Here is a 224,876-nt window from a genome sequence, read left to right as displayed (position 1 = left end):
TACAGGTAAACTGTGAGGGCCACCCTACAGGTAAACCCACTGTGAGGGCCACCCTACAGGCAAACCCACCGTGAGGGCCGCCCCGCAGGCAAACCCACCGTGAGGGCCGCCCTACAGGCAAACCCACCGTGAGGGCCGCCCTACAGGCAAACCCACTGTGAGGGCCGCCCTACAGGCAAACCCACTGTGAGGGCCGCCCTACAGGCAAACCCACTGTGAGGGCCGCCCTACAGGTAAACCCACTGTGAGGGCCATCCCACCAAATAACCAATTGTGCTCTTCACAGTCTCAAGGTCAGGGAAGACTGAGATACTGTCAACAGACTGCAGGAGACGGAGGCAGTGAGGACTAAATAAATGCACCATGGTACCTTGGACACAGTCCCAGAACAGAAGAGAACGTCAGAGGAAAAATGGGTGAAAATCAAACATAATTTGTATTTTAGTAAATAGTATGGTACCCATGTTAATTTCTGAGTTTTGCCAAATGCATCATAGTTTATATAAGGTGTAACATTAGGGGAAGCCTGTGGAAGGGTATAGGGAATATCTCCAGACTACCTTTGTAATTTTTCTGCTAATTTGAAACTACTGTAAAATTAGCTTGTTGCTGCTGTTGTTTCTTTTAAAGTATAGAAACCTCAGCACTGAAAGCATGCCTGTATTTTAAATTATGAAAGGGACTTAACAAGATTATACACATTTTCACAGCAACTTGATCAACACCACAGTTTATTTGTAAACATATTATAGTGTCAATAATCAAATTGACAACACTTTATACATTTCATTGTATAATATTAACATCATACCAGAAAAAAATCCACTGTACTCAGTTACAGTTTTGGTATTTTAAAATCTTTAAATACAAAGTGTATTTGAAACACTGAACATAAAAGAGAAACACAAACAGCAGAGAAAAAGTGGAAATAAGTAAAAGCAAGCACTATTCCTGAAAAAAAAAGCCCACAAACAGAATCATCTGATTACAATTTTAAAAGAAGAAAAGGAATCAAGGAAGTCAGATGATCTCAACAACATAAAGTTGCATTTCTTCAGACCTATGTGTAAGGTGAAATTGTACCATATTAAATTCTATGTCTTTTTTTTTATATTTCTTTTTTCTCTTGGTTTCTGAAGTTTGCCAATGGTTTAAGCTACATTAAGGACAAAAAAGAGGGGAGGGAGCACAAAGCCAAATGAAATTACTTTAAACATCTGCAGAAAAACCAGATAAAAATTCTTTCATAAATTTTCTTTGGCAAATAATAAATTCTATATTTTACCTTTTTTGTTGTGTAAGATCAACACATTAGATTTAAGCAATGCATCTCTACATGAGTTAATGTATGAATGAAACAAAACCAAATCCACAAAGTAAAGCATAAAAGTGGCTTTCACATTTTGCTAACAGCTCTAAAAATGTAGATTCTCATCTTCAAAAGTATGAGGTTTTCAGCTGGAAGTAGAATCTTTCCTCCTTCACGTGAGAAACCAGAGGGGACCACGTACTTTTTTTTGTACTTTCCCTAAAATTCATGATCATTATTAGGTTCCATTTCTTCCTATTATCCCTCAAAGGAGATATAGCAGCAAATCACTCCCATATTTTAAGTTTTAAATTCACCAACAACAGGGTTCAACTATAGGGTTTGTAGTTTGTACCAACTACAAACATTCAATGCTTTATTAGTGTACATGTCATCACCATAGGCTTAGCTTGTTAATATAGAAATAAATAAGATAACTACAGTTAATCTGAACAAAGCAAATGAGATTAAAGAGCCCTGATCAAATGAAATACTTACAACAATCAGGTGAAAAACTATAAAAGTTACATACATACCTAATAGCACTAGGAATGTACAATATCAATTATTGGAAAAATAAATGAGTGATTCACAGTTATAAGAAATTATTTTAATATTAGTATTTTTCCTTTTATAGACAAACATTTATAACATACACTTGGTTTCCACCTCATATAAGACAAAGTAGAATACTAAACGTTACTGCATTTACCCCAAACACAGCACTGACTGTGTCACAGGTAACCTGCTTCAAAACATTCAATAGGTGGGCCATGGTACTGAATGCATGGTTAACAGTTTTAAGAAAGACATATATTCCCAGAAGTATGTTAAATACACAAATGTCAGTTCTATAAATAACAAAAATTATCAGCAAAAATGTTCAGGACTAACCTTCCCAAATTTTCTAATGCTTTAAATATTTTAGATATACGCTGTTTGACCAGTTAGTTTGGTTACAGTTTTAAACTAGTAAACCGTTATTCTATGAGAAGAGCTAAACACTGCACAAACTTCCCAAGGAAGGTAACTCGAAAAATCTAAAAAGTGATTCCAATTATTCTAATTAACATTTGAGATACCAAAAGAATCAAGGACTCAAGAAAACATTTTGAAATTACTCGATTTTTCTTTATCATTTTGTCTAAAACTAGTCACATAAATTTAAGACCCAAATTGCCTAACAATGTGTCCTCACAGCAAGTTTGTTACTAAAATGTTTTGATCAGAAGACATAGCCTTAATGCCTCTAAATGTAATTCTAAGCTAAAATCAAAATCCTTGGTTTGAAACCTCAAATCCAATTCCGTGACAACTCATGGGTAAATGAGTCAGGGAGAAACCATGCAGCAGCCACAGCTACAAGAGTGGAAAATAAACTCTATTTTCCCATAAAGACTCTATGAAAATATAAAGCCCCAAATGAGCGACAACGAAAGTCCATGTATAAACACTGTTTAAAAATAGAATGTTTCCCAAGCTTCTTATGAGATGTCAATGTATAGTCATAGTCTGCATTAAGATCTTCTAAGTCAATGTTATAAGCCATACCTAACTATGCTGATTTGCATACCTTCAACAATGTTCAACTGATATACATAATTTACAAACATCCACAGCAATTCTTAATGCCCCATCAGATCGTCTCTCAATAATGGATGTTTACAGTTTTATAGTTTTGCTACTTTAAATACCAAGAAGCCTTTTCAGAGGAAGAGTTCCACATCTTCCCATGATCCCTTAACGAGTAGGTAACAAAATATAAAATTAAACAAGATTTATGTTTGATAAACTAACATATAAAATTACCATTGCAATATTCATAGTGACTGCTTATAAACATAACAGTCATCATAAAGCCTATAAAGTATATCCTCAGTTTTATAAAAGAAATGCAGATTGTCTCAAGGTAAAAAATACAGTGCAGGCTGCTAAAAAGCTTTTTGTTGCATTAGGAGGTGCAGGAATGAGGAAAACTTTCAAAAACATGAACGAGTTCCCCAAACTTTAACATCAGTTAAGCATGAATTGCACTGCAGCAGCAGGAAGCTTTTTAGTGGCTGGCACTATAAAGCTAACATTAAGAAAGAAAAAAGGCAGAAAGGGTGGGCAACAAATGATGTAACCAAATTATTGCAAATGGAGATTAGCAATAAGAAGTGACGAGGGTGATCGTCCACTCCACTCCGTTAAGATACCGTCTTTAAATACTAAGTTCTTGGCAGGAAGGGGGACTCCCATGTCAGCGCAGGATGCCTGTGAAAGCAAACTTGGAAAACTGGCCTCGGGGTGAGCATCCAGTGTTGAAGCACCTTCCTAGAAAGAGCAAGAAACAAGACAAAAAGTCCTATTCAACACCTTACCAAACCATGAGAAATCAAAACCTTGATTACCTAAGAAATTTTTATGGAATGCAGAGCACTATAGGAGATGCAAATTGTACCTCATGAACCCCAAATAATTAATGACTGGTGTTAACATATGCAGAAATGACAAATACACTCAGATGACAACAAGTACTTTGAAATAAAGGGAAGTAACAGGTTATAAGAATAAGAAAAAGCTAGTTCCTAGAGAATCTACAAAAACCCTCATGCAACATCCATCCACTCTCAGGGCTCTCAGATTCACACATTCACCACAGACTTCTTGGAACTCCAGGCTCCAATCTCCTCCAATCCAACATCTATCTTTGGATGTTTCACCATAAATTCCACACTTAGCATGTCCATAACCAAACTTAAATTTTCCCCCACTGGGTCCTTCCCCTACTCCATGCATCAAGCTAGTTAAGAAGTATGAAAATCATCTTCATTCTTCCCTTCCTTATCATACCCTCAGTCTTTCCTCACATTTATTTAATCACCAAGTTCTCTCAATATACCTCCAACATGTATCCCAAAGGAGTTTACTTGATTCATTCACCATAACCAAGGCCATCAGTCTCCACTGAAGTGGGGTCCTCACACCAAAGTGAGGTGAAAAGAGTGTGAAAATCTGTAAAATCTTGTACCTATTTATTGCATCCAATAAAATTTGTTTTTGTGTACGTTTAATAATATACACAACTTATTATGTTACAGGTATAGCAGTAATAAACAAACCTTTACTGCTGATACATACATTTTTTTTAAATGAAAAAGGGTGTTCATCCATCAATACCTCTCACGACAGTTATTATAACAGTCTCCAAACTTGTCTTATTTCTAAGCTTCTGTTTTTAATCTATTCTCTAAACAGTAACTAATCTTTTTTAAAAAGTCAATTAGAAATAATGTCATTCCCTGTTATAAGTCTTTAATACTAAGTTTCTCTTTGCAGTAAGCATAAAACACATTTTTTTCACGTACAGGCCCTCTGCTCCTCATCAACCTCCTCTCTTGCCCCTACCCCACTTTCACGAAGCTTCTGCCACACTGGTCCTCTCGTTTCCTTGCAGGCTGAGTGCCTTCCTGACACAGGACTTACATACCTACTAACCTCGGCCTGGAACACTTTCTCCTATTCTTTAGATTTCAGCTTATACATCACCTCTACCTTTTAAAATTTGGTCTGCCTTTAGAATCCATCATATCTGAAGGGGTATGGCTCCTCTAAGGCACACATTTTGAAATCTGCGACTACTTGCACATTTCAGGGTTTCCTTGACTAGCTCTCACACAACCCTTAAGCTCCACCAGAGTCTTAGTACTGTGTCTCCAGCACCCTGTAGGCTCTGGCAGAGCTGACTCGAGTGTTTACTGAGGGAATGAAGGAAGCCAGACTCCAAAATACTAACTTCATCATGTTAGAACAGACATTTCAAACAAAAAATATCCCACTCTAAAAGTTTATCTACGAATCAAGCCTACGGTATCCATTCTCTCCCTGGAGGTGAGACTACCGTAACAGTCAGTCCCGTCTCACTCATCACCGCACTGGCGGATCACTGCGGTTGTTAATGGAAGTGTGCTGACTCGAGAGGGGACTTCCCTATGGCTCACTGGTAAGGAGCCTGCCGGCCAACGCAGAAATCACAGGTCAAATTCCTGGGTCAGGAAGATCCCCAGGAGAAGGGAATGGCAACCCACTCTAGTATTCTTGCCTGGGAAATCCCTTGGAGAGAGGAGCCTGACGGGCTACAGTCCTTGGGGTCACAAAGAATTGGACATGACTTAGCAACTACACAACAAGTGACCCAAGAACCAGAACCTAACATGGTACACGGCCCACGGCAGATGCTTAAAACACTTCTGTTAAATGAAGCACCAGCACAGAACAAACAGTTCAAGCCTCCTAAAGACCTGGCCAGTGAAATCATGTATAAGTCAGTTAACCTCCTGAATTTCAGTATCTTCACTTATACATTAAAATTACAACTTATTTCATGTCTTACTGCTGTGGAGGTTCAGTACGAACACAGAAGTGTTTTGGACACTATAAAAGCTCTATACAAATATATCTTAGGGTTTTTTTATTTTTGTTACCTGGAATGAGTGAACAAAGTTAAGGACTTGTAGAGATAGTTTTCTACTGGAATGTAAGAGGTTTTGAAGGCTGAAAAAAAGGGGAAAAGTTTAAAACAAATATAACAAGAACTAAGAGCTTAATTTTAATAAACATGTCAATATATGTATATACATCTCAATTAATCATATAATTTTTAAAAAACAATTGCAATGGTTCTCATCAATAACATTTCTGCTTGTTTTAATAATATGGAGTAAAGATGCATTAAAAAGACCATTTTGAAATAAAACATCAATGTAAAACCAAAATTAGAAAATTATTGTTAAAAGAAAGTTTAAACTACTACCAAATATAAATGTTAAATGCAAGAACACTTTAAAAATAAAAATGTAGGAACACATTTTCAACTGTAAATTGGTAACATGTAAATTGGTAACCATTATAGTGGCAGTCATTAAAGCTATATAGTATTTTTACCTTTTTATTCATGTATTTTATTTTCAAGATAGTTATTAAAATTACTTGTCAATTAAATACCTTAAATTTTCTTATACAAACTACATTAGGCCAATTAAATTATTTATTCTCCAACTTTGTTTTCCTAAATAACGTCAAGAAGGTCTGTAGATATCACCTCTCTCTAAGCCACCCACGATGATCATCAGATTTAATGATACTCTTCTCTGCTAACCAATCTCAGGACCTTTACCACACTGCCTCTCAGCAGCTGCTCCCAACCGATCAGAGTGAGCATACAAGATAAAACCTACTTGTCATGACTAATGAGTAATGCATGTTCATTTAGAAAATGTGGGAACTGAAGAACATTTAGAAAGTCAGTCATAATTCTACTTTAGGAGATAATCATTACTAACATAATTTGAGTTGTGTATGTTAAGAGAGAAGTGCACAAGAGGTATTTCTATAGATATTTACGTATTAAAAAAAGCTAGGTGCACACAGTCATATAAGTATGCCCATTTAATCCATACTCTCGCCAAATCTGAGTAACTAAGTCAGTATCATTAACCAAAACGTTGTGTTCAAAATATCTGCATGTGCCTAATTTCTGAGGGACTGAACTTTAATTTTAAAACACACAGCAAAATCTTTAAATGAGCCATCTTTATTCCATCAATGAACAAGCATGTGTGAAATAAGAGAAAGTAAGGTACAGCAACTAATAATGAGAGTTTAAAAAGTCTCATACATGAAAAGATGATAGCAAACATAAACACTCACCTCTCTTTTCTGCAAAGGCCATGGGTAGCAATTTTTCTGCAGACTTTCTGGTTTAATTCAGAACTAAAGAGTGGAATCCCAAAGCACAACTCCAGAGGAACCCAATCTGCTTCTGTTGTGGCAACTACAAAAGGGTACACAAAGTCATTAATCATGTATACTTCATGTATTATGACTGACCAGGGTTTAACTGGTCAGTCTGATCTCTGGTCAGATATCCAGAAATTTTCACAGATTCCTCCTGCTTCCACTGACACCCACGTGGGTTTAGCAGGGGAGAGGACTCAGAGGGGTGTCGGTGAATCTCTGAAACAGGAAATGTTTTTTGAGTATGTACATGCTTCAAGGAAGAGGGCACACAGCTTTCATCAGACACTCAAAATGGCTTTTTACCAGAAAAAAAAATCTAATTCAAAACATCTACAAGATGAGAGAATTAACATAGGAAAAATGAAACATTTTCTATTTTCATGTCACATTTTATATTTTAGTTATTCTAAATATATAAAAATGTTTCCTAGAAAATACTTATGAAAAGGTCCATTATAATAAGAGCAAATGATATCCAAACAATATCATTTGCAAAAGGATTAAACCTCAGAAACTAGTCAGAGACTGCAAATAATTTTTAAAGCCTTACCAGAGTTTTGCTTTGCAGCTGAATCTAGAGTTGCTTCCTCAATGACCATTTCAAATGACTCTGTGCTCCCATTCACATCTGAGCCTGAAGCCAAATCAGGTTCTCCTTATAATTAAAGGGCAAACACAATAAATATTAGGACTCTAAAAGTTGGTATACATTGTTGATAAGTCAGTCCTAACAGAAATAACAATGGAAAATAGTGAATGGTCTTTAGCCTAAAGGAGAAGTTGTTAAGTGGGGGATAATTTTGTCCCACAAGAAATATTTAGCAATTTTGACAAGGTTTGGTCACCATGAATGGGGACTGGGATGTTACTGATATCTAGGCATCTTAAACATCCTACAATGCACAGGATGGTCCCCTAGAACAAAGAGTTACCCAGCTCAAAACATAAATAGTACTGAGGTTGTGAAGCTTTGGCCTAAAAAAAACAAGGATTCACAAGGCAGAACACAAGTTTAGACCTTCACTTCATTACTAAAGTCATTTCTGTCCCCATGGAAACATGCAGTCTGATTACATCATTCCCTTTCAAACTATTTTGACTTCCTATGTCTTTCAGCATAATACATCCTCTGAGATCTTCTAGATCGTACCTATTACTTCTCTAATGTCTTCTACTACAGCCCATCAAACTCTTCTGGCCAAGATAAGCTACTCTCTTGCCTGATCCCCTCTGTCTAAAGTTGCTACCCTCCAAATAAGCAACAATCATCTATGTGTAGATAACGCCTCATTTTTCAAAATTCAGTTCAAACTTTACCTTCTCTAAGGGTCTGATAGCTCAGCTGGGCTGAGACAAGCCTTTCCGTCCTGCTTTAGCACTTTAGGCAGACCCCTGTATCTTAGTCTCTTAACACTACACAGTAGGCTGATTCAGCTGCTTGTCTCTCCTCCAGGGTTTTTTACTCCTTGAGAGAGTGAAGTCGCTCAGTCGTGTCCAACTCTTCGCAACCCCATGGACTGTAGCCCACCAGGCTCCTCCGTCCATGGAATTTTCCAGGCAAGAATACTGGAGTGGGTTGCCATTTCCTTCTCCTTAGGTCTTAGTAATAGATACATCTCCAGCACCTAAGCAGGTATTTTGTAAATGTGCATAGAATGAATGAAATAAAACATGACAGCTCTAGTAACATTCTTTGAAATGACTAATCCACAGCCCTCTTCTTTAAAAATGCTCCTGTGATACCTGGCAGTCAACTGTTCAAAGTTACCCAACTCCTCTGGCCAAAGGTATATGGACCAGGAGTGAATACCTAATTCAATTCACTAGATGGCTAGCAATTAATCATATTCTCTCAGGATTTCAAAGGAAGAGGTTCGGTGAATATAACTGATAATAGAGATCTGAAATTAAAAAGTTCCTAGAGTTGTGGACCACAGGTGACACCATGGCAACAAAAGCCACATACAAGCCAAAATTATGCCAGAGCAGAAAACAATTAGTAATGAGAAGGTGATTTGAAAATGAATCTTTAAAAAGAAAGGTATCTAAGGAAAATTAGCTATTGTCAATATGCAAGACGGCTTGGAGATAGAAAGAAGAAGAATGAGGCCAGGAAGACTAAGCAGGAAATAGTTGCAATAAAACATGTGTAAAATATCAAGACTCAGACTAGAACGGTGGCTACAGAGAATTAAAGAGAGGGGAAAAAATGAATGTAAGACATTTCTAAAGACTAACTCACAGAACTTGGAAACTAACTAGGCTGAGTGGGAAAGGAGAAGGATGAGACAAAGACATGATTTTTAAGGTCTCCATAACTGAGACAATGGTACCTCCGACAGAAAGAGGAAAGCGGAAGGAGAAAACTATTCATTCTGGTTTGAAAATAATTTTACAAAGAGACTAAAGTTTTGAAATCATTATCCCATAAAGGAATTTAAAGCCTATAAACAGAAATATGACAGTAAAGGGCTAAAACACAATAACCATTCTGTATCCCAACCCCAGGTCATCACTTCTTTACTTATGCACTTAGTATTTTCTCCATTTGAATAACTGATAATTGTCCCAGACAACGAATGACATCACAGAGTATTTTCAGTGGAAAAACATTAAGTATTAAATAAGTCAGCATCCCCACAAAGTCCCCATGCTTTTTAAATATTAAGTTTGTGATACACTCAATCCAATTATCTTAACTCAAAGGATACAACTATTGGCTAACCTCTCTCATCAGAAGCATCACTGAGCTTTCTGTTCGCAAGCTGGCTAGAAGCATTCAACATGGTGACGTATCCACAAAAATGCTGCAAGTCCACTTTGTTCCTCAATGTTTGCAATGCTTTATGAACACCCATATTGACACGAGTAAACTCTAAGAACAAAGAGTTGACATCAATTATAAGTCAACAGTTTTACAACAAAACAACAAAAACTTAAATATACTTTCCTTTTGTTAACATCAAACAATTCTTAGAACTACTTTGGTATTTTATCAAGACTGATTCCAATGAATAAATATCTGTAAATGTAAAAGGATGCTGTACATATAAAAAGACTTATAGACCTCAGAAGGCAAATGCTGTAACAAAACAATTTACCCTCTAAGTAAACAAACATGGCCTGTCAATGGCAAATTCTCTAGGCTTCTCTTTGTACTTCCATTCTGCCTTAAGTACTTATTTAGTGGGCTTCTACCAGGAAATTCTGTATTGAATACACATTTTTTTTTTAAAAAAGTAAAAGTATTCTTATTGAAACTAAAGCTAACAATGTACTTGAAATTATATCCCTAATAAATTATTTAAGTATCAGCTCAAGTTCTCATAAAAATGTGAACTTACAAAAGACAAAGATGCTCTATAGCCAAATATGAATCCTTTTCTTTTTTTAGAATTTTCACAATAATCTCCAAAGGCAAAAGAGTAACTGATCAGTTCTCAAGATTTTATGATTTTTAAGATCCTGTTGTCACTATCCTGTATCTTCTGGTGAACAATTAATTTGTCCACAGAATTTATAAAGTATCAGAGGATTAACTAGCAAAGTTTAGTTGCAGAGAAATACTTATTTCTGAATAGGGGCTCTATTTTGGAGGAGAAAACCCTCCTCTCCAAATTTTGTACACACTTATTCACAACAGCCAAAAGAGGGTACTTAATTTCAAATGTGAAGCATTTACAGCCTAGTCATGTAAAAAGGAAAAAAATACTTATGTAAATCTTCTTCTTTTTCCCTGCTTTAGGGGAGGAGGGACAATGGTGACTAACATTTTGGAAGAAAAGTTCTTATATGAATTAACAAAAGTTAAATTACTTGAATGATTCTTTGCTCTCTAAAATTCCAAGCAATATGACTCTAAGAACAAGAAAAATAGATTCTAGAATGACAATTTTGAATGGAGCAGGAAACATAGGTGCTGAATATACTTTCTTAATAATCAACAGAGGAGAGACATTTTACATTAAACAGAAGGAAGAAGGAATTTGCTTTTATAGAACTTCTCTGAGCATCTTTTATCAAATGTATCACAGCTCACATTTCTAGAAAGGAGTAAACATTAAACAGGCCTTTTCACCCTTGAACCTAGAATCAGCTTAATTTAGCTCAGACTCTACAATTCACTCAAGTCCTCTCTAGAAGGAAAAATAAAAATTTAAAAACAATTTTAAAACTATTTATTCATTTTAAATTTTGTTTAAAATGTTTTCTCATTTTCTCTAAGGACTCTAGATTGGGAACTTGTAATACTATAGAACAAACTTAAATCAAAACACATCGACCATTAATAAAAAAATTTCAATTTGTTTTTGCTAAAAACAAATGCTGAAACAGGAAATAATACACAAGTTCTCTGTAAACTATAAGTTTATTTACAAACGTTCATTAATGTCCATAAAAGCCCCATAAAAAATAAATAAATAAAAAGACTGTAATAACACTGGGGGGAAAAAAATCAACTTTCTAAGCATAAAATCCTCCCTGTGACTTGTATTCTCTGCCAACCTACAAACAAATAAACAATAAAAGGAAACTAAAAGACTAAACATACAGAAAACCTAGCCTTCCATCTAAGTAGCAGCCTACTTAGCTTCTTTATCTCCAAGACAGACTAGTATTCCTTCTACTCCTAGGTCCTAAATGAGTCTTATCCTATTAGTTCTTTGTGGGAAAAGGCATGTGACAGAAAACTACCTTTCCCAATACTCTTTAAAAGCAGAATGATTTTAAGACCCTAGAACTTAAAAAGTTTAAGAACTTACTTCTTGCTATGCTTCCACTGATTGACAAGACTAATTATAAAGAAGTCAAATGGATACAATTTGAAAGTAAGGTACCTCCTTGTAGTTCTGTCTCATCAAATGGGAAAGGTATGTGGACAGTTTCTCCTATCCCATGCAAACCATGTCCCTAAACATGAAAAAACACAAGTTGAAAGGTATATGTGAAACCTGTATTTCCAACAGTAGATACTCAAATAATAATTAAAACTGTGCCTCATGATGATGTAGTCCACCTTAATACTCCATCAAAATGCTCTCAGTAATTCTCTGCTTTTCTCCAGCAAGTAAACATAATCTTAAATCTTTATTAACCTCTTAAGGCAATATGTCTAAAGTGAGGGTACAAGCTTGTGAAAGAACAGGTCAATCAGGTGTCTGCTGAGTGAAGCCTGAATGAGATCCCGTGCATTCATGAGGGTTAGCTGCAGTGCTGAGAAAGAAAAGTGACCAAGGATCCCTGAGTTCCCTGGCACGCTGCGGATCAGGAGTGCAAATCTCAAAAACCGGCACTGAGTGACGTGTATTCAAAATGACTTGCTGCAGCACTGTAACTGTACACAACTAGAGACGACCAAAATGCCTGTCAGCAGGGCACTGATGAAATAAATCAACGTGCATATTTTCAGGGCAGCTGCAGAAAAAGGACACTCTCTACAAAGTGAAACAGAAACATCTCCAATTGCTAAGTGGAAAAAGCACGGGGCATATCTGTATGTAATTGCTTGCATATGTATAAAGAAATTCTAGAAGGGTACAGCAGAAACAAATATGGTTGTCTGATTTGAAGGAGAGTCAGGAAGTGGGGACTGGACAGAGTGTTAAGAGGGCAGTGATACTTTTCTCTGTGTATCTTTTAATAGTGTTTTATTTTTGAAACGTGAACTTACTGTCAAAAGTCAAATTGAAAAAAATCTATGAATCTAACTCACCTCAGTCCCATGTTACAAACAGTAATTTATTCCTCACATTCAAATAATTATAGTTGTGAATGATAAGCATAAGGTATTTCATTTTATGCTTATATAGTATCATTTTAATAGAAAAGTTAACACTGGGGAGCTATACATTCTTTCCCTTTAAAGAAGATCCACACATTAAACAAATTCCAGATATTGTGATGTAAAAGAAAAAAATAATTTCAGGGGAAAAAAATCATATTCATTTACTTGGTTCATATAACAACTTGAATATGTTTCTAATATCTTGCTTCTAGTCCATTGATACATTTATGATTTCAATCCTAAAAAAGATGGTTATTATTTATAAGAACATGGTTTTAATCAAAAATCTTAATTTTGCTGTTTTAAGTTCCAGTAAAGGTAAATCTTTTTTTCCATAAAATTTAATAAAAGAGACATTCTTTTTTAGAAAAGGCAAAACTCCTTAACAGTTTAAAGCTCCTCTCACTCTACTTCCACCACCACTGCCAGTGTAGTGAACATCTGAGATCTTCCGATGTACTAAACACAGGTCTAAAGCATTTTACGTTGATCTCCCATCTCAGTCATTCTTTTCAACAATCATACAAAGGTAAGACCTTTTATTATCTCCAATTTGCAGGTGAAGTCACTGAAGTTGAAGGAAGTTAGTTAACTTAACCAATTTAGCCAATAAGTGGTGGACTCAAGATGTGAACTTAGGTGGTCTGACCCCTCAGTTCACGTCCAGCCCATTCTACTCCGTCATCTCCACCACCACCCCCACTTCATGTCTGCCCTCCTGACTAATGCATCCTCTCACGGTTTCTACTACTACCCATGTGCTGATTCCGACACTCAAGTCAATCTCTCTTGTTCGATCTCTCATGTGAATTTCAGAATATTTTCAATTACCTCCTAGATACTTCTACCACCCAAATGTCCCACAGGCCCAAAACACACCATGCTCATCTGCTCCCATAAACCAGCTCTTTCTCCTGTGTTCTCAAGTATGATGCCACCATTCTTCCACCTTGACAAGCCAGGTTCCTGAGGAATCATTCTTCCTCTTCCCACCTCCCTTCTCAGATATCTGACTGGTTCTATTTATTTTGTATTTGTAATAATTCTTCCTTTTCATTCTTATTACCGCTTCCCTAATCTAGGCTGTCCTCATCTCTAATCTGGTCTCCAAGACTGAACGCTAATCCTATCTTCTTCCACCCAGTCAATCTCAACAATCTTCTGGCTTCTAAATCACAACTGACCATGTTAATCCCTTGCTCAGCACCCTTCATTGGCTACCATGGATCTAAAGGGAAAGTCTAAGTAGGACAATTAAGGTCCACTGCCCTCCAGGGCAGGGCCTGCCTACTGCTTCAGACCCATCTTTGATCACCATCCATCACATTGCAGCCCACCCCTCAAGATGACATAACAGCTCGCAGGTCGAAGCACATGCTCCCACTTCATATTCCTATTCGTTTATTCAACACTCACTCACTGAGCAACTTCTGTGAGCCAGGCACTATTCCAAGCACTAGGGAACTAGTTATGAAGAAAGAAGAAAAAAATCTCTACCCAAGGATTTATTTATGCTAACCGTACCTCTCTGCCTGGCCTCACTCCCCTCTAAATCAGTCTTTTATACCTAGCCCAGGTCTCATTTTCTCCGAGGAGCTCTCCCTAAGCCTCTGTCCTTGCCCCAAAGCTAGAATGTACTTCTCTTTAACACTTTCCCTATAACTTTCTCTAACCCCCAGCTAAAAACCGGAAGCAACTGCTTACACAACCTTTCCCATGAGAATTAAGTTCCCTGAAGACAGGGACCATGTCTTACTTGTAAACCCACATTAACTAGTAGTGTACTTAAACAGTGTAAGGACAACTGCCAGTTCAATGAATTAATGAAATCTTTACAGAGAACCTATTATGCACCAGAAAGTGTGCTGTACTCTTCATACACACACCTTCTCATTTCATTCTCTCAACAATTCTAAAGCTAAAAATGCTTCCTTTGGCATTAGCTCTTACCATTACTTCTGTTGTTACACAGTAGATATTACCATCCCCATCCTGCAGATAGGGGAAACTAAGTTTAAGAAGAGTATCTCTGAAATGTTACATACCACTTCATACCAGCCAGGGTGGTTATAATTAAGAAATAAGGTAACACCAAGGGCTGGAGGGAATGTAAAGTCAACTTTGGAAAACAGCACAGCAGTTCCTTAAACAGTTAACACATAAATCTACCACATGACTCCACATTTCCACTTCTAAGGATATACCCCAAAGAAGTGACAACATGGCCACCCTGAAACAGGAAAGAAGACAGTCACAAAAGACTGTCTATGATTCCATGCATCTGAAATGCCCCAAACAGGCAGTCTACAGAGACAGCAAGTGTCAGGGGTGGGGGGTTGGTGCAGCGAGAACTACAGGAAAAGAATGTTGTAGCACTGATTGTGGTGCTGACTGTAGACATCTGTGAATACACTAAAAACCACTGAATCACACAGTTCAATTGGGGAATATGGCATGTGAATCACATCTAAATTTTAAAGCTACTATTAAAAAAAAACAACAGAGCCACACAGGTAGCAAAAGCTGAGGCTGGAACTCAAAGGTGAGTCTGACTTCAAAGCCCACATCGTTTCCACCACTCTCAAATCTGCGAGACAAAGGCCAGGACTAAAATCCTGATCTCTGGTTCTTTATGTGTCAGTTTGACAAATGTCTAATTACTGATGTCTGGCTGTGACTCAGCAGAGTCAAACAAATTGTGATCTTTGAAATTAAAATCCAAAACTGATTGTTTGAAATAAGGTAATTGTACCTGAATCAAAACCGCTGAATGTGTCAGGGCATCATTCAACATCGTGAGCACATTTGATGTAGGAACCACCCCAGGATCATGACCCCAAGACGTGATTAATAATCGATCATAACCCTAGGAACAAGAAATAGATAAAACATACCAGGGCATTTAGGAATTTAAAAAAATTAAGAAATTTATCTAAAATAGTGCTTACCAGTTTCTATCTTCCTCAAAAATGATTTTTTAAAAACCCACAAAAACATACCTGGAATATATCTGGCAGTTTTCGAAGTCTTGTCCCTTTGGACAGCAAAAGAGATGGTGGTCCTTGCCTGGTGATGTGGTAAATGTACAGTTTAAACCAGACAGAACTGACTTCTGGGATAGCTGGTCCAATGTGCTAAAATCATAGAACAGGGAAAATAAAGCTGTAAATTCTTATCTAATGAAGCCAACTTTCACAAGGGACTAAGTATACTCTTAGAGTTAATGCCTCATGGAAGTGTTAACTGCTCTTAGCCTTATGAAGATAAAAGTTAAATGATCCATTCAAGCAGTTTCAAATATATACTGGAATTGAGAAAGCAGTTCTTGTCACTGCAGTTAAGAGAATGGACTCTGGAGCAGTCAGGTTATGTCTGAAACTTGGCTTCATCCCCTCAGCCGTATCACCGCAGGTTACTTAAGGTCTCGTGTGCCTCCTCTGTTGCTCATTTGTAACACGGCAACAAAATACTTACCTCTTCAGGACACTGCTAAAAGTTTAAAACAGTACCTGGCAGCACACGATAAGCACTATATCAAAGTGTTAATTATTACCAGTATTAATTTTTCTCAAAAGAGAGATTATCTATCCTTGCATCCATCTTACCACTCATTCAATTCATGGATTCCTACTATGCCCAGAGGCTGTGTTAAAGAGTAGAAGGAAGTATGTATGTGTGGCAGAGGGGAGGGGACACAAAGAATTATAAAACAAAGATTAGTAAATGCAAATCTATACCCACTCCCACTGAACAGAGGATAAAACTGGGCTAAGGGGCTAAGTGTGCTCATGAAGCAGCTAGATCTGCACAGGCAACAGAATCATCCATGAACCAGAATCCCTTCCTTTATTCTACACCATGAAACATAGCACACCGAGGAAACCAGGCAGGATGTAGCACAATCCTTGTGCTTTGAAAATGGTACATGTCACATGGTACACGCTTTGCTAAGTATACAAATATATGAAACTGATTTATTTTCAAAAAGTAAAAGACCAGAAGTCATCTTCACAATTTTAAAGGTAACTAGAGTTCTATCTTTCAAGTATAATCTTCTCTTGTCAGCTTATTCGGCATCACAGCCCCACTTCTGAAATACTTTGTTTCTTCCTCATTAAAGTTATCTTAACTTCAAGGCAATCCAGGTTTCCTTCTTAGAGGATCCAAAAACTTTCTCTTTGAAATGCTGTTTTCAAGAAAACTGTAATCAAATGTGTCATTAATCACTAGACAATGGTGGTTGGTGGTTTAGTCACTTCAATTGTGTCCAACTCTCCACGACCCCGTGGACTGTAGCTCACCAGGCTCCTCTGTCCATGGGATTCTCCAGGCAAGAATACTGGAGTGGGTTGCCATTCCCTTCTCTAGGGGCACTAGACTATATATATATATACACACACACATGTGTGTGTATATAAAGTACGAATTATACCTCACAAATTGAACAACTTACAACAGCAATACGTACAAAACTGCTTTCTGAGTTGATGATTTCAGTATCTGCTATCTACAATTTGAGAATCAATACATAAGACTGTTAAACCTCCCCTTCAAGTTGCCATGAGGAAGAAGAAAATAATGGCAGAGCAGGCTTCCCAGTGGGTCTTTCTTTACCTGAGGGGTGCAGCTGCTGACGGGCCGAATTTCGTTGGTGAGAGGAGCCATGGAAACAAGCAATGTGTAATTTTTGTTTAGAACTCTGCTGCAGGTTGCAGGGTCCAACCCAAGAAGGCTCTCACAGCGCAAGAGATCCAGAGGAAAACCTGAATTGTGATCAACCACATACACAGAATGAAAGACTGACAACGTGAAACAAAAATGTCGAAGATGAAAATATTGAGAACTGCCTTCAATTCTTTAAATAAAAATTTAAATTTTTAAAAATAAGGTAGAATATCTTTTAAAAAGCACTTTATTTCCTAGGAGGTCAACTAAGACTTTCTAAGATTTAAAGCTAAAAGTCTTTATTCTGACCCAGAGAGATAACAGTCTACTGGTGTTTCTTCAAGCTAACCTTTCACTTTAAATAAGTTTGCTTTACCTTACTTCCCCTCCATCATGGCAGTGCCATCTTATGAAAGCCTAAGAGCCGTGGGAAACCTGTTTCCTTCCCTTCCCCAATTTTCAATCTCTATACAAACTTCATAGCCAAACTCTGAATTGACCAGAGGGGCAAGAATCCCTATTTAGAAACACATGCCCTAAACTGGGGTCCATAAAGCATGAGCTCAGCATGCAAATGATGCTAAGTGCTCCCACTCTTAATCCTTCTGGAAATTCCAATTCTGTTGCTTCTAAGAAGAGTTCATTGAAACTTCAGAAGATCAAGTTAGCCCTCTAAGCAAAAATGAATCTAAAAAAGGATATGGCTTGCTAAAAGAGCCTAGAAGCCCTGAGTACAATCGGCACCCAAGATCTTGGTCTTTAATACCATTCACCAGTAAAAGGAACCAGACTCCTAGAGGAGGAGGCTGATTCTAAGGCTGGAGCAGAAACACAAAGTAAGATAGCTTTGTCAGAAAATAAAGAATTACTCCCCACCAAATTAAAAAAAAAAAAAAAACAGATGTACAGTAGGACAAGATGAGTCCACTGGCAAAATCTGAGACAACTGTGGCAAAAAAATGATGAGACAATAGTGACTGGTTATAAATCACGGAAAAAATAAAAACTGATAATTCCACACTGAGAATATAAGAGAAAACTTGGTCCCAAATGTTAAACGAGGAAGAAATGGTGGAGTTGGGAAAAAAAAGATCAATTCGCAGCCATCACAGTAAAGAATGGTTCAGACAAGGATCGACAGAGAATGCTAAATTTAGGAGGAAACACTGATAGAGTAGCATATTTTCATGGTCTTAAAGTGTCTCCCCTACAGATTGCTTATTAGTTGTGGGGGGAATAATAGTGGACTATACAATGTAGATATAAGAAAACACACTAACTGGGTGATCATAATTCACTAATGTCACAAGGACAGATGGTTAATCATAGTTTGTTTAGCAAGCGTTTTGTTCTGCATGATCGGGGGGATATATGGGGCATATAAGGCAAAGGGATTCTGGAGGGTGTCTGTGCCTGGCCTCTCACAAATAAACAAGGGGAGTGCCTATGGTCTTAACTGAGTTAGACCACACATTGTTTTCATTTTTCAAGCAGTGCCTCAAGCTGTCTAAAATCAAAAGAAATTACTAAGAAATTAGTCCTGTCACAGTTATCAGAGGTTTGCTTCTATGATAGCATCACAAGGCTTTATTTTTTTACAATGAATATCAAGTACTACATGATATACTCAAACTACAAATTGCTAATGACATAAAAAAAAATTCTTTCTACTCAAAAATAGATGCTGAAACACCAATACTACAGAGTTTCTTTTTAAAAGGAGTAAGAGTGAGTTATCCCATCCGGCACCTACAAAAAGCTATTTTGTTAACATGGAGGGTATTACGCCCTAATAAAAAGTTAATTCTTTATCTGGAATGAATGGCCTTTTTTCCTATGAATCTAAAATGGTACTAGTTATACACCATTATTAGAAAAATTGAAAATAGTCACTTAAGTCATCTTCTGTGGTTCTAATGAGGAGCCCCAGTTAAGAAAGGCTTGTTAGAAGAGTGAAACTTCATAAACAATCGCCGATCAGATCAACGGGAGGGAGGAGCTACTTACATTTTAACTCTGGGCCCACCTCAGTTATTCTAAGCAATTAAAGCTCCAGAAACAGTCAACCACTAAATCTGCTTTAAAGGTTAGAATTATACTTGACTTTCACACAGATTAAGTTTAGGTTTACCATTTCGTTGATGATACATAGATTATTCACTATTCATGTGAAAAAGTTTAGCCCAACCCATAAAGTAATAATAGACTGTTCATGAATAAATCAATAAAAACCTTAGTTTTCAAGAGAAGATAATGTAAGGGACAGAGCAAAGGGAAAATATTCAACAGACATGGATTCAAGCCCCAGGTCTTCCATTTACTAATCATATGAGCTTTAATGACTAAATGCACAGGAGATTTAACCAAGAAAAGCTTGAATTTCTTTATCTATAAAATGAGTTACCCCTGGTTGGTCACTAGCACCCTGTAACATTCTTGGATTCTAAGATGGGCAGTAGGACACTTCAAATATTCTAACCCATTATCTCTGAAAATCACTAAAAAGTCCAAGAAATTTCAGGGTTTCTGTATCCAGAGATATATTCAAGACTGTGGCATTCACTGCTAGGTCACATGATTTAATATTTGGTAACCAAAAAATGATTACTATCAACAAATGTTTATGAAAAAGAGCTTTAGTCTCCTGGTACTTGGTGACTTAATACTCAGTTTCAACTGTTTATCAACAACCTCCAGCATGGAATCATTTATAATCTGCTAAAGCATTACTCTGAACCAGACACCCTGAAGCTGACGCAGTGGGTCACCAGGTACTGCGTGTCTGGCCTCACTCGGCTGAACTACCCAGAGTTTTTGTTCTCCCCTCCACAACAACTCTTGTGGAGCGACAAATGATTCCATCCTAAATGTTTTTAACTGAGCTGAAAAGAAAGCCAGATGCTGGTGAAAGAAGTGGAATGAAAATGGATATGACTAAGAAAATGACGGTTCTTGGCCAGAAAATAGAACTTATAGGTAAATGAAAGAATGAGTGAAATCAAATGTGATAGTGGTGCCAAAATTCACAAGGCCCCCGAAAGGCAACTCCCATGAATGTCCAAGGACTACAGGATGCAAATACATTCACAGTGCAATGTTCTTACACTGGTGCCCAAGCTGCTGCATCTTCTTAAAAGCATATCCTGGGGCCACTCCTCAATTCAGGAGCTACCACATCAACTCGACTCAAGTCTGGGAACCCCTTTCTATCACAAAACTGAGAAGGCACACCAAGGCAGCAAGTAAAATACTTCAGAAAATATTACAGCAGCATTTGAAAACAAAGGCCCTGTTTCTTTTCTTTATAAAATGAATTCTTCATTCTTGACGCTTCATGCTTCCTAAATAAATTTTGTCGTTTGTCCACCTCTCAAAACAGATGCCTGTTTCGCATCTGTAGATAGGCATCTACAGATGCCTACATACCATCCAGTTACTTAAACAAATTAACACTCCCACTCTTCTTGCAGATAGCTAAACAAATTTAGGTACTACAAATGTCAGCGGCACACAAGAGAGGAGAGAAAGTAACATAAGAAATGGCTGATGAATAAAGAAGTTCACAGAACAAGAAATGTCTTAAAATAAGTGATGATTAAATAAGTGAGCATCACTGGTTTAATTTCTTAAAAAGAAATTCCATAGGATCATATCTTCAAAATCGAGTATATTTATCATACCATAACTAGGTTGGTCTGGCTGTGCAGTCTGGGCAACTAGATCTTTATTATGACGAAGAAATAGTATTGTGTTCCTCAGAGTGAGCGCATGGTCAAAGTACCTCTGTGCTTCCCCTTCGCCAGTGCTCTGAACCTGAAACAAGAGAACATACGGGCTGCAACAAAAGCCACTTCCATGCCACTCATGCTGGTTTATAACCATAAAGTAGAAATATTTAGATATTATTAAAAATTAGCCTTCTCATACTGTGAAATTAGTTTTCTGCTTGCTCCTTGGAAGAAAAGCTATGACCAACCTAGACAGCATATTAAAAAGCAGAGACATTACTTTGCCAACAAAGGTCCATCTAGTCAAAGCTGTGGTTTTTCCAGCAGTCATGTTCGGATGTGGGAGTTGGACTATAAAGAAAGCCAAGCACCAAAGAATTGCTGCTTTTGAACTATGGTGTCGGAGAAGACTCTTGAGAGTCCCCTGGACAACAAGGAGATCAAACCAGTCAATCCTAAAGGAAATCAGTCCTGAATATTCATTAGAAGGACTGATGCTGAAGCTGACACTCCAAAACTTTGGCTACCTGATGCGAAGAACTGTCTCACTGGAAAAGACCCTGATGCTGGGAAAGACTGAAGGCAGGAGGAAAAGGGGATGACAGAGGATGAGATGGTTGGATGGCATCACCGACTTGATGGACATGAGTTTGAGCAGGCTCCAGGAGTTGGTGATGGACAGGGAAGCCTGGCGTGCTGCAGTCCACGGGGTCACAAAGAGTCGGTCACAACTGAGCGACTGCATTGAACTGAAAAATCAGCCAATCAAAAATTTGCCCAGGCAATACTGAAACACATATTAACCTCAATCTTGGTTGAGCTTCCATTTGACTACACTTTGGAAGGTGACAGAAATTACACCAACAAGTAAAACTAACAACTTCAGCAACAAAGTAATGCCAAATTAAAACATTATATGTTCCATATATGATTCAAACAGGGTGCTCAAAAAAGTCTAAGATCTGTATATTCTGCTTTGTCTAGAAAAGCAGTCTAATCCATGGTCACCAATGATGCCACTATTTTATCACCCTGTTCGCAACTCTGCAAGGGACAACGGAACATGTGACTCAGTACAGCGATTCAGTATCGCTGAACACATAGCTTCAAATCACTCACCAAGGATTCAGAGTCCCTGCTCTGTGCTATGACCTCTTCAGGACGTAAGGACAGAGGAGTGGACAGAACTCCTGCCTTCACTGGGTTTACATTTTAATGCATGTTCTTCTGACACTGAATCAATCATCCGTTTAATATGCAAAAGCACACACATGCCAGAAGCAGCAGAGAAAACAGAAGGCCAGGTCTACAGGGGGAAATAGCTAATTATATTTGCATTACATTAACAAGATCAGCCAATTAAGTTTAATGAAGATGAAGTTTCTTAAAAAATAGCTAAGAAACTATTTTTAAAAACTAAACTTCAGACTAAAGGGCTTTTCCAAGAATGTCTATGTGGTAAAAAAGAATACAGCTATATAAAGCATAAAAGAGATCTTCCAATTTGCTGTACTTGACAAAGATCAGCTGAGGTGAAAAAAATAAAAATCTGGAAAACATGTTAAAATGTGCTAGAATATAAAAAATTTATTGGAAAAGATGATACACAATAAGAAATGGGGCTAAACAAGATATTAAAAGCATTGAGGAAATAGTGAAAATATAAAGACAAAAATTAAGGAGACAAATTCATAACAAGGATCATCTCAGGCACTAAAAAAGTAAAAATCCTATGGAGAAGGTGGGGAGGAAAAAATGTCATGGTGGTTTTTTGGGTTTTTTTTTTTTTTTTGAGATATAAAGGAAATATAAAATTACCAAACATTTTCTAAACATACACGAGTTCATCACTAAAGCAAGGAAGGTTCTGAAATTATTAGTCAAGGAACAGATTAGGCACACAAACGACTTGCTTAAAGAAGCACAGAAGACAGAATAAAATACTCAGGGAATGAAACACACCAAAAAAGGCGATCAGGATTTAGAGTTAAGGAAAACTAGGCTGTACTCACGGGGAAAAAGATGGCTAAAAACAAATATGGCTGAAGTCTTCAAGATGCTAAAAGGGATAGTGAGAGTGGACATAAATACGATACCCAGGGACATTGTTCCAGACTAAGTGGAACAAAAATTTCAAATAAAATTGCTTAAGAGAAGATTTTAAGAGTCATGATGAAAAGAAAAAAAAAAATTAAAGGCTATTTTAGAAAAGTGCACAAAAACTGCACATAGACTTTAAGATTTCTGTACCCCATTTCCTCATTAAGTCAAATTATGCTAAGAGCTTAGATGAAGCAAATGACTCTTTGAAAATCACAAAATTCATTCATCCACTCAATATGTTTAAAACTAAATGACTGCCACAGTATTAGGGTGGGAATGAGGTAGGAATGAGCAAGAATATACCAAAAATCTACATAACCAACAACTGATGTTTTATCAAGCAATTAAGAGTCCAAACACCCTGACATCCCATAAGCTACCTAGATTTACCTTTTCTAGTTCAATAAGAAAGCTGTCCAGAGATTCATCTGAGAGTTTACCAACTTCAAACATTGTGACTGCATGGCTTTTCAAATTCTGCAATAAAGAAACAAAAACAAAACTGAAATGCACCTTATTTGAGCCTATTATTAATAAGTTCTAGCTTTCCCTCTGAATGCTAAGCATCTTATCTTTATACTACGCTTTCCAATATGTTTAACCTCAAGTGTGCATAAAGAGTTGATTTTTTCATTACAAAAGCAGCCCTCACTAGAAAGCTGTCACACTCCTCTAAAGAATGTAAAACAAAGCTGGATGCATTTTCAGGAATAAATTCAATAGTTTAAAAAAAGATATAAGAACACGGAATTATTATGTACCTAACGGTTAAACATTTTTATATTTAAATAAGAATTTGACTTACTGGTGAAAGGTTTCCCATCATTAAAAAGGCAGTAAGTGTTGAGTCAAATAGGAACGCAATACGCTTTGTGTATCCTGTAGACAGATTCAAACTGTTTATACTGGCTGTGTCTGCTGGGGGGATAAAAAACATAGTTTAAAAATCAAGTAAATGAAAACTGTTCATTACTTATCATTTGCAGTGAGAATGTATTTCATTTCAGTTTTATTTAATAATTAAAAGTACATAATTAAATACAGGCAATACTGTAAGTCATAAGAGGTCCCAATTCTACTTTACCTCCAACATAGAGAAAAAAAAAATTTTTTTTTTAAGCTATTCACTTGTGCAGTAAATAATAATAAACCAAGACTTGATCACTGTCAGATCAAAATGACTACCTAGCCTAACCTCTGTAGACAAGTCGCCGGGCCCAGGGAACAGAGCTACCGAGGGCAGGAATAGACGCCACCTGATTGTGCCCTTCTTCTCTCCCCACACAACCATGTGCAAGCCCGCTGTCCGCTATGCTCTGTCCCCCTCTGTACCTAGAGGCTTCCTGCGATGGTCTTCTTGCACTCACCAGCTGGCACACTCTTAGTCATTCTCACCCCAAAATCGTCTTCTCCATGAAGGCACCCTAAACCCCTCTCACGCTGCAGTAGTGGTTTTTATGGCTACACTCTCCAGACTTAAGTTTTTAGAAGGAAACTATTGTATTTCCTATCAATTTTATACCCCTAAGATCTAGCAGCATATGGTAAGTACTCAAAGACTACATACTGAATGAAGAAAATCCAGACCAAATCACAGATTAACCGTAAGCCTGGAGAGTTAGCTTTATGAGTGTATGTGCAGACACATGGCTTATCTACAGACAGGCTCAAGCTGAGTCACCATTAACCTGGGTCTTCTTGACTGTTTGTATCCGTGTCAGTAGCCGATGAAGCTTCCTGTACAGGGCTCCTACTTTCCCCGCCATCCCATGACAGGAGCATCTTCTGTGGATCTAAAGTACTCCTGTTAATGACGAAAACAGTCACTTTTAAAAAACCATATAGACAACCATATACAAAAATAGCCACTGAAGTCAGTGTTGAGGTTACAAACATTCACCTAAATTCACTGTTACATTCAGGCCCCAAACTGAGATGTAGCCCTAAAATATTCTGCACCCACAGCAAAGGTTCTTAACTAAACCCATGGACAGGCTTCAGGGTATCTGAGAACATTTTAAAATTATATGTAACATATAGTATGAGCTTTTCTCTAGGCAAAGTGTCATAGTTTTCACCAGATTCTAAAAAAAAATTCCAAAACACACAAGATTAAACACCACTAATATATAGGGTTCAATCTGCTGAATAAGTAAAATTTTGTACAGAAAATTGAATTTTTTTCCCCCAAAACAAAAAACTCTCATACTAAATAAATGAGTTACTTTAATCTGTTTACGGATGGAACATTCTTCCACGATGAATGAAGCTGATCCAAATTTATTACTTGTCCTTTCTTGTGGGCAAACCCCAATCGGCAGTACATGGATACAGCATTCTAAAAGGAATATAAAGGAAATGAGTATCTGAAATAAACTAGATATCAGAATGTCTGTAGACAGAAGAAAATATTATGGACTATGTTTATAGAGATCCTCAAATATTTTCATCCCACAGCCAGAAAACAACATTTTCAGTAGGCCTGGTCTTCCCCTAAGATCTCCACATAGGCAGCAAAGGGAAAGCCTCCAACCCACTGGCTTGGCCCTCCCTAGATCCACCCCCACCCCGCCAAGAAGTGGGAGTTGTGGCTTTAACTGACATCACTGCAAGACACTGTGACTTCAATACAAGGCGCTGGTCAGGCTGCTCCCTGCTGGGTACAGCCGGGTGAGGACAGCTCTCACTCCCTGGGGTGGCATACTGCTCAGGGCTCTGGTCTTGCTCTGCTCTGCTTCCTCTGACAGCTAATAAGCACCTCACTGCTTCCGCTTCTCAGTATCAAGACAAAAATCTATAATCCATTCAGTGTTCGTATTACAAGTGAAAAACAGTAGGAAAATTACATACCTTAACCAGAGACAGGTCTATCTCAAGAACATTTGCAAGCTGGAAAAGAAAATTAAAAATTATTTTACATCCTAAGAATTATCAGTATATCATAATAAACAGTTATAGATAACTGATCCATCACCAGCAAAATTTAAATTATTAATAATGGAAATACTAAATAAATTTGGTAAGCAGAATTTTCTTCTTTCCATATCTTTAAGACACTTAGAGTAGTACAAATCCAGGCAGTGACCCTGACCCTAACAACTTAGTGTGAAGTATAATTACTTGAGCTACTTTAATTAGAATTTTAATTAGAATTACTTAGCTTTAATTTTCTTTCATTTAAAATGAAAAAATTCTAGATCAGTCATTTACAATGCTTTTACTATAAAGTCATATAAAGTTATTCAACCAAATTATAACTATATACATATGCAGGAAGTAACTTAAGAATAGTGACTTAAGTATATAATAATCTAAGATCTAATAACCATGTACGGATTTTAAAAATATTTTAGTTATATCATTAACTAATTTTATCTACTTTACACAAACGTATTTTATAATCTTGAGGCTAAATTCTTTCATAAGATGCTGTCACACTTACCTCTGCAACATTAGTATGCTCATCTATTGACACAAATATCTTATAGAGCAGAGTTTCAAAATAATCACCTTGCACTCGATTCATTACAAAACCTTCAAGAGGAGGAACTAAAATAAACAAAAACAGATGTTTCTCAGTGATTTAATTTTATAAAAGAAGAAAGTTTTATTCAAATATCTATTCAAAAAGAGACCTCCAACTTAGGAAATGAATTTAGCTTTTGATTCATTTTATCAACTCCACTGCAAGTTTTTCTAAAACTCCCAAAGTAAAGGTCATATACAAAATGCTGTCTACACATAGTGGACTCTGATAGCAGAGCATAAATCCACACAAGTAATTTCACCCCCAGGGACCGCTCAGCATTACTGAGGCAGAGAAGTGCTTACAGGCGTGAACTCAGTAGAAAGGCAGGGGGACTGAGGTTTCTTCAGAATGGGGAAGCCTGCCAAGGGTATGTTTTTGATCGGTCTTAGGCAGCAGGATGCCTGGTCTGAAGCAGAGAGACAAGGGCTGCGAGCTGCCGTGCTATACAAAACCAGGGGGCAGAAAGTATCAGCTCGCTGCCCTTCTCCCATCTTCCCTGCTCCATCCTGACGAAAGGGGAAACCCGTTATGTGTGACCGCCACGTTTATCACTGATGCAGTTTGCTCATCGGGACTTTCTATTCTGTATCCTCCTTAATGGGAAGAGGGCCAAAACCTGTGTCAGCACAAGAGGCTGCCCAGTCGCTACTGCCCCCCTGGCAGTTTAGGCTCACTTCTCTCCATCTCTTTGGTCCAGATGCCCTGCTCCAATCTACTAGGCTGCTCTTCCCGACCATGATGAAGAGGCACCATGCTTGCCGTGGCCAGTCTCCCCTGTGGGCACACTTCCCGTAAAAGCATTCTGGAAAGAAGACGTGTGCCTAGATCACAGGAGGATTTGGTGTCCCTGTGTCCTCTGACCCTAATACTACCTCACTGCACCCAAAACCTAAAAGTATTCCCAACAGAGAGCTGTAAGACAAAACTCAAGTGAGCAGATGAAGACACTGTGAAGAGCCACGATGTACACATCAGGCAGGGTAGGCTACCCGAGTTACCGCTCTGTCTCACGGCATTTCTGATTTGGTGCTGCCCATGCTTCTAATCACCGAAGAACTGTTACAGATCAAAGGCTTCTTTTTAGAAATATTTCAGCAATTCCATTTTTTAATATAATTATTTCTTTTCCTACATTATCAACTATGTGAATAAGAAGTGTCAAAATTTACTGAATAGTTACTAAATGCCAGGCTATACTACTAGCTGCTTCATATATACAATTTCACTTAATCCTCTTAATATCAAGAGTTGTTAAAAACTATACCTTATCTTAGAGATGAAGAAACCAAGGAACTAAGAGGTTAGAAATACGCAATTTACATTTGGGCAAAAAGAATTAGAAATTCTTTATCTCTACATAAAGAGATACAAAATAGTCTTCAGTATATATTAAGTTAAAAAAAGCACAGCATGCGTTGGATACACCATCTATGTAATAAAATCACACAATAAAGTATATATATATATATATATATTTGTGCATAATACGTTTGTGAGAGAATACATAGGCAGCTTAGCAGTAGTGGCCGAGAGAGAAACGGAGTAACTCAGGGCAGGCATCGGAAGCTGATGTTTTTATACTCTTTTGTAAGTCTAGTATTTTATAATCCTAAGTACTGTCTACTCAAGAAGACATTAATAAAATAAAGAAAAATACCTGGAAATAGCAAAGAAAATTATTTTTTAGAAAAACACAGGACAAGGAAGGCCTGGGCATAAACACACATAAACACAAACAAACCATAAAGGTCAGGATATGAGGGAGTATTTTTGTAATAAGCCCGATCACTCAGTTGTTAACAGTAAGGTCCCTGGAATTTTTTGACACTCTATATATTTGATTACACAAATATCTTAGAATGCAGATGATATCACAAATAAGAATAGCTAAAAGATATGATGGAAAATGCACTTATAACACATAACCTTAATGTAACAAGTGCTTCTACAAATTGGTAAGAAATCTAACCTATAGAAAAAAAGCTCTACTGTGTTCAAAGATGTTAACCACGTCACCAAAATAAATAAATAAGGAAATGATCTAAATAACCAGCAACAGAGGAGTGGTTTAGTAAACTGAAAGCCTGTTGTTCTTGTTCGTTTGTTGTTTAGTTGCCAAATGGTGTCTCTTTTGCAACCCCATAGACTGTAGCCCGCCAGGCGCCTCTGTCCATGGGATTTCCCAGGCAAGAATACTGGAGCAGGTTACCATTTCCTTCTCCAATCAAACCTGTGTCTCTTGCACTGGCAGGAGGATTTTTTACCACTGAGCCACTTGGGAAGCCCCAAATTGAAACATACAATGGTCTTAGTATTGATTTAACTTGGGGAGGGAATGAAGAAAGGAGGAAGAGATAACCCAAAAACGATGGTCATTACATGAAAAAAAAAAAAAAAAGACACAGATATGTCTGGTAAAAATGAACAACATACAATTCTATGATATTACTGAATACATGTAGAAACTTACGCAGTGAACAAAGTTTAAAAGGTGACATAAAATTTATAAAGACACTGATTTAATTTAGGATTGTAAGAAATTTACCTTGCATTTCTATTTTAATACAGTGTTTACACCATCATAAGATAAAAATAAAAAGGAGGAATTTGGAATTTAAGTAAAATCACCACAATGTGCTGTAACATAATGAGGAAGAAACGGTTTTCTTTGAAAAATTCTAACACAAAGGTCCCAAGATGATGCGTGTCTAACTTATTAGGGTGACACACAGTGCCAGCACCTAGCAGCCATTCAAAAAACATTGAAAAATACTACCACATACTCACCTGCTATACAACTGTCATCAGATATTGGTACATCCAGATAAACAAATCCTTTGTTATATAAACCTATAGAAGCAAAAGTATCTTGTTTTAGATGAAACAGCAAACATTAGTAGTTAAAAAAATAAAATAAAAACTTTATTCTTGATTTTCCATAAAGATTCTTACAACTTAATGGTATGTGAAAAAGACAAAAGAAAAAAAATATTATCAAAGTTTTCAAAATCTTGGTTTCCCTCAAATGCTCAGAACTGTAAAATTTTTCTTATGATTCATTCACATAAATTTCTAATCTATGTGACTAATTACAGCCACACTGGAAAACAACGAACAAAGGTCACATTTCAAACAATACCACACCTTAGGAAATATTACTATTCTTACCTAATTGATAAATAATTGCTATTAATTGTTGATGGCTTAAAATAAGTTTTTATGTTGACAGAAGACCATTTCTACTAACCACTTACTATGGACTACATTGTAATCTAGTGATCCAGAGAGTTGAGGGCCTGCATCAATGATCTTATCAATAGCGCATTTCTCAGGCAAAGTGCATATCTAGGAAAAGCAAAATATTTTCAATTAAGTTCTGTCCAAATTAACTAATTGATAAGTCTCCTCAAATCTATTTACGTTTAAACCAATGATTATATGTCATTAATTAAATGAACTACCTGTTGTATTCATTCTTTACTCTAGAATTCAAACAGATAAGGCTATGCACATAACCATCAGTTAAGGTGCCAAAGTATGCTATCAATGGAACTCACAAAACTAAATAATTTTAAGTGCCGATACTTGCTGATAAGTAACATGTTCACTAATAAATACTAATATTTATTCACCCTTTTTGAATTGGAATCTGATCAACATACTGATTCTGAATCTCTCAAATCAAAAATTACTTCACATGGCACAGGATCATTATCAGTGACAAAATCACTATCTTATGAAAGAGTCTGGTATCTTTGCTTGGAAGTAAATGCCCTGAAGCAGAATTTCTAAGCCTTGCACTCAGTGGATTTATTCTGTCCTTGGAAGTAAAATAAAACGCAAATTAAAAAGAAGTCCACATGCTCACTTAATTCCTTCAGCCACAGGGATATGACTGGTCTCTAGGCACCTCGTCTACTGCTCCACCTCCTTCCTCTAAATCAACATCTCTTCTTAAATGTATATAGCTTGTAACAAATGTGGTTTGACGACTGGAAATAGCATTTCCCTTGATCTTGACCTTAGTGCTCTATCAAGCACCTAACACTTGAGTACAATATTTCAACACAGTGATTTAGGAGCACAGCAAACTGTCCGAAATAAAACCCTGGACTTGACTCCACTGTGATTGGAGTCATTATTTCACTTCTCTGTTCATTTTCCTCACATGTGAAATAGACTACAAACAACCCCACACCACTGGAGTTGTTATGAGAATCAAATGAGACAATATAAAAAGCACTTGGAACAGTGTCTGACACCGTGAGCACACACTAAGCACTCAAAAAGTGTTATCAATGTTACTGCTGGTAGTTGCGGCATCACGTCAATTGTACATGAAACATCCATCTAATTAAATCCCCAGATAACCGGACATGAACCACATCAAGTCTCTCTCATTAACAAAAAGTTATTTTCGAAACTTACCAATATTCTCGCCTACTGAGATCATTTACGATTTTGAATTTAAGTTTAATTTCCTTCAGGAACACCAAATAGTGTCACGTTTTTTAAAAAGTTCTGCAACTATAGTTAAATATAATTTTTTTAAATAAAAATGCTTAATTTCTAAAGATACCTACCTTTATGTCATCTTCTGTGATATATGCAGCCTGCACCACCCACCAGGCCTCTATGGCAATTTCCACTGGCTTTACTGGTAAAAGATCACGTGCTGTTTTCCTTCTGAAAAATTTCTGCAATGGTTCAAATATCTGAGAATTTGCAATCAATCTAAAATTACTATTTTCTTTTTTATTAATCATGCTATAACAAGATCATTTCTAATAGGCTAAATATCTTTTAAAATTCTCACATTTTAAAATCTAAGGTATTTTAGATATACTGAATGGAGAAAATCATTCTAAAATTATTTCAAAATAAATTACTTCAAAACACTATCATTAAATCTGAATCTAAATCCAGATATTCAAAAGAAACCCAGGTGAAAATGTGTATCAATTTCACTCATAAACTGAACCATGGGAGTGGAATGACTTAGGTTAGAAAATCAATGGAGCAGATTTTTAAAAATAAATGAAGCATCCTATGCCTTAAACATTTTAAATTCAATAAGCACTTAAGCTATAACCTAGAGATACTGATGAACTGTTTTTGTATTGTTTCTGTATTAAGCATATTTTATTTGATCCAAGAAATCACAATTCATTATTTCTACTACTTATAATAAGACTGTGTGATAAGAAGGACAAGAAATGAGAAAGAGAAACAACTAGCTTACTTTTGATGATCTGCACTGATTCATCAGATCAATGTATTGGTTTCTTCCTATGCCAAGAAGCCTCAGACCTAAAAGAAAGAGTTTTTCTTCTAAAATCATTTAATACGTCTTGAAAAGTCAGTACACAGACAAGTCTACTAAGGAAAAAACCTTTGACTTTTGTTCCTCTTTTGATTATTACTGACAATTAGGATCAAATTAAAATGAAGTCTTCAAACGAAATACAAAAGAAAACCAATTGGGAGAGAGAAATTCATGCTGACACTTTTGACAATGCTAAATGTGAAAATTTTTTAAAAGCAGAAGTCCTCCCAATTCCAGGAAGTCAAAGTGTACTTCTCAGCAAAAGTTTCTTCTTAACACAACAGAACTGTCACATTTCAAATAGACACACTTCATTAAAATAAGTATAATAAAAAAAAAAGCAGCGAATTTTGAGTAAAAACCATGTATTGTGCTGCAAAAAGACTGTGAGTGAATTTTCTTCTTCATTTAGTATATACCACAGCCCAAGTATGAAAAGGAACTTCACTGTCTAGAAAGAGACTAGTCCTATTTGTCAGATTCTGCCACTCCAAAATATCCCTCTCTTAGACATTTTAGACATTTAAAACTAAATCTCATACTTGACTTGTAACACCTGATAAAATTATCAATAATCTTGCTTATGTTCTCATCTTTCATGTTAAAATCCACACATTACAACACAGACAAGAGCACACATGCGCAAAGACACCAAACATTACCTGGCTCAGAGTAATACTTACAGTCAGCAGCAGTGAAGTTGGGCAAAGAATCATAACTTTTCTCACTGTTCATAATGTCCTTTTATAAAGAAAAAAAAAGTAAATGTTAAATGCAAAACGTCCTTACACAAAACACTGAGATCGGAGTTTGGCAACCCAGTGCACACACATCACACAGCGGCACATACCACGTGGTCTCCTGTCTAATAACTGAAGGTCAGGCTTTCAGGTCTGGGTTCCTCACAGTGCTATGAAGCCCAGAGAGTTGCCCTGCAGCCTCTGCCCTGCTGAGGCTATGCAAGGAATACCTCCCTTCGAGCTCAGGGTTGCAGGTTCTCACCACTTCATACCTGATCCTCGACTCCTACCCCAGGACGAGAGAGAATCCCGAGAGGAGGCCTGACAGTGGGTCACGGCACTACCAACAAAGACCTAACCACTCGGTAGTCTGTGCTCCTCCAAGTCGCAACCAGCAACACAGTCAGTATCTGGCTTCTTCCAACCCTCATCTGCTTCTCCAGTAATAAACCGGCTGTTTACTGTGGGGATAAGACCCATTTCCAACCCACAAGTTATACCCAGCGGTTTAAGAACAGAAACCAGAGAATAGCAAGCATATGGATGCAAATGAAAGCTGGAAACTGGGACAAAATCTCGCTCTGTTATCTCCCCCAAGCCTGGGGAGGACACCAGGAAAATAATCAGAGAGACGGCAACAACCACTCCACGTACTGCTCAGCGGCCACCTTCTTTATGCTGCCCTGGTTCCAGGGAAAAGGACTGACAGAAACCCCGCTGCCAGGCCTCAACCTTTACTTTGTATTTCCTCCAAAACAGAGAGACAGGAGACACGGGGGAAGCAGTGCCTTGAAAAGGGGGCCTAAGAAGACAGGCAGAGGGAGCTCCTGTGAAGGCAGCCTTACCCTAAGGGCAGGTAACCTCATCTCCACGGCAGGCACCCAGCTCCTTCCGTTCTATGTGCCCTCTGCTCTTCAAGGGGCCAGTGAGCCCAGAACAGCAGCACTCAAACAGAATTAAATCACCAGTGACTACCAGATAAATACTGCCCATGTTTACATAAAGCTCCCTTAAAAGCAGTACATAAACTAGTACTTAAGGCTGTTCAACACAAGCCTAAACACTGCCTTTGGAAACAGGCTAACATCTAAAAGTAAATAATCACAGAAAAATTAGCAGTCAGGACCAGTACTCCATTTCTCTTCTTCTGACACATGCCATTATATAATGTTGAGTCTATATCATCAATGATTCTTTCTACAGTTAGCACATAGCTAAATACATTAAGCTTCAAAGCTTAATGTTCAAATCTGTCAGCCACATTTGCAACCTTAACCATGTATTAAAAGCAATCAATTTTATACAAACTGCGCTAACATAAATGACTGATTAACCTACAGCAGCACAAGGGGTCAACAACATCTTCAAGAACACAGAATAAGAGCAGATACTTCCCCACTGTGAAAACACTGCTAGGACAACAACTTGTAGCACAACAGCTACCTTGTAAACAACTGTGCTTTTTACACCATCAGTTCAGAAACAATGTCCACTGTGGCTGGGTGCCACAAAGCTGGTCATCGTCCACAAAGTGTCCGTGACGTGAAGTCTCATCCCTCCCCTAGATTCATAGGTCCTGTAAACTCACCTCCATGATCCCAGTATAATATGAGAATGGTGTTATCCTCAGGCCTTTTACCATGATGTCTGATAAATGATAAGGGTACAGCATGAGATGATCTCGACTGTACTTCAACAGTTCTTCGTAGTACTTGCGTTCATCTTTCTTGACATGCTTAACTGGGAGACAAAGGGAAATTCTCCAGTTTTATTTGACGTCTTAACAGTAAATGCAATGTTAAATTCTTTACAAGTTAGTGTTGTAAATGCAATGTTAAATTCTTTACAAGCTAGTATTAATTAAAAATAAAAATATGTAAACTGGAAGAGAAAAAAAAAACCTAAGCTGGAACAAAGAAACAATTATAGCACAAGAAACAGACTTCAGAGAATATAAGTAAAATGTATAATGGGACAGATAAGTACAAAAGTAACTCTTAACAAATCAAAAAGCAAAGAAAGCGAGCATGCTATGTCTCCCCACCCCCCCAAACCATAAGCTATAAACCATCCAACCCCTTAATATGATACTTTACAAAATAGCCAATCTGAATGGCAGCTTTCTATGAAATCAAGTCTATTTTAAAAAATTATTTGCTAGTCTTTGTGCTTTAAATGTAAAGACCTCTGAGTTCCATAGAATACACACTTCACATAGAAAACCTCTCTCTGAAACACTATGTTTAAAATAAGAGTAACAAATAGGAGGGAAGATCAGCAGGGCAACAGAATAATCTGACAGATAAAAGTCAAAACATTAAAAAAGAGAAGTTCAAAAAACATGGAGCCAATTATGTTTAAAATTTGTTCCAATTATTATAGAAAGAGGCTTTATTAAAGTTACATTATTTGGAAAATTTATAGAAAACAAAACAAAAAACTCAAAGTCAAAAATCAAGAAGTAATGTAATTTTTTCTGGCATATTTTCCCACAAAAAGTAAAAAAGAGGACATCTGAATCAAAATTAGTACTCTGTAGGTAAAATAAATCTATATACAAGACTCTAAAAAATAATTTTCATTGGAATTAGAAGGAAAAATCTACTTGCTAATGCAAATTATTGTTAGGTGTAATGGGTCATTATAGAATTTCATAAAGGCTGTACATGAACGATTTCAGTACTATGAAATACGGTGAAAAGATAGGAGAGATTTATGAAAATGATAACTCAGTAACAGTCAATTCTATCTCAATGTAAAAATCTCTCTACTTACCTAAGTTATTTCTATATCGTAACTGATTACGGATACTATACAGGACAACCTGCTTCTCATATTCTCTCTGTGAATTTCCAAGACTCTAAAAAAAAAATTCAAATAGATTTTAAATAACTAAACCAACAGTACTCTCGCTCCGTAAAACTTCAATACCATGCCCCCCAATTTTATCCTAGAATCTCTAAGTTCAAGAACTGAGTAAAGGTTTTCTTAAACTTTATCATACAAACTTTTCTGCAATGGTATTACAGCAAAAAAAAAACCAATGTGTTTATCTTCAGCCTGCCTTTCTAAAAGGATTTACTGACTCTATCTAAAGTATTTCATATATGTGTGTGTATGTATATATATATATATATATATAAAGAGCAGTCAGAGAGCATAACTGCACTTAAAAAAAAACTATTTTACTAATAAAAAATTTCCTTCTTGCCGGTTTCCAATTTGTGTGAATAGGATGGATGGTTTCTTGCACCTACATTTTTTTAAATTTAAGAATGGCCACTAAGAACAGATCCCTGTCTGATAACTACTTACAGCTGAAGGCTATGATTATTAAAAATTAAGATTTCTGAGGAATGTATATTTCAAATGTACTTCTAAATAAGATTATTTCCTAAAAATGTCATCTAATGGTCTCATTATAAGACATTTAGACAATTCTAGAAAATAAAAGTTGCCTAAATTTCCGATATATTTTTTAACGAGCAAAATACTTTCTAGCTGTGAACTTAAGTGTTTTAAGTTCAAAATTGGTTTTTCATGAAAGCAAAGTGTAAGCTGGTCTGATTAGAGTTATCATTACATTCAATGTGAGAACATAAACTTCATTTAATGTGTGACTGCTATCCCCCTTCTAATTATTAGCCATGATCTTTCCAACATACTATAAAAAACATCTTAAGAGATTAATGGAATATTCACGGGAAGAACTGATGCTGAAGCTGAAGCTCCAATACTTTGGCCACCTGATGCAAAGAACTGACTCATTGGAAAAAGACCCTGGTGCTGGGAAAGATTGAAGGCAGGAGGAGAAGAGAACGACAGAGGATGAGATGGTTGAATGGCATCACCGACTCAATGGACAAGAGTTTGAGTAAATTCCAGGAGCTGGTGATGGACAGGGAGGCCTGGTGTGGTGCAATCCATGGGGTCGCAAAGAGTCAGACACGACTGAGCTACTGAACTGAAGAGATTAATGACAGGAAAGATCAGAGGATTCAGTTACTATACATCTTACTCGTAGGTTTTTAAAAGCCAAGGTAAATGTCCACATACATACTTTCATTTAAGGCCATCTTCATAAGACAGATGAAACACATTTAACTGGTACATAACTGGAACTATTGGTGGGTAGCATTTTAAGAAAAAAGGGACATAATGTGAGAAAACTAAAATGCTGAAATATATGTGCTTACATTATTTTCATCCACTTTAACATTACAGGTAGTTAGAAATTAAAGTTATCACAGAGAAACTGCTCTCCCATCTCTGATGCAGCCCCAAAGCCAAGCTCAGGACTGAAGATATTTAGGGGATTCAAAATACCAGGCTTTCTGTAAAACTTTTAAAGGATCTCCTCTAGCTCTACTGCCAAATAAAAGTCTCTTTTTCAAAGAACACAAAACACAAATACACACACACACTCACTCACTCACTCACTCAGCAGACAATCTGCTAAAATCTTAGCAACTCTCAAACTTGAGGATTTGCTCTTCTGTTTCAAAATAAGTCCCTTAATTTATCCTAACTTACAACCATTTTCTTCCTTTAAAATTCTGTTCCTGGTTAACTCCAGGATACAAAGTGTAAATCAAACCACTTACACAAAATATAAGGGCCCTGTTATTTGTAAGCTAATTAGAGAATAGAGCTATTAAACATCTAAGTCTTTGCCATAGTCATTAAGTAATGACTGGTTCTGATCAATATATGTGTGCATGCACAAATAACTAAAAGCTACATTAAAAGCTGATTCTATTCTTCACTATCCTGGTACATAAAATATTAACTGCTTTGTTCACAAAGATTCTTTGCCTTCTCTTCCACTCCTACCCCAAATTTCCCACCATTCACATTTTAAAACACTGTTGCCTCTATAGGAGGCAACTAAAGAAAGGTCATTTTACTCTGAGACAGTGCTGACCCTGCAGAAACTCCAACCAGATCTGATAAATGAAGCTGGGCTGCATATAAAAGGAACTGTAACAGATGGAGTGCCACAGAAACTGGCTGTAAAACATCCACTGTGCATCAGATTAGCATAAAGCATTTTTTTCTAAAGTTTTTGCTCCACAAATCCCATTCCAATGTGCACCCCCACAAAGAAGTACATAGTATTTTTTTTTAATTGACCCTCCTTGGATCACACAGAACCATATCATAAAATCTCCCTTCAAATAAAACAACTATGAACTGTTTTGAACAATGAATACGGGTAAACCTATAGTTTTACCAGTAATCCTCAAATCCTCAAAAATCCCCTCCAAATCCTCAAACAATGGTGTGATCCACAACTTTTTAATATATTCTTGGAAGTCTAGTATAGCTCACACCAAGTAAAAAAACCTTTCACCTTATTTATACAAAAAAAAATTTTATTTTTTAAATTATTTTAAAAATTAAAAAAAATCTGAATCACCTTCCCCCAGCTTTCAGAAATGAATCACTTCCAAATTAAATGCCTCAAAACCTACTGGAAACTCCTATCAAAATACTTAGTATCTGTTAACACCAAAAAAAAAAACCCAAATTCTTTTCACACAAGGACTACTCCCCACTTTTAAACTAACTGAGTTTTAGCTCCAGAAAAAAAATCTCAAACTGATGCTATCATTCCTTCACTCCAAAAATATTTACTGGAAGACAACTACAACCCTAGAGAAGAGAGATACAGTGCTGGGGGTCAACTACTCTAGATTTAAGTCAGGGAAACCTTCTGGAGGAGTTAACATCTGGATTCAAGAAGAAGCAACAAGTAATCTATGGAGACAAGTGGTAAAAGAGCTGTGTTTGCATTTTAGAACCTTACCCCAGTTTAATATAGGGAATGGATAGGAGGGTCTTTTTCTGAAGGCAAGAGACCAGAGAGAAAGCTGATGTAGTAAACCAAGGTTGAGCCTGACCTACGAAAACAGAGCAAGGCTAAGTCCACGAAGTAACTCATACAGTTTTGCAACACCTTCGACAAGTGGAAGCTTATCCTAAGCTAAAACATCAATTCTTTTAATTGATGTTACCAAAAGAAGTTTTAATTTAATGTTATGTTTGTACCAGATTATAACAGTTTGGAGATTATTTTTAATAGTTATGACTAAGGTTTAGAAAGGCTTTTGCCAACACTAATTAAGATCGATTATTTCGGTTGGACATAATGGAATCAGCCATCTCGTATCTATTAAGCTACATTTATTGTTGTGAAAGGAAAAATAAACATGGAAACAAAGGATTACTGGTTCTTCCAGTTGTCTTGCCATATGCCACACAAAACTCTAAAAACAGAAAGTGTCCATCAAGGTCCTCATTCAAGCTTAACAAGAGAAACTTATTCCTCCAGGTTTAGGGCTTTCTTCTTCCTGCTCAAGATTAACGTCACAAGGGCAGCCCCTGCCACCCAAGAATTCAGAGTTCCTTAAATTTATCTTCCCACTTTCTTGGGTTTTGGTATTTTTGAAGTGAAAGCATTTTCTCTGCCACATGATACAGTGCCAGAACCTTAAATTACTCATTACCTGGAACTAAGACCCCAAGTTGAGAAAGGAGGCAAAGTAACAATCTTTATACCATCACCACCACCATCCCAAACCCTCCAAATATGCCAGTGTTCAGAACCAATGGAAAACAAAATTTCACTCCCAACCAAGTAAAATGGTGGGAACCTGAAGGTCAACCAATGACCAGAAAAAAACAGTGCCTTCTATACAGCATTCATCACTTCCTTCATAAGCTTCAACACCACTCGCCATACCACATATTTACTCATTTGTTTACTGTCTTTCTTTTCTAAAATGTTAAGCTCCATGAAGACAGGGCTTTCCTTGTGTTGACTGCTGCAAATTACCTGCACCTAAAACAAGGCATAGTACATAGTAGGTGTTAAACAGGTATCTGGGAAACTGAGTAAAAATGACACTCAAGCATTTGAGAACTACTTCTGAGGGGAAAAAAAAGACCAAACCTCCTTGTCACTCTCTTGTTGTAACATCTCTAATAAACCCTTCTCTTTGGGAGGCTAAAGTCCAACAAAAGAAAGCAAGAAAGCTCTTCAAAATCCGGCCCTGACAGCTCCCACCCCCAAGCACTAACCAAGCCCCACCTCCAGACAGTGAAAGCACGCTTTCACTCATCTAAGCTTTTTAAAATGACTTTCTCTCTCGTTGGAAAATCTTTAACCCCCCTCTTTTCTAGCTATCTCTTATTTGTCTTTTAAAACCCATTTTAAATACCTCTCCTACACATCCTCCCGATGCTCCATTGACAGTTTTTGAGTCCCCTATACTATGATGCTGGTTCGTGTGAGCAGCTATCAGCCTGTAACGCAGTCATTTGTTTCTCGTCCCTTTGCCACCATCCCCAAGTTCTCCAGATCAGGAGCTGTGTTTCAAATTTGTTTCGAAGGTTAGTCTAGACCAGTGCCTGGTGAAACGGAGACCGCGTGCGAAGGCGCCAGGCGAATCCAGCGGACACCATGCCATCCCATTTCGCAACAGCCCCATCCTGCCCTTGTGGCCCCAGAGCCACCCCCTCCCCATCCGGGGGTTTGGAGTCGGTTAAATCCAGACCTTTAGCGGGGGCAAGGCCGAGAGTGAGCCCAGAAGCGCGCGAGCAGGTGGCGGCAGGGCGGGACCGGGTCCCCAGCTTCCGTACCTGCCTCACGTTGGCCGGCAGCTTGCTCCAGGGGTAGTTGTGCCGGATGTGGAACTCCACGTCTATGTTCATGATGCCGGGAGCCTGGGCGGGCGGCAGCGGCCGGGATCGCCGCTGGCACGACGCCTCCCGCCTGCCAGCCCTCGGCCCGTCCGGGGAGCTCGCGGGAGGTCCCGCGACTCACACTGCGGACGGCCCAGGCTGCCCCATGGCCTGGGCTCCCGACAGCTCGGCACGGCCCGGGCCACGGGGCACAGGAGCAGCGGAGAGGAGCAGCTGGACCCCTCGGCGGCTCCAAGTTTCTTCCTAGTTTCGGGCTGGCCGGAAATGGCTTCGGGTGTGCGTCACTTCCGCCCGCCGGAGTGGGGCCGAGGGGCGGGGCCGGGACTGGCCTGCTGCCCAGCCCCCTGCACGCAAGTGGACCAGGCAGGTGGAGCCGGGTGGTACCCGGATAGTGACTCCGTGACCGCGCGCCCCGTATCCCTCTGTTAGTCTCTGGATGAATCAGTTGGGTTTGTAATGTCATTGCTGGATGACCCACTTTCTCCAAATGTGAGCCCGGGTGGCCCTGGAGCAGGCGGTTACAGGCACCCGGGTGGGATACCTAGAAGGAACGACTTGGGATGGGGGCCATGGTCGACTTTTAAAAGTGCAAGAGCAGTGAGGTCCCGGGGGCCCCCCAATAGCCAAGCCTGAACCGAGGCCAGGGGGAAGGGGTCCAGGTCATGAAGGAATGTGTGAGTCAGCTGTCCCCAGAGTGGAGTGGTAGAGCAAAAGGCTAGTGATCCTTCACTCCAACTGGTAGTTGTTGTATCTTGAGCAAGAGAAACAACTGGGCTGTCCTTCAAAGGTCCAAATTCTCCTTTTGTTTTGTGGACTGCCCTGCAGCTTGCAGGATCTTAGTTCCCCCACCAGGGATTGAAGCTGGGTCTTCAGCAGTGAATGGCACAGAGTCCTAACCACTGGACCACCGAGCAGTTCCCACAAAGGTCCAGATTCTTACATTGTAGGACTTCAGGGAACTGAATGTTAAACAGCTGGTGCTGATGTGGGAGAGGCTGCGAGAGAATCTAAGATAAACATTCTTGCATACAGCTGCTCTACTCCTTACAAATGTCTCCAGAGTCACTTTTAAAAGGCAGAAATTCAGCCTATCTTAATTTCAATTCTATTGGGAAGAAATTGTGAACACTTTCGTCCAGAATTTGTTACACTGGCTTAGCAAATTCATGATCTTTGTTACTGGCAAGTAGCCATAGACCAGTTCAGTATTTTTGTGACTACATTTCAGTTTTAAACAATGGTTTTAAATAATATTCTGTTACACACATGCCAGATATATAACTCACAAAGTTTTAAAACGCCTAGGGCATAACTCAGCAGCAGGCCAGTCCAACACATAGCAGAGACGTCATTATGTCTGATGAGTTGAAACAAATGGGCTTCCCAGGTGGCGTAGCGGTAAAGAATCCTCCTGCCAATGCAGGAGATGCAGGAGACATGGGTTCCATCCTTGAGTCAGGAAGATCCCTTGTAGGAGGAAGTGGCAACCCACCTCAGTATTCTTGCCTGGAGAATAGTATGGACAGAGGAGCCTGGCGGGATACAGTCCATAGGGTCACAAAGAGTCAAGAGTGGGACATGACTGAAGCAACTGAGCATGCAGGCATGGACTGGGTCTTCTTAATTGCAGCACGTGGGATCTTTTTTTAGTTGCAGCATGTGAATTCTTGGTTGCCAGTAGCATATGGGATCTAGTTCCCTGACCAGAGATCAAACCCAGGCCCCCTGCATTGGGAACTTGGACTCAGTCACTGGACCATCAGGAAAGTCCCCATGGAGCCTTGGTAAACAGTAATGTCCATCCTTTTAGGTCTTGACTCAGGCCTCCGGTCATTTCTGCTTCAGTAGGACTTTGCCATTCAAGTTTCAGAGAGGTCAGAAACTGCAGAGTGTTAGAAGCCTCATCCCAGAAGCTACCATTCAAATTAACTTTATGGGTAAACGATATGTTTAAAATTACAAGTGCAATGAGATTTGGTCTTCTCTGGCTTTACCAGTGTGGACTAAGGAAAATTACTCAGGTGTCTTGAGCAGCTGCCCTTCAGAAAGACTACAGAACTATTTCATTCCCACAACTTCAATAAAAATAAGGAGCAGGAACAACCTGAAAGTAGGGAGTTATCTGGTGGTCTCATTTCACAGTCTCCGGACTATTACTCCCTGTGATCAATAGATTAATGACTCCCAAAATGTCCGTGTCTCAATCCCCGGAACCTGAGAATATGTTAAACTCAGGAGGCAGAAGGGACTTTGCTGATGTGATTAAGCAAAGGATCTTGAGATGGGAGATTATCCCGGATTATCCGAGCAGGCTCAATGTAATCCCAGGGTCCTTAGGAGAGGGAGGTGGGAAAGTCAGAGTCAGAGATGAAGATGTGACAACTGAAACAGAGGATGTAGTGACACAGAGCCACAGGGCAAGGAACATGGACACCTTCTTGGATCTGGAAAAGAAAAACAGATTCTCCGCCAAAGCTTCCAAAAAGATCCTAGCTCGGCCAACTCATTTTGGACTTCTAATCTCCAGAACTCTTAAGATAATGCATTTGTGTTGTTTTATGCCACTACATTTGCAATAATTTGTTACCATGTCCATAGGAAATTAATATCCTCCCACACCAATCAAGTACTCCAACTCTCAAGCAGCTGATGCTTCAAATTTCATAATTAAATCATTTTAGTTGAAGTATAAATACCCTTGGAACTTCCCAGGTGGCACAGTGGTAAAGAATCTGCCTGCCAATGCAGGAGATGCAAGAGACTGTGGGTTCAATACCTGGGTCAGGAAGAGCCCCTGGAGGAGGCAATGGCAGCTTGCTCCAGTATTCTTGTCTGGAGAATCCCATGGATGAAGGAGCCTGGTGGGCTACATAGGTCATAGGTCATAAACTTCATAGGTCTCAAAGAATCAGACATGACTGAGTACACAGGCACACACAAATACTCTTGGTGGGAATAAAACCTCTCTAGCCTTATCATTTTTTATTATAGACAAGCTATCACATCTTTTTGAAAATATATATATATTTACTTATCTATTTACTTATTTATTGTCAGCTTCGAGTCTCCGTTGCCACGTGTCAGCTTTGCTCTAGTTGTGGCGTGCAGGCTCAGCAGTTGCGGCACATGGACTTAGTTGCCCCATGGCCTGTGGGAGCTTTGTTCCCTGACCAGAGATCGAACCCATGTCCCCTGCACTGGAGAGTGGATTCTTAACCACTGAACCACCAAGGAAGCCCCTGTCACATCTTTTTCTGAGAGGCAGTCTGAAAGAGAAAGAGCCTGAGGATGAAATGAGGCCAAGGAACCACCAGTAGCGGAGGGCGAGGTAGCTAAAGAAAGAGGAAGTCACTGTGAACATTTCCTGTTTCACAGTTCCGTCTGCGCCTGGCCTGAGTCTTGGTTTTGCCTCCTGAATGTGCTTTGTTCTGTTTCATGAACCAAGGCATCCCCCTGGCCTAGCTTGTTCCCGCCCCACGGCTTTGGCCCTTGCTGTGCCCTTGACCTTGAATGCCTTTCCCCAGACCTCTGTGTAGCAGGTTCCCTTCATTCCACCCCCGTCACTTAGAGTGACCTTTGTCAACTTCCCTGTCCAACCTAGCCACTGCTCCCCCTTCTCTCTCCAGCGTATTATATTGGTTTATTTCTTTGTTGCAAAGAATTGCTATTTTGACCTTATCCTGCATGATTTCTTGTTTATTGTCTGTCTCCCCAGCAAGAATATAATCTCCATGGAAGAAAGAAGCTTGTATGTCTTGTTCATCAGTCTATCCCCAATATGTAGATTCATGCCTCACATAGGAAGCACTCGATAAATACCACTGAATACACGGAACGAGTGAATCGGTTGTGAGACAGGAAGCTCAGCTCGGAGCTCTGTGATAACCTGGGGTGGGGGGATGGGGCAGAGCTGGGAGGGAGACTTAAGAGGAAGGGGATCTATGTATGCTTACGGCTTGTTCACATTGTACAGCAGAAACCAACACAACATTGTAAAGAATTTAATTATCTTCCAGTTAAAAATAGATTAAAAAATAAAAAAGCAGAGACTGAAAAGTCCCAGCCCTATGGGTGGTCACTCAACCAAAATAAATAAATTAAATAGCTAACAGCACATCTCCAGTCCTCCTCAGCCACCTTTTACTTTAGTTTTCTCCATAACGTTTATTATCATTTAATATATTACATAATTTTCTTCATTTTTAAAATTGTCTCCTCAATTAGAACTTGAAGCACCCCAGAGGTAGGAGCTTCTCTCTGCTTTGTTCTCAGCCATGTCCTCAGGCTTAGAGCAGCACTTAGTATTGAATAAATGAATAAATATGGCCTAGGGAGTAGAAATCCCATTTAAAAAAAAATACGGATTTGGGGATTCTCTTAAAAATGTGGTAAATTCCAGAGCATTAGACCTTCTCAGGTCCACGTTCTTCATCACCCCCGCCTCTGATAGGAAGCTGTCAGTTGCGAAAATGATCTCGCTTGTACGTTATGTCAGGGAAGAGAAGTACTTCCCCAACCTGGTCTCTGTGGTAAGTGGTAAGTGAAGAAAATGAATGCTAGACTTGAAGGTCAAGCTGTCCATCCTCATCTGCACTATAGACCTCAGAAATACCAAGACATTTAGAATTCCCTAAACATGCCATGCCATTTACTCTCTTTGGGTCTTTGCATGCAGAATACCCCTGTCTAGCATGCTTTTCCTCCTTCTCTGCCTGAAAACCTTCTCATCCTGACACTGTGAATGGAACACTGAAGAATCAAGAGGTGAGGATGGAGAGGTAGGAAGAAGCACCATCATATGGGACCATTGTTCTCTGCATTAAAGAGTTTCTAACAACCTCTTCTACAAGTGATGGAAAACAAGAGCTGTCTGTTTTAGAAAGAAGCACAGAGATCCTTTGCCACATAGCCTGTGAAAGATTAATATTATACGTTTATATATAAAAAAAGAGAATGTTATATTTCTGCCCTCTGCAGTCTGTGTTTAGAATATCTGTGGTCTGACGTGGCCATGAATACTGTTCCAGCATCAAGCCGCGTCATCTCAACTCCAGGGCTGAACAATTGTAATCATTAAGGTGCCCACTAGGGGCTGATCTCACACAACATTTGTACACCTACAACCTCTAATTTCTATACTGCCCCATTTCTGTTGACTTTTATGCAAACCATTCTCTCAGGCCTTAAAGTTCCTGCAATTCTTTCTCTAATTTGTCTCCAGTATCTGATAGCACCAAATATGTCCTTGGAAACTGATGGATTTCGGATTGCTGAGCAGCGGTCCAATTGAGGTTTGTACAGGCTTAAGGTCACACTGAGCCTCAGGTTCTGTGTTCCTTGGTACCTCAGGCAGACATGGTAAAGTCAGTCAGCTACAAGGCACGGTTTATCCTTCATTGAAAATACTTTCACAATATAGATGATGAGGAATAAAATCACACTTTCAAGTGAATAGGATCTGTGAATTTCTCAGTAGGCATTCAACTTTCGTTTTTAAGAGTTTGGACTGTGTGCTCAGTCGTGTCCGACTCTTTGTGGCTCCATGGACTGTAGCCTGCCAGGCTCCTCTGTGCATCAGATTTCCCAGGCAAGAATACTGGAGTGGGTTGCCATTTCCTACTCCAGAGGATCCTCCCGACCCAGGGATCAGACTTGTGTCTCTTGTGTCTCCTGCATTGACAGGTGAATTCTTTACCACTGTGCCACCCGGGAAGCCCCAAAGAGGTTGAACTAGCTGGAAAAATAACTCTAGAGGTAAAAGGGACAAGATTATAAAAGCCGATAGAAGTGAGGAAGTATCTGGAGAGTTTCTCTCATTTTTTCCCCTTTATTTCATCAAATTAATTTAAGTGGATAAGATACAGAATAAAAATTTTAATGTCATTTTTTAATGGAGGGAGAGGGTAGTTTTATGAGCATGAAAAATCACCTGAGATGTCTTTTAAATTTACTAACATCCAGACCTCACACCAGAGCAATTATATCAAAATTCCTCAGCTGGAGTCCAGGAAATGCATGTTTGTTTGTTTTTTTAATATTTCCTGGTGACTCAAAGCATTGGCTCAAAACACAGTGTTGATACCACTTCTCAGGCCTCTTTGGACCTCAGGCACTCAATTAGCACATGTTAGAATAAATTTGTCAAATGAAGAGGCTATCAAAGATGACTTCTAATGTCCACTCTGACTCTATAGTTCAGTAATCCCATACCCAGTCATAATACAGTATTTTCATACACAAAATAATCCCCCCAATCTAGACTTTTCCATACAAGAAATAGGCAGGCATCTATTCAACATACCCACTCCAGTATTCTTGCCTGGAAAGTCCCATGGACAGAGGAGCCTGGTGGGCTACAGTCCATGGAGTCACAAAAGAGTGGGACATGAAAAACAAGCGACCTGAATAAACTTAGTGACTGAATAAACAAGATCAGGGAAATAATTTCTCTACCCCTTGATAACCATTGGGAGAGCTATGAGATAAATGAAGAATTTCTTGCTATTGGACTAATATGGAAATAATCTGAGTTTGTGTTACATATATGGTATGTGTCCATCTCAGATCTTTTTAGCTTATTTGGGTATATTGTCACAATGGCTTAGAACTTGGCTGAAATGGAATATTTTTGTTTCCTTCTACACTGTGTCACTCAAACTTTACACCTTGAGCAACACATAATCTAACTGTCCAACAAGAAATACAAGTTTATCTACTAGTATGATCTGTGATCAAGGATCAAGTTAAGTATAATACGACTGTTTCATGACCTCTGTAAATGAGATCTCAGTGTGAGATAGGATACTTTCTTGGCTCCCATTATAGCTGATCACAGGAAAAATGGCAATTGGTTCTTTCTTGGCCCAGGTCTATGTAAGCATTTGCTCTCTCACTTTACAGAAGTAAATTCTCTTTCTTTAAAAATTTGCAAAGATTTAATTCAATGTCATTAGTGACCATATCGTCTTAGAATTTGTATAGCCTCAATGCATAGTAATTTCTTTCTTTCTTTTCCTTTTAGAAGATATTACTGAATCATGTATCTGGTGAAAGGTAGGCCCAGGAAAGCAAAATTCGGGAAAAAATTAATCAAAAAAAGTCAAGATCATCCATTTGCCTTTGAGAAAATAAGGATGATTACAAAGAAAGTCAAATTCATTTTTTGAAATTTTAAAAAAATGGGATTTTTGAGTCCAAATAAGATAGCAGTCGAAAAACAAGTTTGTTGAGAAAGAATTTCCTGAATTATTTTTGTTTTAGTTCCTATTGACATATCTTGAGGAGAAATGGAATAGGAAGATGAAATATTCCCAGTGGAGGGTCGCTGACTAGAATCCATAGCCATGTGAGACAGCTGCATTTAAACAGAAACAGACCAAATCAGGAGTAACATATACCTGAAATTAGCACTATCATAAATCAACTATACTTCAGTTTTTTTAAAGAAGAGTATCTTAACTGGTAGATTTAAGACCCTACCCCCTGCACACATACTACCCAGTGGGGTGATAGTGTCAGGATGAACTGATCCACCTTCAAAAATAAAGCAGCTACAGTATTTGTCAATATGAATGGTCATGTATGAACATTCTCAACTCCTAAACAACTGCCAGCTTTAATCTGAGGTCACTTATTTTCTGCACAGAAGAGACAAGGAACAAGACTGAACTGGAGGGCTAGTCCCTCACTTAATTGGATGGAATATAAAGAATACAAAGAGGGGCAATAGATAACATGTGGGGCCAGGGTAAGGAAGTGGTTCTTCTGATTATGCCTTCTGGAGGCAATCAGGGAGGAGGTGACTTTTGTTGGGCTTTGATGCTTGAATAGACCTGAAGGGATTGGAAGGAAGGTTTTGGCTGGCAGAGACTGCTATGGGAGATGCCATGGAGGCCAAGGCACAGTAAAATAAAAAGAGTTAGGTGATGCTATTGCTTGACTGTGGTGTCTAGTAAGATTTAATGATTTAATGACCAGAAAGCCCCACCTGATTTGTCTTTTCATAGCTCTTCAATGTTTTATGATGTATTATTACATTATGAACATGGTATTGATCATCGTACCGAAAATCCTAACAACCGTATTCAAATACAGAGACTGGACCTAATCTATAGTCTATCCTATTTTTGCAAAGAACACCCTCTCTCACCCACACACACAAATTCTTGATGTGACCAAACAATAAGTGAAGGAAAATAACAGGTACTGACTTAAATATTTTAAAAGATTGAGTTCACCTGTCATTTCTTGCCAAGTGTACAGCCACTGGATTCTAGAAAAGTGAGAAGCTGGTTGTTCATTTTATAAGTAAACCACAAAGTTAAAGATTCACCACCTATTGCATTAAAAACCAATAGCTGGTACAAGCTGGTACTGTGTATTTATTTCTGATATGAGAAACGAGACACACCTGCTATTAACAAATAATGACATGATACTGTGGAAGAATACCCAGGAAAAACATACCAGGGCAACTTAGTCACATCATTTTATCATGTTGGTAATTATTCCTAGGCTTCTCACTGAGAGACTTCAGAATTCTCTAGGTCAGGAGTTTTCAACTGGGGGCAATGTTGTCTCCAGGCGACACTGGACAATGTCTGGAGACATGTTTGGTTATCACAACTGAAGAAGATATACTGGCATCTAGTGGGTGAAAGCCTGAAATGCTGCCCTAAAATGCATAGGACAGCTTCTCACATACACACAATAATTACTTGCTCAAAATATCAATAGTGCCAAGGCTGAGCAGTCTCTTTGGCATGAAAATGAGTATTCTAAAAGCACTGATCCCCAAATTTCCGACTCCAAATCCTAGATCAGTTCTGCAGCTTTTTGGTGCAATCACTATACAGGAATCCACATACACCCTAAATTACACGGTCGTCAGGTAGAGAGTAGTGGCCTGAATTCAGATCCTCATTTGACTCTTTACTAAGTAAACTTTCATTGTTTAACCCTTTGGGGCCTTAGGTCCCCTATCTGTAAAATTGGGAAAATAATAGTAACTATCTCATAAAGTTGATATGATGTGTAAGTAAACAAACAAAAAAGTTTTTAGAACAGAGTCTTGCCCAGAATGCTAAATAAATGTAAAATTTTGTGTTATTAATATCAATTTTATCATCATGATCACCATCATCATTACTTAGAGCAAGGCAAAATATTAAGATTTGTATTTATCTATTTTCCAACAATGCAGTCATTTGAATAATAATTTTATTATTTCCAATATCATCTAAACTACTGTTTACATTTTTAACTACTTAAAGCAGTTTAAAGTAATTAAACCTTAAAAAAAAAGTAATTAAACCTTAACTACTGTTAAGATTTTTCTTTAAATTGTCACACTTCATACTCTTTATAAACTTATCCTGTCCTTTGCTGTTTGATGTCTTAACTGTACTGTATTTTCCTAATGCACACAAAATAATGCCACGCTATCGAGGCAAACTGGATTAGGAAATGGCAACCCACTCCAGCATTCCTGCCTGGAGAATCTCATGGACAGAGGAGCCTGGTGGGTTACAGTCCATGGGGTCGCAAAGAGTCAAACACAACTGAGTGACTAACACATCAAAACAAAGGTTTTGTGTTTGACATGAAACCGTCAATATGCCCCAAATCATCAACATGCCGCAATTAGACAGCCAACCCCCTTCTGGTAGACTTTTGTCATTCATTTGGCTGCTTGGCTTCCAAACATTTTCTTAATCTTGCTGGAAGGAAAGTCCACCTGCCATCAAGGAAGTTACAAATGCCAAGATGCCTTTTCCCAGCTGCCTTTGCAGCTGAGGCATGAGCATGTGACCTCAGCCTCACCAATGAGACATACTCGTGCCAGAGCGTGAATCCGGAGCTGGTGACCAGAAGGAGCAGGCATGTGTCAATTTTTCAGTCTCAACCAGATGAGCTTCAGTGGCTGTAATGACATGCAGCCTTGGCAGGCTGAGGTGGCAGAGATTCTCTCAGGGGCCCAAGACGACCCAGTATTGAGTAAATTCCCAGAACTACAAATTCAAATGCTGGAGGGACTAGGCAAATAAATGACCAACAAGAGCCAGGTCAGAGGGAAGGGGGTACCACGCAATCTTGAGGTCTCACACCTTCTTCTAACTTGAGCATCCACTTCTCCATTCTAGCTATTTGTGGAGGTAGGAGCCCTGTACTACCAGATCTGATTTTTCCTGTTTCAAAACAGGAACTCTGAATTTTATGTGAAATTGATGGCCAACTAATGCACACACACAAATAGACACTCACCATGTAGGGCAGTGGTCCCCAATCTTTTTGGCACCAGGGATGTGTTTCGTGGAAGAAGAATTTTGACAGAGAGGGGGTGGTGGTGGGTGGGATGGTTCAGGTGGTAACACAAGTGATGGGGATTTCACTTGCTCACCCACGGCTCACCTCCCACTGTGTGGCCCAGTTCTTAACAGGCCATGGACTGGTACTAGTCTGCAGTCTGAGGATTGGGGACCCCTAATATAAGTGATCATTGACGGGCATGTGCCTGTGAGCCAGCTTCAGTCCTCAGGCCACCTCCACGCAAACTTCAGGCTATTCCTAAGTCCTCTTACTTCTCACCTCGCCCACCATGGAAGGTTTAATGGAGAGGGATGTTTAAGCAGCCTCTCTCTATCCCTGTAATATTTGTAAGACTTCAAGTAGCTGATAATATTAAGTAATAACATCATTAATAATGATAATAATGTTAAGCAATATCGCTTAATATTAAGTGATAATAATCTTATTTAATATAAAATATAATAATAATAATATCAAGTGATTTATTTAATAATATTATTAAGTAGTAATAATAAGTAACTTTAATATCATAGATGGCACAGTGGTAAAGAATCCGCCTCCAAGGCAGGAGACATGAATGAAGATCCCGTGAAGAAGGAAATGGCAACCACTCCAGTATTCTTGCCTGGAGAATCCCATGGACAGGGGAGCCTGGCAGGCTATAGTCCATAGGGTCTCAAAGAGTTGGACATGACTAAGCACACTTGCAGGCAATTGTAATACCAGTAACACTTCAAGACTTCCATATTTTCTAGTAGCCTTCAACATAGATGCCTTATTCCCTGAGTACAACACAGTTTCATGTCTCTGTACTTTTGCTCTCGCTGTTTCATCTTCCTTTACCAGCCCCTCTTTGCCTGACTACATTTTCTTCTAAACCCTATTCAAGGCTCACTTCCTTCTGGAAGCTTCTCCTGATTTCCTCTCCTACTTCCTCCTCCTCCACACAGTCATCTTAGGTTAGATACCCCATAATACACGGAGATAATATTCCAAATATTTTTTTTAAATGTCTTCATCACAAATCTCTAGAAAACAGGTGGACCAGGCTTCCACGCTAACCCTTTATCGGGAGATCCAATCTACAATCAGGAGGACAGAGAAAGTCAGTGGCATAACTCAGTTTGAGTCCAAAGGCCTGAGCACCGGGAGCTCTGAAGTCCCAGGGTGGGAGGAGGTGAAGGAGAGCAGGAATAAAGTCTTCCTCTGCCTTTTCCACTCTATTGGGGTCTCCAAGATTGGGTGGTACCTGCCCTCATTGGTGGGAGGGGATCTTTCCTACTTCGTCTACTGAACAGAATGATGATCTCTTCCTGAAACACCCGCACAGACACACCCAGATATAATGTTTCACCAGCTACCTGGGCATCCCCTTCCCCAGTCAAGCTGACAGATACAATTATCCAGTGTGTGTGCTGCATGCTAAGTTGCTTCAGTCATGTTCAACTCCTTGAGACCCCATGGACCATACCTCACAAGGCTACTCTGTCCAAGGGATTCTCCAGGCAAGAATACTGGAGTGGGTTGCCATTTCTTCCTCCAGGAGATCTTTCCGACCCAGGGTTTGAGCCCAAGTCTCTTACGTCTCCTGCATTGGCAGGCAGGTTCTTTACCACTAGCACCACCTGAGAACCAGCACACTTGGCAATCCGAGGTGTATGGACTTCTGGCCGTGTCCTCCATCCTATTTCCTCTGGCCTCTCCCACCCACTCTGGCCTTTCAGGAACCTAGATTCTCTTCAGGTCCCACAGGACCATCTTGCCTTGGGTAGTTGCTCTAGACAAATCTCCACCAAATTAAAACCTCCGTAGTGTGTATAATATCTACTATAGGTGTTTTATTCTTATGGTTGTTGAGTGATGGTCACAAGTCTAAACAATACAGTTGATTTTTTCTACAAGAAGGTTTTTGTGTACTTTTTCAACCAAAAAAAAAAAAAAAATTGTTCCTTTTAATGGTCTCTGTCGTGCTAAGTAGTTTTCAACACTTGCCCCAGTAGAGTTTCTCTCCACCCCCAGAATTTCCCTGATGAAGTGAGCATTTTTATAGAAAAGGAGTCTCCATCCATATGGGATTTTTTTGCACTTTTTAGGGGGAAAAATTGCCTTTTGTAATTTTTTTCATTTGTCATTTTCTGCATCCACTTAGCACGTAATGATTCTTTGTGTGTTTGCTTGTTTTCTCTGCTATTTATTGGAGATCTGGGTACACAGCACCCAGCTAGATCACTTCACTCACTGATACCTTAAAAGTCTTCGTGTTTTTTAGCCACTGACCATGTATCCCAAAAGTCAACTGCCAAATTTTCAATTTTTCCTTCTCCAGGGGCTGAAAAATATAAGAATGGGATTGAAAGGTGGATTTAAAAGCATAAATTATGGAAAATGAAATGTCACTGTCTCTAAATCATGAATTAAACTCCTACTAATGCTCAATTCCATTTGTTACTTTAAGAACACTATCTCTGAAAGTAGTCTTGACTATCAGGAAAGATAAAGAATCCTAGTAATCTGTTAAAATATGACACATAACCTTCATCACTTCACCCTTTGGCAACTACATTTTCAATGGCATATTGGTCAGCAGGTGATTTATTAACTTCCTGTTGTAGTAACTATTTTTCTGTTATCAGTAGGTATGGCTTTCGTTACCATTTGCTGCAGCCTTTCTTTAAAGACAGATTCATGAGATCTGAAATGCAGGCTGAAAAAAAAAGATTGTTACAGAACTGCAAGAGTTAGTCTACCTTTTGCCATGTGTGGTTCATCAAATAACGCTTAATCATTCTCCTGAGAGGAGCCCACACATGCTGTGGTCCTTGGGAGAGCAAAGGCCTCAGAAAAAATAACTCTCAGTGTGTACCTTCTTTATAGAAAGTTCAGGCCTTGAAGTCTGCCAGTAATATAGAGCCAAAATGTGGGGGTGTTCAAAAGGCTTGGAATTCTTATCTCAGGCATCTTAGTCATACTGTACCCTTAAAAAGTAGAATTTAATATATGAGTCAGGCTTTAAGATGCCATAAAAGCACTAGGAATTTGAAATTTGGGATTTTGCATCTTGCTACTGACTCTGCTTTGCCCAGAATCATGAAATGAAAAGTCAGAAATTAAAGTATTCTTTTGCACATTAACACAGGCAATGTTATCCTTGGGCAAATTTTTGGAACATCGAAAAAGCCTTTTATTGATGTTAGTACATTTTAATAAGAGAGGTCTGGATAAATGGTCCTAGGTGGAGTCATAGAATCCAAGTCATCTTAAAACAGAAGGACCTTTACAAGGCACTTGGTCTAACCTGCACTTTAGAATTACAAGCAATGGAGCACATAAAGAGGAAGGGACTTGGGTATGGTCATCTGCTAATTACAGAAACATGAGATGGTGCGGAGCGTCTTGTGGCTGAGGTGGCCAAGGAGACCCCTATGTCCTGCAGTGACCTTGTACACTGCAACCTGATCTAACTCATGGCAATCAGGTGGACTCTGACTCTAATCAGACCTCTTCACACAAATGAAATTAAATTTACTAATTTCAAAAAATTAATTAAATAAAATTTGCTTATTATTGATTTTGTAATGAAAAAAATAAAGCCATCTGAGAAAAGATTGTTTCTGTTTATGTGACAGGTACATTCCTGAAAACCTGCAGGGTTAGTGTTTACCATCAAATACAGTTTAGATGGGCTTCCCCGGTAGCTCATCTGGTAAAGAATACACCTGCAATGTAGAAGACCCCCAGTTGATTTCTGGGTTGGGAAGATCCCCTGGAGGAGGGCATGGCAACCCACTCCAGAATTGTTGCCTGGAGAATCCCCATAGACAGAGAAGCCTGGTGGGAGTCCATGAGGATAAAAAGAGTCAGACACGACTGAGTGACCGAGCATAGCAGAGAATGTAGATATTTTGCTTGATTCATATGACTCCCAGGGGTATGAGCACAGTTAACCACTTTTCTTCTCGAAGCACTCTCTTATCCACCTTTCTAGACACCACATTCTTCCAGCTTTCCTCTGCTCTGACTCATGGCTCCCTCACTGCCTTGTGCTTTCTCTCTGTCCAGCAGGTAAGCGATGGTCCGGGGACGGCTCAGTCCTGGGCCTTCGTTTCTCTTTCCTTCTCTCTCCCCTTCTTCATCCTCACACTCTCTATGAATAACCTCCACCCAGGTTATGACTTCACACGTGCCAACGATTCCTGAAGGTTTCTGTAACCCAGGCAGCTCTCATGCCCAATTGCCCAGCCTGCCATCACCCCTTGGGTATCTAATAAGCATCTCACAACTTGACATGACCAAAGCCAAAAATTTCAATCTCCTGCTGGAAGATCTCTTCCTTCCACCCTAGCCTTCCTCACCTCAGTTACTAGCACCACCTTCTACCCAGGGGCTTGAGCCTCAAATCTGGGTGAGACATCCTCAACTTTCCTTCACCCTCTATCCACACATCCAGCCCATCAGCAAATTCTCTTGGCTCCACCTCCAAATCAGCACCACCTCTAAACCCCGCCTCTGCATCCATTCACCTGCTCAGTTGCAAAAACCTCTTTGCCTGACTCTTCTGCTCCTCCTCCCTGAGTCCCATCACGTACACGGCAAGGGCCATCTTTCAAACACTAAATCAGCCTCTCTTATCTTACTCTTATCTTAAATTCTTTAGTGATTTTGCAGTTCTCTCTGAGTAAATTCCAAATCCCTCACCATAGCCCTCATGGCTCTGCTTTGTCTGACCTACTTCTCCCTTTTCTCCTCTCAGCCCTTTCTCCTGACCTTTAGAGACATCTTTCTTTCTTTTTTTCTTATAAATTAATTTATTTATTTTAATTGGAGGTGAATTACTCTACAATATTACAGTGGTTTTTGCCATACGTTGACATGAATCAGCCATGGGTGTACATGTGTTCCGCATCCTGAACCCCCCTCCCACCTCCCTCCCCATCCCATCCCTCAGGGTCATCCCAGTGCACCAGCCCTGAGCACCCTGTCTCATGCATCAAACCTTGACTGGCGATCTGTTTCACATATGGCAATATGTATGTTTCAATGCCATTCTCTCAAATCATCCCACCTCGCCTTCTCCCCCAGAGTCCGAAAGACTGTTCCTTATATCTGTGTCTCTTTTGCTGGCTCGCATATAGGGTCATCGTTACCATATTTTTAAATTCCATATATATGCATTAATATTGGTGTTTCTTTTTTACTTACTTCACTGTGTATAATAGGCTCCAGTTTCACCCATCTCATTAGAACTGATGCAAATGCACTCTTTTAATGGCTGAGTAATATTCCATTGTGTATATGTACCATAGCTTCCTTATCCATTCGTCTGCTGATGGGCATCTAGGTTGCTTCCATGTCCTGGCTATTGTAAACAATGCTGCAATGAACATTGGGGTACACGTGCCTCTTTCAGTTCTGGTTTCCTAGGTATGTATGCCCAGCAGTGGGATAGCTGGGTCGTATGGCAGTTCTATTTCCAGTTTTTTTAAGGAATCTCCACACTGTTCTCCATAGTGGCTGTACTAGTTTGCATTCCCACCAACAGTGTAAGAGGATTTCCTTTTCTCCACACCCTCTCCAGCATTTATTGTTTGTAGACTTTTTGATAGCAGCCATTCTGACCAGTGTGAGATGGTACCTCATTGTGGTTTTGATTTGCATTTCTCTGATAATGAGTGATGTTGAGCATCTTTTCATGTGTTTGTCAGCCATCTGTATGTCTTCTTTGGAGAAATGTCTGTCTAGTTTTTTGGCGCATTTTTTGATTGGGTCATTTATTTTCCTGGAATTGAACTGCAGGAGCTGCTTGTATATTTTTGAGATTAATTCTTTGTCAGTTGCTTCATTTGCTATTATTTTCTCCCATTCTGAAGGCTGTCTTTTCACCTTGCTTATAGTTTCCTTCGTTGTGCAAAAGTTTTTAAGTTTAATTAGGTCACATTTGTTTATTTTTGCTTTTATTTCCATTACTCTGGGAGGTGGGTCATAGAGGATCCTGCTGTGATTTATGTCAGAGAGTGTTTTGCCTATGTTTTCTTCTACGAGTTTTATAGTTTCTGATCTTATGTTTAGATCTTTAATCCATTTTGAGTTTATTTTTGTGTATGGTGTTAGAAAGTATTCTAGTTTCATTCTTTTACAAGTGGTTGACCAGTTTTCCCAACACCACTTGCTGAAGAGGTCGTCTTTTCTCCATTGTATATTCTTGCCTCCTTTGTCAAATATAAGGTGCCCATAGGTGCGTGGATTTATCTCTGGGCTTTCTATTTTGTTCCATTGATCTGTATTTCTGTCTTTGTGGCACTACCACACTGTCTTGATGACTGTAGCTTTGTAGTAGAGCCTGAAGTCAGGCAGGTTGATTCCTCCAATTCCATTCTTCTTTGTCAAGATTGCTTTGGCTATTCGAGGTTTTTTGTATTTCCATACATATTGTGAAATTATTTGTTCTAGTTCTCTAAAATATACTGTTGGTAGCTTGATAGGGATTGCATTGAATCTATGGATTGCTTTGGGTAGTATATTCAACTGTACCAAAGCTTTTCGGCCTCAAGGCCTCTTTTGGCCTGAAATCACCTCCCCTTGTCCTCCAAACACTGCATCCGTTTTTCAGGGCTCAGCACCCAGTCCTCTCCTCGCACCACCTCTCCTTCCTGCCCTTGACAGGTGGCTTCCCCAGCTGCTCACTTTCCTCTCACCCTGTTTCTTTCCCCACAGCCTTGCACTTTTCACAGTCTGCAATGACACTGTTTGTGTCACTGTCCAGTCTTTGTTTCCCCAGTAGAATGTGAATTCCACCAGGGCCCCGAGCTGATCTCATCACCACCAACCTCCAGTGTTGAGCAGAGCACGTGACACACAGTAGATACTCAGTATCTGTTGCATGCCTGCTCAGTCCTATTTTATGCCTGGAAGTAAGAGTAAGTCCAACTCTTGCATTTTCTTAGTTAAAATCCAAGAAGTGGAGACGGTAATTCTGATAGTTGTATCAGTTCAGTTCAGTTCAGTCACTCAGTCATGTCCAACTCTTTGTGACCCCATGAACCACAGCATGCCAGGCCTCCCTGTCCATCACCAACTCCTGAAGTCCACCCAAACCCATGTCCATTGAGTCGGTGATGACATCCAACCATCTCATCCTCTGTCGTCCCCTTCTCCTCCTGCCTTCAATCCCTCCCAGCATCAGGGTCTTTTCAAATGAGTCAGTTCTTCACATCAGGTGGCCAAAGTATTAGAGTTTCAGCTTCAACATCAGTCCTTCCAATGAACACCCAGGACTGATCACATTTAGGGTGGACTGGTTGGATCTCCTTGCAGTCCAAGAGATTCTCAAGAGTCTTCTCCAACACCACAGTTCAAAAACATCAATTCTTCGGTGCTCAGCTTTCTTTATTGTCCAGCTCTCACATCCATACATGAACACTGGAAGAACAATAGCCTTGACTTGACAGACCTTTGTTGACAAAATAATGTCTTTGCTTTTTAATATGCTGTCCAGGTTGGTCATAACTTTCCTTCCAAGGAATGTCTTTTAATTTCATGGCTGCAATCACCATCTGCAGTGATTTTGGAGCCCAGAAAAATAAAGTCAGCCACTGTTTCCACTGTTTCCCCATCTATTTGCCATGAGGTGATGGGACCGGATGCCATGATCTTAGTTTTCTGATTGTTGAGCTTTAAGTCAACTTTTTCACTCTCCTCTTTCACTTTCATCAAGAAGCTCTTTAGTTCTTCTTCACTTTCTGAAATATGGGTGGTGTCATCTGCATATCTGAGGTTATTGCTATTTCTCCTGGCAATCTTGATTCCAGCTTGTGCTTCCTCCAGCCCAGCGTTTCTCATGATGTACTCTGCATATAAGTTAAATAAGCAGGGTAACAATATAGAGACCACCTAAAACTCAGGTCTTTGTTCTCGTAGAGTTATGCTTTTTTAAAAAATATTTAAGTATTTATTTTATTTATGGGTTAGATCTTAGTTCTGGCATGTAGGATCTTTTTGTTTTGGTGTGCAGGCTCTGCCCTGTGGCATGAAGGGCAGGTTTTCCTCTAGCTCTGGCTTGAAGGCTCCAGAGCATGTGGACTCAGTAGTTGCCCCACAACATATGGGATCTTAATTCCCCCACCAGGGATCGAACCTATGTCCTCTGCATTGTAAGATTCTCAACCACTGTACCATCAGGGGAGTCCCTGTGTTATTTTGCTCTGTTTGTTTTGCCACAAAATGTTACATTAAATAACTGGTGTTTTCTCTCAGGTAGATGCTTTATTTCTTCAACCATAACACAAGCATCTGGCAGGGAGCTGTGTCCTAAATTTTTCACATGCCCTGCACCTGAGCATCATGTCTTACATGATGCAAATATGCAATATGTCCTTGCTAACCAATCAGTGAGTTAAGAAGGTAATTTTTTCTGTGAGATTTTTAATTTTATGCTTGAAAGATGAAATGTGTTACTTTCAGGATTTTTACTACTGAAAAAATACTGAAGTATGAAAATACAGTTGTTTTCAGAAACCATCATCATTTCCTGCAGATTTCGGTCCTTTTGTCTTAATATAGCAATGTTTATTAACATCTATATCTATTATCTAGCTTAGAGAAAAAATATAAACAAACATGACAAAATATTAACATTTTTGTTTTTGCTTATGTGGAAGAAGTCATCAGTCCAAAAATCAACTATAGTTTTGGGGTCTTAATTAAATTATACTAAATAAAAAAAATTAATTCTCCCTGCGGAAATAGATATTAAGCAAGTGTTCAACTTGACTATTACATTTAGAAAATCGGCATCTGTGTGTTTCTCTTATTTTGAATACCGTATAGCTACAAAATTATCTGAAATACTTGTGGTCTTACTGTCACATGAGGTTTTCCCAAGGTATTTCTAAATGGACATTTTATTGAATACAAATTTTCCAGTCAAATGTATTTGCTGTGAGGATTGTAGCAACTGATGAGGTTCTTTTGTTTGTTTTCTGAGATGTTGCGTTAATTTCCTGGGGCTCCCATGACAAAGTACCACAAACTGAGCTGCTTGAAACAACAGAAATATATTGTGCCAGAATTCTGGACTCTAGATGTTCAAAATCAACATGTTGGCAGGGCCACTCTCCTTCTGAAATCTGAGGTGGGAATCTCTCCCTGCCTCTTCCTGGTGTCCAGGGGCGGCCACCAGTCCCTCGTGTTCCTTGGCTTCCAGCTCAGTCACCCCAGTTTCTGTCTGTGTCACTGCAGGGCCTTGTCCCGTGTGATGGAATCTTCACCGGGCATTTCCCTCTTCTTATAAGGCCACCATTTACAATGGGTTCCAGACCATCCTAATGACCTCCTCTTAGCTTGCTTACATCTGCAAAGACCCTATTTTCTTTCCTTTTTTAAAAGCAGTTGTTTACTTATTGTTTATTTATGGCTGCGCTGGGTCTTCTTCAGTTGGGGGGCGGCGGTGTGGGGTGCTGGGAGGGGAGCGCTGCTCTGCTGTTGAGGTGGGTGGGTTTCCCAGTGCAGCGGCTTCTCTTGGCGCCGATTACAGGCTCTAGGTCGCGGGCCTCACTAGGTGCGGATCCCCAGCTCTAGAGCTGGGACTCAGGAGTTGTGGTTCACCGGGTTTAGGAGACCTGCCGCACGTGGGACCTTCCCGGGCCAGGGATCGAATCCGTGCCCACTACATTGGCAGGCGGAGTCTTGACCACTGAGCCACCAGGGAAGCCCCCTATTTTCAAATAAAGTTACATTCAGAGGTACTGAGGGCTAGGACCTCGGTGTGTCTCTTTGGGGGGGGAGGGTATACAATTTAACCCATAACATAAAGTATATAAGATATCTTATCTTAAACCCATAAGGTATATAAGCATCTTGTGATACTAAAGACAAGTGTCTTATCTTATCTTAAACCCATAAGATATATAAGTAACATTTTTAACAAGTGTTAGAAACTTAACCTTGGTGGACAGTACAGAAGGAAAGTCTCTGGTAAAGTTAGGAGATTAGAATTGAGGCTGGCATCACCACTTTGAGAACCACCAAATATGTGATGCAAATAAACAGGCCCAGTCTAGCAGAGAAAGATGCAGTGCCTGTAATAATTTAGAATCACTAAATATTTAATACAACAACAACAAAAAAAAACCAGACCTCTCCGATCATGCCACCTGTGCCCTCTTTCCCCCTATCAAGTCTGCTCATTTTTCTTTCCCAGCCTATTCTTTTTCTGCCCTCTGGACCTTCACCCCTGACATTCTTCCAGAAATGGCATGGGGTTATAGGAATTCCCTTCCCTTTCCCCCTGCTTCTGCCGCCTGGGATTATCCCAGCCACTTTTCCACATCCTCATCTAGCTGGGGAAGAAGAAAAGGATGAGATGATGCTAGAAATAGTTCTGATTCAGCTCAGACCAAACTTGACTGCGGATGCAGTTACATCATCCAGAGGTGGCTAGAGTGGTGGTGATCTTGAACAATGATGTGTGTTGGTGTCTTCTTTGGCCTCTAAACTTACTATCTTTCACCTCCCTGCTGCCATAAACCGTATCTCTTCTTGACGAATTTCCTGTGCTCTGTGACTGGGCACCCTTGAACAGAACTTACCTCCACAGTGAGTAGCACATGCCCTGTTCCTCCTGAACTTTGATCCTCAAAAGCCTGGGGTGGGAGAGGAAGGGAGGAAGGGAGACTCATTGATCAAGGGTTCTAGGAGGGGTTAGTAACACAGAGGTCGATTCCAAAGCCAGCACAGGGGTGGGGCAGGGAAGACTTGGCCCCAAGAAATACCACGATGGCAAAGGAGGCAGTGAATGATAGAACACAATTTAGACATTAAAGACAAAACAATCATGAACAGTCAAAATGTTAGTTGTTAACTTAAGTCTTCTTGCCTTCTGCCCCATTCCACTGTGGTACCCAGAGGAGAGGCAGTGTTTGGCTTACCACTGTATCTCCAGCACCCCGCATCCCACCTGACACACAGTAGACTCCAGTCTCCTTGGCCATCTTTCATTTCCTACCATTTGCAAAGCTCTTTCCTGTTTCTTGGAGAAGGAAATGGAAACCCACTCCAGTATTCTTGCCTGGAAAATTCCTTAGACAGAGGAGCCTGGTAGGCTACAGTCCATGGGGTCACAAAGAGTCAGACACAACTGAAGGACTTCACTTTCCTGTTTCTAGAGCCATAGCATAAACTAAAACATCTGATCTGGAAGACTTTCTTATTTCAAATGATGCCCTTCTTCTCATCCTTTGGTTCATAGCCTAAATGCTAGCTCTTTAAAGAGCTCTATTTCTATTTAGAGTAAATTATACACGCCGCTGGGCTGGAGGAAGCAGAAGCTGGAATCAAGATTGCCAGGAGAAATAGCAATAACTTCAGATACGCAGATGACACCACCCTTATGGCAGAAAGTGAAAAGAACTAAAGAGCCTCTTGATGAAAGTGAAAGAGGAGAGTGAAAAAGCTGACTTAAAGCTCAACATTCAGAAAACTAAGATCATGGCATCCGATCTCATCACTTCATGGCAAATAGATGGGGAAACAGTGGAAACAGTGGCTGATTTTATTTTTCTGGGCTCCAAAATCACTGCAGATGGTGATTGCAGCCATGAAATTAAAAGACACTTACTCCTTGGAAGGAAAGTTGTGACCAACCTGGACAGCATATTAAAAAGCAGAGACATTACTTTGTCACCAAAGGTCTATCTAGTCAAGGCTATGGTTTATCCAGTGTTCATGTATGGATGTGAGAGTTGGACAATAAAGAAAGCTGAGCACCGAAGAATTGATGTTTTTGAACTGTGGTGTTGGAGAAGACTCTTGAGAATCTCTTGGACTGCAAGGAGATCCAACCAGTCCACCCTATATGTGATCAGTCCTAGGTGTTCATCGGAAGGACTGATGTTGAAGCTGAAACTCCAATACTTTGGCCACCTGATGTGAAGAACTGACTCATTTGAAAAGACCCTGATGCTGGGAGGGATTGGGGGCAGGAGGAGAAGGGGATGGCAGAGGATGAGATGGTTGGATGTCATCACCGGCTCAATGGACATGGGTTTGGGTGGACTCCAGGAGTTGGTGATGGACAGAGTGACCTGGCGTGCTGTGGTTCATGGGGTTTTGCAAAGAGTCAGACATGACTGAGTGACTGAACTAAACTGAACTGATACACACCCTTGCACTTATGCATGCATATGTGCGCACACGTGCATTTGCATCCATCATAGCATTCTGTTTGGTTCCACTACAGTCCATACTACAGTTTGTAATAATTCTTTGTACATTTCCTCAGCTTGACTGTACATTCCAGAAAGAGAAAATATTCATATTCATTTTGTTCACTGTTGTAGTCCCAGTGATCAACCCACCCAAGAGACTCAATAGATAAAGGTTAAAGAACAAAAGAATGAGAATATAAGCAGAAGTAATAAACCTATATGAATTTTCATCCTAAGTAACATGCGCAGGTGGCATAAAATAAAGACAGCATCTTAGACCAGAGGAGGAAAGATGGATTAATTAATAACAATCTACGATCAATTAAATAACCAAAACTAAAGCAGAATCTATTTCTTCTTTATTCTACATCAAAATCAATTCCAAATGAGTCAAAGACATAAACCTTAAAAAAATTAAGCCATTTAAAAAAAAACTTGAAGACGAGGATGTACAAGAAGTCTTAATAATCTTAATGCAGAGACTTTTTCCCTAAGCAATCCAAAGAAGAAAGGATGGATATATTTAAATATGTAAAAATTAACACTTCCTTCAGACACATATACACATATATACACGTTCCAAACATAAACAGAGACAAAAGATAAATTGGGAAATTATAATTGTCATACTTGACAAAGGCATGGATTTTGTTATATATGTTATTACAAGTAAATAATAAAAATTCTAATAACTCAAAATAAAAATAAAGGGCATAAACAAGCGGAACACTGTGAAACTCATACAAATGGCTTTTAAGGACAAGGATATATTATTTGAAGAATATCAAAGGAATGTAAATTAATCATGAGATAGCTATTTTTATCTTTGAAATTGGCAGAAATGAAGTTTGATAATCTTTAGGACTGGACAATATGTGGAGAAAGAAGCCTTGGCACATAACTGTAGAAGAGTATACACATTGTCTTGAAAGTCAGGTCTTTGAAAGTCATTCAGCATTTTTATGTCTGTGTGGAGGACAACTTGGCAGCATCTCTCAGAATTTTAAAGCACATGGATGTGAGAGTTGGACTGTAGAGAAAGCTGAGCACTGAAGAATTGATGCTTTTGAACTGCGGTGTTGAAAAAGACTCTTGAGAGTCCCTTGGACTGTGAGGAGATTAAACCAGTCCATCCTAAAGGAAATCAGTCCTGAATATTCATTGGAAGGACTGATGCTGAAGGTGAAACTGAAACTCCAATACTTGGGCCACCTGATGTAAAGAACTAACTCTTTGGAAAAGACCCTGATGCTGGGAAAGATTGAAGGCAGGAGAAGGGGACAACAGAGGATGAGGTGGTTGAATGGCATCACTGACTCGATGGACATGAGTTTGAGCAAGCTCAGGAAGTTGGTGATAGATAGGGAAGCCTGGCGAGCTGTGGTCCATGGGGTCACAGAGTTGGACATGACTAAGCAACTGAACTGAACTGAACAAAACAGAACTCTTTAGCCAGCAATTGTATTCTAAGATTTTATTCTATAGATAAACATGCACACATATGCAAATATGCATAAATGGAGACAGTCATGCAAAAGACCAAAATAATCTAAACAACCTTAAATAGTGGACTGATTAAATAAAGTTTGGTTCATACCCATAGTAGGCTAACATGTGGCCACCAAAAAAGAAATGTGCCAATGTCTTGTATCTGTTTACTAAATGAAGCCCACAAGGCACAGAAAAAAGGCAATGCACGAACCCATTTTTTGAGAAAAAGAAGCCAATGGTAGATAGACAGATAAACATGGTTGTGTATGCACACCATTTCTGCAAGGACTCAAATCTCAGAGGGGAGGGGCTGAGTGGTCAGTAGGCTTACTTTTCATGGTGCCTTTTCATATTATTAGGGGGAAAATGTACCATCTGCACATGTTATTTTTAAATTTAGAAGGTAGGCCAAAGAACTAAACAGACATTTCTCCAAAGAAGACATACAGATGGCTAACAAACACATGAAAAGATGCTCAACATCACTCATTATCAGAGAAATGCAAATCAAAACTACAATGAGGTACCATTACACGCCAGTCAGGATGGCTGCTATCCAAAAGTCTACAAGCAATAAATGCTGGAGAGGGTGTGGAGAAAAGGGAACCCTCTTACACTGTTGGTGGGAATGCAAACTAGTACAGCCACTATGGAGAACAATGTGGAGATTCCTTAAAAAAACTGGAAATAGAACTGCCATATGACCCAGCAATCCCACTGCTGGGCATACACACCAAGGAAACTAGATCTGAGAGAGACACGTGCACCCCAATGTTCATCGCAGCACTGTTTATAATTACCAGGACATGGAAGCAACCTAGATGCCCATCAGCAGACGAATGGATAAGAAAGCTATGGTACATATACACAATGGAATATTACTCAGCCATTAAAAAGAATTCATTTGAATCAGTTCTAATGAGATGGATGAAACTGGAGCCCATTATACAGTGAAGTAAGCCAGAAAGATAAAGACCAATACAGTATACTAACGCATATATATGGAATTTAAAAGGATGGTAACGCTAACCCTATATGCAAAACAGAAAAAGAGACACAGATGTACAGAACAGACTTTTGGACTCTGTGGGAGAAGGTGAGGGTGGGATGTTCTGAGAGAACAGCATTGAAACAAGTATACTATCAAGGGTGAAACAGATCACCAGCCCAGGTTGGATGCATGAGACAAGTGCTCAGGGCTGGTGCACTGGGAAGACCCAGAGGGATCGGATGGGGAGGGAGGCGGGAGGGGGAATCGGGATGGGGAACACATGTAAATCCATGGCTGATTCATGTCAATGTATGGCAGAAACCACTACAATATTGTAAAGTAATTAGCCTCCAACTAATAAAAATAAATGAAAAATAAATAAATAAATTTAGAAGCTAGCTAGGTTATAAAAAATGATGGTAGCATACTCAGTGCAGCCTTCAAAAAGATCCTCTGTAACATTAATGGTGATGTTAGTAAAATAAAAAGATTTTTAGTCTTGTTTGGTTAATGCTTTTATCACTCCAAAGTATAAAATTTTAAATGAACACCTAAAATAAAAAAGAGTAACGCTTTCAATAATTCAAGACTGAGACAGGTTTAGCCCTTTAGTTGTGAATAAGATCAACTTTAAAAGCCTACAATTAATTTATTTAAAAAAAAATATCTTACTTTGAAAAAGATGGCCAGCAGGCAGCGTGGGCAGGTTAAGATCAGTTGTTGCTGGAGTCACTCCCTACCCATCCCCAGCAACGTATTCAAATGCAAGGCCAATGGTTACTTATTAAACTCAAGAGATATTATGCCCTGGGAAAACCATTGTAAACTTGGCCTTTAGGAGAACTGATCTCTTCACGAAATACAGAACAACTCTCTCTGAAGAAACGAAAATGGGCAATCGTCATGTAAGTATTTATTGCTCTCGGGACTCAAACCAAGTTCTAATTTTGGTTAACATGTGGAGAAATTTAAATTATGAAATCATGATTGATACTTTAATACTTTATCATTGTGATCGCTCCTAATTGTTGGTTTTCACAGCAGCAAACTATGCTTTGAAAATGCATTTGGAATGTATTTTTTTTCCATTAGAAATATTTTAGGAGGGATGAAAGAGAAGTATTTGGAACAAGGTGGAAAACAATGCTTTGCAGAGAGCAAGTGGTTAAAATGGTATTTAAGGAATGTGTGATTAAAGCTGTTAGTTTGTAGCAAAACTACACAAAGCTTCATAGATGTCGCCCTCAATGTTTTGGGAATACAGGTTCATGTTGTAAATATCAGTAGACAAAGTTACAGAGATTCTCACAAGCCTATATAGCTTGGATTGAAAGGTGAAAATATCCCAGTACCAAACAACCAGGTATTTGGAAATATTCACAGAGTAGATTTAATATTTTACTTTTCTTCTGAATGTCTAGGCTCATGTGAATAGCACGTCCATAAACTATAAATGGCTAAAAATTGATGAAAATACTACCACTTGGAACTAACTAGGTACAAGGCAGTTCAGAGTCAAATCTTGATTTTTTTTTTTTTACAGTGAAAAAGGTATACCCAAAGCTATGGCAATAAGAATTTTAATAACGTTTTGCTACACCTACTGTAACTTCCCACAGGAATAAGGATTTATTGTGTATACACTAAGAAGGAAGAGGATAAAAATCCAAAATTTTCTGTAAAGTAGAACTTTATTTATAAGATATTTCTCCTTTGCCCTACATCAGACTTGCACTCAGATGGTTGCAAACCTACAAGCATTTGTCTTCAGAGAGGCATTATTTTTAAAATCCTTTGTAAATACCATTATCATACTAGCCAAGGTTATGAGGCTTCCATTTAATTGGTCTTTCAGAGAAACTGAAACCTACTTTTAAAATACTCCTGATCCTGGGAACTCTCTGGTGGGCCAATGGTTAGGACTCTAAGCTTCCAATGCAGGTGGCATGGGTTTGATCCCTGGTTGGGGAACTAAGATCCCCATAACTGTGTGGTGTGGCCAAAAGAAAAAAAATTTTTTTTAATTTTTTAAATATTTTTTTAAATAAATAAAATAAGATACTTCTGATCCGTGCAGAGGACCTCAGAAAAAATCATTGGCCCCTGCCTTAGCTACTTCAGAGGGTATTTTCATCCCTTGAAAGTCAACCCCATGGGGCTGTGGCTTGTGTGAGTGGTCTAGCATTTCATGTATTTCTTTTTTGAATCCTCAGAGCCAATCTTACTCCCTGCCAGAAGGCAGTCAACAGTTGCCCAAAGGGCAGGCCCTACCCTCGGCAGATCTGCAGCCTCTCAGCCACCCATCAGGGAGTGGAGAGCCAGAGTCCCACCAGCCTGTAAGCATTTATTTTCCCTCCAAACCATAGGTATGACCAGGCTTTCTCATGGGCCCCGTATTTCTCACCAGTGACTTGTCATGCTGAACCCTCCAATCTGAAAAGGTCCCCATGAGGCATTCCTTCCAATCAGGGACATTTTTCCCTGGAAAATGTTTGTTACCATATTTGCAGCTAAGGTGAAAATTTAATCTAGGAACTGAGCTTCCCTTCCCAACAGCGTCCCTTCATGGTGCCCGGGAATAGGGAATGTGATCTACACTATGTTCCTATGACACTGTAGAAAATATTAGTGGAATTTAACATGCATAAAGAATGATATGTTCTAAGATTGTGTTTCTAGATAAGTAAATGCAAAACTTTTTCAAGGACAAATGACTGCATTAGAAAATGACTTGAATATGTACAAACTTAAAACTAAGATGCTTATAGTTTTAAAGCAACTATACTTCCTGGTGGTGGCTTAGTGGTAAAGAATCTGCCTTCCAATGTAGGAGACACAAGAGACTCAGGTTCAGTCCCTGGGTCAGGAGGATCACCTGGAGAAGGAAGTGGCAACCCACTCCAGTATTCTTACCTGGAAAATTTCACGGACCGGGGAGCCTTGTGGGCTACAGTCCATGGGGTTGTAAAGAGTCAACACAACTGAGCGACTGAGCACGCACGCGCACACACACACACACACACACACACACACACACACTCAACCAAAACACATTTGCAAACTAAATGTTAGCAAAATACAAGTCCATGATGTGCAAAAGTATGTTGTTGATTTAGTGTAATAGATAATGTTATTGTGCTGAGGTTAAATGCTGGGCTCAATGCAAAAATGGCACGGATAGCTATTATGTGGCTTTTCTGAGTTACAGCATCTCTGAAATATGATGTGGTGTGTGACTTCTTAGTTCTCCCATCACATTTCTCTATGCTAACTACTGAGAAACTTTTGTTTATAAGACTCCCTGTAAGACAATTGGGCATTCTCTTGGCTGAAATGCAGGCTTTTTACATTAAACCTCCTTCTGTTCTTTGTTCTTTTATCATGAGCTTGTAACAATTAAAGTATGTTATTTGGCATGCTTTATAAATAGAAACACAAACACAGGCATTGAGATCATGTGCTAGCTAGCGCTTGCTCAACCTGATGATCCAGCATGCTTCATGCTAGTTTTTCAGTTCAGTGCAGCTCAGTCACTCAGTCATGTCTGACTCTTTGCAACCCCATGGACTGCAGCATGCCAGGCTTCCCTGTCCATCACCAACTCCCAGAGCCTACTCAAACTCATGTCCATATTGTTGGTGATGCCATCCAACCATCTCATCCTCTGTTGTCCCCTTCTCCTTCCACCTTCAATCTTTCCCACCCAGCATCAGGGTCTTTTCCAGTGGGTCAGTTTTTTGCATCAGGTGGCCAAAGAATTCGAGCTTCAGCTTCAACATCACTCCTTCCAATTAAGATTCAGGACTGATTTCCTTTAGGATGAACTGGTTGGATCTCCTTGCAGTCCAAGGGACTCTCAAGAGTCTTCTCCAAAACAACAGTTCAAAAAGCCTACTAGGAAAGCTGAATCTCTCAAAATATGTCCATAAAGCAGGGTCCACAGATAACTGTTTGACATATATTGGTCTAACGCCATTTGAAAGTTGGAAATCATGTTTTCCAAGGTATTCTGATATGGAATCCTAATCAATTCTGAAAGATTAAAATTTTTTTCCTTTGTGTTTTTCTCCAATCCTTTTGCCATCATCCCTGATTTTTCTGAATTCCAGACATAGTGTTTCTATCTAACCTATTTGGAGCAGTAAGAACTGACACTGGCGTATTATCATCATTTGCTGAAACAAACAAGTGTTCAGAGTCTGCTTAGCCTGAGATCATGTCTCTGCTCAATGAGCTTTGTGCAGAGACAGAAAAATAGATCCTCATGAAAAAAGCTTAGGTTCAGCCAGATGACTCTTCCACTGTGTGAGTTATTTTCAAAAGAATAACCATTTGGAGGAAAATAGAATATTGTGACAAAGAGTGAGATGACTTAGTCACAAGAGTGTGGCTGTAGGGGTCATAAGAACTGAAATATAGGGAGCAAGATCTAGGGGTGCCATGGATAAATGTGGAAATCATCACAAACTCAAGAGGACTATTGATTTCTGGAAATTTTTTTCCAGACTAATGAACAGGTGCTAAAAAAAGTACTGCTGACTTTCTACTCATAGCATGGACCCTAGGCTAGTAGCAATGTCCACATGGCCTGCGTGATTTTAGAAATACAGAATCTGGGACTTTCCTGGTAGTCCAGTGGTTGAGAATCCAAGTTGCAATGTGGGGGACAAGAGCTCTATCCCTGATCAAGGAACTAAGATCTCACATGTTGAGGAACAGCTAAGCCCACACACCCCAAATAGAGAGCCTGTCTGCAGCAACTACCGAAGCCCTCGCACTTCGGGGTCCATGTGCCACAGTTAAGACCTAACACAGACAAAGAAAAAAAACACGGAATCTCAGGCCCACCCAGACTTACTTAATCAGAATCTACACTCAACAAGATCCCCAAGTGTTTCCTATGCACATTGAAGTTGAGAAGTACCAGACTTGGGAACACGTTCTTCAACTTGCCTGGATGTTGGAGTCATCTGGGGGTTCTAAAAACCAGCGAGGCCTAAGTCCCACCCCCAGAGAGTCTGAATTAATGGGTCTGGTGGTTGGCCTGGGTGTTGGGATTTCTGAATGCTCCCGTGGCAATGCTGATGAGCCCAGAGTCTGAAAATGGTGAACCTCACAGCATGATCCTGGCGAGACCAGTTCAGCACACTGCTGACGAGGAAGTGTCATTGTGAGTGCCTGGAAATGAAAACCAACTCGTAAATGTCAGAACATCTGCTCAGGGATCCCCAGGGTGTTTGTCAAGATGCCACATTTATGACTCGCTTGTGCTAATATTTAGCCAACACAAATATTGTCTGAAATGGAGACTACGTGATGGACTGTGGACACCCGAGAGATACATGACAGGTGGGGCCTAGGTCAAGATTCCTGAGAAAAGAAGCGAGGCTCTAAAGACAGCTGAAATGTGATAGGGAATTTGAGACAAAAGTAAGTATGGCTTTAACCAAGAGTGCTCTACACTGTGATCCCCAAACTCAAAGAATCACAGTGACCCCCAAATAGAAACCAGCCTAGACTTCGCAGGAATATCTCTCCTATCAGGAAAACTTTTATCCTGGAATGTTAGTCCTTTAGATCATCACCATCCAGAAGAGGAAACAAAACTGGCCTCTGCCATCAAAACATGACATGGATTAAAGCAAACTTTATTTAATGACAACTCTCCCACGTGAAGTCTAGCTACGTTTTAGGCAAAATTACACAGTCTTGGCTTTGGAGGTTTCTTGGCGATAATAGATTAAAAACAGTCATTTAAAAGAGGTGCGAGATAAAGACTGGCAAGGACAAATACACTGACAGAAGGAAGAGCATGCAACTGAAAACTTGACCCAGGAACTCTGAAGGTGTAGGAGCTGGGGCACTTTGGGTAGAGGAGGGATTTGAACACATCCCAACATAGCCAAGCCTCTCTGCTCCACAGCACAGCAACAGGACCCCAGCGCCCAGCAACAATGGGCATCACTGGAGGTTGAAAAGGGCCTTTTGAAATGATGATGATAATGACAACAGACGTTTTTTAAGTTCTTGCGAGACAGTGAAGAGCTTTGAGCACAGTGGTCCACGAAAGTTGAGTCCTTTACAAAACACTCCATATGTACAAGTGTCAGTCCGCACAGCAATTCTAATAGGAAGGTACTATTATTATTAGTCCTCTTTAAAAATTGTGGAAGTGACGCAAAGAGAGGTTAGGTTATTTGTCTGAGGTTGTATTAATATATCTAATAAGAGGTAAACATGAATTAGGGTTTGGGTAAAAATTCTTCACACTATGTCTTGGGTTCCTTTTACACTAACTAGAAGCTAACCAACTGGGCTGTCTACAACTATGGAACTGAATTATCACTTCATTATGTCTTTACCCCATCTCTGAGCTTACTCCTTCTCTCCTCATCCCCACCCTGGAATAGATGCTTTTCTGTAGTGCTTCCATTATTCTGTATATAATGCCATCACTTCTCTCCCAAATGATTCTGGAACTATTTATACATCAGTGGACAGAACTGGACTGACAGCTCCAACTGCCTGGGGGTTGGACTGTGTCTTATTCATCTTAGCATCCCCAGTACCGATACAATACCTGGCACACAGCAAATGTGAATGAAGTCATCAGTTCACTACGTTTTCTTTCTTTTTTCCCACTACATTTATTTACTTTTGTGCTGGGTCTTTGTTGCTGCTTGGGTTTTCTCTACTCACAGAGAGTAGGGGCTACTCGCTAGCTGCAGTGCATGGGCTTCTCATTCCAGTGGCTTCTCTCATTGCGGAGCACAGGCTCTAGGGCACAGGCTTCGGGAGCTGTGGTGCATGGGCTTAGCTGTTCTGTGGCATATGGGATCTTCCTGGATCGGGGATCGAACCCGAATCTCCTCTTCTTATGAGGATATCAATCACTGGATTTAGGACCCTCCCTCAGTCTGAGCTCATCTAAAACTCCTTAACTAATTGTATCTGCAAAGGTTCAATTTCCAAATACGGTCACATTCTGAGGTTCTGAGTAGACATGAATTCAGGGACACTAGTCAACCCACTACTCCAAGGAGATTGGGTTTCATTGCCTTAAGCTAGTAGTGGTTTTCAAACTTTGCATAGCAGATTCCTTTGGAAGGCTTATTTAAATAGAGAGCTGGGCCCCATCTGCAGAGAGTCTGATTCAGTAGACACTCTATAGTGGGGCCTGAGAATCTGCATTTCTGACAAGTTCCCTGGTGATGTTGACGCTTCTGTCTAGGCACCACACCTGGAGAACTACTATCTTAGGTAACAGAGAAGTCCCAGTCAATGTCAGACAAGGGGATGACAAGGTGGGCATTATGGATGGACCATGCTGGAAGCTGGTGGAGAAAGGTTTGGAGAGAAACATGACCGAAGGCAAGTAAAGCCCTTGAAAGGCAGTGGCCCTGGAGAAAGATGATGAACCCCTGCCCTGAACTGAAACAGTGACAATGGGATTGGAGAGAAAAGGACAGATGGGAGGGTCAAATGGACATAACTTGCTGACTGACAGGATATGGGAGGTAGGGGACAAGAAAGACTCCACGGGGCTCCCCAGGTACCTGGCTGTGAATGCGGGTGGCTGACCGTGGCACACCCTGGGAGTGAGGGAAAGTCTGCAAGGCGGAAGGATGAATTTGGTTTGGGGATCTGTTGGGTTTGAAATATCTGGGTATTATACCTAGCACAGCTGGATCTGAAACTCAAAAGAGAAGTCTGGGGTTGAGGTGGTTTGTAACTATAAATTCTGGGGGGGTGGGGGGTGTTTTGTTTTTAACTGAGTATGTATTTGTTCACAAACTACTGGACTGACAGTGGCTTAAATAACAATGACCTTAAATTATTAACTCTAACAGGAAGTCTGAATGCAGGGAACTGCAGGGCTGGTTCAGCAGTGCAGTTCCATCACTAGGGACTCAGGGTACCTCTGCCTTTCCATTCTGCCACCCTCGAGGTACTGGCAACATCTCCACTCATGGATGCAAAAGAATGGCCATGTGTGTGTTCAGGTTTGCAATCTCACAGGATAGAGTCACAAGCAAGAAGGAAAGGGGTAGAGAAAAAGTGGGTTTCTCTTCCTGTAAACAGTCCCCTATCAGTGAGGATAATCTTCTGGGAAATCCCAGGCAAACATCCCTTTGTATCCCATTGGCCAGAATTGGTCAAAAGCCCACTCCAAGACCAATGACTGACAAAGATGAAGAGTACAGTGATGGATCACAATTCATCCCGAGTGCTGCAGAAATCATCTTGTCAGTAAGTGTCTTTCCCTCTCCTCTCTGTCTCACACTCTCTCCTTCTTTCTATGTCTTGGCCTCATTCTCTCCTATCGAAAATGAACCTTTCCTTTTGAATAGTGGGGAAGGCAAAAGGAGTTGATGAGAGGGAAACCTGACCACAGACAGTTCAGACACCACAGAGATTTCCACAGCCTCACATAGCTCCAGATTAACTACCCTAAGGAAAAGAGTTTTCTCTAAGCATCCATACATACAATGCCAAGGACAATTCTGATTGACTTGGGTATGTACCTACTTCCCGGACTATCACCTTAGCCAAGGTTGGCCTTACCTGTTCTTAGGGACGGGTGGCATTGCTTTATCCGTATTGCTTTCTTAAAACTGCTGTTTTTTTGTTTTTAAATGTAGAGTCATAGTTTTATTATTTTATTTTTTATTGGCATATACTTGCTTTACAATGTCGTTTCTGCTGTACAACAAAGGGAATCACTTATTTATATACATATATCCCTCCCTCCAGAGTCTCCCTCCCACCCCCAACTATAGGTTTTATTAACATTACTACAACTACAAATATGACTACTATTACAATAGAAAGAGAATGAAGATTTGAAGATCAGATGGGAAGGCAATAGAATAATCACTCCTCTGGTGATGTGGGTTTGGATTGTGATGGGAATGAAAAGGAAGACAAAAGTGATTAAAAGAATTTTAGAGAAATAATTAAGAAGTTTGGATCCAATGCATATTTCAACTCTTCTACCAGGGGAAAGAATAGCATTCGTTGTTTTGATTCTACAGGAGACAAAAATCTGCTTAAAGCAAATTTCACTCTTTTACCTTGTTTCCTTTGCAGCAAATCTGAACTTGTTCACAAAATGTATCACAACTCCCTGCAGCAAAGAATAATACCCAGCACTATTCAATGCTGCAGTGGCTCAGCTCAGCCCCTAATATTTTCAATTTTCAACTCCATTTGCCCACTTATCATTGACTCTGGAGGATCTCAGAGTACACTTACTTCCTTTTTTCCTGTAAGCAATGAATCCCAAGTTGATATGCTCATTGAATTGGAAGGAAAAAAAAAAAAAAAACAGCCTTTGGCAATAGAAGAAAGACATGGACAATTCTTTTCTAATGAGAAAAGTGCTCCATTTTTCATTGCTCTTGAAGGCATGGCTCCTTTCACAGTTGAGAAATAGCCCTCATCTCCCCATCACCATCATATTCTCCAAGTGCACTTTTGTTAAGGCAATACAGCAGTCATTGGCTATCTGAAGGTTTAATACTCTTCAGAGGCCTCTAAATCCCCAAACAATCTGTGAACAACCTCAAAGCAGACATTTCCTCCAGAACACAAAACCTGGTTTTGAGACACCCATTGGGTTCTGCCTCTAGTAGAGACTTGGGGCTGTCCAGCCCAACACAGTACTGAGGGCCTCCCAAAGGAGCTGCCAACTGGGGCTGTCAGCTGAGGCTGGGATTCAAAGAAGCAGTGGGGATAACAGGCTTCTCCCTTGGGACCAACTTTAATTTGAACTCTTCCTCCTAGTTACCTTATCCCAGTACTCATCTTTCAGATGTGTCATCTGGGTTCCTTTGAAAGAAAATCAAAGAGAGAAAGACACCATGGTCCACTTCTAATCCCCTCTTTTAAGTAACCACAGCAATGCCCTCTTTGTGACTGGGGACCTTGTTACCTAGGTGTCATTTACCACCAGAAGCTCAGCCTTCCCAACACCTTCAGGTAACATGTGGACAGAGCTGTCACAGCCATGCGATCAGGGCTGTAGACCCTTCACAGATCAGATCTTAGCACTACCGACACTTGGAACCAGGTCATTCTTTGCTGCAGGGGGTTGTTGTGTGCCCTGTGGGATGTTTAGTGGAGTCCCTTGGCATGTGTGACTAGATTCCAGCAACACTCCCCTATTTGTGACAACTAAAAACTCTCTAAACATTGCCCAATGTCCCTAGAGGGGCAAAATCACTCCTTGTCGGTTGAGAACCACTTCACGAGACACAGACCTTAAATGGGAAAGCAAGGCTACTGGGCAGAAGAAGTCCCTACAATGTCCTTATCTGGCTGAGCTTCCACCAGCGATCATGCCTTCCTGCCCCTCTGGCCCAGGCTCTCTCTCCCACTGATTGCCCCTCTTATCACAGGGTAAAAGCCAATTCATCTTGAACCTTGACCCTTGTCTTCCTGTTGATGACATCAGCAATTGAGAGGCAGTGGTTCCCCCAACCCCGAAGGTCATTAGCTCATTAATTAAGTTCTGATAGCCAGAATGAGAAGAGCTTCCCTGCAGAAATACCCAGGAACAAGACTGCCGAGCTACTGGTTTTCCTGCCTAGATGAACACTGCTCATCTGGAAAGACACTGTCTGAAATATTCAGCAATCAGTTTGCTCACCTCTCCTCTGGGTGGAGCCCCCTCAAAGACTTGCCCCAGTCAATCTCCCCGCGAACGGAGGAATCAGCTTTGCTATTGGTCAGTGTGACCTTGGCCAGTCCTAGTTAAAATGGAGGCATAGCTACATGGTGAAATTACCAATATTCTTATAAAATGGAAACTGTGCTTAAATATACCTAACAGAGTACACTTCAATGTATTTTTTTCTACTTATTAATAATAGTTTAACTTTTACCCTGACAAGCATTGAAGTGGATTTGGATTTAAAACTCCTGAAAAGCAAGACTTTCAAGACCAGAGATAGGGCATGGTAGGCTTCTCACACTGTTTGTGTTTCTGAGTGTATTGCTAGTACCCTTGGAAACAATGGCACCCACCACCTTGATGAGTCTTAAGTTCACATCTCCTTAAGGTCAAGTCTCAACCTCATAGTCACTTTTGACAGTAAATACCACACGGAGATGTATAACCCAAAGAGCATAGCCTAAGAAATTGTGTCTTTCTGAAAAATGACCTAACAATGCCAATCTTCATTAAGAGGTGTTCTTAAAATGCCAGTATAAAATTTAAATTTATAGAAACCTCAAATTTAATAGAAAGATCATTTTTTAAATCTAAAAAGTTTCACTTACTTTTCAGAACACACAGTGTATGTAAGTCTATCATTTTGAGATCTGATCCAAAGGGATGCTTTTTCTATTTTCAGCCTTATTTGCCTGGTCTTGCAAATATTTGTACTCATCCAGAGTGATGGCTTCCCTAGTGGCTCAGATGGTAAAGATGTAAAGAATCTGCCTGCAATGCAGGAGACCTGGGTTCAATCCCTGGGTCGGGAATATCCCCCAGAGAGGGGAATGGCTACGCACTCCAGTATTCTTGCCTGGAGAATTCCACGGACAGAGAAGCCTGGCGGGCTACAGTCCATGGGGTCGCAAAGAGTCAAACACGACTGAGACTAACACTAACAGAGTGATGGCCAAGCCTTTAATAGTCACACCTGTCACTTTAAAACTCCATCTCTGAAAGGACGAGTCAATAGAAACAAAGAGCTCCCTGGTTCTCAGCACCCTTCAAAGCTTTCCTAACACGCTTTCCTAGCTATCTGGTCTGCATCCTTGGCTAATAGACTTCAAAAGCCGATTCAAGTGGAAAGAAGATCTATGAACAGAGGAATCAGCTTTGCTATTAGTCAATGTGACCACAGCAAGTCCTAATTAAAATGGAGGAATAGTTGCATGGCAAAAATTATCAAATATTCTTGTAAGATTGAAACTGTGCTTAAATATACCCAACAGAGTACACTAATATATATGTTTTTTTTCTATTTAATAGTTTAACTTTTTGTTCTGACAAGCATTTAAGTGGATTTTGATTTAAAACCAAAAAAACAAGACTTTTAATCAAACTTATTGTTTCAAGGGAACCGTGGCCAAGAAACAATCAACTTAATGAAACAATATGCCACTAATCCCCCAAGATTCATGTTTAAAGAGGTGAATGACTCCTCTGTTGTGTTTCAAATTGCCTCAGTGTCTACTATATGTATCTGTGGAAATGTCACCAGGACAGTATCTAGCTCTAAATTCATCGACTTTAAATAGTACAATACTTTGCATTCATGCTAACTGGTTTCAAAGTACAAATGAGTGGCCAGTTAGGGGTAAAAGAACATTGTCCTTAGAGAGAGGAATCCAGTTTCTTTCCGTAATGGAGTAAGTGACTCTGGGCAGATGACTTCACCACCAAGCTTCAGTGTATCTGTAAAACGAGGTGATTGGATACACCGAACAATGTTTCCCAGACTTCACACTTAAGTGTGACCTTTTGGAATGTTTCCAAATACTTATGCCACATATTTTATTAATAGTTCTAACTATTTTCTTTAAATCCACTCATCTTTTTGACACAAATTTATCTTAAAAAGAAACCTTGTATTAGTACCATAAATGGGAAACTAGTGCCAGTTGACATAAATATAAAAAGTGAGAAGAGTGTATTAAACTCAAACTAAACACTATTGCCAGTCAAAGGCTCAGATTCTGTGATTTGTTTTCTGATTAAACAAAACACTTGTTTGCAAAGAACAGAGAAGCTGTTTGCAAAGTAACTATCTGAGGCTTTCTGGGCCACATAATCTTTGTTGTGGGTAATGGTTTAGTCGCTAAGTCTAAAGTCCCGGCTCTGGCAACCCCATGGGCTATAGACCACCAGGCTCCTCTGTCCATGGGATTTTCCAGGCAAGAATACTGGAGTGAGTTGCTGTTTCCTTCCCCAGGGGATCTTCCCCACCCAGGGATCAAACCTGTGTCTCCTGCATTACAGGCCGATTCTTTACCGCTGAACCATCAGGGAAACCTTACAACCTTTGTTGCAGCTACTCAATTCTGCTATTGTAGTGTGGGAGCAATCATTGACCAAATGGATATGAGTGGGTTGGTTATGTCCCAGTAAAACTTTATTTAGAAAAACAGGTAATGGATTGGATTTGGGCCCAGGCTATAGTTTGCCAGCTCCTGGACTGGGAAACCATGAAAAACATACTATTACCAGACAAAGACTGACTACTCACAAGAATCTAGAGAGAATTTTAAAAGGAACTCCTCTCCCAGTTGGAAATCCAGTGGGTTTTAATATCTTCAGTGTTCCATGTTATCCACTTTGAAAAACCCTTGGTTGACTTTCTAACCTAAGAATCTCTGATAAAACTCTCCCCTTTATCTTTTGCACCCTGGATAAAGTCTAGGATTTCTTACTTATACAAACACTCAGTGTATATTTTTAAAGCTTTCTCATTCACTGAAATGTCAGTTGGAAATTTCTTGATTTTCATGAGACCAGTGGTTTTCATCCGTGGTTGCACATTAGAATTATCTGGAGAATTTTTAAAATACCTATTCTTAGTAAATCTGCATGCATGCTCAGTCACTTAGTACTGTCTGACTCTTTGCAACCCCATGAACTGCAACCTGCAAGGCTCATCTGTCCATGGGATTATCCAAGCAACAATACTGGAATGGATTGCCATTTCCTTCTCTAGGGGATCTTCCCGACCCAGAGATCAAACTCACATCTCCTATGCATTGGTGGGTAGATTTTTTACCACTGAGCCACCTGGGAAGCCACGTGTATCTTAATGATTCAGATTTAATAGGACTCGGTCATTTGTGTGTGCACATGCTGGCTATTGCAAATTGCACAGTCAGTTTCAGCTAGGGTGACCACCTATCCTGGTTCACCTGGACTGTCCCAGAGTTAGCACTGAAAACCCAGGATTTCCCAGGAAACCCTCCATCTTGGGCAGTCAAATGGTTGTTCGCCTCAGTGCCAGCCCACCACTGGCAGAAAATCCTCATTTCTTTCCAGGAGAGTCAGGACAGTTTCAGAAAGAAGATGAGGCTTCCGTAAATTTTCTTAAGTAGATCCACTCTCCTCCGTTGCCCATAGAACCAACAGTGGGCAACCAGGTGTTTAAAACACAAAGGGACACGAGGCCCCACGCTGTCAGTTTCTAAGCTCCTCTGGCCCTCTGCAGACTCAGGCACGATAGAGGAATCCATCCATCACAGCGCCCGCCCTCTGCTTCCCGTGCCTCACACGGACAGGCCCCTGGCTAGCAAGACAAACCCGCAGTCGTTTTTGCATAGATTCTGTCAGGCGGGGAGAAGTGACCTTTTACCCATGAGAATGTTTGACAGTTCATCAGGCTGGTAAGCAGTCACCCCAAGGGGCAAACATCAGAAACTGGTCCTGCGCTGGCCTCATGCCTTCTCGGTCTTCACAGTGCCTCTGCTAAAATTCAGTTCCCTGGCACACTACGGTCCTCGGACGATGATCCCTATGGCAAGATGTCTTAGGAGCAGGAAAAGGGGCAACTGGAAGACTTGGGATGAGATGGGGAGAGGAGGAAGAGTCCCGAGAGCCTGTTGGAGCAGGTCAGAAAAGTCAGTCCCTCCCTGGCCAACTCTGATTACTGTAATGAAAGCGCTCTCTCCAGTTCTCACATGTTCTCTTTTTCCCCCCAGTTTTATTTTTTTAAGAAACACAATCTTTGCTATTTATTTATTTATGTCTATGCCATGGTGGCATGTGGGATCTTAGTTCCCCAATTAGGAACTGAACTTGTGCCCCCTGCAGTGGAAGCACAGAGTCTTAATCACAGGACCCCCAGGGAAGTCCCGCCAGCTTTATTGAAATAAATTGATGTATAACAATATGTAAGTTTAATATACGTGTTGACTTGATACACTTACATATTGCAAAATGATTACCAGCATAGCATTAGCTAACACTTGCAGCATGGCGTGTAGTTACCATTTCTTTTTCGTGGTGAGGACATTTAAGATACTTTCTTGGCAGCTTTCAAGTGTATAATACAGTATTATTTAACTATAACCATTATGGTGCACATTAGATCCCCAGAACTTATTCATCTTACAACTACGAGTTTGTATGCTTTAGCTAACCTCTTTCCTTTTCCCCTGGCCCCTAGTAACCACCGTTCTAGTGTATGTTCCTATCAGCTTTTTTAGATTCCACATATAAGTGATATCGTATAGTTTTTGTCTTTCTCTGACTTATTTCACTTAGTATAATGCCCTCAAGATCCATCCAGGTTGTTGCAAATAACAGGATTTCCTTCTTCCTCATGGCTGCATAATATTCCATTATATATATATATATATATATGTGACATAATATCTCAAGTTTGTTTATTTATCTAGCTAGCTAGCTATCTGCCACATCTTTATCTATTCATCCATTGACAGACACATGAAAAGTGAAAGTGTTAATCGTTCAGTAATGTCCGACTCTTTGCAGTTCTATGGATTTTAGCCTGCCAGGTTCCTCTGTCCATGGAATTCTCCAGGCAAGAATACTGGAGTTGGTTGCCATTTCCTTCTTCATGGGATCTTCCCAACCCAGGGATTGAACCTGAGTCTCCTACATTGCAGGGAGATTTTTTACCATCTGAGCCACCAGGGAAGCCCCATAAGGTTGTTTTTAAATCCTGGCTATGGTGAATGATATTCACATTGTCATTGTGAACACCATTTGTCTTATTTTATCTTCCTGAGATTCTGCTGGGTACGGTAGGTTTTGGTCTCGCTTTACAGAAAAGAAGCTGAAAGTTACAATTTCATTTGACTCAGAAGGAATATTGGGAGCAGAGTTTGACAATAACATCTGCCCTGCACACACACTTTGCCCTGGGAGAGGTTTTCCCTTTTGCCTTGCAAATAGTGATAACTGGCCTTTATTTTCCATTTCACTTCCTATTGACTCATCATCAGGAACATTCATTGACCCCACGGCCATGCACATGGTCCTCAGCTTCCCTGGTCAGCAGACCAGTCACAGGTTTCCACTGACGTTTCCATTTTAAAAAACTAGCATTTTGAGAATTGAAATGAGCTTTTCTACCATTAAATTTTTTTAAAATAAACAATTTTGACAGGGACAAAAAATTGGTTGATGAGAAGTCAACAGTAGAGTTTCTGGATCCAAACTGTGTAGGTTTGAATTCCATCGCTTACCAACTGTGTGACCTCAGGCAATTAATTAACCTCTCTGTGCTCCGGTTTCCTCATCTGCAAAACAGGAGGTAACAATGCTTACTTCATAGGGTTGTTGTGAAGACTGAGTGAGTATGTGTAAACTGTTTGGACCTGTGCCGGGCAAGTAGTAAGTGTGTTATATTCAGCTGTCATTCTCAATTTGAAGTATTTCTCCCTTAAACTCTCAGCTCCTGCTACTACTTAGCTACAAGTACAAAATGGTTTCTGGACAAAATTATGTAATGAGCTATTTTAAAGCTGGCATACAAGGCACCATGTCAGGGGCTTGTTCAACACAGCAGGAATCAGGTCAAGATAGAAGGAAGTGCTAAAAATAACCCTGAGCCCTTACCACATGCCGAGTATCCTGCTAAGCACTTTTGACCCATATCCTTATAACAACCCACAAGAGACAGATACTATTATTACCATCTTGCAGATGGGAAAACAAAGACTTTGAAAGGATAAGGAGAGAACCAGCATCACACCAGCGTCAAAGGCAGATATCTTGAAGCGGGGTGGGGGTGGGGCAGTTACCTATGTGATCAGAAAGAAGTTTCTGACCCAAAGTGAACCTCAGTTGCCCCAACTCTATACAAGGCAAGTTTAGCCCAAATGGCCAACATTCACTCAAGGTACCATAAAACCATCATGGCAATGGTCTTGCTGATGCTGAGGAGAGTGCAGGCGTGTCTGAGGGTCTCCCCAGCCCAGCCTTCATTTTGCTCCTGTTTAATAAGCTCAGGCCATTGCTTAGCTCTAATCCCACCCCTTGTTACTAGTCTTCCCCATCCCCTCCTGATTCCACATCAGCTTACACAGCAGGCCTCTTCAGATCAGTGTACAGTGAGCCCTCTGCCCTCTGCTCCCCAGCTGTACCTCGGAGACTTCCTGTCTCAGAGTCTGGATACCAAGCAACCACTTTTAAATATTTATCCAGCAGACCGCAGACAGTGAAGACTTCTGGAGACCAGCGCTGGAAAGAGCAAACAAACCAAGTGCCACTCCCATTACATTTTGATAATATTTCAGAGTTTACAAATGACCCTTACATCCTTCTGTCACTTGGCACCCCACCTCCTACGTGCCACCATCCGTGTGCTGACTGTAACCTGGCATGGTGCGACTGCATCCTGAACACGACCACAGCTAAAGTGCATGCTACGGTGAGCTGGTGCGGCTCCGCTGTGAAGATGAGACAACGAAGCCTCGGACAGATGGGTCGGCTTGCTTGCAGGCCTACAACCAGCAAGAGGCAAAGCGTGACTGAGCACAGTGGGACTGACTCCCAAGTTCACATTTTGTCTTTATGTCACATTCAGATCACGCTTGTTCTGCAGCAGCGCGGTCACAGGTCACAGTAAGCACGCATGCACACAGAGCCAGGAAGCACCATGCTATCGTTTCTTGCTGGACTGTCCTTTTTTTCCATTTCCACCCTTCCCTTTCCCCCCTTTTTGCGCTTGCCTAACTCCTATTCATCTTTGAAGAGCCAGCACAAATGTCAGCTTCTCCATATAAATTCCTCTTTCTCCTCTCAGCTGTTTGCAGGCAAAGTGCTTACCATATCATAAGGCAATGGTCATTGATCTACTTCTGGGTTTATTTCCCTGAGGACGGGGACTACAGTTAATAGACCCATTGAGTCTCCCTCACCTGGGGTACTGCTTGCCACCTAATAGATCTTCAGCGCTTGTTTGTTGAAGAAAGAGGAGGGAAGCAAAGTAGGAGGAGGAAGGAGAAAAGGGAAGAAAGAAAAGGAAAAAGAGAAGGGAGGCGAGAAAGCAGGTGAAAGGGGAGGAACTGCTAGAGGATAGTCTAATTTGCCTACAGTGCATTGCTTTTGAATGAATTCACATGTCTCTCATGAGACAGTGTATTCTTATTTTCCAGTCTGGATGTTAACCAAATAGAAGATCAGGTCACCTAAGCAGGTTACACCTACTGATGAGTGCGACTGTATTTAAATATGAGTGTACTCGGGCTGGGTAACCTATCTGGAAAATCTTAGTTATGACATAACGCATAGAGCAACCAATTTGCAAACCATATCCCTTGTTTTAACATGCTCCATCACCAGAGTTTGCTGGGAGCTGGAGGAAGATTTTGTAAAATATTCCCTTTTGATCGTAAGAGTTAAGCCTTGCTTGAACTGCACAGGGTCAGAAGCCTTTGGGTGTCTGTTCCTCCCCTACATCCTTCTGGCTGGGGGTATTGAAACGCGATAGAAATATCAAAACTCAATAAAGATGTCAAAACTCAATAGAGAGCTATCTTTCTTCCTGGGCAATCACTGTGTTAAACCTGAGTCAATTCGGAGTGATGTTTTCAACAATCTTGTCCAGGTGGCACTGCTTCCTAGGCTCCTAGAATCGATTTACTTTCTTTGCATCCTTCCTCCAGAAAAATGGATCCTTGGTGTCCCTGTTTGAGATGCAAGGACATGAAAACACAGAAAAGTGACATGTAGACAAGAAAGGAAAAAACAAAAATCTCCCAGAGGAATCACGTACAAGGCGATGCTCTCTGTAGTGTTAGAAGTATTTGCTTCATTCTGAGCCTGGACTGAGCAGTGCAATGGTTGGCTCTGCGCCAGCCTTGTATCTCAATGGGACCCTCACACTAGTGGGTGCGAACTGTCATGCAGGCCAGAATGTTGTTGTGGTGTCAGCCCAGATCACCTGGACTCCACACAGCCTGAATTTTTAACCACTTTACTGCCCCCAGTGAAGTGCATGCTTAGAACCTGGAGCCACACTGCAGGTGATGAGTGAAAAACTGATCCTTAGAGAGCCATTTACAAGGTGAAAATCCCTCAAGCAGGAAAGGTTTAGAATATTCTAGAAAGGTCACGGCTGATCTGCCTTCAACAAATATTTTTTACATTTATTGAACACACGCCCTCTGCTAGGCTTCCTTTCAGATGCTTTGCGTGAATGACTTTATTTGAACTCTCACAGGAGACCTACGAGGTAGGCGACATTATCTGCATTTTGCCATGAGGAAGCCACAGCACAGAAAGTTTCCCAAACTTGCCCAAGTTCACAGAGGAAATAAGCAGTCCCCATGGGATTCAAATCCCATCTGACTAAAGCTGTGTTCTTAAAGTTGACTATTATATCCCTGTATATGTGTGCTAAGTCAGTTCAGTTGTGTCCAACTCTTTGCGACCCCATGGACTGCAGCCCACCAGGCTCCTCTGTCCGTGGGGTTCTCCAGGCAAGAATACTGAAGTGAGTTGTCATGCCCTCCTCCAGGGGATCTTCCCAACCCAGGGGTCAACCTGGGTCTCCTGTATTGCAGGGGGACTTTTTACCACTGAGCAACCAGGGAAGCCCATTAACACATCCTCAGTGGCTACCTATTATAAACATGATGTCTTCTGGAGCATTGCAAGATAGATAATAGATTGATGGATGTATAGATATCTAGATAATAGATAGATGATAGATGGATGAATAAATAGATAATAGAATCTCATAATTTCAAGTTTAGAAAATACGTGTATACCTTCCAAATTTGCCAAAGTCAAAATACACAGAAGTGAAAGCCTAACTATCACTACAAGACAAAAAATAAAAGAGTTTGCCCAAAGAGGCAGAGACAGGACTAACATGTCTGTGGCTTGTCTAATTATCTGGCACTGGAAATGTTATCTCAAGTAAGTCTCTGATCTCAGAAGGCAGACACTGCCCCCATTTTACAGATGAGGAAATAGTGGCTTAGAGTTTAATTGGCTCAAGTTCACATGGCTGCAGAGGGGCAGGACCACATTCAAACTTGAATCTATGAGGCCTTAAACCCAGACTCTGTAATCTTTTTTATTAACATCTAGCATCATGTCTTTTTTATGTGTCTCCTGAGTGTCAGTGCAAATGCTATTTAAAAAAACAAAACAAAAAAGGAATGTTGCCCCAGCTCTTTGATGCCTTGTCGTAGAAAGCAGGTAGAATAACCATGTGTTTGCCCCAGCTCTCACAAACTCAACCTTTTGTCCCCATCCTGGGGTCTCCTGCATTGCCATTTTGTGCCTGGTTCACATTCCTGCAGACCTGCTTTGTATTGGAAGTTCTGCTCAGTGGCCTCAGGTTTCAGAACAAAATCTTCTGATGAGCAAATCGGCCCGAGACCCCAGAGTCAGCTGCCCAGCCCATTAACAATGAACCATAGAGGACGAATGTCTGCTCCGTGTGCATTCCAGAGAAGTTGTTACCCGGCTCATCGGAACAAGCCAAGGACAGCCCTTACATCAACACTGGCCATGGCTGATGAATGCAGCCATTGTAGACACAGTCCCGACCATGCCGAGGGGAAGATTCCTTTCAAACAGACTGTTTTCTTTTTCTCTTTTTCTTTTTAAAATCACATCACACAATGCCTTCCCTCTGACATCGAATATCCTGCTGTTAGAATCTGCCTGCCAAGGCAGGAGTCGTGGGTTCCATCCCTGGGTTGGGAAGATCTCCTGGAGAAGGAAATGGCAACCCACTCCAGTATTCTTGCCTGGAGAATCCCATGGACAGAGGAGCCTGGTGGGCTACAGTTGGACATGACTGAGCGACTAAACAACTAGGAACAAGATGGAATTCTCTTCTGATAAGAAAAGATAACCAAGACGGCTAAGAGTCATTCCGAGAAGGGGGCAGTTCCTTTATCCTGCCCTGCTGTAAGTCGATTGAGACTTACATGCTACATTAGTTGTAAAGGAAACAATGAAGTCTCAACATCATCTTTACTCCTGACGTGTGGCTCAGCCCTCTCCCAATGCACACCCTCCACCAGCCCCCTTCCCCCCCACCATGGTCCCCCCACCTTGGCCAGACTCAATATTATTTTGGCCTAAAGGACACTTATTTTTACTTTTCCGGCCTTGGATAAACAAACTGCCCCTGTTCTGAGGTTCCTTTTCACATCCCTCCGCTCTTACAACTCCATGATATTTGTATGATGGAACCGTCTTACTAAAACAGAAACCAAATGGCATTCCATAGCTGACTTCCAGACAGTCCTGGTTAAAGTCCAGTTCCACAGTTACCTGGCCAGGGGATCTTGAACAAGTCTCCTCATGACTTCTGCAAGCCCTGGCAGCATCTTTGTGCCAATGAGGAAAGAAGTCTCCCCCTGGGGGAGAAGCAGCCTGACAGCACAGAGCCAGGCAAGCGTAAACCCACCTGGACCCATCCCCACCCTCCCTGCCCCTCGACCAGGACCCTCAGGCAAAACCAGAAGCATTCACAGAGCCCCCATCTCTGTTTCAACTTGTCAGTTGGGAAGTGGGATAGATAATAAGAGTTCCACTGAATTCTTGCACGGATGAAGCTAAAGTGACCTACAGAACTGTTTATGAATCAGCCTGTTACTAGGAGATTTCTGCTGCTCTGGTTCAACTCCACCTTGCTTCCTGAGCCACCCATAATACTCCTGATGAAAAGCAGAGGCACAATTTACTTCTTTGAGATTGCTCCTTCCCACACTCCCACACCCAGAGAACCAGCCCTTTCAGAATGTGATCAAAGAGCTGGGTGAGCTTGGTCAGTGTGCAGCCTGTGCAGCTGCAGGGTCCCATGCTTACAAAGGCCCTGCTCTTGGTTTAATGCTTTGATGGCCCTTGAAATTCTCAATCACTTTTGAACAAAGAGCCCTACATTTTCATTTTGCACTGAGCTCCACAAATTATATTTCTGGTCCTGCCAACAAGCCTTCCTAAGTCCCAGATAGTTTTCTTACAGCTGACAAAAGATCGGGAAAGGAAAATGGGACACACCATCCCTCCGCTGAATGTGAAGGTACCAGTCATAATTAGATGTGAGGCAGGATGGTGCAGGGCTTCCTAGGTGGCTCAGCAGTAAAGGATCTGCCCGCGATGCAGAAGACGCAGGAGATGCCGTGGGTTTGATCCCTGGGTTGGGAAGATCCCCTGGAGGAGGGCATGGCAACCCACTCTGGTATTCTTGCCTGGAAAATTCCATGGACAGAGGAGACTGAAAGGCTATAGTCTATAGGCTTGCAGAGTTGAACACAACTGAAGTGACTGAGCACGCACACACAGAGGATGGTGCAGGAGACACAGGAGCATGGGCTTTGGGAGACAAAGTGAGCTGGTGCATCCCGCAAGGCCATAGACAGATGCTCTGACCTGCGTGAACCCAGGCTTCCTCGTCTGTAAATCAGATGACTAACACCTACTCTTCCCCATGATGAAAGGTCTGTCAGTGAAGGAGTCTTCTAGCATGTGGCAGGTGCTCAACAAATATGAGTCCTGCTCCAGCTTGTTTCAGGAATAGATACTTTAAGATGGGCCAGGTGGGACTTCCCTAAAGGTCCAGGGGTTAAGACATGGTGCTTCTACTGCAGGGGGCATGGGTTCTATCCCTAGTTGGGGAACTAAGATCCCTCATGTCACACAGGGTGGTCAAAAAATGGGGGGGGGGGAGGAGGATGGGCTATACATTACATTCCAAAAGGCAATGGGGTGATAGGGGGTCCTGATATCCCTTTGACTCTAAAATTATATGATTCTCCATTAACCAAAACCTAAAAGTCAGCCCTCCTCCAGTCCTTAGTTAAATTCTCAATCTCTCTCTCCATATTTCCACTCTTATTGCCTCTGCTTTGCTTCAGACTGAACCCATGCCTCCTTCCTGTGGACAACATGACCGCCAACACGTCCTACACTGACGCTCAGTCAACTTAGCAAACCCGGCGGGGAGAGACATCTCTCTCCCAAAATCTATCTATCAGAGCAGGAAAAATTCTCATTGATCCTGCTTGGATTACATCCCCACTCCGGAACCAGTCGCTACTGCCTGAGTGACAGGGCGCGTGTCCTCCCAAGCCCAGGACAACGGGGCTCCAGCCTCGTGGCTGACGGCCCCAGTGAGACCGCACGGACTAGGCGAGGGGAAGGCCTCAGAGCACACAGGGCTGCCAGGCAGGTGAACGCAACGCCTCCTCTGTGCTTCATGTGGTTTACTGCCCATTCCCAATAGGCACCCGCAGAAATGAAAGGAGGGAGCGGAGCATCGGGGAGTGTAGACAGTAACACTTGAGCCAACTTTCCTGGAATGAAGGCAAATAAGCGACACTTGTCATTAAAGAAGGTCTCTGAGGAGAGACAAAGAGCTGAGAAAAGCCAGGGTGTGTTCAAAGCTCCCCGATGCATAACTGCAATTAACCTCACATCTTTAAATTTTTAATAGTGGTGCACTGATTTTTTATGCTTACCTTCTGTTTAAGCAAGCCACACTGGCTTTCCACTTCAGTGCTAACAGAAAGTTTCTTTCTGGAAAATAACTTTAAGCAAAACAAACTAGGTCAATCGATAAAAAAATAATAAGCAAATAATAAAGATGTAGACCTAGATAGCTGATGGCTGCCATCTGTGGGGTCGCACAGAGTCGGACACGACTGAAGTGACTTAGCAGCAGCAGCAGCAGATAGCTGTGGACATTTCGTGGATATACTATGCCAATGATTAAAATATGGGAAACATTAGATTAGTATACATACAGAACTTTCTCTTCCCAAGGATCAGTTAAAACCAATACCTCTGTTTTGTTCCATAGGGTTATCTCTGACAAATTAAATAGTATGTCTCTCATTGTGTGAATGGTAAAGCTTTAGCCCAGCTTGCAAAATGGATCTGTAATAAGATTCTAGAATCCTCAGTTTCTGGCAAGCGGCAACTATTCCCTAGACAGGCTATGTCTCAAGGCAAAGGGGAAAAACCAGCATTCCAAGACACTGGCCCACTGTATTACTCTGTTTCGGAGACAGACACAGAGGAGGAGTTGATGAGAAAATCGCTCCTCCCAGAGCTGACTGGGCTGATTGTCCCTGAGAACAGAGAGGCCCATTCTCTGTGGGCATCCGAGTCCAGCTGGCTCCAGGAGGTACCAGCCGTCTCTCTGCGGCCAGAGCTTCCCCAGCTGATTTCCACATGTACCCATGAGTACAGCGGCAGCTGTTCCCTCCTCTGGGTGTCTGCTTGGTCTTCCTTTTAGCTGCCAATTTCAGCCAGAGATCATTTTTAATGCCCAAGAGTCAGACACAACTTAATGACTGAAGAAGAAGAACAACAACAAATTGTCCACTTACCTTTGCAATTAATTTTTCTTCTAGGCCAAAGGGAAGAGTCATCAGGGCTTGGGTGCCGGTCGAGATAACAAAGCAAAAAGTCATCAGCGTTTTGATGCTGATCAAGATGCCAAAAAGCTGAACAAAGCCTGCAAAGGAATGGGTATGAAAGATATTTTGTTTTCTCATTCACTCCTGAAGTTGATTAAACTTGATCTCACATCTGACTTTCCCACAATCTCAGGAAGATGACCTCTCACTTAGCTTGTATTTATATCTCCCAAGCTAAGCTGATTGCTTTTAAGTTTCCCTTTATAAAAGCTCTCAAAGTTATCAGATCCTTTTATATTTCAGGATTCAACATAATAGCTAGAGATTGAAAATTATGGCATTTAATTTGAATTTGAGGTGGGGAAACTTCATGAGAAGTGTAGTTTCTACAATCCTAATGTCATCTAAATCCTCTGATGTCTTTCATGGGAGGTGGTGGGAAGTCAGGGCTGATAAGAACTGAACTAGGGACCTGAAGCTTCATCTGGAAGCAGAAGTGGACCTAAAACTGTCGACAAGCTCACGAATCAAGGGGCCACACCGGAGCAGCTATTTACATCCAGGCCTAAGTGCAAGGCCAAGAATGGGAGTCTAAGCAGGAGGTTGGGCTTCCCTGTTGGCCCAGTGGTAAAGAATCGGCCTGCCAATGGAGGAGACACAGATTCAATTCCTGGATCAGGAAGATTCCCCTGGAGAAGGGAATGGGAACCCCCTCTAGTATTCTTCCCTGGGAAATCCCGTGGGCAGAGGAGCCTGGCGGGCTACAGTCCATGGTGTGGCAAAAGAGTTGGACATGACTTCAAAACTAAATAGCAACAACAAGCAAGAGATCAGGAGAAAGGTAACCCAGGAACAAAGTGGGATGAGGGAAAGAGCATCTAGTGCTGGGCCATGAAAGGAGGCTCTGGAACCCAAGGAAGTAACTGAGGTTGATCCTGTTGATCAAGGGCTTCAGGAGAACAAGGAAGTAACAACGATAGCTTGGGAGAAAAAATAGGGGCGAGGCTGATGAATTTCCTTAATTTTCTTTCTTACACCTATTGGGAAACTTTTAATATTCTAGGCATTGAGCCAAGCACTTTATATATAAGCTCTCATTAAGTTATTTTCACAAAAGTCCATTTTTCAGATGAGGGGAAAGGCCATGACAAGTTAAGTAACATACCCAAAGACACAACACCAGTAGCGGTGAGCCCTGGGACGGAACCAGTTTCTGTCATTGCCTCCAAGTGCCAACAATTTAGAGACACCACAGCTAAGCCACCTCGGCCACACAGCGGCCGTGGGTGGGGTCAGGCCTGAGAAGACACGGCTGGTAGAAGCCGTCTGAATCCAAAAGCTGCTTTATTGTTTCTTTTTCTTATTGTGATATAATCCCTATATCCAAAATCCACCCTTTTGCAGTGTACAATTTAGTGGGGTTTCATACATTCACAGGGTTTTGTAATCATCACCTCTAATTTCAGAACATTTTCATCAACCAAAAGAAACCCCACGTGTATTCATAGCCGCTCCCACTCCACCTTCAGGTCCAGGCACTCAATGGTCCACTTTCTCTCTCTATGGATTTGCTTATGCTGGACATTTCATGCACCTGACATTACAGTGAGTCCCCTACATATAAACGAGTCCCATTCCAAGAGTGCATTCGTAAGTCCAATTTGTTCCTAAGTCCAACAAAGTTAGCCTAGGCACCCAACTAACACAATCACCTACACAGTACTGTACTGTAAGACATTTATAATACTTTTCACACACATAATACATAAAAACAAACACAAAAAAAATAAAGAAAAACATTTTAATCTTACAATACTTTGAAAAGTACAGTAGTACAGTACAAGAGCCAGCATACAGGGACTGGGGCATCAAGTGAAGAGGATAGAAGAGATGCTGACTGGAGGAGGGAGATGAGGTGGGAGACAGTAGAGTTGAAGCATCATCAGCAACAGGAGATGGAGGGCAGGCTGCGAATTCTCTCATACCTGTTATCGATAGAATGCACATTTGCATCTTGGAAAGTTCGACACTTGAAGGTTCATCTGTAGGGGACTCACTGTATACAATATGTGGCCTGTTGTGTCTGGCTTCTTTCTCTTGGCATAATGTTTTATGAAGACAAGTGCTAGATTTTACTTAGAGGTAAATTAGTGGAGATTTACTTTCCTAGGAATGGGTATTGTGGTAGAAGATGGCCATTTAAACTTTTTGTGTGACTCCAGGGGAAAGACCTGGGGTCCAAGTGGAAGTTCTAGGAAAACATCTTTTGCTTCTGTAGAAGGAACTGTCCAACTATAGCATAGTCTACCTTGCCCAAGAAACGCTGAAGTCTCAAAGACCTGGGGTTGGAGACAATGTGGCAGGAAGTAGTAGAAGGGATTTCTACATAGTAAATATTTTTGAATAAATCAGAGGTGGGAGGGCTGGAAATGAAGGATGACAACCAGGTTGTTCGGTTTGGGGGCATCAGAGGCAAGCTCAGCAGAGAGGAGCTAGTCCGTGCTCACATCCTGGCTGACTGATCTATTTGGACAACAGCTGTTGGAAGGCATGCTTGCTTGCGAGTGTCAGGATGTTTATAGTTCTGAGGGTCTGAGCCAGCCTCACAGGTGTTTCCCTGCTGCCTTCTGAGTGAGGGCCTGACATCTGGATGTGGGCTGGAGACAGGGGCTGAAGTGGGTGTGAGATGAGTCAGCTGTGGTTTATGATAAATCCCTGAGTTCTTAGCTACCACGCGAATTTACTTTGCCAAGCACAGATGCAGCGCCTACTGAACATCAACGTCACACTGAATTCTCGTCCTCCCTCCACTTGGGTGTGGCCACTCTTGTGCTGGTGACTGTTGGAGAGTCCGTTCTACATGCCAAGTGCTAAACTGGGTACCACCACTCAGACATCATCTTTTGTAACCTCCCGACAGCCCTGTAAAGTTGTACTGTAATGACTTAACAGATGAGAATGCCAAGGCTCAGAGGTTAAATACTTGTCCAAAGTCAAAAAGTTATGAAATGAGGATGGAGTGGTTGGACCTAGAGCCATCTTGAAAAGCTATCATTTGGATAAAGGTCTACAATTCCAACCTCTGTTAGAGGAAGTCCAAGCAAAATTGTATCATTGGCAAAACTCATCTGTAAGACCAAGTACTTATCTTATTGCTATACCAGCCCTGCCAAGGCTGGACTTAAATTTCTTTCTTTCTTTCTTTTTTATTAGTTGGAGGCTAATCACTTCACAACATTTCAGTGGGTTTTGTCATACATTGATATGAATCAGCCATAGAGTTACACATATTCCCATCCCGATCTCCCCTCCCACCTCCCTCTCCACCCGATTCCTCTGGGTCTTCCCAGTGTACCAGGCCCGAGCACTTGACTCATGCATCCCACCTGGGCTGGTGATCTGTTTCACCATAGATAATATACATGCTGTTCTTTCGAAACATCCCACCCTCACCTTCTCCCACGGAGTTCAAAAGTCTGTTCTGTACATCTGTGTCTCTTTTTCTGTTTTGCATATAGGGTTATCGTTACCATCTTTCTAAATTCCATATATATGTGTTAGTATGCTGTAATGTTCTTTATCTTTCTGGCTTACTTCACTCTGTATAATGGGCTCCAGTTTCATCCATCTCATTAGAACTGATTCAAATGGATTCTTTTTAATGGCTGAGTAATATTCCATGGTGTATATGCAAGGCCAAGCTGTCCAACAGCCATCATGGTGAGATATATGGGTCATTTTTAATTTTGAGAAGCCAAGTTTTAAAATCCAAGTGAAATTAATTTTAACAGTATATTTTAGTTAACTCAATACTGTATTGAAAATATCATTTCAACTGATAGCCAATTTCAAAGTTATTCTTGAGATACCTGACATCCCGTTTTTCACATTAAGTCATCAAAGGATTCTATATATTCTACAGTTACAGAACATTTCAACTTGGACCAGCCACACTTTGCATCTTCAATAGCCACATGCATCTATCATATTGCATAGCGAGAGGTTAGAGGCCCTAGGCATCAGAAAGGTTATGTGGGCTCCCACTCATTCACCCACCTATGAAAGTCAAAATAATAAGAATGCGATATTACTCAACCATAAAAAAGCATGAAATTGGACCATCTGTAGAGACATGGATTGACTAGAGTGTGTCATACAGAGTGAAGCAAGCCAGAAAGAGAAAAACAAATATTGTATATTAACACATATATGTGGATTCTAGGAAAATGCTATAGGTGAACTAATTTGCCAAGCAGAAATAGAGATACAGACAAAGAGAACAAACATATGGACCCCAAGCAGGGAAGTGGTGGTGGAATGGACTGGGAAACTGAGATTGACTTAGATCCACTGCAATATAATGCAGATAGCTAATGAGAACCCACAGCATAGCTCAGGGAAGTCTACACAGGACTCTGTGGTGAGCTAAATGGGAAGGAAATCCAAGGTAGAGGGGATATGTGTATAAGTATGGCTGCTTCACTTTGATACAGAATAAGAAACTAATACAACATTGTAAAACAACATTGTATTCCAATTTAAAAAAAAAGAATGCTATACCATAAAATAACAATTGATTTTTCCAAGTATGGCTAAACTGGCAGATTTCCTTTTCACATCTTTGGTGCTTATGCTTCCCTGGCTTCTAAGTACCTTGGACCCTTGGTCTGGGTCTTGGTTAAACCAAACCCTTGACACTGACCCTCCGTTAGGCCTTCCTCTCAGGGCTCTGTGAACCCCCGTCCAGGCAGGTCCCTCCTGTAGATAATGCTTTAATCTGATAGTGCACGGACCCTAACATTCATTATCCTCTCAGAAATGCAAAAGGAGGTTTCCCATATCTCCTTCCAAAAAATACAGAAACGGGTCTTAGAGGGAGAAGCTGCCGTGGAGCTGCAGGAGGGTGGCTGTGGCTGGCCTCGGGGCCTTCTGAGCAGTGGTCACTCAGCAGGGAGGGTAACAGGGAGATCGCTTCAAACCCAGCAGAGACTCAGCTCCCCACCATCCTGCTGAAACTCAGCTCCGTGTCTTCCCAGAAAAGTGCTGGGAAAGCCACAGTCAGGAGGCTCTCGGCCCTCCGAGGCTGACGGTCACCGGGCTCTGACCTCGACTGTGTAATTACTGTGTCCTATGCACAGTCAAGGCTGAGGTTCCTTCTTTCCTCATTTAAAAAAAAAAAAGTCTTTCCCAGAATTGCTTGGGACTGGCCCTGGTGCCTCAAACCATTGTAAATGTTTACAGGAAATTGTTCCCCTGCCTGAACTGCTTGTGTGATACACATACTGTGAAATATAAGATGAGGTCACCGTTCAGTAAACCGCTTCTTGGTCCGGCAGTGGAAACAGCTCCCCAGATAAACCCGATGCCCGGCCTCAAAGAGCTTGAGGGGTCAAGTCATTCCCACCCACCTCCAGGCTCCCCCCCCACCTCCAGGCTGCTGCTGGGCCAGCCCCAGACTGCTCTGCTCTCCTTCTAAGAAGTATTGCAGGAAGGAAAGTCTTAAAAGCCTTACTTTTAAAATGTTAACTCAATTGTCCTGAAGTATGCAGATATAGGCTGACTGAAGCATCGGAGCAGAGGATTTCCTGTTGGTCCCTGCTACGTACAGGCTTCCCGGGGGGCTGTGGGGTAAAGAATCTGCCTACCAGTACAGGAGATACAGGAGACCCGGGTTCGATCCCCAGGTCGGAAAGATTCTCTGGAGAAGGAAATGGAAACCCACTCCAGTATTCTTGTGTGGAGAATTCCATGGACAGAGGAGCCTGGCAGCTTACAGACCATAGGGTCGAACACAAGCACACACACACACGTCACATCACCCACTACATACAGAGGGCCTGAGTAGAGCACACAGCTTCACACCCATGCAGAGACCAGCTCCGTCAAAATGCAGTGCAAACGTCCCCGTGCATTTAAACACTCCTTCACTCAGCAAGTCAGGTCTGATGTATGCTGCGAGTCTTCTGTGTGGAGATTGCAATGAGCAGGGCCCCCTGCTCCCATGGAACTTGCAGTGAGGGATGGCAGAGACGGGACAGAGGAAGAGGAAGGACAATAGGACAGACCAGGAAGGAGAGTCCATCTCTTCCCAGGAGACTCCAGCGAGTTGAGTCCTGAAGGAGGAACGGAAGTAAAGGTGAGGAACGCAAAGCTAACAGAAGGCCTTGCAGGCAGAGGGAAGAGTCCAGGCTGTTGTTCTGGATCTAAAGGGGCCTAGATGGAATGGTTTGAATCAGAAGGGTGAGCAGGCTGATCTGCTCAGCAGAAAGGCCACTCAGGACAGCGAATTCTGACCAGAAAAAGTGAGAATAAGGCAGGATCCCCATGGAGCAGCCTATGTGGAAAAAAAAAAGGAAGGGGTTGGATTCAGAGAATTTTTTATGAGAAAAAATAATCCCTTCTGAGGTGAGATTTCCAACACTCAGAGGTTAAAAAGACATCATGTCGCAGAGGAAGTAACTGCATACAGATTCTGGAGGCGAGGCTGCAGGAGGAAATGAGGAGGGACAGCAGAAATAGCTTTGGGAGTGAGTCGGAATGAGGCAGGCAGCGAACGCTATTTTTGCAAGTGAGCTCATCCTAAAATTTTCTGTTTCTCCAGCTGGAATCAAAGAGCTAGATCTTCCTGGAATTGTAAGGGTGGAACTAGTTCTTGAGACTACTCAAACGGTCCATGGACATGGAGCTGTGGCTGTCCCTAGGAGCAGCACACAGCCCTCCAACTCCTGGGTCAGCGCAGTCTTTCTAAGTCCCGGCACTGACTTTCCAAATAGAGAGATGAGGGCCGGTGCCAGAGTCAAACACTTCAAGTCCTTGCCAGCACATGCTCTTCGCAGATAGAAGGCATGAGAGGAGGGCTAGGAACAGGCAGGAACGCTCCAGAATCTGATAGTTTGTCATGTGGTTTAAGGGTGGAGCCCAGGACTTGAACCCAGTCTGAAGAAATTGAATTCAGGGTTTGTTGATCAAATAGTCTTTTTCATTCCCGTATTTGCAACCCCTGGGACATCCTTCCTACTCTGTGCGTGCATGCGTGCTAAGTTGCTTCAGTCATGTCCAACTCTTTGCCATCCTATGGCCATAGCCCACCAGACTCCTCTGTCCATGGGATTCTCCAGGCAAGGATACTGGAGTGGGTTGCCATGCCCTCCACTAGGGGATCTTCCCCACCCAGGGATTGAACCTGCATCTCTTATGTCTCCTGCATTGACAGGAAGGTTCTTTACTGCTAGAGCCACCTAGAAAGCCCCTTCCCATCCTGCGTCCAGGTTCTAAAAAGGATACACTGCCCTTCTTCCTTAGTCATTATTGTTTTGGTATTGATCACAAATCTGCCTGCAATGCGGGAGACCTGGGTTCGATCCCTGGGTTGGGAAGATCCCCTGGAGAAGGGAAAGGCTACCCACTCCAGTATTCTGGCCTGGAGAATTCCATGGACTGTATAGTTAGTCCATGGGATGGCAAAGAGTTGGACACAACTGAGCAACTTTCACTTTCACGTGACTATGACGAACAAGGATTACTTTGAGCACCAGGGGAAAAGTGTGGTTCAGATGAGTCTAAGGGGTAACTACCCCCTCAAGCTACCAATTAGGACTTTTCTCTGAAATTAACAAGTTTATGAATGTGTCTGATATTGTAGCAATTTGGGCCTTTGTCTTAACCTCTTCCACTTCATTTTAAGCACCTGGAGGCCAAAGAACATACCATATTTGTTTTTACAGTTTTTTTTTTTTTTGAGGTATAAGTCACACACCATACAATTCAACCATTTAAAATGTTCAGTTGTTTTTAATGTATTCAGTTGTTTTTAATGTGATGATGTATGAAACCATCACCATGGTCAATTTATAACATTTTCATCACCTTAAAAAGAAACCTCCTACACTTGAGCTATCACCCCCTCTGCCCACCCCACCTTCAGCCACTGTTCTACTTTCTGTCTTAATATACATTTCCCTATGCTGGACTTCCATATGAATGGAATCATAATACTTCATCTTCTGTGATTTTGTTTCTTTCACTCACCATGACGTGTTTAATGTACATTCATATCATCAAATGTATCAGTACTCTATTCCTTTTTCTGGCCAAGTAATATTCCACCAAATGAATACGGCACAGTTCATTTACCCATTATTCACTGATGGACTTTCAAGTGGTTTGCACCTTTTGACCACTATGAAGGATGCTGCTGTGAACATTTGAATGCAAGTTTTGGGCAGACATAAGTTTTCATTTCTCCTCCGTTTATGTTGAGGAGTGAAATTAAGGAATAAACTGTATTTGTTCCCCTTTCTACTACAGTGCCTAGTACTGTGCTTTATGCAACGTGAGACCTCACTGGATACTTGTTACATGAATAAAGAGAACACAGTTATCAGCACAAGATTTTAAAGTCAAAGGGTCCATCTAGGTTCTACCGAAGTCTGTGACCTCTATCTACCCTGGCTTCTCCAGCTGGACTAAATAAACTTCCATGTTGCTTCCTGCTCACTGTGGTTTTGTTTCTTTCTCCTGCACTTTAGGAACCGATGAAGCTGCCATTATTGAAATCTTGTCAAGCAGGACATCGAATGAGAGGCAACAAATAAAACAAAAGTACAAGACAGCATACGGCAAGGTGATGCCATGCGCACATGGCCTTGGTCTTAACTGTCTCCTCTGCTTCCTTTATGTTCCCAAGACAGTGAGGGATACCTTTAAAGCTTTATCTAGTTAGCCCAGGAGAAACAAAACAAGACAACTATTTAGAGCTTTAATTGACTTCAGAAAAACTGAAATGGCCTTGTCAACAGCCTGTAAAATCAATATTAACTCATTGCTTTCTCAATTGACTTCTTTTTAAATTAATCCCTCAGTCATTTTTTCCTCCATTCTTTTGGACTAATTCCACACATTAACTTATAGATAGGCCAGTAATTTGAAAATCAGCTTTCACGGGAGGGCATTTATATAAGAATTCTTCATTTATTCAGGTGTCTTCGAGAATGATATATTCTTTATAAATGACTGTTACAAAAACTAAAAAACCAAAAAGCGAAAGCACTCTCTGTTTCATTAAGCACCAACACCTTTTCCTTTCTTTACATTTCTTTCATTCTTATTGTTGAAAATGATATGTATAGAAATCTTTAAGAATATATTATCCTTTCTACAGTATTTTCTTCATTGATATATCATTAGCACAATTTAACATTTTCTTGATGTCATTAGAACGATCAGTTTACAAAATAAATATTAATTATGCTGCATTCTAATTCCAAATTTAGAAAATCTTTACAGTGTCCATAATTATATGTATAATTAGATACAGAGATAGAAATGGACTTTCTTACTTGTTTGTCACTGGGCAGGCAACCATCTCTCTAGGCTTGGTCTCCTCACAAATACAATGATAAATTTGCCTCCCATCTCAGGTTGCTGGGTGAATCAGGCAGGGGAATGCTGGCACCTTCCAGCAAAGGGAAGCCCTGATGGGGATGACTGTTTCCATCTTACAGAGAGGAAAGTGGAGCTCATCTATTTAAATGACTGATGCAAAACCACACCCCTAGTAAGAAAAAGAACCAGGCCTCGAGTCTAAGTCTTCCATCTCCAGGGCCAGCCATCACGTCTGGAGAACCCCTTGCCGTAAGAGGAGGAGCAGGTTATTTCTACGTTAAGTGGTCCAGACAGCTGTGCGTTTGTCGTTTTTCCTGCTTCTCTCCGCACAATGAGGCTGGTCAATGCCATTCATTGATTACCCTGGTGAAGACAAGTGAAGCTTCAGTTTAGCTGCTTTAAATTGAATTGAATGACATTGAACTTTCACCCTTGTCAGTGTGCCTGACTGTAGCAGCCCCTCAAGCATTGCGTCTACTTCTATCCTGCCAATATGGAAAGTCAGACACAGGCTTCTCAAGCTTTGGTGTAAAATCAGAGAGTGTGTGTGTGTGTGTGTGTGTGTGTGTGTGTGTGTGCTAAGTCATGTCTGACTCTTTGCAACCCAACAGACTGTCGCCCATGAGGCTCCTCTGTCCACGGGATTTTTCATCAAGAACACTGGAGTGGGTTGCCATTTCCTCCTCCAGAGGATCTGCCTGACCCAAAGACTGAACCTGTGTCGAATGTGTCTCCTGCATTGGCAGGAGTATTCTTGATCACTGTGCCACTTAGGAAGCAGTAGAATAAACGTAAACTGGTTCAAAGTCAGAACCTCAGGCTCTGTTAAAGGGGGCACACTACAGAACAAAATCTGCGATACCTGCATCCGCCAATCATTTTTTTTTTACTTTCCAATTCTCAGCTGTGTATCACATGGCTGAGACCACCAAAGAGGTGACTGAGAATCATATCACTAGAAGACATCTCTTGTCGTTGTTGTGGTTCAGTTGCTCAGTCATGTCCCACTGTTTTGCAACCCTATGGACTGTAGTCTGCCAGGCTCCTCTGTTCATGTGGTTTCTCCAGGCAAGAATACTGGATAGGGTTGCCATTTCCTCCTCCAAAGCATCTTCCTGACCCAGGGATTGAACCAGCATCTCCTGCATCATTAGGCAGATTCTTTACCACTGAGCCACCAGGGAAGCCCTGGAAGACATTAAAGACAAACAAATCTAAATCCCCAAGTCAACTGAGCTCCAAAGAGAAGAAGCATCCCACGGTGACACAGCTAGTTAGCAGGAAACCAGGGTTAGAGCCAAGGCATTCTGAACTGGCTCCTATGTCCAAATAGAATGTAAACACACAGGGGTTTGTTTTCATGCTTGTGGCTTCTAAGAGCAAGCAGCTGGAATCTCTCTTCTCCGCAGTTCTACATAATGCCCATCTGACTTGAAAACCGATTTCCAATCTTCGGTTGAATCCACACCAGAGCACTGGCCAGAGGCCCGTCTTTACAAGGTCAGGGTTAGATGCAGCAACTACCATGGGATGAAGCTAGTAATATTAACATCACAACCCACTTTTGAGGCAGCAGATCCAAGGGCCTTGGATAAAACTCTTCTGGGTTTTTCTCCCAGATCTGGAACTCAAAGGTTCATTTGAGGAATAGCTGATTTGCCTTCTCTCTGAAGGTTTCATCAACATAGAATAATAATAACAGCAATAATAATAATCACTTACTGAACACCAAAATGTGCCAGGCACTGTGTTCAGTGTCTACAAGGACTGTCTCATTTAATTCTCCCAACAACCCTAGGAAGTGAGTCTTACTATTCTCCCCATTCTTCAAAGAAGGAAACCGAGAGATGATGAAATTAGGCGCATTTCCAAGGTCACAGAATTCCATGGCTGTGTTGTTAGCCATCATGCCTGGAGCTGAGTAGCCAGACCCACTTCGAGCTGTAACTTGGTCTATCGGACTCCAGTCTGACCCGCACGGAGCTGTCTCTCTACATGAAAGTCCTGCTTTAAGGTCCCTCATTTTGGTTGGGACAACTCTAGATGGACTGAACATCCATTCTTGACCATTTTCTCATTAAACCGTCTAGTCAGAGGGAGGCAGGCAGGAGCAGGCAGTCTACTCATGATTGGGGGGGGCTTGCCAAAAACAGGATGCCAGGAAGAATTTTATGAACTTCCCTTTCCCAACCTGAATTCTTTCCCACATGTGTCCCTTTCAGGATTTAACAAAACACCAAAGTGGCTCTACATGGAGTTTGCCCAGGACAGTCTCCCTTTATTCCTGTTGCTCCCCTGTGACAACAGAGGACAACTATTAGTAGAGTCCCCCTGTCACTCTCAGGGCTTCCCTGGTGGCTCAGCTGGTGAAGAACCCATCTGTCAATGCAGGAGACACAAGAGATGCAGGTTCGATCGCTGGGTCTGGAAGATTCCCTGCAGAAGGAAATGGCAACCTACTCTAGTATTCTTGCCTGGAAAATTCCATGGATAGAGGGGCCTGGTGGGCACAGTCCATGGGGTCACAAAGAGTTGGACACAACTGAGCACGCATGTGCTTTCCCTCTCAAAAGCACCCCCATCCGGCCAATGAATGATCCAGTCTCCTGGAGAGGACAACTGTGTTAGTCCTCTCTATCCAAGTGTTTGCAGACGAGTCCTTTGTCTTACTGAGGTTCAGTCCATGGGGATAAAGCAATAAACACCTCTCCTCTTAGGGCTGTCTTGATCAATGAGAAGGCTCTCTGAACCCTAAAGGTTCTGCAAATGCTTGCTGTCATTGTGACTCATCCTCAGTGTCCCCAGCAGATGGATGGGCAGTCGGGTGATCACTGTCCTCCAGAGAAGGTCGCCCACCCCTTTAGAGCTCCTGTCTAGAGCGTGCCCTGGGCTTCCACGGCAGGCATCCAGTCGCCCCTGGGGTCGTGCCATGCGGAAAGCAGACACCTGTCCTTCTGACCTCAGGCCATTCTCAGTCAGGACTCCCGCCGTCTTCCCACAGGACCTGGAGGAGGTGCTCAAGAGTGAGCTGAGTGGAAACTTTGAGAAGACAGCCTTGGCCCTTCTGGATCGCCCCGAGGAGTATGCTGCCCGGAAGCTGCAGAAGGCCATGAAGGGCCTGGGCACAGACGAGGCAGTGCTCATCGAGGTCCTGTGCACGAGAACCAATAAGGTGAGTCCCAGCCGAGCCCCCAGGGAGCGTCCACGTGCCCATCAGAGAGGATTACAGCAGCCAGAAGGGAAAGTGCTCCTAGCCATCCCCTCCTCTGGCGAGCAAGTGCCTGGGCAAGCAATGTGCCCACTTGGTTCACACTGGAGAGACGCCTCTTCCAATCTTCTGATGGTCAGTTTTGGTGTGACTGCCCCTGCCTTGACAGGATAGAGCCTTACCGAAGAGCTGTGTCAATCATGTTTTATTTTTCTAAAGAGATGCACGGTTTCATATGTGGGATATGAGTACTACTTTACCTGCCCAGCCTGACTTTGCAGGTCTCCTAGCACCACTACTGCAATTATCAATCCAAGTGTGGACGCAGGGAGCAAAGGAACAAGGCAGAGGGGTGGGAATGCCAAGGGCATCCCAGGGAACACCTGGGGCTGCCACCACCTTCCCAGAGGTCCTTCTATCAGCAGCCCTCTCCCCTCGTCCCTTGGGTACATGCCATCATCTCAGGAGCTAAAAAGGACATTTGTGAAGGCCCATTCATCTTTGTTTCCAGATCCCAGAGGGGCCGTGTGCATGTGTGTTAGTTGCTCAGTCATGTCCAACTCTTCGAGACCCCATGGACTGTAGCCTGCCAGGCTCCTCTGCCCATGGAATTATCCAGAAAAGAATACTGGAGTGGGTTGCCATTCCCTTCTCCAAGGGATGTTCCTGATCCAGTGATCAAATCCCACTCTCCTGCATTGCAGGCAGATTCTTTACCATCTGAGCCACCAGGGAAGTCCAGGGACCATGGACTTCATCAAGAGTAAAAAGGGTTCCTAGGTCCTTCTTTGGACCTCTTCTTCTGCAACATCTTCCTCCCTCTTATGCAACATCCATCATGTAGAGTGGGAGGTCCAGCAAGGAAAGTGCCAAGAAAACCCAACAGTTCTGATTCCTCCAGGGAGGAAACAGAAGTAGCGCCTGGAGCAGACGGCGAGGAAAACCACCCCAGCACTCTGATGCTACTGGGCTGTTAATACTTAGGCCCCAAATGTCAATGATCCAGGCTCGTTCCTTCTGCTTAGCCTGTGCTGTCCAGCCCATTACCCAAATCACCACCGGGGTCCAGGTTACAGGAGGAAACCCCTTTCCTGAACATCCCTGGACTCCTCTTCTTCCCATAGATAATAAAACTCCTCTATTTGGGGTTAGGATGGTGGTTTAGAGGAGCGTTAGCACAGGCAGATGGCATTGCTTCTGTCCAATAACCACACAACTCTCCTTACTCAGTATCCCCATCCTTTCCAGAAGCACTAAAGTGCCAGGGACCAGACAGCCAGTATCTGGGCAGCCCCCCTTGGCCAGCAGGTTAACTTGGTCATTCTTTTTCTAATCACATTTGTCCCCATGTGGTTCACCCTCAACCTAGTTTCCTTGGGGTCCTGGTCTCAAACAATGAGCAAGGCTTTTTTTTTTTCCCCCAATGAAATAGATCTGACAGTAAAAAGGAGAAAAGCAGGGAGAACGCAGGCGACAGGTTCAGGCAGATCCTGGTAGTGGGTTGGAAGGAGGAGAAAGGGGAGGGGGCTGCAGAGTCTCCGGTGCTCAGCCCCCACCTCCTCCTACCCCCTTCCCACCCACCACAGCAACACCAATCTGGCTCCTCATCTTCCATCAGCCCCACCCCCTTCTCCCCATCACTGCCTCACAACTTTCACTTTAAACAGTTTGTGGGAGACGCTGTGGGGAGACACTGGCTCTTATATGCTGCTGATGCAAGTGTAAACTGAGGCAGCTCCCAAGTGGGCCCCTCGGGACAAGCCATTGAAATATACAACCACACACAGCTTTATGACTTCACTTTATTGCATTTTTACAAACTGAGTGTGTGCACCAATGCTTCTTGGAGCAGGTCTATCAGCATAATTTTTCCAACAGCATTTGCTCACTTCTTGTCTCTGTGTCCTATTTTGGCAATTCTCACAATATTTCAAACCCTCGCCTGGCAGAAAGACGATGACTCGCTGAAGGCTCAGATGATGGCTAGCATTTTTTAGCAATAAAGTATTTTTAAATTAAGGTATATGCATTGTTTTTTCAGACACTATTGCACACTTAGTAGACTATAGTAGAGTGTCAGCATAACTTTTTTCTTTTTATTTCTTTAACCTTTTATTTTATATTGGATTATAGCTGATTAACAATGTTGGAATAGTTTCAGGTGGACAGCAAAAGGAGTCAACCGTACATATACATCAATGTAACTTTTGCATGTACTGGGAAACCAAAAGATTCATGTAGTTCACTTTATTATGACATTGGTTTTATCAGGGAGGCATGTGCCTGTAAGGCAGTCCTTCCCAGCACACACCCTAGGGAGAGACTTGTGCTGTAGTACATAGCAAATTGTTGACTGAGTGCAGCCTTGTTTGAAGTAGAGAAAAATTGGAAACAGCCTAAATGTCCATCAGTCAGAGGCTGGCTAAATAAACTGGGGCTTGCTGTAGGATGGAACATTTTGTCTCCATTTAAAAAAAAAAATGCTAGGTGACTAATTGTGCGTAAGCGTAGCTGGACCTTAAAGACCTATTACTGAGTGAAAAAAATAAGTTGAACAAATACATACAGTATTCCAGTTTTTAAACACATACACAAAACAATTCTATATATTTTCAGTAGCACAAACATATATGTACAAATGCAAAGGGAAAATATGCACAGAATTTCTAAACTGGCTCCCTGGGGGAGGACGGGGAGTGAGATGGAGCAAGAAGGCAGTGAATGACTATGTTAGCTTAGGGACTTCCCTGGTGGTCCAGTGGTTAAGACCCCCTTCCAGTGTAGGGTGTGTGGGTTCGATCTTAGGGGAGCTAAGATCTCCCATGGCCAAGAAACCAAAACATAAAACAGAAACAGTATTGTAACAAATTCAATAAAGACTTTAAAAATGACCCACATCCAGGAATCTTTAAAAACTAAATAAGCTTAGCTGTAATGCTTTCTCTTTTAACTAAGGCTGTGTATGTGTGTTAGTCGCTCAGTCGTGTCCGACTCTTTGTGACCCCATGGACTGTGACCCAACAGCTCTTCTGTCTGTGGGATTTCCCAGGCAAGAATACTGCAGTGGGTAGCCATTCCCTGCTCCAGGGGATCTTCCTGACCCAGAGATTGAACTCTCCCACACTGCAGGCAGATTCTTTACCACCTGAGGCACCAGGGAAACCCCTTATCTCCACACAGTCGGGGACTTGCTGACTTGCTCTAGGCTTGGACCTTGACCTTCAGGGACTGCCCCCTTTGGAGGAAGTCATGAAGGCACCCTGTGTCCAGAAACAGGCTCTGCCTCTTATCTTGGCTGGTGTCTGCCTATCTTATCGATGAACCCTGCTCTGAAGTATTGATTTTTTTTTTTATTATCTTTCCTAGGAAATCATTGCCATTAAAGAGGCCTACCAAAGGTGTAAGTGACCTTTTGTTCTGACTTTAGATAAAGAATGCTTCTTGCAGACTACCTCTGGGAAACTAAATTTGCTTCCTCTCCTCCTTTCTTCTTCCCCTAAAGTGTTTGACAAGAGCCTTGAATCAGATGTCAAAGGTGATACAAGTGGAAACCTAAAAAGAATTCTGGTCTCCCTACTACAGGTAAGAGTAAAGAGGTCTCACCTGCTTTATGATCTTGAGAAATAGCCCTTGGCAACATGCGACCATGATGTAAAAGACAATGTAGATAATAAACATTTCCTTCTCTTATTAACCTGCTACGGATGAACCACCAACCTGTCTTCTGTCCATCCAGCTCTTCTGAAATTATTCAGCGGAGATTTTCCCCCTTGTAACAATCTACCTTGTCATTTGCAGTCTACAATCCATTTCTGTTAGTGAGTCATCTCATTAAGCATTGCCATTTCACTTTGCCAGTGAGGAACCTCTAGGTGTATACATAGTAAGACATAACCCGGGAGCAAGAGCCAACTCATCTGACCTCAAATAGGGTCCTTTTCATGATACAATTAACTTCCAGGATTCACCCTGAGTCTAGGCCTGTAGGAACCACTTGGCCAGGAAAGCAGGTTTTTCAGAACTGTCCCTGCGAGGATGCAGCCCCTGGGCCTCCAGCCAGATGGCCTCTGCCCTCTCACTGACACACCCATCTTTCTGAGCTTTGTGTGTTTCCTCTGATTACTCTCCATGTGGAGAGACTGACAGCAGAGAACACAGAGTAAGCTTGAGCTATAGCAGGAAGACTATATAAATGCTCTTCTGCTGCATAACAAACTACTGCAGACTTAGTAACAACTAGGATCTATGATCTAGCAGCTTCCATGGGCCAGGGCTCCTGTTACAGGTTAGTTGAGTCCTTGGCTCAGGGTCTCAGTGGGCTGGAATCAAGGGCTGCCATCTCCTGTGAGGCCTGGGGTCCTCTCCTAAGCTCACTGGCCGTTTTCAGATTTCAGTTCTCTGTGGTTGTAAGACTGATGTTCCTGTTTTCTTGCTAGCTGTCAACTAAAAAGACCCTCAGTTCCTAGAGGCTACATAGTCCCCTGTTATGTGGCCGCAGAGAGAGTTCAGAGCATGGCTATATGGTTTCTTCCAGACCAGTGTGAGCTCATCTCTCTGACTTCTTCCATCTCTGACTTCTCAGAGCTCACCTGATTGACTCAGACCTACCCAGGATAACGGATTAGGGACATTAATTATCTGCAAACATCCCTGGTGCCACATAAACATAACACGATCGCAGGGGTGATACCTAACCATGTTTACAGGTCTTGCCCACACTCAAAGGGAGGGGATCAGACAAGAGAGTGGGCCATCGGGGTCACCTTAGAATTCCACCTGCCACTAAGGGCTTACGTGAGACCTCCAAGACCTTCCATGACCAACATCCGAGTTCTTCAGAATGGGGACCCTGAGAGGTGCAACTTGATATTTTGGAAGGAAAATGGATAGCTTCCCAGCAGACTCATTCTCGGGGACATCATGAGTTTCTTAGAGGTCAGACGGCTTTGTGAGTGACCTTGGTTTCTACAAAAAAGAAAGGAAAAATGTGCTGTCACAGAAGCTACTCTGTTTATCAGCTGTGCCCAAAAGATGGCAGCAAAGAGCAGTGCTGCCACTTTGCCAGGCTGAGTCTAATTTTCAGGCCACCGCTCTGAAATCACCCCTTCTCGAGGACTTTCCCTTTTTTGTTTTCTGTGGTCAAGCAGGAACTCAAGTTAATAACAACGTGTTGATTTTTCGAGGCTAATCGTGATGAGGGAGACAATGTGGACAAAGACCTAGCTGGGCAGGACGCCAAAGAGCTGTATGACGTAAGTGTGCAGGCGTGCCAGTCCCTGCAAATGGTTTTCTTTCATTTAACGCGATTTTCAACAATTATGTCTTTCTTTTATGTGACCTGGAATTACTTGGGAAATAAGTATGATCTTGAAAGTATTTTTCCTCTATACTGTCTTCGTGAACCTAAAAGAATTGCTTATTCTATTCTTTTACTCTGGGGTTAACCACCTCAGATCCACTTTGGAGCAAGGGGATGTATAAATAATATAAATAGATAGGTGAGGTATACTTGTGGGTTAGAAATTGAAAGCATTAGGTCAATCAATTTGACTTCTCTTCAGTGTATGTTTTATTGTTTCCTGTAAGTGAGGCCTGGTCACAGCTGTGTATATTTGGTCTTTTTTGCAAAAGTTGTTTTCAAAATGTTTGCACCCGGTCCTCTAGGCAGGGGAAGGCCGCTGGGGCACGGACGAGCTTGCCTTCAATGAACTCCTGGCCAAGAGAAGCCACAAGCAGTTACGAGCCACCTTTCAAGCCTACCAAACTGTAAGTGATTCAGCACTAAGGCAAGGAGTTCACACAGTAACAGAGTCTCAAGTTATTTTTAAAAGAAGCCGAGATCTGGGATACGGAACTGAGCGGTGGGAGCAGGGGCGGGGGGTGTCTTTTATAACAGTAGTTCTCAACCACAGATAATTTTGCAAACCCTAAGGGATAGTTGGGGCTTCCCAGGTGGCGCAGTGGTAAAGAATCCGCCTGCCAATGCGGGAGATGCAAGAGACTCAGGTTTGATCCCTGGGTTGGGAAGATTCCCTGGAGGAGGGCATAGCAACACACTCCAATATTCTTGCCTAGCGAATCCCATGGACAGAGGAGCCTGGTGGACTACAGTCCTAGGGTCACAGAGAGTTGGACATGACTGAGCACACACACACACGCGCCCGCACAAGGGATTATTCAATCATGTCTGGAAATAGGTCATAACCAGGTGTGTTGGGGGGAACAGTGCTATTGGCATCTAGAGGGTCAAGACCAGGGGTGCTACTAAACATCTCACAATGAACAGGACAACTCCCCACAACAGGCACCCATTCGGCCCCAGTGCAGTGCTGAGGCTGGGAAACTCCACTTTGCAGCAGAGGCCAGGACAGCAGGTCAAGTTTAGGAGCAAAGCCCTAGAGTCAGAGGGCCCAGGTTCAAATCCTGGTTTTACTGTAACAAGTGAACAGACATCTCCATCCTCATTTGTGAAAAGAGAGCCTGAACATCATCTTTCCAACCTCATGGGATTATTTTAAGAGTAAAATAAGATGAATATAAAAGGCTCAGGACAGTATCTGGCTTGTAGTAAGCATACAAATGTTTGCCCTTATTTTTATTCCAATTGACAATTGGCTAGACAGTGCCTGAGACAGATACAATAATACCTCAGAGATACGTTCCTGAAAAGATGTGTACAAATTGCTTTTATACAATTATTTTTAAATCTGATGATCATTTTAAGCCAACAAGGTGAGTTAGCTATTTCAAGGCACTTAGTAGTTAGTCCCTCCCTGAAAATCAGTCTTTAATTCCAAGAAGGCTTTTGTGGAATATCAGATATTTTGGGGTCTAGTATTTTTTATTTGTGGAGTGTTTTTAACTATTCAAAGCACATCTGTGCCCTGTGTCTCATTTCAATTTCACAACAATACTGTAACTCGAATGTAGGCTGAAGAGCCATTGTTACCCACAACTGCTGGACAAGGGAAGTCTGTTGTGAGTAAGGAGCCATCTGTAACTTATCAGGACCACACAGTAAGCTAGTAGCAGAGAGTGGATGAGAGCTCCAAGATTCCCCAGCCTGAGCTCCTACCTCGGCTAGAGCTGGCCGCTCCTCACTCAGAATAGCGTTTCCGATGTGTTGCCAGCAGATGAAAAGACAAGAGAGCTTTGGAATTTTATCATTACTGTATATAAGCCTTTAGGGTCCTCTGCTTTCAAATCGTGCCCAGAGTCCTGATCAAAGGCAGCTCACCCTGAACTCCCCTGGCCTTTGGGCCTGGAGCTAAGTAGCCTGAGCTGGAAGCCTTCTCCATGACCTAGAGCCTCTTCCCATTAGACAGGGGCCATGGATGGAGTTTCTGGGGTGGTTGTCATTGGGCATCACTATAGAAACACACATACATGTGTGTGTGCACGTGTGTGTACACATGAGTTACTGACGATCTAAGGATACTCCCTAAGCCAATTGTTCTTAAAGTTAACCCTGAATCAGCCGAATCAGTATCAATTGAGAACATGCTTAAAACAAGAATTCTTAATCCCCACCCTGGATCAACTGAATCAGATTCCCTGAGGTTGGGGTCCTACAATCTGTGTTTTAATAAATCTTCTAGATCCTGAAGCATGTTAAAGTTTAAGAAGTCTGCTCTAGGCTACTAGCTGTATGACTGGGCAAATTACTAAGGGTTCTGTGCCTCAATTTCCCCAACTGTAAAATAGGGATAATAATGCACCTGCTTCACAGAGTCAGTAAGGATTAAATGAATAACAGATTTAAAGCATTTAGTGCTTGGCATGCAGTAGGTGCTCAGCTAACATTAGCAGTTAGTAGGAGTCTCCCTGTGTGAACCAACAGCATCAAAAAACAGCTGTAACTCAAATGGAAAATAAGATAATCTACTGATCTGAGGATTCTTTACATGAAACCAGCTTTAAAATGCTATTAATACCTATTCACCTATTCCAAAAACCTTGCTGGAACATCATTCATCTTGATCTTTATCACTGATTTTGAGGGTTCACCATGACCATAATCTTGGGAATCTGGCTCCATAAATTTTCTCATGGTCTCTGGCTAAAAGCACTAATATGCTAGAGTCAGATCATTGAAGTCTATTATGTGACATAGGTTGTGCTGGCATAGAGTTGAATTTTAATTTTTGGCACAAAAACTTTGCCCTTGATTTGTCCTCTAAACTTGAATCTTAACTGCTGATGCTGTCAGAAATCCCAGCCCAAACAACAAAGCTTCCCAACTGTGCTGCATCATGAAAAGTTATTACTCTTCACAAGTCTACCAAACATGAGAGGCTTATAGAGTTATGACGTGCCAAACAGGGCTCAGTATAAATTGTAGGTACACATATCCTCAGCCCCAGGTCACTTCCTCCCACCGCACCCCTCATCACTTCTCCCCTCCCTTTCCAAAGTTTTTCTAAGCCCATTCCAGAGCTTTTAGCCCTTTAACTTTTATAATTAAAACCACAGTGCCTATGATTCTGCTGTGGGCATGTGGTCAATCAGGGGCACTGGTTTTAAAAGAAAAAAATAATCTCCCCTATTCTTCTAATAATCTCTCCACGGACAATGCTACCTGGTAAACTAGAAGCCTCTGAGGCTTGTCTGGAATCCACCCTGGCCATGTGTTTTTGTACTGAGATCACAAAACCTGGTTTTGTCCAAAGAGCACCCTAAGAATTAAGTGTTCCAGTGGGAAGCATGCCATTTGCAAAGGAGAGTCCTAGTATCTTGGGCCGGTGGATTGTTTTCCATTTGTGTTCAGTGGAGCCTCTAGAGGTGCTTTGGGAGCTATCAGGTGGGGATAGGGTCAAGAGACAGGCAGAGAAGAAAGGACAATGCCATCTCCTTGTAGCCCATAAATAGCGCCCCCTGGAGATGGGCAGCGATGAGACTCAGAGAGTGGGAACCTGGCGTCTAGGGCTGGGGTCAGGAACCCCTCCCCCGCCTCCCTAGAACAGCTCTGCTTTCCTGCTTTTATCTGTTGTGTAGACTGAGATGCTATAGAAAATTTAAAAACACTGTATTAATAAAAACAGAAAGTGGTTTAGTGTGAGGATTTTTTTTTTTTTAAGTAAACACAGACCTGTGTGAATACAATCTCCTTTTGTAACACAACCTCCTTCAACAGAACAAGAACGCTGTTCATGGGAAAGTGAGAGCGGTTTCTGCTGAAATACTAGCTCCCGCATCCAACCCCTAAACAACTGAGGACAGCTAAGAAAGAGACAGGACTGAAAGCCCCCCAACCCAACTCCCATCTTATTTAGGTCCACTCCACACCAGACCTCTAGATGGGCCAACTATGACGAGGCGATCAAGCGACGGGTTCGTTAAATACAGACCCTCCTCCCCTGCATCCGTCGTGCTCCCACCACAAAGAATATGTTGTTTACCAGGATTTTCAGAATAAGCTCCACTGGTGTGTCCTCAAAGGCCCCGGTTATTTATAGACTCACAGTTGTGTCATGTCCTCAAAAGATAATTTCTAGGAAAGAAGTTTCAGTATTTCTAATGCTTAACTGCATTTCCCAAACCTGAAGGTTCTTCTTTCTCTTTATATGCCTGCCCTGAGTTTGGACCAAGCAGTATTTGTGCTAAGTGTGGTCACAATTTACTCTAAACTTCAGCTTCTATAAATATTTGGAAGGAAACCTAATGTGTAATGCTAGCAGAATGGTAGGCGAGCTGGGGGTAAATATAAGATCATTCGGAGTCTCCCCAGAGGGAAGGAAATTGGCATTTGACATGGTCAGCCCCCCTACACGTCCCCCACCCTACTCCTAGCCCACGTAGCCCCATCGTATCAGAAACATTAGACCAAGTCCTTGCCGCGAACTTCACGGCCTCTACCTGTGTCGCCCAGACTGTAGCCGCCTCAGCTCCCAGTCTCAGTTTACAATGGAGGCGATGATTATAACCCAGCCTCCTGAAAACCTGGAAATGGAAAGAGTTTTTATAAACACACAGGAAACTCAAGTACTATAGAAACACAAAGAATGTTGTTTCGGTATTTATTATTGTTCTTCCACTCCCTGATTCTTATGGAGGAGGAAACTGAGGCTGAGGGAGTGGTCCTGCCTGGGGTCACGTCCATTAGTGGTCAAATCTCCCTCGGCCATGAGAGTCCCCACTCGAATGGTGGGGGAGTACCACCCCCAGCCCTGCAAGGGATGAGGCCAGGTGGGAGTTTCAAAGTTTCCTTGGTCCTTGCATGACCAACTCTGGGTGAGTCTTTTCATGGAGGAACAAGCCTCCAGTGCACCATGGCCAAGAGCAAAAGCTGGACTAACAGCAAGACTTTCTCTCTCCAGCTCATCGGCAAAGACATCGAAGAGGCCATTGAGGCAGAAACATCAGGAGACCTGCAGAAGGCCTACTTAACGCTCGGTAAGTAAAGCCAGGAGAGCCCCTGACTTCGGTAAGGCTCCCTGGAACCAGACACAGAGACAGAGGTTTGTGTTCAGGAAGACCTCAGGTAATAGTCTAGGAACCACAACACATCTAAGCAGCCTTGGGAAGGGAGAGAATGGGTGTGATGCAGCTGCAACTGGAACTTCTCTGGTCCCCAGGAAGCCCTGAAGTCAGGATGTCTGAAGCGGAGGCAAGGGTCCCAGGCCTTCGCACCCCACACCAAGCAGCTGCCTGGCTGCTCCCACGGGGCACGTGCAGCCTTGGGGAAGCCACCTGCCTGCTTTGACTCATAATGCATATGACCTAGTCACCCCCTCCCTCCTGAGAAGCTGCTCAGCTGTGAGCAGCCAGCATGTAACACTGCCTGAGTGCCACGGTCCTGAAGACAGAAGCTTTGGGGCACATCACAGCATCCACTACGGCCCCACTAGGACTGAGGGTCCCCAGCCTCAACCATCAGCAGCCTGGGACCACTGTCTAGTCTCAGGGCCGCATGGGCTCACAGGACACACACTAGAAAACACTCAGGTTCTGATCCGTGAACAAGTCTTCGCAGGTGCCTGGTGGCTCGAGGGTGACCTTTTCCATTTGTTTCCCTTCAGCATTGGAATGAATGAGGTCTGTTTAGAAAGCAAGGGGGAGGAGACCAGATCATGGCCATGCCAAGCAAACGCCAGGCCCTTCTCTCCAGGTGTTGCCCGTAAGGCAGGAAATAGCAGAGAGATGGGTACTGGGCTGTGACTGGCAGGCTCCTTTCTCATGTCTGCAAGTCCTGGAAGGAAGGCATTGTCCATTGTCCACACTCCGGTGGCGCAGAGGCCAGGGCAGCATCCCAAATGGCACAAGAAATGGAGAGAATATCCCCAGAAGAAGAGGAAGAACCAAAAAACAGCCCCTGGAAGCTAAAAAATGTCCTCTTGCTGCCAAACTCTTTTGTTTTGCTTTTTTTTTTTTAATGGGACTTTTGGGAGCAATGTCAGCGATTGATTATTTTTTTAATCCATCAACATTTTGCATTCAAACTAGCAGCTCTGCTGTTGTGATCCAATACAGAGGCCTGAGCATCCTTAATGTTGCTCCTGTCCCACTATGGATACACACAGATGACTGCCCTTAGGATTTTAAGGATGAGTGTCTCAAGTAAACAGAGAGATCTACTCATGACCCAGTTACAAGGCTCCAAATCCTTTCTGTACTTGCAGTTGTAAAGAATTAGGAAAACATCAGAATTCAGTCAGAAGTTTAATATCAGTCTTTATTGATACTAAGTATTAATGGTAATAAAACCATTCAAGTTTGTAACATTTACTTAGCACCTGCCTAGGCCACGGGTTGTGCCAGGCATGGGAATCAGAGGGAAATAGGTCCAGTTCCTCTTCTTAAGAAGCATCAAGGTTATGACAAATACACACAAATCAATGGACTGAGCTATAGTAAAGATAAAAATGGGCTTCTCTGATGGCTTAGCAGGTAGAGAATCCACCTGCAAAGCAGGAGACACAAGAGATGCGAGTTTGATCCCTGGGTCAGGAAGATTCCCCTGGAGAGGGAAATGGCTACCCCTTCCAGTATTCTTGCCTGGAAAATCCCCATGGACAGAGAAGCCTGGCGGACTACAGTCCATAGGATTGCAAGGAGTCAGATATGACTGGGCACACGTGCAGTAGCACAAATGCTCACAGATAAGAGCAATTAGAGCAAAGCAGGTAGAGAGGAAGGAAGGGGCCCATCCCGACAGCTGGGGGACCGTGAGATGCAGTAGTTAGGTGGACTCCCCTGGCAGCAAATAAAAGAGGAATCAGAAAAGACCTTAAAAATGAACCACGAAGAGAGTGGAACATGATTCCATAACTAAATTCTCTAGACACTTCCCCACCCTGCTCCTGCCTAACTTGTAAAGATGCCAGTGTGAAGTTAAAATTGAGGAGGAGGTGTTTATGAGACCAGACGGTTCCCCATGCTCACAGTCTCTGGAACAGCTGTTCTCAAAGTGGGGTCTGATGACACCCTGCATCAGAACCACCTGGGGGAAGGAGATGTGAAAATGCAGTTTTCAGAGTCCCAGTCCAGGTCACCCACTTAGAACTTGCAGGAATTCAGCCCAAAGCCACACCTTTACAAGCTCTCCAAGTGGTTGTCTTACTTTCCCTGGAGTTTGAGAATCCCTCCTCTGCATGCCCAGAGGAGCAGGGGACACAGCAGGGCATCTGACTGCCCTGAACCCACAGCCACAAACAGTTTTATTCCCATATCCTCCTGAGCTGTGTGAGCATGCATGCTAAATTGCTTTAGTCGTGTCTGACTCTGCGTGACCCTATGGACTGTAACCCACCAGGCTCCTCTGTCCATGGGATTCTCTAGGCAAGAATACTAGAGTGGGTTGCCATGTACTCCTCTGAGGAATCTTCCCGATGTAGGGATCGAACCCGCATCTCCTGTGACTCCTGCTTTGCAGGCGGGTTCTTTACCACTGTGCTGTCTGGGAAATTCTCCCAAGCTAGCCTCATCCAAACTTTTGGGGCATTCCTGCAGCTGTGAACAGCAGGGCTTGTTCACCAGGCATAACCCGTACACAGCAGCAGAGTTGGGAATTTTCTCCCCAAAATATCAGGAAGAAGGAATTCAAGGGAGAAGTCACCACCAGCATAGGCTCAGAACACACTGACACCAGGCAGATGATTATTTCAACATCAATTAATACAAATGCGTGGCAGAGGGTCCTCAGGAAAATCTTGTGAGGTCACCAGCTCAGAACGCCTGGGAGGGGGATGCCACAGTGAGTCTCAGATACGCTGCTTCTCAAATTGCCAGGTTCACCCCCAAAACCACCACCAATTCAGCAGCTTGTGGATTCAGACGCCTGGGTCTGGGCTTCTCCACTGACACTCTGGTGGCTACCACATAACCTAAAAAATAAGGAGACAGACCCCCAAGCTAGACTCTGCTTTTCTAGTTCTGTTCCTCCCCCTGGCTTGCAAGCATCAATCCGATTGTCAATTACCTAGAAAACAAGAGTTCTCATTACAGGACATGGTAAGGATGTGCATTCCACACTTATGCTGCATCAATTACTTGTTACTTATCCCTAACATCAAAAATTGATGCTTTTGAACTGTGGTGTTGGAGAAGACTCTTGAGAGTTCCTTGGACTGCATGGAGATCCAACCAGTCCATCCTAAAGGAGATCAGTCCTGGGTGTTCATTGGAAGGACTGATCCTGAAGTTGAAACTCCAATACTTTGGCCACCTCATGCGAAGAGTTGACTCATTGGAAAAGACCCTGATGCTGGGAGGGGTTGGGGGCAGGAGGAGAAGGGGATGACAGAGGATGGGATGGCTGGATGGCATCACTGAGTCGATGGACATGAGTTTGGGTAGACTCGGGAGTTGGTGATGGACAGGGAGACCTGGTGTGCGATTCATGGGGTTGCAAAGAATCGACATGACTGAGCGACTGAGCTGAACTGAACATCAAAAATGTTCATTGTTCTAGGCAAAACATCAACAACATAAACAGAAAAGAGTTCATTCCCCAAAAGTGTTAGACTCCTATGAACCTGGGAGGAGGGGGGACAAACCAAGATTTATCCCTAGGAGCAGAGGTACACCCCATTCCCTGATGGGTGAATAGAGACCATACTTTGTTCATTTGTAGACTAGATCATACTTCGTTCATTTCTGACTGGGGCAGGGCTCGAAAAGAGCAATTAGCAGCATCACAGGAAGATGCTGTGTAGACAGGACTAAATATTTCATCAAGCCCACATTCCAGACCACACACGATGAAGGGTGTGGGGATTTCAGAAAAGATTCAGAGATAAAGCTCACACCTAAAACCCAGTGATGAAAAACGAAGGGAAGGAAGTTTGCTTAGCACGGCAGGCCAGAGGATCACAGTGCAACTGAATCAGTCTTCAAGATTACCAAGTTTTACTATGGAGAGGTTGCTGGCCAGTCTGTGTTCCCCATTGGGGGCTTCCCTGGGGGCTCAGTCGGTAAAGAATCCACCTGCAGTGCAGGAGACCTGAGTTTGATCCCTGGGTCAGGAAGATCCCCTGGAGAAGGGAATGGCAACCCTCTCTGGTATTCTTGCCTGGAAAATCCCACGGACAGAGGAGCCTGGCGGGCTACAGTCCATGGAATCACAAGAGTCGGACATGACTTAGAGACTAAACCACGACTGTGTTTCCCCTCTAGACTGACTCTGGCATCAGATTTCTCTTAAAGATGAGAAGGCATTTCTGCTGGTGAGAATTGTGAAAATTGCAGGGAGAGCCTGAGGGTGCCCACAACGCTCCTCCTCCTCCCCAGGGTCTTCAGGGAATAGGAGAGATTCTTATGTGTCTAAAGGGGACTTGGTCGAAGAGTCGGGTGCCCTGACCCTGGGGGAATCTTCCAGATCTTTTCCCAACAGTGTGAAGTCTGCGCCTTTCAAAGGTCATGATTCCATCTGCTCCAAGGGCAGTCAGCTCTGCTCCTCCCCATCGTCTCTCTGTTCTTGAACAAAACGTGACCGCCTCATGCTCTCTTTCCCTTTGTCTTGCCCAGTGAGGAGTGCCCGGGACCTCCAGGGCTACTTTGCTGACCGTCTGTACAAGTCCATGAAGGGTGCGGGCACCGACGAGGAGACCCTCATTGACATCATTGTGACCCGGGCTGAGGTAAGACCCATTTGGCTCCACCTTCTTGTTTTGCCACGACGGATGTCATCAACAGGTCATTTTTATTAAGGGTTTATCTTCAGAGACGGCCCTTGCTTCCCCAGACTTTGTAGAGGACATTGTGCTGGGCTCCAGTCGGTTTCTTTTTATAAAAATACAATAACGAGAGCGGCTTCTATGTCTTTTCTTTTTTCGTCTTTGTTTTCCTGCACTGCGGGGCATGTGAGATCTTAGTTTCTGGACCAGGGATCAAACCCATGCCACCTGCAGTGGAAGTGCAGAGTCTTGACCACTGGACCCCCAGGGAAGTCGGCAGCTTCTATTTCTGCCATCGGTGCCTCCAGAGAGCTTGGGGTGGAGGGGCTGGTCTGGGTAGCGAAGCTCATTTTTAAGGGCTTCCCTGGTGGCTCAGACGGTAAACAATCTGCCTGCCACGTGGGAGATCCTGGTTCAATCCCTGAGACAGGAAGATCCCCTGGAGAAGGCAATGCCTACCCACTCCAGTATTCTTGCCTGGAGAATTCCATGGACAGAGGAGTCTGGTGGGCTACAGGCCAGGGGTTGCAAAGGGTTGGACACGACTGAGCGACTAACACTTTCACTTGGCAACAGACTGGTCACCCAGCAGCAGAGACTTTGCAAATCTTTTCCAGACTCCTGAGTTAGGCCTTTATTTCCTTAAACACACCCCTGAAGCACAATTCTGCACAAAAACCACGTCAGTATAAGACAAGGTTTCCCAATCTCTTTAAAATTAGCGATCCTCGCACGAGGGAACCTTTTTAGACTTCATTTTTTCCTAATCCTTATTCCCCTCCAAGAAATGTTAGCATGGCATACACTGTATATCTGTTTAGGTTCCTTATGTATATACATAGTTACATTTACATTAAAAGATTCAGATTTTTTTCAGCCTCTAAGAACCAATTTTGCCCCTTTTGGGAGCATTATCACTCCGCTCTGAGAATACCTGAGCATAACAAAGGCCCAGGGAGAGGAATAGCCAAAAAAGTTTGGAAACAACTGTCAAGACTCAGATTCGGAATACAGGGCCACAGAGAGGAGGAATTACCGAGGAGAGGGGAAGTGGCATTTCATCCACAGCAGAGAGACCTTGGAGAGTGAAGTGGAACTTGAAAACCACTGACATCTTCCCTCAAAAACGTGTTAAATGAGGGGGAAGAGATACCAACCCAAATTCTGGCCCCCATATTTCTGACAAATAATACTTAACATCTGACACTGTTTTGAAACATAACTTAGCAACACGACCGTTCTTTCATTTTTATTTCTATTCCTGGAATTTCTCCTCCCTCTCTCCTCCTCCACGATTGATTCATATTTCCTTTTCTTTCCTAAAGCCCCTGTCCTTTCCTCCTCCTCGCTCCCTCCCCCAGTCTCTCTGCCGCCCTCTTCACTTTGTTTTGGCTGCTCTGAATCTCTCTCTTTCCCTAATATCTCTAGGTCTCTGCCTTCTCTGTCTCTCTGTCTCTTGGTATCTCAAGCCCAGTGAGAGTCTCTGGAGATCCTGGGACACTCCTAGGAGCAGGTTGGTGACAAATGCCAGTGAGGATGCCAAAGACCCCAGGGGTTGGAGCTCTCCAAGTGATCCTCAGGGTGCCATGTTCACTCCAACATGCATGGAGTGTTTATTCCAACATGCTCTATCCTAGCTCAGGGCTGACCACAGGCCCTGGGTCATCTCCACATGGGGACCATTCCTTCTGAATGCTTTGGGCCCAAACAGTTATATTGGCCAGATCCCCTAGTCCCCCAAAGCTGCCTGATACTAGAATGGAGCCCAGGAGAGCCCCATCCCGTCCCTGCACTCACCCCTCTCCCCCAGCCAAGCAGCCTGTCAGCCAAGGGAGCAGGGGACATGGGCCACCTGCCTGATCTCTTGCACACCATCCACTTCCAACAATTCCTCACTCTCCTACCCTCTCCTGCTCACCTTTCTGTCTCCTGTTGGGCCCTCTAATTGGGGTAGGAGAAAAAAAGAACCAGAAACCTGAGCAATGGTTTGTGGGTCTCTCTAGAAAGGCCTTCCCAGGTGGCACTTATGGTAAAGAATCTGCCTGCCAATGTAGGAGATGCAAGAGATGCAGGTTTGATCCCTGGGTCGGGAGAACCCCCTGGAGGAGGAAAATGGCAGCCCACTCCAATATCCTTGCCTGCAGAATTCCAAGGACAGAGGAGCCTGGTGGGCTACAGTCTATGGAGTCACAAAGAGTCGACACGACTGAGCGACTAAACAAACACTAGAAAGCAAGATATAGTCTAATTTAAAAACAATAATGATAACAAACAAAATTGCAAACAAAACCCCCAAAATTTCCTGGTTAAAGAGAGCTCTGTGCTTCTTTTATGAGACTCCCTGTGTTCTATCTGGAATTATATCTTCCATGGCACAACTATTATCTCCTTTACTAGGTTATAAGAGTCTTTAGAGCAAAACAATCTTTTTATTTGTGTTTCTTAAGTCCTTTCTCCACCTCCAGCACCTAGATGGTACCTTTTCAAGTTTTTCAGTTGATCCTTGAACAACACAGATTTGAACGGTGCGGGTGCCCCCATATGCAGATTTTTTTCAATAAATAATAGTACCTGTGTTCTCATTTTACAGATCTTTAAATTAACTAAGTGTGAGGAAAAGTTTGTATTTCCTTGTTATTTTGTCACCAAGTGTTATCTATTCTTTTGTGACCCCATGGCCTGTAGCCCGCCAGGCTCCTCTGTCCAGGGGATTTCCCAGGCAAGAATACTGGAGTAGCTTGCCATTTCCTTCTCCAGGGAGCCTTCCCAACTCAAGGATGGAACCCAGGTCTCCTGCACTGGCAGGCTGATCCTTCACCACCGCGCCACCGGGGAGGCCCTTGTGTTCCCTCAGAGATCACAATGTGTAGCATCAGAAGAACTAAGGTTTGAGGCCTGATTCTATTCAAACTGTTTCAATTTCCTGCCCTTGTATGAGTCATTGACCAATTCTTTCATTTGTGAGGCAGAGGTAGCAACACACAGATTCTAGACTGCCTGGGAGTCAGTGTTCCTAATTCCTGTATTGTCAAGGGTCAATTGTAGATTCAAAATTAAGTCCTACAAATTGATGATGATTTGAATTTTGTTGTTTGGCACTAATATCCTTGCTGATCAGCGCATAAGAGACCAAAAAAAAAAAAAAAAAGCCTTCATTTCAAACTGTGTTGACAGTTTTCTTAACTTTATACTGAGAGTCAGCAGAGTGTGGCCTGCAAGTCAAATCAGGCTCACCATTCATTTTTATACAGCCCTATTATCAGAATGTGATTATTTTAAAGTAACTGTATAAAAACCTCAAAGGAAAAATAATATTTTTGTAACACATAAAGTCATATGAAATTCAAGTCTTAGTGTCCATAAACCAAGCTGTACTGGAACATACACACAGACACCTCTGCCACCTTTGGGGAGCAGAACTCAGCTACAAAATAGGAAGAATAACTCCAACTCCAAGGGCTGCTCTGAGGCATAAATGAGCAAGTGAGAATAATGTGCTCAGAACAGTGGCTGCCTGTGTTTGTGGTGAAAACACTATAAACATCCCATTGGCTATCATCTCTTTTACAGGTGGACCTTCAGGGGATAAAAGCCAGATTCCAAGAGAAGTACCAGAAGTCTCTCTCTGACATGGTTCGCTCAGACACCTCTGGGGACTTCCAGAAGCTTCTGGTCGCCCTCTTGCACTGAACCAGCCCAGCGCAGCAGGAGCAGAGGAAGGAACCTTTGTTGAAAACCTCTCCCAAACCAGATTTGCAAATACAACTCCAGCATGAAACACCCTCAAGGGTCCTGGTTTATTTCCTTGGCAGCTTGAGCCAAGTGGTCAGGCCAAGCTGCTTAAGTTAAGGGCAGCAACCTCGAGACGCTTGAATTGATCACCTTGAATGCTGGCTTAGTCAGTACCTGGGCAGTCTCTTAACTTTCCTTGAGGGTAATAACTGAACGCTTTCTAAGCACAAATAAAATCTGCAGTTGATGAAAAAACTATGCATTCATAATAAAACCTTTTGAAAAATATGTCATACAGTGGCATGGATGTTTTGGGTAAAGAGAGACTAGGTGAAGTACAAGAAAGACAAAATTAAGCGATTCATTCATTTTCACTCTGTGTACTGTTTCAATCCTCAATGTTAATTAAAGGTGTGGATTATGCCTTCATCAGCTGCTTTTTCAAAGACTGGGTTGATTTCATTTTGGCTTTTGTCCGGGAAATATATGACTTGTGAAATTCAAACATATTTGGAAAATGCAAACAGTTACGTTTATGGATAATCACCAAGGACAGACATGAAGGCCAACAGCAAGGAAACAATGGACTTGTCAATACGAAATGTAATGAAGGGTATAATTCACTGATCTGCTACCTGGTTTAAATGGTTTTTCTTGCTCCTCTAGACAACTAACCCACTTGAGTCTTCTCTCTGATCTTCAAATGCAATCAGGCTGGGCACAGCGCCATCAGGATCAAGGTTAATGGTCTGACTCTTAAATGGATTAATTCTGTACCAATAGCATCTCTGTTCCAAGATGGTTGTCTCATAGCCACGTGCAGCTCCACATAAAGGGGTCTGTCATGAGAACATGGCCACTTTGGTCTAATTATTATAGTCATCCTTCATTGGATGGTTATTTGTGCCTGGCACTGCTAAGTAGCTTACTTTCATATTTAATCTTCCGAACATCCCTTTAAGGTTAATATTGTTACCCATGTATTAGCTGAAGCAGCTGGGACATTCAACAACCTGGCTAAATTCATTCACAAGTGACAGAACTGAGATTTGCATTCAGAGGTGGTTGAGTCCAGAATCCACACTAGCAATTGCTTTTCTTGGGAAAATAACACAAAGCACATGAAAATGGGTCTATATTCATTTACCTGCTTAAGTTCCTAGTGCTTGCCAATCACTGTTGTTGGGTTCTGGGGATACAAAGATAAACAGAATGCTAGCCACACCTTGGGCATTTCATTCCCAGGTCACTGGTGTCGATAGAAGCCTCAATATTCACCAGACCCTGTAAGTACATTAATGGTGGTGATGGTTTAGTTGCTCAGTCGTGTCTGACTCTGCGACCCCATGGACTGTAGCCTGCCAGGCTCTCTGTCCATGTGATTCCCTAGGCAAGAATATGGAATGGGTTGCCATTTCCTTCTCTAGGGGATCTTCCTAACCCGGGGATCAAACCCACATCTCCTGCATTGCATACAGATTCCATATCACTGAGCCACCAGGGAAGCCCTAAGTACATTAATAGGGACATGTAAAGCTCTACACCCATTAGCAAGAAGAGAACCAGAGCTCCGCCTAGGGGAATGGAGATGCAGTCGTGCTGGGGTTTGAATGCATAGAAATTCTCCAGAAAAACAAAGAATGATGTGTGTAGAGGCTTGGAAACATGATGGTGCATGATGCATTCAGGAGGTGGGAAATCCGTTCCTCTGGGGCTTGCATGTGGGCAAAAGAAGGAGAGGGCTGGGGAGGCAGGCATTGAAGCTGCCGAGGTGTATGTTTGGGCCACATTAGTGGTGGCTTTGCTTCCCAAGTGTAGGCTTGGCCCTCTGGGCAATGGTGGTCACTGGGAATGTTTGAGTGACTGAGAACACGATCAGACTTGGGCCTGGGAAATCACTTTGGTGGTGTAATCACCACAGAGTATATAGCCCAAACATACTGAGCCATATCTTTCCAGTGGTTGTAAAAGGGTGATCAACAATGAAGAACTTACATTAACATCTCCATCCTCAACATACCCGTCTATCTACCTACCAGTCACTATTGTCACTATGAGCTCTAACAGGTAAAATGGCTCGGTGACAAAGCTTGCTCATATTTACTTGTTGACAAAGCTGGCCTTTGCTTTTTGAAAAAAACAGAAACAAAAACAACCAGTTCTCGGGATCTGAGCTAATAGTAAGGACAGAAAAAATGGCTACAAAGAGATCTATGAAAAACTACTGAAGACAGCCATCCTCGAAGAGTGTTGAAGGACACGATTGACGTGAAGAAGAGAGGAAAGGGATTTCACAGGGAAGGAAGCAGGCTGAGGAAGATGGAGAAGCAAAGTCATTTGTTCAAAGTCACCCATAGCATCTTTTCAGATATTTATTGGCGATCTGTATGTCTTCTTTGGACAAATGTCTGTTTAGGTCTTCTGCCCATTTTTCGGTTGGGTTGCTTGTTTTCCTAATACTGAGATGTATGAGCTGCTTATAAAATTAAATATATATACAAATAGAAATATATATCATATAAATATATTACATACATAAATGTCTATATATATATTTTATGTTTATAAAATTTATATCATACACTTATTTAAAAATTTATATGTATTTACATTATATAAATTTATATTATAAATTTACATGTGAATTTATAAATATATGTATAATTATATATACTGTATGGCATTAAAAAAAATAAAAGACATTGCTATTTAAAAAAAGGTCACACACAAGAAGAATGAATCAGGGCCAGAATTCAAACCCAAGTCCTTCTGATCCTGATGTCTGAGCCCTTTGCCACACGAGCTCACGTCCACACGGGGTTTCCCCCAAAGCTTACTGCAAAAGGCACGAGGCGCTTCCCTGATGGTGCTCACCGCTCACGCTCACAGGCAGAAGCCAGCTTTTTGTGCCTGACCTGGGGGCTGCCTCAGAGAGAACGCCCATCCAGCCTGTCCCCTGAGTGCCCCAGCCTCCAGTCCTCTGGTCAGGAATTCCCTCCTTTTCCCTTGCTACACCCCTGCCCTGTCCAGGGTCCCCCTCCCCGCTCCCCAAGCCCCCGCTCTGCTCTCGGAGGGGAGGGCCGGCCAGTGGGGAGGGAAGCAGGAGAGGACAAAGGTAGAAGGAAGGGGGGGAAGGAAATCCTGCCGGGTCCCCTCCCCGTGCCCCCACCCCACTCCCTTCCTCTGGGGCCGCTCACTGGGGACACCCTAGTTCTTGCCACCCAGGGGGTTTGAGGAGGTGGGGAGTGGGTGCAAATCCCTCCTCTGTGACTGCAGGAAGAGCAGGTCCCATGGGTGCATGGGGTAACCCGCCACCCGTTTCCCCAGGCAATTCCCTTCTGGGCCTCACCCGCAGAAACTCACCTGGCCACGGCTGGTTGGTGACCAGACTTTGGGACGCTTGCCTGTGGGAAGCTGGGCAGGAGCTGAGGTTCCCCCTGAGGAGCCAAGAGAGTCCCACAGCCCCCCGCGCGTGCTCCAGCCCCCGGCCGCTCCTCCCAGGGGCTCCGGAGCCCCTCATGCAGGCCCACTCTCAGCTTTGTGGGTCCCAGCCCACCTCCTCGATGTTCCCTTTCTGTGGGAACGATGCAGTCCACACACCCAAGTGCTGTCCACGCCCCTGCTGTGAACCTTGGGGAGAGGTTGGTGCCTGCCTGGAAGCCATCTCAGGGCCCCAACAAAGACAAGCTCTAGAGAAGGGGCTTCAAGCTGCAGGCCAGTGTGTCTCCTCAGCCCCATGCACCCCTCACCCCACAGGAGAACTACAGCTAGGGGAAGACAGGGTATCTTCCCTGAGAGAGGGGCCCAGAGCAAGGAGTCCTTTCCATGAGCCATTCTGAGTGGCAATGGCCACTTGCCTTCTTACCTTCCTCCAGCCTCCCATCTCTTCTCCTTTCAGGAGACCAGAGCCAGCTCAGGCTGCTGGGACCCTGCATGAGCCTTAATCACATCAAATGAGCAAACTACCCGCCTCCATCAACACCCACAGACTGCCATCTGCTGCACAGGCGACTCCACCTAACCAGACCTCTGGGGTCTGACTCAGCCTCAAGGCAGACCACCTTTTGTCATTTTTCTCTTCTTTATTTTGGCTCTTCCCTCACCCGGACTCAAGATTATCAAAGGCAAGGGACTGGAGGGCAACTGACTCATTCCTATTCTAATCACGCAACCCGAGCAGGAACAGACAGCCTCCCACTAGCCAGGTGCAGTGTTGGGCCGTGAGGATGCAAAGGTGAGTCAGTCACACCTGGTTCTGCCCTCAGAGAGCTTCCTGTCCAGGGAGAGACACACATTTACCAAGAAAACAAAGTGAAAGTGTTAGTCGCTCAGTCGTGTCCTAGTCTTTGTGACTCCGTGGACCGTAACCCACTAGGCTTCTCTGCCCATGGAATTCTCCAAGCAAGAATACTGGAGCGGGTTGCCATTACCTTCTCCAGGGGATCTTCCTGACCCAGGGATCAAACCCAGGTCTCCCACATTGCAGACAGATTCTTTGCCATCTGAGCCATCAGAGAGCCCAAGTAAACAAACCAAGAGAGAAAATAACCACAGATTATGATACCAACAGTTAAAGGAATGAAGTGATGGTTGGGTTTGAGGGACAGAGAAAGGAACCACTTTAAATGGAGCAGCTGGGACCTACTTCTCAGAGGAGGGAGCATTGAACATTAAGATCTAAGGAATAACAGAGAATCACCTATATTGATGTTTTCAATATCACGTGGTGTTGGAGAAGACTCTTGAGAGTCCCTTGGACTGTAAGAAGATCAAACCAGTCAATCCTAAAGTAAATCAACCTTGAATATTCATTGGAAGGACTGATGCTGAAGCTAAAGCTCCAATAATTTGGCCACCTGCTGGGAAGAATCAACTCATTGGAAAAGAAAACCCTGATGCTGGGAAAGACTGAGGGCAGGAGGAGAAAGGGGTGACAGAGGATGAGATGGTTCGATGGCATCACCGACTCAATGGACATGAGCTTGAGCAAACTCTGAGAGAGAGTGAAGGACAGGGAAGCCTGGTGTGCTGCAGTCCATGGGATCATAAAGAGTTGGAAATGACTGAGCAACTGAACAGCAATAACCACATCTCAGGTGGAGGAGATTCAGCAACCAGGACGGATGAAGGCAACTTGGGACAACATGGGAAAGAGCAGGGATGGTCTGGAAAGCCTTGGTGGCCAGTGTGGCGATGCTCTGTGAGTGAGGGCAGAGTGAGGGGTGGTCAGCAAGGCAGGAACAGGATCCTCAGGACACAGTAAGGTGTCTGGGTTTGTTTCCAAGTGTCTTTCCCGTGAGGGAGCCCCACGTTCAAACTCTGAGGTTCCACCCCTTACCCACAGCTCTGTGGTTAAGAGGCAGACCCATCTGGGTTCCCAGTATGACTGAGATCAAGGCAGAGTAGGGGTGATATCACCCAAGCACAGTCCCAGAACATCCCACCCTTCCTCTTCTCAGTGTTGAGTTTCTCTTAGAAGATTTGGTGTCCCTTCCCACAAGTGACTTAGAACCATGTGACCATGTCACAGAGTTTCTAGAAACACCGGATCCCAGTGGATCACATTGAAGGGCTCTGGTGTGTTAGTAAACGTTTAATAGTTAACTTTCTTGGGGGAAGCGTAGCTGATCTCTAGACTTTGCTGATTTCCATGGTGTAAATACTCCACCGTAGCCAATTTCAAGTTACTAATGTCACTGAACATAGGGTACAGAAGAGTGCACACCCATATAGTCTTTCCATTATACAGATAAAATAAATGCAAATAACTTCAAGAGCATGAATGCAAGTAAAATGTAGTAAATAATTAGAAAGTAATAAATTCTGAGTATCTATTACACTTGTTATCAACATAATTTTTGTTGTTGCTCAGCCAATAAGCGGTGTCTAACTCTTTGCGAGTCTATAGACTGTAGCACTGCCAGGCTCTTCCATCCATGGGATTTCCCAGGCAAGAATACTGGAGTAGGTTGCAGTTTCCTTCTCCAGGAGATCTTCTTGGACCATGGATTGAACCCATGTCTCCTGCATCGGTAGGTGAATTCCTTACCACTGAGCCACCAGGGAAGCCCCAGTTTAATTGTAGGTTTACATAATATATTGAGTGGTATTGAATGGTTGAATGGAGTGCCTTGGTTGAATGGTTTGAATGGTTTGCCTTGGAAATGAACAGAGATCATTCTGTCATTTTTGAGATTGCATCCAAGTACTGCCTTTCGGACTCTTTTTTGACCATGATGGCTACTCCATTTCTTCTAAGGGATTCCTGCCCACAGTAGTAGATATAATGGTCATCTGAGTTAAATTCACCCATTCCAGTCCATCTTAGTTTGCTGATTCCTAGAATGTCAATGTTCACTCTTGCCATCTCCTGTTTGACCACTTCCAGTTTGCCTTGATTCATGAACCTAACATTCCAGGTTCCTATGCAATATTGCTCTTTACAGCATTGGACCTTGCTTCTATCACCAGTCACATCCACAGCTGGGTGTTGTTTTTGCTTTGGCTCCATCCCTTCACTCTTTCTGTAGTTATTTCTCCACTGATATCCAGTAGCATATTGGGCACCTACTGGCCTGGGGAGTTCATCTTTCAATGTCCTATCTTTTTTGCCTTTTCATACTGTTCATGGGGTTCTCAAGGCAAGAATACTGAAGTGGTTTGCCATTCCCTTCTCCAGTGGACCACATTCTATCAGAACTCTCCACCATGACCCATCAGCCTTGGGTGGCCCCACACGGCATGGCTTAGTTTCATTGAGTTAGACAAGGCTGTGGTCCTGTGATCAGATTGGCTAGTTTTCTGTGATTATGGTTTCAGTGTGTCTGCCCTCTGATGCCCTCTCGCAACACCTACCGTCTTACTTGGGTTTCTCTTACCCTGGACGTGGGGTATCTCTTCACGGCTGCTCCAGCAAAGCGCAACCGCTGCTCCTTACCTTGGACGAGGGGTATCTCCTCACGGCCGCCCCTCCTGACCTTGAACGTGGAGTAGCTCCTCTTGGCCCTCCTGCGCCTGCGCAGCTGCCGCTCCTTGGTCATGGGGTTGCTCCTCTCTTGGGAAGGAGGAATTGCTGTTGGCACTGGGTAGATGGTAGTAAAAGTCACTCAGCTATGTCTGACTTTTTTTGACCCCATGGACTATACAATCCATAGAATTCTCCAGGCCAGAAAGATGTCCTTTTCTTTATAGGGGACTGGGATGCAAAGTAGGAAGTCAAGAAACACCTGGAGTAATAGGCAAACTTGGCCTTGGAGTACAGAATGAAGCAGGGCAAAGACTAATAGAGTTTTGCCAAGAGAACGCACTGGTCATAGCAAACACCCTCTTCCAACAACACAAGAGAAGACTCTACACGTGGACATCACCAGATGGCCAACACCGAAATCACATTGATTATGTTCTTTGCAGCCAAAGATGGAGAAACTCTATACAGTCAGCAAAAGGAAGACCAGGAGCTGACTGTGGCTCAGATCATGAACTCCTTATTGCCAAATTCAGACTTAAATTGAAGAAAGTAGGGAAAACCACTAGACCATTCAGGTATGACCTAAATCAAATCCCTTATGATTATACAGTGGAAGTGAGAAATAGATTTAAGGGACTAGATCTGATAGACAGAGTGCCTGATGAACTATGGATGGAGGTTTGCGACATTGTACAGGAGACAGGGATCAAGATCATCAGCATGGAAAAGAAATGCAAAAAAGCAAAATGGCTGTCTGAGGAGGCCTTACAAATAGCTGTGAAAAGAAGAGAAGCAAAAAGCAAAGGAGAAAAGGAAAGATATTACCATCTGAATACAGAGTTCCAAAGAATAGAAAGGAGAGATAAGAAAGTCTTCCTCAGTGATCAATGCAAAGAAATAGAGGAAAACAACAGAATGGGAAAGACTAGAGATCTCTTCAAGAAAATTAGAGATACCAAGGGAACATTTCATGCAAAGATGGGCTCAATAAAATGGTATGGACAAAAATGGTATGGACCTAACAGAAGCAGAAGATATTAAGAAGAGGTGGCAAGAATACACAGAAAAACTGTACAAAAAAGATCTTCATTACCCAGATAATCACGATGGTGTGAGCACTCACCTAGAGCCAGACATCCTGGAATGTGCAGTCAAGTGGGCCTTAGAAAGCATCACTACGAACAAAGGTAGTGGATGTGATGGAATTCCAGTTGAGCTATTTCAAATCCTGAAAGATGATGCTGTGAAAGTGCTGCACTCAATATGTCAGCAAATTTGGAAAACTCAGCAATGGCCACAGGACTGGAAAAGGTCAGTTTTCATTCCAATCCCAAAGAAAGGCAATGCCAAAGAGTGCTTAAACTACTGCACAATTGTACTCATCTCTCATCGTAGTAAAGTAATGCTCAAAATTCTCCAAGCCAGACTTCAGCAATATGTGAACTGTGAACTTCCAGATGTTCAAGCTGGTTTTAGAAAAGGCAGAGGAACCAGAGATCAAATTGCCAATATCCGCTGGATCATTGAAAAAGCAAGAGAGTTTCAGAAAAACATCTATTTCTGCTTTATTGACTATGCCAAAGCCTTTGACTGTGTGGATCACAATAAACTGTGGAAAATTCTTAAAGAGATGGGAATACCAGGTCAGACCATCTGACCTGTCTCTTGAGAAACCTCTATGCAGATCAGGAAGCAACGGGTTAGAACTGGACATGGAACAACAGACTGGTTCCAAATAGGAAAAGGAGTACGTCAAGGCTGTATAGTGTCAGCCTGCTTATTTAACTTATATGCAGAGTACATCATGAGAAACGCTGGGCTGGAAGAAGCAAAAGCTGGAATCAAGATTGCCAGGAGAAATATCAATAACCTCAGATATGCAGATGACACCACCCTTATGGCAGAAAGTGAAAAGAACTAAAAAACCTCTTGATGAAAGTGAAGGAGTAGAGTGAAAAAGTTGGCTTAAAGCTCAACATTCAGAAAACTAAGATCATGGCATCTGGTCCCATCACTTCATGGGAAATAGATGGGGAAACAGTGGAAACAGTGTCAGACTTTATTTTGGGGGCCTCCAAAATCACTGCAGATGGTGATTGCAGCCATGAAATTAAAAGACACTTACTCCTTGGAAGGAAAGTTATGGCCAACCTAGATAGCATATTTAAAAGCAGAGACATTACTTTGCCAACAAAGGTCCATCTAGTCAAGGCTATGGTTTTTCCAGTGGTCATGTAAGGATGTGAGAGTTGGATGGTGAAGAAAGCTGAGCGCCGGAGAATTGATACTTTTGAACTGTGGTGTTGGAGAAGACCCTTGAGAGTCCCTTGGACTGCAAGAAGATCCAACCAGTCCATCCTAAATGTGATCAGTGTTCACTGGAAGGACTGATGTTGAAGCTGAAACTCCAATACTTTGGCCACCTCATGCAAAGAGTTGACTCATTGGAAAAGACCCTGATGCTGGGAGGGATTGAGGGCAGGAGGAGAAGGGGATGATAGAGGATGAGATGGTTGGATGGCATCACCAACTCTATGGACATGGGTTTGGGTAGACTCTGGGAGTTGGTGATGGACAGGGAGGCCTGGCGTGCTGCGATTAATGGGGTCACAAAGAATCGGACACAACTGAGCGGCTGAAATGAACTGAACTGAACTTACATAATATAATTTTTAATAGTGACTGTGATTAACAACCAGCTCATCAAATTTGTGAAAAATTAGCAATTGGCTCCCATGAACCAACAGGAGCCAACACTAGCACTCCATCAGTTGTGAGTTTCTATCCCATTTCTTCCAGAAGACTCCTGAAACAATTCATACCCTGTCCCCAGGTACCTGCATAAGAAGTGATCATCCTGAACAGTGATTATCCTTTTCTCTCATGGCAATGGGTTGCTACCTATCATACACTGTAGGGACACAATGAATGGTTGTGTATGTTGTCTACTGCACACGGCTGCCTGACGGAGGGAATGTTTGGGACCTGAAATCCAGCCCTAGGACTGCAGCCGCCTAGAGAGGGCGCCTTCCACTAATATTCACTGAGGTGCCATATGGCCTGGTCCTGGAACTGTAAATAATCTATTTTATGTATGAGAGCCCATCAACAGACTCCTCCCTGGACAAAATGCTTCTACCAGCTTCTTATTTAAAAAAAAAAAATTATACTTTGCCCCTTTTGGCACCCCACATAGTGATATAATCAATTCCTGTAAATCTAAGGAGAGTGTTTAAAAGTAAAGATTAAGAAGAAAAAGATGAGAACAACGATCCAGAAGATGAGACAGAGGTTTTATCACATACACGGAGATAGATGCTAAAGCAGAAAGGGATACCCAGGCTGCCTTCAGGAGGGTATCAGCCCAATCAGGACACTGTGTTCCTGTGTCGGTGATGCAGAGTCTGGCTCCTTCAGCAGCAAAAGAGCGATGCCCAGGACTCCTCCAGGCAGCAAACTATTTCTCAGATCACACTACAGCCAATAAAAATGCCTCAGATAAGCCCCCAGAAGCTAGATAAGACAAGAAATGACAGTGCTGGGAAATGGTATTCGCCTCTGCATACTGACAGCAAGAACTGCCACACTGAGGTCAGACAGATGTCAAGGCTGCCTGTCTGTGTCACTACAATTTCTTACATGACCAGGACTCAGAGTGACGACCAGTATGTTAAAAAGACATTGGGTCAAGAGAAAGGAAAGTGGCTAGGGGAGAGGAGGGTTTCAGAGCAAACTTTTTATTTTATAAGTTTTAGGTCTACAGAAAAGTAAAATTATATTAGAGTCCCCATGTATCCTCCTCCCAGTTTCCCAAATATATCATTTATATGGTACATTTGTCACAACTTATGAACTAAAGATGGGTTTCCCTGGTGGCTTGGATGGTAAAGAATTTGCCTGCAGTGCGGAAGACTAGGGTTTGATCCCTGGAGAAGGGAATGGCTACCTACTCCAGCATTCTTGCCTAAAGAATTCCACGGACTGGTGGGTTACAGCCCATGGGGTCACAGAGTAAAGCACAACGTAGCAACTGAACAACAACTTTGGGTTATAATTCAAGACTATACTATTCATTGCTCAAATTGTTCCATCATCATCTATCGGGAGCTCTTGCAGTTTGCACCTATGTCCCTTGGACATGCCCTCTTGCTTTGCTTCTTGAATATGTCTTTTATTTCTGGCACTATATTATGCTCTTTGTTCATTTTGCATATTCCCTTCCCAGCCCCACAACCTGCCATTTCTACAAGAAATCCTGGTTCCTTTTGTGGGAGAACGATATTAGAAACCAAAGTCTGGGCACAGGATGTGCTCATTGCTGCCAGACCCACTCAGTAGACAGAGTTTGGAAGTATAAGTGCACATACTAACCCAGGTATGCACCCATATCTCTATTTATACATAGATGTAGGGAGATAATATAGCTGCGCAGGTACAGATGTAGATGTAGACACAGACATAAATCCACCTGCAGCCACATTAAGCTAGACATGAGTTCATACCATGTCTTCAGCTTTCATTCAGGACCACATTGCTCATGTTAGGAGGACATTTGACATTTTTAAAAATAATAAACAGTATTGTGTTTTTTTAAATTTTGCTTTCCACAAGTATGTTGTTAACATATAGAAATGGCATTGAGTTTTTTCTTTTTTTGGCCATACCAAGCTGCATGCAGAATTTCCCCCACCAGAGGTCAAACCTGTTCCCCCTGCAGTGGAATGGCTGAGTCTTAACCACTGGCCCACCAGGGAAGTCTGATTTTTGACATCTTGAAAACGTTGTGAGACTATGACACATAGTTAGCGTCTTTCAGAATCACTGGTTGCACACCCAGGAAGCCAGCATTGGACTCACTCTTCTTTTATCAAACTTTCCTTTCTTTGGGAGGGAAGTTCCTAGAAAAAGAAGCCATGGGAAGAAGCAAAGAAACCACAGTGGCCTGCGTGTGCCACGTTTGAGTGGATCTCCATTTTGAGTGGCAGACTTTGTGCCCAGATCTCAGGAGAAACGGTAGGCCATGGCAGAGTGGTCCTTGGACCTCCCTACCAGGTACCCAAGGAATTGGTCTTAGATTCTGTAGACAATGCTCCAAGGCTCCTTTGTGACTAAACCAGACGTCTTCTGTTCCTAAGGTAACCAACTTTCAATGAGTTCAAACTGTGTTCAGCTGGGACTTCCCCAATGATCTGGTGGTTAAGACTCCATGCTTCAAATGCACGGGACATGGGTTCAATCCCTGGTTGAGGAACTAAGATCCCACATACCACGTAGTGTGGCCAAAAAAAAAAAAGTGTTCAGCCAATACTGATACAACTCAAGGAAAGGGAAACAAAGACCATCTTTAGTGTCAGAATCATAAGACAGTGGGTTTTCATGCCAGTCTCTTCCTGTAAATGACTTTTGTTCCCTGATAAATGTAACTTCAGGATTCCTTAGAACAAGGATGTCTCAGGACAAAAGAGGCCTGAAGCATTTTTAGACTCTGGGCTCAGAAGGAAAAAAGCACTGGTTTTGAATCATTCCTCACTGTGAGTAATGTGGACCAAGATAATATGACTCACAAACCAAAATGGACACACTAATTGGCTGAACTCTGAACCCAACCCACATATTAATTTTTTTTTAACTGCACTGAAAACAAAATCAAAGTTGTTGTTTTAAAAATCCTACTGAACCAGTTCAAATTAGAACCAGTCTTTGGGAATGGTAGAGCCAGAAGGAACAAAAATTAGAAAAGCAAAATCATTTCCATACAAGTATTTCATTCACTTCAAGTGTCTGGTACATACAAATAAGCACTGTATATGTATTTCTATCAGTAGGAGATCTTTTAATTGAATCACACTTAACCAATTTGCCACATTAAGTAGCATGCCCCATCTTCTCTATAGAGTCTTTTGGTGGCGGTCCTCGATGCTCTGAAGGCTGGCAGCTGGCAGGGCACTGAGCGGGAAGCCCTCCCTTCTGGCGGATCGTGCCTCTTGCAAGGCACGATTTGTTCCCTAACCTGTCTATACCTACTGTACTCACTATTGTAACTACATAATGTAATTCATTATCAAAGAAGTCAATCAACTACAAGTTCAAAAAGAAAGACTTCTTGTTTCTATGAAAGCTAAATCAAACACTTTGGAAAGATCAAGGTGCATTGCATTTAAAATAAAAAGAATTTAAAAAAATAAAAAATAAAAAGAATGAACGACAGCACTGATGCCCATCAGTGGCTCATCTGTGAAGAAAAAGTTCTCAGTATATTGATGTTTATTTGAAAGCTTTATATAAACAATAAAATCATGTATGTTTCACTGTAATGATTCTTTGCTTTCCGCTTAAATAAAATGGCCTATTGCCCTTATCCAGCGTGTCAGACAAGAGGGTTTCCACTCGGTATGTACTTTTCCTTCCTTCTGAAGCGCTGATCTGTCCATGATGATCACACAGGCTTTTCTTCTGGTCAGAGACTTCCAAGGCATCAACACTGCCTTCTCTTTCTCTGGATACCTAACCCCTGTGCAGTGATTTAGAGCAAGGAGGGGCTGAGGAGAGAGAAAGACCGGGGCGTCTCCATTCTCAGGCTGAGCTGCTCTGGGAAGCCACGTGCCCTCCTGAGACTCAATTTCCTCATCTGTGAGATGGGAGTGATAACAGTTCAGAAGCTTCCCTATTTAAGGGCCAGAGGTTGAAGAGCCTCCATAGATGAGAACAATCACCTCCAGGACAAACAAGGCGACAGAGGTCCTAGCTAACAAGAGATGTCTTCAGCGGTCACTGATTCAGAGTCATTTTGAGTCTACCAAAAACATCAGGAACAACTTCACTCATGACTATGAAGAGGAGCTGAACCTACCCGGTAGGATCTTGATGAGGGTTAAATGAGATGAAGTATCAGAAAGCCTTAGCAAAGAGATGAACCCATCACATGAGCTCCCTGTATGCTTGCTTAATTTTTATCTAGCCAAGTCACCCATCCTCTGCACTAAATGGCCGTGATTTCTGAAATGGAATCACAAAGGAGTCTATTTCACGAGGAAGTGAATCTAAGTTGCAAATACCAGATGGATTCAGGACTCCCACATTTCCCCACCTGGACTAACAAGACAGACTGCAGTGGTCTCCCCCTGCCTCCAGTCATGTCCCTCCTCCAGGCTGTCTCATCCCACAGCCAACACTGCAGCACTCCTAACCACAGCTCTCCCCCACACTGATCCCAGGTTCCCAGAAGGGTCTGCTACTCTTATACCTCAAGCCTTTATGCTTCCTCTCCAGGAGTGGATGTCCAGCTAACATCTCATACTAAAGGCATCCAAAGAAAAATCTTGATTTCTCCCACAAAACCAGTTCCCTTCCTGGTCTTTCCTATCTTGGTAACCACGCCCAACTACCCAGTTGTTCAAGCCAATGTCATCTTTGATTCAGTCCATCCCTCAGTCCTCAAGGGCCAGGAATCAGAAGTCCAATTGTGCTAGTTCTATTACTCAAAATACCTCCAAAGCTCTCCCTCCAGGTCAGGCCTCCACTCTCTCTAATTAGAATCGCTACAATGGCTTCATATCTGTGTTTTCTGCTTCCCTGGTTGCTTCATCTCTGACTCCTTCTAGAACTGACCCACTCTTCCCTTATTCACCAGGCACCAGTCACACTGGCCTTTTTTCTGTTCCTCAAACTTGCCAGGCTTCCTCCTGCCTCAAGACTTCTGTACTTGTAGTTTCCTCCATCTGGAACTCCCCTTCTCCCAGATCATCCTGTGATCCAATCTCAGCATACGTCTCCTCCTCCAGAGGCCTATACCAGCTACCCTGTCAAGTCTTCTTCCCATCACTGCCCTCCAAACACACCCAAATTCTTCCTTCAACATTATCGCATCTTGTCTTCATAACAGTTGTCACCATCCAAAGTTATCTTATTTGTTTACATATTCATGTCCACCCTCCCCCCATTAGAATATAAATTCCAGTGGGGGCTGGGACTTTAATTCTGCTGTTCACTCCTGTAACCCCAGCACTTTTAACAATTCCTGGGACTTGGTTGTTGCTGTTCAGTTGCTAAGTCGTGTCCAACCCTGCAGCCCCATGGACTGCAGCCCATCAGGCTTCTCTGTCCCTCACCGTCTCCCAGAGCTGCTCAAACTCATGTCCACTGAGTCAGTGATGCTATCCAACCATCTCATTCTCTGTAGTCCCCTTCTCCTCTTGCCTTCAATCTTTCCCAGCATCAGGGTCTTTTACAAGGAGTCAGTTCGTCACATCAGGTGGCCGAAGTATTGGAGCTTCAGCTTCAGCATCAGTCCTTCCAATGAATATTTAGGGTTGATTTCCTTTAGGATTGACTAGTTTGATTTCCTTGCTGTGCAAGGGACTCTCAAGAGTCTTCTCCAGCACCACATTTCGAAAGCATCAATTCTTCGGTGCTCAGCCTTCTTTATGGTCCAACTCTCACATCCATACATGACTACCAGAAAGAAATGAACACCTAGCACAATTTCCTTCTTCCCCTTTTCCAGCCAACTTTATCTTGTGTGTGTGTGTGTGTTTTAAGAATTTTTTTTATGTGGACCATTTTTAAAGACTATTAAATCTGTTACAATATTGCTTCTGTTGTGTTTTTTTTTAATGTCCTGATTTTTTGGCTGTGAAGCATGTGGGATCTTCGCTCCCCAACCAGGAATTGAATTGACATCCCCTGCATTGGAATGTTAAGTCTTACTGGATCGCCAAGGAAGGCCCCCAACTTTATCCTTTGACTTCCACTTTTCTTCTCTGCTGTAGCTTCACACTCTTGCTTTGCCTGCCCCACTTTCATGTAGCCAGTCCCCCCTTCTAAGCTCTCCCTTTTACACAATTCCATCAGAGCCCTTAAAGTATTATTCTTCATCATCTCTTTGTCCACGTCCCCAACTAGACCAGGATACCCATGAGATGAAGGACCGCATCTTCCTCAGCCCTCCAGGGCCAACCCACACAGCAATTCTCTACATCCCTCACCGCCCTGCCAGCCCTGATCACACGTGCTTGCATGCTAAGTCGCTGCAGTCACGTCCAACTCTTTGGGACCCTGTGGTCTGTAGCCCACCAGGCTCCTCTGTCCATGGGATTCTTCAGGCAAGAATACTGGAGTGGGTTACCATGCCCTCCTCCAGGGGACCTTTCCAACTCAGGGATCAAACCCATGTCTCCCATGGCTCCTGCTTTGCAAGCAGATTCTTTACCACTGAGCCACTTGGGAAGCCCTGATCACGATATTATTTCATATCTAATCTTTTCCCCCACCCTCCACTCTATGCAGTGCCACCTCTGTAGCACTTATCATCATCCCAAATCATCTCATCTCTAGTTACTCAGTTATTTGTTCTGCTTATCTTTTAACATTACTTGCCCCCTGCACTATATCTCTGGTGACTAAAACAGCAGGTGCTCAATAAAGATCTGTTCACAATGGGCTTATTCAATACATTTGTTAAATGAAGAACTGTCAGTCAATTAGCCACTGTGGCCCCTATATATCTCAGGATACCCAAGAGCAGAGGCATTCGATGCTATGCTTACAGCAGTCACTCATGGTTTCCAAAACAAGACACAGGGACATGATTCATGAAAATCACATTCTGAAGCACGTGTTGGTGTAGAGAGGGGGAAGGGGAGAGGAGAAGAGGCAAGTAGACGGTTGTCTACTGAGTACACTGGCTCTTCAACTGTTCCAGGGCACCCACAGCCTGAAGGACTGACCGCTTGCTTCTTTTGTTTGGCACTGAGAGCCCAGACAGGAGCAGCAGGTCTCTCTACAGCTCTACCAATTCCATGCCAATTAGTTCAATTAGAAGCAGGTCTGTAGATTAACTGCCCAGATGTGCGATTTCACCAGAGGTCACATGGCCTATGCAGCCCGGGAAGATTAACATAGATCTTGGCACACAGGGGATGGGGGAAGGGACGACACTCAGCCAAACAGGTCTCAAAGGCCAAGAAGGTTTAAAGGCGTTTCAACAGTCCCTTTCCAAGAGGGAGACCTCAGGTCACCTGGCCTTCTCCAGGCCCTTCAACCTGGGCCAGCTGGAGAGAGTAGGGACATGAGATTTGCTGCAACATTGGCTTGGCATCTTCCATGTGACATGAAATGAATATTAACCCTGTTAAGTCACCCTAGGTCCCCAGCATTGCTGAAGACGTGACAAGTAGAAGTTGGACCATGTGGCCACCACAAGGGCAGAGAAAGTGGAGGTTGGAACTGAGCCAGCCAATGGGGCCAGCAGAACAGAAGCCAGGTCAGGAGTTGCCAGCCACCAGTCCCCAAAATAACGTTTCATCAGAGGACATATGGGTCCTGGCTAGGACTGGCCTGCCCCAGCGGACGGAAATGTATGGCTAATTCCAAACAGGTTATCAAATATACAAATGTACCCAAGAAGCTAGCTGGCCGCACCTCACCTCTGGGCAGGGTGTCTGTAAGGAAGATCAAAAAAAGAGTTATGGTTTCTACTTGACATCTTAATATGAGTAAGACAGGCTAGTTGCTCCTGCCTGAGTTTATAAGTGACGTGAGTGGGATCCAGCGCAGCGTTTTCCACCTTTGGCTGCACAGTGCAATTGCCAGGGAAGCTTATAGAATGCAGAGCCTGGGCCCCACTCTGAGAGATCTGGATTTTAGGGGTGCAGCCGGGGAACTGGGAATTTTTTAATTTCCCCAGGGCTTTAAGGGGAAGCTCGGGGGAGAACCACTGCCCTAAAACAGCTGCAGATTGATGGCTCCGCAACCTACCTCTGTCTTTACCCATGGACACTCCCAGAAACTCGCATCATTCTCCAGACTCATTTTAAGCAAAGAGGAAAGGGAAGGACCACTCACTGACTCCTGTTACAAGAGGGCCTTCTGGACATACCTTGATACATAGGACATACCTTGATACAGATTTTATTTGAAGTCCTCATAATTTCCTATAAAAATCCCAATTCCTTAAGCTAGAATTCTGAGCCATCTTTCTACTTGCCTGTACATTCATCCAACAAATATTCATTGGGCATCACTACGGGTTCTATGTCCTTGCTTTCATGAGGCTTTCATTCTGCTAGGGGAGACAGAATAAATAATCTAATGTAATAAATAGAATAATTCCATAAAACATAAAGTATGATTTAAAAAAAATAAAACAGGGTGATATGACATCAACAGGTGGCCAGGGAAGATACATGTGATGGGATAATATGAGCCAAGTCCTGAACATTGAGAAGCCAGCCGGGTGACTCCCTGAGGGAGAAATACGTGAAAGGCCCAGCCTCTGTCTCCTGTAGGGCCACTTCAACGCCTCTGCTGTCCACTGGGGGCCACCAGCTTCCCCACCTTCACATTTTGGATTCGTCCTATCAGAAATGCCATCTTCCAATCCAGATCTATAACTACTAAAAGAACTCCCTCCTCTAAGTAGCTTCCCAGGTCCAGACCCTCCACATTCTGACCGCCTGTTACTTCACCTTGTACGTCTATGAATGCCCCAGGTGAACTACAATAAGGGTAAAAGCATAAGACACGATTGTTGCTACTCACACCTCCTGAGCCTTCTGTCTGAATTTGCATTGAATCATCACACCCTTGATTTTGTCGTCTTCTTGTTTCACCTAGGTACAACTGGTCTCCTCCCATGGGACTGTTGGTCTCTCCGGGCACAAATCAGGTTTTCCGTTCCCCTGTATCCCTAGTCCTTCCTCGTACAGAGCTAAGCATTCATTCAAACCCCGTGACCAGCGTTCTTAATGGAGGATTTGATTAGGTTGTTAGCAATTCAGTGCTTGTTTGAATGCATGAGTTCATTAGTAAACCTTGTCTCCAGACCTCACAGTCTTCAATCTAATTCTCATTCACATTATCTCCAGTTTACAGATGAGAAAGCCAAGTCACAGAGAGATTAAGTAACTTGCCCCAGGTCACACAGCTGGTAAGTGGCAGAGCTGGGATTCGAACCAGGGTCCGTCCAGTACCAGCTGCTGAGTTGCACTGCATCACCTGGTCCTGTGAAGAATGCAGATCAATAGTCCCATTCTCAACTTTTCAACAAAGAAAATAAAACTCATGAAAGAATTAACAGAGGTAGCCTGGTTCATAGATGCAGTGGGTGCCAAAACCAGGGCAATTATTCATGGTTGTGGATGCCAAAGCCTCCAGGCTTCTGCTTCGCCACGTCCCTTTCAGAAAGGTCAAAACTCTGGTTCGGGATTCATCCAAAGTATCAGATCATCACTGTGCCCTCCAGTGAGTTTCTGTGCTGCCAGGATGCTGCTGATAATAGATGAAAGTGTTTAATGAAATGGTTCGTGGGCAGAGGGCTGGAGAATATTCATTCATTTTGCATAATATTTCTTTTCTTTTCTTCTCTCTTTGGACTGCTTCAATGGTGGAGATGGGGAAGGACAGGAGTAAGAAACTAACATGATCAAGCACCCCGAGCAAGTCACATTACCTCCTCTGCAGTTTGGACTTAACTGTTGCCAGAATTAGCAAATGAAAGTATAGGAAGCGCACTTAAATTTGAATTTCAAATCACGAGAAAGTATTTTAGCATAAGTACGTCTTGAACAATATTTGGGACAGACTTATGCTGAAAACCCTAGCTTAACGAGACCTGCCTGCCAAGTTTATCACGAGAAGTAAAGAACACACAGGATGTAAAGTGCTCAAAGATACCTGACTATGGTGAAGTGTAGCACTAGGTCTGTTCAAAGACTGCCTTTTGTCCTTTATATAACAGAGTTGGGCAGACAAACTCTGCCCTGGACCCTCATGCAAAACAGAAAAATAGCCACCATGGATTACTGACTCACAGTTTAATAAGCAAATTCACCAGGAGAAAACACTGCTCCTTTCGGTAGGTGAGGTTCTCTTGCTCTCTCTTTTCCCCCAAGGAAAGCAGGGACAAAGGGTAGAATCCAGTGGCCAAACCACTCAAGTCCAGAAAAGTCCCTCATGAGAAACGATAATAGAGGAGATAACAGGAGAGAAGTTTTGCAGATAGAAATAACTTGGCTGAGCAAGAAAAGAAAATGAGATGGGGAGATAGTGGAGAGTGGGGGAAAAGGAGAGAAATAGGACCTGGGAAGACCCATGAAGAAAATTTATGGGAAAATGTCAATGGGGAAGGCCCATTGTGCCTAAATCAGAACATCTGGGCGCTTTGCATGAAGCCCAGGGGATGATTCTCAAAGGTTCGCAGACAACCTCAGGCACAGCTGGGAAGGCAACAAATCTGTCTTCACCACTCTCTCCTCTGCCTTTTCAGCAGTAATACCAAGGCTGGCCACCCCTCTACCCAGTAATCCCCTAGTAGTTCTAAGAAAAGCACCATCTTCACCCCCAAGCCCTCCTCCCTGGTTTGCACTGCTCTGTTTGCTTGTCCAAAGGGCTCCTTCTCAGACCCTCAATCCTACGTGACAAACTAGTCACGGGGCTGGGACATTCTTTCTAGGGCTCATTCACACAAACCAGTCAGTCCTAAAGGAAATCAACCCTGAATATTCACTGGAAGGACTGATGCTGAAGCTGAAGCTCCAATACTTTGACCAACTTATGTGAAGAGTCGGATCATTGGAAAAGACCCTGATGTTGGGAGAGATTGAGGGCAGGAGGAGAAGGAGGTGGCAGAGGATGAGATGGTGGGATGGCATCACCGACTTAATGTAGACGTGAGTTTGAGCAAACTCCTGGAGATACCAAAGGACAGGGGAGCCTGGTGGGCTGCAGTCCATAGAGTCACAAAGAGTCAGAGGCAAGTAAACAACAGCAACAAACATCTTCTGGAACAATCTTTTCCCCTTCTCCCCTGCACTTTTCTCCCCATTGTTGTCTAATTCATGACCTGCTCTAACTGGAGTAAGTAATGCTTTTCAGGGAGAAGAGTGGGTTACCATGTGGCCTGGTAAAAATGAGATCTTTGCGTGTCTTCAGTAAAGACAGTAGGTGTGCAATAGGCATTCAATCATTTTGTGTCGGGACGATTTAATCAGTTAGCCTGCCCTGGTGTCTTTCCTAATTTCAGAAAAGATCACCCTCATTACTCTTCTTACACAATGTTTTCTGGAGGAACACCCACTAACAACTGGGAATCTCAGTCGTGTCATTGGTTGCCCACCATCACCACCCCCCACCTCCACTGTCTAATGTTCTTCTGTGGGAGCCACTGAGAAAGTTTCCCTTCAGGTACTTGTGCTGAAGAAAATTCTGGAGGTGACAATAGGGAAATGTACATGTCTCCCAGGTAGAATGGCAGGTTTCTGACTGCTATGATTATTACCAATATTGTGTAATGCCTTCGGGCAACCAACAACACACTAGATGTTATGAAAAGTTTCAATAGCAGACTCCCTGACCTCTAGCTCATGTCTGAAACTCCACAGCCTGTGCTGACCTGCCCATTGGAATGGAAAACACAAGAAGATACTTCCTACTTCCTTACCCAAAGCGCTGGAAACTTGAACAAGCTTTCCTAGCAATCGTGTGTAACCCTGTGCTCAGTCGCTTAGTCGTGTCTGACACCGTGCGACCCTATGGACTGCAGCCTGCCAGGCTCCTCTGTCCATGGGATTCTCCAGGCAAGAATACTGGAGTGGGTAGCCATTCCCTTCTCCAGGGGATCTTCCCAGCCCAGGGATCAAACCCAGGTCTCCTGTCCTGCAGGTGGATGCCTTACTGTATGAGCCACCGCATCAACTGCATCTGTCTTTGCTCATTCTTTTTTTTTTCCCCTACCTTCTGATTATTCAGGTGTAGGAGAAAGTAAAGAGCTGACAAGGGAAGGCTTTACCCAGAGGGCTCCTGAATGCCTCATAGGTTCTGAGAACTGAACCTCAAAAACATTGTGTATTGTGCTCGCTTCGGCAGCACATATACTAAAATTGGAACGATACAGAGAAGATTAGCATGGCCCCTGCGCAAGGATGACACACAAATTCGTGAAGCGTTCCATATTTTTGTTTTGAAAGAACAGCATGTATATTATCTATGGTGAAACGGACCACCAGCCCAGGTGGGATACATGAGTCAGGTGCTCGGGCCTGGTGCGCTGGGAGGACCCTGAGGAGTCGGGTGGGGAGTGAGGTGGGAGGGGGGATCGGGATGGGGAATACGTGTAACTATATGGCTGATTCATGTCAATGTATGACAAAACCCACTGAAATGTTGTAAAGTGATTGGCCTCCAACTAATAAAATAATATTTTTAAAAAAATAAAAATAAAAAAATAATAAAAAAAAAAAAAACATTGTGTATTATAGTTTCTGGTCTTACATTTAGATCTTTAATCCATTTTGAGTTTATTTTTGTGTATGGTGTTAGGAAGTGTTCTAGTATGGGGAATACGTGTAACTATATGGCTGATTCTTGTCAATGTATGACAAAACCCACTGAAATGTTGTGAAGTGATTGGCCTCCAACTAATAAAATAATATTTAAAAAAAAAAAAAAAAAAAAAACATTGTGTAAAGCTAATATACAAGTGTCCCTCTGATAGCATCTATTTCCCACCAAAAATTATTTACAAGGAATGGGGAGCACCCACCACAACCTCAGAAAGGTAGGACTGATTACAGCTCAATATCAGAATCAACTCAATACCAGAAGCAGGTACGGTTGGCTTGTGAGAAAGAGTTAGTGACCTAGTCATGCTTACCTCATGAAAGAGAGGAGATTCAATTCTTTGAAAGTAAGTAAAGAGTTCATTTCTTTGACACTCCTGCTCCTTGACTCAGAGAACCAGAGACAAGACTAATCTTAAAACTGACCAGCTAGGGACTTCCCTAGCAGTCCATTGGTTAAGAATCCACCTGCCAATGCAGGTGACACAGGTTCAAACCTTGGTCTGGGAGGATTCCACATGCCATGGGGCCACTAAGCTGCAACTACTGAGTCCTAGCGCCCTAGAGCCCTTGCTCCTCAGTAAGAGAAACCACTGCAAAGAGAAGCCCATGCACTGCAACTAGAGAAAGCCCGCATGCAGCAACAAAGACTCTACGCAGCCAAGAATAAAATGAATTAAAAAAAAAAAAAACTGACCAGTTATCCACTATTACACAAGTGATATCTTTTGAGGCAGCCAGAGTTCAATTTTATTCACAACACATGCATCCCACAAAAGCTTTCCTTTTCCTTTTACAGACTGCAACTCTCAAGCAACCAATAGTACAGGATGTAAATGATGGTGGGGAAAGTCCCTGCCAGGGACCCTTTGCATCCCAAAAGCGGAGTGCAATTGGCATAAAGTTTTTAAAGCCATGGAGGGAGACAGAAAAGTCTGTTGGAGGCATTTGTTAGAGAGTTGGGGCTATAGACTCACAAATACATTGCAGATAGAAGAAAATCACTCATCATTCCAGTAGGGCCAAACTTCTTGGATGTCACTAAACTCTGGGAATGGAGCTAGGAAGTGGAAAGAATGATCAGCCATCCTTCCAACTGTAGAAGTAAGAAGGATATTCAAGTGGCAACAATTCCAAAGGCAAGCTCTGTAGTCTGTTAGTTGCCCCATCACTGGGTCTGGATAAATCTTCTCATTCAAAGACAAATACATAACGAAAAGAGACAGACTGAAAATATACTGCAGAACAAGAAGAGAGAACACCACTCCGAAGACTCAAGAGTGTGTCCAGAAGAAACCTTTTCAAAACCTTCAACATCAATACAAAGAAAAACGCCATTCCTTCTGTAAAATAGGCAGAAGTCCATAATGATCAGACTAAGACAGGAAGAGAGCTAGAAGAGCTATGGGATTATTTTGGAGGAATAAAAAATCAGGAACATATTTCAGTTCTGTACTAGAAGCATCAAAGAGGAAAACTAATCATATGGAATAATACCCCAATGGTATAAAAGGTAAATTTGAGTTGGTATTCTAGAATGCAAGGACAAGCAAGTAAATATTTTATAAGAGATAATAATTTAAATGAGGAGGCCAAATTAAAAATAATATATCAATGTTGTTCATGAAAAAACAAAGCTTCAGTCGAAGCAGTAATCAAACACAGAATTAAAAGGGACTTCCCTGGTGGTCCAGGGATGGATGGAGGATGGATGAATGGATGGATGATAGGATAGACAGATGGATGGACCCTTAGTTAATTAGACCCTTTGCTGTTGTTCAGTCGCTCAGTCATGTCTGATTCTTTGCAACTTCATGGACTGCAGCACGCCGGTCTTCCCTGTCCACCATCTCCCGCAGCTTGATCAAACTCATGTCCATTGAGTCAGTGATGCCATCCAACCACCTTGTCCTCTGTTGTCACCTTCTCCTACCTTGTTCAATTCACATTTCCCCTGGGGATTCTAATCACTCCTACTTTGAAAGGGTTAAAATTTTCCCTCCCAATAGACCTTCCTCTGTAGGTCGTCCACCTTCTGTACCACAGCTGCAAACTGCCAAACTTCAGGAGTCTTGGATTCCAATCCAGGCTCTGTCTGGGACAGGCTCTGGGTTTTAGAACAATCACCTAACCTCTTTGTGTTCTGTCACTTGGCCAAGAAGGTATGGGTGGGTAAACCAAGCATCAGTGGCCTAGAGAGAGGGATGCTCCTGCCTAAATTCTATCTCCCCATCAGAGAGCACCCGCCCTAGGAAACAGAAACACCAAGGCAGTGTATTATTTTTTGTGACTCACAGTGCTAAAATGGGAGAGTAAGAATGTATCCTTAATCATACTATTTCTTTATTCCTGATTTGATTTAGAGCCCAGAAAGCTGACCTGTGGCATAAATGATACATGAGGTCAGACTTGAGTTTGTGGGGAGAAGTGGGACCAGACGGCCGGGTTATATACCAACAATCCCCTAGCAGTCCTGACGTCATCTCTGTCGGCCCTTTCTCCCCCTTGCCCTCCCCAGGGGCAAGAAAGTATAAAATATTTCCTGGCACTGGGACAGGATGGAGGAAGAGTTGGGAATGCAGTCGTTTGCACTACTGGCCTAGTAAAAGGAGCTGGGCTTGTAGCTCTCAGAGGGTGGTTGTCATGGCAACTCCAGAATCAAGAAGCAGGGTGCCTTTTGGCCACTGTCTGCAGCACAAAGTCCTTGTTCAGCTTTCCACAAGCTGGTCAAAGAAACATACCCAGTCAGATAGGTACAGATGCTGATAGCCGGGCACTCACAGACACAGAGTTTAAAAGCCACATCGCAAGAGGCAAGTTCCTTCTTACAGCTTTGGCTAATCCAGATCACTGAAATCTCATTTGTCTGCTCCTCACTTTTCTCCAGCACCTGCAGAGTGAGGAAGCTGCAGATACTCTGATGTCAACAGAGAACAGTCTTCCAGGTATCAAGGAGTTGTTCCTAGGCCTTTAAGTGTACATATGTTCCTTCTTTAACACAGGTCCTGGGAACTGCCCCAGCCACGATTCCGTGGTTAGTGTGAGGGTAACAGCTTCCTTGTCTCAAAGGGCGTTAGGAGGACTGGCCACGTGTGGCAGAGCTTATTTTGTGACTTCCTTGCCTGTAGTTGTCAGACCTGAGCCAGCAGCACTGCCCTTCCACGAGAATCCAGGCCCAGCTCGGGACAGGAAACAAACAGGGACCTCCTGAGTCCGAGTGACGGCAATGCAAAACTCCACGGGGAAACTGAAAGCTTTCTGAACTTACTTCAACAAGCCAAATAATAAAGAGTACCAGCTGGCAGCTTGACCAATGTGGAGGCCAGAGTCTCGGCTTCATGCCAAAGATGTGCAGAAGCTCTGACAAGGCCCCTTTGCTGCGGCTCAGGTCCTAGCAGTCCCTTCACTGGTCTTTTCAGGTCACAAACCACAGGGTGAGCTGAGAGAGGCAGGATTCAGAAGTTGCCCACCCATACCTTCTTGGCCACGAGACAAAGCACAAAGAGGCTATGTGACTGGTCTAAAAACATACAACCTGACCCTGGCGGAGCCTGGAATCCAGGACTCCTGAAAGCTGACTAGATAATAGGGAACATGGCACTTGCTTAGGGCAAAGGAAACAGCCACAGTGAGCAGGAGAATAAATTAGATGCTGAAAACAGTACAGGAAATATTGGGATCTCATGAGATTATTTTCAGAGTAATAGAATAACACTAACCACAATTTCCTGTGAACCTACGCTGTGCCAGGCACTTTACTAGATGCTTCCCATACATTATTTCTCTGTGATCAAGTTATCCCCATTTAACAGATGGAGAAATTGAGGCTGGAAGAGTAGTTACCAAAGAAGAAGGGGAGGGGCAAATTAAGGGTATGGGATAGAGATCCAAACTGCTCTGTATCAGATAGATGAGCAACAAGGACATATTGTACCACACAAGGAATTATAGTAATTATCTTACAATAACTTTAAATGGAGGACAATCTGTAAAAATACTGAATCACTATGCAGTAAATTAACATTATATCATAAACTAATTATACTTCAGTTAAGAATAAGCTACCTGCCCAAGACCACATAGATGCCGAGAGGACATCTGAAGATTCTCCTGAGTCTTCATGCCTTTGAAGCCTGACTGTTGACTCCTTATGACACTGATTTTCATCACAAGGAGGGGCAAGGAGCTGAATGTGCTCATTTATCTTAAGTTCCCATATGTTCAGACCCTAAACTAAGACATCTTCCAGAGAAGGTCAGGAAATACAGTTAAGACAAAGAGCATAAGACTATTGGACACAAGTAGATTCATGAACTGAAATTAGCCAATTGGGGTTATATAGGGTGGGGGAAGTAGATACACATTTGGGGTTGGATTTAGTGTTTATGTATTTAGTGTTATACATGTATGCCTGCTAGGAGGTAAACACCAAGACTCTGTGTCTTTTCCAAACGTTTTAATGGACATGGGTTTGAGTAAGCTCCAGGAGTTGGTGATGGACAGGGAGGCCTGGCGTGCTGCGATTCATGGGGTTGCAGAGTTGGACACGATTGAGCGACTGAACTGAACTGAACTGAACTGAATGTAGAAGTCTCCTAGTAGTCTTCCTCAGTGGCTCAGCAGTAAAAGAATCCACCTCCAATGCAGGAAACATGGTTTTGATACCTGGGTGGGGAAGATCCCCTGGAGGAGGGCATGGCAACCTACTCCAGCATTCTTGCCTAGAGAATTCCATGGCCAGAGGAGCCTGGTGGGCTACAGTCCATGGGGTCCCAAAGAGTTGGACATAACTAAAGTGACTAAGCAAAAGCAATTTTCCTCATAGGCAGGCCAACAGAAGGGGGCTTGTTTTTTCTAAAACTTTAGAATCCAAAAGATGTATTAAAGTTGGTCAGATGTTGACACTACACACCAGGGCTCCCCTGAACACTTGACAGGGCTGGATCCCAGAAGGTCTAATTAGAGAATGTAGGGGATGCTCCAAGGTTCCTACCAATGGGTGGTGCCATGTTAGTTCATGCACAGAAATCCCTACCTATTGCCCTCCCACAAAATCTTAGCTTGCCCACTGTCTGGAAGAGAAATAATACAGAAACCTCAGAGCAATACGGAAATTATTGTTTTCCTTGTGCTGACTGCAAGGCCAAGGACCAAAACACTAGGTTTGGAGTTGGGAACACTTCACAGTTCAGTTCCCAAACTTGAACTTAACTCTCGCTCTGTGGTATAAAGCAATCATTTTCCTTTTCACTTCACCATGTTATTGGATTTGATTAAAAGGAGGAACATCCAGGACTGTTCCAGAGCATTGGTTACATTGTGTTCTAATGGACACTTACCAAGCTGTGCATGCACATATTCACTTGCTCAGTCGATTCTGAGACCCTTTGGACTGAAACCCACCAGGCTTCTCTGTCCATGGGATATTTCAGGCAAGAATACTGGAGTGGGTCACCATTTCCTCCTCTAGGGCTCTTCCCAACCCAGGGACTGAACTTGCATTTCCTGTGTCTCCTACACTGCAGGCGGATTCTTTACTCACTGAGCCATCAGGGAAGCCTTGAACATGGCAGCCCGGCTAAACCTATATGGCAAACAGGGGGCATGAAGGACACCCAGCAGAACTCACTCTGTTTCCCCAGTCTCTCCTTTGTCATGCTCAATTCAGGAACTATATATAATTCAGCCACAGTGTGCCAGGCACTGTGCTAGGCATTGCAGATAGAGACAATTAAGATAAGGTTCTTGCTGTCCAGACACCTCCGTTCTAACAAAATGGACGCAGATAGGTAAACATAATTGTAATGAGGGTGTGAGGCATGTCCTGTTAGAAGTGTGTAGAGGTCGTATCAATGTATGACAAAACCCACTGAAAAATTAAAAAAAAAAAAAGAAGTGTGTAGAGGGGATGGAAACAGTACAGAGGAGTACTGAGTACTCAGAAGGTCAAGGAAGACTTTTGGAGATGCTGACATACAAACAAGGTTTTGAAGGATGAATAGGAGTTCAGAAGTGAAAGTGGAAAGGATGGCAAAGGGAAGAGCATGTGCAAAGGCCCGGAAGCACAAATAGAAGGACCTCAGGCCCTTGAAGGAATTTGGTTACTCGTTCGCATATCCCCAGCATAGCTCAGAAGTGCAAGTGTGCTCAGTCACTCAGTTACGTTTGACTTTTTGCAACCCCATGGACTGTAGGCTCCTCTGTCCATGGAATTTTTCAGGCAAGAGTACTAGAACTGGTTGCCATTTCCTCTTTCAGGGGATCTTACTGACCCAGGGATCGAACCCATGTCTCTTTCATCTCCTGCATTGGCAGGCAGTTTCTTCATTGGCAGAAGTGCAAAAACAGCCACCAACTCTGACAGCTGCACTCTCCAGCCCCCTGCTTCTACCTCCCAGGGTCTCTGACCGCCCTTGGCTCAGATCTTCTGCTCCTAATTCTGACCTCTAGGCACCTGGCCCCAGCGACCTGTGATGGATGTGCTTTCCTGATCTCGATTTTCTAGACCCTCCTGGGCATTCTCTACTCTGTGATGTGTAACTATGTGAGACAGCCCCGGCCACCATCTCTGTGGTGCCCTTAAGGCAGCCCAGCCCAGCTTCCCCAACAGGGACCAGACACCTACAGGGATCTGCAAGTTGTCTGAGGGAACCAGAGTGAAAAACGTAAGTGGGACAGGGAAGCGGCAGGAGATGGTTCTGGAGGAGGGCAGGAGGCCAATCTGACTCCTGCTAAAGAGTCTGGACTTTATCCTGCAGTCAGGGCATGATGCTGAGGGACGGGCATATTTCGATTTGGCTTCTCGGGGGTGACCAAGGTAGTGACAGGGTGGATTACTGGAGGGAGAGACAAGCAGCGAGGGTTAGGAGCAACTGTTGCAATAGTCCCGGCAAGACTTGAGAAGGAGAAAAAGCCAGGCTTCCCTGCCATCATTCACTGCTGGTACCCTCAATCAGGACCTCCCTGAGCACAGAGGCAGGATAGATTCAGGGTCCCTTTAACTCACCCTGGCAGCTCTACAGCCCTCCAGCATGGCTCTAATTCTTATATTTGGAGGTTGCATCCTACTCCATCACCATCAGCACTCTCCTCCTCTTCTTCCTCACCCTCCTCTTTCTTCTCCTTCCTTTCATCCTCACTCTCTCTTCTGCCCACACACTGCTCCTAGAGCAACATACTTTGCCTCCTTCCTATAGCTCAAGCCTCTCTGATGGGAAAAATTGGAAAAATAAAACAGAAAAGCAAGCCTGAGCTATTTTTTTTTAAAAATGAACTGAAGAACAGTCAGCAGGGCTCTGGTGAGAAGCAGGTGTGATCCACAAGAGTACTGCTCTGGCCACTTTAAAACAGAAGCCCCTGTGATAAGGAGGATCCATGATGCTTTGGTGTTCCCCAAGTCTGGAAACCCTGGGGGTGCTTCACAAATATTTAAAACAATCTTCATCACAAAGATGATCACCCTTGGAGCCTGGAGGAGGAACTCACAGCCCTCCCTCCTCCAACAATCCTGCGGCAGACGGTAGGAAATAGAGACCAACTGAGCAATGCCCTTGGGCCTCCATGTTCTGGCTTCCCTGTGACCATCTGCCACCTTAAACTCACCCAGAACTATCTTCAGTGACTTTTCCCAGGTCACAGCAACCTGTTTACAGACATCTAGAATTCCCAGGCACTTTTAGGACAAGGGACTCGGGATGTGTCCAAGTGGGCAGCAAAGTCTTGTCTAAGAGAAGCTGTTCCTCCAAATCTATTTCTGCCCATGTAAACATTTGCCAAGGAAACAAGGCATGTGGGCATGCGCCGGCCCCACAGGCCCTCGGGTTGCTGCAAAAGGCAAATGGAAAGTCACATGTCATAACAGTGGAAAGTACATACGCAACTATTCTTAGCCCTGGAATGTATACACGGTCTCTCTGCCCAGCAGTTCTTTCACAAAGCTCTAGAACACTGTGAAAGTGCCTTCAGCATAAACAAATCCAGAATTCTCCCAGGACAAGTTATTTGCCAGCTTAAGGAAAGGCCTGAGTTTATGGTTTCACTTGGAGCCAGAGGTGGAAAGTCTCCGGAGGGACCAGCTGCGACAGGTATCGGTGGTTGTCACTGCAGGAAAACGAGGTAAATAGCTCTAAAGTTTAATTCTTCTGCAGGTGGACGGGTGGCCAGGTGTCATCCAATAAACCCTGCCCAGGGCATCGTCTGGTCTCTGCTTTCTATTTATCTCATTTTAAAAACAAAACCCACAAGACTCCATGAGGTCATGTTTAAAAATAAAAACAAAACATCGCAAAGGTCCATTTCCATCCCTCATTTCTGTCCCGATACCAGAGGCTACGCCCCCAGCATGACATCCGTGGGGAATGACTAACACCCGGAAAGATGTTTGGATGAGTGTACTAAGTAAGAGATATGCTGAGAATCCGGAGAAAGGTTCATAGACTTCTGCTTCAAATGCACAAACTGTGATCTTGCATTGAGCTAACTTTTCAGCCCCTGTGACCACTTGCCACCTTCGACTCTCCCAACTTACCCAACCACCTTCTCTCTCTCTTTTAAAATTTTTTTTCTTTTCTTTTTTTTTTTTTCCAGATTATCTGCAGATGGTAGTTCTCTGTTACCTTTGAGAATAATCATAACCGAATAGAGAGATTTTCGCTGTGAGACCCATGCATTAGGTGGTCCCATTTTCCAGTCTTCACCAAGCAGTATTCTTGGCGGTATCCACAAACATCTCAGTGAGTGGACAGACGTGCTCTAAGTCTCGGAGCCGCCACAGCTTAACCCTCCAGGACGACCTCCCTCTTGGGACTTCTCCCCATCTTTGCAGGATGGACGAGGAGTCATCAGAGGGGCTCCTCTTCAAAGACCATGACTTCTCCTCTGACTTGCTGAGGCAGCTCAATGACTTGAGGCAAAATCGGATCCTGACCGACGTGAGCATCTGCTCCGGGGCCTGGGAGGTCCCCTGCCACCGCAACGTGCTGGCCTCCAGCAGCCCCTACTTCAGGGCCATGTTCTGCAGCAACTTCCGGGAGAGCCGAGAGGCCAAGGTCCAGCTGAAAGGCGTCGACGCCTCGACTCTGGAGCGAATCGTCCTGTATGTGTACACGGGCGAGGTGCACATCACTGTGGAAAGCGTCCTGCCCCTGACGGAGGCCGCATCCATGCTACAGTACCCCAAGCTGCTCGAGGCCTGCTCCTCCTTCCTCCAGAGCCAACTGACCCCCAGCAACTGCCTGGGCATGACCAGACTCTCTGAAATCTTCAGCTGTGAGACCCTCCGGAAGAAAGCCAGGGAGGTGGCCCTGACGTATTTCCCAGAGGTGGCCGCGTCGGCTGACCTGAAGGAGCTCTGTGCCTTGGAACTGAGAGACTACCTGGGCGACGATGGGCTGTGCGGGGAGGAGGAGAAGGTGTTCGAGGCCCTCATGGTTTGGATCAAGCATGACCTCCAGACCCGGAAGCGATACGTGCAGGAACTGTTCAAGCAGGTCAGGCTGCAGTACGTCCACCCGGCCTTCTTCCACCACTTCATCGCCAACGACGCCCTCCTCCAGTCCTCGCCCCCCTGCCAGACCATCCTGGAGACCGCCAAGAGGCAGGTGTTTTCTCTGTACGGTACCACTAGTTCCACGGGCCTCCAACCTCTGTGGCATGTCCCGCCAAGAAACTCTTACCAAGACTTCCTCATCCTCCTGGGTGGAAGGAAGGACAACCAGCAGACCACCAGGGACGTGCTGTTGTACGACGGACAGACCGGCCGGTGGCAGAGCCTTGCCAAGCTCCCGGCCCGGCTGTATAAGGCCTCGGCCGTCTCCCTGCACCGCAGCGTCTACATGCTGGGGGGCATGGCTGTGGGGAAGAGTGTGCCCACTGCCAAGGTCTACATCTTCTCCCTGAAGCTCAACCAGTGGAGGCCAGGGCAGCCCATGCTGGCGGCCCGCTACTCCCACAGGAGCGCTGCCCACAAGAACTTCATCTTCTCCATCGGGGGGATTGGCGAGGGGCACGAGGTCATGGGCTCCATGGAGAGATATGACAGTGTCGGCAACGTCTGGGAGATGATGGCCAGCATGCCAGTGGGGGTACTCCACCCTGCGGTTGCTGTCAAAGACCAGAGACTCTACCTTTTCGGAGGAGAGGACGTCATGCAGAACCCTGTGCGCCTTATCCAGGTAAACAGTACTTCCCACATACATGCGCACGCGCACACACACACACACACACGTATGCATGCATGTATCCAGGTAAATGGCCCTTCCCACTATGCCTACACACACCTACACACACACACGTATACATGTATGCATGTATGATTCCAGGTAAATGGTCCTTCCCACTATACCTGTGCGCGCACACACACATGTATACATGTATCCAGGTAAATGATCCTTCCCACCATGCCTACATACACCTACACACACATACACGTATACATGTATGCATGTATGATTCCAGGTAAATGGTCCTTCCCACTATACCTGTGCGCACACACACACATGTATACATGTATCCAGGTAAATGGTTCTTCCCACTATGTCTACACACACCTACACACATGTGTGCATGCATGCACACACATATATGTACAAACACATACATGACACACACTGATACACATGTGTGCACTGTGTGAACACATACATGTGCATGTTTGTGCATGATACACCTGCATGTGCATACATATGTGCACACACAAACACATGTATATATACACAAATACATGAATACACATATACACATACATATGCACATAAATCCATATAATACATGCTTGTTAGTTGCAGGAAAAGGAAAAAGGAGGAAGGGAGGGAGGGAGAAAGGAAGAAAGTTTAATTTCAGCAAGATTTTATCCATTTATGAATTCTTTTGTGTAAGATTAATACATACAAAGGTACATCAGATACATCTAAAGGGTCTAGCTAGAACACATCAAATGCCAGATAGTGAAGTCCTACAGGGCTTCCCAGGTGGCTTAGTGATAAAGAATCTGCCTGCCAAGAAGGAGACATGAGTTCAATCCCTGGGTCAGAAAGATCCCCTGGAGTAGGAAATGGCAACCCACTCTAGTATTTTTGTCTGGAGAATTCCATGGACAGAGAAGCCTGGTGGGCTACAGTTCATGGGGCCAAAGAGTTGGACATGACTGAGCAACTGAACAACAACAAAATAGAAATATTGCAGATGCTTCTAACCCAAATCAGTAACACCTTAAAAGAAGATTCTCAAGCCCTGGTCCATAGTCTATTACCAAAAGCCCAGGAGTCAGACCTCAGATCTGCTGAATCAAAATCTGAATCTCCTGGGTGGGATCCTGATATTCAGTGTTATTAAAGTTTATAGGAGATTCTAAGGTACAGGCCAGGTTGTGGAACCCCTGCCTTAAATGATAGGTAGATGCCAATTTCACTTACAAGCTCCCTGAGAAGTGTTATTAATAAAAATCAAAATGTCAGAATATTGAGTGTTTTCCAACTTTATACACATTCTAGTCTCTGTAGTTCACCTTTAATAAAAGGCCTCTATTTTATTTTATTTTTTTACTTTTTGGTCACACATGTGGCATGTGGGATCTTGGTTTCCCACCCGGGAATTGAACCCAAGCCCTCTGCATTGGAAGCACAGAGTCCCAACCACTGGACCACCAGGGAAGTCCCTCTCCTAAAGATAATCAAGGAGGTCCCTGAGATCTGCTCTGTTCATTTAGAGGAGTTAAACTGCGCACCCTGGGGACATGGGCATGAGCTGTAAATCCCACTTACTCTCCAGGAGCTTAGGAGAGAACTGTGATTCAGATGCTGAATAGAGGGGTGCTTTAAGGGGACCCCTAAAGCAGTCTGGGGTGGGTTATCTAGGAGGGTGTGAGAATTCAGAGGCCTTTGGCAAGAACTCTGTGAGGTTGGTTTAAGTGGACTTTAGCAGAGAGGCAAGAGAAGAGAGAAGGAGGTGAGGATGGAGGGTAAAAGAGGAAGAATACACATGGTGGACACAGGACTCTTGACGTGGACCGAGATGGGCAGGCAGCTTCCCTGAGCAGATGAGTCTGCTGTCTGCAGCAGGAGTCGGACTCTGCTACTGAGGGAGGGGTGATGTTCCTGGGTAAGGGGACAGCTGGCAGAAGACCCGAAAGCAGAAAGGGGATGCAACCCATCCCCTGGAGGAACCAAAAGCTTGACCAGATGGTTGTAACACAGAGGAAGGGGCAGAAAGGTTGTGCACCAAGGCGGAGCTGGGGATGGTCAGTCCCCTGTAATCTCCACCAGCCCCTTCCCAGGTCATAATGAGCAGCTCCCTCTACCCAGAGTGCTGCCCCTGAGCCCTTCCTACAGAAATTCTAGAACATTCTTGAGGGGATGAGTGTTTGTGTTAATGAGGCTGGTCTGGCTTTCCAGGCCTCATCAAGGAATTGGGGTTCAATCCTGAGAGCAGCAGGGCAGATGAAGTAGTCGAATTCACATTTTTAGAATTTTCTTTGGACGCTTCATGAAGAGGGAACTGGAGGAGGCCCAAATAGGCAAAGGCAGATCTTTCTAGAGGCCCAGGCAAGGGATGATGGCAACTTGGGCTAAGCTGGTGCCAGTGATGACAGAGAAAAGTGATCATTTCTATTCAATCCTTTCCTTGTTTTTCTCTTCCTGTCACTTCTCCAGTCCATGTTTCCCACTCCTCCCTGATCATCTAGGCAGATTCTAAGCCTGTTCCAGATTTCACTCGTGTACTTGAGCCAAGACAGACACGTTCTGCGCCCCTCCAAACTCTGGCCACACCACTCAGATTTATAATAAAGTGCTTCTATGAAAAGCTAGAGCCCCTCCTGTTTAAAAAAAAAAAAAGTATTTTTCAAAATAAAGTCAACAAATATGTTGATAATTTTCACATTACAAAACTGTTATCAATTATTAAGAATAAATACAAAACTCAAAAGATTTTATAAGTTAACTCATCCAGAAATGCACAAGACAATCAAACAAGGATCTTAAAAAACCGAAAACCAAAACCCAAAACACTAACACGTGAGTGATCCTTTTACCCTGCAGTCCAGAAAAGGGGAAAACAGAAAAAGTATCAGTTTGGAAGCTCTTATCTACTTAGCATTTAGCTTTGTCATGGAAATTGTACTCATTCAGATATATAGTTCAGTATGAATGTTTGGGTTACTTGATGGGGAAGGTTGGGTTTTCAGATATAGGGACAAAGATTTCTTCATCAGATGGTTTACCTGCACGCAAGCCTTCTTTTAAAGGACTAAACTGCCGTGGGGGGGTGGGGTTACTGTGCAAATTGTGTTTCTACCTGGTCTTCTTTCTGTTTCTATTACTGGAGGGCATTAAGCAAACCCTCTACCGTAACAAAGTATCACTTCCTCCAGGGTCACAAACCATCCTTTGCTGTCCTTGCTTCAGCCTCTCTGAGGGCATCATGAGAATTGTGAGCAAATGTTTAGTCTATTTTTGAAACCATCCTCGAAACTGATAAAGAAGAGCAAGCAGGAGGCAGTTACTCAAGTAAAATGCAATCAGTGTTTGCTTTCCTCCAAGGATCTCATTTTTCAGTGTCACTTGCATATTTGCAGATGGTTTGCCAGCCATTGTGGTTGCCCCTGTCTCTAGCTGTGGCCTCTTCTATGGTTCAACAACTTTGAGAACTGACAGAGACTTCAAGAGAGCTTCAGTCTCGAAGGCCTCCATCAAGAAAAGGCACACAGGAGAAAAAGGAACCCTTCTGCACTGTTGGTGGGAATGTAAATTGTTGCAGCCACTACGGAGAACAGTAAGGCGGTGGTGGTGGTGGTGGTTTCATTGCCAAGTCATGTCCAACTCTTGCGACCCCTTGGACTGTAGCCTGCCAGGCTTTTCTGTCCATCAGATTCCTTAGGCAAGAATGGGTTGCCATTTCCTTCTCCATGGGATCTTCCTGACCCAGCGAGCAAACGCGTATCTCCTGCACTGCAGGCAGATTCTTCACCGATGTGCCACGAAGGATTCCCATGGAGAACGGTATGGAAGTTCCTTAAAAAAAGGAAATAGTGTTATCACACGATCCTGCGGTCCCACTTCAGGACATACAATATATCTGGAGAAAACCATCATTCAAAAAGATACTTGAAAAAAAAAAAGATACATGGCTCCAATATTCATTGCAGCACTATTCACAATAGTCAAGACATGGAAGCAACCTAAATGTTCATCAACAAATGAATAAACATGTGGTACATATATATGACGGAATATTACTCAGCCATAAAAAAGAATGAAATAATGCCATTTGTGTAACACGGATGGACCTAGGGAATATCATATTAAGTGAAGTAAGTCAGACAGAGAAAGACAAACATCATATAATATCACTTATATGGGGAATCTTTAAAAAAAAAAAAACAGAGAGAGATACAAATGGACATTTTTACAACACAAAAACATAGAAAGCAAACTTACAGTTACCAAAGAATAAAGCTGAGAAAGCAGGCGAATAAATTAGGAGACTGGGATTAACATATACACACGACTACATATAAAATAGACAACCAACAATACCTGAAACTAACACAGCATTGTAAATCAACTATACTTCGATTTTTAAAAACTTACAAAAGGGACTTCCCTGGTGGTCCAGTGACTCTGAGCTTCCCTCACAGGAGGCATGGGTTCGAGCCATGGTTGAGGAACTGAGATCCAGTATGCTTTGCATGGTGTGGCCAAAAATATAGTTACCAAATATCTTTAAACACTATAGATTCTTTACCAGCTGAGCTACCAGGGAAGCTCAACTAAGCACCAAATATCTTTAAAAACTACTAATACTGTAATAAATGCAAATTAGAGTAGTACACGATTTTTTTTAATCTTTTAAAAAGAAAACAAAAGCCATACCTCTATGGCCCCAAGCAGAGCCATGAGTGTGGTGAATAAAAGAATGGACCCCGGGCTCTTCCACTCAGTGTAGCTGTGTGATCTTGGACATGTTACTTAACCTCTTTCAGCCTCAATGGTCTAATATGAAAAATGGAGGAAAGTAGTGGTATCCACGTCATAGGATGGTTGTGAAGATCAAATTTGGTAAAATGATAAAATATAAGGGCTTTAATATTAAAAAACAGAGACATTACTTTGCCAACAAAGGTCTGTCTAGTCAAAGCTACGGTTTTTCCAGTGGTCATTTATGGAAGTGAGAGTTCGATTATAAAGAAAGTTGAGCGCCAAAGAATTGATGCTTTTGAACTGTGGTGTTGGAGAAGACTCTTGAGAGTCCCTTGGACTGCAAGGAGATCCAACCAGTCCATCCTAAAGGAAATCAGTCATGAATATTCATTGGAAGGACTGATGTTGAAGCTGAAATTCCAATATTTTGGCCACCTGATGCGAATAACAGATTCATTTGAAAAGACCCTGATGCTAGGAAAGACTGAAGGTGGAAGCAGAACGGGACAACAGAGGATGAGATGGCTGGATGGCATCACTCACTCGATGGATATGAGTTCAAGTAAACTCTAGGAGTTGGTCATGGACAGGGAGGCCTGGCGTGCTGCAATCCATGGGGCCCCAAAGAGTCAGACAAGACTGAGTGGCTGAACTGAACATGGTGGCAATTATATTTCACACAGAAAGAATTTTCGGTGAAGAATATTGGAAAGTTTTTGTTCCTGCTTTTCTTACGTGAAGTCCATCTCATATCTCTCATGAACTAATTTACATTTGATATTTAAACTTTAAACTGAGGGATTTAATAGGAGCACATGTCTGGGAAGGCTTCCCAGTGGTTCAGCAGTAAAGAGTCCACCTGTGATGCAGAAGTCCCAGGAGACGCGGGTTTGATCCCTGGGTCAGGAAGATCCCCTGGAGGAGGAAACAGCAACTCATTCCAGGATTCTTGCCTGGATAATGCCATGGACAGAGGAGCCTGGCGGGCTACAGTCCATGGGGCCGCAAAGAGTCGGACCCGACTGAAGCAGCTGAGCACGCACACACACGTCTGAGAATCACGATTTGCTGCTCTGTTCCAGACCAAGGCTAAGAAATCCTGCCCCCATCTCTTTACTCTTTCTTCCTTTTCTAATGCTTCCTTTTTTTTTCCCCCTACAATTCTAATGACTTTCAGGCATGACCTGTTCAAAAGCCTTCCTCGTTTAGACCCAAATTTATTCTTGGCCCTAAGACCCTCTCAGATACACTGGAACATGTTGAAATCTAAACACGAGCCAGAAATAAAAATGATTCAAAGATCATTGGTTTTATGCAAGTCCAAGCTGCTTCATCTCTCATTGAAAAGAAAGAAATGTTCCAAGAAGGTGAGCAAACACATACTATCAACTCAAACGCATGATTCTCGGTCCAGTCCACAGAAGCACAGCCACTGAGCTCACAGGCCACCTAAAGACCAATTTCTGGTAACAGTTTCTTCTTCCTGTTACATAATTATATTTTGTTTATTGATGGTAAGATACCTATATTTTCAGAACCGGAGAAAAAAGGCAAAGAAAGAGAAATCACTGCTCTTCTACCCTCTTAACTACTACTTCTACTTCTTAAAAACATATATCACTTTAAAATGTAGTGCCATGATTTTATTTCTCCCTCAGGTGTATCACATTTCCAGAAACACATGGTTCAAAATGGAGACGAGAATGATCAAGAATGTGTGTGCTCCTGCCGTGGTGCTCGGGGAGCGGATCGTCATCGTGGGAGGTAAGTTTGAACGGAGGATCACGAGGCCGGACACAAACCTGGCATCTTTCATGGAAAAAGGGTCACTGATAGATAGGTGTTGTCCTATAAGACAGCCTTTTTAAAAGCACATAAACGAACCACTTTTCTGTCCACCTGAATGTAACACAACATTGTAAGTCAGCTATACCCCTGAATATAAAATAAAAACTAAAATAAAAAAATAAGGAAATAAAAGCACATCTACCCAGCTAGGGGAGGGTGGACAACTTGACAAAGCTATTTTCTCATCCTGAAGTCCCTCCCTGTCTTTATCTGTAAAAAAGGAATGAAATAATGTAAGACCTATTTCACAGAGTTGTGACCTTAAAATGTGCTCACCTATCTAAACCACTTAGCACCATCCCAGACCCAGGGCAAAAACTCAAAAAATAACCTACTATTGTAAATAAGACTAGCTGCTAAGGGATAATTTCTCTGCAATTGCAGGATGTTACAGTTAAGAAGGCTGGTTTGGGGGGGTGGGGGGTGGGCAGATAGATCTGGGTTCAAACCCTGACTCTGCCACTAACTGGACGTATGCTCTTAGACAAGTTTTTAATCTCTGTGCTTGTGTTTGCTGATCTGTAAAATGGGGGTCCTAAAAGTACCCACTAGATAAGGCTGCTGTGGAGACTCATTTCTGAGTTCCCAAAGCTCCTTCTTGGAATAGTTAAGGCTCTTGAATGAGCATATGTGAAAGATGAAAAAGCCAATGAAACTGAGAGACCACTGGAATGTCCGTTCTCAATTTAAGAATGACACGTGTGCTGTCTTCACTTTGAGTTAAGATGCGAGACTTGGGACTTTCCTGGCACTCCCGTGGTTAAGACCCCACACTTCCACCGCAGAGGGCACAAGCTCTATCCCTGGTTGGGGAACTAAGATCTCACATTCCACGCAGCATGACCAAAAATAAAATTAAAAAAAAAAAAAGACGCAGAGACTCAAGTCAGATAGATCCAGGTCCAGACCCCAGCTTAATGAAACATTCCACACTTTAGTTCAAAGTACAGCCTCAGGGTTAGACAATGGCAGAGGTCAGACAGGTCCCCGGACCGCCCACCTCCAGTCCCAAATAAGCATCGCTGGCCTTCTCGATATGCCATTTGGTTTTCAGGTTACACAAGGAGGATCCTTGCTTATGACCCTCAGTCCAACAAATTTGTCAAATGCGCGGACATGAAAGACCGGAGGATGCACCATGGGGCCACGGTGATGGGAAACAAGCTCTACGTGACGGGCGGGCGGCGGCTGACCACAGACTGCAGCATCGAGGACTCGGCCTCCTTCGACTGCTACGACCCCGAGACGGACACCTGGGCGTCCCAGGGGCAGCTGCCTCACAAGCTCTTTGACCACGCCTGCCTCACCCTGCAGTGCATCCCCCACCACTCCACCGTCCCCTGAGGTCCTCGAGAAACTGAGAAGTCATCTGTCCTGGTCAACATGCTCTGGTTGCAAGAGACAGAGTCCACCTCCAAAAAGCTTAACCCGAGCAGGGTGCCGGGGGCGCTAACAGGATGGATAGTTCCAGAGCCCGGAGGCCTGGGACCAAGCATGCTGCTGACAGAGCTCTGTTTCTCTGTCTCTTGCTCGATCTCTGTCTCTCTGTCTTTCCTCTCTTTCTCTCTCTCTCTGCCTCCTTCCTTCTCTATCTCATCTGTAAGGCTTCTCTATCCACACCGTGTGGGAACAATGGCCACTGATCAATCCAGACCCACACTGTCTAGCTTCAGAAAAGAACTTTACTATTATCCATATAATAACTGCTCCCCCAGAAGGATGCGGATTGGCCCTTTTTGAATTCCAAGCCTCCCTCTTGAGCCAGTCACCACTTCCAGTGACTGTGCTACTGTAGTTGGCTTGTCCTGGATTGTGTCTCTACAGGCCAAGGTGGGGCTAACAGTCGCTGCTGACAACCTATCTAAACTGCACATAATGGATAGAAGTAGTTTCCCAGTGCAAGAAATAAATGCTAAGCTCACAAAACCACATCTTTCCAGAACATCCTGGAAATTCAGAATGGGAGGGCAAAGACACCCAGCAGGGTCCCTGGAAGCCCTTCTTCCAGGGGGCATCAGGAACACGGGCCTTGACTGTGTTTCTCTGTGGGCTTCCCAGGTGGTTCAGAGGTAAAGAATCTACCTGCCAACGCAGGACATGTGAGTTCGATCCCTGGGTGGGGAAGATCCCCCGGAGGAGGAGATGGCAACCCACTCCAGTATTCTTGCCTGGAGAATCCCATGGACAGAGGAGCCTGGCGTGCTATAGTCCATGGGGTCACAAAGAGTCAGACACAACTGAAGTGACTAAGCACATCCACACACTATTTCTCTGCATTCTAGGATGTAGGGCATTGGAATGCCAGAAGAGTATGTGAAATTCAGTATCTAGTATTTGCAAAATTATCTGCACCACCACAAAAAAATAAAGTGTGTTTCTGCTGCCAAGTGATCTTTTTCTCCAGCCTCTGGGGTGCTATAAACCTGCAGAATTTATCAAGATTTTCATTTTGGTAAATGTTATAAGAATTGCTGTCCTAAGGAAAGCCAACAAATTCCTTCAGAGTTTACCACAATCGTGGCCAATTCCAATGCCAAGGCTGGCCATGTCCCTATGGCCCTCTTTCTCTCAAAGTGTCTCCACACTGGCTCAGTCCCACACATGGGAATTAGCTGAAGCTGCTGGCACATTACAATCACCTGGGAAGAAGTCTGAAAATGGGACTGAGCCCTAGTGAGGATGCACAGATGTGGATTCTCAGAGGCAGGGTCAGAGCTCTGGTTGGTTTTTTTTTTTGGTTGTTGTTTTTTTTTCGGCCAGCTTGCAGGATCTTAGTTCCCCAACCAGAGACTGAACCCTTGCCCACCCTGGCAGTGAAAGTGCGGCGTCCTAACCACTGGACCACCAGGGAAGTCCCCAGAGCTCTGTACTTTTGAAGAGCGCCCCAGATGACTAACATGCGTGCACTCAGGTCAGTCACAGGCACTGAAGACCTTCACGTGCTGCTCCCGGTCCCATCCTGTCCTGCCGGCCCCGCCCCAGCCCAGCGGCGGAGGCCACGTCCTCTCCCCGCCAAGGGAAGTGTCCAGACTGGGTCTTGCTGCCCTGAGCCTGCATCCCGGTGCACCCCAGCTGAAGCCTTCCTCCCCACCTGGCTCTCCAGGTCCATGGTCTGGACTTTTCACTTCCTCCCAGTTAGTAGTTTTCACACTCCTTCTCCTGCTGAGGTCGGGAGCTCTGCCCTGCTCCCCAGAGCACCTTCTGGGGGTGCCACCCTCTGCCCTGTTGTCCAGACACCCTCCCCAGATGGTCAGCGCCTGAGCTGTTGGCTGGCCTTACTCCAGCTTTTTCTCCTTGAACCTCTCTGTGTAGACTGTCAGTCTCACCGCTCTCCTGACCCTGTACCCATGAAGGTGACCAGTGACTCCATAAGCACCCACACAGGGAGCCCACTTTCCCTTCTCATCTGACCTGACTGGTCAGCAGCATATGACACAGCGGACCCTCTCTGCACCTTGAAATACCTTCCTCTCTGGGCCTCCAGAACAACCACTCTCTCTTCTTCTCCTTCTCCCTGCAGTTCACGCTCTCTCCTTCTTTTCCTGGAGACTATGTGGTGCTTTACTAACCTCAGTGCTTAGCCCTGAGAACTTTTTTGGATCTACTCTCACTCCCTGGATAAAGAGCCTACCTGCCAATGGAGGAGACATAAGAGATGTGGGCTTGATTCTTGGGTCAGGAAGATCCCCTGGAGGAGGAAATGGCAACTCACTCCAGTATTATTCTTACCTGGAGAATCCCAGGGACAGAGGAGCCTGGCAGGCTATAGTCCATGGGCTCGCAAAGAGTCAGACACAACTGAAGCAACTTAGCACATCACTCCCCGGGTGCACGAGCTCACCCAGGGCCTGGCCATCCACACTGCCCCACTACTGCTGACTGGCAGCTTTCTCTGTCTCTAGACCCCACTGCCTGCCCTGCATCTCCACGTTGATGTTAAGGAGACACTTCAAACTAAACATGTTCAAGATCACTCTTTTCTCTCCAAGATGACCCCTCCATGGGCTTCTCCATTCTGGGAGAGAGCAATACCCTCTCCCAGTTTCTCAGGCCCAAAGTCTCAGACACTCCTCTTGGGTCTTTCTCTCACACCTCCCTCTGTTTGTTCCAAGAATACCCAGAGACCGACAGTGCCTCACCACCCACAGCTCTGCCTCGGTCCTGGCCGTCACCTTGATTCCAGCTAAACCATCACCATCGTTTCCTCACCGGCCTCTCTGCTTCCACTTTGCCCCTGAACCTCTTCTCAACACAGCAGCCTGAGTGCCCTTCAGTTCAGTTCAGTTCAGTTCAGTCGCTCAGTTGTGTCCGACTCTTTGCGACCCCATGGAATGCAGCACACCCGGTCTCCCTGTCCATCGCCAACTCCTGGAGTTTACACAAACTCATGCCCATTGAGTCAGAGATGTCATCCACCCATCTCATCCTCTGTCGTCCCCTTCTCCTCCTGCCAGGTACCTGGAGTGACCTTTGCTACTCACAAAAGTGAGACAGAATCGATCATTCCCCTGCTCCCTCCAGAGCCTTCCCAGCTGTCTCAGGCCACCTGCAGGAACCCGCAAGCTCACTCCCCCACCAGCCCCAGCCCCCTCTCTGCTCTCATCTCCTGAGCTCATCTCCTGATCTCACCTCCCAATATGTCCCCCATTTCTTGTTCAGCCTCAGCCTCCAGCTCACACATTTCCAGCAATTCTCCACTTTCTGTTTCCAAGCTTGCTGTCCCCTCCACCAGAATGCTTGCCCAGTTCATAACCATGTGGTTTGCCCCCTGGATTCTCTGCTGATGGCCTCCATCTGATCCATCCTCATTTGGTCCTGTCACCAGATGACACCCCTGAAATAGACCACCAATACCTCTGGCCCCTCTGTCTCCATCGCAGCTTCTCTGAGTGCAGCCATCCCCTCCTCCTACCAGCCTCCCAATAGACACACTGCTTCCATTCCTGTCCCTCTGATCGTTCCTCAAATAACAGGCAGAGTATTCTTATAAAAATTCAGTTCTGATCATGTTACTTTCCTGTTCAAAATGATGGTACGTCTTCCAGAGACCTTTGCATGGATCTAGCCTTTATCTAACCTCCAGGACTTCTCTGACCCAGCCCCTGCCTGTCTCTCTGACTTCATCTTTTGCTTTCCCTGCTCCCCACAGTCATTGCTGCTTCAGTCATCCTTTCTTAGTCCCCTTCCTCTCTCTTGCCACAGGACCTTTACACTTGTTCTTGCCTCAGCCTAATACACACCACCTCCCTCACCTCTTCACCTAATGTAATTTAAACTTATACTTAACACTCCAGATTTAAAAGTCATTGCATCTAGGAGGTCTTCCATGGCCCCCACCACCCCAGCCTGGGTCAACTCTCCTATTAAATGACCCCCTTGTCTCTGATATGACCCCTTTGAAACCCTCACTCTATGATAATTTGACACTATGATAAAGGTGTGTCTAGTCAAGGCTATGGTTTTTCCAGTGGTCATGTATGGATGTGAGAGTTGGACTATAAAGAAAGCTGAGCACCAAAGAATTGATGCTTTTGAACTGTGGTGTTGGAGAAGACTCTTGAGAGTCCCTTGGACTGCAAGGAGATCCAGCCAGTCCATCCTAAAGGAGATCAGTCCTGGGTGTTCATTGGAAGGACTGATTTTGAGGCTGAAACTCCAATACTTTGGCACCTGATGTGAAGAGCTGACTCATTTGAAAAGACCCTGATGCTGGGAAAGATTGAGGGCAGGAGGAGAACGGGACAACAGAGGAGATGGTTGGATGGCATTACCAACTCAATGGACATGGGTTTGGGTGGACTCCAGGAGTTGGTGATGGACAGGGAGGCCTGGCGTGCTGCGGTTCATGGGGTCGCAAAGAGTCGGACACACTGAACTGAACTGATGATAATATCACCCTATGATAATTATCATCATCCTATGATGATAATTGGATCATCATCTTCCCCTCTATAGTCTTACATCTGTCCCATTTTCCTCTGCATTCCCAGAGCCAGGGCTGGCTGGGCCCAGTGTCAGCCACATGGATTGTAGATCCTTGATAAACATGTGATGAGTGGATGAAAGAATTAGTAAATGAACACAGAGACTGAATCAACACCATCTCTGAGATCTCCATCTCAAACGCAGAGGTAAGTATGCATAGGCACTACTTTAAGCTCCCCCAGGCCCTCTGCTAAGGGAACCCTCTGTCCCTCCCTCTTTCCGTCTCCTTTCCCCTCGTAAATCAAGTTTGGAGACTCTGGGTGGCACAGCCTACCTCAGTCAAGCCTGCAGGCTTTGTCCAGGGGGCCCTGTTTGCCTGGAATTAGAAGGAGGCGTCTTGCCATCTATAAACTCTTGTGGCCTCCAGCAATCCTTCTGTCAGAGACTTGCTAATGCTTTGACTTTCTTTTCCCTTCGTCTCCATCCAATATTTAATAAGCTGCCAGAGTCTGTGGCTACTCAGAGCTCGTCTAAGGTCTCCCTGGGGCACAAAACTATGTAAATTGCCTGCTGGGATTTATAAAGAAAGATGTCCCGCAGCCAAACCCATTTAGGACACACATCGCAGGCCAGCTCTGTGCGTCCAATCAGATGTCTCTGTGACAGGTGCATGCCACACACCTGGGCCTCCCGAGGTCAAGCCCCACATCTGAGCTGGGCTGCAAAATGACCCCCAGGACACGAGGACTCCTTTCCCGTCTGCTGAGGGTAAACTCAGACCAACACGAAAGAGAGAGAAGGTTTTGGCACAAAGTGTCCTCAGTCTTGCTGGTTGGGGAGAGAGTCACGGTCCAGAGCTGAGGTCAAAATATATTTAGCCAGGAGCAGTGAAACATTTTAAGTGGAAACATGTCAACTAGGCTGACTAATCATCTCAACAGGCAACAAGGGAAGAGGGGGGAAAGAAGCAGAGTGAGGGTGAAACAAAAAAACTTCAACAAAAACATCAAACACCCTGTCCCAACACACCCCAGGGAGCAGGAGAGCAACTAGCAGAGAAAACGGCATCGGAGGAAAGAAACTGCAGCAGGGGAGCAGTGAGTGGGGCGCAGGAAGGGCTGCCAGCTTCAGCACCGAGACATGTCCACCCCACCCTCGTAACCCTGGCTTCCAGCAGGCATCTTGTAAGGAGGTCTGCTGTGCTGAGACCACCATCAGGCCACACACTAACCAGGAAATGACTAGCAGACACGGTATCAGCGGTCCCCTGGCAGAGCTACATGGCCCCAGAGACAGTTGCTGGCATCCTGGCCCCACCCATGCTGACCCTTCCTGACTCTCGTCCCCATGAGCGGTGGTGACTCAGAAGGTGAACCCCCTCCTAGAGGGTCCAGTCTCCCTTCCAGATGGTCTCCCCCTTATAATCCTGCTTCATCCCCTTTTATATCCACTCTGTCTGATGAGGGTTTCCCAGATGGCTCAGTAGTAAAGAATCTGCTTGCCAATGCAGGAGACGCAGGAGACGTGGGTTCGATCCCTGGTTGGGAGGGATCCTTGGAGGAGGAAATGGTAATCCACCCCACTATTCTTGTCTGGAGAATTCCATGGACAGAGGAGCCTGGTGGGCTACAGTCCATGGGGTCCAAAGAGTCGGATGCAACTGTGTGACTGATTATGAGCACATGCTCTGTCTGATGAACAAGAGCAAGCCCCAAATATCCACCTTTTAAAAACCAAGTACCCCTGCAGGCTGAGTTTACCTTTGCCGCCTATAGTAAAACTCTGTCACACCCTGAGGAGGACGATAACTGGCTAGACTCAAACGTGTTCTCAGTACATCTGACACCACCCTCTCCACACAACTCCGACACACCCCAGGCCTTTCCACACGGTACTTCTTCTGCTCCAATGCCTCCCCCAGCCCTACCTACTGAACTCTGACTTGGCCTTCTCCTCCTCCATGGATCCCTTTCCAGCTTTTCTACCCACCTTCCCCTCTCCCTCCCTCCCTTTATTCCAGCTCTTTTCATATTATAGCACCATAGAGACCTGGAATGAAATCAGAAGGGGTGCTCTTCATGGAGGCGAAGACAGCATCTCAGTGCCCTACAAACCTCTGGGCCAAGTACAGTCATACTTGGCACTCAGACGACGCTGAAGTGTTTGTGGAATGAATGAGTGCCTGCACAAATGAACAGGCCCTAAACACCACTGGGGTGTTCATGCTGCTGTGGGTGAGAACTAAGGCTTAATTATCAGATGCATTGGTGCATTTAACTCAGGAATGAACGCCGATGGTGCTTAAGTTTTAAAAATTATTATTGCAGACTGACCTGAGAACAATGAAAACCACAGACTAAAGCAGTATGAAATATTATGGGGAAGAAAATGACATTGATTTTAACCCCGGGAACACTATTCAAAATGGCACAGCTGATGGCCTTCAGGTGATCCAGGTCCCCAGAACTCCACATGCCCACCTGGATCATTTTTCAGAGAATCTACCCCTTCCCCTCACTCAATCCAGTCATCTGGACTTGGACAGCATTGCATCCTTCCCCAGCCTCAGGGACCCCAACGACCTTCCCTTGCACAATTATTTATTTGTGGAAGCAGGAACAGAAATGTGGGAGCAGGAGAGACCTGGGCCTGGATTCAGAGTCTGTCACTCCCTGGCAGTGCAACTTCTAACAAGCTACTTCACTTCTCTGAGCCTCAGTTTCCACATCTGGAAAATGGGTGGACTTTTACCTACCTGAGGGATTGTTTGGAGAACGACAAGACAGATGATGGCCATTAACAGACACAGTACAGTGTCTGACACTGAGTGGAAAATGGACACAGTCAAGTTCCCTTCTCTTCCTCTGTATTAGGTATTTCTCTGTCTTCCTCACTGGCCAGTCTGCACGTCCCCCATGAAAAACTTCACTCAGTACCCACTTGGACCAAGGAGAAGCAATTGACACAGATAATCCTCAGCAGCCCCTCCTCTCTGGCTGCCACAGTTTCTCACACCTAAAAACCCATTTCCTGCCTCTTGCTCACTGATCCTCCTCTGAGAGCACTACTTTTTTCTTCATTCATTCACTTATAAGCTGTTACGCATTCAACAAGTACTGAGCAGAAACCCCTACATGCCAGGCACAGTGGGAAGGAGGTGAATGAGGCTCCTGCTGTCACAGACCAATGGAGTTTTCCCAACTGCATGTGCTCCAACCTGGGAAAAGAGTGTGGGAATGAGGGCAAGACTCTGATACCTCCTTAAGGATTCAGCTCAGACACTGTGTTGGCTCCCAGGGGTTACCAAGGCTGCCATAACAAACTCTACCTACTCGGCAGCTTCTAACAACAGAAATTTGTTCTCCCACGTTCTGGAGGCTGGAAATCCAAAATCAAGGTATCGGCAGGGCTGGGCTCCCTCTGAAGGCTCTAAGAAAGAATCTTGCCTCATCTCTTCCAGCTTCTAGGGGCTCCTGGAAAACACTGCCATTCCTTGGCTGGTAGCTGCATTGCTCCAATCTCTGCCTCCATCATCACACAACCTTCTCTGCATGTCCTCCTCTATCTCTTATCGGACTTGGGGCTTACCCTAACTCGAATGATTGCATCTTGACCCTTATCTTATTATGTCTGCAAAGACCCTACTTCCAACCAAGGTCACATTCTGAGGTTCTGAGTTTTCATGAATTTGGGGAGAAGCCATTATATATCCCACATAGACAACATCTCTCCCCAGAAGGCATATTGATGACCTGCACCATCCTCGGTCCCAGGCTAGGTCACGACGACAGACACCTCCTCATCTTCCTTTTTCATCAGGGGCATATCATGGGTGGGGACCATGTCAGAGAAGGTACTCAGTAAATGTGTATTGAACTGAACTAAACCATTTCACTGGAGAAGGAAATGGCAATGCACTCCAGTATTCTTGCCTGAAGAATCCCATGGACAGAGGAGCCTGGTGGGCCACAGTTCATGCGGTCAAAGAGTTGGACACAATTGAGTGACTAAACCACCACGAAATCATTTCATAGGGACTAGCAACTCTTTAATGGACAGTCAATGTATACAAGATATAGCTTTTGAGCAGCTTCCCCAAATCCCAAGCTGAGCAACTTTTGCCAAATGCCTATTAAGAAGGAATTAGGGTCTGTGAGGAGAAGCCCAGGATCAGGCAGGAGAAATGATCTAAGAGAACTCATCTGTTAGCACAAGGTCACCACCACGTCCTAGTCTCGGTTTAGCCTTTGGGGTGATGTCGTGAGAGGCTGCACCTTAACGCAGAAGCCAATGCTGAGGGGGCTGGAGGGAGGTATCTGGTTTCTGAAATGTCAGCTCTCACGCAATCTTATAGGAATTCTAGTCTCCCGTTCAAACGCCACGTCATTCTCTTCATGCAGGGAGTTTGGGTTTTGCTTTCCCTAAAGATATCCACAAGTCTCTTTTCTTTTTCATTTCACTTGTTTGATCTAATTAGGATTCCAGGGCCTGCAGTCCAGAAATCCCCAGTGATGCTCCCAGAACAAGTTGATGGTCCAGAAAATGGTGATTTGAGGACAGAGATTCAAGAATCCCAAGTGTTTGTAAGTTAGGGAGATGCAAGCACAAGAGCCTGGTCCTATTCAAAACTGGAGGCTGTTTCTGCAATTTCCCCAAAAGACCTTCTGGCTCTCCTCACATTCAGAGCCCAGAGGCCACCCCGGGGCAATTGCAAAATCAAAACCCTCTGAGACAGCCTGGAAGTGAGGCAACGTGGAGACATCTATACTCAAGATAAGACTGAGGAGAAAATAGTAGAATTCATTAGCGGAGCCTCTGAGACACTTATCTTTCGTGAAGTGCTGGAGAAGAAAACAGAATTAATTCCCACTTTGGTTATAGATGTGTTTGACTTAACTTATCTGCAGGGCAAAACTAAGAATGCTAGTGGGTTTGAGAAGGCCCGGATAACTCTCCACTTGAGACTGAGACCACCAGGGTCTGAGCACATAGGTGTAACAATTGCTTTTTAGTTGATAAGTTGTGTCCAACCAACTCTTTTCAGATCCCATGGAGTGTAGCCTGCCAGGCTCCTCTGTCCATGGGATTATCCAGGGAAGAATATTGGAGTGGGTTACCATTTCCTTCTCCAGGAGATCTTCCCAGGCCAGGGATTGAACCCACATCTCCTGCATTAGCAGGCAGATTCTTTACCTGTTGAGCCATCAGGGAAACCAGTATAAAAATTAGCCTTCAGAAAATGTTTGCTGAGTGAAGTAATCCATGAATGACAATGACTAACATTTACTGACCCCTTACTAAGCACTGTACCCATATTACCTGTCTCAGGTATCACAAGACTCTTCCAGATTCACCTCAGCACCTTCCTGAAACCCTATATAAAATACCTTCTGGAATTTCCCTGGCAGTCCAGTGGTTAAGACTCTGTACTTCCAATGCAGGGGATAGGGTTCGATCCCTGGTCAGGGAACTAAGATCCTGCATGCTGTAAAGCCAAAAAAGAAAAAAATCAACTGTTTAAAATAAAATACAGCCTCCACCCCCACCCACTGCATTATTCTTTCTCACCCCTTTGTCTAGCTTTCATATCTTTAATCATAACTGTTTATTGTTTAATTTGCTTTCTTGACTTTATTTAGCTGATGTCCTCACCCAAATGGAAGTCCCATGAGGACGGAGAACAGGGTTGCTTTGGCCACATCTGTCTCCTTGGTTCCTGACAAAGAGAAGGTAACCAACACAGGTTTGCTCAATAAATGAACGCTCAACCCCTCCAGGGGAGGGCTGCAGGAAGACCACTCTGCAGGCAGCCAGGGGAAGGATGGAAGAATCCAGAGAGTTTAGACGCGCTGCTATTCCCATCCCACGATGAGCTACAGCTGTTAATAGAACAGCAGGGACTTAGGAAACAAGGTAACAGAATCCACAGGGAGCTGGACAGTGACTGATGCACAAAGGAGAGGAGGTGGGGAACAAGGAAGAGACAGCACACAGTTGCTGGCTTAACTGACTCTCAGGATGATGGTGCCATCAGCAGAGAAGCGCAGGACAAAGGTGCAGGGAGGTTTGCCTTGGGGCGGCTAGCCAGGAGGTGAGAGCCCAGAGACAGGAACTGAGGCCTCCCGTGTCCAGAGCGGAGTCCCCTGTACCCCGGGTTTGGCACAGCCCCATGGATCTGTAATCTTGCCTACAGTCTGTCTGTCTGGGGCTTCCCAGGTGGTGCAGTCGTAAAGAATCTGCCTGCCAATACAGCAGATGAAAGAGACGCGGGCTTGATCCTGGGTCAGGGAGATCCCCTGGAGAAGGAAATGGCAACCCACTCCAGTATTCTTGCCTGGAGAATTCCATGGACAGAGGAGCCTGGCGGGCTACAGTCCAAGGGGTCACAAAGAGTCAGACACAGCTGAAGTAACTGACCACACAGTCTGTCTCACCCACTAGATCTTAGGCATCTTTCAGAACCGCCTTTTGAGACTCTCCAGTCACCACTGAAAACATCTCAGTGTTTTGCGTGGTGACCTTTTGTGTCTGCAGAGGAGGCTATACAGCAGTTTCTGAGTGGACGAGAGCACAGATGGAACCAAAGTGCCTGGCTGTCGGGCCCTGAGAAAATTAACCAACCTCTCTGTTTCTCAGTTTTCTCCTCTCTAAATTAGGGATTATGATAGCACGTGCCTCCTCATGGAGTTTTTCCGAGGATTAACTGAATTAATATACATAAGTACTATCTGTGGGTTGACCATTAATATAATTTCTGCTGTTAAATATGATGCATTACAAAGAGCCATATGTAGCTATGTGGCCTTGGGGACATCTCTTAACCTCTCTGAGCATCAGGGTCCCCTGTGGTAAAATGGAGATGATGAAGCTATCTCACTGTAGTGGGTTGAATCATGGCCCCAAAACATAAAACCTTATTTGGAAAAAAAAGATCTTTGCAAATGCAGTTATATAAAGGATCTCAGGATGAGATAATCCCGGATTAACTAGGCAGATCATAAATCAAATGGCAAGTGTCCTTTAAGAGAAAGGGTGAGGGAGATTTGCGGCACAGAGACAAAGATGAAGGCAGAGACTGGAGTTACGCAGCCCACAAGCCATGGAACGCCCGAAGCCATCAGAAACAGGAAAAGTCCCTCCTCATTTAAAGCCTCTAGAAGGGGAGCAACCCTGCCAATACCCTGATTTTGAACTTCTGGACTCCAGAACTTGAGATAATACATTTCTATTGTTTCAGACCATGGGATTGTTACAGCACCCACAGAAAAGCAGTAACTCCTTCATAGGATTCCTGCAAGAATTAGAAGAGATAACACCCATAAGGGCTTTCCTGTTGGCGCTAGGGGTAAAGAATCTGCCTGCCGATGCAGGAGATGCAGGTTCGATCACTGGGTAGGGAAGATCCTCTGGAGGAAATGGTAACCCACTCCAGTATTCTTGCCTGGAGAATAAGACAGAGGAAGACCGGCGGGCTACAGTCCATGGGGTTGCAAAAGAGTCGAACAGGATTAGCGACTAAACAGCAACAACATTGTTATAATGCACCTCCCTTCTCTGGACCTTTGTCTCCCCACCTGCAAAATCAAAATTTAAATGCAATAAAGGTATTCAAGTTTTTGCTACCTTCTGCCAGCTCCTTCACCCATCAGCTCCCTCACAAGGCAAATTGGGACCATGTTATAATAATTCCTTTTCTCTCTCTTTCTACCTCTGCCCATCATCTCAAAGATCCGTGATGGACGATGTCCCGAGTGGACAGTCTTCATATCTCTATGTCTGTCATGGAGGATGGTGAGCATTTGCCCTTATCCCCATCTTCAAACTGGAGGTGATGATGAGATCTCAGAATCCTGAGCAGTCATCCTCCAGATCTTCCAGTCTGAAAGAAGACCGTGGGCAAACTACTCAACTCCAACTCCACTAGGACATGACTGCCCAAATTATATTTTAGGAATTATAATATCCTCCTCCTTCTCAGGGCTTGAAGAGGAGGAAGCACCTAAGGTGACCATATAAATATCAAAAGCAAAAATAGTAACCGTGTATGGTGGAGGTAATAACACATAGAGAAATAAAAGTGTGCAGTGACATTAAGAATGTCAATGCGATTTGAAATTTAAATGTACAGTGACACTGTAAATGACAATGATAGCAGAAAGGACGGGAGGAAGGAGATGGTGATGCTTCATGGGTGTACTGGATGGGAAATCTGTCCCCAGACTTTGCTAAGGGGCTCCCTAACGACTCTCCCTGGCTCCATTCTCTCCTCTTGCCACTCTTGCCCTGCCACCAGGAGTCAGGATTGGAGCGACACTCCTAGCAAAAGTGGGGTAACAATAGATCCATTTATCCTTCAAAAAAATAAATCTAGCCTGCGAGCTACGGAGTCGGGACGGACTATGGAGAGCAGCGACGAGGAAGCCATCGACAAGCGCCGCGTCCACCTGCGCCCTGATACCCTGGCCGATCCCGCGCTCCTCTCCCTGCGAGGTCCGGGTTAACCTGCCCACCTCCGTGGGGCGCTTCTTCGGCCCAGCCATCTGCCAGGGTCCCGACGCACTGGAAGCGTCGTTTCGGGGCCGCAGTCGACGTGGCGAGGAGGTGGCGTGGTGCTGCCCGGCTTCGTGGGATACGTGATAATAGAAGAGAAGGCAGAGGTGTCGGGGAGGCAGGATGACCACGAGCAAGAGGAGCAGGAACTGGTGGAAACCCCAGAGGCGCTGGGGCGGGACGGGACTTCGACCGCTTGATCGGAGCGACAGCCAGTTTCAACAGCTTCACCCTGTGGGGCCTGGAATCTATACCTGGTCCGGAAGCCAAAGTGCGTGGGGCCCTAACCTGGCGCACCCTCGCTGCAGCGATTCCTGCACAGGTACCAGAAGACTGAGAACCAGAGCTTGAAATTGAAAGCCACCGATCCCTTCACCCCAATAAACCCCTTCTTCAGTATGGAGCCAGAGTCCCTCAGGCAATAAAGGAGCTCTTCACAGAAAAATCAATCAATCAATCAATCTGACCAGATCAATCATTTCAGTTCAGTTCAATTGCTCAGTCGTGTCTGACTCTTTGCCATCCCATAAACCACAGCACACCGGCCTCCCTGTCCATCACCAACTCCCAGAGTCCACCCAAACCCATGTCCATTGAGTCAGTGATGCCATCCAACCATCTCATCCTCTGTTGTCCCCTTCTCCTCCTGCCTTCAATCTTTCCCAGCATCAGGGTCTTTTCCAATGAGTCAGTTCTTCGCATCAGGTGGCCAAAGTATTGGGAGTTTCAGCTTCAGCGTCAGTCCTTCCAATGAATATTCAGGACTGATTTTAAATCTCTTGCATGATTAGGAAGAAAGTCAAGCTCCATTTCAACACCCATAAGCTCCTTTGTATGTGTAAGAATAAACAGCCTGTACTTGTTTAGGTAACAAATAACATGATAGCAGAGCACCCACCCAAGAGGCACTCCGCCAATGCTAATTTCCTTGATACACTTCCTATTCTCTTCAACCGGGCAGAAAGAGAACTCTCTCATTTGCCTATTAACAAACAACGTTTAGCTATTAGCTGCAGTTGACTAAATAGACCTCAGATTGTTGGCCACTGGTTCCCCATCCTATGGCCTATGGGGACACAGTGACCTGCTCTTTCACTCTAAGGGCTCAGTCCCAGCGAATGTGGTCAAAGTCTTAGATTCTCAGAAATTTTCAAGGAAATATTTTTGCCCTCAAAATTGCTTCCATCTTTTCACCTAGAATGTTGATTTATTTTATTATTCAGTGACTGAAAATTCATGAAATTTTGTGGTTAGAGTAAAAATGTCACACACAGTTCCATATGTCCATGCAATGGGGCTGAGAAAATCTGACAATGAAAACCACCATTTCTTCCCCCAGAGTTTAAGGGCCTCCAGTCTTTTTTTTTTTTTTTTTGCTTATAATATTTATCCCCTTAATCAGCAACATTGCTTTAAAAAATTATAATTAGATACAAGACTCTATAAATAAGGATAATGGTCAAAGCATTGTACTTCTTAAATTAGTTTCAAAATTCAAATTCTCAAATGCAAATGTAATATGAGAAAACAGTTGTTCCAAATCAGAAAGGCAACATGGAGAAATGGAAACAATGGTGGGTCCCATGAGGGCACAGGACTTCAGACAGATCACTTAACAACAAAGTCCTGTAAAGTGGATGAATCTCATCTGCTCAACACTCCTGAGAAGACTGTGATATTAAGTAGAAAAGCTGACCATGCTCTAATGGCCAGGGATAAAGACTCTCCCACACTCTTCATCTCTCTGGGCTCAAGGCCCATTTGGCCTAGGGAAACAAGAGTAAAGAGATAATTAGAGAAAGTCACTGAACACATGTGTGTAAGCAGTATCCAGATCAAGAAACAGGATATGATAGTACCCCGGAAGGCCCCTACACACCTCCTTCCAGTCATTAGATCTCTGGGCACGACCACTATCCTGACTTTCAACACCTCATATTAGTTGGACCTGTTTATGATGTTTGTGTGCATGGAACTAGACAGTTGAACTCTTTGGCATGGCTTCTGCTCAACACTAAGTTTGTGAAATTCACTCACATTTTATGTGTTGTTATAATTTGCTTATACTTGTTCCCTACAGTATTCAACTACATGACAATATCACATTCATGTATCTGTTTTATTCTTGATGAGCATTTGGGGCTATTATGGACATTCGTGTGCTTATCTTTTGGCAAATATATGTGTGCCTATCTGTTGAGTGTATATCTAGCAATGAAATCACTGGGTCATGGGGTGTACGTAAGTTCAACTTTAGCGATACAGCCAATTAGTTTCCCAATTATTGTATTCATACCAATCTCTCCCCCCATTAGCAGTATGTGAGAGTTCCAGTTGCTCCACATCTCAACAGTTGATATTGTCTGTCTTTTTAATTTTAGCCATTTTTGTGGGTTGGAAGTAGCATCATATTGCAGAATGATATTTTTAAGGTGTAAACTGGATTATGTTACTCCATCAATAGTTTCGCTTTGCATGCAGAATAAAACCTAACTCTTCAGCTTGACCTATAAGGCCTTGGTTACCTCTGACTTTCTCACTGACCTCTCCCTCTGCTCACTGTTCCTCCACTCCACCAGGTTCTTTCTAGTCTTTAGATATGCCATGGTCATTCCCAACTCAGTTTCTTTATATATTCTGTTTCTTCTGTCTACAATGTTTTCTTTCAAATCAAACCATAAATGACTCTGCCTGGCTCATTCATACATTCAACAAATATTATGGAGTGATTATCAGATTCCTTCTGAAATGTCACCTCCCTCCAAGGATCACCTCCCTGATCACCATCAAGTGAGTCAAGATTACTCCACACCCCGACCACCACCCCAGGTTCACTCTCTAGACCCTTGTAGCTAAGTCACTTCAGTCGTGTCCAACTCTTTGTGACCCTGTAGATCATAGCCTGCCAGGCTCCTCTGTCCATGTGATTTTCCAGGCGAGAATACTGGTATGGGTTCCATGCCCTCCTCCAGGGTATCTTCCCTACCCAGGGATTGAACCTATGATTCTTATGTCTCCTGCATTGGGAGGCAAGTTCTTTACTACTAGTGCCACTTGGGACCTTATCTTTCTTCATTTTCCTCGCAGCACTTATCACTACCTCCCATTTCCTCTTTTAAGATTTTGGCCTTATCACACGAGAATGTAAACTAAGAGCAGATACAGTCAGTGTATCTTCAACTAGAACAGTGTACACAGTAGGTATACAATAAATATTTATTGGATGAATAGAGAATAAAAGGGAAGGAATTCAGATAGCCTTCTCAAGGATAACAGAATACTAAAGCTAATGAAGTCTCTCCTATGTTTTTCTGTCTTGCTTCCCACCATCATCCCACCTGACTGACAAAAATGAAGCTCAGAAAGATAAAGTGAATTGGCCAAGTCAGCAGCAAAAATGGAGTTTGAATCCAAACTCATGATTTCAAGTTCTAGTACACTATTCTGCCTATAAAAACAGGGGATAAAGTGTGATCCCATTTAAATGAGTCACTAATTATTGAATGTTGGACATTAGGAACTGATTCAACCTGGAGAAGTCTTCCCTTGTACCATAAAGTTAGATAACACATCAAGAGAATATGACACAGAAATCACTTCTGGTTTTTCCCCAAATCATCTCTGTCCTTGGTTCAGAGGAAGAGGATAGCATTGGGAGGATAAATGTAGATGAGGATAGCTCTGAGCCTCCCATTCTCTCAAGAAAGGAACATAAACCATCTTGGCAGGAGCAATTTTACTGGGCTCCCGGGGCCTGAGATCTACCCGGAGACCATGCCCTACCAGGTGAGGGCCCCGCCTCACATGCTTGGTTTGGGTGAGAATGAGTGTGTGCCACAGTGTGATCCTCCACGGCCACTTGCATAATTGGATATGTAATCAGTACCTTCAAGAACGCAAGCCAAAAACACTCCTGACACCACTTCGATCTTGCTGAATCACCTCCAGACCCCATGACTGGATGATTCACTGGTCTCCTCTGGGATCATGACTGTCAGGTGCTGACCCAGAAATGAGAACTAAAGTCATAAGGAGAAAGATCCACTAGCTGGAACTCTGGTTTTTCCAGTGCTTCAACCTACTACTCCCTGAATCTCCAAGCAGTGATGGAGACCATGTTGGTCTCATCCTTATAATCTAAATAAGTAGGAAAAGATAACCATAGACCAAGTAGATAGGATAGGGAGCTAACATTTAGGAAAAAGTCAACTTGGGATGAGAAAAAAACATACAAATCAACAACCTTCTATCACAATTCCAAAATCCAAAAATCTCTGAAAACCTAAGTGTTGTCTTTTGTTGCTTCTTTGTTTTGTATATTTGCAGCAAATTCATTTGGCAGCAAATCATGACAACAAAAACTGACAAGAGACTATTTTTAGGAGCTGAATCTATACTGAATTCCAACTCCTGTGTTCATGATTGATCCAGGGGTTGACAACTGACCCAAGCAGGGTACAGCAGAAAGTCTTCAAAGATGGCCACCATCTATTCCTTTCCTCCATCTGTGAATTTGCTACTCTTCACATCCAGAGAAGTCTATTTTCACCTATGCTTGAATCTGGGTTGATCTTAGAGAATTTTTTGACCAAAGGTTATGGCAGAAATGATGCTATCTGACATCAATGTCTAGGTCAGAAGAAGCTTTGTAGCTTCAATCTTAGTCCTTTGGAACATTTGCTCTTGGAACTCCGCTGCTACACTGTAGGGATATCAAGCAGACCCATAAAGAGGCTCACATGGGGAGAAAGAGGTCTCCCCATTGATGGGCTGACTGAGCTCCCAGCTGACAACCAGGAACCACCTACTAGCCATGTGAATGCACCATCTTGGAAGTGGATCTTTCAGCAGCACCAGCTGTTGCTGCATGAGCTACACATCTGAGCCCTGCCCAAATTCCTGACCTGTAAATCATGAGATGAAACAAAATCATTGTCTGAAGTCACTACATTTTGCGATAATTTGTTGCTCAGCAACAGATCACTCAAACGTGAAGCTAACCATAGTCTCTCTCTCTCTCCCAAAAATTTGAAATTTCAGTTGGGGTTAAACAGATATTGGAAGTTTTAGGAGCTGAGTCTCATTAAAAGCAACCCTTGGTGTGCATTAGAATCACATGGAAAAACTGTGTGAAATGTATAAAGTTCTAGCCTACCACCCTTCCTCCAAATTTCTGACCCAGTTAGATTGGGTAGAACTTAAGAATATTTTCAGCAAACATTTTAAGCAAGCATCCCAGCTGATTCTGATATCATGGACTAAAAGTATGATTTGGATAAACAACTTAGAGAACCAGCACACACACACACATCCACTTAGACTTTCCCCCCACCCTGTGTCCCCAGACTGGCCTTGATTTGAGCCCCTGAAGTCCAGTGTTAGTTATTTGTAGCCTAAAAACGGGTTGGATCTCAAGGTCATGGGTATTGACAAAAGACTGTGTCAATTTTAAAAAAAACCTCAGTAGAGGAGATGACGGTGCTTGAATCCTCATTAACCCACAGTTCTCTCTAAATTGAATTTGAAGACTTAATCATCTTCCTAATTTTAGAATCCTAAAATATCTAGGATTGTGAGATTAAAGGCCTCTTTAAACTGCAATGTGAAATGCTATATATATTTTTTTCTCCAAAAGGCAGATCTCATCAGCCACCTTGGGGATTCTTCTGGATTATATCACAGACAACAGGGTTCTCTCAGTAAGACAGGCCGGCTGTGACGGCCATTATCTGCAGACAGAATTTTCAAAGGGCTGGTCAGTGTGCTTGAACTCTGGCTGAGGCAATTGCTTTGGGGAAAGATTTTCTTTGAGGAGTTCAGATAGGAGAGACGATTTACAGGCACTGGACTCCCACAGTCCTGCTCTAGTCAGACATGAATCGGGTCAAGGTCTGTGCGTTCTTTCCTGCTCGAAGGTTTATTTGGGAACAAGAAAAAGAGAGAGAAAAAAAAAATCTCTGTGAGTTAAATTCGTGGACTATTTGCCTTTTCCCACAGCCAGTCCAAAGAAGCAAACACTATGTAAATGGACATTTGATAAGTCTCAAAGTGACAAGCCTGGAGTTTTCACACATGGGGTCAATGTTAGCAAACTTGGAAAGCAGGTGACATTTACTTCAGCAACCTTCTCCCAACTCTGTGTCTGGTATTACCTGTCCTTGCCTTATCCTCTGTCTTCACACTGCCCTTCTGTTCCTCAGCGGTTCCCCACCGTTAGGTTCCCCACCTAGAAGTAACTTCTTTAGGAAATAACTGGAGCTCCAGCACTGTCTTCCTCTCCCTTCTTCCATCAGCCCACCTCCTCCATCAAAACATAACTTCCCCATACCCATGCCCTCTGGACCCTTCCCATGCCTCACCAATCTGACGATTCATCCTTTTGGCAGCTCTAATAGAAGAGAATTTTTATTATTATCCTTCACATTTTGGTTTTGCAATTTATAGGGACCTCAAAGAAGCAATCCCTTGGGAGTAAACTAGCAGTTAAAGCTTCAGGCTCACTGAAGTGAGGTGATGGGGTGACATGTATACACTGCTGATTCTATACATAAAATAGATAACTAATAAGAACCTACTATATAGCAGAGGGAACTCCACTCAATGGTGACTTCAATGGGAAGTAAATCCAAAAAAAGCAGGAATGTATGTAAACATATAGCTGATTCACTCTGCTGTCAGCAGAAACTAACACAACATTGTAAAGCAACTATACTCCAATAAAAATTAATCAAAAAGAAGATATGGGGACTTCCCTGCTGGCCCAGTGGTTAAGACTCTGAGATCCCAATGCAGGGGGCCCAGGTTCGATCCCTGGTTAGGGAACTAGATCCCACATGCCTCAACTAAGACCTGGTGCAGTCAAATAAATGAATAAAAAAAAAAAAAGAAGAAGATATAGCACAATATAGAAGATATAAAGAAGACACACACACACACACACACACAGTGGAATACCACTCAGCAATTAAAAAGAACGGAATTTTGCCATGTGCAGCATCATGGATGGACTTGGAGGGTTTTACGCTGAGTGAAATAAGTCAGACAGAGAAGGACAGATACTTCTCTTTGTATGACATCACTTATCTATGAAATCTAGGAAATACAACAAACTAGTGAGTCTAACAAAAAAGAAGCAAACTCACAGATATAGAGGACAAACTAGTGGCTACCAGTAGGGAAAGGGGAGGGAGAAGGGGAAAGATAGGAGCAGAGGACTAAGAGGTACAAATTATTGGATATAAAATAAGCTACAAGGATACAATGTATAACACGGGGACTATAGCCAGTATTTTATAATAACTATAAATAGAGTATAACCTTTAAACTTTTGAATCATTATATTGTATGCCTATAACATATAATATTTACAACAACTATATATGTGTCATTTTTTTTCAAAAAAAGACTTTGAAGGGGAAAAAAGGCAATGGGCAATGTATGATTCTTTCTCTGTACTAAGCCAGCTCAGAGGCTCAAGGAATTGCAGGGTCCTGGGTACTGAAGAAAGGAGAGTTCATTCTTAATGAGGGTGTAACTGAATATGTCCAGATTTTTGGACCTTTCCTGTAACTTAGAATCTATTTATTCTTCCCTATGCAAATTAACAAAACTTCTTTTTTTAATCTGGAAAATAAAACCCACTCAAATATTAAATTTAAAGAAATGGAAACCTGAGACTCACCTTCCCAAGGTTCTACTGGCTGATTCCATGGCATGTTTTTGTGAGTGGTTTAAACTCAAGACACATCACCACCCTCAGCCCTGCATGGAAGAAAGGGGACACTGATCAGTCCCTCTGACCAAAGCTAATTTTCTAACTTGTCTACCTTAGACCCCAACATTTCCTTCATGACTCTCTTTTCACGTTAAAAAAAAAAATCCAGACAAGAAATCAGTCCTGACTTCTAACCCAGGTTCTGCTGCTCGCTATGGGGTTTTGAACTTAATAGAAAATGAAGAATCCAAAACTTAGAAATTCTCTTTACCTTAAAATATCTAGGATTCCAAGATTGAAGGTCTCTGTTTAAAATATGAATTAATTCCCTGAAAAGACAGACAGATTCATTGTCTATTACCTACTGCCTCTTACGGGTTTCCCTGGGGACTCAGACGGTGAAGAGTCCACCTGCAGTGCAGGAGATCCAGTTCAATCCCTGGGTCAGGAAGATCCCCTGAAGAAGGGATTAGCTACCCACTCCAGTATTCTGGCCTGGAGAATTTCACAGGCAGAGGAGCCTATAGAACAGCAAATATTTGCCCATTTCACTGCTGTGGAATCCAAGGTTAAGTAATGTGCCCAAGGACAAATGGTTAGATAGCAAAGATTGGAGCCAGACAATTGGACACCAAAGACCATGATCCTAACCAGTGTACAAAGCAAACTTATCTTAGTCCAGTCTCCCATAAATAAAAGCCTGTTACTGCGCAGTGTATTAAGACAGATAAAGCTAAAGGGGATTTGAGCTATGATCCAGGCTGTTGACAGATCCAGAGATCACTCTCTGACAGCAGCTCGGAGTGACAGAGGGGTGAATGTTTCTGGAGTGACAATCCTGTCCCCAAAGCTGAGGCCCCCAAACAAAACCTTTTCTGTGTCCCTGATGTTCTTAAAAAGCACAGCAGACCAATTTCAACCATCCCGGACAAATGGCGGCCACCATTCCCCAGCATGTTGTAAAATGCTTCTGGCACTTTTCTGAGATGGGAAACTGGAATGAAAAGGAGGCAGGGAGGAGAGGTGAGGAGTGGAAAAAAACAAAACAAAAACTAGTGTCCACGTCTGTAAAACGCAGAGAGAATGAGAGAACATATTTTCACAAATGGAACCAAAACACGTTTCACAACCTCTCTCGGCCTGACGAAGGATTAGCTGCTAAAGGCCACAACTGCGGGTACCACTCTCTGTTTACAAAGCTTCTCCTCCACCCTGCATGGAGACGTGACTTTCCGTGTCCTCACTGAAGGGCTGGTTATCTGGTTACCTGAGCTGCATCAACCCAAACAATTCTCAGAGTCTCTAGGACAGGAGTCAAGGAACAAGGCCCGGAGCCAGGCTGTTGACACAGGTTCACAGTCAGCTGAGCTATGTGTGTCTTCAGGAGTTTTATGGATGCTTCAGAAAAGTCAGTGTCATGAAAAGTTAAAAAAAAGCTGAGGAACTGCTCCTGATTAGAGGAGATAAAAGAGGCAACATGACAACCAAATGCAATGAATGATCCTCCAATGCATTTTGGACCAGAGCAGCAGGGGGAGCGATGGATATTACCATAAAGAATATAATTAGGCCAACTGACAACATTTGAATATGGAGTCTGTGTTAGCTAACAGTGTTTTACCCTAAAGCTAAATCTGATAAGGCCAGATACTGTTAAAAAAAAAAAATTTTGACCCACAACTTGTAGCCACTTGCCCAGGAAACCAACCCCTTATCTACAATAAACAGCCCAGGTAGCAGCCTGCTATAAGTCAGACTTATAGAAAGCTAGACTGCTCTCTCTAGTGACAATGCAGGAAGCTAAACAATAATTCAGTAACAATTGGTCCCAAATGGCCAGGACTTGATTAACAAGGGACAACTTTCCTAATGCTTGTTCCTGCTCCCAACTTAGGATCAACTAGAGAAATTCAATTGTGCACCCCTAACCAATCATGTGGATCCCCCCACTTCTAGTTAGCCCACCTCCAGCATCCCCTTGCCAACAGCCTCCAATCAGGGTACACCTGAAGCCTTCCTCTTTCCCCACTATAAAGTTTTCCCACTCCTCTGCCTCCCTTTGCACCTCTGCCAAAATTCAAGTGATGTTAACCAACTCTCTTGCTATAGTAATCTCAGCATAAATAGCCTTTGATTTTTTTTCATTTGGTGGGTCTTTATTTCCACAGTTCTGCAATTACATGAGAGAATGTCCTTATTCATGGGAAATATCAATGAAGAGTTTAGGAGTAAAAGATTTTCTGAATGATTCAGAAAAATTCATATACATCTAGAGAGAGAGGGAGTAATAAAGCAAATGTGGTTGCAAATTAACAATTAGTGAATCTGTATGAATGGTGAGAAACTTCTTTGTAATCTCCTTGCAACTCTTTTCTAAGTTTGTAATTATCTCCAAATAAAAGAATTTTTTTTAAGTGTCCCCAGCTAATTGCTTATACTGAGCAGACAGACCACACCTGTTCAATAGATGATGGACTTGTGTCTTTTCTATGGTTCTCCCCTTCCAAAACCACAAAGGCAGAAGGCAGAGGTTCTCTCAACCCCACCCCTAAAGAGCAATCCCATCGTCCCCACAACCCCACCCCTAAAGAGCAATCCCATCGTCCCCACACCCACACGTTCCTAACCCTCTCTGGTGGTTATCTGTTTGGATCGCTAGCTGCGTGGAGAACCAGAGTGATCTTGGAGTACGTTCTTCCCTGGGCCATGGGGCACAGAAGCAGCAAGATGCTCTTCTCATTGTCAGCCCTCACAGACCCTGGGCCTCGTGATGCAAATGGCTCGTGAACTAAGGATTACAAGGATGTTTGGAGATTGGCCATCATTTTCTTAAAGTTAAACTGAGTTCTTGGAACTGGCTGAACTTAACTATTACATTCCAAAGCTGCTGTAGATGACTGTTTCCTCATCTTACCTTCTTCTTCTTCTTTCTTGCAACATATTAGGGCCCGCTCTTCTTTATTAGGGCTTCCCTGGTGGCTCAGATGGTAAAAAGGATCTGCCTGCAATGCAGGAGACCCGGGTTCCATCCCTGGATCCGGAAGGTCCCCTGGAGGAGGGCATGACAACCCACTCCAGTATTCTTGCTTAGAGAATCCCAGGGACAGAGGAGCCTGGTGGGCTACAGTCCAGAGGGTCGCACTCTTATCCCTTCACATAGTGGTTCCTAACCTTGGCTACCAGTGGAATCATCTGAGGAGCTTTAAAACATACTGATGCTGGGTACTGTGTCCCAGACATTCTTATTCTATTGTTCCAAGAGGCAGTCTGGGGCTTGGGGGTTTTGTTGTGTTTCTTTTGATTTTTAAGTTCCCTGGAAGATTCTAATGTCTCAGTCAAGATTGAGAACCACTGCCTTAATGCACAGTCAAATACATCTACAAAGCTCTCCTCTCCCAGACTTCCCACCCTTCTGATTACTCTGGGGAGATTTCTGATCATTTCCTCAGGCCTCACTGAAGTTCCCACATAGGGGGAATTTCCCTGAAATGGTTAGAATTCACTTGGCCTTTCTTTGAAAATCTTTCCGCAACAATGATTTAAAGAAAGATGAGACACATGAAAACCTGCTCTGGTCAATAACAATCAAAAGGAACCATCATCATTTCCTATAAATAAACTCACCCCAGCATATATTTACAGGACAAAAACCCCAGCAGCAGAACAGCACACAGCACACGTCCCCTTGTGACTGCACAAACTGCTACAAAGCAGAAAACAACAGACTGTCCGTCCAGATGCAGATACAAGATACTGAAGATACGTGGGTCAGAGCGATGATGCAACTGCATCGGATTTACAGCAGCAGGTGCTGGCCTTGCCTAGCCGGCATCTACGTGGTCATCCGACCTCTCAGCCATAGGAAAGAGAGAACAAGAAGGTCCAGCACCAGGGAGTCCGTTGAAAGATCTGCAGCTTGGATTCAAAACAGAGGACTCTGGAAGTTGCTGGGAAAGTTTGTACTCATACAGTTTTCAGTCAAAATATTTGCAGAATTGTGAAGAGGGCTTCTAAAAATGAATTGTCTCTAATTAAATGAGTCTCTTTAGGTAGGATATCCCAGTGGCGCTAGTGGTAAAGAATCTCCCTGCCAATGCAGGAGACACAAGAGACATGGGTTTGATCCCTGGGTCGGGGAGATCCCTTGGAGAAGGAAATGGCAACCCACTCCAATATTCTTGCCTGGACAATCCCATCAGCAGAGGAGCCTGGCAGGCTATAGTTCATAGGGTTTGCAAAGAGTCAGACACAACTGAAGCAACTTAGCATGTGGGTATGGCCCAGACACTGGTATTTTGGGCATTTCAGGGTTTTTTTTTTTGTTTGTTTGATTGATTTTTTTTTTTTTTTTTTGGTTGTACTATGCAACTTGCAGTCAGTTTGTGGGATTTTAGTTCCCCAATTAGGGATCGAACCCAAGCCCTCAGCAGAGAGAGTGAGGAGTCCCAACTGCGGGACCACTAAAGAATTATCAGGCACCGATATTTTTAAAAGCTCCCCAGATAGACTAGGGCGCTGTCACTAGACTTCGAGTGTCACCTCCATGAGGAATCCTCTTGTCTCACCATCCAGGCAGGACCCTGGGTTCCCAGCCCCCTGAAGCAGTTTCTGCAGCCTCATCACTTCTCCTACACCCAACCCCTTAGCACTGCCTTCTCTTCTCACACGCCTGCTCCTGTTACACACATATACGCATAACACACACTCATAAACACACACTAACACAGACTCTCACACACAGGGACCTACAGAACAAATCTCTCAGCAAGTCCATGTGAGTCCTAAGAGGTTCTTGCATGTGAGATGTTCTCTTAACTACACTGTGAGTTTCTGGAAGTAACTGTGTCTTCCCACCCTGTGAGGGTCCCCACAGCATCTAGCAGAGTCCCAGGCTCCAGGAACTTTAAGCGCTGAATGTCCAAAGGGCCCACTGGTCCCTTCAGCCAAAACTATCAGTGGACAATTCACCTCCCTGAGCCCAAGACTTGGTATCCTAAAGTAGAGTCACACGGTTACTGAATATTCCATACCATAGCCTGGGTTTGTGTTTTGGCTGCAATACTTATGAACTTTGTGACCTTGAGCTCAACCTGTTCTCTAGGCCTCAGCTTCTATAGCAGCCAAATGACAATAAGAATGGCAATCCACTCTTGGCTGGGAAATCCCATGGACAGAGGAGCCTGGTAGGCTACAGTCCATGGGGTCACAAAGAGTCAGACATGACTTAGCAACTAAATGACAATAATTTTTTAGAGTAGCTTTGGACTCACAGCAAAATTGATCAGAAAACATAGACAGTTCCCTCCTTCCTCCCCCACAAACTCCCCCGCTATGAATGTTTCCCAACATAGTACATTCATAATAATAAATTAATTTTTGATATATGATTATTACCCAAAGTTCATAAATCGTGTTACAGTCTGCTTTTGCTGTTACATATTACTACCCACATCATAACATTGTTAGATAATACTACAAGCAAAGTACTTTGCAACTACATGCATGCTAAGTTGCTTCAGTTGTGTCCGACTCTTTGCAACCCCATGGACTATAATCCACCAGGCTCCTCTGTTCATGGGATTCTCCAGGCAAGAATAGTGGAGTGGGTTGCCGTTTCTTTCTCCAGGGAACCTTCTTGATCCAGGGATCAAACCCACATCTCATGTATCAGCAGGTGGGTTCTTTACCACTAGCGCCACCAAAGTGTCTGGCAGATAGAAAACACTCAGTGAATGTTTTGATGAATGATCTCAATAGTCACGCCTACAGACCAAAGTTTGCTCTGAAATGATCCTCAAAACCCAACTTGAGTGTGTGTAGCGTCTTCTCTAGACAGGGACAACCGCAAAAGTGGTCTCCAGACGGTATGGTGCCCACTGCCGGTGTCCTGTATGGGTGACCCTGCAGCCTGGGCTCTGACTATTTTCAGTTTAAAACAGCCACCCAGGAAGTGTCGATCCATGGCTCATCTGTTTCATTCTTCCCCTGTAAGGGAATATAGAGCACGTGGCAAAAATGTTGAGATTAATCTTAGAAATTGGACCAGTCTCACAGACACTGGGTTTCTCTGATGGCTAAGCAGGTAAAGAATCCTCCTGCAATGCAAGAGACACAAGAGATGCAGGTTCAATTCCTGGGTTGGGAAGATTCCCTGGAGAAGAAAATGGCAACCCACTCCAGTATTCTTGCCTGGAAAACTCCATGGACAGAGGAGCCAAGTGGGCTACAGTCCATGGGGTTGCCAAGAGTCAGACTGAGCAATTAAACAAGCTTGCATGCTTAATCAGTCACAAGGCACAGGGTGGGGGTGGGGGGGTGTTAAGTATGAATGACATCAGAATCACCGGCAGAACTTGTTTCATAGACAAGGGGTGGGTTCCACTGCCAGAGACTCTTGATTCCAGAGGTCTGACTCAGTGATTCTTCCAAGCAACAGTCCACGTGATTCTGGGGCAGGTAATTCAGATAATTGTTGAGGAGACATTGATCTCATAGGGTGATCAAAACACAGAAAACGAAGGGATTGTGAAGGAATGTGGTTCTGTTGTCAGATACTTCAAGTTTGAATCAATTACCTAATCTGTGAGTCTTAGTTTTGTCATTTGTAAGAGTAATAAAACCCATTTTGCAGGATTATTATGAGTAAAATGCCTGGTATTCCCACATGGGAATCTATAAGATGGGAAGAAGAGGCCAGTTGGGCAAACACACGAAAGTATCAGTCTTCAGAATCCAGGTGCGGGATGTGTCTTGAAGATTCGTGGGCTTTTTCTTGCAGGCTTCTCTCTAGTTGTGGCAAGGGTTTAGTTGTCCCAGAGCATGTGAGATCTTAGCTTGCCCAAACAGCAATTGTACCTGTGCCCCCCTGCACTGGACCACCAAGTAAGTCCCTCCTCTTCTGTTTTTTAAAGATGGTATGTATACAGGAAGGGGGCTTCCCAGGTGGCTCAGTGGTAAAGAACCCACCTGTCAATGCAGGAGACACAGGTTTGATCCCTGGGTCTGGAAGATCCCCTGGAGACAGGCATAGCCACCCACTCCTGTATTCCTGCCTGGAGAATCCCATGGACAGAGGAGCCTGGTGGGCCACAGTCCATGGGGTCGCAAAGAGTTGGACACAACTGAGCAACTGAGCATGCACATAGGTACATATGACAATGAATATGTGCTATGAAGGGAATCATCCAAATGAAGGAGGAAATAATTAGGTGCAGAAGGAAGAGGAAATAATTAGGAAGACTAAGTGCTAGAGACGGTGGTGGGAGCTGGACTCAGGGTGTGTGATGGCAAGGCTGGGTGGGTCTTGCCAGGCAGCAAGGACCACAGAGGGTTGAAGCATAGGGGAACAATTGTTGGGAGCTTTGTCGACTTGGCAGTGAAAGAAAGAGGAAGTTCTCCTCTAACTGTTTGTTTTCTCCATGAAAGCGAGGATGAGGGAGGAGATGGGAGAGATGGGAGGAGACAGGTGGTGAAATGACCTTTTGGGAGAATGGGACAAAAATCGACCAGAGAAATAAAGTGGAAAGGCTGTGTGTGTCTGAGAGTCCTCTTAAAAATGATGGTCCCCGATTTTAAGTGAGGTTATTCAACATTACTGAGTGCTTTTCTCCAGCCTTATTCAGCTCACTTGGTGTACAAGTCAAGAAGAGGAGGCGAGGTGGACTTTTGCCATCTAACAAAGGGAGAGAGGGCAAGGGCTGATTGTCACAGCGATCACGGATTCTAAGCTGAGCAAGAAAGTACCGCAAACAATAGCACATGTCACGTTCACTATCACCACAATCTTCAACCATCAGAGCTGTTGTTACTTTCACTTGTGTTTTAAAGCTACGAAATAGAACTTACTACAAGACATAGCATTTTGCTTGCTTTTAAAACTTATTTTTTAATATCTATAAAGATATGAAAGTCCTTGAGAAAACTGGATTTTTTAAATCTGTCATGATAGGCTCCCGGTTTTGTTTGATTGTTTGTTTGTTCGACAGAGTAGAGATAAGACATAGGAAAGCCTGGGAACGACTTTTCATGCAGTCTTCACCCACTTAAGGGTCTGTTTCCGAGGAACCACATGCTCTGCTGATGAACAACTCAGGTAGCAGTGGGAGGCAGACCTGGCCTCCAAGCCACTTTCCATCACTGGCTGACTCTAGCCAGGTTTCTTCACTTTTTCACCCCAGTATTCTCAGTCATGTAATCAGGAAACAGTAGCATGTACCTCCTAGAACTGCAATAAGAAGTAGGTAAGAAAACCGATGTAAAGTGCCTAGCAAGGTGCCTGGCATATAACATTCAGTAAACATTCAGTAAAAGATAACCCTATTCCTCTATTAGATACTGACTTTCCCAGTCTCCCTTGTGCCTAAGAATGTCTATTTGACCTTGTTATGGCTTATGAGAAATTAAAGGAAGTCATCTGAGAGGCTTCTGAATTTTTTTTTTTTTTGGTTTCCTATAAAGGAGGCAGGCATGATCTAATACACATAAGTGTCCCCAACCTGCATAAGCACACACAAACAGACGCTTTCTTCCATCTTTCTTCCTTGAATTGAGATGAAACGCTTGGAGCTGTGGTAGCTATTTTGTGCCCATGAAGTGGTAAACATGAAGGCAACAGTCAAAAGCTAAAGACAGAAAAGCTGAAATGAAGAGTTGACCCTAGATCTTTGGTAAGACCCTAGAGCTGATGAACCAACCTCAGAATGCTCTCCTCCAGAGTTCTTAAGTGAGATAATAAAAGCTTGAGTATTTAAGCCACTATTAATTAATTGCCGCAGGACTTCCCTGGTGGTCCATGGCTCAGACTCTGAACACCCAATGCAGGGGGAAAGGTTTCATCCCTGGTCAGGGACCTAGATCCCACATGCTGCAACTAAGAGTTTGCATGCTGCAACTAGCAGTTCGCATGCCGCAACTAAAGATACCAAATGCAGTGACAAAGATCAAAGATCTCGTGTGCTACAACTAAGACCCAGCACAGCCAAATAAATAAATATTTTTTTAAAATTAAAAAATCAATTGTCCCTCACAGCCCTAATTGATTCAATAATGTTGTCTATTGGCATTTATTCCAATTTCCATCATTGTTCCTTTTTTGACTTGGAGCAAGGAGTCACATCTCTGAGTACCAACCGGGCATTATGAGAGGCAGTACTTTAGGCCAGGTCATCCACAGTAATGTTGAGTTCCCCTATTATTTTCCATAAAGTTCTCCTCTGCAAAGGCTCCAGTGATAGCTTACAGTGAATGATGTCAGATTCATGATCTCCAAGGAAGATTTAGCTTCAGGACCAGGGACCAGGTTTGATCACTCAAGAGCTTTCGTGTAGCAGAGTTTTATTAAAGCATAAAAGGGACAGAGAAACTTCTAACATAGACACCAGAAGGGGGGCAGAGGGTGCCCCACTTGCTAGTCTTAGCAAGGCCTTGTACACTTTTACCAGACCCACTCCCACAACATATATCTTAAGATAACAGTAGTCAGAAGGTTCTTGTTAAGGAGAGACATGTCCTTGAGCAAGTTACATGGTTATACTGACTAAGACAAAGCAATGCGGAAAAAACATTTGTCCTTTTCTTCTCCTTGAGAGCCCCAGACCCCTGTCTCTTTCTCAAGCGCCCCAGACTCCTTATCAGCCTATCTAAGGATGAGCTCTTTCACCAACACAATCAGCAAATGAGGGGCTCTTAGCCCTGTATAGCTCAAAAATGCTTCTCAGAGATTTCTCCTTATGATACCATATTTGTAGTTCCCCTGAACCAATCCCAAGTTTCATGTGTCTCATATGTCATATTAACACTATTCTCACTATTCTGGGTCATTTCCTGGGTATTCCACTCTGTTTCTATGGAAAAACTTCTAATTCTGAGAAACAGGTTCCACAATTGCCCACGAGGGCAGAGAGATGTGAACCTGTGAGCAAACACACAGAAACTTAACACAGTGCTTATTTAGCACAGGGCTGGTCATAGTGGTCTCTCAATGAAAGGCCACTCTTATTGCCATGATCATGACCATTACCAGTATATAACACAGTGGTTGTCACTTCTAAATTCAGCTCTTCCACAAAGCGACAGACAAGCCCTGTCCTTCCAAGCCCATCCACCGTCTGTGACTTAGAGATCAGGACTGCTTCTGATGTGGTGTGTTCCCAGGGCAGGAGGGGAACCCCAGGTGCTGGTACGTGAGCAGGTACCTGATAGGTTACATGAAGAAAGAGGCAGGACTTAGACTGACCATTCAGAAGATGAGTCAGAGCCATGGCGAAGAATCACACCCTATCTTCCCAACCTGGGCTGAAAGTCAAGATGAATTTTGCATTATTCATCACCCAACAAGTATTTATTGAGGTACATGGCAAGTGCTCAAAATTGTACTGTAAAATTCCCCTGGAAAACAAGGGAGACAGTGAGATATATCCTGCAGAGGGGATTTATGGCTTGATTAAAGGCATTCATTCCAGGAAAACATCCTCAGGTCTCAGCCATTCACTTTCCCGGAATTCTAACTGAGGTACTAAGCTGGAAGATCCCCAAAGATACACACCAAGCTTCCAATGTACTCTCCTCTAACACATACACTGCAGCTCTATAAACAAGCCAATCCAAGGCAACTAAATGATGATGTGGTGGGACTCCCCTTTATTTGGTGCCAAAGCAATAAGCAACCTCCTTGTGCACTGGTCTCTGCCCTGCCCCGGTGGGGAAACACCCCAGTGAGCGAAGTAGTGCAAGAGGGCAGGACCACAGCCGGGACACCTGCATCTCTTTTGGCAAACCACCCCAGCCCTTCCAGCACTGAACTGCTGCATGACTACAGGCGGATCATCGAGCCTCCCTGGACCGCCGTCTCCCATCTCCCATGTGCCAAGGGAAGGGGCTGAAGTCAACGACTTCTGTGATGGTTATTTTCATGTGTCAATGTGGCTAGGCCATGGTGCCCAGGTATGTGGTCAAACATTATTCTGCATGTTTATGTGAGGGTGTTTTGGGTGAGACTAACATTTACATCTGTGGAGTTTGATAGAAAGCAAACGAATGGATACCAAGGAGGGGAGGGGAGTACAGAATGGATTGGGAAGAGATTGGGATTGACATATACAAACTATTATGTATAAAATAGGGTTTCCCAGGTGGTGCAGTGGACTTTGAGTAAAGCGGATGCACTTCCCCCAAGCAAGAGGGAATTCTGCCAGCAAATGGCCTTTGCACTCAGACTCATCGCTTCCTGGGTCTCCAGCCTGCCAGATTACCCTGCAGATTTCTTTTAGACTCTTTCTGAGGCTCCATAATTATAAGAGCCAATTCTTTTTTTAAGGTATATAAGTATATATATGTGTGTCTATATTATATATAATATGTATATGTATAAATGTGTGGTTTTTATTGGTTGTTTCTCTAGAGAACCCTAACTAATACACTCCCCCAAACTCTTTTCTAGTTCTAAGATGCTGGAGTCTGACTGGTGGCAGAGGGGAAGGTGGGGGCCCATATCTCAGGCTGTGGCTCCCCAGGGCAGGGATGTCAAAATGATCAGGACAATGTCCTCTTTCAGGAGGACTTATGCAACGGGCCTCCTCGGCACAGCAATAAATACCAGTAGCTCCAGAACTGGGACACAATGTACTGTGGGGTATGGACAGAGATAAATTGATATGAATACAGCCAAGAGGAATCCAAGGTAGATGTTAGGCAGCCCACTGGGTTTGCCATTCACTGTCAGGACCTCCGCAGATACTCACCGCATTATGACGCTGTTACCCTAGAGGCAGGGAGCAAAGTTTTGGGGATTGTTTCTTTTTTTTACTGTGATGGATGAGGTGTTGCTGTACATCAGAGTGTCTGCTGCAAAGTGGATGAAGAGCCCGCCTCTGCAAGACAGAACTGGGGGAGGAAGAGGGAGGGAGAGCAGACTGATTCTGAAACCTGTCTGAAGACCACAGCATCAGAAGACCTGCCCACACCAGCGGTCATCTGGATGCTCTGGGACTGTTTCATGGCTCTTTAACAACTCCAGGCAGATCCCAGCCACAGCTTTCAGAACTGGAGAGGCCACAGGTGGGAGATGGCAGCTCATTCTCAAGCTCCACTGCAGTCTCTTCCTCCTCCTTAAGTCCTGTGTGTCCTGTGTTCCATCCAAGGCTCTCTTCTCTTCCATTCTATACCCTTCCACGTTGTCCCAAGACTTCACCCCTTTTTGGGTGAACCCCAAGTCCAGGCATCCAGCCCTCCTGTTCTCCTGTGTTCCTGAGCAAAGCTCCCGGAGAATGCAAGCGTCATAAGAGCAAAGATGGTTACCTCCTTCTCTCTGCTATGTCCCCAGTGCCTGGAACAGCTTCTGGACCATAATCAGTGATTAATAAATATCCGTTTATTAATCTATGAATCAATGAATGAACTGCACACAGCCACATGTAGACATCTCCACTTGGGCTCTCCTGGACTCAGCATGTATAAAACCAAACCCCTGATTTTCCCTCAAAGCCTGGGATCGTCACTTTGGTGGCTCTTTCCACCACCCATTTTCTTGCTAAGACCTGAAGTCTGGGCATCACTTTAATCTCCTTTGCTCTCTCTGCTGCTGCTGCTGCTAAGTCACTTCAGTCGTGTCTGACTCTGTGCGACCCCATAGACGGCAGCCCACCAGGCTCCCCCATCCCTGGGATTCTCCAGGCAAGGACACTGGAGTGGGTTGCCATTTCCCTCTCCAATACATGAAAGTGAAAAGTGAAAGTGAAGTCACTCAGCCGTGGCCGACTCTTAGTGACCCCATGGACTGCAGCCTACCAGGCTCCTCCGTCCATGGGATTCTCCAGGCAAGGGTACTGGAGTGGGGTGCCACTGCCTTCTCCACCTTTGCTCTCTCATCACCTCCCAATTTCAATGAGTCTCCAAGTTCTAACCCTCTTAACATTTCTTACGTGCTCAGTTTTGTCCTCCTTCGCCTGGAATGAGGAAGGAGGCACCATCATTCCCTTTGTAGAACACTCATCTGCTGACCTTTCTGCCTCAGCAATCAGCCGTGTGACAGCAAAGCCCTAAAGTTCTGACGTTTATCTGTATGCGTGATGGGGCGGTGGTGGAGGAGGTAGTTCCCTGAATCCGAATACTCCCTTCTTATTTGCAAAAAATCCTCCACAAACTGGGAGACGGTGAAAGGCCGGGCCTCTGACTCCCCCAACAGAAGTCAAGGGAGCCATCGTACCCTCCCTGCAGTCGTGATCACATGACTTGGCCCCAACCAATCAGAGGCCTCCTCCCCGGGAATAAAAATCTGGTGGGAGGAAAGCAAAGAGGTCGGTTCACCGGAACTTTTCCGTCCTCCAGCCTTCGTGGGGGCTGTCCCAGCGGGGTGGCGCTGCAGTGCGTCCTAACCCGCAGCCTGCCCCCGGCGTAGGCCCTGGGCTGTGTTCTCGCGCCTGGCTCCCAGGGCCCTGCCTGCTGCCCAATTCCTGCTCTCTATCACTCTGGGAAGTGAGCAGTAGCCTTCTGACACATCCCTCTTATTAAGAAGTTTACTAGAATCCGTTTCTGGGCTATACCTAAGAACTCTGACGGCCAAACCTGGTGTTACCGGTCCTTAACTCCAGCGTCTAGCAGACTGCTTGGCTGTTATTGCCCTTGTTTAGTGGCTCAGTCGTGTCCAACTCTTTGTGACCGCATGGCCTGTATCCCACCAGGCTCCTCTGTCCATGCTGTTTCCCAGGCGAGAATACTGGAATGAGTTGCTGTTTCCTTCTGCAGGGGATCTTCCCCTCCCAGGGATGGAACCCATGTCTCCTTCATTGGCAGGTGGATTCTTTACCACCAAGCCACCAGGGAAGTCCAGAGTGCCTGGCAGCTAACAGGTAATGTGTTAGGGATGAATTAAAGGAGGAAGAAAGGAAGCAAGGGAAGGAGGGGAGAGAGAGGAAGGAAAGACAGCCATTCTTATTTATTTTTGACCTTTGGCAACTTCTCAGGTGAGCTTGGAAGTAGGGAGAGAAAGGTTGGGAAATTATGGACCACTCTATGTATATGTATATTGGACTTTCCTGGTGACTCAGGCGGTAAAGCGTCTGCCCACAGTGCGGGAGGCCAGGGTTCGATCCCTGGGTGGGGAAGATCCCCTGGAGAAGGAAACAGCAACCCACTCCAGTATCCTTGCCTGGAGAATCCCATGGACACAGGAGCCTGATAGGCTATAGTCCACGGGGTCGCAAAGAATTGGACACGACTGAGCGACTTCACTCACTCACTCACTCTGTGTATATGAACTTCAGTGGGATTTGTGCTGTTTGTTTGTTTTGTTGTTTTATTTTGTTGGGTTATGTTTTGTTTTGTTTTTCAGCACTAGAATTCTCCTCCCTCTTCCCTGGCTGCATCTGGGAGTCCTTAGGAAGTGTGAGAAAATGTACCATCCCAAATTCTGAGAAATCACTAGCTTTCAACAGCTTCCAGGCAATAAGTTGACAGCCGAGTAAAACAGTGACTCCAATATGACTCCCTGAGCAGGGAAAACAAGGCAAGGAAGGAGTCGAACCTGTGTGATTATGGAGGGAGAAGAACGAGCTGAGGTTCTGGGAAGGCACACAAATAGAGCTTGTAAAATTCGCCTGCTTTATAAACACCAGCTGAGAGTATAAATAAGGTTTCCAAAAATCATTCTGGCATTCCCTTGGGCCCAGTAATTACACATCTAAGCATCTGTCTTAATGAAGCAAGCGGATATATGGACACGTGTATCACAACTACTGAAGCCAAGCACCCTAAGTCTGTGCTCTGCAACAAGAGAAGCCACCGCAATGAGAAGCCCGTGCTCCACAACTAGACAGTACCCCCTCTTGCAGCAACTGGACAAAGCCCAAGACCAGCCATAAATAAAACAAAATAAAAACAAAATATGGACAACAGGGAATTCTCTGGTGGTTCAATGGTTAAGATTCCATGCTTTCAATGCAGGGGGCATGGGTTCAATCCCTATCTGGGAACTAAGATCCCACATGCCACATGGCCAAAAAGTAAAAAGAAATATGGGCAGTTTTTTATGTATAAGAATCATCACATTATCTATAACTAGAAAAACAACATTAAGGAAATAGTTGAGTAATACATGTCTCTTTGATACAATGGAACATTAGGCAGGCATCAAAAATAATGTTCACAAAGGGGTCTTAAAAGTTACAAGAAAATGTGATGACATAATGTTATATGGAAAAGACATAGGAAAGGAGCATCTCTTCAGTAAATGGTGTTAGGAAAACTAGACATTCATGTGCAAAAGGATGAAATTAGACCACCATCTCATACCATACACAAAAATCAACTTAAAATGGATTAAAGACTTGAATGCAATACCTGAAACCATAAAACTCAGAGAAGAAAACATAAATGACAATCTCCTTGATATCAATCTTGATGATGATTTTTTGGATTTGATACTGAAAGCCCAGGCAACAAAAGCAAAAATAAACAAGTAGGACTACCTTAAAGTAACAAGCTTCTGCACAGCAAAGAGGCCATTAACAAAATGAAAAGGCAAGCTATCATAAGGGAGAAGATATTTGCAAGTCATATATCTGATACGGGGTTAATAAAAGACGCTTGCTCCTTGGCAGAGAAGTTATGACCAACCTAGACAGCATAGTAAGAAGCAGAGACGTTACTTTGCCAACAGAGGTCCATCTGGTCAAAGCTATGGTTTTCCCAGTAGTCATGTATGGATGTGAGAGGTGGACCATAAAGAAAGCTGAGCGCCAAAGAATTGATGCTTTTGAACTGTGGTGTTGGAGAAGACTCTTGAGAGTCCCTTGGACTGCAGGGAGATCCAACCAGTCCATCCTAAAGAAAGACCTGAATATTCACTGGAAGAACTGATGCTGAAGCTGAAGCTCCAATACTTTGATCACCTGATGTAAAGAACTGACTCATTGGAAAAGACCCTGATGCTGGGAAAGATTGAAGGCAGGAGCAGGGGACAACAGAGGATGAGATGGTTGGATGGTGTCACCGACTCAATGGACATGAGTTTGAGCAAGCTCTAGGAGACAGTGATAGACAGGAAAGTCTGGCATGCTGCAGTCCATGCATTCGCAGAGAGTTGAACATGACTGAGCAACTAGACTGAACTGAACTGATTCAAAATATATAAAGAACTCATACAACTCAATAGCAAAAACAAACAATCCCATTTTAAAATAGGAAGAGAATAGACGTTTTCCAAAGACATACAGATGGCTAATAGACACATGAAAAGGTGCTCAGTGTCACTAATTATTGGAGAAGTGCAAGGCAAAACAACACTGTGATCACCTCACATCTACTGGAATGGCCATTATCAAAAAGATGAGAAATAACAAGCGTTGGCAAGGATTTGGAGTAAAGAAATCACTTGTGCACTGTTGGTGGGAATGTAAATTGGTGCAGCCACTATGGAGCTTCCTCAAAAAAACTAAAAACAGAACTACTATATGATCCAGTAATTCCATTTCTGGGTGTTTATCCAAGGCAAACAAAAACAATAACTCAAAAAGATAAATGCACCCCCTGTTCACTGCAGCATTATTTACAAAAGCAAGACATGGAAGCCACCAAAGTGTTTATCATTGGATGAATAAATAAAGAAAATGTGCTATATGTTTATAATGGAATATTATTCAGCCATAAAAAGAAGGAAATCTTGCCATTTGCAACAACATGGATGAAACTTGAGGACATTGTGCTAAGTGAAATAAGTGAGACAGAGACAGACAGATACCATATGGTCTTACTTATACGTGAAATTAGAACAAAAAAAACAAAACTAAACTCATCAATAGAGAAGAGATTTGTAGCTACCAGAGATGAGGATGGGGAGCAAAATTAATGAAGGTTGTCAAAAAGTGCAAACTTTTAGTTGTAAAATAAATGTCAGGGGGCTTTAATGTGCAGCCTACTGACTATAGTAATATTGTGTTGCATTTTTGAAAGCTGCTAAGAGTATAGATATTAAAAGTTCTCATCATATTAAAAAAAATTGTAACCATGTGTGGTGATGGATGTTAACTAGACTGATTGTGTTCATCATTTCACAATATATACAAATGTCTAATCATCACGTTGTACACCTGAAACTAATATAATGTTGTATGTCGATTATATCTCAACTTTAAAAGTAATAAAATACAATTTAATAAAGAAAAGATGCATGCAGCATAATGAATAGAGCATGGTCACAAACAAAGAAGAATACCTATATGAGAACAAAGACTGAGAAGAAATAATCAAAATGTTATCAGGGGTTGTCTCTACATAATGGAATTATGTAACTTTCTATAGTTCTCTACAATGGGTCAATATTAATTTGTTGATCAAGAAAAAGGAAATACAGTAAAATGCTGGAGTTAAAAAATTAGATCACCAATGCTATATTTTGGTTTTTGGTTTTCCATTATTTTATCTATTTATTTGTTTTAATTTTGTCTGTGGCTGCACTGGGCCTCCGTTGCTGTGCACGGTCTTTCTCGGGTTGCAGCGAGCAGGAGCCCCTCTCTAGTTGCGGTGCGCGGGCTTCTCGCTGCGGCTTCTCTTGTTGCTGAGCACAGGCTCTGGATCACAGGCTCAGCAGCTGTGGTACATGGGCTTAGTTGCCCTGTGGCATGTGGGATCTTTCTGGACCAACGATCAAACCCACGTCCCCCGAGCTGGCAGGTGGATTCCCAACCACTGGACCCCCCCAGGGAAGTCCCCATATTTTGCATTTAATTCAGAGCTTTTGGGTTGATTTTGAGGCTAAAGAAGCCCTACCTTCTGCCCCATCACTTTAGCTGTCACCTGCCACCTTCCTCTCAGGTGAAGTTTGAAAGGAAGTTTCTGCCATCTCCTGGCACATAGTCCCTTCCTTTCCCAACATTCTAGTCCGTTTCTCTCACTGCAACTTCACCCCCACCTTCTCAGATCTGTAGTATGGATTCATCAACCTGGTCCATGGGTGACGCTTCTTCTAAGGAGCTACTCTCTCAGGTAGGTGTGTCTCTAAAAGGATGCGACAAAATAACCCATTTTCAGTGACTAGGACATGTGGCATGTGTCACAACCGTTCACCGCTTGAAAACCTTGGGATGACAGCCATGACTTAGCTAGACTCCTCAGTTCCACCTAGACCCTCTGTCTGAATTCTGAGGAGTTGGTACAGGTTTATTCACTCATAGGTCCAGCACCTTAGCACATCTAACGCAGAGAAACAGTTATGCACATCCTGTCACAGAATCAATATATTTCCTCATCAAATATATTGGTTGCTCTTTACTCAGTATAATATCACAACCTCTGTATTAATCTGTTTCTTCTTGCAACAGCATATTCTTCTTGCAACAACATATTCTTCTTGCAATAAATGTTAGAACAAAGCTCATATAATTAAATACCCTTGTCACTAAACTATTATACAGCCAAGTTCAACTACTCATCAGGTCTGCTCCCGCTTGTTCTGAATTTGTGCATAAAATAGACTGTTAGTGTTAATTGCCTCAGTAAAAATAACATTTATAATATAATAGCAATGGCTCATTATTGCCCAGCACCGTACCAAACTCTTAATATCCTTTAATGTTCACAAGAACCCACACAGAAACTGAGGCAAAGAGAGGCTGAATAACTTGCCTCAAACCACACAACTAATAATAGTGGAGCTGGGCAGTCTTTCTCAGAGCACCCTATGTACTCCCTTCCCCTTTCATGGGTTCTATCCCATCATTCCAACTGTGTCTCCAAAAGAGAAATAGTTCTTAACATCCCCAACAAACAGCACTCTTGAACTTCCACTTTTGGTATCCTAAGATTCTCTCTGTTTTGCAACTCAAAGTTAACTGTTCTAAAACCTCACACCTTCGTGTCTCCAGTGTTTTCATTTTTTCAACTGTAATATCCATCTCGTTTTCTAATGTAATTCTTATGCATTATTTTTAGCTTTTTTAGAAAGTTTTTTTAAGTGCTGAATCCCCTCTCATAAAATGCTTTAAAATTTTAAAAAGCCTACCTAGAGGAAGCAGACTAGAATCATTCTAGGGTCTGGGTACATGGTCAAGTAAATATTATTTTAATAAATGGGAAAAAAATTAATGAAGCCAAGAATATGCATGGTGGAATTTGGTTTGTTGGCAGCAGTCTATTAAAGAAGATATTTTTGAGTTATCTTCCAGGGAAAGCAAAACAATTCAAAACAGAAACTAGTGGTCTTGCCACTCTTTCAGGCTCAGGAAATGGGAACCCATGGAAATTTCTACCTGATGATTTGACCGGCCAGGAATTTGCCCTGTCTGCTCTCAAAGGGTTGTCCTCCTAGGTCTGGCTGTGATGAAAGTGGCAACCATCAAGAAGTGACTCTGAAAAGAGAAGATTGAGACAGGAAAAGGGAGGTAGTAAGTCATGTGATTGCTAAATTTCACCTACAATTGTAAGATGCCAAGAACTATTGTCCAATTGATAAGATATTGATGTCAAAAAATAAACATGTGACAACATTGAGGTTTATGGTTGTAACCATAATGTTAATTTATAAAAGTTAACATTTGAAGATGCGTGAATGTGTGCCTCCAGGAAGTGGAGTGGTAAGGTCAAGAGAGAGCAAAAAGCTTTTTTTATCTCACATATAACTTCTATACTATTTGAAATCTATAGGAATAGGTATTGCTATTGCTCTTCAATCACTCCGACTCTTTGCCACCCCATGAACCGCAGCATGCCAGGCTTCCCTGTCCTTCCCTATCTCCCAGAGTTTGCTCAGACTGTCTGTTGAGTTGATAATGCTCTCCAACCATCTCATTCTCTGTTGCTCCCTTCTCCTCCTGCCGTTGATTTTTCCCAGCATCAGGGTCTTTTATTATTGCTATAATAGAAAAATAAAATGACCAAAAATTACGATAATGTATATATACATATAGTATATATCTATCTATATATGTGTATACATGTGCATGTATACATGGAAACATGGCTACCATGAGTATATGCACATCTATGTATATATATCCATCTTTTCAAATATTCTTTTTTCCTTAGGGTGGCTTGTAAAGCTCATATGGGTACCTATTTTCACTTCATCAACTTCTGTATGCTTTCCAAAAAAAATGAGTGACTCAAAACTTATAGTCAAAGATCCTTCTATTTAGATAAAGAAATAAAAACCCCCTTTCTGCTGACATTTACAGAGAGGCTGCGATTACCAGGGCAAGGTGGTAGGCCTCAGGATGCAGGGATGAATAACTCCAAGGGTTTCTGATTAAGATGAAGGTCAAAAGTGCAAATGCCTAACCATGATGACGACACAAATGCAGTAAGTGGCAAAACTGGAGAAAAGAGCTCAAGAACTCAGGATGATGCCAAAAAGAGCATCAGTCATGGGTGTGAGATTTTCCATGGTGGAGAGGGGAAGTGACTGGAAGGCAGAGTGTTTGAAGTTACTTCCTCTTGTCCAGAAGTTTGGGAGCTGAAAGACACCCACCTCAGTTCTCCCCATTTGTCATCCTGCTCCACCTAGATCAAGGCCAAAGCAGAGGCCAGGGATTCAGACACAAAGAAATCCTTCCCCTCGCTCTGCCTCTCTGCAGCCAGGTAATCTTAGGAGCCAGGAAACTAGACAACATTCTGAGCCTCCCTATAGCCTAGATCCCTGGAAATCTGGGCCGACATGTGAGTCTTATTCTTTTCCAAGAACTGAGGGCTTTGGAAAACAAGAGGCATACAGACCACCCCGTGCTTATGAGAAGTTGTAGAACCCTCCCTAGTAACCAGTGACGCAGCAATCTGGTGCTTCTATTGTCTGCTCATTGGATTGGCAGAATTTTTAAAGACTGAGCAAATTTATGTTGTTGAGGGTGCACAATAAAGGATACACCCATTCATTGCTGGTTAGGGTAGAAACTGGCTTAACTTCTTGGAAGAACAGGTGGAAGCAGCTCCATAAAGTTCACATGCAAACCCACAACTGACAACCCCACAAGGACATCTTTGCAGAGAGATATATGCACAAAATGCTAACATGGATGCTTGTAATAGCAGAACATTGTAAACAACTGAAATGACAATCAATGAAGATACAGTTAAATTGATGGCAACGTATCTATCTAAGGGAATACCGTGTGCAACAATTAAAAACAATAAGGCAGATCTCTGTCTTGTCACATGTAGGATGACAAACAAAGAATGCAAATATCCTAAAAGTACAGGGTTTGATCTCACCGGTGTTTTTAAAAACATATACGTGTTTGTGTGAATGCAAATGTCAGAGAAAGTGTCCTTTGTTATCTAAAATTTTATTACAAGTATTCATATTTCACTTACTGAATTTTTATAGTGAAAGAAAAATAAGAGTATTTTTAAATTCCTATTTCACTTATTGAATTTTTTAAAGTAAAAGAAAGAGTATTTTAAAATATGACAAGAGAAAGTGGCGAGAATTTTTTTCCCTTTTTTGCTCTGCCATATGGCATATGGGATCTCCCCTGACCAGGGATTGTTCCCCCTGCATTGGGAGTGTGGAGTCTTAACCACTGAACTGCCAGGGAAGTCCTAAGAATTTTTAAGTCAAGGGAGACCAGTGGGCTGCCCAGGACTCTAAGTAGAGAATTCAGCACAGTCCAGGTGTTGTTCTTCAGCCCAACAGGCTAAGTAGACTTTGCTATACCAGACCTGAGAGTGGTTTAACCTCCCAGCAGCAAATTCAAAGTAGCTAAGCTTACCGGTGAGTGATGGAGAAATACGGACTTGTCTTCTACAGAGAGGTGTCTCAACCTCCACACTGTTGACTTTGGGGGCTGCATGACTGTCATGTGTGGCAGTGACATCATGACACATGTAGCGGCGTTGGCCTTTATTCTCCAGATGCCAGTATCACATCTCTCCCCCAATTGTGACGACCAAAAATGTCTCTAGATGGTGCCAAGTGTCCCCTGTGGGGGTGTTGCCAGAATCATCCCCAGTTGAAAGCCACTGATTTACAGTGAGAAATGTAAATGCCAGGAAAGGCAGATGCTGCGCTGCAGGAAAATGACAAGGGCAACAAAACTACAACAGAAGGTTGCTAGGAGAGCAGGAAGTCAGGACAAAGGCAGTTAAAAAAAAAGAAAATGTGATTTAAATATCTGATGACTCTGACCTGGGATAGCCTCATACTCTCCAGAGAATCTCTGTCTCTGGATAGTTACCTTGGTTGGGCACTGAGAGCTCTTTCCTCTCTGACCCACATTAACTAATGGTTCCCCTTTCATCAGCACTTTTTACCCCCAGAGAAACCAACATAGTCCATTGTGTGAACACTCCTTAAACAGACCCATGACCTTGAATGACAGAAGAGTGTAAACCCATAGAAGCAGGTGACCTCTGAGGGCAACAGAGCTCCAAATGCCCCACCACAATCATATCCTTGCTTTGAAATTGTTTCATCTTAAAACTCTATACTTCAAATTAAAAAATACTTCAATTTAAAAAATTAATCTAGGTAAGAACCTGAAAAAAAAAAAAAACTATGTGATTTTGCCCTCTTCTCTGCCTTATATGTATGTTTTTATTTTAACAAAAAGCAAATACATTTCCCAAATCCTAAATAGCAAACTTTGGGACATCACTTTGCCAATGAAGGTCAGTATAGTCAAAACTATGGTTTTTCTGGTAGTCGTATACAGATGTGAGTTGAACCAAAAAAAAGCCTGAACACCAAAGAATTGAGGATTTCAGACTGTGGTGGTGGAGAAGACTCTTGAGAGTCCCTTAGCGACTGAACAACAACAAACTTTGGGAAGCTACACAAGTTTCTCCTGTGGTTTCATGCTCTCCTAGGCACCTGCCAAGGTATAAAGGATAGACAACTTCCTGCTCTTCCCTCATCTCATTCAGGGAGAATATTTCCATGAGCTTGAAAAAGGTTCAAAGTTGCTTGGGGAATGTTCTTTCCTGGGGGCACCTTGTGCATCCATCTGACCTCCACAAGTGTACTGTTTACACTCCCAGGTCCAAGGAAAGCCCGTTCTTGGTCACCTGTACTGAGCAGCTCACAGCCTCTGCAGCAGCTGAGCTCCAAAAACACAGACAAGAAAATGACGTACTAAGCTTTCTCTGTCCCCAGTAGAATTCTAGTTAAGACAAACGCTGTATGATTTCATTCATGTGTGAATATTTAACAAATTTTAGATAAAACATTTAAAGCTAAATGAACAAACCAAACTGTACAAAAATGAACACATAGATACGAAGAACAGAGTAGTGGTTATCAGAGGGGAACAGGGATGGGGGGAAGAGAAAAATGGCTAAAGAGGGTCAATTTTAACCTTTGATGAGCATGCTATAGTGTATATAGAAGTTGAAATATACTACTGTACACATCACATATATAAAATGCTATAAACCAATTTTTTTAAAAAATGGACAACCAATTGACTCATTTCAAGCAATACTGCTTCTTGAGTTTTTTGTTTTTTTTTTTTGGTAGAAATTTCTCTTAGCAAGAAAGAGATTGGGGTGGGGAGGATGGGACATGGGAGGCTCTATTTCTAAATCAGACTTCCATGGAATTTTATTTTCTCTTATCTGAGGGATTTCATGTTTTAATGTGGGGTCAGAGGGCAGATTAAATATAGTATATTTCAATCATGGCTCATTTAAAGCATGTGTTAAGACTGACTTTTGCAGGGGACGGAGCACTCACGGTTGAAGAAAAACCACAGCAGGGGAGCTGCCCAGGAAACGCTGAGCTCCTTCTGTCTGTTACCAAGTCGCAGTGTTGGACCCTGCAGTCTGGGACAGGTCTAAGATGCCCTGAGACAAACACTTTTGGGGTTGCAGTCATGACTTCATCATCCTCACTTTAGTATCATTTGGAAGCCTACATTTTTTTTCTTGTTCCCATCTCTCCTCATCCAATCCCTTCTTTATTTATATACCATAAATACAAAATCTGAGAAAGGACAGAACTAGTCACATCCCTTTCCTCTGATTCTTCCCAGAACTGGGATGGAGTTTCATGTTTTGCTGTTGCCTCCCTTGCCAATTCTATATGTGATTTTGATGTACTTTAATCATTAAATAGTTTCTTGGGAGAACAAGATTTTCTGTTTTTACAATTTCCCTGAAAAATAACTAAGAAAAATGGGCCGTGGATCTTCACCTTTTCTTCGTTTCAGAATATTTTTCAAAGACTCAAATCTCCGTCCTCTTGTTCTTGTCAGTAACTGGAAACCCTCCTGAAAGTTAGATTTGTGGAGAGATAAGCAAGGCATTGCTTCCTGCAATTTCTAGGCCCACAGAAAAAAAAAAACTCAGCCACACCAGGGACTATTTACACAGGTAGAAGGCAGGGAGAGATGAGAAGCATAGTTCTGCAAAAATGGGTTTCATGTTAAGAAAAGTAAGGACCAGCATGAATTAGGCGGTATGTCCGAGGAGAAAAGTAACCCAATCCACTTCAGCCTAGGAGAAATCAGACCAAAATAAGGTCACATTGGGATTTCCCAGGGGTGCAGCTTTGATCCTTGGTTGGAAAGCTAAGACCTCACATGCCTCCTGGCCAAAAAGCCAAACCATAAAACAGAAGCAATATTGTAATAAATTCAACAAAGACTTTTTTTTAAATGGTCCACATCAAAAACAAGTCTTAAAAAAAGTCAGGGGAGGGGGTCATACCAGGATGGGGCCAGAAACACATGAGGATTAAGGATGTCTGTTTTGGACACAGGTAACTTGGGTTTGAACCAGCTCTGACACTTGTATTAACTACACTGTATTAACTTGTATTAACTACAAGTTACTTAGGCTCTCTCTGCTTTCATTTCTCATATGTAAAATGGTGGCAATAGCACGGCTTCATCCAACGAATGTTTATGAATACCTGGTAAACATCAGGCACGCTTCTAGATGCTAGGAAGTGGGGAGGGGACTATGGAGGGCAAACCATTCATCGCCACTGCTCTTGGACAGTTTACATCCCAGGGAGGAGTGATGAGAACACAGAAAAACAGAGGCTGATTTCTGTAACAAGTACTGCAAAGAAAACCAAACAGGATGATGTGACAGAAATTGGTGGGAGAAAGAGGGCAGCAAAGCCCGAGAACAAACAGCTGACTGATGGCTGAAGGATGGAGACACACCAGCCACGTGAAGATGAGGAGAAGCACATGCAGGCAGAACCTGCTTCAGAGGGCATTTCATAAGGACTCAATGAGATAAAGCGTGGAAAATCTCAGTGCAGCACCAGACACAACAAATGGAAGTTACTCAACAAATGGAGGCAACCATTATGATTCAGAGGACTTGGGGAAATTCCCAGAGTCAGGGCATGAGGAAACCGGGTGAGGGAATGACAAGGACATCAGGGAGGAAACTGAAGCCAAAGGGTTGACGGTATATCCTCAACCAAGCAGGCCAGCTGGAACAAAGGAGTCATGGGAGGCCTGTGCAGGACACCAGGACAAACTGCAGAGCTCAGGCCCCATCTAGAAGGAGCAGCGGGGACACACTCCACTTCCCTCGGTTACCCTGATCCCTGTGACTTGTCCTTCTGGTCTGCACACAGCAGGACTCTCAGCTCACCCTACCCAAGCACCTCCCCTCCTATACCTGGGAGGTCTCTGCCCATCTGGTCTGGATTCTTGGGCAGGAGGTGGGCAAACAAGTCAGACAGCATCCGTCTAATCTCCTGTTTTATCGAAGAGGAAGCTGGGGCCCAGGGAGGTGATAAGATACTAATGGGAAACACAGCTCCTCTCTCAAACTGGAATATCGCTTGTGCCTCCCTCAATCAAGAAGGTTGTCTTTTTCCACCTCGGCTCTCCCTGTGTCTGTGCTATAGCTCAAGAGATAGCATGAAGAGAGCAGCAGGGGAGAGGGGGGTCACCTGCCCAGCCAACCAACCCTGGTTCTCCATGGGGTCACTGATGCCACAAAGAACTATCCCCCACACCCAGGGAATGAAGCTCCAGTGCACCTAGTTTTCAGAACTGTGAGAAGAATCTTCTGGCAGGTCATGGGGATGATGAGGAGACCATGATACCATTATTAACCATTATCATAATGGTATTATCAACATCGAGGGCACTGGTTGAGCAGGCCATGTACATAGCAGGGCAGGATGGTGGGGACCAGCCCTAGAAAACAGATCTGGTCAAAGGAACAATTCAATCATCCAAAGAGTATCAATGGTACGGCTTCAAACACAGAGCTGCAGGGACTTCCCTGGTGGTCCAGTGGTTAAGAATCCACCTTCCAATACAGAGAAGGCAGGTTCAAATCCTGGTTGGGGAACTAAGGTCCCACACGCAGCAGGACAACTAAGCCCAGGCATCAAAACTAGAGGAGCCCTCACACTGCAATGATGAGCCGGCATACCACAATGAAGACCCAGTGCAGCCAAAATTTAAAAATTAGAAAACAAAAGCACGGAACTGCAGAAGGTAAGAGAAATAATGACATCCCCTTCCATCTGAAAACTGCTTTCTTGTCCCACCCAGATGACTTACAGAGGAGACAATCACAGCCCAAGGAGGTTAACTCAGATGTTGTGATCCCCCATGCCCTGCTCTCATGAAGGCAAAGCCCATGATACTGGAGTACGCCTTCCATGGATGAGGAACACAAGGCTCCCATCCGTGAAACCATGAGACAGCAGCTCCACACACACAGGCCCACCCCAAGGGGACCTGCTGGTCGGGGCTCTGGACTTCCGAACCACTTATGCTTCCTGGGTGACACCACGCACTTTTCATCTGCAGACTTTGTAAATACTCTTTCCTTTGCCTGAAATCCTATTCCACGTGTCTCTCCCCAGCACGAACCTCATTTGCCTGGCTAAATCCTATTTATTTTGTCACAATGTAAATATCACCTCCTCCAGGAAGTCTTCAGGCTTCCCTGATAGCTTAGATGGTAAAGAATCCATCTTCAATGCAGGATACCTGGGTTCAGTTCCCAGGTCAGGAAGACATTCCCCTGGAGAAAGGAAAGGCAACCCACTCCAGTATTCTTGCCTGGAGAATTCCATGGACAGAGGAACCTGGCGGGCTACAGTTCATGGGGTCGCAAAGAGTCGGACATGACTAAGCGAATAACACAACCACCAGCAACCAGGAGGTTGCTGACACTCATGGGTTGGTCCCCCATCCGTGTGCCTCCCTGGTGCTTGATGCCTCTGAGAGCACTCACCAACCACACTGTCCTTGATTGTGTTTCTGTTGCATTATGTTACACTACATTCCATGATGGCACAGGCTACGTCGTATTTGCTGGTATATCCCCTGGCCTCGACAAGCACTTGACCGGTTGTCATCTACAGAATCATAAACAAGAGCAGAGCCCTGCCCTCTCAGGGCTCACAGTGTGGAAGCTCACAGCCCAGGATGTTTATTCCACAGCACACGCACCCTGAGAGCCCCAGGCCTCTTATGGCTGTCTTGCTCCCTCTTTTAGGAATGTCTACCCTCCCTCATCGTCAACAACTCCATGTTAGTCAGATGGGATCTGGATAATGCCAACCCACTCTGGAGCCAGCCAGCTCCTCGCTGCAGACTGGGCACCAGTCCATCTGATTTTCTTCCCTCCACTGGCATGAGAGGCCCAAAGGCAGCCAGAAAATCAGCCTTGGGAATATTTGGCCTTTCCAAGCCCTTGGGATTAGAGTATAAAACTCAGGTCCAGGGAGACAAGCTAACCACCGTTTCCCCTATTGATTGGTTGGAACTCCTTGCACTCATTTAGCTACCTGGACCCACTAGTCTCTCTCTCTCTCATTCTTCCAGTCTCATCACCATTTGTAGATTAACTTTTATTTTTGGTGGCAAGTCTATGTATAGGCTACGGTGCACCTTTTGGGGTGTCTACTGGGTCAGGAGATCTCCTGAGGGAGGAAATAGCACTCCAGTATTCTTGCCTGGAGAATCCCTTGGACAGAGGACCCTGGTAGGCTATAGTTCATAGGGTTGCAAAGAATTGGAAATGACTGAAGCGACTTAGCAGGCACACACGCTCAGTTTAAAAGACTCCTTAAGCTCAGAAGGTAAAGAATCTGCCTGCAGTGCAGGAGAACCAGGTTCAATCCCTGGGTCAGAAAGATCCCCTGGAGGAGGAAATGGCAACCTACTCCAGTACGCTTGCCTGGGAAATCCCATGGACAGAGGAGCCTGGCGGGCTACAGTCCACGAGGTCACAAACAGTCGGACACAACTGAGCGACTGAACACACACACACACACACACTGTTACAGGGTGTGCTGAAAACTCACACCTCTCCCCACCCCAAAAAAATGGAGAGTGATCTGAAGCATGACCTAGGTTCATTAACACAGAGAGAAGAAGAGCTCAAATACCAAGGAAAATAAACAGATGTAAGAAAGAGAAGGAGCAAAGATGGCTGGACGGGGGTAGAACAAAGGACAATTCCCTTCAGCCACCTAGACACAGAATATCAGGAACATAGGAGGCAGAAAGCCAAACACGGGTACTCCCAAAGTCGTGCATAAAAGCCAGAGAAGGATGTGTGCCAGTAGATGCAACAGTGGTGTCCTGGCCAGTGCTTATCAACCACCCTCAGGGGAAAGCCCTGGTCGCTAACATGTGCCCATTTCTGGGGTGTAAACACTCCCACCATGGCTGATTTTGAGTTAAAAGTACAGAGCTGGGAAGAAATTCTCACAACTGGCACTCTTGAACCAGCCCTAACATACCCTTGGCCAGCCAGGTAAACTGAGTGGGTTTTGCAGTCTGGGGCATCCAGGAACCCTAGGTGCTTAATGTTTTTAATCTTTGCCATATATATTAATAATATTAATAGCACTATCTGTGAATTAACATTCTACATGTGGGGGGTGGGGGGAAGATCATTTGTACTCTACCCTCCCTGCTTCCCCAGGAACGTGAATCCCAAAGAGGATGTGTCTGGACGGCTGGAGAAGCTACCAAAAGTCGTGGAGAATATTTGGGCAGGGAGGAGAAATGAGGTTGCTCGTGTTGACAGTGGAACTTTGGGAAAAGAACAAAGATGCTTAAAAGGGGAATTCTTTTTAAGTTTTGCTTTGTAGTATGCATTATCATCCTCCAGATCTCCCCTAAGTAATCTTGAGTAAAGTCTGCATTTTTTTTTCACTAAAACTTTTGGAATTCAATTTGATTTAAGGAGGGATTCAGTAAGGTGCTAAGTTTGGTCTCAAGGTGGGTACAGAGAGAAGGGGCTGCCCAAAGGGGCCCACTCACATTAAGAGCAGATGGAAAATAGCAATAATAACACATAATAATAACATAACAATACCAATGACGCTTGCTGAGCACAAACCACATGCCTGGCTCTGCTCCACTAGCTTTATGAATATTAACATATTTCATCTCACAACATCTGTGTGTGGTAGGAACTCTACAGATTAGCAACTTGTTTGAACCCAAACAGGCTGGTAGCAAAGCCCAAGCTCAATTGATTATTATACTACCTCTCTGGATAGTATATGGAGCATGGTGTATATTTTAATTTTTTTTATTCATTCTACTCTTTTTTAGAATAGAAGAAATATTAATGACCTCAGATATGCAGATGATACCACCCTTAATGAAGAAAGAGAAGAGGATGAAGTCTCTTGATGAAAGGGAAAGAGGAGAGTGAAAAAGTTGGCTTAAAACTCAACATTCAAAAACCTAAGATTATGGCATCTGGTCCCATCACTTCATGGCAAATAGACGGGAAAACAATGGAAACAGGGACAGATTTCATTTTCTTGCGCTCCAAAATCACTGCAGATGGTGACTGCAGTCATGAAATTAAAAGACACTTGCTGCTTGGAAGAAAAACTATGACAAAACTAGTCAGCATATTAAAAAGCAGAGATGTTACTTTGCTGACAACGGTCCATCTAGTCAAAGCTATGGTGTTTCCAGTAGTCATGTATGGATGTGAGAGTTCAACCACAAAGAAAGCTGAGCACCAAAGAAATGAGGCTTTTGAACTGTGGTGTTAGAGAAGATTCTTGAGAATCCCTTGGACTACAAGGAGATCCAACCAGTACATCCTAAAAGAGATCAGTCCTGGATGTTCTTTGGAGGGACTGATATTGAAGCTGAAACTCCAATACTTTGGGCACCTGATGCGAAGAACTGACTCATTAGAAAAGACCCTGATGCTGGGAAAGATTGAGGGCAGGAGGAGAAGGGGACAACAGAGGATGAGATGGTTGGATGGCATCACCAACTCGATGGGTAAGAGTTTGGGCAAACTCCAGGAGTTGGTGATGGTCAGGGAAGCCTGGCGTGCTACAGTCCATGGGATCACCAAGCATTAGACACGACTGAGTGACTGAACTGAACTTTTTTTTGTTGAAGAATAGTTTATTTACAATATTATATTACTTTCGGGTGTACAACATAGTGGTTCAATATTTTTGTAGATCATACTCCATTTAAAGTTATAAAATATTGACTATATGCCATACAGTATCTTTTTAGAGAAATTGTCTATATTTCAATACAGAACACCTTAGAGTTCTGTGGTTAGGATGTTTGATCGGATATTCCCAGGAGAGGGACTTCTCTGGTGATCCAGTGTCTGAGACTCTGTGTTCCTAATGCTGAGGGTCCGGGTTCAATCCCTGGTCAGGGACCTGGATCCCACATGCCACAACCAAAAGTTCACATGCTGCTATTAAATATCCCACATGCTGCGGTGAAGATCGAGGGTCCCATGTGTCACAACTAACAGCTGGCACAGCCAAACTAAAAGAAAAAAAAAAATTCCCAGGAAAGCTAGAAACCTAATGTACCTTTTGGTGAGCATTCCTTTGAAGAGAAAATGAGAGCCTTACATGAACTGTAAGGGAGAGAGGGGGTTTCGGTCATCAATCACGGAGCTGGGTATCATCTCTCTGAGGCTCCTGAGATCCCTGCAGAAATGCATTGTGCACCAGCTGCATACAATTCCACAGACATTATTAAGCACCCTTTGAGGGCTACTCTGTGCATGGCACCCAGACAAGAGGGGCAGGGCTGGGAGCGGAGAAGTGGGTACACCCTCACCTCTGTGAGGGGAGAGGGACGTGGGTGCGTGAGAGGCAACTAGTGAGCGCGCTCAGCCCGTGACACAGACAGCATGAGAAACCGTGGGGTGATAAAGTTGGGGCTCGTCTTTGAGGGATTTCAGCAGGGCACAGATGAAGGGAGAGTGAGGGAATTCCCGGGAAGGGGGAAAGCCCCAAAAGTGCAGGGGTGGCACAGACAAGGGAAAGAGTGGGACCATGAGGAGGAAGCTTCAGGGACGGAAATCAGACGCTGTTCTCCGGAGTTCACAGTCTTCTCCACGTTATTATTATCTTTTAATTGAAATGTTCTTAATTTTTTTGTTGTTGTTTGACTGTGCCACTCAGCCTGTGGTATCTTAGCTCCCCAACCAGGGATTGAACTCTCGCCCCCTTCCTTGGAAACTCAGAGTCCTAACCACTAGACCACCAAGGAAGTCCCTCTCCACATGATTTTATAATTTAACTATGAGATGAAGAGATTAAAGTTATCTTGAAAGTCTAAAAGATCAACAGGACTATGTTCATCCTGACCAAATAAAGAGCACCTTAAAATGGAATGAAACATAATAATACTTCCACTAACCTTAACTCATAATCATGAATAATGAACCAGTTGGTCGAGGCTTAGAATTTCCAAGGCAGAGCAGAGTTACTGTGTGCAGGTCAGTTTCTCCAGCCCTTTCCCCTGCTCCTCCCTCTCAATTTTTCCATCCTTCTCCCAGTTCAGATCTTAAAGCCCCACAACTCTGAATTGCTTCACTCTGGTCCTTTCCAGGTTGCACTTTCCTGATCACGTCTTTTCTATCAAAAAATCATGTCTTTCCTATCTTCTGTGTTCCATGCCCTTGCAGTCTGAGATAGCCCTAACTGGAACCCAGGTGATAATAAGAGATCATAAAAATTATGATCTTCAACTGGGACTATATTGGCTTCAGAATCAAAAGTGCAGGAAATGGGAGAATGTCAGACCACTAAGAGAGATCAGGGCAGTGTCTTCTAATTCCTTTCAAATCATACCCAATAGAAGACTCTCTATTCTACCTACAGGGCTGGCACTGTTTGGAGAAATTGCGTTAGGAAACCAACAGCCAGATTTCATAAAAGAAAAGGTAGACCATGGCTACAGAGTGTCCTCTCTACCCTCTTGTGACCTGGTTCCTGTTTTCCTTCCACCCCTTCCCCCCACTGAGGAAACACAGAGATGTTTTTGGAATGTAATTCTAGATAACTCAGACTATCTATCAAGTTACATTTCATCTGGCAATCCAGACCGGCTGGATGAGCCAGCATAAAAAGAGACCAGAGGTGGGGGAGGGAGGAAAAAGCCATGGGGGAGAGCAGGGTAAAAAAGAAGGTGATGACGAGAGGAGCTTATAGAAGCAAAGACCTGGAAATCTGGACCCAGCAGGTTCAGCTTCTGAGCCCAGTGTCCATCTGAAGGCCAAGGGCACTGCCAACAATCCTATGGGCATCTCCAGTATTTCACAATTGCCTTGGCCAGAGTCCACTGCAACTCATATCTCTGGCCATTTCAGTGTTTACAGAGCCCTTCCCAGACAGACAGCCTCCCCATGGCCCTGTGACAAAGACTACTGCTATTAATATACCCATTGTACAGATAAATAAACTGAGACTGAGCAATCTAGTGATTCACCCAAGTTTGCTCATTGAGTAAGAAGGGAAATGGACTTCACTCTAGCTCCTCTCATTCAAGAGCTCCCACCTCCTCCTCCTTCTTCTCCATTACTGTAATGACTACCTAGAATTTCTATAGATTCTATTTAGCTGATGTCCTCAGTCTACTATGAACCAGTACCTGGTAGTAGCCAGAGTCATAGGAAATACAGAAATAGGGGGTAGAGAACTGTCCTCTTCCCTCAAGTTACAAGACTGAGAGATCTTGAAATAATGGTAAAGAGCCTTCTGGCCAATGTGCTTTCAAACACAACCTCTCCTTCAGAACTTTGCCCTACAGTCACTCATTCAATAAATGTTTATTGTGTACCTGCTCTGTGCCAGGTCTTTCCTAGGTGCTGAGGTTACAGTGGGGACCATTAAGGCCCTTGCTCTATATGGATGTGGGAGGTGGACCATAAAGGAGGCTTAGTGCCAAAGAATTGATGCTTTCAAACTGTGGTGCTTCAAAAGACTCTTGAGAGTCACTTGGACAGCAAAGAGATTAAGCCTGTCAATCATAAAAGAAATCAACCCTGAATATTCATTGAAAGAACTAATGCTGAAGCTGAAGCTCCAATACTTTGGCCACCTGATGTGAAGAGCTGACTCGTCAGAAAAGACCCTGATGCTGGGAAAGATTGAAGGCAGGAGGAAAAGGAGGCAACAGACAATGAGATAGCTGAATGGCATCACTGACTCAATGGACAATTGAGTTTTAGCAAACTCCGGGAGATAGTGAAGAACAGGGAAGCCTGTGTGCTGCAGTCCATGGGGTTGCAAAGAGTCTGACATGACTTAGTGACTGAACAACAACTCATGAGGATTAGATTCTAATGGCAAGGGACAAGTAAGAAACCAAGAAAATAAACAAGTGCGTGCCAAAAGAAAAACAGATGCAAACAGAGCTTCTCTTGGACAAGAACAAGCTCAGATCGTATGAATGTCAGGCTGAGTTTCACAAATCAGCCTCCAATCTTCTAAATTAATACCAAGTTGGTTCTCTATTTACCAGATCTATAAAAATAAGCCCCCTTATTACAAAACCACAGAAAATACCATGTGAGAGCCCCGGTCAAAAGTCAAATTGGGAAAGACAGCTGCAAGACCCAAGGAAAGATGTTGCTGCTGATAAACCACAGCCTCATCTTCAAGGCAGGAATAGATGTGAAGCCTGAGAAAAGGGCAGATTCATTCACGCTGGAATGATCTGGAAAGATGACATTATCATTATGTCTTCAGGGTCGAATTGGAGACTCTTGTATATCAAAATTAAATTACGCTTACAGTATCACACACAAAGATTTCAGCTTCCAGGATATCCATCTGTGTTTGTTCACATGCGACTTTTATATTTCAAAAGATAATACCTTCCGAAAGTAGCCAAGCCCACCCCATAGAGTGGGGCATTTGACACCCGCTGTGCTTGTTTGGCAATTAACCACACACTGTCCATGAACTTGAACCGCTGTCTTGCATTGTTCATAATCTCTTCCAGGGTTGGACTTCTCCTGAAATGATGACTCACCTACCAGCTGGGATTTATAGGGATCACCTCTCACCCTTGGGGCTTCCCAGGTGCAATGCAGGAGACGAAGGCAGACCCGAGTTCAATTCCTGGGTCAGGAAGATCCCCTGGGGAAGGGCACCCCAATATTCCTGCCTGGAGAATCCCATGGACAGAGGAGCCTGGCGGGCTACGGTCCATGGGGTGGCAGGGTCAGACACAACTGAAGTGACTGAGCATGCACCTCTCACCCTTGCGCTGTTTTAACCTTGCACTATAACATAGCCTTCATTTAGTCCACAAGGTGTCAAATTCCTACTATGTGCTGGGCACTGCATTAGACATTGGGGAGGGTAGACTTCTGGGAGATGTCAGTCGATAGAGACAAACATTAGCCATCACCCAGATGAGTCTATAGTTAGATATTACAGACTGAGACACACAAAAGGAAGGGAAAGAATTCAATCCAATGAGAATGGATCACATTTAGGAAATACGATCTGGACTGGAGGGAAGGAAAGGATTCCCTATGAAAGTGGCCCTGGAGGTGAGAAGGAGAGCAGAGGAAGAAAGCAGGAAGGCCCTGAGCGGGAGGAACAGCGGGGCAACACGTGCACCATGCAAAAGTTTGCATGGTCAACAAATGGACCACAGCAGAGACAGGACCGGGAGCTAGAAGGGAGCAAGGCAAGAGACTTGGATGGATCTTTGCAGAACTTTCCTTCAAAGCAAGGAGAAGCCCTTGAGGTGTATGCCGAGTCATAGGGTTTTCACATCAAAAAGGTCTCCTACCTGCTAGGTGGAGCAGCCTTCTCTAAACACTGGATTATACATCTCTAAGAGTAAAAATGTTTTATGTAATTTTATGTGTATATTTGTATATTCATATATATTGTATAGTTTGTGTACATTATCAAACAAACAAATATAGAAGTTTTTAAAGGGAACTAAGAAATAGTTTTCAAAGTCTTGTCTTGGCAAAATGCTGATAATTATTGAAGCAGAGCAGTAGGTACATGGAGTTTCATTACTATTTTTTTTCAGTGTATGCTTGAAAATGAGCACAAAGAAAAGATTTTCTTGAAAATTGATGATGGCTATGTATTATCATTACTCAATATTTTTGGCCATGCTGTTGGGTAGGTGAGATCTTAGTTTCCTTAATAGGGAGCAAAACTTTGCCCCTTGCATTGGAAGCACAGAGTCTTAACCGCTGGGCTGCCAGGGAAGTCCCATCATGTGATATTTTTGACCACTCTGAATTTGGGGGCCAACTTGGTGTCTGACTTGATTAGATTCAAAGACTTTATCATTGTCGTTACTCATTCAAGGAAATGTAATGGCTCAGCCACTAGCCTTTCACTCCCCCTTGCTTGCTTTAGGTATTCAATCTACAGCTATGAGGCAGGAATCCTTTTAAGTTGCTTGTCCATATTTTGAAAGCTCATTTAAATAAAGTTACTTAATGAAAAAAAAAAAAAAAGTTACTTAATGGAATCCATAAACAGCTTCTCCTGGAGAAGATACAAAATGCAGCACATTCTAAGACACTGAGGACAAATGCACAAGGGAACCTGAATAGACTTTGCCAAAGATGTCAACAGATGTCATACAGATGTCAACAGGTACCTGAAAAGATGCTCAGCTTCACAAATCAGGAAATGCAAGTCAAAACCACAGGGAGGATCACCTCACACCTGTTAGGATGGCTATGATCAGAAAAATGAAAGGTAACAAGGATTGGTGAGGATGTGGAGAGAAGGAAACCCTCGTGCAACACTTGTGGGAATGCAAACTTGTACAGTCACTATTGAAAAGAGTATGGAGGTTCCTCAATAAATTAAAAAACTACTGTGTGATCTAGCGATTCTACTTCTAGAATATATCCAGAAGTATATCCAGATGAAATTATTCAGGATTTCAAAGAGGTATCTGCACCCCCATGTTCACTGCAGCATTATTCCCTATAACCAAGATATGGAAACAACTTACACGTCCACTGGTGGATGAATGGATGAAGAAAGTGTGGCACCCTTATTACAATGGGATGTTAGTCAGTCTTTTTAAAAAAAAAAAAAAAAATGAGGAAATCCTGCCATTTGTAACATTAATGGACCTGGAAGAATTACGTTAAGTGAAATAAACCAGATGCAGAAAGACAAATATTGCATGATCTCACTTATATGTGGAATCTAAATAGCCAGACATAGAAACAGTTGAATGGTGGTTACCAAGAGCTAGAGAATGGGGAGAGGTTGGTCAAGGATACAAAGTTTCAGTGATGCAAGATGAATCAGTTCTAGAGATCCCATCTATGCAACAATGTGACTATAGAATATTATACAGTATACTTGAAATTGCTAAGAGGGTACATTTTAAGGGTTCTCACTGCAAAAAAAGGGTAGTCCAATGAGATGATGGATATGTTAATTAGCTGACTGTTGTGAATATTCACAATGTATATGTATATAAAATCATCAAACTGTACACATTAAATATGTACAACTTGTAATCATCAATAAATCTGGAAAAAAAAAAACCAACAAGCAGAAAACCATGAGGGCAACCTTGAGCCCTGCCATGTTCTGGAGCCTCCAGTGTGCCTGTCAAACCAAAATTACAAGACTGTCTGGTGCAAGGATTGGGGCAAAGAGCCCGGGTAAAGCCACTTGTTGAATATAAGTGAAATTTTATTCTTAATATTAATAAAAAGAAAAATTCTAGTATTTTCTGCCTGCACCCCAGTGGCCATCACATGGTATGCAAAGTTTTGGAGACTCTGCAATAAAGACTAGAGAAGAAGGATCCAGTAAGGACATAGAGGAGGCCACTTCAGTATGGAATGGAGTGATGATGGGGTAACAATGGCAATAATGGAGGGATAAAGATGAATTCAAGAGATATTTATAAGTATATCAATGCCAGATTAAAATGGGGATGGAGCAGAAGAAGGACGCAGAAGTACTTCTGGGTTTCTGTCTAGCACAGAGTTGTACCTTGCACAAAAATGTATATTGATTCAAATGTTGAATTAAATTAGCACAACATCATAAAACTGAAACTTATTCACAGTAGTTACATGAGGTATTCATCATTTGCAAAACAAATACTCACAGACTTCGAGAATGAACTTATGGTTGCCAGGGGAAAGGATTAGGGTAGGGGATAGTGAGGGAGCTGGGGATCTACTTGTACACTGCTGCTATATTCAAAATGGACAGCCAACAAGGTCCTACTATATAGCACAGAGAACTCTGCTCAAAGTTATATGAAAGCCTGGAGGGGAGGGGAGTTTGGGGGAGATACCTGAATATGTATGATTGAGTCCCTCTGCTGTCCGCCTGAAATTATCACAACATTGTTAATCAGCTGTACCCCAATATGAAACAAAACGCTTTCAAAATAAATAAATAAATGGGTTGTTCCTACCAATAGTGCTAACATAAGACTTTCTCTGTTTGTGTTTTTTAATAGTTCTAGAAAGTGCACGAGGTTTTCACTTAGCTAATTTCACTTGTGGGAAGCTTTTGATTTTGAACCCGGAGCTCAGGCAGAGTTCAGGAGATGACAGTGGACAAGCTGCACAAGCCTCTTCAGTGCAGCTCGCATCCCGGCACCTTGTCTCGGAAGATGAGAGGCCAGCGCTTGCCCTCCCACCGCCCAGAACCAGCTTCCCCAACAGGAAGCCCCATGTGCGGGCACATCATAGTCAGGATGACTGGGACAGGCCTGTAGGCTGAGCCCAGGTGTGGCCGAGCAAACCACCGCCTCCTCTCGTTTAACCCGAGGGGCTCCAGGAAGCTCAGGCCCCAAAGGCTGCTTCTCTCTACTCACCTGGAGCCACTACCTGAGATTCCCTGCTCAGAAATGAATTCCTCTGCATTGAGTATCAGCTCCGAGCCATTCTGAGAGGAGTAAAACATCATCAATGACCCTTCATATGAGTAGGTTTATCAGATCGCTTTTCTCCGTGGCAAGAAAAGTCCCGTTTCACAACAACACGGTATGTATGAGTTTGAACAGGCTCCAGACGTTGGGGAAGCTGGGCAAACTGCAGTCCATGGGGCTGCAGAGTTGGGCACGACTGAGCAACTGAGTTGCGTGTACGGCAGAGCACGGAGATTGGCAGGCAAGATGCCCCACAAATGCAACATCTTGCCGTGTCCTCACCACACCCCCAGGCTGCAGGGGGTAGGCAGACAGAGGTACCCCTTCCTCCTCACAAGCCAGTTCCCCCACCTCGGGAGATGATACTATACATAAATTTTTAAAGTTCTAATTTACTAAGCAATTATGTGTGCCAGGTGCATGGGGAAAGCACTTTACAGCTAAAATCCCTTTTATGTTTTACCATAAATCCACGAGGTAGCTAACTATGATTGCCTGTACTTAACAGATGGGTAAAGATCTGAGGCTAAATAGTTGTGTAATGATGAAACCAAGATCGTATTCATGATAGCAGCATGTTGCAGATTAAAGAAAACTGTACCAAAAATCAAGACTTGAGTTTGAAATCCAGCTTTCCCAGTCAAGAGCTATGTGACCTCGGGTGACTTCAGAGTCTCGGTTTCCTCTTCAGTAAGATGAAGAACCCAATGACCTCCCGGATGCGCCCAGTTCGGACATCCCATGAATCTACTGAGACATAACCCTCCATCCACCAAGGCCTCCCATCCAAATACACACTTTGTCTTGAAGGCAGTTTAATTAGCCACTCTGTGCCCCAGCTCAGAGGAGCAGACAATTTTCAGAGAGTGACCAGGAATTAACAACAGTTATCTTTCTTCAATTTTTAAATTAAACTAAAAAAAAAAAAAAAAGCTACTCTAGTGCTAATAAGATCAATGCCTGGGCATTCAATGGGTTGGATGGAAAATATCAACCTGCCGAGTGGACAGGCCAATGGGAGGCAGGCTGGCATGTTACAGTTTGTGTTCCTGTAACCAGGGATGGGAGGCTTAGGGCTTCAGCTGTTCCATCAGCTGTGACCTGTTCATGTTTCTCAACTCTCAGAGCTACCCTGCATCAGGCAGAATTACTTTTCACAAGGACAGATGACAGGTGGCCTCGGGTCCCCACATAGCCCCCAGGAAAGCCACGGTGACCAGGCCTTGCCGCAAACAACTTTTCAGAAGAGGAAGTGCCTTCCTTTATAATTCGGAGGAGCCTTCATCCGGGACCTACCTCTTGCTGATTCATCTCACGTCAATCTTGATCATCCCACGTGGAGTCCATGAATAAGCTACACCTGGCGCTGGTCATAAATCTCAGCTTTGCTGTTTATTAAGAACACCTGGGTTGAAATTCCAGCTTTGCCACTTCTTAAAAACATCGCTTGACACCTCCAAGCCTCAGCCTCCTCACCTGAAAAATTGGGATTGAGTACTTTACAGGGTCGCTGACAATTTTAAGATCTTACTTATATCGGAACAGGTCTAGCCCAGGAGTCACATACATTACGCACTCAATAAGTATTTGTTAAATTTCAATCATAAGTTGTAAGTCTCCAAGTCTCAAAAAGGAAAGTTAAAGAGTGTATGTCACTCAGGGGAAAATGATTATAGAATTCTGCAGCCCTCAAAAGTCAATGGAGGGACTTCCCTGGAGGTCCAGTGGTTTAGACTCCGTCTTCCAATGCAGGGGGTGCAGGGACCTAAGACCCCACATGACTCAGGGCCAATAAGCCAAAACATAAAACAGAAGCAATATTGTAACAAATGTAATAAAGGCTTTTTTTAAAAATGGTCTACATCAAAAAAAATTTTCTTTAAAAAAGGACAGTGTAAATTTAATTCCATTTATTCTGCAAGTCTTTACTTGCTAAATATGCTAACTATGTATTGGGCACAGGTATCAAGGACACAGAAAAGAACAAGACACACAAGAACTTGCTCCCATGGAATTTATTTACTGTGCTATTTGGAATTTTCTAAAGTTTAAATCCATTTGGGGACCACAGTATCCTATTGAGCTATTAGGCCATGAAAATCCAGTGTCCAGCCTCCACATTTGGCCTCAGCAGAGGGCTCTTGCGACACTCTTCGTGGTGGCCCTATCAGAGAGCACATTCCCAGGCTGGAAGAACTATGACTCTGACCCAGTATGACATTTCTTATATCCTCAGGTATCCTTTCTGCTGGCCTAAGTGGACAGGCTGCATGGTGAGTATGACACAGCCTCTCTTCCCCCCAGTATGTACCTCAAGACATGGCTAGATGATCCATGAGAAAAGAGCTCTTTGTCTTCACATGTTCAGGAAACTATGCCTTGAACCAAGTTCAACAGGTTTCTTAGCTTCAGGCCTTATCAGAGCCTTTAGTAAGCTGAGGATTACAGTATGCAGTCTTTGACCGAAGCGCTGCTTTGACCATGGAACACTTCTTTATTCCAGAGTATATGGTAAGTCTGGCCTTTCCCAACACACATTTTCAGACACTCTAGATTCTTGGAAAGCAGTCAGGAGCCCTGAATTCTGCCACTGACTCACTCTATGGTCTCAAGCAGGGCAGGGCACCTCCCTAGATCTTAGATTCCTCATCTAGAAAATGTATCTGTGTGTTCAAGATGGGGCAGGAAGGTGATGAGGAGGAGAGGGGAAGCTGGACCACATCACCCCAAAGGTCCCTTTCAGCAGGACAAGTTCATGATCTGCAGGGTCACCAAGCCCCCTGATGTACTAGCTGGCTCATGACTCTGAGTGTTGACCCACAGGTTCCAGTGGACCCTCAACACTCAGCACCCCTGGGTTTGACTGTGACATATTCTTCTTCACTCCAATGACTGTTCCTACTTCCCTTCAGTTCTATTAGTGTAGTGTAGTGAAAATCACTCAGCTGTGTCCAACTCTTTGCAATCCCATGGACTATCACCCACCAGGCTCCATGGGATTCTCCAAGCAAGAATACTGGAGTGGGTTGCCATTCCCTTCTCCAGATGATCTTCCCAACCCAGGGATTGAACCCTGCATTGCAGGCAGATTCTAAGCCACCAGCTTAATGATCAGTTCTATTAATGGCCTTTCTATTCTATGGCCCACTAGTTCTTGAAAGAATTGCTCAAAAGTTTGTGTTAGCAGTCAGGTGGGACCTTGAAGATGCTCCAGGATCAGCGAGAGTCAGTTCTATCCCATCTGAACCATTTCCAGAGGACCAGGGGAAAACTATGCAAATAGTATGAGCTAATACTCTATACTGAAGTGGATAGCCTTTCCCTTCTCCAGGGGATCTTCCCAACCCAGGGATTGAACCCAGGTCTCCCAAACTGCAAGCAGATTCTTTACCAGCTGAGCCATAAGGGAAGCCCTTAACATGATAAACCATGTACAAATCAATGTCTATATTATTCCTGTATCTATCTATATCTACCTATGTATAGATACAGATATTATACAGATATCTAGATAAATACAGACATATATGTTTATATACAGTTTCCCTGGTGACTCAAATAGTAGGGAATCTGCCTGCAATGCAGAAGACCCAGGTTCAATCCTGGGTCGGGAAGATCTGCTGGAGAAGTGAATGGCAACTCACTCCAGTATTCTTGCCTGAAGACTTCCATGAACAGAGGAACCTGGCGGGCTATTATAGTCCATGGGGTCGCAAAGAGTCAGACACGACTGAGCGGCTAACACTTTCACTTTCAGACATCTATAACTATTTATTTATCTATCTATATCACCCATCAAGAAACAGAGAGAGGACAGCCTAGAAAAAAATCCAATAAAATATTAGCAGTGGTTTTCTCTGGGTCGTGGATAATGTAGGACTACTATTTTCATGCTTAAACTTTTCTACATTTTCCAAATGTTCATCAATTTGCATATATACTTCTATGATGCAATGAAACTAGCCCCTCCCCCTTTTAAAAAAGTCACTTAGTGTGAGTCTGGGTATGAAAGAAACCATCCAGCAGATTCTGTCAGATTGCCCCAGCCAGAGTCCTCCGCGTTCCTTCTCCCATTACCTTGGCTTGTTTCCCTGATTCCTAATCTCAACACTAACTCCCAAGCAGTTTTTAA

General features: G+C 43.3%; 3 protein-coding genes, 1 non-coding gene and 1 pseudogene across 6 annotated transcripts; 4 read left to right on the top strand and 1 right to left on the bottom strand.

The window, feature by feature from the left end:
• Positions 1 to 714: 714 nt before the first annotated feature.
• On the bottom strand, positions 715 to 40,925 carry FAM91A1 (family with sequence similarity 91 member A1). Of its 3 annotated transcripts, none has more exons than XM_065902536.1 (24): positions 40,611 to 40,925; positions 35,742 to 35,826; positions 34,555 to 34,706; positions 32,910 to 32,967; positions 32,143 to 32,210; positions 31,484 to 31,615; positions 30,155 to 30,245; positions 29,688 to 29,750; positions 26,814 to 26,920; positions 26,222 to 26,260; positions 25,597 to 25,709; positions 25,060 to 25,175; positions 24,177 to 24,289; positions 23,762 to 23,848; positions 21,221 to 21,353; positions 17,490 to 17,638; positions 15,875 to 16,009; positions 15,628 to 15,741; positions 11,929 to 12,001; positions 9,816 to 9,965; positions 7,641 to 7,745; positions 7,001 to 7,124; positions 5,776 to 5,845; positions 715 to 3,625 (listed from the first exon to the last, which is right to left on the bottom strand). In XM_065902536.1, exons 1-24 carry the CDS (start codon positions 40,680 to 40,682, stop codon positions 3,440 to 3,442), a joined length of 2,535 nt encoding a protein of 844 aa, XP_065758608.1. In that variant the 5' UTR covers positions 40,683 to 40,925; the 3' UTR covers positions 715 to 3,439. The 3 variants fall into 3 exon arrangements, with proteins under 3 accessions (XP_065758608.1, XP_065758609.1, XP_065758610.1); XM_065902537.1 differs by having other exon boundaries at positions 24,177 to 24,286; XM_065902538.1 differs by having other exon boundaries at positions 31,484 to 31,597.
• Positions 40,926 to 66,506: 25,581 nt separating this feature from the next.
• Positions 66,507 to 121,858, top strand: ANXA13 (annexin A13). Its single transcript, XM_065903205.1, has 11 exons — positions 66,507 to 66,568; positions 89,991 to 90,108; positions 98,525 to 98,619; positions 102,382 to 102,552; positions 105,955 to 105,988; positions 106,091 to 106,170; positions 107,772 to 107,840; positions 108,253 to 108,354; positions 112,905 to 112,980; positions 117,553 to 117,665; positions 121,272 to 121,858. Exons 1-11 carry the CDS (start codon positions 66,554 to 66,556, stop codon positions 121,389 to 121,391), a joined length of 993 nt encoding a protein of 330 aa, XP_065759277.1. The 5' UTR covers positions 66,507 to 66,553; the 3' UTR covers positions 121,392 to 121,858.
• Positions 121,859 to 143,246: 21,388 nt separating this feature from the next.
• Positions 143,247 to 143,353, top strand: LOC136145332 (U6 spliceosomal RNA). Its single transcript, XR_010658769.1, has one exon. It is a non-coding gene; the product is annotated as a U6 spliceosomal RNA (small nuclear RNA).
• Positions 143,354 to 151,680: 8,327 nt separating this feature from the next.
• On the top strand, positions 151,681 to 162,885 carry KLHL38 (kelch like family member 38). Its single transcript, XM_065903385.1, has 4 exons — positions 151,681 to 151,850; positions 152,322 to 153,907; positions 160,309 to 160,414; positions 161,553 to 162,885. Exons 2-4 carry the CDS (start codon positions 152,561 to 152,563, stop codon positions 161,840 to 161,842), a joined length of 1,743 nt encoding a protein of 580 aa, XP_065759457.1. The 5' UTR covers positions 151,681 to 151,850; positions 152,322 to 152,560; the 3' UTR covers positions 161,843 to 162,885.
• Positions 162,886 to 174,822: 11,937 nt separating this feature from the next.
• LOC136144806 (ribonuclease H2 subunit C-like) lies at positions 174,823 to 175,310 on the top strand (annotated as a pseudogene).
• The last annotated feature ends 49,566 nt before the right edge of the window (positions 175,311 to 224,876 follow it).

The sequence above is a fragment of the Muntiacus reevesi genome, chromosome 12, assembly GCF_963930625.1.
Source record: "Muntiacus reevesi chromosome 12, mMunRee1.1, whole genome shotgun sequence".
NCBI lineage: Eukaryota > Metazoa > Chordata > Mammalia > Artiodactyla > Cervidae > Muntiacus > Muntiacus reevesi.
This window is presented reverse-complemented; position numbering and strand designations above follow the sequence as displayed.

Coding starts and splice junctions, on each gene's coding strand:
- FAM91A1 (XM_065902536.1), bottom strand. CDS start 40,682: ATGAACATAGACGTGGAGTTCCACATCCGGCACAACTACCCCTGGAGC. Junction 30,246..31,483: donor TCACAGAAGATGACATAAAG/GTAGGTATCTTT, acceptor TGCTTTTCCTAG/ATATGCACTTTGCCTGAGAA. Junction 26,261..26,813: donor AGCATACTAATGTTGCAGAG/GTAAGTGTGACA, acceptor TTTCTTTTCCAG/CTTGCAAATGTTCTTGAGAT.
- KLHL38 (XM_065903385.1), top strand. CDS start 152,561: ATGGACGAGGAGTCATCAGAGGGGCTCCTCTTCAAAGACCATGACTTC. Junction 153,908..160,308: donor ACCCTGTGCGCCTTATCCAG/GTAAACAGTACT, acceptor TTTCTCCCTCAG/GTGTATCACATTTCCAGAAA. Junction 160,415..161,552: donor GCGGATCGTCATCGTGGGAG/GTAAGTTTGAAC, acceptor TTTGGTTTTCAG/GTTACACAAGGAGGATCCTT.
- ANXA13 (XM_065903205.1), top strand. Junction 90,109..98,524: donor CAAAGCCTGCAAAGGAATGG/GTATGAAAGATA, acceptor CCTGCACTTTAG/GAACCGATGAAGCTGCCATT. Junction 117,666..121,271: donor TCATTGTGACCCGGGCTGAG/GTAAGACCCATT, acceptor TCTCTTTTACAG/GTGGACCTTCAGGGGATAAA.